This window comes from Jaculus jaculus, chromosome 18 (genome assembly GCF_020740685.1).
Source record: "Jaculus jaculus isolate mJacJac1 chromosome 18, mJacJac1.mat.Y.cur, whole genome shotgun sequence".
Lineage (NCBI taxonomy): Eukaryota > Metazoa > Chordata > Mammalia > Rodentia > Dipodidae > Jaculus > Jaculus jaculus.
In genome coordinates, this window is record NC_059119.1 from 35,408,100 (window position 1) to 35,696,457 (window position 288,358).

Genomic DNA, 288,358 nt, shown 5'->3' on the forward strand with positions numbered 1-288,358 from the left:
GAGGATCTCTGTGAGTTTGAAGCCACCCTGAGACTGCATAGTGAATTCCAGGTCAGCCTGGGCTAGAGGGAGACCCTACCTCAAAAAAAAAAAAAAAAAAAAAGGAAGGAAGGAAGGAAGGAAGAAAAAAGGTTACAATGTAAGGGGAAAAGTGCTTTGTGATACTGTCTTCCAAACACAAAGTAACTGTGGTATCCATGACCTCACAGTAGCTGTCACTACCTACGTAAGACCTACATAATAGGAGGGGGAAAATGGTGACATCCCAATAGAAGAGAGACTAGCTGGAAAGAAGTAGGGATTCAGGTCTGGAGAGATGGCTAAGCAGTTAGGAAGCTCTCAGGTCCCAGAGGAGTATTAAAAAACAAAAAAGAAAAAAGAAAGAAAGAAAAAGAAAGCAGGGTTTCACGCAACCCAGGCTGACCTCAGACTCATTTGCAGCCCCAGCTGATGCTCTGCCACTTTGTCCCCAGCGCTGGGATGACGGGCTTGTACCACCACGCCAGGCTCAGAGGAGGCCTTTGTGTATGTGGTGCTGGGAATCAAACTCCAGGCCTTGAGCACGCTAGGCAGGTGCTCTATGAGGGGGAGAATGTTCAGGACATGATGAGATTCAGTTCCAGGTGCAGCTAGGAATGTGCAGGTGCATATTCAGGAAGGCCGCTCAGCAGAAACCCTAGGGCTGACATACACATTTCAGAGGCACCAGCAAGCAACGGTCCTTTGAATCCTGGAGTAAGAGAACCTGGAGAAATGAGGAGAAGGCAGCGGGTGGAGACCTGAGCCCTGGGGAGGTGGCTGTGGTTGGACTCCATGGAGCGCCACACTGACTGCTGAGCGCTCTGTCTTTTTGGGCACTGCTCTCACTTCTTCTGGCCACAAGGGCACTGCTAGTCTCCATTCTCCTTCCTGCAAGGATCCTAATTCATTTTTAAAAAATTTTTATTTATTTATTAGAAACAGAGAAGGGGGGAGCAGGGGGAGAGAGAGAGAGAGAGAGAGAGAGAGAGAGAGAGAGAGAGAGAGAGAGAATGGATGTGCCAGGGCCTCTAGCCACTGCAAATGAACTCCAGACGCATGCGCCACTTAGTGCATCAGTCAGTAGCCATTGTTTGAATGTCTATGAGCTAAGTACTCTAGAAGGTACTGGTGCATCTAAGAAACAATAATTCTTCCCCCTAAGGAGCTTTTAGTATCACTGGGGAAGCAGACAGAAACCAGACAATTATAATGAAGTATTTAATTTACATGAGTGACGACGTTTGCCCACAGTTTACTTCGTTGAGAGCAGGTAGCTACAGTGTTAGTAAGAGGCTGTTGAATGGTCGTGGGCATACTAGGTAGAAAGCTCTCAGGTCCCAGATGAGTAGTTGGGATAATAAAAACAACAGGAATAGGTGGGCGTGGTGGAGCACACCTTTAATCCCAGCACTCAGGAGGCAGAGGTAGGAGGATCACCATGAGTTTGAGGCCAGTTTAAGACTACATAGTGACTTCCAGGTCAGCTTGGGCCAGAGCGAGACCCTACCTCGGAAAACAAAACAAAACAAATCTGCCTGGTATTGCGGTGTATACTTTTAGCCTTAAACGCTAAGCCATCTCTCCAGCCCTGAATCACATTTTTGCATACATGTGAATATAAATAATATAACTTTTTGTAATGTGATTCCACTTGCATGAAGTTCTGAAACAAGCAAAATATGTAAGGTGGAAAAAAATCAGATAGCAGATGTTTCTGAGTGGGCTGTGGATTGATTGGGAAGGGAACGCGGGACCTTTCTGGGATAAAACTGATAGGTAGCCTTCCCCTCTTCTGCTGATAAAACTCAGGGTCTTGTGCATGCCAGGGTGCCAGTGAGCTGCATCCCACATTCCCATCTTTTCTTTTCTTTATTTTTCGAGGTAAGGTCTCGCTCTAGCCCAGGCTGACCTAGAATTCATTATCTAGTCTCAGGGTAACCTCGAACTCACAGTGATCCTCCTACCTCTGCCTCCTGGGTGCTGGAATGAAAGGTGTGTGCCACTGTGTCCAGCTACCTTTAAATAAAAAAAGTGTTGCTGGGCGTGGTAGCGCATGCCTTTAATCCCAGCACTTGGGAGGCAGAGGTAGGAGAATCGCCTTGAGTTCAAGGTCACCCTGAGACTACATAGTGAATTCCAGGTCAGCTTGAGCTAGAGTGAGACCCTACCTTGAAATAACAACAACAACAAAAAGTGTTTTCTGGGCTAGAGAGATGGCTTGGTGGTTAAGACACTTGCCTATAAAAGCCAAAGGACACAGGCTCAATTTCCCAGTACCCACATAAACCAGATGCACAAGATGGAGCATTCATCTAGAGTTTGCAGTGGCTAGAGGCCCTGGTGTGCCCATTCTCTTTATATTTCTGCCCTTCTCTGTACTTTCTCTCTCAAATATATATATACATACACACACACACACACACACACACACACACACACATATATTTTTTTTTTTTTTCGGTTTTTCAAGGTGGAGTCTCACTCTGGCTCAGGCTGACCTGGATTTAACTATGTAGTCTCAGAGTGGCCTCACATTCACAGTGATCCTCCTACCTCTGCCTCCTGAGTGCTGGTATTAAAGGCATGTGCCACCACACCTGGCCGCATCTAGATTTTTACATGGTTGTTGGGATCAAACTCAGGTCCCCCTGCTTGTACAGTTGGGGATCAAACTCAGATCCTCATATTGCCTAGCAAGTGCTCTTACATGTTCAGCCATCTCCTAGCCTCCTTCTACCCCTCCAGGAAAGGTCTCACTTTAGTCCAGGCTGGAACTCTGTCTCTGTAGTTCAGACTGGTCTGAATTCATTATGATCCTCCTACCCCAGCCTCTCCAGTGATGGTATTAAAGGTGTGTGCCACGTGTCCAGCTTCAATCCTTCTTAGTTTTTGGTACATTTCGAACTGCAGGCATTAGAATACTCCATCATTAAAATTACTAACTAAAGTTCAATGGTTGTTCATGATTCTTTTTGTTTAGGTCATATTTGTATATGTCAGTATGAATAAATCTTAAGTATACTATCCCCTAACCTTGAACAAATGTGGACTACTCTATAAGCCAAAGTCTTTCCAAGCTATGGAAATTTGGTGAGGTTTGAGAGCCTGTCCTGCCTACTCAGGGGGCTGAGGCAGGCAGATCATTTAAGCAGGAAAGTTCAAGGCCAGCCTCCTGAGGACATAGTGACATAGGAAGACACCATCTAAAAAATGTGGGAGGGCTGGAGAGAAGGCTTAGTGGTTAAGGCATTTGCTGGTAAAGCCAAAGGGCCCAGGTTCAGTTCCTCAGTACCCACATAAAACCAGCTGCACAAGATGGAGCATGCATCTGGAGCTCCTTTACAGTGGCTAAAGGACCTCGGGTGCCCATTTTCTCTCTCTCTCATAAATAATTATAGAAAGCACTTAAAAAAATTATAAGCCAGGCATGATGGCACATGCCTTTAATCCTAGCTCTCTAGAGACATAGGTAGGATGATCACCATGAGTTTGAGGCCACCCTGAGACTACATAGTTAATTCCAGGTCAGCCTAAACCAGTGAGACTCTACCTTGAAAAACCAAAACAAAACACACAACACACACACACACACACACACACACACACACACACGAGAGAGAAGGATACAGACAGAGGCAGATATATAAAAAGAACGGGCACGCCAGGGCCTCTAGCCACAGCAAATGAACTTCAGATGCATGTGCCACTTTGTGCATTTGGCTTACGTGGGTACTGGGGCATCAAACCGGGGTCCTTGGGCTTCACAGACATGTGCCTTAACCGATAAGCCATCTCTTCGGCCCTGGGCTTTTTAAAATTTTTTTATTATTTTTTTTTAAATTTTTTATTTATTTATTTGAGAGCGATAGACAGAGAGAGAAAGACAGATAGAGGGAGAGAAAGGGAATGGGCGCGCCAGGGCTTCCAGCCTCTGCAAACGAACTCCAGACGCGTGCACCCCCTTGTGCATCTGGCTAACGTGGGACCTGAGGAACCGAGCCTCGAACCGGGGTCCTTAGGCTTCACAGGCAAGCGCTTAACGGTTAAGCCATCTCTCCAGCCGCGCCCCCCCCTTTTTTTTTCCTTGCTTTTTAAAAGTAAGAAAATAAAGCCACAGCTAATTTCACATAAATATCTAGGGCGGGAAGGGGGCAGGGACAAGGGAGCCGCTTGACCCCTACCTCTTTCTCTTCCACACCGTGTTGTAAACGCAAAGGGGATGGCTCGCAGAACCATCTAGAGAGCCAGACCTGCTCCACTGTCACGGGACCGGGGAGCCCATCACTGTCCAAACGGAGCTGCACGTGCGGATCGGTGACATGGGACCCTCCAGAGACGGCGGCCTCAGCTCCTTCACTTGCTCTGTGGGACGTTTTCATGCTTGTTCTTGTTCTAGGCACAGGCTCAGTGGCTCATCCCAGCGACGGCGCACTTTAGAGCGGTCAGAGCTGCTGAGGGCGAGGCCCAGGCGGCTCAGGCTGGCTCTTCCCCGCCGGGCTGGGTGACCCGGTCCAAGCCTCGGGACGGGTAAAAGTTCCCAAATCCCTTTCTTTCTCTTCACGGTCTTGCAAGCCAGGCGCTGGGCTTGTGCACGATGTCCTGCAATGAGCCGGTCGTCTGAGGTTGAGCAGCGGCTGTGTCTGGCGGACCTTGATGTTGCGCCTGGGGCAGTATCTGCTGGTTTGGAGGTGCTGTGCAGTACAGCTCTTGGAGAAAGCATAAAGACACTCTGTGATGGTGGTGCCATCCGCGAGCTAGCCAGCCCACAGCAGCGAAGCCTCCTCGCGATCGCAATCCCTGCTTTAAAAAAAAAAAAAAAAATTTTTTTTTTGAGGCAAGCCCTGTTAAAAATTATTATTTATTTATTTGAGAGCAACAGACAGAGAGAGAAAGAGGCAGATAGCGAGAGAGAGATGGGTGCACCAGGGCCTCCAGCCACTGCAAAGGAACTCCAGACGCCTGGGCCCCCTTGTGCATCTGGCTAAAGCGGGTCCTGGGGAATCGAGCCTTGAACCAGGGTCCTTAGGCTTCACAGGCAAACACTTAACAGCTAAGCCATCTATCTAGCCTTTTTTTTTTTTTTTTTTTTTTGAAACGGGGTCTCATTGTAGTCCTGGCTGGTGTGAAACTCACTCTGTATCCCAGAGTGACCTAGAATTTATGGTGATCCTTCCACCTCTGCAGGTTCTTGAGTGCTGGGACTAAAGGCAATGTACCACTACACCTGGAGCTTTTTGTTTGTTTGTTTTGTTTTTTCTAGGTAGGGTCTCACTCTACCCCAGGCTGACCTGGAATTCACTATGTAATCTCAGGGTGGCCTGAAACTCACAGTGATCCACCTAACTCTGCCTCCTGAGTGCTGGGATTAAAGGCGTGCACCACCACGCCAGGTTGGTTTATGCATTTATTAGATGTCCTCACACGCTTCTTGGTGTCTCTGAATATCCTTAAAAAGTCATTGCTAGCTAAGGTGCTTGCCTGCAAAGCCAAAGGACCTAGGTTCAATTCCCCAGGACCCACATAAGCCAGATGCACAAGGGGGCACACGCATCTGGAGTTCATTTGCAGCGGCTGGAGGCCCTGACACGCCCATTCTGTCTGTCTGTCTGTCTTTCTCTCTCTGACTTTCTCAAATAAATAAATCAATAAAACTTAAAAAAAAAAAAAAAGGAAAAATGCTAACCGGGCATGGTGGCGCATGTCTTTAATTCCAACAGAGCTAGGAGGATTGCCATGAGTACGAGGCCACCCTGAGAGTCCATAATGAATACCAGGTCAGCCTGGGCTAGAGTGAGACCCTACCTAGAAAAACCAAAAAGAAAAAGAAAAAAGAAAACAAATAAATAAATCTCAGTGGTACATTTGTCCGGGCAAGGTCGTACACACCTTTAATTCCAGCACTTGGGAGGCAGAGGGAGGAGGATCGTCATGAGTTCGAGGCCACCCTGAGACTGCATAGTGAATTCCATATCAGCCTGAGCTAGAGTGAAACCCTACCTTGGATAAATAAATAAATAAAGGTAAGTGCAGGTTCCTGCGAGCATGGTGGCATCCAAGGTGAAGCAGGACATGCCCTGCCAGGGGTTAAGGTCCGTGGATGACCACTGGAGCCCGCCCGCTGGAGACTGCGGGGATGCAGCACGTTCCCGGGGAAACTGGGGGCAGAGGACGCGGAGGGCCTGGAGGAGCAGGCTCAGGAAGGACGCGCCCTCTGCAAGGTGGCCACTCTGTGGTCTCCACGACACGCTGTGGCCGCCGGTCAGCGTCCTCACGAGCTGCATGGGCCGCGCTCCACCGGGAGATGGTCAGCGCCAAGTACAGATGTGGGTCCTATACCTAGGGCAACCATAGGCTCCTGAAACAAATGCTCTGAGACTGGGAAAGAAAGAAAGAAGGAAAGAGAGAGAGAGAGAGAGAGAGATTGAGAAAGAGAAAGAAGGAAAGAAGGAAGGAAAGAAGAAGAAAGAAAGAAAGACCAAAAAAAGAAAGAAAGAAAGAAAGAAGGAAGGAAGGAGTAAAGAAAAAGAAAGAAAATAAATTCAAATTTGTAGAGCTGTGTGTGAGACACAGGTATGTTATAACAGGATCATTTTGGGAGGTAGTTTGAAGCTAACCTAAACTTCATGAGGCCCTGTTTCAAAAACAAAACAAAACAAACAAAGAAAAAAATTAAAAGAGCCTGGCATGATGGCACACATCTTTAATCCCAGCACTTGGGAGGCAGAGGTAGGCAGATTGCTGTGAGTTCAAGGCCATCCTGAGACTACATAGTGAATTACAGGTCAGCTTGAGCTACAGTGAGAGCCTACTTTGACAAAAAGAAATTGAGATATGATGGAGAATGGAATTTCAAATGGGAAAGTGTGGGGGTGGGGAGGGAGGGAATTACCATGGGATATATTTTATAATCATGGAAAATGTTAATAAAAAGAAAAAAAAAGAAAAAGAAAAAAAAAAAAGAAATTGAGGGCTGGAGAGATGGTTTAGCAGTCAAGGCACTTGCCTGGAAAACCAAAGGACCCAGGTTGGCTTTTCTAGGACCCAAGTAAGCCAGATGCACAAGGGGCGCAAGCATGTGGAGTTCGTTTGCAGTGGCTGGAGGCCCTGGCACACCCAATTCTCTCTCTTTCTTTACCTGCCTGTTTTGGTATCTCTCTCACTCTCAAATAAATAAAAATGACATTAAAAAAGAAACTGAAGCCGGGCATGGTGGGGCATACCTTTAATCCCAGCACTTGGGAGGCAGAGATAGGAGGATCACCGTGAGTTGGAGGCCACCCTGAGACTCCTAGTGAATTCCAGGTGAGCCTGGGCTAGAGTGAGACCCTACCTCAAAAAACCAAAAAAAAAAAAAAAAAAAAAAAAAGAAAGAAAGAAAGAAACTGAGCCCGGCATGGTGGCACACACCTTTAATCTCAGCACTTGGGAGAGGCAGAGGTAGGAGGATCATCATAAATTCAAGGGCATCCTGAGAATAGAGTGAGTTCCAGGTCAGCCTGGGCTAGAGTAAGACCCTACCTCGAAAAAAGAAAAAAAAAAAAAAGAAAGAAAGATATTGAATTTCTGTGTGTGTGTGTGTGTGTGTGTGTGTGTGTGTGTGTATGTTCCAAGGCACATGTGTGAACATCAGGGGGCAACTTAAAGGAGTCTGCACTCTACCTTCCTTGAGATAGGGTCTCTTGCTACTGCAAACTGAGATCACAGATACCGATGCCACTGCGCACCTGGCCTTCCATGGGCGCTGGAGCTGAGGTAGGCAGGCAGGTAGGCAGGCTTTGCAAACAAGCACCTTTAACCACTGAGCCTTCTCCCCAGTTACCTTTTTTTGTTTGTTTCTGTATGTGTTTTGTTTTGTTTGTTTTCTTTAATTGGGAACTCTAGTATTTGAACATATTGCAAATTGATTGTATTCCCATCAGATCATGCTCTATGTCTCCTTCCCCCAACCCCATTCCTCTGAGGGTCCCCTTTAGTAGGGGTTGGTGGTCTCCATGGGGTCACGGATATACCAGTCATTTCCTGGGAGGAGAAGATCTCCCGGACATCTTCTCCTTGTGTCTCTTACATTCTTTCCTCACCCTCGTCCACAATGTTCCCCACGCTTTGAAGAGTATGTTAGAAGATTTTTTTTTTATTATCAATATAATGTGTGCTTATATCAGAGAAGAAAAAAATTTAAAGAGGAAGCAGGTGTGGTAACCCACACAAGTAATCCCAGCACTGTGAGTCTGAAGCAAGAGGATCACCCACAATCTATAGGCCAGTCTAAGCCACATAATGAGTTCCAGGCCAGCTTGGATGACAGTGAAACCCAAACTCAAAATTAGATAGATAATACATGGATGAAGAAAGAAAGAAAAAGAGAAGGCTGGGATTGTTGTTGCACACCTTTAATCCCAGCATTTAGGAGGCAGAGGTAGGAGGAGCGCTGTGAGTTTGAGACCAGCCTGGGACTACAGAGTGAATTCTAGATCAGCCTAGTTTAGAGTAAGACTCTACTCCACTCCCCCCCCCATACACACACACACACACAAAAAATAATAATAATAAGAGAGAGACAGAAAGGAAAACAGGAGGTAATGAGGGAGGAAGAGAAAGAGGTAGGGAGGAAAAAAAGAAAGATAGACAGGAAAGAAAGAGGGAAGGAGGCTGGGCGTGGTGGCACATGCTTTTAATCCCAGCACTCAGGAGGCCGAGGTAGGAGGATCACCATGATTTTAAGGCCACCCTGAGACTACATAGTGAATTCCAGGTCAGCCTGAGCCAGAGTGAGACCCTGCCTCAAAAAAAAAAAAAAAAAAAAAAAAAAGAGAGAGAGAGAGGGAGAAGAAAGAGGGAAAGAGGAAGGAGGAAGCAAAGAAGAAGAAGCTTAAGGATCCAGGTTCAATTCCCCAGTACGCAGGTAAGGCCAGATGCACAAGGTAGGAATGCGCATGGAGCTCCTTTGCAGTGGCTGGAGGCCCTGGCTTGCCCATTCACTCAGCCTCTCCGCTTTGCAAATCAAACAAAAGCAAGCAAACAAACAAAAACCCTGAGCCCTGCTTCACTTTCCTGAGCTCGGGGAATGAGCTGGCCACCAGCACAATGAGCACTGGACTCTGTCCGGCTTCCCACCTCATCAGGAGAGACATCTTAAAACGGCCTCCAAATTCCCAGAGGCCCCCGGGGGGCGGCAGCTCTGCGCAGAGGTCACAGAAGCTCTCCAGTGCGTGGTGAGCTCCTCTAATTAGCTCACCTGGGGACCAGGTCACATGGCCCTGCCTGGCTGCCACCAGGACTCCAGCCAATGACAGCGAGGCTCCTCTTTTTGCTGTGGCCCCAGAGTGGAAAAACACTTTTTTTTTTTTCCTTTTTTTGAATAGTTCGCACCAGTGAGAATTTGCCAAAAAGAACTCTCCTGAACACAGTGGGGAAAAAAACCAAGAGCCCATGGACAGATTCACCCAGGGTCCTAAGCGCAGCAGCCACTCAGGGAGGTTGACTCCACAACCTGGGGTGCCCCCTGCCAGGGGGCAGAGCACCATCACCCCATGTTCCTAAGAACACCAAAGCTGGTTTGTTTGCTTTGTACTGTTTCATGGGAAAAGAATTTCCATGCTCAGGTTCTGTGGAAGTGGGAGTATGGTGGAAAGGGCCTGGCTTTGAGCCGGTCCTCCTGACACTAATGCTTCCCTACCTTATACCTTTTTATGATTCACATACCACCCCTTTTTTTGGTTAATTAATTAATATTTATTTATTTGCAGTCCTGGGAATGGAACCTCACACATGTCTGGCAAGCCCTCTACCATTGGACAATATACCCCAGTCCTGCCATATAATTTTTAAAAATTTTTTTTATTAACAACTTCCATTATTATAAAAAATACCCCATGGTAACACCCTCCTCCCCCCACTTACCCCTTTGAAACTCCACTCTCCATCATATCCCCTCCCCATCTCAATGAGTCTCTCTTTTACTTTTGATATCTTGATCTTTTCCTCCTTTTTTTTTTTTTTTATGCAGGTAGAGTCAGGCACTGTGAGGCCATGATATCCAGACCATTTTGTGTCTGGAGGGAGCATGTTGTATGCCATATAATTTTTAATGTACAAGGAAATGAATTTTGGACACCAAGGTAGGAGGATTTCTATGAGTTCAAGGCCACCCTGAGACTACAGAGCAAATTCCAGGTTAGCGAGACATTACCTCCAAAAACCAAAAAAAAGGATTTTGGCATAGTCACAGAGTTGTGCAACCATCACCACAATGAATTTGAGAGCATTTCATCATTCCTGGAAGAAATGCCTGCTCAGCACCAGTGGGGTCCTTCTATACCCTAACCCCCTTCACCCTAGGCCGTCACTGGCCGTGGTAGTTTGTATGACCCCCAGCTCGTTCAGGAGTTTATTACAGCTTGTAATGTTAGATCTCCAGGCTCTTGGTTGGAAGTTGGAGGAGGTGCCAGTGGGCGCATCCTGGGGTCCAGCCCTAAGGTGTTTGGTGGGGATCTGGAATTCCCAGCTAAAGCTGTGCAAAGTGCCTGAGTTCTGGCATTATGGATTGCTGGAGTGGGCTTGCTTGGGTGTTAGTGGTGGTTTTCTCTCGGTGCTCCAGACCTGTGAAAGTGGGCCAGCTTCTGCTGCCATAATGGAACTTCCCCTCTATCTGTAAGCTTCTATAAATCCCTTCCTCCGTAACTGTGTCCCAGCAACATGAGGCTGACTGCGACATTGGCCTAGTCTCTTCTGTGCAGATCTTCCTATTTTGTTACTTGTGCACTTAAAAAAAAACAAACAATTTAGTGGTGCTACAGAGGTGGATCAGCCTTCAAAGGCGCTTGCTTGCAAAGCTTGCTGACAATCCCCCAGCACTCATTTAAATCTAGACACAAAAAGTGGAGTGAGGGCTGGAGAGATGGCTTAGCGGTTAAGCGCTTGCCTGTGAAGCCTAAGGACCCCGGTTCGAGGCTCAGTTCCCCAGGACCCAGTTAGCCAGATGCACAAGGGGGCGCATGCGTCTGGTGTTCGTTTGCAGTATCTGGAGTTCATCTGCAGTGGCTGGAAGTCCTGGCGTGCCCATTCTCTCTCTCTATCCCTCTCCCTCTCTGTCTGTCCCTCTCGAATAAATAAGTAAAAATAAAAATAAATAAAAATAAAAAGTGGAGAGAGCCTCTGGAGTTCGTTTGCAGTGGCAGGAGGCCCTTGCGCATCCCATCCTCTCTGTCGGGCTGTCTCTATGTGTCTCCAATCATAAAATCATGACAAAACAACTGTTCCATGGGGGTTGGAAAGAAGGATCAGCAGTTAAAGGCACTAGCTTGTAAAGCCTGCAGGCCAGGATTCAGTTCCCCAGACCCATGTCAAGCCAGAAACACAAAGGGGTACATGTGTCTGGATTTCACATGCAGTACCAGGAAATCCTGGAGCACCAGCTTTACCTCCCTCCAATAATAAATAAAGTATTTTTTCTTTTTAAAAAAATAATTTTATTTAAACTGGTCCTGGTGGTGCACACCTTTAATCCCAGCACTCAGGAGGCAGAGGTAGGAGGGTCACTGAGAGTTCCAGGCCACCCTGAGACTACAAAGTGAATTCCAGGTCAGCCTGAGCTAGAGTGAGACCCTACCTCAAAAAAAAAAAATTTTATTTGTTTACTTATGATAGAGAGATAAAAAGAGGCAGATATAGAGAATGGGTGCGCCAGGACCTCTAGCCACTGCAAACACATTCCAGACACATGTGCCACTTTGTGCATCTGGCTTTACATAGGTACTAGGGAATCGAACTCAGCTCTTTAGACTTTGCAGGCAAGCACCTTAAGTGCTGAGCCATCTCTCTAGCCTAAATAAAGTGCTTTTATTTTATTTTATTTTATTTATTTATTTATTTCTTCTTCTTCTTCTTTTTTTTTTTTTTTGGTGTTTTTTCAAGGTAGGGTCTCACTCTAGTCCATGCTGACCTGGAATTCACCATGGAGTCTCAGGGTGGCCTCGAACTCACGGTGATCCCCCTATCTCTGCCTCCCGAGTGCTGGGATTAAAGGCATGCGCCACCATGCCCGGCTATTTTATTTTGTTTTAAGAATATGCACACACACGTTTTAAACAGAAAGAAAGAGAGAAAAGATAAGATACCGAATGGGCCCGCCAAAGGCCTCAGCCACTGCAATAAAACCCCAGACACTTGCGCCACCTAGTGGGCATGTGTGACCTAGTGCTTGCCTCACCTTTGTGCGTCTGGCTAATGTGGGATCTGGAGAGTAAACATGGGTCCTTAGGCTTCACAGGCAAGCACCTTAACCGCTAAGCCATCTCTCCAGCCCTAAAGTAATTTAGCTTTATTTTTATTTGTATTTATTTGAAATCAACAGAGAAAGAGAGAAAGGGAGAGAATAGGCGCTCAGCGGCTTCCAGCCACTGCAAACAAACTCCAGACGTGTGCACCCCCTTGTGCATCTGGCTAACGTGGGTCCTGGGGAATCCGGCCTCGAACCAGGGTCCTTAGGCTTCACAGGCAAGCGCTTAACAACTAAGCCATTTCTCCAGGCCTGTAAAGTAATTATTTTTATTTTTATTTTTTGGTTTTTTGAAAGTAATTTTTCTGAGTGAACGTCGGTGGATGGTGAGGCGGCCAAGGCAGTGCATGGACAACTGGAAGATGGACGCCAGAGAACTTGGATCTCAGCTAAAAGACAGTATTCCAGTTACTGAACTGTCAGTAAGCGGGCCTTTTGAAAGTCATGATCTTCTTTGGAAAGGGTTTTCTTGTGTGAAAAATGAACTTTAGCCCAGCCATCCTCTTGAACTATCAGGAAAAAAAAAATTTCCAGCTTAACCAAGATCAAATGAATTTTTCCACACTGAGGAACATCCAAGGTCTGTTTGACCCCCTGAAGTTACAAATGGAGTTTAAGGCAGTGCTGCAGGTTCAGCGTCTTCCATTTCGGTCAAGTTCCAACCTTTCACCGGGTGTTTTGAAAGGCAATGATGAGACCATTGGCTTTGACGATATCCTTAATGATCCGTCACAAAGTGAACTAATGGGCGAGCCACACTTGATGGTGGAACACAAGCTGGGTTTACTGTAATACGCTGTGCTGTTCATGGGTGACAGGATGCATCTGTTTTAGTTGTTTCTGTTGTTATTTGATGTATAAAACATTATTAAAGTACTGACAAGAGAAAGAAAAAAAAGAAGTAATTTTTGTAGAAGATAGGATAACATTTTTAAATATATATTTGGCAGTTGGGGAGGGAGGGAGGAAGAGAATGGGTGCACCAGGAGCTCCAACCACTGCAAATGAACTCCAGATGCATGCGCTACCTTGTGCATCTGGCTTACATGGGTCCTAGGGAATTGTACCTGTGTCTTTTAGCTTTGCAGGCAAACGCCTTAATTGCTAAGCCATCCCTCCAGCCCCAATGTAGTTTTTTTTTTCCAAAGTACTTTTTCTTTACTTTCTCCCCCCCCCTTTTGTTTATTTATTATTTATATGAGAGCAACAGACAGAGAGAGAAAGAGGCAAATAGATAGAGAATGGGCACGCCAGGGCCTCCAGCCACTGCAAAGAACTCCAGACGCATGCGCCCCCTTGTGCATCTGGCTAACGTGGGACCTGGGGAACCGAGCCTCGAACCGGGGTCCTTAGGCTTCACAGGCAAGCGCTTAACCGCTAAGCCATCTCTCCAGCCCTCTAAATTTTTATTTATTGGGTTTGCATGGGTATGTGATGGAGAAACATAGCAAAGTCACTTGCCATTGCACACAAAAGGAATGTCCATCCAGCTTCACATGGGTGGCTGGAGAATGGAACCCTGGGCAGGCAGGCTTTGAAGAAGAAAACACAAATGTCGTGGTGAACGCCTTTAATCCCACCACCTGGAAGGCAGAGGTAAGAGGATCAATGAGAGTTCAAGGCCACCCTGAGACTGCATTATGAATTCCAGGTCAGCCTGGGCTAGAGTGAGACCCTTACTCAGAAAAAAAAAGAAAAAGAAAGAAGGACAGAAAGAAAAAGAAAACACCTTTAACCCCTGAGCCAACACCCCAGCCTTTTTTTTTTTTTTTTTTTTTGAGAAATACACAGAGAGAGAGAGAATTGTCCTACTAGAGCCCCAGCCACCACTATGGAATGCCAGACGCTTGCGCCACCTATTGGGCATGTATGGCTTTGCGTTTACTCACCTTTGTGTGTCTGTCTTACCTGGGATCTAGAGAGTGGAATATGGCTTCACAGGCAAGAGTTCTAACTGCTAAGCCATCTTTCCAGCCCTTCCATGCCCTTTTAATTAGGCCAAAATCTCCCTGCTATTAGGGGGAGACCTTAAAGCTAAATCAGGGACTTACATCCTCCTGGCTCCCAGGGCCAGTGCTGTGCTTACCTCTAGTGGAAATAAATGTCAATTCTAAAGTTTGGGCCACTGAGTGAAAAATCAGTCCAGCTAAGACAGCCAAACCTCTTCCTCATAAGAGCTAGGCTCGTATCAAAAGGCTCCTCATGGGCTAGATATGGTGGCCCATGTCTCTCATTCCAGCAGTTGGGAGACAGAGGTAGGAGGATCACCATGAGTTCAAGGCCAGCCTGAGACTACATAGGTCAGCCTGGGCTGGAGGGAGACCCTACCTCAGAAAAACAAACAAAACAAAACAAAAGGCTCCTTATGTAACAAAAACTCAAACTTCCTTTCAAACAAACAGATAAGTCTCCCAATAGATATTGATTCTGATTTTCTTTGCCACTTTCCACTTAAATTTCTGTCTTGTTGCAATGACACAAACCATTTCCTATTGTCTAAGACTGTTACAATGTTTTGTTCCTAAATGCTTTTTTTCAGGGAGGAAGTAAAAAACCTATACACACATAGCAAGAAGACATCCAACTGGCTCTCAGGTTTCTCTCTTGAGCCTCTGAGGGAGACTTAACATGCATTTTGTGGCCCCATTCAGCATGAACAGCCCTCAGGTTCAGCCTTCAAATTTACTAGCCAATCAGGTCTTCCCCTTACATACCTGAATCTGCTGCTATAAGGACTGCAGCTGGGATGGAGAGATGGTTTAGCAATTAAGATGATTATCTAAGCCGGGCGTGGTGGCGCACGCCTTTAATCCCAGCACTTGGGAGGCAGAAATAGGAGGATCGCCGTGAGTTCAAGGCCACCCTGAGACTACAGAGTTATTTCCAGGTCAGCCTGGACCAGAGTGAGACCCTACCTTGAAAAACAAAACAAAACAAACAAAAAAAAAAGATGATTATCTATAGGGTTGGAGAGGTGGTTAAGTGCTTGCCTGTGAAGTCTAAGGACCCAGTTCAAGGCTCAATTCCCTAGTACCCAGGTAAACCACATGCACAATGCATGCATCTGGAGTTCCTTTGCAGTGGCTGGAGGCCTTGACGTTCCCATTCTCTCTCTCTCTCAAATAAATAAATAAAAATAAAACAAAATTTTAAAAGAAAAATTAAAAAGAAAAGATGTCTACAGAGCCAAAGGACTGAGGTTCAATTCCCCAGGACCCAAGTATGCATGCCTCTGGAGTACCTTTGCCATGGCTAGAGGCCCTAGTGCACCCATTCCCTTACTCTATTGATCTGCCTCTTTCTCTCTCTCTCTCTCTCTCTTTTTTTTTTTTTTTTTTTTAGTTTTTCGAGATTTGGTCTCACTCTAGCCCAGGCTGACCTGGAATTAACTCTGTAGTCTCAGGGTGGCCTCGAACTCACAGCGATCCTCCTACATCTGCCTCCCAAGTGCCTGCGCTACCACGCCCAGTTTGCCTCTTTCTTTCTTAAGTAAATAACATCCAGCCCCTCCCTCTCTTCTCTCTTTGGATGAGACTCTCAATGTCTCTCTCTCTATCTCTTAGCCTGTGCTGCCTGAACACACCGGAGCCTGGCTGGCTGGGAGAGCATTGCATTGTTGTTGTTTTTTTTTTTTAACTTTTGAATTTACTTATTTATTTGCAATGAGAGAGATTTTTTTAAAATATTTATTTTTTATTTATTTATTTGAGAGCTACAGAGAGAAAGAGGGAGAGAGAAAGAGAATGGATGCGCCAGAGCCTCCAGCCACTGCAAACGACCTTCAGATGTGTGTGCCCCCTTGTGCATCCGGCTAATGTGGGTCCTGGGGAATTGAGCCTCAAACTGGGGTCCTTAGGCTTCACAGGCAAACACTTAAATTGCTGAGCCATCTCTCCAGACCGCATTTCTTTCTTCCTTTTTTTTTTTTTTTTTTGGTAGGGTCTAGCTATAGCCCAGGCTGACCAGGAATTCACTATGTAGTCTCAGGCTGGACCAAACTCAAGGCAATCCTACCTCTACCTCTTTTTTGAATTAAAGACATGCACTACCATGCCCAGCGCATTGTTCTGTGATCTAAATTTTTCCACTTCTCTCTGCTTTATCGTTGGTATGACATCTTACTTTAATTACATGTATCATTTTCTCTGATCTCCGAATCCACTATGTGCAGGTGCTCTCACCAACTCTAGACTTGTGTGTGCTTTCTGTGTCTCTACCTACCCAGTTTTTCCCAAAACACCCGAAGGACCAGGTTCAATTCCCCAGAACCCACATAAGCTAGATGCACATAACGGCACATGCATCTGGAATTCCTTGACAGTGGCTAGTGGCCCCGGCATGCACATTTTATCTCTTTATTTCTCTCTCTAATAAGTAAATAAAATAGAAAAAAAAAGTTATTAAATAGTGCTATGTACCCTGTGTTGGTTGTGGGTTTGAGGTACATATAGAAACTCCACCCTGTTGAATGGATTGGTGAGCTCAATGTGTTTTTCATAGTTCACCATTCAACATTTATTTTCTTCCAAATTTTTATTAATAACTTCCATGATTATAAAAAATACCCCATGGTAATACCCTCCCTCCCCCCACTTTCTCCTTTGAAACTCCATTCTCCATCATACCACCTCCCCATCTCAATCAATCTCTCCTTTATTTTTTTTAAATTTTTTATGATCATTTTTATTTTATTTATTTGAGAGAGAAAGAGGCAGATAGAGGGAGAGAGAATAGGTATGCCAGGGCTTCCAGCCACTGCAAAGGAACTCCAGACGTGTGCGCCCCCTTGTGCATCTGGCTAACGTGGGTCCTGAGGAATCGGGCCTCGAACTGGGGTCCTTAGGCTTCACAGGCAAGTGCTTAACCACTAAACCATCTCTCCAGCCCTCAATCTCTCTTTTAATTTTGATGTCATGATCTTTTCCTCCTCTTTTGATGGTCTTGTTTAGGTAGTGTCAGGCACTATGATGCCTTTTGTTTTTTTTTGAGGTAGGCTCTCGCTGTAGCCCAGGCTGACCTGGAATTCACTATGTAGTTTCAGGGTGGCCTGGAACTCATGGTGATCCCCTTACCTCTGTCTCCTGGGATTAAAGGTGTGTACTACCACGCCCGCTGCCCGGCAGCTCCTTTGTTTGTTTGTTTGTTTTTGTTTTTGAGGTAGGGTCTCACTCTAGCCCAGGATGACCTGCAATTCACTATGGAGTCTCAGGGTGGCCTCCTACCTCTGCCTCCTGAGTGCTGGGATTAAAGGCATGTGCCACCACACCTGAACAGGCAGCATTTTTAAAAAAAATATATTTTATTTTTATTTATTTGCTTATTTGACAGAAAAAGAGGGAGAGGGAGAGAATGGGTGCGCCAGGGCATCCAGCTACTGAAAACAAACTCCAAAACCACATGCCCCCTTGTGAAACTGGCTAACGTTGAGTCCTGGGGAATTGAACCTAGGTCCTTCAGCTTTGCAGGCAAATGCATTAACTGCTAAGCCATTCCTTCTGCCCCCGGCAACATTTTTTCTTTTCTTTTTTTTAGTTTTTCGAGGTAGGTTCTCCCTCTAGCCCAGGCTGACTTGGAATCTGCTATGTAGTCTCAGGATGGCCTCAAACTCACAGCAATCCTCCTACCTCTGCCTCCTGAGTGCTGGGATTAAAGGCGTGTGCCATCACGCCTGGCAACATTTTTTTTTAAATATAGTTTTTGATTATTTATTTATTTATTTGAGAGTGACAGACAGAGAGAGAAAGAGTCAGATATATAGAGAAAATGGGCGTGCCAGGGCCTCTAGCCACTGCAAACAAATTCCAGATACATGTGCCCCCATGTGCATCTGGCTAACATGGGTCCTGGGGAATTGAGCCTCGAACCAGGGTCATTAGGCTTCACAGGCAAGCGCTTAACTGCTAAGCCATCTCTCTAGCCTGCCCCAGCACCATTTTTTGTTTTTGTTTTTTTTTTAGGTATGGTCTCACTCTAGCCCAGGCTGACCTAGAATTCACTTTGAATTCTTAGGGTGGCCTCAAACTCACAGCAATCCTCCTACCTCTGCCTCCCGAGTGCTGGAATTAAAGGCGTGTGCCACCATGCCCTGCTCCTGGCAACATTTTTATTTATTTGAGGGAGACAGACAGAGAGAGAGCTTCCTTCCAAACAGAGGACCTGAGTTGATCCTGACCCAGGTTTCATTCCCCAATATCCAGGAAATCCAGATACACAAGGTGGTACTACATCTGGAGTTCATTTGCAGTGGCTGGAGGCCCTGGCACACTCATTCCCTCTGTGTGTCTGTGTGTCTGTCTGTCTCTCTGTGCTTGCAAATAATAAGTAATAAATCAATGAAATTTGTAGCCAGATGTGGGGGGCTCACACCTTTAACCCCATCACTCAGGAGGCTAAGTAGGAGGATCACCATGAACTTGAGGTCAGCCTGGACTAGAGTGAGACTCTACATTGAAAAACTACGCCTGGCTCAATCAAGAGTCTTTAACCTTTAATCCCAGCGCTTGGGAGGCAGAGGTAGGAGGAGCTCCATGTGTTCGAGGCCACCCTGAGACTCCATAGTGAATTCCAGTTCAGCCTGAGCTAGCACAAGACCCTACCTCGAAAAACAAAACAAAACAAAAAAAGTCTTTAACCACTGGGCTATCTCCCCAGTTTCCCATTTGCCAGCCCTACCCCCGTTTTCTTGAGGTAGGAATATCATGTAGGTCAGATTGGCCTGGAACTTTGTGTAGCAGAGGAGGACCTTGAACTTCTCATCTCCTGCCACCTTCCGAGTGTTGTGCTTAGAGATGTGTGCCAGCGTGTCTGGTCTACGGGAAGCTGGTATCATACCGAGGGTTTCCTGCATGCTAAGCAAGCCCTTTACAGCAGCTACACCCCTAGCCCGGACTAGATTATCTTTAATAGTCTTTTATAATGTTAGCACTACTTATATAAGCAGTATAGATACTTATTAAAACCAATTATTTTATCATTTTATCAATTGCATTAGAAACTTCCTGAGGACAGCCAGAGACCAAATTTTCTACCTAAATGGACATTTCAGTGTCTATCTAATGAAACAAATCACAGCAATGGCTTGGGCTTGCCTGAGGAGTCTGAGGCCAAATGTATACAACTCTAGGCACTTTGTCAACCAAAATAATGTGACCTTTAAACTGAGTAGGAATGATCTGAGGCCAAAGGAATGACACAAGGAGCTAAAATAATTAAAAAGAAAGTTGGAGAAATTAAGGATCAACACTCCTTTGAGAAGAGATTAAGGGGGAGAACTCATTAACATTCACCAGCTCCTGAATGGCACTGAGAATTGAGATGCTACAAAGCTATTTGACCTGGTGTCAAGAACAAGGGGAGATGTCACAATGAGATAGCCGGGGCTGGACACTCCAGGAATTCAGAGAGGAATTTTGGAACAGAGCAGCACAAACACTAAGCAACCCAGGATAGCAAAAAAAAAAAAAAAAAAAGCTGCTTCCCAGATGCCGTTTGTAGAAGACAAGGGAGTATCTCTTTAGCAGACGACAGGACCTGATAAGGATTTGATTGTGTTCTCTTACGATGCTGAGCGTGGGATCCAGGACTGTGAGCAGAATGAGCAGCCTACCTCTGAGCAGCAAGCGCAGCCCCTCGGGTGAAGACGTTCCTCCAGAATGGAATGGCAAATGGCAGAAAGGGCCGCCTCAGCCCCCCTTTGATTCTCACCAACCTTTGTAATAATTAATCTCTTTTATCGCCGTGTGTGGCACTACAATAGTATTTGTGGGCTGGGAGTGTCGCTCAGTGCCAGAACCTTTTTCCTGAGCCACTGGAGCCCTGGGTTCAACCCCAGCCAGAACCATCAAAACAAACAACTGCACCTGTCAGAATGTTCCCCAGCTCTGGCCCAGGTCGGATGAAGCTGGGCGCCAAAAGCAGGACTCCAAGGAGCAGCATCCAGCCTCTCTCTAGGGAACCTCTGAGGGGAGCGACAGAGCCAGGAACCTTTCTCAACTAGGGGCCGTGGAGGTTCTAATCCTGACATTTTGCTTTCATTCATGAGTGTAGCAAAATGATAAGTCCTCCCCCCCCCCTCCCAGGGTAGGGTCTCATTCAATCCCAGGCTGACCTGGAATTCACTATGTAGTCTCAGGCTGGCCTGGAGCTCACGGCAATCCTCCTACCTCTGCCTCCCAAATGCTGGGATCAAAGGGGTGCACCACCATTTCTGGCCAAATGTAAGGGTCTTTTTAAAATTTTTATTTATTTTTTGAAAGATTTTTATTTATTTGAGAGAGGCAGACAGAGAAAGAGGCAGATAGATAGAGGGCGAAAGAGAGAATGGGCGCGCCAGGGCCTCCAGCCACTGCAAAGGAACTCTGGACGCATGCGCCCACTTGTGCATCTGGCTAACGTGGCTAACGAGCCTCGAACCGGGGTCCTTGGGCTTCACAGGCAAGCGCTCAACCGCTACGCCATCTCTCTAGCTCAAGCATTTTTGTTTATTTGAGAGTGTCAGAGAGAGAGAAAGAGGCAGATAGAGAGAGAGAGAATGGGCTCGCCAAGGCCTCCAGCCACTGCAAACACATGCACCCCCTTGTGCATCTGGCTAATTTGGGTCCTGGGGAATCCAACCAGGGTCCTTAGGCTTTGCAGGCAGCAAACACCTTAACCACTAATCCATTTCCCCAGCCCCCCCCCTTTTTTGGTTTTCTGAGGTAGGTTCTCTAGCTCAGGCTGACCTGGAATTCACTATGTAGTCTCAAGCTGGCCTTGAACTCACAGCAATCCTCCTGCCTTTGCCTCATGAGGGCTGGCATTAAAGGTGTGTGCCACCACTCCCAGCTCTCCCCCTTTTATTCTTTAAATTTTTATTTTTATTTATTTATTTATTTCCTTGACAGGGAAAGAGGGAGAGAGGATGGGCGGGCCAGGGCCTCTAGCCACTACAAAAGAACTCCAGACGCGTGTGCCACCTTGTGCATCTGGCTAACGTGGGTCCTGGGGAATAGAACCTGGGTCCTTTGGCTTTGCAGGAAAACGCCTTAACTGCTAAGGCATCCCTCTAGGCCCCTCCCCCCCTTTTTTTCTGTTGAGAGACAGTGAGAGCAAGACGAGGGAATTGGTGCTCAAGGGTCTCCAGCCATTGCAATGAAACTCCAGAGGCGTGTGCCAACTTGTGTGTATGGGTGACCTTGCACACTTGAGTCACCTTGAGTCAGGCTTACATGAGACCTGGAGAGTAGACCGTGGGCACCTTGACCAACTGCTGAACCATCTCTTCAGCACCATGACCCTTTATTTAGTTATTATTTTTTCTTTTTTTTTTTTTTTTTTTTGGTTTTTCTAACCCAGGCTGATGTTGATATTCACTATGTAGTCTCCTACCTCTGCCTTCCACCATGCCCTGGCCCCCAACCTTTATTTTTTTTAAATAGCATCTAATGAATCTCTTGGCATAGCTTTAAGTCACCAGGATAGAGGCATCTACAATACCTTCTCACCTCTTCTGATGAAAGAGTTGGTTTTCCCCAGATTTTTGTGGTAGTCAAAATTGTACCCTGTCAATGGTGGGGATGGCTCAGGTTTTACTTGTGCCTTGCTTATTGAATGTTCAGTTTAATCAATGCTGCCAGCCTGGCTCCTCTTTAAGTGGTAATGCCTCACACAAACTTTCCCCACCGTGGGTGATACTTGCCCGTCTTGACCGTGTGGTGATGCGTGCCACCAGCATTATTACTTCCCTCTGCCTCCTGGGTGCTTCTGGTACCTGTAGTGCGCTGGTGGTCCAAGTGGCCCTGAAGTTTCCCAGGTTTCCTCAAGTATGGATGGCATGGAGGTGGCAGAAAGAGCAAAAGTGACCAGTCTTTTTTTATTTTTTTAAATTAATTAATTAATTTATTTATTTATTTCACAGAGAGACAGATAGAGGGAGAGAGAGAGAATGGGCGTGCCAGGGCTTCCAGCCTCTGCAAACGAAGTCCAGAAGCGTGCGCCCCCTTGTGCATCTGGCTAACGTGGGACCTGGGGAACCGAGCCTCGAACCGGGGTCCTTAGGCTTCACAGGCAAGCGCTTAACCGCTAAGCCATCTCTCCAGCCCAAAAGTTACCAGTCTTAAGGGCAGAAATCCAGAGCTGTTCGGCCACCTCAGTCTCAGGTCGCCTTATGGATGTTTCTAAAGTGCTGTGACAGACCCTTGAGGCTTACAAGCATGTCCATTTGCAAAGGCCCTGCCAGAAGGGTTCTAAGAGAGAGATGGACAGGTAGAAAGAACCAAGTTACCTTGGGAATGTTTCTGGTAGCCTAGCCTTTAGAAGGTTTCAAATGCTAACAGAAATCCTTGGAACTAGCTGGGTGTGGTGACTCACACCTTTAATCCCAGCATTTAGAAATTGAGGTAGGAAGATCTCCATGAGTTCAAGGCCAGCATGGGCTACAGACCTTGCCTCAGACAAACAAAAAAGAAATCCCTGGAACTGAGCAAAATTTATTTTACTTTATTTTAATTTATTATTATTATTATTATTATTATTATTATTATTATTATTTTGGTTTTCGAGGTAGGGTTTCACTCTAGCTCAGGCTGACCTGGAATTTACTATGTAATCTCAGGGTGGCCTTGAACTCATGGTGATCCTCCTATCTCTGCCTCCCAAGTGCTGGGATTAAAGGCATGCGCCACCATACCCAGCTTAATTAATTTTTATTTATTGACACTATCCATGATTGTAAACAATATGCCATAGTAATTCCCTCCCTCTCCCACTTTCCCCTTTGAAACTCCACTCTCCATCATATCCCCTCCCCCCTCAATCTTTTATTTTGATGTCATGATCTTTTCTTCCTATTATGATGGTCTTGTGTAGGTAATGTCAGGCACTATGAGGTCATAGATCTCCAGACCACTTTGTGTCTGGAGGAGCACGTTGTAAGGAGTCCTACCTTTCCTTTGGCTCTTACATTCTTTCCGCCACCTCTTCCACATGGAACCTGAGCCTTGGAAGGTGTGATAGAGATGTTGTAGTGCTGAGCACACCTCCGTCACATCACTTCTTCTCAGCACCATTATCATTGGGATGACTTTTGAGTCATTCCAAGGTCACCGCCATCTGAAAAGAGAAGGTTCTCTAGCCAAAAGTGAGAGCAGCATATTTGGGTATGAACATTAAGAGAAATGCTTACTGGGCAGTTTGGTGAGCATAGGCAGACGTTACACCCCTAGGGCTCATGACCACCCTTATTGTAGGTTTTCAGTATCAGGGATGTATTCCCTCCCATGGAGCAGACCTCCAAATTGGAGGATGGCTGTTTTCCCCCATAACAGACATGCCACTCTTAGGCCCATTGGCTCATTTGGGCTGGCTGGCCAAATATAAGGCTTGCAGTGTCCACTGTTGAGTATCTTCACTGGTGATTTCTCTCTCTCTCTCTCTCCCATTGAACTGCATGCAGTGTGGCTTTTTCCAACTTTCTGTCAGCTGTTTTACAAGGAGATGGTTTTTCAGCTCAGCTCCAGCAGGACTGGGCAACATTTAAATAGAGCACAAAAGTGTTAGTCAAAGACTTTCTGACACTGGATTCTCTACATGATTTTTTTTTTTTTTTTTTCCTAAGGTAGGGTCTCACTCTAGCTCAGGCTGACCTGGAATTCACTATGTATTCTCAGGGTGACCTCGAACTCTCAGCGATCCTCCTACCTCTGCCTCCGGAGTGCTGGGATTAAAGGCATGCGCGCCACCATGTCCAGCTTCTCTACATGATTTTTACTTGTATTTGTTCATTCTTTTTTTTTTTTTTTTTTTTTGCTCTTCAAGGTACAGTCTTGTTCTAGCTCAGGCTGACCTAGAATTCACAATGTAGTTTCTGGTTGACTTGAATTCACTATGTAGTCTCAGGGTGGCCTCGAGATCATGGTGATCCTTCTACCTCTGTTTGCTGAGTGCTGGGATTAAAGGTGTGTGCTATCACCCCTGGCATATTAATTATATATATGTATGTGTATGTATGTATGTGTATATATATATATGTATAAATTAAAAAATATATATATGTAGAGAGAAAGACACAGAGATACAGAGAGAGAGGGAGAAAAACAATTTTTCTTTTTTTTTTTTTTTCGAGGTAGGCTGACTTGGAATTCACTCTGTAGTCTCAGAGTGGCCTTGAACTCATGACGATTCTCCTACCTCTGCCTCTGCATGAGCCACCATGCCCGGCTGAAAGAGAGAAAATGAGTGTGCCAGAGCCTCTAGCTGCTGCAGTGGACCTCCAGATACACGTGCTCCCTTGTGCATCATCTGGTTTATGTGGGTCCTGGGGAATTGAACCTGGGTCCTTTGGCTTTGTAGGCAAGTGCCTTAACTGCTAAACCATCTCTTCAGCCCTATGTTAATTTTTTGTTTGTTTGTTTTTTTGAGGTAGGTTTGCACACTAGCTCAGGCTAACCTGGAATTCACTAGGTACTCTCAGGGTGGCCTTGAACTCATGACGATTCTCCTACATCTGCATCTCTAGTGCTGGGATTAAAGGTGTGCATCACCATGCCTGGCTCCTTACGTTATTTTAAAAATATATTTTATTTATTTATTTGATGCAGAGAAAGAGACAGAGAGAGAGAAAGAGGAGAGAGGGAAAGAATAGGCATGCCAGGGCCTTCAGCCACTTTAAATGAACTGCAGATTCTTGTGCATCTGGTTTACATGAGTCCTGGAGCATCAAACCGAGATACTTTGGCTTTGCAGGCAAATGCCTTAACCACTAAGCCCTCCCATATGTTAATTTTTAAAAGAACATTTTATTTATTTGAAAGCAGAGAGACATAATAGAAAGGAGACAGACTTTTGTGCTTCTGGCTTTGTGTGGGAACTGGGGAATCAAACCTGAATTGTTAGGCTTGCAGACAAGCATTGTAATCACAGAGCCATCTATCCCGCCCTCAGTTTCTCAACTTTTAAATTCAGCTGGTTCACAGGCCCTATTTGGGGGATAGGTGCATTACAGTACACAGTTCTAAGGAGGACAGCAAGGGTGTCTGTGAAGGGTGTAAGGAACTTGTGAGGTGCCTGAAACTTAGTTGCACACAGGAAATGAAAGGGCTAAACTCCTGATTACTCCTTGCCACTTTACTCCCTCACCCCCAGGGGAGTGAAGTGAGGAGTGTCTGCTCTGGCTGCAAGACAAAGGGAGGGAGGGGGGAGGGAAGCAGCGCCACCAAGGAGAGAACTGAAGTCTTCGGAGGCTGGGTCTCACAGGCTGTGGGTACTGTGCATCTCCTCCAAGTCCGGAGTAACCAGGTCACAGACTTCTCAGCTGATCCTTGGGGGCTTGCAATATAATTTGTCCAAGAAACAGTGTAGTAAAAAAAAGTATTTTCCCAGATTATCCTTGAGGAATTGATGCAAATCCCATGACAGTTGACATGTCATCATATTATGCAACGGGAAGTATATGTAAATATTTTTGTAATATTGATTAGTAATCAAAACAGAAATATCAATGTTAAACTAATTGTTGTGTGTGTTTGAGACAGGGTCTTACTTTGTAGTCCAGGCTGGAATTGAACTCATGGTAATTCAATCCTTGTCTCATCCTCACTCTTTTTTTTTTTGTTTTTTTGAGGTAGGGTCTCAATCTAGCCCAGGCTGACCTGGAATTCACTATGGAGTCTCAGGGTGGCCTTGAACTCGCAGTGATCCTCCTACCTCTGCCTCCAGAGTGCTGGGATTAAAGGCGTGTGCCACCACACCTAGCTTGTATTTTTAAATTTTTATTAATCCATTTGCAAGTAGGGAGAGACAGAGAGACGGAGAGAATGGGCACACCAGGAGCACTGTAAACAAACTCCAGAGGCACGTGCCACTTTGTGCATCTCGTTTTACATGTGTACTGGGGAATCAAACCTGGGCTTTGCTGGCTGGCAAGCGCCTTAACCACTTAGCCATCTCTCCAGATCCCTTCTGTGTATTTTTTTCTTTTTGGTTTTTAGGGGTAGGGTCTCACTCTAGCCCAGGCTGACCTGGAATTCACTGTGTAGTCTCTCAGGATGGCTTCAAACTCATGGCAATCCTCCTGAGTTATCCGAGATATTCCGAGGTATCTGCCTCCCCTGTGCTGGGATTAAAGTTGAGCGCCACCACCACATGCTGCCAAATAACTCCTTATGAGGGATGGGGGCTTCATGTCCTCCTCCAGCATCTTGATGGGAGGTTGATGGATCCAATATTGTACATGCAGGTCATGACAGTCACTGTGAGGTCATGAGGTCAACAGTCACCTCATGTCTGAAAGGGAGTTTCAAAGCACTCCTTCCCATCTTCTGGCTCTTTCTGCTTCCTTCTTCTATGATGTTCCCTTAACCTTGGCTGGGGGTAGTATAGGTCTCTTATATTACTGAGCTTTTCACAGTCACCTATTGGCACTTTGATGAGCCTCTTTAGCAGATACCACTAATTGCAAAAAGCTTCTCTAATCAATGATAACAGTCACACTATCTATGAACATAAATACAGATTTTTTTTTTTCGGGGTAGTGTCTCTCTCTACCCCAGGTTGACCTGGAATTCACTACGTTGTTTTAGGGTGGCCTCAAACTCACAGCAATCCTCTTACATTGGCCTCCTAAGTGCTGGGATTAAAGGCATGCGCCACCATGTCTGGGGTCTTTTTTTACTTTTCTTTTTGGTGGAATGTAAGTAGAAGACGATATGGAATTAAAAGTTGTAGGGGATGCTGGGCATGGTGGCGCACGCCTTTAATCCCAGCACTCGGGAGGCAGAGGTAGGAAGATCACTGTGGGTTCAAGGCCACTCTGAGAATGCAGAGTAAATTCCAGGTCAGCCTGAGCTATACCTCGAAAAACCAAACAAAAAACAAAAAAATGTTGTAGGGGATCTGGGCGTGGTGGCGCACGCCTTTAATCCCAGCACTCAGGAGGCAGAAGTAGGAGGATCACCATGAGTTCGAGGCCACCCTGAGACTCCATAGTGAATTCCAGGTCAGCCTGGGCTAGAGTGAGGCCCTACCTTGAAAAAACAAAAACAAAACAAAACAAAAAAAAATTGCAGGTACTGTCAATGGGCACGCCATGGCCTCCAGCCACTGCAAAGGAACTCCATATGCATGTACCACCTTGTGCTTCTGGTTTATATAGATCCTCCAGGGAATAGATCCTGGGACCAGGGTCCTTAGGCTTCATAGGCAAGCACTTAACCGCTAAGCCATCTCTCCAGCCTCCCTCCCCCCCCCTTTTTTTAAAAGTATGAGCCTCATCTGTCTTTAAGGACAATTCTAAGCCTGGTGACAAAGAGGAAATAGTCCAGGAGAATAAGGTAGGAGAGCAGTCCCACTCAAAAGCTAAGGAAAAACAAAGAAGAGCAGATGTCCACCTATCATTAATCTATATTTCAGGACATTAGGCTGGATATCAGTCCATAAAACAGGACTGAGGCAGGTCAAGGGTACCAATTCCAAAAAGCAGGAGTCCAAATTACGTCAGGGTCCAAATGGCAGTATAGTTTTAGTCTGCTCTGGATTTATAATCAGATCCAAGGCATTTTGAAATTATTTTCTTATAATCAGATCCAAGATATTTTCAATTATTTTTATTTATTTGTGGGGGGGGGAGAAGCAGATAGCAATGGGTGTACCAGGGCATTTAGCCATTGCAAACTCCACCTTGTGCATCTGTCTTACGTGGTTCCTGGGGAATGGAACCTGGGTCCTTAGGCTTTGCAGGTAAGCACCTTAACCACAAAGCTATCTCTCCAGCCCTCAAGACACCCCCTCCCCAGGTAGGGTCTCACTCTAGCTCAGGCTGACCTGGAATTCACTATGTAGTCTCAAGGTGGCTTGAGCCACCTAAGTGCTAGGATTACAGGAGTGCGCCACCATGCCTGGCAAGACATTTTAGATTCCTTAGTTTCTGGGGCTTGGATGGCATTTCCAGAGCATTGTTGGAAAGGAAGGCCAAGAACCAAGCCCAAACTACAGAGAGTAAAGCACAGTTAGAAAATGCTAGAAGTGGTCTAGAGCTGATGTGCAGGTCATATGATCCTGAGAGGGGAAGAGCAGCAGAGGCTACAGCAAGGCATTATGGGATAACAGGCCTGGGCCACCTAGACCAGCCACATATGTATTTTGATGTAGGGTCTCACTCTAGTCCAGGCTGATCTGAATTCAGTATTTAATCTCAGGCTGGTGTCAAACTCTTGGCGATCCTCCTACCTCTGCCTCTGAGAGTGCCTCTGAGAGAATTGAGCCAGACTGGCAGGCTTTGCAAGCAAGTACTATTAATAACTGGTGAGCCATCTCCCCAGCCTGCAGAAGTACTGTTCTATTTTATTTATAAATTTATAAATAAATCTTTGACGTTTTCGAGGTAGGGTCTCACTCTAGCCCAGGCTGACCTGACGCTCATTCTGTAGTCCCAGGCTGGCCTTGAACTCACAGCTATCCTCTACCTCTGGAGTGCTGGGGCATGTGCCGCCATGCTCTGCTCCTCCTAAAAGTACCACTTAAATAAAAAAAGGGGGGGGGGGCTGGAGAGATGGCTTAGCGGTTAAGCACTTGCCTGTGAAGCCTAAGGACCCCGGTTCAAGGCTCCATTCCCCAGGACCCACGTTAGCCAGATGCACAAGGGGGCGCACGCAACTGTAGTTCATTTGCAGTGGCTGGAGGCCCTGGCGCGCCCATTTTCTCTCTCTATCTGCCTTTCTCTCTCCGTCTGTTGCTCTTAAATAAATAAATAAAAATAAACAACAACAACAAAAAAAGAAAATTATAAAAAAAAACAAAACAAAACGAAAAAGCCGAACCGAAAACGCCGTCTGGGAATGGTGGCACATGTCTGTAATTCCAGCATTTGAGAGGTGAAGGCAGAGGATCAGGCGTTCAAGGTAATATGCTGGCTACATTACTAGCTGGGAGGCCACTGTAGGCTATGAGAGATCCTATTTCCAGAAAAAAATAAAAGAAACAAAAAAGGTGGCCGGGAGATGGCTCACTGGTTAAAGGAACTTTCAAGTCTGGTAGTCCAAATCCGATTTCTAGTGCTGATGGAAAGCCAGATGTAAGTGGCACATGGATACTCCCAAATGAATAAAAATCCCAGGTGTCGATAAAGAAGAAGCAAACGTGTGTTGTCAGACCAAAACAGTCCAGAGAAAGCCCACCGTGGCGGTTTTAAGCCTGAGCTTCCAGCATTTGAGGCCGAGGGAGGAGTATCGCGTCAAGTTGGAAGCAGCCTGGGCTACTGAGACAGACCTGTCAAAACAAGACAAAACAAAACAAAACGTCCAGAGAAATCAGAGAGTACTTGAAGTGATATGATGAATTCCACGGTGGCCCGTCACCCTCCATAGTCCAACAACTAACGGTAAATTCAGAGTAGCTTGAGTGACATGTACTAATATATATATATATATATATGTATATATATATATATATATATATATATATTTTTTTTTTTTTTTTCGGGACTGGAACGGGGGAAGAGATGGATATTAAACATAAGGATTGTAAGATGAGTTGGGTCACAAGACACACTTGAATACATGTCTTAAAGAATTGAATGTTTCTCAATGCTGCTTCACAAAAGACACAACAGGTCATACAAATGATCAGAGCAGGTGTTGGAGTGGGGCGAATTACCCAGACAGTCCACAGGGGTACCTGTCACATAAACTCACTGCTTATTCTTGCTTGGTGCGTCCAGGCAGGGTCTACCACTCAGTCGGCAGCTAGCTTGGAGAGCGGCCAGCAGAGCCGGACTAGAGATTCCCCCCAGGACTCTTGCAAGACCAGCACAACGCAGAAATAACGTGTCCCAGTGCCATGGTCCAATGCAAACAGCTGGGCCTTCGGTTCAGTGGCTCCAAACTTCTGGGTTGTTATGGAGGTGATCTTTTTTTTCCCCCTTCCGGTTTGGGAGAATTCCTACGTCCTAAAAGGCAGTTAACATTTCTAAAGCCGGTCACATTCCCGGGGGCCTGGGCGAGCACGTCTCTACCCCCACCCCCAGTCTGCGGCCTCCCCTCCCCTCCCCCAGCCTGCGCTGCACTTTGTGAGCGCGGGCGCTGGCGGGCGGGCCTCCCCGGGCTCCGGGGCGAGCGCGGGGCGCACGGGGGGCCGCGGCCGGCCGGCCCGCGGCTGCACGTGCCCATGTCCTGGGGCGGGGTTCCCCTCTTCCCGCTCGGCCGCCGATTGGTGCCTCCCCCCTCCTGCACCCCTTTCCCGCCACACTCCCGGCCGACCGCGACCCGCCAGCTAATCTTGCCCGCGAGAACAGGTGGAAAGGACTTGGCGTGCACGGTCCACTCGCGCATCGGCGGTGACCCGCAGACACGCACACACGTGCACCGGCAGCTCGCGAGCTGGGGCAGCGCACCCCCTTTGCTCCGCGGGCCCTTCCAAAGGACTCGACTACCGAAGCCAAGTGTGTGTGTGGGTGGGGGGGAAGGCGCGGGTCCCCCCCCCCTTATTCATTGTCTCCTGCCGGCAAAGTCTGCAAGTTCCTCGGCGCTCAACACCTGGGCCGCGAGCGCGCCTCCCCGCGGGCGCTCAGCCCGAGCCCGCCCGGCGCGGAGCTCGCGGGGCGCCGCCGCGCTCCCCTCCCCTCCCCTCCCCCGCGCGCCCCGGCAGCTGTCCGGGCGAGGGCGGGTGGGGGCGGGGTTGTTGTTGTGGTGCGCCCGGCCCCGCCCCTCCTCGTGGGCGGCCCCTCCCCCGGCTTCTGTCGGGGCCCCCCTCCCCCTCCCTCCGCTCCGCGGCGCTCCCCTCCCCGCCCCCAGCCCCATCTGTTTTCCCCAGCCAGCCAGCCAGCCAGCCGGCCCGGCCATCCGGGAGGGAGCGGGCTATATTGTACGGGACCGGGGCGTCGGCACGGCCGCGGCGGGATGGGGCGAGCGCGCGGACCCCGCGGGCTGCCGGAGCAGCGGCCGCCGCAGTGACTCGGCCCGCCGTCTGTCCGTCCGTCCGCCGCCCGGCGCGCCTCCTCCGCCGCCGCCGGAGTCCGAGCGAGCGAGAGGGAGAGAGAGAGAGAGCGAGAGAGGGAGAGAGAGAGAGAGAGAGAGAGAGACGGGGAGCGGGCGGGCGCGCAGCCGGGGCCGCCGCTGCCGCCGCCGCCGCGCGGCGGGGAGATGTGCCCGGAGGAGGGCGGCGCGGCCGGGCTGGGCGAGCTCCGCTCGTGGTGGGAAGTGCCGGCCATCGCGCACTTCTGCTCGCTCTTCCGCACCGCGTTCCGCCTGCCCGACTTCGAGATCGAGGTGAGTGGTCGGTTCTCCCCCCATCACCCATCCCCCCACCCCAGGCGCTGCCCTGGAGCCCGGGGGGCTCGGCGCCGGGGCGCGCGCGCGGGGGGTGGTGGTGGTGGGGAACAACCGGGTTGCCGGAGACTTGGCGCGGAGTCCGGGCGGCCGGGCGATGATGGCATGGGAGGGAGGGAGTCTCGGCGGTGGGCACGAGGCGTCCAAGAGCCCGCGACCGGGCGCGTCGAGCGTGCTTTTGTCGGAGGGGGACCCGCGGGCTCCTCCGGGGACTCCTCGGCGACCGAGAGCGAGCGAGCGAGTGCGCTCCCCGCTGGCGCTCCGGGATCGGCGAGCAGCTGCTCGGGCGGGGAGTGCGGGCGCCCGCGCGGGGGTCGCACCGGGGCCGGCGAGGGGCCCGGACGCGTCCGCCCGCCCGCCCGCGGGGCCGCCCTCCGCCGATTCGCCCGGCCCGGGCGCGGGGGGCGCGCGCGCACTCTCGCTCGGTGGCTCCGAGTCGGCCGGGGGAAAAAGTTGGGGACTCCCCTTGTTCTTGAACAGCTTCTTCGGAGGAGCGTGCAGCCCCCCTTCTCGGCTCGGGGCTTGCGGCAGCACCGTGAGCCCCGCGGGCTGGCGGGCAGGAGGACGGGCTTTCTGGCCAGGCCGAAGGTGTTCTCCAGAGCCGGGGGCTTTGTGAATGCTGGGTTGGAACCTCGGAGGCTGCGAGGGGCGGGCGCGGTGGCGGGAGTGCGGGAGACGGAGCCCAGCCCGTGCGGGCCGGCGGCGGCTCCAGCAGCATCCCTTCGGCCCCTTTTTCTTTTTGGACGGAGGTGTGATATATCTGATTGGTTGGCAGGTTTGAGTTGCTTTCTTTCTTTTTTTTTTTTCTTCCTGCGGTAGTCTGCGTAGTGTGACTTTATATCTCTTTTTGCCTGGAGCTGTTTCTGGTCAGGTTTTTTTTTTTTTTTTTTGGCTTCCAAAACATTTACGGACGGGTTCAAGTAAAAATGAAAATCACTCATTTTGGAGTATCTGAGCCTCGGTGGGTGCCTCCCCCCCACCCCGTGTTATCAGATCTTGTTTTCTTTTTTTTTCCTGCCATCTTCGAATTGGTTTGAACTTAATTCATTGACTCCTGAACTCGTTGCTCACCTTCATTTTCGGATTCGCTCGTGTTTTTTTCTTTTTTAAATACAATTCGTTTCTCATGAATGAAGCGTGGGAACTTCCTCTTGTTGCAGAGTTAATAAAAACTGGAAGCTAAAAAAGATCACAAGGGGATGGAATGGAAGAATGAAGAGGAGGAACGTAGACTGATAAACTAAGGGCTTCTGGAGCTCCTTGCTTCCTTAAGTTGATTAGAACAATGTGATTAAGTCGTAGGCTTCTCCAGGTTTTAGGAAAATGCAGTAACTTTTTAAGGCCACACCGCCGCATTTGTTTACAATGTTTGGACCTAGTGTAGTAACAAGCATGATTTTTCTTATGGTGAGATTTTTCATTGGGCAACTGTTTATATTGACTAAAGAGAAAAGAACCAGGCTACAGAGATTAAAGATGTGGTGATCCTAAAAGTCAACAGTGATTCTAATGGCCTGTTTCCTTTGAGTGAGTATGATCTCCTGTGTAGTCTAATTAAATCTTGCTGCTCAAAATGGTGGCTTCTGCGGGAGGTGGTGTTTGTGACAGTGCCATCTTGGCTCCTGGCAGACGTGTCCCTTAGCCTTTTTTATTTTCTTGCAAGAGAAAGTTGATGTGGCCTTGGATTGCTAATTTGGAAAGTGTCATCTTTCAACCTAGTATTCCCATCTTGCTGATGGAAAAGTAGAGGTCACTCATTTTGTCTTAATCATGTATGCACATCATCTTTTGAGTAACCTTTAACTTGTCATCGACCCTCAGAAGTAAACTTACGGTTTCAGAGTATTAGAGATGGCCTGATTTCTCTAGGAATTGTTAAAAGTGAAAAATTGAAAAATGGTTGTACTTGAGAAGGTGAATGTTCATTCAGGGTTACTTGAAATGACTTGTCTTCTTGTGTTTCTTCTGAGTGACACTTTTAGTTAAAATGAATGTTGTTTGCCGGGCGTGGTGGCGCACGCCTTTAATCCCAGCAGAGGTAGAGGTAGAGGCAGAGGTAGGAGGATCTCCGAGAGTTCCAGGCCACCCTGAGACTACATAGTGAATTCCAGGTCAGCCTGAGCCAGAGTGAGACCCTACCTCGAAAAACCAAAAAAAAAAAAAAAAAAAAAAAAAATGTTGTTTGAAAGCCATGCAACATAAGAGTATTTTGATTCCAACATAATATACATTTAAATTTTTAAAATTTACTTTTATTTGAGACTGAGAAAAGGAGGGAAGGGCCAGGGGCATGACCGAGTTCCAGGCCACCCTGAGGTTACATAGTGAATTCCAGGTCAGCCTGAGCTAGAGAGACCCTATCTACTCTGAAAAACCATGTTAAGTAAGTGGATAACAAATGGTAATGTCTCCTCATGTAGTTCTTTCACTTAGGGTGTTTTAACAATCTCAGCACTTGGGAGGCAGAAGTAGGAGGATCACTGTGAGTTCTAGGACACCCTGAGACTAAGTAGTGAATTCTAGGTCAGCCTGGGTTAGAGGCAGAGTAACTCAAAAAACCAAAAAAGAAAAAAAAATATGTATGTATGTATATGTTAACATATATATAAAATAAGCCCGATGTGGTAGCTCATCATGCCTTTAATCCCAACTCTTGGGAGGCAGAGGTGGGAGGATTACTGGAGGCCACCTGGGCTAGTGCAAGACCCTACTTCAAAAAACCAAGTAAATAAGTAAGTAAATAACAGTAGTTAACAAAAGTTTGGAAAAAAAAAAAATCTAAGATTGCCCTAGTCTTCTGAGAACTTTGACGCATCAACGCAGGGATTCTCGGAAGGCACCATTCATTTTGACTCTCAGTATAAGTAAATTTGTTTTCTTTGGTGATTTGAAAAAGCCCGTTGCTCTGACGGGAATAACACCGTGAAAGACCCTTTGAGAAAGGAAAAGCATTCCAGTGCTAAGTTGTACCCAGTAGGCCATGTGGAAAGGCTATGGTAACGTCCTGCAACTTTAAAGGACTGAAACTAAGCTGGCATGGTGGTGTACCGTGAAAAACAAAACAAAAGTTTCCTGAATGTTTGAGATGTATTTGTGCCATAGGTTGGGTATTGTCTTAATTTTCAGAAAATACTTGGGTACAGTTGGACAGGAGTAGATTGGGGAACTCAATGGTACCAGTGTCATCAAACACTGCTTTTGGGGCGGAGGAGGTAATGGGGACCGAACACAAGATCTTAGCATGTGCTAGGAAAGGGCTCTACCAGTGAGCTACGTACCCAGATTAGAGATGAATTAGTGTGTTCATTTGTTTCTTTCAGCAAGTGTTTATAATGCTAAGGCAGGGCACTTGGTGTTGGAGGTACAGCTGTGGGCCCAACACGAAAAGGCCTGTTCCAATCTGCCCGACCCTTTTTTTTTTATATTTATTTGAGGGGTGGAGAATGGGCGCACCAAGGCCTCTAGCCACTCCAAGTGAACTCCAGACGCATGCGCCACCATGTGCATCTGGCTTACATGGGTTCTGGGGAGTCAAACCTGGGTCCTTAGGCTTTGCAAGCAACTGCCTTAACAGCTAAGCCATCCAGCCAGCCCTATCACTGTCTTTTTTATTTATTTCAAGGTAGTGTCTCATTCTAGTCCAAGGTGACCTAGAACTCTGTAGTCCCAGGGTGGCCTGGAATGCAGAGAGTGCTATCCTCTTATCTCTACCTTCCAGGCGCTTATTATTTTTTTAAAAATATGATTCAGAGAATGCTTGTGTGCATGTATTGGTGTGCCAGAGCTTCTTGTCACTACAAAGGAACTCTAGATGTATCTGGCTTTATGTGGGTAGGTGCTGAGGAGTTGAACCCTGGCCTGCATGCAGGCTTTGTAAGCAAGTGCCTTTAACTGCTGAACCATCATCTCCTTAGCCTTCTTAGTGTTTTCTTTTTCCTTCTTTTTTTTTTTGTGTGTTTTTGAGGTAGGGTCTTGCGCTAGCCCAGGCTAACCTGGACTTCACTATATGGTCTCAAGGTGGCCTCGAACTCTACCTCCCGAATGCTGGGATTAAAGGCGTGTGTCACCATGCCTGGCACTTCTCTTAGTATTTAAAAAGGGTTTTTTTTTAAGCGAAATCTCTAGCTCAGGCTTACCAACAGTAACTCTAGGTGGAGAGACCTGCTTTCAGAAGCTATAAGGGAAGGGCACTCAATTGTCTGGCCTAAGCACACATACCCTTGGGGCGCACACCCATCATACCCATCAAAAAGCACTGATTTTTGTGGTAGCACATACTTTAATCCCAGCACTTAGATAGGCTGTAGAGAGTTAAAAATTCAAGCTCATCCTTAGATAAACATAGGTGTTTGAGGCCAGACTGGCTACATGAGATCCTACCCCTCGCCACACAAACAAAATAATAAATAAATTAAAAAATCAAAAGAAGTTGCGTTTGGTAGCGCACACCTGGGAGGCAGAGGTAGGACGATCCCACTGAGTTCGAGGCCACCCTGAGACCATGTCATGAGTTCCAGGTCAGTGTGGGTTAGATGGAGAACCTACCTTGGGGGGGGGGGACCCTCCCAATTTTCACTGCTGGGGAGATGGCTCAGCAATAATCTTGTTAGCTTGGGTTCAGTTTCTCAGTACCCACAATAAGGCCAGATGCACACAGTGGCACTTGGATCTGGAGTTCATTTTTAATGGCTAGTGGCCTTGGCACAGGCCCATACCTACTTTTGTTAAAAAAGTATGTTAAAAAATTTATTGATTTACTTACAAGTAGAGAGAGAGAATAGGTGTGCCAGCGCCTCTGTCCTCTGCAAATGGAATCCAGATGTATGTGCTACCCTGTGCATGTGGCTCTCCGTGGGTACTGGGGAATTGATCTCTGGTTGTTAGGCCCTGAGGGCAAGCACCTTAACCTTTGAGCCATCTCTCCAGCCTCGTACTTCTCATTCTGTCTTTTCATTCTCAAATAAATAAATGAAAAAAAAATTTTTTTTGGAGGTAGGTTCTCGCTCCTACCTCTGCCTACTGTGCTGGGATTAAAGGCATGTGCCACCATGCCCACTTCCCATCCTGAATTTTAAAAAGGAAAGGCTTGCTTATTTACTTACTTGACGGATAAAGAGGGAGAGAGAGGTGGGGGGGAGGGGGAGAGAATCAGCACGTCAGGGCCTCCATCCAGGGCAAATAAACCCCAGAGGCGTGCACCTCTTTATGCATCTGGCTTATGTGGGTCCTGGGGAATCTAATGTGGGTCCTTTGGCCTTGCATGCAAACGCCTTAACGGCTAAGCCATCCCTCCTCTCCAGGAAAGGCTTTTCTGTCTCTCCCTCTCTGCTGTAGTCCCAGGCTGGCCTCCCAACTCACCTCCCTCTGCTTCCTAAGTTCTGGAATTTAAAGATGATCCACCAAGCCTGCCAGGAAGTTTGTTGAGCTCTCTGTTCTTTCCTTTTTTCTCTTTTTGGAGATAGTGTTTTCATTGTAGCGTTGGCTGACCTGGAACTCACTTTGTAGTCCCAGACTGGCCTTGAACTCACAGTGATCCTCCTACCTTGGTCTCCCAGGTGCTGGGATGAAAGGTGTGTTCCACCTCTCCTTCTGTTTGATTTGTTTATGAGAGATTAAGAGGTAGAGAGAAGGAGGGAGCAGGGGGAGAGGGAATATATGGGTGCGCCAGGGCCTCTACCAGCTGCAAACAAACTTCAGACACATGTACCACATTGTACCTCTGGCTTATGTGGGTCCTGGGGAATCGAACCTGGGTCCTTTGGCTTTTGCAGGCAAGCATCTTAACTGCTAAGCCATCTCTACAATCTTTTTTTTTTTTTTTTTTTTTCAGGTAGGGTTTCACTCTAGTCCAGGCTGACCTGGAAATTCACCATGTACTCTCAGGGTGGCCTTGAACTCATGGCGATCCTCCTACTTCTGCCTCCCAAGTGCAGATATTAAAGGTAGCCCACTCCTGGCCTTTTTGTTCTTTTCTTAAGGGGCAGTTGAGACTTTCTACAATTGTTATAGAAGGGATTGTTCCCTCTCAATTCCTGAAGGACACCCCATGTTTGTTCAGTTTAGTATATGGTTTCCTTTATGTCAGAAGGAAAATTTAGTCTGCCTTCATTTTCTGGAACACAGTTAGGAAAGCCTAAACTCCAACTCAACAGCATAACTTCATTGTCTGCCCTTTGATAGCAGTTCACAGCCTGGCTCTTGGGGCTTTAGGGGTCCTGGATGAGGAGCCGTGGAGAGTGCAGGAAAAGGCCAAGGGAGGGTAGAACGTCGTTTGTGGTCAGCTGCACCCAGGGCCTGCTACAGGCTAAGTCCATCTGCACTGCTGTACCTCGGTCCTTGAATATATTTTCAAGAGGGGACAGGCTGGGGTTATGGATTTGCCTCCTTTGTCGTTAACCTCTTGTTGGACATATCACCTTGGGATTCAGGTTTGTAACATGGAAATTTCAAGCTAGGTGTTTCCTAGGTATTTTCTAGATCTAAAGTTCCATGGTTATAGGAACATTTCTGCCATCACTGACTGCATAGGTGAGGGTCAAGGAGAAATTAATTTACAGGCCAGTGAAAATGGCTCAGATGCCAGGCATACCTATAATTCCAGCACCCTGGAGGCAGAGGTAGGAAGATCACTGTGAGTTCAAGGCCAGCCTGAGACTGCATAGGATAGCCTGGGTTAGCTTGAGACCCTACCTTGAAAAACAAACACAACAAAACAAAAGTGGCTCAGTGGTTAACGGTACTTGCTTCCAAAGCCCGGGAGCCCGGGTTGAACTGCCCAATACCCATGTAAACCAGATGCACAAAGTGGTACGGACACCTGAAGGTGTCTCTCTGCCACCTCCAAGGTCTCGCTGTGGCCCAGGCTGACCTGGAGTTCACTATGTATTCTCAGGGTGGCCTCGAACTCATGGCGATCCTCCTACTTCTGCCTCCTGAGTGCTGGGATTAAAGGCATGTACCATCACACCCACCTCTCAGTCTGGTTTTGAACTCACTGTGATCCTCCTACCTCTGCCTCTCCAGTTCTTAAAGGTGTGTACCACCATGTCCAGCTGAAAGTAACTTCTGAGGCTTGAAAGTTGACATTTTCATGTGTTTTCAACTGACCTAAGGTTTGTACTTCGAAATTTTGAGGAATTCTGTTGCTATTCTTTTACCGTTTTCTTTTTTCTGTCCAGGCTGGCCTTGAGTTTTGAGGCTGTCATCCTGATTGAGCCTCAGGAATACTAAGATTACAAGCATGCACCACCATGCTTGGATTTTTATTTATTTATATACTTTTTTTTTTGGTTTTCAAGGTAGGGTCTTACTCTAACCCAGGCTGACCTGGAATTCACTATGTAGTCTCAGGGTGGCCTCAAACTCATGGTGATCCTTCTACCTCTGCCTCCTGAGTACTGGGATTAAAGGCTAGCATGCCTGGGTTTTTTCTTAGGTAGGGTTTCACTGTAGTCAAAGCTAAACTGGAATTCACTATGAAATCTCAGGATGGCCTTGAACTCATGGTGATCCTCCTACCTTTGTCTCCTGAGTGCTGGGATTAAAGGCGTGCACCACCACGCCCGGCTTTTAGAATTTCATTTCTCTTCTCTTCTCTTCTCTTCTCTTCTCTTCTCTTCTCTTCTCTTCTCTTCTCTTCTCTTCTCTTCTCTTCTCCTCTCTTCTTCTGTCTGAGGAGTCTTTAAAGGAAAGATTTCAGGGTAGTAGGGAGGCCCTTGTGAAGAAGCTTCCTGTGTCCCATGAAGACCTTCCTCAGGTGGCCAACTGTCCGCAGCTCTGTGGTGGCAGGTGAGGAGGGGGTGTCCTTAGTCAGCAGCTGCCATTGCCTGGGCTCGCAGTCAGAGTCCTTGGGCAGTGGTATACCACCGAAGGGGCTCAGCCATGGCTGGGACAAAAGTTCAGGGGTACCAGGTTGAAATGTCCTTTAGTAACAGCGACCCAAAGTTTTCTCTCCCTCCTTTCCCCTTCTCCCCTCTCCCCTCCATCCTTCCTTTTCTTCTCTCCTCCCTCCTTTCTCACCTAGAGACCCAAAGCTTTCCTCCTCCTCCCTCCTTCCCCCTCCTTCCCTCTCTCCCTCCCCCTCTCCTCTAACTCTCTTCTCCCCCTTTCCCAGTTTCCTCTGGTTGGGCTGGAACTGGGGGTCTGGCTGTGCTAGGCCAGCACTCTGCCAGGGAGCCACATCCCCCAGCCCGCATTCTTTGTCCCTTTTCGCCGGGCCGGGGTCTGGCCCCCTGTCTTTGTTTTCGCCTCCCCTCATTGTTGAGCTCATCTCCTAGGGCTTCTTCTGGGCACTGGTGGAGGAGGGGTAGGATTTCTGGCCCTCATCAAGGTGGTAAATCCCTGAATTTGTGTAAATAAGTGGTGGTGTGAAGTCAGTCACTTCTGCATCCAAAGCCAGATTTTTTTCTTCAGAAGGCAAATGACCCCTCAGAATAAGCCTCTTGCACCTTCTTAGGTACACGTAGGTTTCAAATGTCATTATGTAAAAATATGTGGAGGCTAGTATTCATTCTCTTGTATGACATCCCTCCCAGCATCTGACCTTTCTGAAGGGGACCCGGCAGGTATGGATGATGGCATATTCCTGTGAATGTCACACTGCTTTGGGCAGCTCTTAGCTTTGACTCTGCAGCCCTGAGCCCTCAGCAGCCAAGTCAGGTCTGCTTTCCCCCTGGAGTAGATTTGTCGGAGGGATTTGTGAGACTCCACAATAGGTCACTAAGCATGTGAAGACCTGAATTAAATGTGTGGTTGTCACTGCAGATTGTCCTTCTTCCAACCCTAACTGTGTGACCAGAAAGAAGATGGAGCCACAGTTCTATGAGCCCATTTCACACTTAGAAACATATTTTATTTATTAGAGAGTATTAAGTATTAGCATGCCAGGACCTCCTGTCAATTGTATTTGAACTCCAGACACATGTACCACTTTGTGCATCTCTAGCTTTACGCGGCTATTATCTAATCCAGGCTTTATTTATTTTTATTCTTTTTGGTTTGTGGTACATTAGAGGCCACCCTGAGAAACTGCTAAAGCAGCATTTACTTTTTCAGTGTATCCTCTTTTAGTATATCCTTTTTTAAAAAAAGTTTGTTTATTTTTTGAGAGAGAGAGGCAGATAGAGAATGGAGTGCACTTGGTCCTCTGGCCACTGCAAATGAACTCCAGACCCGTGCGTCAGCTTGCATCTGGTTTACGTGGGTACTGGGCAATAGAACCTAGGTTTTGCTGACAAGTGCCTTAACTGCTAAGTCATCTCTCCAGCCCCTAGTGTGTCCTTTTAAAAACTATTTTAGGGCTGGAGAGATGGCTTAGTGGTTAAGTGCTTGCCTGTGAAGTTTAAGGACCCCGGTTAGAGGCTGGATTCCCCAGGACCCATGTTAGCCAGATGCACAAGGGGGCGCACACGTCTGGAGTTCGTTTGTAGTGGCTGGAAGCCCTGGTGTGCCCAATCTCTCTCTCTGCCTCTTTCTCTCTGTTGCTCTCAAATAATTAAAATAAACAAAAAAATAATAAACTTTTATTTATTAGAAAGAGGGGGTAGAGAATGGGCATGTCAGGGCTTCTAGCCACTGCAAAGGAACTCCAGATGCATATGCCACTTTGTACATCTGGCTTATGTGGGACCTGGAGAATGAAACCTGGATCGTTAGGCTTCACAGGCAAATGCTCTAACCACCAAGTCATCTTTCCAGCCCTGGTGTATCCTTTTTAAAGAAAAAAAAAAAAAAAAAAAAGCTCTATTTCAATTCTGTCTCTTCTGTCTTCCAGAAAGGTTGTGAATTGTGGGTATGGCTGAAAAATTTATGTGTCCTGGAGTTTTTGTCCAGAGAAAACTTAAAAATACATTTTATTTATTTGAGAGAGAGTCAGGGAGGCCAGGGAAGGAGAGACTAGGTGCTCCAGGGCCTGTAGCCACTGCAAACAAAGTCCAGACGCATGTGTCACCTTGTTCACCTGGCTTAACATGGGTCCTGGGGAATCAAGCCTGGGTCCTTCGGCTTCTTGGGCAAGTACCACTAAGTTATCTGTCCAATCTCCCCCTCCTTTCGTTATTTGGAGGTAAGGTCTCATTCCAGGCTGACCTGGAATTCACTATGTAGTCTCAGGCTGGCCTTGAACTCACAGTGATCCTCCGCCCTCTGCCTCCAGAGTGCTGGGATTAAAGACGTGTGCCACCATGCCCAGTTTACTTATTTATTTGAGAGAGAGAATCAGGAATGGGTGCACCAGAGGCCTCAGTTGCTGCAAATGAACTCCAGACGCCTGCACCACCTTATGCATGTGGCTTATGTGGGTCCTTGGGAATCAAACCTGAGTCCTTTGGCTTTGCAAGGCAAACACCTTAACGGCTAAGTCATCTCTCCAGCCTGCAGCCCCCACCCTCCTTTTTTTTTTTTGGATTTTTGAAGTAGGGTTTCACTCTGGTCCAGGCTGACCTGGAATTCACTATGTAGTCTCAGGGTGGCCTCAAACTCATGGCTATCCTCCTACCTCTGCCTCCTGCCTGAGTGCTGGGATTGAAGGTGTGTGCCACCACGCCGGCTGAAAGACTTTTTTTTTTGGTTTTTCGAGGTAGAGTTTCACTCTAGCTCAGGCTAACTGTGTAGTCCCAGGGTGGCCTCGAACTCACAGGTGATCTGAAAGACATTTCTTATTTTCCCGTGTGTCATGCTGAGGACGGGGAGGGAAATGCTCTAACTGCATGAGGATACCTGTGTTCTCAACTCTACATTTTCTTCCTCCCATTTTTGTACTTGAATTTCCCTATTTTGCTCTTGCTCTAGGGAGTTAGTTTATTAAGGGGAGGCAGTGGTGATATGGTATGGAAGTGCTGTTATTTGCATGACAGGTGATTGGACAGTTAGATCACAGTCGGAGTTCAGAGGGAGGCCGTGATGGTGAGAGAAGTGTTCCAGGAGGTGGAGTCAGCAAAGCTAGCCCGCTCACAGTTCTGCCCTTGGGGTCCAATAGCAAATGAGGTCGAGGGAGCTTTTAGCAATAAGGGGACACACTGTGTTCTCTTGGCCTCCACATTCACAAAGATAAATTTTTTTAAAAAGATTTTGGACATAGCTCAGTGGATAAAGTGCAGTGTGCTTAAGTGCCTGAGTTTGTATCTGGAGCTGTGACAGGCATTCATAATCCAGTGTCTCATGTGAGAAGGGAGGTGGGCACAGGAGGCTTCCCGGGAAGCTAATGGGCATATCCTCGCCTATGGGCAATGAGAGTGAGGTGGAAGATGATGATGACGCTCAAAGTTATCCTCTGGATTGCACACACAGAACCAGAACTGAGCCATTGCATACCTTTTGTCTTTGGATGCTTCAAGTTAACTTTTTGCTACATTAGCGCTCGGTTCCTTATCTGAACCAGGTTTCAAGATGACATCTCATGCTTTGGCATACACGTCCCAAGAATAGGAACTTTCCATCTTTTGCATGACCATAATATCATGTTTACATTTTAGAAAATAATAGTAACTAATAACATCTGCTTAATAATCCATATCCAGGAGTCCTGAGTGGTCCTCATAATGTTTTTTAAAAATGTTTTGCAAGGAGAGAGAGGTAGTGAGCTAGCCACTGGAAACAACTCTAGGTGCATGCGCCACCTAGTGCATCTGGCTTTATGTGGGTACCAAGGAATCGAACCTGGGTCATCAAGCTTTGTAGGCAAGTACAGTTAACCTCTGAGCCATCCTCATGATGTGTTTTCTAGATGTTAAACTATACCTCCATGTTTTTTCGGGTTAGGGTTTTTCTCTAGCTCAGGCTGACCTGGAATTCACTATGTAGTCTGAAGGTGGCCTCGAACTCACCGTGATCCCCCTATCTCCGTGTCCTGAATACTGGGATTAAAGGTGTGCGCCACCACGCCTGGTGGCTTTTTTGATTAGATAAATGTTGCGCATTATGAGTCTTGGTCTGGGAACTTTGAGTCTTCATTTGTTCTTTAGTATTGTGTTGGTAACTCTGGGCGTGTGTCAGTTTATCATTTCCTATAGAGCTAAGATGGGACATGGATTTCATTGATTCTGTGGTTTAGTTTGGGGAATACTACTATTTTAACATTATTTTATTTTTTATTGAGATAGAGTCTCACTCTTGCCCAGACTGATCTGGAATTCACTATATAGTCTCAAGGTGGCCTTGAACTCACAGTGATCCTCCTACCTACCTCTCAAGTGCTGGGATCAAAGACATGTGCCACCATGCCTGGATTATTTTATTTATTTATTTGATATTTTATTTGTTATTTGAGAGAGAAAAAGAGGCAGAGAAAGAGAGAATGGGTGCACCAGGGCCTCTAGCCACAACAACAGACTAAATTCCAAATGGATGCACCACCCTGTTCATCTGCTTTATGTGGGTTCTGGGGAATGAACTTGAGTCCTTACTTAGGCGTTGTGGGAAAGCGCCTAAACCACTCAACCATTCCTCCAGCCCCCCTCCCCCCCTTTTTTTGAGGTAGGGTTTCTCGGTAGTTTAGGCTGACCTTGAACTCATAACAGTCCACTTACCTTTCCCTCCTGATTGCTGGTATTAAAGGCATGAACCACCGTACCCGGCTATTTTAACAATATTAAGTCTTTCTTTTCATCAATATGAAATGTTTTTCTGTTTATAATTTTTTTTTTTTTTCCCGAGGTAGGGTCTTACTCTAGCTCAGCCTGACCTGAATTCAGTTTCAGGGTGGTCTTGAACTCGTGAAGATCCTCCTACCACTGCCTCCCAATTGCTGGAATTAAAGACATGTACCACCATGCCCTGCTTCACCCAGATTTTAAGGAAAGTCCTGATGGAGTCGAGTCTGTAGGCGCCCTGCGAAGGTGGACTGTGAATCCGGGTGAAGCCTAGCTGCAGTGGGCACTGGGAAGCCAGGGGTGCCAGGAAAGTGGAACCCTCTTAGGAAAGCTGCGGGAGCCAAGAGTGTAAGTAGTCAGTTCTGTGGGTAGTAGTCAACTTAAAAGAAGGTGTGTGTGTGTGTGTGCGTGTGTGTGTGGGGGGGGGAGAGAGAGAGAGAGACACAGACAGACAGACAGACAGAAAGGGGGAGGGAAAGAATGGGTGTGCCAGGGTCTCTAGCCGCTGCAAACAAGACCCCAGACGCTTGCACCACCTTGTGCATCTAGCTTACATGGGTCCTGGGGAATCAAACCTGGGTCCCTTAGATTTTGCAAGCGCCTTAACTGCTAAGCCACCTCACCAGCCCAGTGGTCAGCTTTTTTTTCTTGGCCATCCCTGTCATTTCCCAATGGGCCCGTGAACAAAGTGGCCGTGGTGGCAGAGACAGAGGTTACCAACAAAATGGATTTACACTTACCAAGACTGACCTGTCTGCAGTTGCTCAGAGCCAAATGGGCAGCACCAGGGACCCACACTGACTGAGCCTGAGATACGGCGCCATTCTCTGGTGACCTGGTGGCAGCAGATGGACTGCATCGGGCCACTTTCTGTCAAGCAGAGGGAGTTGCTTTGTTCTTGTTGGAATAGGTACTTAGACTTGGCATAGTCTTGCCTTCCTTACGTAGAGTGCTTCTGCCCATGAGCGTGCAGACTGCCCTGTCCACCATGGTGGTGGTCCACAGAGCACAGCTTCTGACTGGGGACTTCACGGCCGCAGAAGTTCCGCAATAGGTTCGTGTTCAGGGAGCTTGTTTGTTGGTCTTACTACGTTTCTCACTATCCTGACATAACTGGCTTGGTAGAATGATGAAATGATCTCTTAAGGCACCCTTACTACTTCACCTAGTTGGCAGTAATTGAGAGAGCTGGGACAAGGTTCTCCAGAAAGTTGTATACGCTTTTTTTTTTTTTTTTTTGATCGATGTTTGTTTTCAAGGTAGGGTCTCCTTTTTGTTACGTTGTGTATGCTCGGAACCTGTGCAGTGTATGGTATTGGTTGTCCTAAACCGGATTTCACTGGTACAGGATTCAAGGGGCAGGCAAGAGAATGAAAACACTTGATTACCACCCCAAGTGGCCCACTACTAGCCAAATCTTTGCTTACTGTTCCCACAGCATTATGCTAGAGGGCTTGGGTGAGAGCAGGGAATGCTTTGGCCGGGAGGTACAACAAGCATTCCCTTGAACTGGAAGCTGAGACTGCCCCCTGGCCACTTTGGGCTCCTGATGCCCTTGAGTGAACAGGCTGAGAAAGGAGTTGCTACAGTGTTAGCAGGGTGAGTGACCAGGCTACCGGGAACATGGGACTGCCCCTCTAATGGTGGTAAGGAAGAAGACATCAGGAGTGCAGGAGAGCCTTTGAGGCATCTGTTGGTGTTACCAGGTCCCGCGATTAAGGTCGGTGGGAAACAGCCCAGTTAAGGAGGGTGGTAGGTGGCCCTTCAGGAATGAAGGTGTGGGTCGCCCCTCCAGGTGCTGAGGTACTGGCCGAGGGTGGGGGGATTAGGAATGAAGAGTAGAAGGTGCCAGCAAAGACAGCCTGGCCAGTTAGCAAAACGGAGGATTGTAATTGCCAGGAGTTTCTGTCATGTTTTGCTAAAAATGTTACATGTGTTTTTCTCATTTATTTATTTATTTTTATTTTTGAGAGAGAGAGAGAGAGAGAGAGAGAGAGAGAGAGAGAGAATGGGGGCCAGGGCCTTAGCCACTGCAGTTGAACTCTAGACGCTTGCAACACCTAGTGCGCATGTATGACCTTGAGCTTGCCTCACTTTTGCGTTAGGCTCATGTGGGATCCGGAGAGTCGAACCTGGGTCCTTAGGCTTCACAAGCAAGTGTCTTAACCATTAAGCCATCTTTCTAGCCCCTATTCAGATGCATGTGCTACCTATGCATTGATCTGGCTTAAGTAGGTCCTGGGGAATTGAACCTGGGTCCTTTGGCTTTGCAGGTAAGCACATTAACTGCTTAGCCATCTCTCTAGAACTTGCCCCCCCCCCCCCCAGGTAGGGTCTCACTCTAGCTAAACTGGAATTCACTATTCAGGGTGGCCTAGAACTCACAGTGATCCTCCTACCTCTGCCTCCCGAGTGCTGGGATTAAGAGTGTGCGCCACCACGCCCGGCTCTCTTGTGTTGCTTTATTAGTATTATTATTATTACTTTTTGGTTTTTAGAGGTAGGGTATCACTGTAGCTCAGGTTGTCCTGGAATTCACCGTGTAGTCACAGTATGGCCTCAAACTCATGGCAGTTCTCCTACCTCTGCCTCCCGAGTGCTGGGATTAAAGGCATGTGCCATCATGCCCAGCTATTTTTTATTTTATTTTATTTCATTTTTGTTTATTTAGAGACAGTGCAGGACAGGGAGAGAGGGTTGGGATTTCAGGGCCTCAGCCATTGCAGTCAAACTCCAGACGCTTGTGCCACCTAAAGCTCTCCTCACCTTTGTGCATATGGTTTACGTGGATGTGGAGAGTAGCATATTGTCCTTAGGCTTCATGGGCAAATGCCCTAACTGCTGAGCCATCTCTCCAGCTCCCTTGTGTTGTTTTTTAAATATTTATTTAAGAGAGAGAGAGAGAGAATGGGTGTGCCACTATCTATCTCTACCCCCTGCAAACGAACTCCAGATGCATGCACCACCTTGTGCATCTGGCTTATGTGGGTACTGGGGAATTGCACCTGGTTCCTTTGGCTTTGCAAGGAACCGCTAAGCCATCTCTCCAACCTGATACTTGTGTTTTTTTTCGTTTTCATTTTCATTTTCTTTTTAAGAGACAGACTGATATTTTCCTTTAGACAAGAAATGAAAAAGTGTTCATGAGTGCTCCCTTGGGAAGAAGTTCTTTTCAGGGTCGAACTTGGAACTTCCCAGCTTTACTCGTGTACTTTAAGCCCTTAAAGATCTTGTACTTCTCTCCACACGTGTCCAGACAGTTCACTTTGAGTCCAGAAATGGGCCAGTTGCTGGATCTTAAACTGCAGGTTAATTGTGGGGTTCTCATCTGGTTTGGAAGCTCCGAAGCTCCGGCCTGAAGACTCAGAGTCCCCTTCAGACTTGGCAGCTTTTGTGGGTTTATTTTTCCTACATCCCAACATAGCATCTTGAAGTAGTTTCCCCTCGTAACCACAGCCCTCTTCTGAGCTATGAGCTCCAGCCTCAAGGTGTGTGTCCTGGTGTCCAGAGAAAACCCTCTTTGTCACCCAGAGCTGTCTCGAGAGTGCCGTCCCTTTGGTTAGCCTCACTTTCCAACCAGGTGCAGCCTGTGTCGTGTGCAGGGCTCCAGCACACACTTCTGCTCACACCGACTAATGCCTGCTTCTCTGCTGTTGTCGCTGGGTGAGTTGTGTGTCCCCTGGCATGGAGTGAGGCTCATGTCCAGGACTCCTTTTGGTATCTGGCTGGTGATGGTCATTCCTTCCATGGTCATGGTCTTCCCCATGGCCTGCTTGGGTCCTACACTGATTTCAAAGCCTCCGAGGGAACTGCGGTCTTGGAAGCTGTTGCTGTACTTAATATACAGTGGAATTAGAACCAGGTGGGGAGAGCAGGCGGAAGTTGCCGTGGGGGACCCCATGAGGAGAGGGTGTGCGAAAGGCACACAGGTATGGAAGTGGACAACCCAGGGTTCATGAAGGACAGAGTGAGGTCTCGCAGCCCAGTCAGTGTGGCAGAGGCGTCGCTCACTCCTGGATCCCAGGGTGGCTGAGGAGCCCAGTTTGTCCCTCGTGGCATTAGTCTTCAGGCACACCCGAATCGGCCTTGTCGATGGTGTGCTCCACTGCTGACGCTGCTCAGGTGCAGGCTGGTCACCCACATTGGTACTTAGTAAGAAATTTTTTTTAAGTTTATTTATTTATTTATTTTGGGAGCAACAGACAGAGGGAGAAAGAGGCAGAGAGAGAGAGAGAGGGAGAGAATGGGCGCTCCAGGGCCTCCAGCCTCTGCCAACGAACTTCAGATGCGTGCGCCCCCTTGTGCATCTGGCTAATGTGGGTCCTGGGGAATCAAGCCTTGAACCGGGGTCCTTAGGCTTCATAGGCAAGCGCTTAACCACTGAGCCATCTCTCCAGGCCAGTAAAAAAAAAATTTTTAAATATTTTATTTTATATATTAGAGACATAGAAGGGGGGAGGGAGGGGGAGAAAGAGAGAGAGGGAGAATGGGTGCACCGGGCCCTCTAGCTACTGAAAACAAACTGCAGATGCATGCACCACTATGTGCGTCTGGCTAACGTGGGACCTGGAGAATTGAACAGGAGTCCTTAGCCTTCACAGGCATGGGCTTTAACCACTAAGCCATCCTTCCAGCCCAGGTGCTTACTTATTTTGATTTTTATTGACAACTTCCATAATTGTAAATAATATCCCATGGTAATTCCCTCCCCCACTTTTCCCTTTGAAATTCCACTTACCATCGTATCTCCTTCCTCTCTCAATCAGTCTCTTTTATATTTATTTATTTATTTATTTATTTATTTATTTATTTATTTATTGTTTTGGTTTTTCGAGGTAGGGTTTCACTCTAGCCCATGCTGACCTGGAATTAACTCTGTAGCTTCAGGGTGGAGTTGAACTCATGGCAATCCTACCTCTGTCTCCCAAGTGCTGGGATTAAAGGCGTGTGCCACCATGCCTGGTCTTGGATATCCAGGCCATTTTGTGTCTGGAGTTGTAAGGAGTCCTACCCTTCCTTTGGCTCTTACATTCTTTCTGCCACCTCTTCTGCATTAGACCCTGAAGTTGGTAGCCCCCATGTTAGGTGCATACATATTTAGGATTGTAATGTCTTTCTGTTGGAGTGTGCCTTTTAATCAATATAAACTGATCTTCCTTGTTTTTCCTAACTAATGTTGGTCTGAAATTTACCCTGTCAGATATTAGGTTAGAAACCCCTGCTTGTTTTCTAGGCCCATTTGCTTGAAAACCATTTTCCAACCTTTCACCCTAAGACAGTGTCCAGGCTTTGTAGAAAAGTGAGTTTCTTGGAGGCAACAAATTGAAGGATCCTGCTTTTTTTTAATTTTTAATTTTTATTTATTGATTAGAAAGAGAGACACAGAAATAGGAAGGGAGGGAGGGGAGGGAGAGAGAGAGGGAGAAAGAGAAAATGAATGCACTAGGGCCTTCAGCCACTGCAAACGGGCTCCAGATGTATGCAGCCCCCCCCCCCCCCCGTGTGCAGCTGGCTTACATGGGTCCTGGGGAATTGAGCCTGGGTCCTTTGGCTTTGCAGGCAAGTGCCTTAACTGCTAAGCCATCTCTCCAGCCTGGATCCTGCTGTTTAACCCTGTCTGCAAACCTATGTCTTTTGGTTGGGGCATTGAGGCTGTTGATATTGAGTTATTATTGAAAAGTGTGTATTTTTGCCCTTTTTCTTGTTTTGTAGTTCTTTCGGTTTTACCTTTGCTCTCTTGTATTAGCTAGTATTTGAGTATGGTTTGTTTTTTCCAGGTTCCTTCTTTTCTTTCTCTTCAGCATGGGGATCCTTTCAAACTGGTTTTGTCTTCAAATGTTTCTTTAGCCTGCTTTTGTTGTGGAATGTCCTTATCTCTCCATCTGTTTGAATGGATAGCTTTGCAGGGTAAAGTAATCTTGGTTGACAGTTGTTAATCTTTGAAAATTTAGAATACATCATTCCAGGCCTTCTGGCTTTTAAAGTTTGTGTTGAGTAATCTGCTGTGGTCCTGATGGGCTTGCCTTTGTAGGTAACTTGATTTTTCCCTCTAACTGCTTTTAATATATTTTCTTTGGTTTATGTGTTTGGAAGTTTGATTATAATATGGCGAGGAGAGGTTCTTTCCAGGGTTTGTCTGGCTGGTGTTCTAAAGGCGTCCTGTATCTGCATTGGCATCTTTGTCCCAATTCGGGGGAAATTTTCTTCTATTTTGTTGAAAACACCTGCTATGCCTTTGGAGTGAAAATTCTTCTCCTACTATACCCTGAATTCTTAAGTTTGATCTTATTGTCCCGAATTTCTTGAAATTCCCATTCATACCTTCCTATTAGTTTGTGTTTCTCTTTGTTGCATTAGATCTGCCACCTGGTCTTCTAGTTCAGATATTCTGTCCTCTCCTTTATTCATTCTACTGATGAGATTTTTCTACAGTTTTTTTTTTTTTTATTTCATTGACTGTGTTCTTCATTGCTAGTGTTATTTCTGACTGGTTTGTCTTTATTATTTCTACTTCCTTATTCTTGTCTTGTTAACTTTCTTATTTCAATAAATTGTTTTCGTATGTCTTCTTTGATTCCTTTGATTTCCTCTTTGATTTCTTTGAGCATATTTATAGTCATTCTTTTGAATTCTTTCTCAGGCATTTCCTCTAACTCGTTCTCACTGGAGGTCATTTCTGGTGCATTAATACTTTTTGGTGGATTTATATTTTCTTGATTATTTTGTGTTTCTTGTAGGATAATGTATAGATTTTTGCATCTTGGATTAATTTAATGCTTGGATTTTCTAATTATCTGCAGTGTTATTAGATGTATCTATCAATCTGATGTTATATATCTTCAGAGTAGGAGTTTAAGGTGCTAGGTGTGGCTCTTAAGACTCAGAGTAACCACAAAAGCGTCCCTAGATGTTGGGTTTGCCGTCTATGAGAGTATTCAAGCAGGCTGAGTGGAACAAATACAGGCAGATTCTAAGATTTAAGTGAACAGCGCACACATTCCACACTGGTGGTGGGTGGCTTGATGAGGTCCTTAGGGACTTTGGGTTCCATGGCCAAGGGGAAGCCACTGCCAAGCATCTCTTGCAGCTCGCATAAACCATGTCCACATTGTCTTCATGGGGGCTCAGAGCAGAGTCCAAAGTCGTCCTGAAGTGTGTCCACTGCTCGGTGAAAGAACTCAGTGACAAACAGATGGGACCTGCCTCTGGATCAGAGCCACAGAAAAGATCTTGTGGTAAACACTTAAGAGAATATTGGTGAGGGGTTGGGATAATTGGAGGTGCATTTTCTGCCTCAGTAGCTCTTTCCTGTGACTCAAAAAAGTAATCGCAAACAGAACGACTCACCACACTTTTCCAGTGTTACTTCAGGAAAATATCTCCAAAGGAGTTGATCAAGAAGACTCTGAAGCCAGGTGTGGTGGCGCACACCTTTAATCACAGCACTCAGGAGGCAGAGGTAGGAGGATTGCCATGAGTTTGAGGCCTCCCTAAGACTCCATAGTGAATTCCAGGTCAGCCTGAACTAGAGTGAGAACCTACGACGAAAAGCAAAACAAAAAAAAGGCTCTGAATCATGCCGGAGGCTGCAGTGGGAGGGGACACCTTTTTCGGTGTGGATACCCCCGCCCTACCCTTGGTGCCCCTGCCCTACCCTGGACCTGGCCCACCGCTCCGCTCATGCCCCCCCCCCCCTTTTTACTCTGGCCCAGGCTGACCTGGAATTCACTATGTAGTCTTAGGGTGGCCTTGAACACTCGGCGATCCTCCTACCTATGCCTCCTGAGTCACCATGCCTGGCTTCTCATTTTCTTTAGTCTAGTCCCTTACATATAAAACAGTATCATTTGAGATATTATCAGTAGTTAAGTATTGCTAAATCTGTATTATATTTATGACTAAACATTCCTTTAGGGACTTATAGCCATATAGTATGGGGGAAAGAATAGTGTGTTTCTGCTTGACAATTATGTTAGGCAGAAGTATGACTTTAATGATCGGTACATGGAAATTAGGCATGACATACTGCGTTTTGGTTGGGTGTCAAGTTTACAAGTGGTAGACTTGATGTTTACTTTTTATTATCAACTTGATTGGATGAGAAATCAGCAGAAACAGGCCACTAGGGTAGGCAGGTCTGTGAGGATATTTCCTAGAAGGATTAACTGAGGGAATAAATTTTTTTGAGAAATACCTAATCCATTTTTAGCATTTATTTATTTATTTATTTATTTGAGAGCAGGCAAAGGCAGGCCAGGGCTTCCGGCCACTGCACACGAACTTCAGACACTCACCTCACTTCGTGCATCTGGCTTATGTGGGTTTTGGGTAATTGAACCTGAGCCATTAGCTTTTGCAAAAAAGGGATTTGAATCACTGAGTCATCTCTCCAACTGCCAGTCCAAGTTTGGGAAATACCTTATTAGAGAGAGAGAGAGAGAGAGAATATGAAAGAGGTGAGGGTAAGAATGAGTAGCCTCCGCAGTGTCACTGGGTGGGTCTTAGGGTCCAGCCCTGAGGTGTGGTGGTAGATGTGAGATTCCAATCTAAAGACATAGCAAGTGTGTCTAGCTGGAGTTCCTGAAGTGTACTGTGTAGTGTGGCTTTTGACTTGTGATTGTTTTCTCTGTGTTTGGTCCTGTGAAAGCAGGCCAGCTTCTTCTGCCATTATGGAACTTCCTGTGAATCTGTAAGTTTCAATAAATAATCTTTTCTCCATTAAAAAGAAAAAGAGGGGCTGGAGAGATGGCTTAGCGGTTAAGTGCTTGCCTGTGAAGCCTAAGGACCCCATTTCCAGGCTTGATTCCCCAGGATCCATGTTAGCCAGATGCACAAAGGGGCGCATGCATCTGGAGTTTGTTTGCAGTGGCTGGAGGCCCTGGCGTGCCCATTCTCTATCTCCCTCCCTCTCTCCCTTTTTCTCTCTCTCTGTTTGTCGCTCTCAAATAAATAAAAATAAACAAAAAAAATTTAAAAAGAAAAAGAGCTGGGTGTGGTGGCGCCTCTTAAAAAGAATGTGTAGCCACTTGATTCTGCATTTGGATGAACCTGGGCCAGCAAGCTTCGTAAGCAAGTAACTTTTTTCACTAAGCTATCTCCCTAGCCTTTTGTTTTACTTTTTGAGGTAGGGTTTCAGGCTAGCCTAAGCTGACCTGGAATTCATTGTTATATAGTCTCAGTCTCAAAGTGACCTCATGGAGATCCTCCTGCTGGATTAAAGGCATGTGCCACTGCCCTTTTTTTTTTTGTACTTTAGCACAGGTTGACTTCAGATTTGTAATCCTCCTGCCTCAACCTCCTTAGTGCTAGGATTAAATGTATGCACAGTCATACCTTGATCTTTCACGGTTTTTTTTTATCAACAACTTCCATAATTGTAAATAATATCCCATGGTAATTCCCTCCCTGTCCCCATTTTCCCCTTTGAAACTCCAGTCTTCATCATATCCCTTCCCCCTCTCAATCAGTCTCTTATTTTGATGTCATAATCTTTTCCTCCTATTATGATGGTCTTGTGTAGATAGTGTTAGGCACTGTGAGGTCATGGATATCCAGGCCATTTTGTGTCTGGAGGAGCACGTTGTAAGGAGTCCTACCCTTCCTTTGGCTCTTACATTCTTTCCACCACCTCTTCCGCAATGGACCTTGAGCCTTGGCAGGTGTGATCGAGATATTTCAGTGCTGAGCACTCCTCTGTCACTTCTCAGCACCATGGTGCCTTCTGAGTCATCCCAAGGTCACTGCTATCTGAAAAGAGAAGCTGCTCTAACTTTCTGAAAGTGAGAGTAGTGTTAATATATGGGCATGAACATTAAGTAAAGTGCTTTTTGGGCAGTTTGGTGAGCTTAGTATATACATTTAGCCAGACAGCAGCGGACATTACACTCCTAGGGCTCATGATTACCTGTAACTGTTTTTTTCTTTTTTTATTTTTCCAGGTAGGGTCTCAGTGTAGCTCAGACTGACCTGGAAATCACTCTGTAGTCTCAGGGTGGCCTTGAACTCATGGCAATCCTCCTACCTCTGCCTCCTGAGTGCTGGGTTAAAGGCGTGCGCCACGACACTTGGCCTATATTTTTAATATTATTTATTTATTTGCAAGCCGAGAGACAGTGACAGAGAAAGAGAGAGAGAGAGAGAGAGAGAGAGAGGGAGGGAGGGAGGGAGGGAGGGAGAGAGAGAGAGAGTGTGTGTGTGTGTGTGTGTGTGTGTGTGACCTCCAAATGCTTGTGCAGCTCTGTGCTTCTGGCTTATGTGGCTTCTGAGGAATTGAATTCGGGATGTTAGGCTTTGCTGGCAAGTACCTTAACCACTGAGTCATCTATTTAGCCCGGTTTCTTTTCTTTTCTTTCTTTCTTTTTTTTTTTTTTACTCCCTCCCCTTTGTATATATGAGCCCACACCACAGTCTCTTGCTGCTGCAAATAAATTCCAGATGTATGTACCATTTCGTGTCTGGCTTTACATTGGTACTGGGAAGTCGAAACAGAGCTTACAGGCTCTGCATGCAGCACTTTTTTTTTTTTTTTAAATTTTTTGAGGTAGGGTGTCTACCTCAGGCTGACCTGGAATTCACCATGTTGTCTCAGGGTGGCCTCAAACTCATGGTGATCCTCTTACCTCTGCCTCCCAAGTCCTGGGATTAAAGGCATGCGCCACCACGCCTGGCTTGCATGCAGTACCTTTTAATCCTGAGACAGTTAGTTGACCCCCTAGAATATAGCTTCTGGGTCCCTGAGAGGATTATAGAAATGAGACCTAAAACTCAGGCTGGGTGTGGTGGCACACACTGGAATCCCAGCACTCAGGGAGGCAGAGGTAGAAGTATCCTGTGAGATCAAGGCCACCCCTCCACCCTGAGACTGCATAGTGAATTCTAGGTCAGCATGGGTTTGTGTGAGACCCTAGCTTGAAAAAAAAAAAAGGGTAAAAAGATAAAAATAATAAAAAGAATTTTACTTTAAATGTCTTCTTAAACTGCAAGGATGTCCACTAAACATCACTATTAAACACACCAAAGGAGAAGCCATGTTGTCAAAATGCCCACTTAACCCACATAGACATCTCAAATCCACCCTTTGCTGACGTATAATCCCCCCCCCCTTTTGTTTTTGGTGTTTCGAGGTAGGGTCTCACTCTAGCCCAGGCTGACCGGGAATTCACTCTGTAGTCTCAGGGTGGCCTTGAACTCACAGTGATCCTCCTGGGCTAGCACCCTGGCTGACTAAAGGGAGCTGGGTTTTTGTTTGATTCTCCCCATAAGTGGTGGTGGTTATTCCATACAGTTTTTATTTAGACAGGGAGGGAATCCATGAATGTTGTTTTCTAATCTCCTTCATCCTCCTCATCTCCTTCACCTTCATCCCCTTCTTCAGTATCTTCCAGTCCTCCTTCTTCTTCTTCATCATCATCATCATCATCATCATCATCATCATCATCATCATCTTCCTCTCTCCTTCACCGTCCCTGTCAGGAACCAAGTATCACTGAAAGGGCTCTGGCCAAATGTCGCCCTTCCTGAGGTCTCCTAGCTCATGCGCACCGGCCTCAGGACAGTCAGTGAGCCAGGTCCAGGTGCCCTCGGGTGCATCGTTCTGGCACATTTCCATTTGGTTTCAGTGGAATCACCACTCTCATGCAGGTGAAATTTGGAGAGCACTTTATTTTCAATGTAAGGATTTTCATCAAAATAAAAATCTATTCTGAAACCTGATTCAGCTCTGGTCTTCCTCCCCAAGCAGTGCAGGCACTTGTGGATGGTTGATAAATGTTCTTATCCCAAAATTTGGGATTTTGGCAGTCAATTCTGACCTGGAAAAGTGGTTGGTGAAGTTTGTTATATTTCTGTTCTACTTCCAAAATTTCTTCACTGGCTTGTTCATTAAATCTGTTACATTCTGTGCTTCGTCCGTATGTCCAGTTGCTTGTTGCTGGTCTTGTTCTGCAGTCTCTTCGGCCCTCTGTATATCTGGCTTTCGGGGTCCTCTGTGGAATGAAACCTGGGTCCTTTGGCTTTGCAGGCAAGTGCTTTAACTGCTAAGTCATCTATCTCTCCAGCACGAGAATGTGGGTTTTTTTTTCAAAGTAGGATCTCACTCTGGCTCAGCCTGACCTGAAATTCACTCTGGAGTCTCAGGGTGGCCTTGAACGCTCGGCAATCCTCCTACCTCTGCCTCCTGAGTGCTGGGATTAAAGGCGTGTGCCACCGTGCCCGGCACGAGAATGTGGTTTTGATGGTGGAGTGTCTGCCTAGCCTGTGTGAACTGGTAGGCCCAGTCCTCCTCACAACAAGATAAAAGGATGCAATTCTGTGCCACAAATTAAAAAATACCAAAATAAAGCAAACAAACAAACCTGGCTTGGTGGCTTATGCTGCAGCACTGAGGTAGCATCACCATAAGATTGAGGCCCGCCTGGTCTACAGAGTGACTTCCAAGTCATCCTGGACGAGAGTGAGACCCTACCTCCACTAACAACCGCCCCCAAATAAAAAATCCACACCCCCAACAAAACCAAACAAAACTAACTACAACCCTTACTCCCAACCCCCTATAACAACCCCCTTAAAAAAAAAAAAAGGAGGAGGTGGGCTGGAGAGAGAGCATGGCAGTTAAAGCCAAACACCCCTTTGATTGTCCAGGACCCATGTAAGCCAGATGCACAAATTGGCACATGTGTCTCTTTGCTTTCTTCTTTATTTTTTTACTTTCTTCTCATTCTCTTTCTTGCTGTCTATTATCTATCTGCCTCTTTCTCCCTTTGAAATAAATAAGTTAAAAAAAGGAGGATGCTAGAGAGATGGTTCAGAGGTTACAGATGTTGCTTGCAAAGCCTGTGTGCTACATGCATATGGAGTTTGTTTGCAGTGCCTAGAGGCTCTGGTGCACCCACTCTCTCTCGCTCTGTCTCTGCTCGCAAATAAATAAACAAACAAATAAATAAATAAATAAATGGGAAAATGCCTTGTGTGGCGGTCCGTGCCTGTAATCCTAGCAGAGGATTCTGTGAGTTCAAGGCCAGCCACCCTAAGACTACATAGTGAATTCCAGGTCAGCTTAGGATAGAGTGAGATCCTACCTTGAAAAACCAACAAAGAAAAAAAAAAAGGAAAGAAAGCCAGGAGAGAATGAAAGGAAAAAAGTAATAAAAGTATCGGACCTGTTTTCCAAAGTAGGTTTTAGGATTTTGTTTTTGTTTGTTTTTAGAGTTAGGGTCTCACTCTAGTCCAGGCTGACCTGGAATTCTAAATGAGTGACTTTACAGAGTTGATTCTTAAATTCATCATTATAAACGTCTGTATTTTCAATTATAGCCATTCTAATGAGTGTTGAGTGGTATTTCATTGCATTGTGGTTCCTGTTTTAAGTTACTTCATATTCTATTAAAAAAAAAAAAAACTGAAACTTTGAGCTGAGTCTTGCCTTGAATGATTGCATTTTACAAAGCTAGGATTTTGCTTCATTTTGTGTGTAAATGCCGTGGCAGAAATGACTCTGTGTCTTGTATGTGGAAGTGAATAGCCGTCAACAAGCCCCTCCTGCACGAACAGTCTGAAACACAACTTCTTTTTGCAAATGAAACATTCCCAGCTATGACCTTGCCAAATGAAGTCAGGAACACATGGGCTCATGTGTAGCAAAAGCATATCAGAAAAACCAGGCCTGTGAACTTACACCCTCTATCATATAAGAGGAGGGCCACTTCACACTGGGCCTGACTGGTCATCAGATGGTCCTGCGCACAGTCCCACTTTTACCAAGTGATGAACTCCTGATTCTGCCCCTGGGGCTTTCAGCTCTGCATGGGCCCCTGTGTGGTTGATTGATGCAACCCACAGATTGTCTGAACTGTGGACCTCGCTCTGCACCCTGCACCGGCCCTCTGCTCGCTCCCTCAGTAGCTCTGTGCCTGGGTTCATCCATATTTTATCTAACCACTTACAGTGACTCCCTTCATCTTTATCAGCTCTCTGCTCCTGGCTTCAGTTAGGACTCTTTGAATCCTGTTGCCTCTTTAACCCCTTTGTAGCCATTCTGTAACCTTATATATCATTATGTGAAGTGTAATGTCTGACGTGAGTTGTTAATCTTTGTAATTAAGATTAGAATTAGAATGAAAGAACCTGTGATTACCAATGACCATGTCTATTAAGTGAAATTAGTAGTACTTGAATTATAGCCTAGGAAATTGAGATAGCTTGTGCACTTATTGTTGGTCAATAAATTCTGACACTGGGGCTGGGAAAATGGCTCAGTGGTTTAAGGCACTTGCTTGCAAAGCCTGCTGGCCCAGGTTCATCTCTACAGCCATCATGTAACTTTTTTTTTTTTTATTTGATGCAGCAGCTAACAAATACATGCCATTGTGGAAAAACACAAGTGTATTCCCGTATGTTTCTGACAGCTTATTCATGACACTCTAGTGGCTAAGGTTGAGTTCCCTTTTCATGTATTTATTAGGTATTTGGGCATCTAGTAAAATTTGAATGAAAGCCTTCTGTCCACTTTAGAAGTGTATTTCTTTCTTTCTTTTCAAGGTAGGGTCTAGCTGTATAGGCCAGGCTGACCTGGACTTCACTCTGTAGTCTCAGGGTGGCCTCATGGCAGTCCTCCTACCTCTGCCTCCCAAGTGCTGGGATTAAAGGTGTGCACCACCATGCCCGGCTAGAATTGTATTGTTTTGAACTGATCATATATTTAGGTCTTGCTTTTCCTAACTTAAAGTTACGAAGGGTTTTTCTTGTGTTTTCTTCTAGATCTTTCCTCCTTGAGGCTAGGGACCCAACTCAGGGCCTCAGGCCTACCAAGTATTCACTTAGCCAACTAAGTTACACACTCTGCCTTTTGTCTTCTACAGAGTTTTCAAAATTAATTAATTTATAAAGAGTGAGGATGAGTGACCACAGGTGGGTGTGCCAGGGCCTCTTGCTGCTGCAGATGAACTCCAGAGGCCCATGCTACTGTGTCCGCCTGGCTCTACTTGGGCACTGGGTAATTGAACATGAGTCATCAGGCTTTGCAAGTGTTGCAGTCAGCTTCTCCTTGCTGGCGTAAAGAATCTCACCAAGAGGAGCTTGTGGGAGGGCAGGGTTTATTTTGGCTTACAGTCTTGAGGGGAAGTTCTGTGTTGGCAGGGGCGTGAGCAGGGGATGGACATCATCTGGCCAACATCAGATCAAAAACAAGACCAGGAGAGTGTGTCAAACAATGGCAAGGGGGAAGCTGGCTCTAACACCCGTAAGCCTGCCCCCAACAGGACATCACCTTCGGGAGGCTTCAGTTCCTCAAATTGCTACCAGCTGGGGACCTAGCATTCAGAACATGCAAGTTTATGGGGACACCTAAATCAAAGCACCGTTGCAAGTCAGTGCTTTTAACCACTGAGCCAGTTCCTAAGAGTTTAGTTTTAGATTTAACATTATATTAGCGTTCCATTTTGAGTTAATACTTGCATAATAGTGCGAGGAGTTCATCAAAGGGGTGTGTGCGTGTTTGGCAAACAAATCTGCTCTATTTGTACTAAAGCCATCCTTGGGGGCTGGAGAGATGGCTTAGCAATTAAAGTATTTCTGGGAAGCATAAGGTTCGACTCCCCAGAACCCATGCAAGCTGGATACACATGATGACTCATGCATTGGGAGTTTCTGCATTGGCTAGAGGCCCTGACCTTCCATTCTCTCTCAAAAAGAAAAAAAAGATAAAGCCATCCTTTGTCAGTGGACTAAATAAGCTAATTCAGCAGCTGCTTGTATATGTGTGAGTTCAGTAGTGGACTTCGTTCTATTTTTTAGGTCAACGGCACATTATCCTACTTAGTTTAGTGATTTTTTAAATTTTTTTTTTTTTTTTTTTTTTGAGGTAGGGTCTCTCTCTAACCCAGGCTGGCCTGGAATTCACTATGGAGTCTTAGGGTGGCCTCAAACTCACGGCAAACCTCCTACCTCTGACTCCCTAGTGCTGGGATTAAAGGCGTGCGCCACCAATCCCGGCTTTTTAAAAATTTTAAGCCATTTTTATTTATTTATTTGAGAAACAGTATGAAAGAGAGGCAGATAGAAAGAGAATATGGGTGCCAGGGCCTCCAGCCGCTGCAGACGAACTCCAGATGCTTGAGCCACCATGTACATCTGGCTTTACGTGGGTCTTGGGGAATCAAACTTAGGTCCTTTGGCTTTGCAGGCAAGTGCCTTAGCTGCTAAGCCATTTTTCCAGCCCCTAGTGTAGCTTTTTTTGTAACTCTAGAAATCAAGTAACATTACTCCTTTCATTTTGCTGTTCATTTCTTCTTTCTTTTTTGTGGGTTTTTGAGGTAGGGTCTCCTGGAATTCACTATGTAGTCTTGGGCTGGCCTGACATTCAAGATGATCCTTCTACCTCTGCCTCCAGAGTGCTGGGATTAAAGGTGTGCACCATCATGACTGGCTTCATTTAAGTTTTTGACTATGATATGAATTTTAGAGTTGATTTTTTTTTTTGAGGTAGGGTCTTTCCCGCTCTAGCCCAGGCAGACCAGGAATTCACTATGTAGTCTCAGGGTAATGTTGAATTCACAGCAATCCTCCTACCTCTGCCTCCTGAGTGTTAGGATTAAAGGTGTGTGCTACCAAGTCTGACTATTGTAATTTCAGTTTTTGGTTTTTTTTTTCTTTTTTCTTTTTTCTTTTTTCTTTTTTGAGGCATGGTCTCACTCTAGCCCATGCTGACCTGGAACTCACTCTTTAATCTCAGGCTGACAGTGATCCTCCTACCTCTGGTGCCCCAAGTGCTACAGCATTGCCTTCTTTTCCTCCCTCTCCTCTCCCCCTCCCTATCCCCTTCTCCCTGCCTTCCTCCTTCCTTCTTTTCTTTTTAAAATATTTTTTTTATTATTATTTTATTTTATTTATTTAGGAGAGAGAGACAGAGAATGGACATTCCAGGGCCTCTAGTCACTACGCACTCTAGATGCATGTGCCACGATGTGCCTCTGGTTAACGTGGGACCTGGAGAATTGAAACTGGGTCCTTAGGCTTTGCAGGTAAGTGCCTTAACTGCTAAGCCATCTCTCCAGCCCAAAGATTTTTTTAAAAAACTTTATTTATTTATTAGAGAGAGAGAAAAAGAGGCTGAGAGAGGGAGAGAGAGAATGGGCACACCAGGGCCTCCAACCACTGCAAACAGACTCCAGGCGCTCGCGCCCCCCCTTGTGCTTCTGGCTTATGTGGGTCTTGGGGAATTGAACTGAGGTCCTTTGGCTTTGCAGGCAACAGCTTTAACCTCTAAGCTATCTCTCCAGCCCTACGATTTATATTTATTTACATATTAGAGAGAGGGAGAGAGAGAGACAGGGAGAAAGAGTGAGAATGGCGTGCCAGGGCTTCTAGCCACTGAAAATGAACTCCAGACACATGTGCCACCTTGTGCATCTGGCTTACATGGAACCTGGAGAATTGAACCTGGGTCCTTAGGCTGCATAGGCATGCACCTTAACCGCTAAGCCATCTCACCAGTGTCGCCTCTTTATTTTCTCTTTTCCCTCTTCTCCCCTTCCCTCTCTTCTAGCTTCTCCCTTCTCTTCTTTCTTGGTAGGGTATTACTGTAGGTCAGGCTGACCTGGAACTCATTCTGTAACCCCAGACTGGTCCCAAATGCTGGGATTAAAGGTGTGCACTAGCATGCCTGGCTTCCATTTCTTTTTCTTAAATTCTTATTTATTTATTTATAGGGGAGAGAGAAAGAGGAAGAAGCAGATAGAGAATGGATGGGCCAAGGCTTCCAACCACTGCAGATCAACTTCAGATGCATGTGCCTGCCATCTTGTGCCTCTGGCTGAGGTGGGTAATGCATAAATCAAACCCCCAGGTCCTTAGGTTTCTTAGGCAAGCGCCTTAACTGCTAAGCCATCTCTCCAGTCCAAATTCTTTTATTTTGGAATCACCCTGCTCATGTAATAAACATAAGCTTTTATTATTTACAATTTTTGCCTTGCCAAAATCACTTTTTTCTTTTTTTTTTTTTTTTTACTTTTTTTTTTTTCCCCAAGGCAGGGTCTGATTCTAGCCCAAGATGACTCAGAACTCACTCTGTAACCCAGGCTGGCCTTGAACTCATGGTGATCCTTTTGCCCTAGCCTTCTGAGTGCTGGGAATAAAGGTGTACACAATCACACCTGGCTCCTTACTTAGTTAAGTGCATGTGCAGGCATGTATGCATGCCTGCGTGTTCCAGGGTGTCCTGCTGCAAAGGAATGCCAGATGCACGCACCATCCGATGTGTCTGGCTTTATGTGGGTGCTGTGGCATTTGAGTCCAGCCCTGTAGGCTTTATAGTCAAGCACCTTTCACCACAGAGCCTTCTCGCCTGCCCTTTTTGTAGTTTGAGACAGAGTCTGTCTTTGAATTTGAGATCTTCTGGCCTTAGCTTCCCAAGTGCGGGCATTCTTGCAGGCCTAGCCTAACAGTGCTGAGCCCTTACTTGGTTTTAGAATGTTCTGTTTTGTCTCTTTGAATTCGTGGTACTTCTGGGAAGGCCACATTAGTTTCCATGTTTTGGAAAATGACCTCGAGTAAAAGCTAGAAAGAATGTTTAAGGGCTGTAGAGGTGGCTTAGCGGTTAAGGCTCTTGCCTGCAAAACCAGAGGACCCAGGATCAATGTAAGCCAGATGCACAAGGTGGCACATGTGTCTGGATTTTGTTTGCAGTGGCTGGAGTATCTGTATCTGTTTCTTTCTCTCTCAAATAAATCATAAATAATTTTTTTTTAACATAAAAGGTTGTTAGAGGGCTGAGGAAATGGATCAGAGGGTAGGAGTGTTTGCTGCAAGCATGGAGAATGCCTGAATCCATTCCTCAGGATCCATGGAAGCAGCTGGGCATGGCCACACACATGTAGCTTCAGTGCTGTGGTAGGATACGGAGACCCGAGAATCTGAAAACTGCAGCTACACGTATAGGAAATGCGGAGATGCATAGAAGGACGTCTGAAGTTCTCCCTGGGCTTCTGTGCGCAGTTTGTACATATACTTGCATATACCGCGGCATGCACACACCCATATAATACACAGGAAAAAAAAATTCTTTTAAAGAATGATAGACATAGCTGGGCGTGGTGGCGCACACCTTTCATCTCAGCACTTGGGGGCAGAGGTAGGAGGATCGCCATGAGTTCAAGGCCACCCTGAAACTACATAGTGAATTCCAGGTCAGTCTGAGCTAGAGGAAACCCTACCTCAAAAAACAAAACAAAATATCAAAACACTTGAATTTATTGATCATCACTACTATTTCAGTGCTTTGCATGGTCTTTAGCATTTAGGCACGGAGTGTTTTAGGATGGTGAGGATTATATGAAGCCACTACTTTATTTGGGACTAATTTGGGGAGGTTTGCGTTTGCATGCATGTTTATGGGGAATAATTTATTGTGTTACTGTAGGGGAAAGATACACCTGGAGAACAATTTTTTTTTTAATTTTTATTAGCATTTTCCATGATTATAAAAAAATCCCATGGAAATTCTCCCCCCCCCACTTTCCCCTTTGAAATTCCATTCTCCATCATATTACCTCCCCATCTCAATTATTGTACTTACATATATACAATATCAACCTATTAAGTACCCTCCTCCCTTCCTTTCTCTTCCCTTTATGTCTCCTTTTTAACTTACTGGCCTCTGCCACTAAGTATTTTCATTCTCACGCAGAAGCCCAATCATCTGTAGCTAGGATCCACATATGAGAGAGAACATGTGGCGCTTGGCTTTCTGGGCCTGGGTTACCTCACTTAGTATAATGCTTTCCAGGTCCATCCATTTTTCTGCAAATTTCATAACTTCATTTTTCTACCGCTGAGTAGAACTCCATTGTATAAATGTGCCACATCTTCATTATCCACTCATCTGTTGAGGGACATCTAGGCTGGTTCCATTTCCTAGCTATTATAAATTGAGCAGCAATAAACATGATTGAGCATGTACTTCTAAGGAAATGAGATGATTCCTTCAGATATATGCCTAGGCGTGCTATAGCTGGGTCATATGGTAGATCAATCTTTAGCTGTTTTAGGAACCTCCACACTGTTTTCCACAATGGCTGGACCAGATTGCATTCCCACCAACAGTGTAGAAGGGTTCCTCTTTTTCCACATCCCCGCCAACATTTATGATCATTTGTTTTCATGATGGTGGCCAATCTGACAGGAGTGAGATGGAATCTCAATGTAGTTTTAATCTGCATTTCCTTGATGACTAGTGACGTAGAACATCTTTTTAGATGCTTATATGCCATTCGTATTTCTTCCTTTGAGAATGCTCTATTTAGCTCCGTAGCCCATTTTTTGATTGGCTTGTTTGATTCCTTATTATTTAACTTTTTGAGTTCTTTGTATATCCTAGATATTCATCCTCTATCAGATATATAGCTGGCGAAGATTTTTTCCCATTCTGTAGGTTGCCTCTTTGCTTTTTTCACGGTGTCCTTTGCAGTGCAAAATCTTTGTAATTTCATGAGGTCCCAGTGATTAATCTGTGGTTTTATTGCCTGAGCAATTGGGGTTATATTCAGAAAGTCGTTGCCAAGGCCGATATGTTGAAGGGTTTCCCCTACTTTTTCTTCTAGCAGTTTCAGAGTTTCAGGTCTGATGTTAAGGTCTTTAATCCATTTGGAATTAATTCTTGTGCAGGGTGAGAGAGAAGAATCTATTTTCATCCTTCTGCAGATATATATCCAGTTTTCCCAACACCATTTGCTGAAGAGGCTGTCTTTTCTCCAATGAGTATTTTGTGCATTTTTATCGAATATCAGGTGGCTATAGCTATGTGGGCTTACATCAGGGTCCTCTATTCTGTTCCACTGATCTACATGTCTGTTTTTGTGCCAGTACCACGCTGTTTTTGTTACTATGGCTCTGTAGTATAGGTTAAAATCAGGTATGGTGATACCACCAGCCTTACTTTTGTTGCTAGTATTATTTTAGTTATTAGAGGTTTTTTGTGCTTCCAAATGAATTTTTGGATTGTTTTTTCTATTTTCATGAAGAATGCTTTTGGAATTTTGATAGGGATTGCATTAAATGTGTAGATTGCTTTAGGTAAGATTGCCATTTTCACAATATTGATTCTTCCAATCCAGGAACAAGGGATGTTTCTCCACTTTCTAGTGTCTTCTGCAATTTCTCGCTTGAGTGCTTTAAAGCTCTCATTTTAGAGATTCTTTTTTTTTTTTTTAAATTTTTATTAACATTTTCCATGATTATAAAATATATCCCATGGTAATTCCCTCCCTCCCCACCCCCACACTTTCCCGTTTGAAATTCCATTCTCAATCATATTACCTCCCCATTACAATCATTGTAATTACATATATACAATATCAACCTATTAAGTATCCTCCTCCCTTCCTTTCTCCACCCTTTATGTCTCCTTTTCAGCTTACTGGCCTCTGCTACTAAGTATTTTCATTCTCACACAGAAGCCCAGTCATCTGTAGCTAGGATCCCCATATGAGGGAGAACATGTGGTGCTTGGCTTTCTGGGCCTGGGTTACCTGACTTAGTATAATACTTTCCAGGTCCATCCATTTTTCTGCAAATTTCATAACTTCATTTTTCTTTACCGCTGAGTAGAACTCCATTGTATAAATGTACCACATCTTCATTATCCACTCATCTGTTGAGGGACATCTAGGCTGGTTCCATTTCCCAGCTATTATAAATTGAGCAGCAATAAACATGGTTGAGCATGTACTTCTAAGGAAATGAGATGAATCCTTTGGATATATGCCTAGGAGTGCTATAGCTGGGTCATATGGTAGATCAATCTCTAGCTGCTTTAGGAACCTCCACACTGTTTTCCACAATGGCTGGACCAGATTGCATTCCCACCAGCAGTGCAGAAGGGTTCCTTTTTTTCCACATCCCCGCCAACATTTATGGTCATTTGTTTTCATGATGGTGGCCAATCTGACAGGAGTGAGATGGAATCTCAATGTAGTTTTAATCTGCATTTCCCTGATGACTAGTGACGTAGAACATTTTTTTAGGTGCTTATATGCCATTCGTATTTCTTCCTTTGAGAACTCTCTATTTAGCTCCTTAGCCCATTTTTTGATTGGCCTGTTTGATTCCTTATTAGTTAACTTTTTGAGTTCTTTGTATATCCTAGATATTAATCCTTTATCAGATATATAGCTGGCGAAGATTTTTTCCCATTCTGTAGGTTGCCTCTTTGCTTTTTTCACTGTGTCCTTTGCGGTGCAAAATCTTTGTAATTTCATTAGGTCCCAGTGGTTAATCTGTGGTTTTATTGCCTGAGCAATTGGGGTTGTATTTAGAAAGTCTTTGCCAAGACCAATGTGTTGGAGGGTTTCCCCTACTTTTTCCTCTAGCAGTTTCAAAGTTTCCGGTCTGATGTTAAGGTCTTTAATCCATTTGGACTTAATTCTTGTGCATGGCGAGAGAGAAGAATCTATTTTCATCCTTCTGCAGATATTTATCCAGTTTTCAAAACACCATTTGCTGAAGAGGCTGTCTCTTCTCCAATGAGTATTTTTGGCATTTTTATCGAATATCAGGTGGCTATAGCTACTTGGGCTTACATCTGGGTCCTCTATTCTGTTCCACTGATCTACATGTCTGTTTTTGTGCCAGTACCATGCTGTTTTTGTTACTATGGCTCTGTAGTATAGGTTAAAATCAGGTATGGTGATATCACCAGCCTCTTTTTTGTTGCTCAGTATTATTTTAGATATTCGAGGTTTTTTATGATTCCAAATGAATTTTTGGATTGTTTTTTCTATTTCCATGAAGAAAGCCTTTGGAATTTTGATAGGGATTGCATTAAATGTGTAGATAGCTTTAGGTAAGATTGCCATTTTCACGATATTGATTCTTCCAAGCCAGGAACAAGGGATGTTTCTCCACTTTCTAGTGTCTTCTGCAATTTCTCGCTTGAGTGCTTTAAAGCTCTCATTTTAGAGATTCTTTACTTCCTTGGTTAGGTTTTTCCAAGGTACTTTTATTTATTTATTTATTTATTTATTTTTGATGCGATTGTGAATGGGAGTGATTTTCTGATGGAGAACAATTCTTAATTACTTGTGCTATGGGTATATAAAACAAATTGGTAATGGGACAGACACATGAAATGGACAGATTGGCAGAAGGCTCAGGTGGTGGCTTAGCACTTTGCAGTAAATCCATCAGTTCCTGCTGTCCATTTCAGTGTGAAAAAGATCCATCTGGGTCTCCCCTGAGTACAAGAACGTAATGTAGCTGGGCGTGGTGGTGCACCCCTTCAATCCCAGCACTTGGGAGGCAAAGGTGGTAGGATCACCATGAGTTTGAGGCCACCCTGAGAGTACATAGTGAATTCCAGGTTAGCCTGGGCTAGAGTGAAACCCTACCTCAAAAAAAACAAAACAACAATAACAACAAAAGAATGTAATGTAATGGAGATACAGAGTGAAAGTGAAAGCAGGCTTGTTTTTTTAAAAAAAATTTTTTTGACAGCTTTCATAAATATAGACAATAACCCATGATAATTCCCTCCCTCCCCTCCCATTCTCCCCCTCTCAAATCCACCCTCCATCGAATCTTCTCCTCCTTCCCATTAGTCTCTTATTTTGATGCCATCATCTTATCTTATGAAGAAGGTCTTGTGTATAGTGTCAGACACTGGGAGGTCATGAGCGTGTCAGGCTGTTTTGTGTCTGGAAGATTGCGTTGTAAGCAGTCCTGTCCCTCCTTTGGCTCTTACATTTTTTAAATTTTATTTTATTTAGTTTTTAGAGACAGAGAGAGGAGTGAGAATGGGTGCGCCAGGGCCTCCAGCCACTGCAAACAAACTTCAGACTCATGCGCCACCATATGCATCTGGCTTACATGGGACCTGGAGAATTGAACCTGGGTCCATAGGCTTCGCAGGCATGCGCCTTAACTGCTAAGCCATCTCTCCCCCCACAACTATTACATTTTTTTTTTTGCCATCTCTTCCACAATGGACCCTGAACCAGGGGAGGTGTGATAGGCTAAACACTCCATTGTTACCGCAGTGGTGACTGCCATCAGAAAAGAGAAGCTTCTCTATAACCGAACGTGAGAGTAGCTCTAACATATGGTTTTGGCCAGGTGTGATGGCTCGTGCCTTTAGTCCCAGCACTCAGGAGGCAGAGCTAGGAGGAGAGTCCAAGGTCAAGCTAGGACTACGAAGTGCATTCCAGGTCAGCCCGGGCTACAGTGAGACCCTACCTCAAAAACAACAACAACAAAACCTACAAAGTTGTAGCTGACATGGTGGTGAACTACTTACCTAGCAGGCTGAATGGGGTAGGAGGCTTTCTTTGAGCTGTATGCACTAGAAAACAGCAACAAAACCCAACCACAACAAGCTGAGAAGATACTCCAAAGCAAGCAGAAAAATATAAGCCCTCTCTCCCACCCTCAGACAGGGACAGACAGGTGGGTGATCAGTGCATGCCCTCGGACAGAAGGAGGGGCTTGATATGGGTTAGACATCGGTCAGTCTGAGCCTCTTCTTCAGACTCAGGTGTGTAAGCAGAGCGGCCACAACCTGATTGGTTTGTGGGCTTGGGGTTACCCCTGAGAGGCTGAGTTGAAGACTCCGGACATTCTTGTTGGGGTTGTCGCTTGCAGCCATCTTGGATTCCAGTTTCAGTTTTGCTGGGACCGACAGCAGCATAGCATTGCCTTGTTCCCTCATTTGGTTTCTGTCCCTAATTGTGTTTTTTTAAAAAAGAAAGAAAACCCACTATATTCCTGTTCTCCTTCATTCCCTCCTATGGTGCAGAAACAACTGCTGTTAGAGGAAATGGGACCATGACTACTCTAACTTCTTTTTATTTTGGTTTTTCGAGGTAGGGTCTCTCTCTAATCCAGGGTGGCCTTGAACTCACGGCGATCCTCCTACCTCTGCCTCCTGAGTGCTAGGATTAAAGGCGTGCACCACCATACCCGGCTCTACTCTGTGATTTCTTTAAGCTGAAAGGGGGTCTTGGGGTGCAACAGTTAGTCTTTCCTAAGGTAAGCAATCTAGAAACTCAAGAGACTGGTGAGCCAGTCTGATGTCTCATCACAATCTGTATATAGTCTATCTTAGTCCCCCAAAATCACTTGGAAACAACATGAAATATTGTAACAGTCCAAGATAGTAGGGAATGGTTTAGTCCTGCTTAAATGGATCTTGGAAAAGAGAATCTGGTCCATGTCTATTGGGGGATTTACCTAATCTCTTGAATTTTCTTGAAGTCTTCTATGAGTTCTGCCACATAAGGAACCTGTTGGTGGAGCCCAGGTCTTTGAGATGACTCTATGCGTTGGCTGTCTTAGATCAACTGATTTTTCTTCTCAGTGGTCCAGAGTTTGGGGTAACAATCATAACAGATAAACAGAAAAACCATTAAAATTATCATCAACAGCCGGGCGTGGTGGCACACACCTTTAATCCCAGCACTCGGGAGGCAGAGGTAGAAGGATCACCATGAGTTTGAGGCCACCCTGAGACTCTATAGTGAATTCCAGGTCAGCCTGGGCTAGAGTGAGACCATACCTCGAAAAACAAAAACAAAAAATCAAACAAACAAACAAACAAAAATTATCATAAACATAATAAGAGAGAATCAAGTCCTGATAGAGGGAGGCAATATTATAATAGAAGTAAGACAATATTATAGGAGGTTAGTTTAGGAAGTCTTATACATAGGACCAAGAAAACTGGGCTATCTGTAGTCAGTGTCAAGCAGTGATGTTGATGAGCCAAGGTCATCTTTATGTTGTAACACTTTAGTTACAAATATCTCAGGGTAATAGGCAGCCAAAATATAACCAAGTATGTACCTTTAAAAAAATTATTTGTATATGAGAGACAGAGAGGCCCATAGAGAGAATGGGTGCTCCAGGGCCTTTAGTCACTGCAAACAAACACCAGATGCATGCGCCACTTAATGCATCTAGTTTACATGGGTACTGGGGAATTGAACCTGGGTCCTTATGCTTTGCAGGCAGCTGTCTTTACTAGGCCATGTCCATGTCTTCAACCCCCAAGTATGTCCTTTTGAAGGTCAAGAGACCTGGGAGGGAGTCCATGACTCAGCATTTGTGTCTTCTGCTAGGATAAGTCAGGGCCTGTTGACCATGTGACCATTCTCTTGGAAGCATGGGAGACCTTCTCTGTCTGTTTTGGCCCTTTCTCTTGCAGGCTAGGTACTGTGTGGAGTCCAGTTTTTGGGGCCTCTACAATCTCTGATCAAGAGAACAGATGATTTATCAGCCCGCCCTCCCTCCCTCCCTCCCTCCCTCCCTCCCTTCCTTCCTTCCTTCCTTCCTTCTTTCCTTTCCTTCCTTTTTCCCGCGGTAGGGTCTCATTCTAGCCCAGGTCTACCTGGAATTCACTGTCTCAGGTTGGCCTCGAACTCTGGGTGATCCTCCTACCTCTGCCTCCAAAGTGCTGGGATTAGAGTCATGCTCCAGCACGCCCAGCTCCAATTCTTTCTTTTTTATTTTTATTTTAAAATATTTTTATTTATTTACTTGACAGAGAAAGAGGGGGGAGAGAGAGAGAGGAAAAGGGAAGGAGAGAGAGAATAGGAGTGCCAGGTCCTCCAGCCACTGCAAATGAATTCCAGATGCATGTGCCCCTTTGTGCATCTGTCTAATGTGGGTCCTGGCGAATCGAACCTGTGTCCTTTGTTTTGTAGGCAAGCACCTTAACTGCTAAGCCATCCCTTCAGACCCCAATTCTTTCCATAGAATAAAGGTTTATGGTTTTATTCTCATGGTTGTGCACCTATAATATAATAACTTGCTTCATTTCTTATGTATGTCAAATAAATACTGATTCATATCTATGGCTGCAGTTCAGGAGTTCTTACCTATGTATTTATTAACTTATTTTTAAAAAGTTTTTATTTAAGAGAGAGAGAATGGGCATGTTTCCAGCTACTGAAAACGAACTCCAGATGTATGCACCTTCTTGTACATCTGGCTTATGTGGGTTCTGGGGAATTGAACCTGGGCCCTTTGGCTTTGCAGTCAAGCACCATCTGCTAAACCATCTCTCCAGCCCTATTTACTTATTTATTTTTTAAATTATGAATTAAGTTTATTGAGGGGAAAATCACAAATTGTGGGGTTTATTTAAGGGAGATTGGGATCTAGGAAGGAAGGCTGGAACAGAGACATGAACATGTGGGCAGTAGGCATCGTAGAGCTTTTGTAGGGAGACGGAATCTGGCATGACATCTGCCATGTGTATTTAGAGAAGATAGGAGGGCAAACGGTGAGGTTCAGGGAGAAAAAATGAGACACCAAAGTGGAGACCAAGAGATTCTGAAGTGTAAGAAAAATACACACGTGGTAGATTCAGAAACTCGAGAAAAATCATGCATGTAATCAAAGTGCAAAGTTACCCCAAAATATTAAGCAGAGACAAAGCAGAAGAGTTCCCTTAGATCAAGAAACAGTTTTAGGGCTGAAGGATGGCTTACTGGTTAAGGCGTTTGCCTGCAAAGCCAAAGGACCCAGGTTGGATTCCCCAGGACCCATGTAAGCCAGATGCACAAGAGGGTGGGTACTCGTGTCTGGAGTTCGTCTGTAGTGACTGGAGGCTCTGGCGTGCCCATTCTCTCTCCCTCCTTTCCACCTTCTCAATTTCTCTGTCAAAAAAACCAAATAAAATTAATATTAAAAAAAAAGAAAGTTTTATACTCTCTCCCCACCCCCATCCAGCCAGGCTGGGTGAGGAGGAAGCCAGACTCCCGTGGATCCCTGTTAACAAAACTACGAGAGGCAGCCTAGGCAGAGCCAGAAGAGCAGAGCAGAGCCGAGCACAGTAGGGCAGAGTTCCTTACCTGTTATTTTATAATTAGAAACGATGGGGGATTGTTACTTGTTTAACCTGGTTCCTCAAAATATGGTTGCATTGGGTTGTCTTAAATTCCTCCTTCCCCCTCCCCTCCCCTCTCTTCCCCTTCCTTTGTGTGATACAGAAGGAAAAGGGATGGACAATGGATGCACCAGGGCCTCCATGCTAATGCAGGTGACCGCCATATGCATGCACCTCTTTGTGCATCTGGCTTACATGGGTACTGGGGAGTCAAACCTAGGGTGTCAGGCTTTATAAGCAGGCATCTTTAACCATTAAGCCCCACTCCAGCCCCACTATGGAGGTTCCTTTTTATTGTTGTTGTTTGTTTCGTTTTTCAAATTAGGGTCTCACTGTTGCTCAGGCTGACCTGGAATTCAATATGTGGTCTCAGGGTGGCCTCGAACTCATGGTGATTGCCCTACCTTTGCCTCCCGAGTGCTGGGATTAAAGGCATGTGCCACCACGTTGGGCTTGTCCATCTAGCTTTAAGTGGGAACTGGGGAGTTGAACCCTTTGCTGGCAAGCTCTGTTAACCAGTGAGCCATCTCCTCAGGCCTTCTAACTTGTTTTTTTTAAAAACTATTAACAGACTTTGTAAGTATAGACAGTAAACATGTTAATTAACCCCCCAAGTTTCCCCCTCCCAAATCTGCCCTTCATTGAATCCCTTCTTTCCAAATGGTGTCTCTTATCCTTTTTTTTGGTTTTCGAGGTAGGGTCTTACTGTAGCCCAGGCTGACCTGGAATTCACTATGTAGGCTCAGGGTGGCTTTGAACTCACTGTGATCCTCTTATATCTGCCTCCCAAGTGCTGGGATTAAAGGTGTGCGCCACCACACCCGGCTTTACATTTCACTTTGTAATAAAAATTGTGGAATTTTATAGTTAAAGAAAAGTAAGAGCCCAGCTTGGTGGTTCACATGGTGGGAGATAGAGGTAGGATTGCCAAGAGTTTGAAGTCATCTTGAGACTTCATAGTGAATTCCAGGTCAGCTTGGGCTGCATTGAGATCCTACCTCAAAAAACAAACAAACAGTAACAACAAAAGTAGCATTACCATATGGGCATAAACATAAGAAAGTGCTTAGAGGGCAGTTTGGTGGGCATAATATATGCATTTAGGCAGACACCAGCAATCATTATTCCCCTAGGGTTTATGACCTCTCCAGCCATAGATTTCCATTAGGTTTTCCGTACCAGGCATGTATTCCCCCCTGGGGAGCTGCCTCCCAGTCCAATTGGCTAGTTTCCCCTATAAAAGACATGCCACTATTACACCATTTGGCCTGGCTGACCAATCTTTTTTTTTTTTTTGGTTTTTCGAGGTAGGGTCTCACTCTGATCCAGGCTGACCTGGAATTAACTCTATAGTCTCAGGGCGGCCTCAAACTCATGGCAATCCTACCTCTGCCTCCCCGAGTGCTGGGATTAATGGCGTGTGCCACCACCACGCCCAGCTCAGTTGACCAATCTTAAGGCTTGCAGGGTCCAGTGCTGTTTACCACCATTGATGACTTCTGTTTCCCCAAAGGCTTTCTGACATTCCTAGCATTCTGACAGCTAGTCAACAGGGAAGAGATTTTCATCTCAGCTCCGACCTGATTTCTCAGTGACCCTTAAACCTAGAGTGCTTCTGCATTGTTGTTGTTATGATCATTTTTGGTTTTTTTTTTAAACGTTGTTTTTGCCGGGCATGGTGGTGCACACCTATTTAATCCCAGCCTTCGGTAGGATCGTTGTTGGGGCGAGCCCCCTGTCCTGCAGGAGAAGAACGACCACCAGACAAAGATCCTTCTTGATCACACTTTATTGGAGAGCCTCTTGGTTAACAGGAAAGCTGATGGCGAGGGGCGAGGGGCGCAGGAGTGTAGCTGCTTTTATAGGGCAGAATACTACGGGGCGCCTGCTGATTGGCTGCCATAGGCTCACCCGCCCACAGGAGCCACGGGATAGGCTCGGGACAAGGTGCGTCAAGCACATGCGCAACCTCAAGCGAGGTTGGCGCCAAGGTGCTGCCTAAATAAGGAATTGTTTACCTCAAGACTGGCAGGAAGCCAGCGCCATCTTGTAATAGCGTCTGCATTAGCTCCCTACAGTTCCCCCTTTTTTATTAACTTATGGCATAGCTCAGGAAAAATAGCCACCTTCCCGATCAGGTCCGCACCTCATGCTGTGTTGACCGATCAAGGGAAGAAGTTCAACCTCCCCTTCCTCAGTGCAATGGGACAGATCCCCTGAGAGTGCAAAGGCGGTGGTCAAACGAGAGCTACCAGATCCCTGCCCATCCTCGTGCAATGGGTACTCTGAGACCCTGAGGGTGCAAGGGCCAGGGGAGCTATTTGCCTTTTAAAGCTGACAGCCAAATGTGGGGGGAGGAACCACTTTCCAAGGCAGCAAGCGCTTGAGAAATGACCATCTTGTCTCTCTTGGTCTGGGTTCGCAGGCGGCAAACCAACCAGAGGCAAAGTATGCATCCTCCCAGGCAGCACACCAGGAACATTCCCACTCCTACCCATTCCTTAAAATAAGAGAACACTCTTTAGATGGGAATTTAGGGCTGTCTGAGTCTCCAGGGCCACGGTAGTGGAGGAGGCCAAACTATTCAAAGTTTCAGCAGTCTGTACCGAAGTGGCCATGGCCATACCGGCTGCTGTGGCAGCAGCTGCTATTGCGGCCACAGCTGCTATCACCGCTGCCGTGATACCAAAATCTCTTTTTTGTCTGAATAGCGATAGCGTGCTGGGGGCCTCTACAGGCACCGGGGCACCCTAAGGACCATAGCATTCTTGAATACCTTGGCATTCCAGCATTGAGACAAGTAACAGGAAACATTGGTACAATTACTGAAAGAGAAGTTACTAAGAACGAACAGAAACGGTGGATGAACACACGCCGGCGCAGGGGCAAAGGAAGTATTCCTCCCACAGCCATGTCTAATGTCATTAACACCCTCTTCCACTTGATTCTCCATATGGAGGGTCCCGGGCACATTATTGCAAGCTACAAGTCCTCCTTGTAACAGTACAAAGGGTGTAAAGTCCGTGCAGCTGCCATTTGTTCCACATAAAATCCACTTTGAAAATGGAGTTGTAAAGAAGTGAGGGAAGACCGTGGCAGAATGGAGCACCGGCATAGGTTTGGGAAAGGGTGACAGAATACCCCAACGTGGCTCTCCTTTAATGGATTCCAGGCACAGGAGGAAGATTATCCACAAGACCTTTATCATCTCTGCCCTGATGGACCTTACTGTCTTCTGGACCCTCCTCCGGAGATTGCTTGACTGTCCTCACCAGCCGGGCTGGAACCCAATGAGGGGAATCCTGTTCCTGTGGAAAAACACAAACAGCTCCCCTGGATCTTATTATAACAAGATCTGGTCCTTTCCATTTATTATCTAAGACATCCTTCCACATCACCATCTCACTAGATGACTGGACCCTATGTTGACTGTGCCTGTCAGCTGCAGATTTATCATTGTTGTCTAAAATTAAAAAATTAAGGGTAAAAAGGGCTAAGGAAACTCTCTCCTTGGGGGTCGCATTTTCTGCTATCCCCCTTTTTTGTTTAAATAAGAGAGCTTTCAAACTTTTATTTGCTCTTTCTACTATACCTTGACCTTGTGGGTTGTAAGGAAGGCCAGTGGTATGAGCGACCTGCATTTGTGCGCAGAAGGCTCGGAAACCAGTAGGTGTGTATGCTGGGCCATTATCAGTTTTTAAATGGCGCGGCTTTCCCCAAGCAGCCCAGGCCGCTAGGCAGTGAGTTTTGAAATGAGAGACCTTCTCACCTGCCAATGGTGAGGCAAAAATAATACCTGAGCATGTGTCCACTGAGACATGTAGGTATTTTACTTTCCCAAACTCTGGAAGATGTGTTACATCCATTTGCCAAAGGTCTCCAGGACGGAGGCCCCGGGGGTTAACGCCCACATGTGGAGAGGGCAAAAAGGTGACACAAGACCGACAAGATTTTACAATGTCTCGTGCTTCATTTCTGGAAATAGAAAATTTCTTTCTCAAGGTGTTTGCAGGAACATGATATAATCTATGGAATTCAGTAGCTGAAGCTTTTGTATCTTCCAGAGAAATCATGGCGAGCCTAGTGGCCCGGTCCACGAGGTCATTAGCCTGTGATAAGGGGCCAGGCAGTAGTGAATGTGCCCGAATATGAGTTACATAGAAAGGGCAAGTTTGCTGCAAAATTAAAGACTGAAGTTGTAAAAGAATATTAGACACTAGACTAGTAGAGCGAACCGAAGCGGCAATCTCTAGGCCAGCAACCGCATTAGCTGCATATAGGGAATCCGTGAACAAGTTAAAAGAAGTAGAGAAGGTCTGAGAAACTTCCAAAACAATCAGGCACTCAACGATCTGTGGGGAATCAGGCCTGAACATCTTTATTATAGGCTCTGAGCCCTGTACTAGGTAGGCTCCTAGACCGGACTTTGAGCCATCGGTAAAGATGGCAGGGGCTGATGCAATAGGCTCCTGAGCAGTGATTTTAGGAAAGTAAACCAGATTATTTTCAACAAAGGACAAAATAGGGCTCTAGCCTGTGTCTGAGCATTATCTGTAACCAAAGATTTCCACTCAAGGAACTGGCCTTTTGAAAGACAAGCCTTTGCCAGCTCTGTCCAATCTGTAGGAGTCAAAGGAGCTGTAATGATCCTGCGCAACAGCGCACGGAATAATCTGCACCTGGTCCAAAATCCTTGACAGCGTGAACCAAATCCTTTAGTTGTTTATAGGGAACTGGTTCATGTCTCCTTTGTTGGGTTACTGGGTCCTCAAAAATGGGAAAAGCGGAGGCCAGCCGCATGTGTCCCCAGGGGAGTTATAGGGTGGGGGTGCGGAAGGCTCTGTCGACTGTAAAGGACCACACCCTTGGCCTTTAGGCCTCTTTGTCAGCAGAGGGCGCCTAGGCGGGGACCTATATCGCTCCCTTTTATAACAGGCGGTGGCCTCCTTTAGTCTTTCCTTTTCCCCTTTAAATAATTTTTCTTCTTCCTCCTCTGCAGAATCGGAGCTAGCCTCCTCATCTGTGTCAAGTACATTTAAATGTGCAAGCTCCTCAATGGGAGGATAGAGCCTGTCAAAGGCTCCTTTGCCCCCCCTCAAGGGGTGGGCGATCATAAGTTTCACCTATTTCTTTGAACTCATCTTGTAAACTTTTATCTTTGTCTTGTCCTTGTTTTTCCTTTTTTATTTCTCCCTTTCTTCTAGGCCTAGTCTGTGAATCCCCATTTGGATCTGACTCAGAAAGGCTATCCTGATGCCTTGCCAAAGCCTCCCGTCCCTTTCTAATAATGTCTATGTGGTTCCCCTTACTCAAGCAGGAGTGAATAAGCCGCCAGAATGGCAATGTACCCTTACCAATTCTGTCCTCTTGTTTTGCTGCTTCCAGGTCTCTACCTAGCTTCTCCCAAGTAGGGAGAGAGAAGTCCCCCGACACCGCAAACCATGGCGCAATCTCGTCCAAATCTTTAACAATCTTTTTTATTGTTGCGGAGGAGACCTTAATGTCCCTTTGCTCAAGCAGTTCTTTTATTGGCTGGACGAAGTCAACGGGCGCAAAGTCCGCACCCTGAGAGTTGCCCATGTTGCGCTCACAGCAAACGACAAGGACAATAAACCACACAGGAATGAAAATAACAAGGATCAGGTAGGGGTCTAAGTGGAGAAGCATTATGACTGGGGATGACTTACCGACGTCTTCCTCTCCGTGTGTCAAGTTCTGGATCCTCTTTGGCCCCTCGCCCGGTGACCACAAAGCACCCGGCGTCCCAGGTTTCGGCACCACTTTTTTGGGGCGAGCCCCCTGTCCTGCAGAAGAACGACCACCAGACGAAGATCCTTCTTGATCACACTTTATTGGAGAGCCTCTTGGTTAACAGGAAAGCTGATGGCAAGGGGTGAGGGGCGCAGGAGTGTAGCTGCTTTTATAGGGCAGAATACTACGGGGCGCCTGCTGATTGGCTGCCATAGGCTCACCCGCCCACAGGAGCCACGGGATAGGCTCGGGACAAGGTGCGTCAAGTGCATGCGCAGCCTCAAGCGAGGTTGGCGCCAAGGCGCTGCCTAAATAAGGAATTGTTTACCTCAAGACTGGCAGGAAGCCAGCGCCATCTTGTAATGGCGTCTGCATTAGCTCCCTACACATTGTGAGTTTGAGGCCATCCTCATTACATAGTAAATTCCAGGTCAGCTGGGCTAGAGTGAGACCCTACCTTGAAAAACCAAAAAAAATCTATCTATCTATCTATCTATCTATCTATCTATCTATCTATCTATCTATCTATCTAAAGCTGGGCATAGTGGCATACGCCTTTAATCGCAGTACTCGGGAAGCAGAGGTAGGAGGATTGACATGAGTTCGAGTCCACCCCGACACTTCAGAATGATTTCCAGGTCAGCCTATGCTAGAGTGAGACCCTACCTCGAAAAAGCAACACAAAATAAAACAACAACCAACCTTTTTTCTTTTTTCCTGAGGTAGCATCTCAGTCTATCTAGCCCAGGCTGATCTGGTACTCTATAGTTCCAGATTAGCTTCAAACTCACAGTGATCCTCTCATCTCTGTCTCCCAAGTGCTGGTATTAAAGGTGTGTGCCATCACACCTGGCTACTTTTTGAACTATCCACTTTTTAAAGAACATATATTTTATTTATTTGAGAGGAATAGGGAGAGGGAGAGTGAGGGGGAGAGAGAGAGAGAATGGGCTGCCAGGACCTTCAGCCACTGCAAACGAACTCCAGATGCATGCACCCGCTTGTGCTCTGGCTTTTGTGGGTTCTGGAGAATCAAACCAGGATCCTTTGGCTTTGCAGGCAAACTCTTTAAACGCTAAGCCATCTCACCAGACCCTGAAGTATCCACGTTAAAAAAATATATATTTATTTGACAGAAATGGGGGAGAGAGAGTGTGTGTTTTAAATGGGTATGCCAGGGTCTCCAGCCACTGGAAACGAACTCAAGACACACCTTCTGCATCTGGCTAATGTGGGTCCTGGGGAATCAAGCTGGGGTTCTTTGGCTTTGCAGGCAAACGCCTTAACTGCTAAGCCATTCCTCCAGCCCACGCCTAGCTACTTAAAAACAAAACAACAACAAGAAACATTTATTTATTTATTTGCAGTCGGGGGGGGGGGGGAGAGGGAGAGAGAGAAAGTAAAGAAAAGAAAAGGAAAGAAAGAAAATGAGAATGAGCACACCAGGGCTGCAGGTGAACTCCACATGCTTGTGTCACTTTGGGCATCTGGCTTTACATGATTACAAGTAAATGCCTTTAAGTAATGTGCCATCTATCCAGCCCTCCTTATTATTTTATTAGTTAGTTAATGAGGGAAAGAGGTAGAGAGAGAATGGGCATGTCATGGTCTCCAGCCACTGCAAATGAACTCCAGATGCATGCACCACTTTTTGCATGTGGTTTACATGGGTCCAGGGGAATCAAACCTGGGTCTTTTGGCTTTGCAGGCAAGCGCCATAACCACTAAGCTTTCTCTCCAGCCCCAGCCCTCCTCATTATTTGAGACAGGGTCTCTCGGTGAACCTAGAACTCACTGATTCAGCTAGACTAGTTAGCCAGCAAGTCCTAGGGATCCTCCTGTCTCCTTTTTCCTACTGCTGGACTTATAAGCACATGCCACCATGCCCAGCATTTTACATGGGTGCTGCTGATCTGAACTCAGCGTGTTCCTTGTGTTTGAGTAGCAAGCCATTTAACCATTGTGCTGTTTCCTCCAGCCTGGTGTTTTATTTTATTTTAATTTAATTATGAGGCAAGTTCAAAGACTGCATTTTTTCTTATGAGAGAGAGGGACAGAGAAAGGGAGAGATTTGATATGCCAGGGCCTCAGGCCACTGTAATTGCACACCAGATGTGTGTACCACCTTGTGTGTGTGTCTGACCTTGTGCATGTGGCTTCCGTGGGATCTGAGGAGTCAAAAGTGGGTCCTTAGGCTTCACAGGCAGGCATCTTAACTGCTAAGCCATCTCTCCAGCCCAGACTCAGGTATGATAAATAAATGTTTGAGGGGGGGGGCGGGGAGGGAGAGAGTGTGCGCGAGCGAGCATGCCAGGGCTTCTAGCCAATGCAAATGAACTCCAGGCCCATGTGCCTCCTTGTGCATATGGCTTACATGGGTTCTGAGGAATCTTAACTTTGGTCCTTTGGCTTTGCAGGCCAGCACCTTAGCCATCTCTCCAGCCCGACTTAGGTATTAGTATTAAGCTTTCTACTTAAGTCTCCAGTCTCTTTGCTTGAAGAGGTATGTCATGGGGTGGCCGGCTTGGGGGTGGGGGATCTTGAGTTCAGCCCTAGGATGTGTTGAGAGCCAGTCTCAGCTCTTGCTGTTGGTTCTTGCTGGTGCTGGCTTTTCTCCCGTGTGCAGATGCATGCTGGAACGAGGTAGCTGCTCTGTCCATGGTGGAACTTCCCTTGTGTTCTGTAAGACTGAAATTACCCCTTTCCTCCATAAACTTACAGTCGGGCGTTTGTCCCAGCATTGAGAAGGTGACTGTAGCAGTGGGTACAACATATGTGGGCACATGCCTTCCACGCATGGCATGTGTGTGGAGATCAGAGGACTTTTTTTAAAAACATTTTTTTTGTTTATTTTTATTTATTTATTTATTTCAGCACGACAGATAGAGAAAGGCAGAAAGAGAGAGAATGGGTGCTCCAGAGCCTCCAGCCACTGCAAACAAACTCCAGACACATATGCCACCTTGTGCATCTGGAAAATGTGGGTTCTGGGGAATTGAGCCTCGAACTGGGATCCTTAGGTTTCACAGGCAAGCACTTAAAAGCCATCTCTCCAGCCCCAGAGAACTTAAATTTTTTTGTTGTTGTTTATTTGCAAGCAGGGGCGTGTTGAGTGGGTACACCAGGGCCTCCAGCTACTGCAAATAAATTCCAGACACATGTACCACTTTGAACGTGCATCTGGCTTTATGTGGGTACTGGGGGATCAAACCCAGGTCATTATGCTTTGTAAACAAGCACTTTGACTGCTGAGCCATCTCTCCAGCCCCACAGGACTTTTTCCTCCCCCTTTTCTCCTTTCATTCTTTCAATCAAAATCTAGTATGTGCTGGAGAGATAGTCAGGAGATAAGGCGTTTAACTGCAAAGACTAACTACCTGAGTTCAGTTCCCCAGTACCCACATGCGGTCGTTTGAATGGTTGTTGCCCAGTAGATTCAGGAGTTTATTAAAGCTTGTAACTTAGATTTCCACCTGCCTGGCTAGAGGAGGTGTCATTGTGAACTGATCCTAAGGTATGTTTGGGGAATTCCAGTCTAAAGATAGGCAGACTGATTGAACTGTACCTCTGGGGTTCCTGGAGTGTGCGTCCTGTAAATGCCGAATCATATCCGCAGATGCTCCTTCCATTTAATATTTTTCCCCCCTGAGGTCTCACTCTAGCCCAGGCTGACCTTGAATTCACTGTGTAGTCTCAGGGTGGACTCAAACTGACTGTTACCCCTCCTACCTGTACTATTTTTATTTGTCTGCATGCATGTATGTGTATGTGCCCCCTTTTTTCGCATCTGGTTTCTTTGGGAGGCTTAGAAGTTGAACCTGGGCCAGCAGGAATTGCAAATAAGTGTCTTTACCCACTGAATCCTCCCTTCTACTTTTCTTTGCTTATAAACTTCCTGGCTTTGTCTTCTACTGCTGTGGAGGCATTCAGACTACAGGCATATGCTCCACTTTCTGTCTGGATTTACATGGGTGCACGCAAGCATCTCCCAGTGCTGGTATGTTCTACCCTTGAGAGAGAGTTTCACATTGCCGGAGGCATGAGCCAGTCTCACCTGGCTAAATTCATTCCCTTTGCACTTAAAATGTGTGAGATTGGTCTGGCAGTGGTTAAAGGCACATGCATCTGGAGTTTGTTATTTGGTGGGGGGTGAGTGAGGGCACAAGTGTGCAAATGGGATTTTTTGGAAGTTAAAAAAAATCTATTGGGGGCTGGAGAGATGGCGTGTCGGTTATGGGCTTGCCTGTGAAGCCTAAGGATCCCGGTTCGAGGATTGATTCCCCAGGACCCACGTTAGCCAGATGCACAAGGGGGCGCACGCGTCTGGAGTCGTTTGCAGTGGCTGGAGGCCCTGGTGTGCCCATTCTCTCTCTCTCTGCCTCTTTCTTTCTCTGTTGGTCGCTCTCAAATAAAAAATTAAAAAAATAATTAAAAAAATTTATTGACAACTTCCATTATTATTATAGACAATATGCCATGATTATTTCCCCTTTGTCTACTTTCCCCTTTGCAACACCACTCTCCATTACATCTCTTCCTCTTCCCAATGAATGATTATAAATATGTCCAGAGAAATCAAAGAGGAAATCAAAGAAATGAGAGAAGACACAGGAAACCCATTTAATGAAATGAGGAGGTCAATACAAGACATAAATAAGGAACTACAAATAATAAAGAAAAACCAGTCAGAATTACTAACAATGAAGAACAATGAAATAAAAAACCCAGTAGGAAACTCTCACCATTAGAATGGATGAAGGAGAGGACAGAAAGTCTAAACTGGAAGACCTGGCGTGCTGGGCTCCTCCCAAGGCGTTGAGGGAAGAGGGTGAACGTCGGACGACTCAGAACCTCTCCTAGTCACCGGAGAAAAACCACACTGCTGAGTCAGGAGTCTTGTGGAAGCAGGAACTCGCTTTATTGTTACAGGCGGCTGCCTATATCATGTTGAGAATGAAGGCGGGGATTCTAGGAGGGGTTGGGGGGGAGGTAAGGGCCAATAGTAAACCGTGACTATTGAAATGATTACGCATCTCGCTGAGTCCTAGCTGGCCAGAGACAGGCCGCCAGGCTGTAGCTAGGCCTCTCAGAACACTGGTGGCAGATCTTACACAATCCAACAAAGAGAAAAGCAAAGTCATGGGAAAGTATGAATGGGAATTGCAAGATATTTGGGACACTATGGAAAGATCGGACATCAGAATTCAGGGTATAGGGGCCAGGTGTGGTGGCGCACACCTTTAATCCCAGCACTTGGGAGGCAGAGGTAGGAGGATTGCCGTGAGTTTGAGGTCACCCTGAGAATACAGAGAGAATTCCAGTTTAGCTTGGGCTAGAGTGAGACCCTACCTGGCGAAAAAAAAAAGTTCTGAGTATAGGAGAATTTCACTCCAAAGGCATAGTCGGTGTTGTTTTCAACAAAATCGTAGAAGAAAACTTCCCCATATTGGGAAAGAGGTGCCAATGCAGATGTTTAGAACACCAGCCAGACAAAACCTGGAAAGAACCTCTCCTCGCCATATTATAATCAAACTACCAAACACAGAAACCAAAGAAAAAATACTGAAAGCAGTTAGAGAGAAAAAGCAAGTTACCTGCAAAGGCAAGCCCATCAGGATCACAGCCGATTACTCAACACAAACTTTAAAAGCCAGAAGGGCTTGGAGTGATGTAAAAATAACAACTGTTACTTTAAACTAAGGGTTACTTTATCCTGCAAAGCTATCCATTCAAATAGATGTAAAAATAAGGATATTTCATAACCAAAGCAGACTAAAGGAATATTTGAAGACAAAACCAGCTCTACAGAAAATAGTTGAAAGAATTCTCCACGCTGAAGAGAAAGAAAAGCACACATATAAGGAACATGGAAAAATCAAACCATACTCAAATACTAGTTAATACAGGAGAGTAAAGGTAAAACCAGAAGAAATACAAAACAAGAAAAATGTCAAGAATACACACTTTTCAGTAATAACTCTTAATATCAATGACCTGAATGCCCAATCAAAAAGCATAGGTTTGCAGACAGGGTTAAAAAGCAGGATCCTTCTTTCTAAAAGGATGGACACTATCTTAAGGTCAAAGGTTGGAAAATGGTGTTTCAAGCAAATGGGCTCAGAAAACAACCAGGGTTTACTTTTTTTTTGATTGAGTGAATGAGTGACCGAGAGGGAGATGGAGATGGAGAGAATTGGCATGCCAGGGCCTCGGCGGCTGAAATCAGATGCTTCTGCCACCTAGTGGCATTTGTAACCTTGTGCTTGCCTCACCTTTGTGCATCTTGCTAACGTGGGATCTGGAGAGAATGTGGTCCTTAGGCTTCGCAGGCTAGTACCTTAACTGCTGAACCATCTCTCTAGCCCTCTCTTTTATTTTGTTGCTATTATCTTTTCCTATTAATGAGGGTTTTGTGTAGGTAATGTCAGGTACTGTGAGGTCATGGATATCAAGGCCATTTTGTGTCTGGAAGGAGTTCTACCTTTCCTTTGGCTCTTACATTCTTTCTGTCACCTCTTGCACAATGGACCTTGAGCCCTGTGTTGTCTGAAACTCACTCTGTAGCCCTAGGCTGGCCTCAAACTCCACGCAGTTCTCCTACCTCTGCCTCTCCAGTGCGAGAATTAAAGTCCTGCACCATCACACCCACCTTTGGCCACAGCTTTTTTGCCAGTGCAGAGGAATTCCAGATGCATGAACCTCTATGTGCATCTGGTTTTACGTGGGCACTGGAGAATTGAATTCAGGCTGTCAGGCTTGTCAAGCAAGAGCCTTTAACCACTGAGCCATCTCTCCAGCCAGAGAACATGTCCTAAAGGAGTGTTGAGTCTTCCCTATAGTCTGGGGTGTGATGAATGAGCAGTTTCAAAACATGGACTGGGGGCAGGAGAAATGGTTCAGTAGTTAATAAGGTGCTTGACTATAGAACCCAACGACCCAGGTTCAGTTCCTCAGTACTCACGTAAAGCCCGATGCACAAGGTCATGTATGTGTCTGCCGCTCATTTGCAGTGCCTAGAGGCACTGCTGTTCTCAATTTTTCTTTCTCTATCATAAATAATTAAATAAATTCAATATTAAAAATAATATCGACTGGGCACTACCTACATAAGACCTGCATAATAATAGGTGGAGAAACAAATAGTGACAGTGAAGTAGAAGAGAGAGTTGTTGGGGAGAAGGGATCCAATGGGAGGGGGTTTGGGAGGTGGAAAGAGTCTCGAGAATGGTGGGAAGGGTCATGATAGAGTGTCTTCCGTGTATGGAAGTTGTCAGTAAAAAGTAAAGAGAAACAGTGGGTGTGTTGGCACTTGGGGTGTAGAGGCAGGAAGAATCAGGAGTTCTAAAGCTATCTTCAAGTATTTAGTGACTTGAAGGCAAGCCGGGGCTAGAGACTGCCTGAGAACATTCCTTTGATCACTTACACCTTCACACAAATGCCAAGCCTGAGGAACAATTTTTGTATTTTCGTAGGCAGTTAACTGTGTACTGGAAAATTACAATTAAAAATAACAGATTCAGCTGGATGTGGTGGCACACACCTTTAATCCTAGCACTCGGGAGGCAGAGGTAGGAGGATTGCCATGAGTTCAAGGCCACCTGAGACTACAGAGTGAATTCCAGGTCAGCCTGGGCTAGAGTGAGACCCTGCCTTGGGGGAGGGGTTAGTTGCTAAACTGGGCATGGTGGTGCACACCTTTATATCCCAGCATAAATAAGTATATAAATAAATACACTTAAATAAATAAATAAATAAATATGTAAATAATAGTGTTAGCTTTAGGTCTGGAGGGATGGCTTAGCGGTTAAGGCGTTTGGCAGCAAAGACAAAGGACCCAGGTTCGATTCCCCAGGGCTCACGAAAGCCAGATACACAAGAGGGCACACGCGTCTGGAGTTTATTTGCAGTGGCTGGAGGCCTTGGTGCTCCCATTCTCTTTCTCTCTTTTTCCCCACTCTGTTGAATAAATAAAACTTTTAAAAAGTGTTAGCTTTAGCATTTTTTCACTCATCAAATCACCCTTTTAGTCTGTATGCAGCTTTTTTGGGGGGATTAATTTTATTTCTTCTTTTTGAGGTAGGGTCTCACTCTAGCCCAGGCTGACTTGGAATTCACTATGTAGTCTCGGGTGGCCTCAAACTTATGGCGATCTTCCTACCTCTACCTCTTGAGTGCTGGGATTAAAGGTACCTGCCACCACACCTGGCTGGTCTGTTTTAATTTACTCATTTTGGGAAGCAATTTTGATGCAACACATTAGCCTTCTCAAATGCTTTCCTTTCTATGGAAAATTTTAGTGAGGCATAATTTTACTTTAATTGAGAGGGTGGGTGCGGGGAGAGGCGTGTAAAGAGAATGGGTGCTCCAGGCCATCTAGCCACCTCAAATGAACTTCAGGAGCATGCACCACCTTGTGCGTCTGGCTTACATGGTTCCTGGGGATTTGAACCTGGTTTTTTAGTCTTTGCAGACAAGTGCCTTAACCTCTAAGCAATCTCTCCAGCTCACGGGATCTTTTTTTTTTTTTCTTTCTTTTTTTCCCTTTGAGGTGAGTCTCTACCTGGAAGGAAGACGTGCCTTACTTGATTTCTGATGTGACCAAATTGAAAATAGAGTTTACCACTCACATTCCCCAAACAGTACATGGCCCACTTCCATCTGTCAGGAACACTTGCTTGTGGCTTTCATCCCCCACCGTAGGGTCTCGCCGTATCCAGACTGACCTGGAACTCGCTCTGTGGCTCCAGGCTGGCCTCAGACTCAGTGATCCTTCTGCTTCAGCCTCAGTGCTGGGGGATTAACGCTGTGCCACCACGCCTGGCTTCCAATCTTTTTTTTTTTAAATATTTTTTTTTTAAATTTATTTATTTGAGAGCAACAGACAGAGAGAAAGACAGATAGAGGGAGAGAGAGAGAATGGGCGCGCCAGGGCTTCCAGCCTCTGCAAACGAACTCCAGACGCGTGCGCCCCCTTGTGCATCTGGCTAACGTGGGACCTGGGGAACCGAGCCTCGAACCGGGGTCCTTAGGCTTCACAGGCAAGCGCTTAACCGCTACTGGCTTCCATTCTTTACCTCATGGTTTGTTTATTGGAGAAAACAGGTTTTGTGTTCTACTTAAAAATTTCTGACTCCGGAGTTGCTAGATGTATTACCATTTACTGTGTTCCTCTATTCTTTCTAGATATTGATGGATAAGTTTGATCAAATTTAAATGTGGAGCTGGAGAGATGGCTTAGCGGTTAAGGGACATGCTTCAAAGCCAAGGGACCATGGTTAGATTTTCCAAGACCCACGTAAGCCAGATGCACAAGGGGCACATGCATCTGGAGTTCATTTTCAGTGGCTGAAGGCCCTCCCTCTCTCTGTCTTTCTTCTCTATCTCTCTCTCTCTCTCTGCTTGCAAATAAATAAAATTAAATTAAGAATTAAAAAAAATTAAATGTGTGGAGGGGTGACATAAGATCTTGATAGGTGACAGTGGAATACATATCAGGTCTGTTGTCCCTCTGAGGCAGTCACTAACAGTCATTGTTCATACACATGTCTCACATGTCTTTTCTTTTCTTTTTTTTTTTTTTTTTGGTTTCTTGAGGTAGTGTCTCACTCTAGCCCAGGCTGACCTGGAATTCACTATGTAGTCTCAGGGTGGCCTCGAACTCATGGCGATCCTCCTACCTCTGCCTCCTGAGTGCTGGGATTAAAGGCGTGTGCCACCATGCCCGGCCATACACGTTTCTTGAGGGATTGCACAGTCATGGTAATTAGTCATTACTTTTTGTTAATTCTGTTTTGGGATTAAAAAATTTTTTTCTTACTTTATTTGAGAGAGAAGGAGGGAGGGAGAGAGGGTGGATGGGTGGGTGAGAATGGGGGCTCCAGGGCCTCCAGCCTCTTCAAACTCCAGATGCACAAGGGGACGTACGTGTTTGGAGTTCATTTGCAGTGGCTGGAGGTCCTGGCGCACCCATTCTGTCTTTCTCTCCCTTGTTCTCTGTCAAATAAATAAATAAATATGAAATATAAAAATATATATTAAAAACAAAACAATATATATACAAAAAAGCCAAAAAATAAAGTCAAGGAAATTTAAAAAATATTGTTTGCTTATTTATTAATTTGAGAGAGCAAAAGCAGAAGAAAGAGAGAGAAAGAGAATGGATGCACTGGGGCCTCCAGCCACTGCAAATGAACTCCAGATGTGTGCATCATCTCGTGCATCTGGCTTACATGGGCCTTGGGGAATCAAACCTAGGTCCTTTGGCTTTGCAAACAATTGCATTAACCGCTAAGCCATGTTTCCAGCCCTTATTCGTTAAAATTTTTTTTTGTTTATTTTTATTTATTTATTTGAGAGTGCCACACAAAGAAAGAGGGGAAGAGAGAGAGACAGAACAAGCGCATGCTTGCCAGGGCCTCCAGCCACTGCAAAAGAAATCCAGACGCGTGCGCCCCGTTGTGCATCTGGCTAACGTGGGTCCTGGCTAATCGAGCCTTGAACCAAGGTCTTTAGGCTTCACAGGCAAGCGTTTAACTGCTAAGCCATTTCTCCAGCCCTTCTTTAAATATATATATATTTGACAGAGAAAGAAGGGGAGAGAGAGAGAGAGAGAGAATGGGCGTGCCCGGGCTCTTGGCCCCTGCAAATGAACTCCAGATGCGTGCACCAGCTTGTGCATCTAGGTAATGTTTTCTGGGGAGTTGAACCTGGGTCCTTTGGCTTTACAGGCAAATGCCTTAACCGCCAAGCCATCCCTCCAGCCCTTTTTAAAAATTCTTTAAAAAAAATTGTGTGTGGTGTGTGTGTGTGCATGTACCGTATGCATATGTGTGTAGATGCATACACCCCATGTGCACTTGTGTGCACACTAGAGGAATGCAATGAGTATTCTCCTCTTGCTTTACCACTTTTTTGTTGTTGTTTAGTTTTGTGTTTTGCTTTTCAAGGTAGTGTCTTGCTCTACTCCAGGCCGACCTAGAATTCACTATGTCGTCTCAGGATAGCCTCTTACTCAGGGCGATCCTTCTACCTCTGCCTCCCTAGTGCTGGGATTGAAGGTGTGCGCCACCACGCTCAGCTCCATTTGTTTTTTTGAGATAGGGTTTCACTCTACTCCGGGCTGATTTGGTATTCACTATGTAGTCTCAGGGTGGCCTTGAACTCATGGTGATCAGCCTACCTTTGCCACCAGCTGAATCACTTATTTATTTAAGTTTTATTTATTTATTTGAGAGAGAGGAGCCAGGTGCACAGACATACAGAGAAAATGGGTGCTCCAGTGCCTCCAGCCACTGTAAACGAACTACAGGTGCATGTGCCCTCTTGTGTATCTGGCTTAAGTGGGTCCTAGGGAATCAAACCTGGGTCTTTTGGTTTTTCAGCGAACACCTTACCTGCTAAGTCATCCCTCCAGCCCCCTGAATCTGTTGTTATTATTATTATCATTTATTTTTGTTTGTTTGTTTTTCAAGGTAGGGTCTCACTCTAGCCCAGGCTAACCTAGAATTCAGTATTATAGTCTCAGGGTAGCCTTGAACTTATGGTGATCCTCCTACCTCTGCCTCCCAAGGTCTGGGACTAAAGGCGTGCGCCACAATCCCGACTCTGAATCTGTTATTTATTTATTTATTTATATTTCAATTTTAAAAGTCCCCGTGTTTTTTAATTAATCCTAAAGATGTCTATGCAGCCCTATAGTCCAAGATCTTTTAATTGAGCCACAATACCAAAACAAAAACCAAAACAAAACAAACTTAAAAACACCCATTATGGCACAGAAATAACATTCATGAAAATACTTAGTAGCAGAGGCCAGTAAGTTAAAAAGTAGACATAAAGGGAAGAGAAAGGAGGGAGGAGGGTATTTAATAGGTTGATATTGTATATATGTAAGTACAATGATTGTGATGGGGAGGTAATGTGATGGAGAATGGAATTTTAAAGGGGAAAGTGTGGGGGGTGGGGAGGGAGGGAATTACCATGGGATTTTTTTTTAAAATCCTGGAAAATGCAAATAAAAATTAAAAAAATTAAAAAAAAAAGAAATAACATTCACACTGCAAAAGAATGCATTGGGCATAGCAAAGAAATAATCAAGCAATACATGATTTAAACAGGGCAAACACTAAATTCTGTAGCTTCAAGTCCAACGACTCTAGCCAGTGACAGATCTCCACATCTGGTAATTCTAACCAACAAGCAACAAGTCTCTGGAGTTCCAAGTCCCTCAGCTAGACTACTCACAGTCATGGGAAACTTCACTGGGGCTGGCAGCTCTCCTTAGCAACCATCTCGTGGTCCCGGCATCTCCACTGGGTCTCCATTGCAAGCCACTGTTCATCTTCACAGCTCCATTGGGTCTCCATCCATGCAGGCATACAGCAAACCTGCTTCACACTGCCCATGGCCCTTTCCAAAACACAAGACTGCATTGCAAACTCAATGACCCTCTTTTTCTTTCTTTTTTTTTTCTTTCTCTTTTCTCTCTCAAGGTAGGGTTTCACTCTAGCCCACGCTGACCTGGAATTCACTATGGAGTCTCAGGGTGGCCTCAAAGTCACTGCAATCCTCCTACCTCTGCCTCCCAAGTGCTGGGATTAAAGGCGTGCATACATATATTTATTTATTGACAATTTCTATACTTACAGACAACAAACTATTGTATCTCCTTCCCTTCCCCTCCCCTCCCCCACTTTCCCCTTCATAACTCTGATCTCTGTCATATCCCGTCCCTCTCTCCATTATTAGTCTTTCTTTTAATTTAATGTCATCTTCTTTTTCGCCTATTATGAGGATCTTGTGTGGGTATTATTAGGCCCTGTGAGGTCTTGTATACTGAGGCCAAATTCTGTCAGGACAGTGTGTGTAAGGAGTGGTATCCTTCTTTGGGCACTTACGTTCTTTCCGCCACCTCTTCCACAATGGATCCTGAGCCTTGGAGGGTGTGAGATGTTTCAGTGCTGGACACTCCTCCATCCCTTCTTCTTAGCACTATATTGTCTTTTGGGTCATCCCAGTGGTCATCGCCATCTGAAAAAAAAAGCTTCTCTAACCTGAACTGAGAGTAGCATGAATCTATGAGTATGAACATTAAGTGTAGTGTTTTCAGGGCAGTTTGTTTGGTAAGAGTAATATGTGCATTTATCCACAAGAGCAGGCTTTATACCCCTAAGGCTCATGACCTCTCCTGCCATAAGCTTTTGATTAGGTTTTCAGTACCAGTCCCGTATTCCTTCCCATAGTGTGGGCCTTCAGTCCAATTAGAGAACAGTTGGTTTCCCCCAGAGCAGACATGCCACTATTGCACCTGCTCAGTCGCTTGGCCTGTTGTGTGGCCAAACATGAGGCTTCCAGTGTCCACTGTTTTCACCGCTGATGACTTCTGTTTCTCATAAGGCTGCATACAGTGCAGATTTTTCCAGCTTTCAATTGGCTGGGCTACAGGGAGAAGGTTTTCTGCTCAGCACCAGCTTGATTTCTCAGTGACTTTGCTACTCAGGCATGTGAAGTCTTTGGCAATAGGATCTTACCATCTCTTTCTCACAGGAAACCAAGGGCCTTGGGAATAGCCTATAACATTTTGGAGGCAACAGGGACCTCCCTGACCAACAACTGAATCTGTTATTTTTAATTGTAATTTTCTAGTACACAGTTAACTGCCTATGAAAATCCAAAAATTGTTCATCAGGCTTGGAATTTGTGTGAAGGTGTAAATGATCAAAGGAATATCTAGAATAATAGGGAGAGTTATTGAATTTATTGATCATGGTAGCAATTGGAGAGGGGTGATAGCAAGTGATACAAAGATGCTCATTAAATGCATGGTAAAATTAATAGATTGCAGGAGCCAGGCGTGATGGCGCATGCCTTTATTCCGAGTGCTCGGGAGGCAGAGAGAGGTAGGAGGATTGCTGTGAGTTCGAGGCCACACTAAGACTACATAGTGAATTCCAGGTCAGCCTGGATTAGAGTGAAAGAAACCCTACCTCAAACAACAACAACAACAAAAATAGATTGCAGGAATTTTTGGATGGGAGAAAGTAGTGTCAGAAGCACCCGATTCCAGTGTGGGCGGAATAGGTATCTGTGTGTTAACACATTTATTTGCTGACTTACTATGTGTGCACTTATTTAAGGGGAGAGAATGGGTGTCCTGTCACTACAGGTGAACTCTCGATGCATGTGCCACTTTGTGCATCTGGTGGTGTAGAACCCAGGCTTTCAAGCTCTGTAAGCAAGCTTCTTGGACAGCCGAGCTGGGATAAGGTTTTGTATGTGAGTGACGTGAGGCAGTTGGGTGGAGGACCAGTACTTCAGACTTTGAGCCTGGGGCACACCACGATTCCCAGGGCAAGCGTGTCTGATGCGAGGGTAGTGCAGGGCACAGCTGAGGCAGTTGGCTGCTGCCATTTATTTGGTGGAGACTTACTGAAGCCAAAGAGCAACTGTACAAGCAGGGCACAGTGCAGCATGCCTAGAACCCAGGACTTGGGATGACCCTGGATGTGCCAGCAACACCCTGCCTTCAGCCCCCGCCCCCGCCCCCAGCCGTGTGCAGGTTAGAAAGTCAGAATCATTTAGTTGATGGTGAGAGGAAGAGCCCAGAACTGTCAAGTATCCGTTGGCAGGTTTGTGACTATCCGGGAAGAGGCAGGTAGAGCTCCGAGGGCCTTCTTTCCTCACGGCTGGTTGAGGAATGGCAGTACGCAGTCTGCATCTAGTGCAGCAATTGCTGACACTGTGTGGTCTTTGGTAAAGCCCTTCTTCTTAGGAGAAATAGTCCTTTTATGCTAACAAAGTGAGAGTATTGTCAAACTCCCACCTGGAAAATAGGAGAGTGCATTTACTGTATAGGACATTCAGTGACATACTTTACTATAAGGATGATCGGTTTTTCTTTTTTTCCCTCCCTTCTCTTTCCTTGGATACAGGGTCTCACGCTATCCCAGGCTGGCCTGGAACTCACTTGGTAGTCCCAGACTCGCCTCAGATTCACAGTGATCATCCTGCCTCTGCCTTTGATTGCTGGGATCAAAGGCATGTGCCACCATATGTAGTGATAGTTTTTATCATCATCATCATCATCATCATCATCATCATTATTATTTTGTTGTTTGTTTGGAGGTAGGGTCTCCCTCTAGCCCAAGCTGACCTGGAATTCATTGTGTAGTCTTAGGGTGGTCCTCCTACTTCTGCCTCTTGAGTGCTAGGATTGAAGGCATGCGCTATCACGCCTGCCCCCTTTGTTTTATTTATTTATTTGAGAGCGACAGACAGAGAAAGAGGCAGAGAGAGAGAGAGAGAGAGAGAGAGGGAGGGAGGGAGGGAGGGAGGGAGAGAAAATGGGCGCACCAGGGCCTCCAGCCACTGAAAACAAACTCCAGAGGCATGGGCCCTCTTGTGCATCTGACTAATGTGGGTCCTGGGGAATTGAGCCTCAAACTGGGGTCCTTAGGCTTCACAGGCAAGCACTTAACTACTAAGCTATCTCTCCAGGCCCCCTTTTCATATCTTATTTTTATTATTTGAGAGAGGGAAAGAGAGAGAATGGGCGCCACCAGGGCTTCTAGCCACCGCACGTATGCGCCACCTGGTGCATCTGGCTTACGTGGGTCCTGGGGAATCGAACCCAGGTCCTTTAGCTTTGCATAGGAGAGAGGAGACCCCCCCCCCGACACAAAGTGCCCTGGATATCCATGACCTCACAGTGCCTGACATGTACCTACCCAAGACCATCATACTAGGAGGAAAAGAGCATGACATCAAAATGAAAGAGAGACTGATTGAGATGGGGAGGGGATATGATGGAGAATGGAGTTTCAAAGGGGAAAGTGCGGGGGGGGGGGAGAGGGCATTATACCATGGGATATTTTTTATAATCAAGGAAATTGTTAATAAAAAATTGAAAAGAAAAAAGAGAAAGAGGAGAGAGAAGGAGAGAATGGGCGCGTCAGGGTCTTCAGTGACTGACACATGTGCCACCTTGTGCTTCTGGCTTACGTAGATACTGGGGAATTGAACCTGGGTCCTTAGACTTCACGGGCAAGCCCCTTAACAACTAAACCATCTCTCCAGCTCATTAAATTTTTTTTTTTTTTTTTTTTGTTTCTGGTTTTCAAGGTAGGGCTTCACTCTAGCTCAGGCTGACCTGGAATTCACTATGTAGCCTCAGGCTGGCCTCAAACTCATGGTGATCCTCCTACCTTTGTCTCCCAAGTGTTGGTATTAAAAGCTTGTGCCACCTCATCTGGCTTATTTATTTATTTTTTATTTTTATTTATTTGAGAGAAAGAGGCAGAGAGAGAATGGGTGCGCCAGGGCTTCCAGCCACTACAAAGGAACTCTAGATGCATGCGCCCCCTTGTGCATCTGGCTTAGGTGGGTCCTGGAGGGTTGAACCGGGATTCTTTGGCTTAACCCCACTCCAGGGCCTTTCAACTGCTATGAAGGAACGCCAGAAGCGTGCACCCCCTCGTGGGCCTGCATGGTAATTGCATGCTGTGTCACTGTTGCCTCTGGCTATAAGAGGGATCTGGAGGATTCAAACAGGAGTCCTTAGTCTTTGCAGGCAAGCGCCTTAACTGCTCAGCTATCTCTCCAGCCCTATTACTTTTCTTTTAATAGTCAAAAAGTGAAAATGGTAAGATGAGTGTTTTTTTGGAGATAGGATTTCACTCTAGCTCAGGAGTTTTCTTTATATCTTGTCATGTTCCCCCTCCCCCAAGGTAGGGTAGGGTATCACTGTAGCCCAGGCTGACCTGGAATTCACTCTGGACTCTCAGGGTGACCTCGAACTCAGGGCGATCCTCCTATCTCAGCCACCCGAATGCTGGGATTAAAGGTGTGCGCCACCACGCCCTACTACCCAGTTTTTGCCACTTACCTACTTAATATCTTGTCTATTAAACAGGTCAACCTTCTCAATTTGGCTGTATTATATAATAAATGTTCATAATATATACTTACACTGTTTAGTTTTGTTGTACACCCCCAAAACACACAAGGTAGAGTCTCTCTGTAGTCCAGATCAACTTGGAATTAAGTATGTTGTTGTAGCACTGGCCTCTTTTTTTTGTTGTTCATTTTTTATTTACTTATTTGAGAGCGACAGACACGGAAAGACAGATAGAGGGAGAGAGAGAGAATGGGTGCGCCAGGGCTTCCAGCCTCTGCAAACGAACTCCAGACGCGTGCGCCCCCTTGTGCATCTGGCTAACGTGGGACCTGGGGAACCGAGCCTTGAACCGGGGTCCTTAGGCTTCACAGGCAAGCGCTTAACCGCTAAGCCATCTCTCCAGCCGGAGCAGCTGGCCTCTTAACTCATGTAATTCTCCTATCTCAGCCTCCCAATTGCCGGAACTAAAGGCATATGCCACCAGGCCTGGCTTATTTTTGTGGGGCTGTGGATTAACCCTGGGCCCACTGTGTGGTAGGGAAGTGCTTTACTAGTCAGTGCACCCTTCGCAGTGCCGATGGCTCCTCCCTCTGCTCCCACATGTCCTCCCCACCTGCAATGCTTAGCTTTCCTCCTTATTTTTTTTTTTAATTTTTATTAACATTTTCCATGATTACAAAATATATCCCATGGTAATTCCCTCCCTCCCTACCCCCACACTTTCCCATTTGAAATTCCATTCTCCATCATAATACCTCCCCATTACAATCATTGTAATTAGATATATACAATATTTCCTCCTAATTTTTCACACTGGTCCGTCCGCCGATTTCTCCTCATCAGCTCTTGTAATTCCTCACACTCCGTCATCCTGATACCGTCCCACCTCCGCGCCCCTCCCTCCTCCTCTCAGGCCGGGTCCTCTCCTCTCCTGCCCTCTGTTCCCCTGGGCTGGGTTTCTCATTCACGTTCTGGCACCAGGGAAGGCAGTGCTCTATCCCAAAACGAGATTGTAGTTGGTGTATCCTGACTTGCTTCTCAGCCTTGAGCCAAAGCCCAAGAGAAAGTGGCCAGAGGGAGGTGAAGAGAAATTTCCCACCATCCCTGTGCCGTGGAGCTGCAGGTCTTTTGTGGTGTTTAAAAACAGCTCACTGGTAGCCTCTCAAATGACCCCGGGAACAATTACTCTGCTATATAGGTCAAATAGTTGTAGTCAGCCACTGTCTGCTATTTTTATGAGTTGAATTACTTAGCATAATTACAGTACTACATGCTATTAAACACACGCCAGCTTAACTGTTAGTTTTATTTGCATACACCAGTAGTCCTTGTGAGGCGCTCACAGTTTGTTACCTGTGTTGCATGACTGCTCACAACGCGAAAACTCTGTAAGCATGATCTTAGCATGTTGATCATTGCTATGATTGATTGTCCATACATATTTTGGCAGCTTTTGGAATACTGCGTCTGTTTATGCTGAAACTGAGTTCAAAGAAACAGAAATTTGGGATGTACCTTATCATTGGAGTAGTACGTAAGGTGGGAAAATTCTTATTAGTGTTTGCTATGACATTGGGTGTATTTCCTGGCATCTCAGTTTTTTTTTTTTTTTTTTTAAGAAAGATCTTATTCTTTGAATATGTAGTAGGTATAAAATACAGGCAGAACATGTCAAGTAAGGCAGCATAAAGTTTTGGCATTTGTACTTGGTAACATCTTTTAGTTAGTTAGTTTAGATAACCTGTGTGTGTACCAATTACCTAACAAAATGGAAGCAGAACAGCCGCATTTAATATCATTTTTCTAAAGCAGGGAATATGTCTTAATTACCAACATATCTATAAGCAATGAATTTAAGATGCAAGAAATTAGACAATTATTTAAGTAAAACCTTGTTTGAGACTGAGTATACATAGCTTAAGAATAAACCTGGTCATTGTTGAGCTAAATTAGTCTGATTTTAACATACATTAGAGACTTTATGATAGAAATAAAGTGATTTTTTTCATCAACTACCTTTAATCATTGAACTTTTGTTTTTGGTTTTTTGAGGTAGGGTCTCACTCTGGCTCAGGCTGACCTGGAATTCACTGAGTAGTCTCAGGGTGGCCTCGAACTCATGGTGATCCTCCTACCTCTGCTTTCCGAGTGCTGGGATAACAGGCATGCACCACCACGCCTGGCTTTGAACTATTTTTTAAGTTTAACATAAGGCAATACTTATGAATGGTAGAATATATGACACCTAGACAAACTATATATTAGCATTGTTTGATTATTGCAGGCTTTCCTAGGACAGGAGGAGTTTCCTCAGTTTCCCTAAGAACAAAGTTACAATGACATCTCAGTTTTTTAAATTATTTTTTTTCTTTTTTGATTTTCATTTTTCCAGGTAGGGTGTCTCTCTAGTCCAGGCTGACCTGGAATTCACTATGTAGTCTCAGGGTGGCCTTGAACTCACAGCGATCCTCCTGCCTCTGCCTCCTGATTGCTGGGATTAAAGGCGTGTGCCACCACACCTGGCCCTACACAAGTTGTTTTTTTATTATTATTAGTTATGTACACAATGTCTGTACGACTATGTTGGTACCATTGTTAGCCTCCTCACCCCCCCCCCCTTGCAGGGACCCTCTTTGTTGGGAAATGTGGGTCGTGCATTGTGGGGTTGGCCATCAGTTATGGGTAAGAGGCAGTGTGTCTGTGCATAATGTCCCAACTTGTGGCCGTAACAATCTTTCCGTTCCCTCTCCCACAAATTTCCCTGAGCCATGTTGGGTTCGTTTTAGGTCTATTTCATTGATGACGTCTTGGGAGCCTCTGTCTCTATAGATACTTGGTTTGATAGGAGTTAAGTATTCTCTGTGTCTATCTCCTTCACTCATGTGCTGGTTCACCAAGAAAGCAGCAGTCGTGTTCATTTCCCAAAATTACTCTTGGTTTCAGCTGGGGCCCTGTTGAGGTGTGATGGGCTGATTCTCTCCTCAGAATCTGCGTCCATCTGGACACACTGGCATCAGGTATCCCAGCCAATCAGCTGTGCTCAGAGGAGGAATCCACCCACACCTAGGCAGAGTGCATGCTCCCCTATACAAGTTAAAACTACGTGTGTGTGTGTGTGTGTGTGTGTGTGTGTGTGTGTGATCAAAGAGATATAAGAGATACAGAGAATGAGAATTGGTGCTCGTGCTCCAATAACTTCCAGTAAACCAACTGCAGACACATGCCCCACCTTGTTTTTCTTTTCTTTTCCTTCCTTCCCTTCCCTTCCCTTTCCTCCCTCCCTCCCTCCCTTCTTTCTTTCTTTCTTTCTTTTTTCGAGGTAGGGTCTCACTCTAGCCCAGGCTGACCTAGAATTCATCAGTAGTCTCAGGGTGGCCCTGAACTCACTGCGATCCTCCTACCTCTGCCTCCCAAGTGCTGGGATTAAAGGCGTGTGCCACCATGCCCGGCTACATGTCCCACCTTGTGCATCTGGCTTACGTGGGTACTAGGGAATCGAACTTGGGTCCTTAGGCTTTGCAGGCAAATGCCTTAATCCCTGAGCCATCTCTCCAGCCCAGTATACAAGTTTTTGTCTGGGCATAGCTTTTATTTCTCTTGAGTAATTATCTAGGAGTGGAATTCTCATTCATACAGTTTATTTTTATTTTTAATTTTATTTTTGGTTTCTCAGTGTAGGCTTTCACTCTAGCTCAGGCTGACCCTTTTTTCATTGTGTAGTCTCAGGGTGGCTTTGAACTGAGTGCTAGGATTAAAGGTGTGCACTGCGCCACGATGCTCTGCTCTCCAGCCCATTTATTGGAGGTTTTTATCCCAGCACTCAGGAGGCAGAGGTAGATGGATGACCATGAATTTGAGGCCACTCTGAGACTACAGAGTAAATTCCCAGTCAGCCTGGCCTTGGAGCAAGACCCCACCTCAAAACCCTCCCCCCAAAAGGTGGTGTAGCCCAGGCTAACCTTGAAATTGTTATGTCGCCAGAGCTGTCCTTGAACTCTGATCCTTTTGTCTCTATCTCCCAAGTACTGGAATTATTAAAACTACGTGCCTACTTATCTACCTATGGATGAATGAATGAGCAAATGGGAGCGTGTATGGGTGTGCCAGGGCCTCCTGCTGCTGCACATAAACTGTAGGTGGAAACTTTGTGTGTCTGACTCTATGTGGGCAATAGGGAATTAAACTCTGTCCACCGGGCTTTGCAAGCAAGTGCTCTCAACTGCTGAGCCATTTTCCCAGCCCTGTCTTTCTGAATTGTTTAAATTCTGCTTGTTGTGTCAAGGCACAGGGTCCTACTCTAGCCCAGGATCTGGAACTCACTCTATAATCCCAGCCTGACCTTGAACTCACTCACAGTGATCCTCTTACCTCTGCTCCCCACCCCTGCCATGCTGGGATTAAAGTCAGGCACCCTCGTGCCTGGTTCTTTAAAAAGATGATTTAGGGGTTGAGGTGCTTTCCTGCAAAACCTACGGACTTGGATTTGACACCCCTGTGCCCAGATGCACAACATGGCGCATGTGCCTGGATGGAGTTTGTTTGCAGTGGCTAGAGGCCCTGGCACGCCCATTCTCTTTCTGTCTTTTTGCCTAATATTTTTTCTCTAATCAACAGTTAAATAAGATATTTTTAAAAATATGTAAAAATGTGGGCTGGAGAGATGGCTTAGCGATTAAGCGCTTGCCTGTGAAGCCTAAGGACCCCAGTTCGAGGCTCGGTTCCCCAGGTCCCACGTTAGCCAGATGCACAAGGGGGCGCACGTGTCTGGAGTTCGTTTGCAGAGGCTGGAAGCCCTGGCGTGCCCAATCTCTCTTTCTCCCTCTATCTGTCCTTCTCTCTGTGTCTGTCACTCTCAAATAAATAAATAAAAAATTAAAAAAAAATATGTAAAAATGTGACTTTAGCCAGGCATGGTGAAACACGCCTTTAATCCCAACACTCCGAAGGCTGAGGTAGGAGGAACACTTGAGTTCAAGGTCAGCCTGAAACTACATAGTGAATTCCAGGTCAGCCTGGGTTTTGTGAGACCCTACCTCACAAAACCTCAATGGCTTATTGGTTAAGGCCTGAACCAGGCATGATGGTGCACGACTGCAAAGCCAAAAGACCCGTGTTTAATTCCTTAGTACTCACGTAAAGCCAGATGCACAAAGTGGTTGGTGCGTGGGTCTGGGTTTTCAGTAATGAGAGGCCTTGGTGAACCCATTCTCTTCCACTCTGTCTGTCTCACTCCCTCTCAAATAAATACATAAATAAAATATTTTTTAAAAGGGACCTGAAAGATGGCTTAGCAATTAAGGCGCTTGCCTGCAAAGCCCACAGATCCAGGTTCGATTTCCTAGTATCCATGTAAAGCCAAATGCACAAGGTGGCACATGTGTCTGGAGTAAGTTTGTAGTGTCTGGAAGCCCCGGCACACCCATATTCTCTCTCTCTCTCTCTCTCTCTCTCTCTCTCTCTCTCTCTCTAATAAGTAAGCAAAATATTTTTAAAAATATTATAAAGGAAGAAAGAAACTTTGTTTTAGCGAGGTGTGCTTGAGGTCAAATCCTGTGCCTTGTCACATTCTCTCCACTGAGCTACATCTCTAACCCTGAACACACTTGTCTCCATAATAATTCATAGATTTTAAAATATTATTTATTTATTTATTTAATTTTTATTAACAGTTTCCGCGAGTATAAAAAAAATCCCATGGTAATACCCTCCCTTTCCTCCCACACTTTCCCCTTTGACATTCCATTCTCCATCATATTACCTCCCCATCTCAATCATAAATATTTTTTATTTTTATCATTTATTTATTTGATAGAGAGAATGGGCACACCAGGGCCTTTAGCCGCTGTGAAGCAACTCCACGTGCATGCACCCCCTTGTGCATCTGGCTAACGGAGGTCCTGGGTAATTGAACCTGGATCTTTTGGCTTTGCAGGCAAACACCTTAACCGCTAAGCCATCCCTCCTCCAGCCCTAATTCATAGATTTTAGAGGAATTCTGTTTGTGTAATACCCTGTTTATGTGTACTAGTGATAAAGGTATGTTAAACTTGTTCATTAATACATGTTAAATCATGTCATTTGGTCAAAGAAGCTAAACTGTTAGGTGTGTAGAATGACTGTCTCCTGTTAGTGCACAGTTGTTGTGGGTCCCAGTATGATTCAGAGCAGCCTCAAGAGATGGACTGTGCATGTTTCTAAGAAGGGTAGCAGCTGACTCTGTTACAGTGAACTGTGTCTACATTCCTTCCTGAAATTTCATGATTTGGGAAGACCTAGAGTGGCATCAATTTAAGAAGGTTCCTTAAGTGGGGGTAGTAATGAAAAATAGGTTGAGAAGCTAGGTGTGGCGGTACATACCTTTAATATCCTAGCAGAGGTAGGAGGATCACCATGATTTTGAGCCCAGCCTGGGACTAGTGAACTCCAGGTCAGTCTGGGCTACAGTGAGAACCAACCTTGAAAAATAAAAAAAAAAATGAAAAAAGAGAATGAGAAGTTTCCTCCCTCCCACCTCCCCCCCCTTTTTTTTTTCTGACAAGGTCTCCCTCTGGCCCAGGCTGACCTAGAACTCACTCTGCAGCCCAGGCTGTCTTTCAACTCTTCAGCGGCCCTCTTACCTTAGGCTCTGGAGCCACCACACTTGGTTTAGAAATTTCTGCACAAATACTAGATCAAGAGAATCATTTAGAGCTTATTCTGCAGTTTTTAAAATTAGGTCCAGAGGTGCAGTAACATCTGGTGTCCACTTGCAGAGGCCATGCAAGAGTCCGTGGTGACCCCAGTATGCAGTATGCTTGTGCACTCACAGATGTGCAAATACTTTTTTTTTTCAGGGGTCTCGCTGTACCCAGGCTGACCTGGAATTCACTATGGAGTCTCAGGGTGGCCTCGAACTCACGGCGATCCTCCCACCTCTGCCTCCCGAGTGCCGGGATTAAAGGCGTGCGCCACCACGCCGGGCTTGGGTTACTCTCTTGGTCTTCAGATGCTGAAGTTAAAGAATGTCCGTTTACATTAATTAGGTACTTTCTGGACAACTGGTTTTGAAAATAGGTGTCTGCACCCCGGTGGGTTCTGACTACCTTTGCTCATGTAACTGTGCTGACAAGTGCCTGGCCCGCGCGGGCTGAGTTTGTCCAGCGCCTTTCACAGCAGGGAGGTTCTGTGGGCAGCCGTGCAGTCCCGAGGAGGTGGTGCAGGTGCCGGCCTTCTGTCGACGGGAGAGGAAAGAAGTGTTGACCCCCGGTTGTGAACCCCTTATTTTTGTTGGAGGGCAGTTGGTGCTTCCTGACTTAAACTGAGTAAGCTTTGGGGTTCTTGTGTCCCCCCCCCCCCCGCGCCCAGGCCTGCATCAGCAGCTTAGGTTTGCTGGAGGACAGCAGGGAAAGCACATTTCATGACACCCCAAAACCAAGGCAGTAACATGAGGGCTGTACCTTCTTGCGCTTGGACTTGACGGCAGAGGACAGGTTGTGAAAGGTGTTAGTGTCCTCTGTAAAGTCTAACTGGTTGGCGAGGGGCCAGACTGCTCAGTGGTCAGCGCTCACACCGCTGCGTCTGGTCAGGTGTTGGAGTGGCAGTCGATGGCGCTGCTGCCTGCCATTCTGCCTTGTGCTGCTCCCCTTCCCCCGCCGCCTCCGAAATTACATCCATCCCCCTCCGCTGCCAGCCTTCTCCATCTCCTGCTCTTCTGACATAGCAATCATTTATCAAGTTGTTTCACGCGTTGTCGTTGGGAGGGGGCCTGGGGACTTGAGTTTGTTTCGTCCCTTTGTTGGAACTCCACAGGATCATCCAGCTTCGTCTCCAGCCAACTGCTGAGAGTCGCTGGACTCCAGGAGCAAATGCTGAAGGGCCGCCTTTCATCTTGCTGCGTCAGCCTTCATCTGAAGTTGCGGCTTGGTGGTCTCCTCCCCCCCCTCCAGTAACTGGCACACATAGACTCTTGATATGTGTGCAGTCGTCTAGCAAGCTTTTCTTGCATACGCAGTCACTGCCCCCCTCACCCCCATTGGCGGAATGTCCTGATCACAAGTAGGAGTTTGTGCTTCATTAGGCTGCTTTTGGGATTTGCTTTCACTTAGCAAGGTGTTCTTTCCCTTGTTACACCACGCACGGCCAACAGAGACTTCCAGAGTAGTAGAAAGTGTGCAAAAGACTTAACATTTTTGTTTGTTCATTGGTTATTCTAGGTAGAGTCTCCCTGTAGCCCAGGCTGACCTGGAATTCACTACTTTGTCTCAGGGTGGCCTTGAACTCACAGTGATCCTCCTAGCTCTGCCTCACCAGGGCTGAGATTACATGTGTGCACCGCCATGCCCGGCCAAATGATTTTAATCAAGCCTTAAGATACAAGGTATTGATTGTACTTAAAGTTACAAGTATTGATTATTATGTGAAGTGATGCAAGTTTTTCAAAATGTCTGAAAAGGCAAAGGGAATGTTCTTTAACCAATGTTTCTTGACCATGAATTTTAAATATGGGTATAACAATAATTTAGAAGTTTAGGAGGACAGAAATCATGTTGTGGAGTAATAGGCATGGGGTTGCAATACTGCTTTTTTAAAATAAACATATTTATTGGAGGGGGAGGAGAGCTGTTACAGGCCGAGTGCGCCCAGTCTCTCTCTCTCAAATACATAAAAGTAAAATAAAAAAAACAGAACAGTTGTAAAGATTGTACATTAATTATAAGCTTTACAAAAGTTTCTTGAGGGCTAGAGAGGTGGCTTACCAGGCAAGGCACTTGCCAGCAAAAAGCCCAAGAATGCTTGTTCAAATCTCCATGTCACACATAGCCAATGCCAAAGTGACACAAGCGTGCAATGTTGCACATATGCACAAGCGGGGGGGGGGGAAGCATGTGTCTGGAGTTCATTTACAGCGGCTCTAAAGGCTCTGGCACGCCCATTCTCTCTCTCTCAAAAATAAGGGGCTAGAGAGATGGCTTAGCCTGCAAAGCCAAAGTATGCCACTCAATTCTCCAGGAACTATATAAGCTAGATGTACAAGGGGGTACACGTGTCTGGAGTTTGTTTGCAGTGGCTGGAGGCCCTATCGTGCCTCTCTCCCTCAAATAAATAAAATATATTAAAAAAATGAAATTTAAAAAAAGTACCTTAAGGTAGTCCCAGCATTAAGGGAGTCTGAGGCAGTGGATCACCATGAGTTCAAGGCATCCTGGGCTAGAGGAAGCCAGGCGTGGTGGTACACGTCTTTAATCCCAGTCCTCGCAGAGGGAGGAGGATTGTTTTGAGTTCGAGGCCACCCTGAGACTACATAGATAATTCCAGGTCAGCCTGGGCTAGAGTGAGACCCTACCTTGCAAAACAAAACAAAACAAACAAAAACCGAAAAACACAAAGGAAGCCTGGCGTGGTGGCGCATGCATTTCATATCAGTACTCCAGAGGCTGAGGTAGGAGGATCGTGGTGAGTTCAAGGCCACCCTCAGACTACATAGTAAATTCTACGTCAGCCTGGGCTAGAGTGAAGATTCTGCCTTGAAAAACAAATAAAAGAAAACAAAGAAGGGGCTAGAGAGATGGCTTAGTGGCTAAGGCACTTGCCTAGGAAGCCCAAGAACCCAGTATGATTCTCCAGAAACCCACATAAACCAGTTGCACATGGTGGCACATGTATATGGAGTTCGTTTGCAGTGGCTGGAGGCCTTGACACACTCATCTCTCCCTCCTCCACCATCAAATGAATAAATAGAAATCAAATATAAAACAAATTATTTTGGGGCTGGAGAGGTAGGTAGCTGAGTTGAGTGCAAAGAGGGAAGGAGTTAGGGAAGAAGAAAGGAAAGGGTGGAAGGAAATAATATGTGTATTTTCTTTGTTTCATTTCTAGAATTTTTTTTTTTACCCATAGGCTCCAAACAACTAGTATTCAAAGGAAGTTCAATGTAGCATGGCCAAAAGTGGAAGACAGTGAGAAGCAGAATGAAAGACCATCAGTGGTAGAGTGGGTAAATAGAATACCATTGAATATTATGTGGACTTTTAAAGGAATGAAATGAGCCTGGTGTTTCCGTGGTAGAATGGGGTCTTAACATGCACCAAGCCCTGAGTTCAAAGCCCAGAAGAGGCCTGGGAGCGCTTAAGACGCTTGCCTTCAAAGCCATGTACACCAGATGCACAAGGCGGCTATTCCCCCCCCCCCCCCGCCAAGTAATGCATAAAAAGTATTATTATTAAAAAAAAAAACCTGGGGGAGAAAAAAATAAGATTAACGCAACACTTTACTTGGAGGAGCTTTACAAACAAGATAGTGAAAAGATGGTTGTGGTGGTACCAGATCGCCCTCACTGACATCCATATTTATTTGAGAGAGAAGAGCAGAGAGATTAACTTAATCGTTTAAATTTTTTTTTTTTTGGTTTTCTTTTTCTCAATTTGTCTCTCTTCAATTTTAAAATGTTCTTGTGACATATCTTTTTTTTTCTCAACTTTTATTAACATTTTCCATGATTATAAAAAGTATCCCATGGTAATACCCCCCCCCACACTTTCCCCTTTGAAATTCCATTCTCCATCGTATCCCCTCCCCATTTCAATCAGTCTCTCCTTTATTTTGATGGTCTTTTCCTCCTCTTATGATGGCCTTGTGTAGGTAGTGTCAGGCACTGTGAGGTCATGGATATCCAGGCCATTTTATGTCTGGAGGGAGCACATTGTACTTCCTTTGGCTCTTACATTCTTTCCGCCACCTCTTCCGCATTACACCCTGAGCCTTGGAAGGTGTGATCAAGATGTTACTCAGTACTCCAGTCACTTCTTTCCAGCACTATGATACCTTCTGAGTCATCCTAAAGTCACTGCCATCTGAAAAGGGAAGATTCTCTACCCAAAGTGAGAGTAGCGTTAATATAAGGGATTAATATTCAGAGAAGTGCTAACTGGGCAGTTTGATAAGCATAGCATATACATTTAGCCAGACATCAGCAGATGTTACACCCCTAGGGCTCATGACTACCCCTGTTTTAACTTTTCAGTATCAGGGATGTGTTTTCCCCCCCCATGGAGCAGGCCTCCAGTCCAATTGGAGGGCAGTTGGTTTCCACCATGACAGACGTGCCACTATTGCACCCGTTGGCTCATTTGGCCTGGATGGCCAATTATAAGGCTTGCAGTGTCCACTATTGAGTATCTTCACTGGTGGTATCTCTTTCTCCTGTTGAACTACATGTAGAATGGCTCCTTCCAGCTTTCTGTCAGCTGGTGTACATGGAGGAGGTCTTCAGCTCAGTTCCAGCAGTATTTCTCAGTGGCCTTGCAACCCAAGTATGTGGAGTCTTCACCAATAGGGTCTTACCATCTATTCCTGGTGGGGAAACCAAGGGTCTTGGCAGTGGCCTGTAATGTTTTTACTCAATCTCTTCCCCTTAATTGCTTAAATTTTTTTTTTTTATTTGAGAGAGAAAGAAGTAGGGAAATAGAAACAAAGTGAGAGAGAGAGAGAGAGAGAGAGAGCGCGCGCGCGCTCACGGGAGCTGCACATGGTGGTGCATGCCTTTAATCCTAGCACTCTGGAGGCAGAGGTAGAAAGATCACTTGTGAGTTTGAGGCCAGCCTGAGACTACAGAGTGAATTCCAGGTCAGCCTGGGCCACAGTGAGACCTTACCTCCAAAAACCAGGGGAAATAAGAAAGGAAGGAAGGAGAGAGGAAGGAAGGAAGGAAGGGAGGGAGGGAGGGAGGGAGGGAGGGAGGGAGGGAGGGAGGGAGGGAAGATAAAAAAGAAAGGAGAGGGCTGGAGAGATGGCTTAGCGGTTAAGCACTTGCCTGTGAAGCCTAAGGACCCCGGTTCGAGGCTCAGTTCTCCAGGTCCCACGTTAGCCAGATGCACAAGGGGGCGCACGCGTCTGGAGTTCGTTTGCAGAGGCTGGAAGCCCTGGCGCACCCATTCTCTCTCTCTCATTCTATCTGTCTTTCTCTCTGTGTCTGTTGCTCTCAAATAAATAAATAAAAAAAAGAAAGAAAGAAAGGAGAGAAAGACTGCATGCCAGTGCCTTCATCTGCTACAAACTCCAGACATATGGGCCACATTGTGTGTCTGGTTTACCATGGGTCTGGGACATCAAACCTGGGTCCTTTCGCTTTGCAGGCAAGCACCTTAACTGCTAAGCTATCTCTCCAGTCCCAGCTATCAGCTTTTGATTAGGTTTTCAGTATCAGACAGGAATTCCCTCCTGTGGAAAAAGCCTTCAGTCCAGTTAGATCAGTTAGTTTCCCCGTAACAGACACAACACCATTGCACCAGTGGTACATTTTGCCTGACCAGCCAGCCATAAAGCTTACAGGGTCCACTACTTATGAAGACCATTGGTAAGTTTTCTACCTCAAGAGGTTGCCCAGTTCTCTCCAGCATCCTGACAGCTCATCTGCAGGGAGGAGGCCCCCAGCTCAGCCCCAGCCTGACTTCTCACTGACCTGCAGCCCAGGCATGTCGAGTCTTTGGCAGCAGGGCCTTACCAACTAGTTCTGGTAGTCAACCAAGAGCTTTGGCAGTAGCCCATCATGTTTTGGGGGCATCTGGAACCTCTCTTACCAACAGCTTGCTGGAAGATTTCTCACCTCAGGCACTGAAATTTTTCTGTAACAATCTGTAGCTTCTGGGCATGGCAGCGTCCTCCCCCACAGCATGGGGTTCTAGACTCTGTCTTTTCTAAAACATTATTAGCTAGCAAAGAAGGTTTCCACATGGCTTTTTCATAGCATCTTTAATGTTAATTAGCCCTCCTCCTTCCATGGCCTCCACTGATGTGTTAACTCATTTTAACACAGGTATCTCAAACCTTTTCCACTTCCTGTTCCACCAGTCTTTTTATATCAATTCTCATCTCCTCCCCTCCCGCCCCCCGCCACCCACCACAGGGTATGAACATTAAGAGAAGTACTTACTGGGCAGATTGTTGAGCATAGTGTATACATTTAGCCAGACAGCAGCAGACAGGGCTCACAACTACCCCGTCATAGGATTTCAGTATTAGGCATGTGTTTCCTCTCATGGAGCAGGCCTCCAGTCCAATTAGTGGGCAGTTGGTTTCTCTCATAACAGACATGCTGCTGTTGCACCTGTTGGCTCCTTTGTCCTGGCTGGCCAAATTTAAGGCTTACAGTGTCCACTCTTGTTGATCTCCACTGATGACTTATTTCTTTTCAACGGAGCTGCATGGAGCATAGCTTTTCCACCTTTCTGTCAGCTGGTCTACACGGAGGAGGTTTTCCACTCAGTTCCAGCAGGATTTCTCAGTGGCCTTACAGCTCAAGCATGTGGAGTCTTCAGTAATAAGGTCTTACTATCTATTCCTGGTGGGAAACCAAGAGCCTTCGCAATGGCCTGTAATGTTTTGGGAGCATCAAGGACCTCCCTGGCCAATAACTCACTGGAAGGTATCCCATCCCTGGCACTGAAAATTTTCTACTAACAATTTGTGGCTTCTGTGTGTGACATAGTCCAAAAAAGCAGATTTCCATATTGCTTAGTCACAGCATCTTAAATTTTGATTACTCCTCCCTTTTCCTCAATTTCAGACCTCACTTATGCCATTCCAACCCCAGTGACCTGTTAATCTACATACATATATACAATACTATCTTAAGTCCTCCCTCTCCTCCTTCCCTTATTAAGTAAATTTTTAAAATATTTATTTACTTATTTGAGAGAGGGGCAGGTAGTGAGATAGAGTGGGTGCACCAGGCCTCCAGCTGTTTGTTGCAAACCAACTCCAAACACAAGCACCACCTTGTACAACCGGCTTTCGTGAGTCCTGGAGAATTGAACCTGGCTCCTTGGGCTTTGTAGGCCTTAAGCATTAAGCCAACTCTTCAGCTCTAAAATTTAAAAATATCTAAATGAGAACCCAGGAACTGTACTCAACAGAAATTATGTATAACAGTTACATAGGCAGGTTCCATCAACAGTTGTGTCTTTTGTTAGTAAGTGCAAATTAATTTGTTGAAGAAGCTTGGGCTGCTGCTTGCAGGGGTCCAGGGAGGAAGCAGGTGACCGCTGGGGCCCGCGGTGCTGCGGAGAAGAGGTTGCTCACAATGTAGGCCCGTAACCAGCAAAGACGGTCGGCCCATACCAGTGGAAAAGCCTTACAAAGGGGCCTTTGGAGAAATGTGTCCTGTATGAGAAACGTGTAAATTGTAAGAATATGGCTTTTATCCCAGTTTATTTCTTCATTTACTGGATGTATTTATGGAAGGCATATAATAGGTCTTTGTGGTACGAAACAAAAAGAAATAACAAAAGTCATTAAGAGAGCCCAAATAATGGGGTTCATAGCAATTACATACAAGGATCCTGCCTACCTCAAAGACCTAAAAGTTTGTAACATCAGATACCGGGAATAAATGTCAGGTTATTGCTAATAAACCTGCATGTAGCTGTATGTCAGTAGTGACTCGAACAAACATTTGGATAGAATAGTATTTCAACAAATGAGAAAGGAAGTTTAGTCACCATACCAATGTGGACTGATTAACATGCTAATTCTCATTACATTGTGCATAGTTTGAATAAAGGTGGCACTGTGTGGTTGTTTAAAAAAAAAAGATTTCAAGCCTGGAGAGATGGCTTTAGGGGTTAAGGCTCATGCCTGTGAAGGCTAAGGACTCAGGTTTGATTTTCCAGGTCCCATGTAAGCCAGATGCACAAGGTTGTCACATGAGTTTGTTTGCAGTGGCTAGAGGTTCTGGAAAACCCATTCTCTCTTTCTCTTCCTCCCTCCAATAAATAAATGAAATGAAATAAATAATAAAATAAAAATAAAAATCCTAAATAATAGGCATTTCAAAGACAATTTTAAAAGTAGTATTTTGGTGGCTGGAGAATGGTTCAGGGGTTAAGGTGCTTGCCTGCAAAGCCTAAGGACCCAGGTTCTGTTCCCCAGTACCCACGTGAAGCCAGGTGGAGAAAGTGGCATATGCATCTGTTCATTTGCAGTGGCTGGAGGTCCTGGCATGCCCATTTTTCCCTCCCCTCCCCTCTTTTCCTCTCCCTTCCCCTCCTGGTGAATTGGAGGTCAGCCTGGGATAGAGCCATTCATCAGGCGTTAAATGATTCCCCATGTCTCCCCAAACACCCCACCCCCTTTGTACCTTTTACCAGAAGGAGAATTTAGCTGAAGTCTCAGTTCTGGGTCTGTGGACTTTTTGGTTTCAGTGGATTATGCATTGAAAAAAAAAAAACACATAAATGAGAATAAAAAGTTGATAATTGGCTAAAATCTTTTATGATACAAAAACTACAGATATATTACTTATACATTTTCACTCAACTTGCAGTAAAAACTTTGTAGAAAATAAAGCTATAGGAAGCTCATGAGGCGTAAGTGGTATCTCTGAGGTAATGGTTCTCGAGGTCTGGTGGGTGATGGGAGATTAGGACTTAGGTTTATATTTTATTTATTTATTTGCAAGAGAGAGTTCCTGGGCACGCCACAACATCTTACCACTGCAAACTCCAGACACGTGCACCACTTTGCACATCTGGCTTTATGCTGGTACTGGGGATTTGGACCAGAGTCAGACTTTGCAAACAAGTAGCCATCACTCCAACTCCCTCCCCTCTCTTCTCCCTCCCCCCCAGCGGAGTCTTTGTAGTAGTTTGAATGTATGGCCCCCCAAAATGTCCGATGTTTTTATTTATTTTTTTTTACAATATAAGAAAATGTATTTTCCTAAGATATTCATTATGACCAGTAATGTATTTAAATACAATGCTTTAAAACATTATGCACAAAGAGGTTACAGATCATATTTAATAACAAAACATCTAGTTGCTTCATACATGTTTTGACAATAAAAATTTAATTTTCAAAACCAAATGTGTAAGTATTAAGTATATCACTTTATAGCAAAGGACATTTAAGTGGATTGCACAAACAGGCAGACTTGCATGATAAGAAGAAAATTATAATTACCCCAAAATTTAAAAGACAGTATTCAGAGACTTCTGTTTAACTGAGGCCTAATTTCATAAAGGGGCGGATCACTGAATATTAAATTTTTATAAAAATATAATTATTTGCCAGGCATGGTGGTGCACACCTTTAATCCCAGCACCGGAGGCAGGGGTAGGTAGGAGGATCACTGTAAGTTCGAGGCCACCCAGAGACTACATAGTGAATTCCAGGTCAGCCTGGGCTAGAGTGAGACCCTACCTCCCCCCCCCCCCCAGAATATATAAATACACACACATACATAAGCACACATAAATACACACAATTATCTTTATTAGCTGGTACCCCCTGCTTCGATAATTTGTGATCGATATCTAGTAATTTCCTAAACCACTAACGTAGCTTTCGGATGCTGGGTGTGACATTGTCTTATAAATGAACCGAGGCCCTGTAATACTCCCTTTCCCTTGCCTCTAGAGCTCACTGCTGAAAATAGAGCTACTCAAGCCCTGGTCTGAGTCACTGAGCCTTTAATTCAACTTTGAAGACACACAGAGTTAGAGGTTTTCTCTGTTGGAAAAGGACAAAGCTTTCTTTGGACTTTCATCTGGGATATTTCTGAAGTGTACACATTCATATAGTGTAGCCTCCTCTCTCTGTCTATCAGTTGATACTTAAGTCTATGTCACATATTTTGTCTTCCCTTTTCATTTTCTACAGCCCATCCTTTTAGCTTTGTCCAGCCCCGTGGGCTTTCCTGCAGCTCAGTGCCAGAGCTGTTCCTTGTCACTGCTGTTCTTTGCCTCCCTTGGTCCAGTCTGGTCATCTGGGCTTTCCCGTCTTCCCTGCCCTGGCCTCTCATGCACAGGAGGACTAGTAGGGACACTTCATTGAAGGGCAGGTCCTCAGTGAGTTCTGCTCATAAGCACTTCAGTCAGTGCTGCTTTGCTCAAAGAACTGTTGTACACTTCAGATCTCCTCTGCAACAACGTTCTTTCTGAACACTATTGAAAAATATCCTCAAAAAATGGTGTCTTGGGGATTTCTGTCATTTAAGTTGGTATTAAAAGAATACATAACTCAACAAAAAATGTTTCTACTTTTGTCAATTCAATTATAAATAATTGGATTATGCAAGATCACAGTTAAAATATTTGGTGTAAGACACCAATTTACAGATAGAATGGGTAGGTCTAAAAATTCACTTTTGGCTTCATGATGAGAAATTAAAATTTATAGGATATATTAAGGTTGAAACTTAGAAAACCCTAAGCAATAAAAAACTAAGACAGCTTTTCACTGAAATGTCTGTTAACTTCATCAGACTATATAGTAATTAAACTAAGAGTTTCCTAGTAAGATAAGTCAGGTTGTCATCCATGACACATAATCCTTTCATATTTTAACTCAAATGCAAGTATGATGTAAGAGTAAGTGAACTTTAACTTTCCAAATGTTCTGGCTAAGAATTATTAGTCAAGTCAGATAATCCATTTTCCACAGGTGAACTCTCAATTGATGGGAGACAGCAGTTGTCAACAGTACCACCTTCTGTGGAGGTGGTGCCCTCCCCGCACAAGGCTTCCCACTTCCTATGAAAAGTATGAACAAAAGGGACAGAAGAGCCACCATTCCTGTTTCTTTGATTCTTGCTGTTTTCGGAGTATCTTAAATGCCTGATTTCAATTCTTTGGCAACAACAAACATCAATATTTATTTTGGTCGGTAACGGCCCTCCAAGTTGCATGTATTAATGACTTTCAGCACGCTCTCCAGGAATAATTCGTAGTTCTAAACCATGCTTTAGAAAAACATTTCCAGCAGTCTGAGCAGGATTGATTCCTATTCCGTCATTGGTAATAATGCCACTTGTTGCTGCAGAAACTTTAAATTCTGCTGCACATGTTAAGACTGCTGTGAAAGGTGTGCTTTCAGGGGCACTGAGTTCTTTTTTTTTTTTTTTTTTTTTCCCTGAAGTAGGGTCTCACTCTAGCCCAGGCTGACCTGGAATTCATTCTGTAGTCTCAGGTTGGCCTCGAATTCACGGCGATCCTCCTACCTCTGCCTCCCGAGTGCTGGGATTAAAGGCGTGCACCACCATGCCCAACTAGCTGTTGGTTTTTTGTAGGGCATGCCAAGTGCAAAGCGCACATAGTGCGTTCAGAACCAAAGATGCAGTGAGGTCACGCAATGCCACGTGGGTCAGGGCTGCTAGAAACACCCCAGATTCCTCGTGCATTTGACTTTTGAATGAGCTTTCAGAAGCCTTTGACACACATTTTAGTCACCTCTTTACTCTTTGTATTTCAGTTATAGGACCCCATATTGAGTCAGGACCTATACTTTAAGAAGCAGTGGTTTAGCCTTCCTCAGAAATACAGGAAAACCTGTAGGCTGCTGTCATGTTGCTTTAATAAGAAAAAAAAAAAGTCTTTTCCGTAAACACTGAAAAAGTGAGCATGAATCTTTTTACTTGCTTTTCCTCTTCTCCCTCACTCGCTCCCCCTCCATTTTCCTACCCCATTTTTGGGAATCAAATCCAGGGCCTTGTTTATGCTATGTGTGAGTCCTTATTTCTTCCCCAATTACTCTTTTTTGAATTGCTTTATTTATTTATGCGTGTGTATGGGCACATGAAGGTCTATTACCACTATAAATGAGCTCCAGATGTATATACCCATTTGCAACAGGTTTAGTTTACATGGGTGCTGGGGAATTGAACCTGTGCTGCTAGGCTTTGCAAGCAAGTGTCTGTCACTGCCCATTTACCTTCCTGGCCCCTTTTCTTCTTACCCTTGGCTGCAGAAACCATGCTTAGTTGTTTTGCCACTTGTGCTCTCTGGGTCCTCCCTTTGTAATAGCAGCGCACACTGTCATTTCCATCGTTGGGTCTTGTACTTGATTGCTTTCCGATCGCCGGTTACAGCTCTGGCTTTGTCGGGTGCCCGTTGTTGGCAGTGACCACCTGGCCAAGGATCAGGCGATGGAGCTAGGACCGCGAGGCAGCAGAATAGACACTTGAGGGTTCTTTGTGATGTTCTTCCGAGAGGCTCAACTGTCAATTTCCAGAAAGTCCAGTAGCTTCTAATAATCCAGACAGCCACAAGGGTAAAATGTATAGCATCAAATTAAAGGTCCTGACTCCATGCTTGACACCACCTTTAAACTCAGAATTCTTGCACAAGTGTGTTCTGTATTACATGTAGGATAGAAAGATGTTCTTTCTTTTTTGTTTCCCCCCCCTTGGATAGAGTGGTGGTGATGGGAGAGAGTTGGTGCACCAGGGCCTCCGCCACTGAAATTGAAATCCAGATGCTTGTGCCACCTAGTGGTCATGTGCGACCTTGTGCTTGCCTCACCTTTGTGTGTCTGGCTTACGTGGATCTGGAGAGAGATCCAACATGGGTTCCTGGGCAGGCAAGCACCTTAACTGCTAATCCATCTCTCTAGCCCCAAAGACATTCTTTATGTATTTGATAATCTCCCTCCCTCCCTCCCTCCCTCCCTCCCTCCCTCCCTCCCTCCCTCCCTTCCTTTGTTTTCAAGGTAGGGTCTCACTCTAGCCCAGGCTGACCTGGAATTCACTATGTAGTCTCAAGCTGGCCTTGAACTCACGGTGATCCTTCTGTCTCAGCCTCCCCAGTGCTGGGATTAAAGGTGTGCATTACCTACCATGCCTAGAAGTTTCTAATTTTGACTCCACCTTTGAAATGTCCTTTTTTTGGGGGGTGGGAGGGAGTGTAGGTTTGCAAAGCATTCTTCATGGCAGGAATGCCATTTTTGGATTTCCTGTTGCTCAAAGTTATGATAGCCTGCTACAGCACAAGACAAAATGCACACTCTTCCTGGCCCATAGGTAAGGCATCTCTAGCGTCTGCCACTTCAGAAATAAGTTCTGTGCATTACACATTGTTGTTGGCCACCGTTGAGATCTACCTTGGTTGATGAACTACTCACATGAGATTCTCCAAGCTTTCAGGTGGAGAGATGGCTCAGGAGTTAAGACACTTATCTGCAAACCCTAAGGACCCGAATCCAACTCCCCACTACCCATATAATGCCAGATGGACAAGGTGGCACATGCCTCTGGAGCTTGTTTCCAGTGGCTAGAGGCCCTAACGTGCCCATTCTCTCTTACTATACCTACCCTGTTTCATTAATAAATAAAGTATTTAAAAATAAAGTATTATAAAAACTTCTATTATTATAAATAAATAAAGTAGTAAAAAGAAACTTAAGAGTTGGGAGTGGTGGCTCACGCCTCTCATCCCAGCACTTGGGAGGCAGAGGTTGGAGGTTTGCTGTGAGTTTAAGGCCAGCCTAAGACCAGGTCAGCCTGGGCTAGAGTGTAAAACAAACAAAAAAGATTGGCTGTGGTTTCTCGGGCATCTTCAAAGATGAACATCTGAAAACCAAGCAGGGAACTTAGCTCTGCTATCATCACTACTCCTGTGTGCAGGAAGGGGAGGCTCTAGAAGCCACAAGACAAGGGGCCTTTCCACTGAACAGGCCAAGCATTTATCCCCAAAGCTGACTCCAGGCAGCTGCCTCACTGCCAGCTCTGCCCCTTGCAAGCCAAGCCCCCGAAGTCTTATCTTAGGGCAACTTTTTATTTACTTTATTTCATCTATCTATTTATTTATTTGGCAGAGAAAGGGTGGGGAGGGAGAGAGAGAATATGGGCGTGCCAGGGCCTCCTTCCACTGCAAACGAACTCCAGATGCATGTGCCCTTTGTACATCTGGCTTATGTGGGTCCTGGGGAATCGAGCCTGGGTCCTTTGGCTTTGCAGGCAAACAGCATAACCACTAAGCCATCCTTCCAGCCTAGGACTACTTTTTAAATTAATTTAATTATTTAAACTTGTATTTATTTGCGAGAGGGAGAGAGAGAGAATGGGCATGCCAGGGCCTTGAGTCACTGCAAACGAAGTCCAGATGCATGCGCCACCCTGTGCATCTGGCTTGCATGGGTCCTGGGAAATTGAACCTAGGTTAAGGCAAGCGCCGTAACCGCCTTAACTGCTCAGCCATCTCTCCAGCCCTCTTGGGGCCACTTTTACATTGTAGGTAGCATGCAGTTTACTCCTTTGGGTTTTAGCTTTTTGTTTTGTTTTTCAATTAGAATCTTGTGCTATTTCTTTGTAAATACAAACTTTTTTGTTTTGTTTTGACCTGGAACTCATTCTGTAGTCCCAGGCTGGCCTCACATGATCCTCCTACCTCAGCCTCCTTGAGGGCTGAGGTTAAAGGCATGTGCCACCATACCTAACTGAATTCTTTTAAATTAAGGGAAATGAAAGGTTTATTTTGGCCAGTGTTTTCTGAGGTGTTTTGATCCTGTTGCTTTGGGCCTGTGATGCCAGTGCTTCAGGGCAGGATTGCCTAGCTGAGGAGACCTGATCACTGTGTGGCTGAGAAGAAAAGAGACAAGAAGAGCCTAGGGTTACTTTATCTCCTCCAAGACCCACTTTGTAAAGGCTGAATGCACCACCTCTGCTGGGCTAGAAACCATGCCTTTATAAAGGCCTTTAGCGGACACTCCAGACCCAAGTTATGGCCATTTTCTTAGAGACATAGCTTGAACTTACTTAGTGTCTTACCTTTGCGTATTGTTTCTCTTAATTGGAGGGTAAGGTCTTTCCAAGAGTCTCCAACTACACAGTCATCATATAATGCTTGCTTCCCAATACTGGTTTATGTTTTAAAAAATATTTTTCTCATGTGCAAGAACTGTTCCCACAGTACCTTGGTCACCTGAACTGTTCTAAGATTATTTGTAAAAACTGAAATTCAGTAATTAAAAAGAAGCTGGAACTCTTAAAATACATTTTTATCTAAAAGCAGAGAGAGAGAGAATGAATATGTGTGTACTAGGGTTTCCAGCCATTGTAAACAAACTCCAGATGCATGCACCACTGTCCATCTGGCTTTCCGTGGATACCAAGGAATTGAACCCAGGCAATTCAGCCATCTCTACAGCCCCAATATTAGTTTCTCTTACTTAGCTCAGCAAGTGTTTTTCTCCTCTTCTTCCTCATCTTTTTTTTTGTTTGTTTTGTTTTTTGTTTTTTTTGAGGTAGGGTCTCACTCTAGCCCAGGCTGACCTGGACTTCACTATGGAGTCTCAGGGTGGCCTCGAACTCATGGCAATCCTCCTACCTCTTCCTCCCAAGTGCTGGGATTAAAGGCGTGCGCCACCACGCCCGGCTTCCTCATCTTTTTAAGCTTTTGTTTTGTTTTGTTTTCTTCGAGTAGGGTCTCACTGTAGCCCAGGCTGACATGGAATTCACTGTGTAGTCTCATGTGGCTTTGAACTCACAGCAGTCCTCCTACTTCTGTCTCTGGAAGTGCTGGGATTAAAGGTGTATACCTGGCTCTTTTAGCTTTTTTAATTAATTAATTAATTAATTTTTTATTTATTTATGTTTTTCGAGGTAGGGTCTCACTCTACTCCAGGGTGACCTGGATTTCGCTGTGTACTCTCAGGGTGGCCTCGAACTCATGGTGATCCTCCCACCTCTGCTTCCCCAGTGCCGGGATTAAAGGCGTGTGCCACCATGCCCGACTCTAGCTTTTTTTTTTTTTTTTTTTAAAGATTTTTATTTATTTATTTGAGAGTGACAGAGAGAGAAAGAGGCAGATAGAGGGAGAGAGAGAGAATGGGCACGCCAGGGCTTCCAGCCACTGCAAACGAACTCCAGACGCGTACGCCCCCTTGTGCATCTGGCTAACGTGGGACCTGGGGAACCGAGCCTCGAACCAGGGTCCTTAGGCTTCACAGGCAAGCATTTAACCGCTAAGCCATCTCTCCAGCCCTTCCGACTCTAGCTTTTTAAAATTATTTTATTTGTTTGAGAGAGAGATTGAAAGAGGGAGGGAGGGAAGGAAGGAAGGAAGGAAGGAAGGAATGGTCACACCAGGGCCTTCAGCCACTGTAATCAAACTCCAGATGCATGTGCATCTGGCTTACGTAGTTCCTAAGGAATTGAACCTGGGTCCTTTGGCTTCTCAGGCAATCACCTTAACCGCTAAACCAGCTCTTCAGCCTTCTTGTAGCTTTTCAAAAAATATTTTGTGATTTCAGGGAGAGAGAAGTAATGGTTGCAACAAGGCCTCTAGCCACTGCAAATGAACTCCAAAAGCATGTGCTACCTTGTACACCTGACTTTATGTGGGTACCAAGGAATCAAACGTGGGTCCTTTTTATTGCAGGCAAGCACCTGAATTCCCTAAGCCATCTCTCCAGCCCTTCTTCTAGCTTCTTGAGTCAGAGGGTCTCACTCTAGCCCAAGGTGTCTGCAGGATTTATAGCAATCTTCTCTCAGCCTCCCAAGTGCTGGGATTATGGGATTACCACCACCACTGCTCAGTGAATAACAATAATAATAATATTGATTATATAAATTATGTATTAATAACATTTTACTACTGTGTAGAGGCACTGGTCAGTAATAAGGATTTAAGCATATGTTATTAATTTTAATAGTTTTAATTTTTTTTAACTAATTAATTTATTTAACAATCAGAAAGAGAGATAGGAGAGAGAGAAAATGGACACACCAGGGCCTCCAGCCACTGGAAACGAATTCCAGATACATGTGCCCCTTATGCATCTAGTTTACGTGGGTCCTGGGGACTCAAACCTGGGTCCTTTGGCTTTGCAGGCAAATGCCTTAACCACTAAGCCATTTCTCCAGCCCATGTTAGTATCAATTTTAAAAGAAATACTTCTGAGTCTGGGAACATGGGTCAGCAGTGAAGGTGCTTGCTGGAAAGGCCCGCTGGTCCTAAATCCTACAATACAATCCCTAAACCACCCATGTAAGCAGATGGATTAAAAGGGCACAAGGGTCTGCCCGTTGTTTGTAACACACACACACACACACACACACACACACACACACGGATTTTTAAAACTTCAGCCTGTCATTCTCACAGATTACCTACATTTCACTGAGCGCCTTGCTGTGGCCATCATCCTCTAGTCCACTTGCTGACGGGTGCCATCTTCATTAACCATTATTGCTCTCTCCTGCAGTGTTCTGGGCTGCCTGCCTTTTCACCATGTCTATTACATTGAACTGAAAGTACTTCTACCCATCTCCAGTTTGGAATCCTGTGCTGCCTGGGAGGGGGAGCATCTTTTCTTAATCTTCGAGTGGTCAGCCTGGTATAGTATGTCTTCCGGTGCCAGGACTGTCTCTTTACTAGTGAACATCCCACCGTCACATGTTGGTAATGTGGACCGACTGAATTGCTCCAGTCACAGGACACACAGACTGAAGTTGTCTTCCTTTATTTTAGCTTATCATTAAAGAAACCATGCATTCTTTTAGACAAGATTACAAATTATCTAAAATATACTTAGACTCCCCCCCCCCCCAATCTATAGTTATCAGTTGACTGCTTTGAAATGTTTCCTTTTCATCATCTCTTTCCGGTTTCCAACCTGCTTGTTTCCAGGATTGGACCATGGCTCCTCTTACCTTCTTCTATTTCTCTCTTACTCAGACCTACAAATCACAACCAAGGTTACCTTCCTGGTTTGGCCAGTCTTTAAAAGTTAAGTCTCAAGCTAGGCGTGGTGGCGCACGCCTTTAATCCCAGCACTTGGGAGGCCGAGGTAGGAGGATCACCGTGAGTTCCAGGCCAGCCTGAGACTACATAGTGAATTCCAGGTCAGCCTGGGCTAGGGTGAGACCCTATCTCGGAAACCAAAAGAAAAAATTAAAAAAAGTCTCAGGGTGGAGAGATGGCACTTCCCTGCGAAGCCTAAGGACCCATGTTCCACTCCCCAGATGCCATGTAAACCAGATGCACAAGGTAGCACGTATGTCTGGAGCTTGATTACAGTGGCTGAAGGCCCTAACATGCCAGTTCTTTCTCTTTCATAAAAATAGCTAAGTCTCAGAGCTTAACCTACCTACCATGCTTAAGGCCCTGCTCCTCCTCACCCACCACCCCATCCTCCCCCCCCCAAAAAAAAAGGAAAGAAAGAAAAAAAGTCAAAAGTCTTTGGTTACTCCTCGGAGAATTTCCAAGTACTGTAACAGTGAAACACTGGAAGAGAATGATGATTGTTTAACTCTGAGGCTTGGAAAGGAAGCAGCTTCCAACAGAAATCCTTGACAAACTCTCCTCCCCCCATTACTTTAAAATGCATTATGCATTCACATGTCTAATTAACAATACCTTCCCCAGCACTGGTGTGGTGGTGGTGCATGCCTTTATTCCCAGCACTCGGGAGGCAGAGGTAGGAGGATCACCATGAGTTCGAGGCCACCCTGAGACTACATAGTGAATTCCAGGTCAGCCTGGGTTACAGTGAGACCCTACCTTGAAAAACCAAACAAACAACAAAAACCTTTAAAATAAAAGGCAGAGTAGAACTGATTTGTACCATTTTTACCTCACTGTTTCCTGTATCATGTTAATGTGCCGTGGAACTCCGCGAACTTTTTGAAATCTAAACTACCCAACCTGGTGCCTGGGAGCAGGGGTGGTTGTTTATGGTTGGCTAGAAGCTTGATTTTCCAAATTACACTTCTGCATGGCTATGCTTGTCCATTGCAGTAGCCTTCTGCCAGTTGGCAGATGGAGAGTTTGCTAGCAATTTCACTACCCAGGAATTGTTTATAAATCACAGACATTTTTATTATTTATTTCCGGGGGGGGGCAAGGTAGGGAGGAGAGGAGAGACAGGGAATGGGCATTTGTGAGGAAGATCCTCATTCTAGCTCAGGTGGACCTGAACTTAACTCTAGCCCAGGCTGGCTTTGAACTCATAGAAATCCTCCTACCTCAGAAGGTGTGAGCCAACATGCCCAATGCATGCTATTCATTGAGTCATCTTCCTTCTGGGAACTTGCACATTTGTAGAACGTCACATTCTAGGGATGGAGAGATAGCTTTGCAGTTAAGGCACTTGCCTGCAAAACCAAAGCACCCAGGTTCGAGTCCCTAGGACCTACATAAACCAGATGCACAAAGTGTCTGGAGTTCCTTTGCAGTGGCCCATTCTCTGTACCTTGCCCCCTCTCTCCCTCTTTCCCTCCCCTTTTTTCTCAAATAAATAATAAAAATAAAAATAAATTAAAGTCGGACATGGTGGCGCACGCCTTTAATCCCAGCCTTTGGGAGGCAGAGGTAGGAGAGACCTTGAACCCCCCCCCAAAAAAAAGTAAGTCACATTCTAGATTTATACATTTATTGGTATATTCAATCTTTTCTAATTAGTATAACTATTTTAGAATTGCAGTCATCTTTGAGGTATGGGCCGATCTTGGATCCTTTCCATAGTGACAGGGCTGTTCCGTGGGAAATTGGAAGGAATGGTGTGCTTATAAAAGCAGCCTCACACAGACGCGCTAACCTTCGGGGACTCAGGATAAATTGCCCGACCAACTGAAATGCTACATAGATGGTTTCAGGTCCTTAAGCATTATAGCCACTCCATCTGATTTATACTTTATAGTCCAAATTGGAACGGCACATGCCTTTGGGATTAAATTAATTTATACCAAGTGAAAAAGCAATCAGCTGCCAGTCAGGGGCGCCTTTTGGAGGCCCACGCGCCTTCCTTTCTTCCCGTGTTGTAAGCCCACACTCCTGGCATTCTCTCCGGAGCAGCAGCTGGGAGAGCCTTCCAGTTGCGTCTCCTGTGTGCAGGAGTGACTCTGGGTCCGATAGAAGCCAGTCTTCGGCCCACTTCCTGCACTGTAGTTGGTCCTTGAACGTTCGGAAGATTTAAAAAAATTTTCAGTTTTATTTTATTTATTTGAAAGGGAGGGGGAGATAATGGGCGTGCTGGTTCCTTCAGCAACTGCAAGTGGGTCCTGGGGAATCGAACCTGGATCATTTGGCTTTGTAGGCAGCACCTTAATTGCTAAGCCATCTCTCCAGCCCATTTAGGAAGATGTTTTTAGCTCTTTCGAAAGCAAATTTGACAAATGTGACTTTTTTCTTGAGGCTTTATGTTCTGTGTAAATGAATTCAAAGGATTTACTGTGACTGAATGGCAATAATGACAATCTATTATCTTAATCTTCACTTGGAAGTTACAGAAAATATTTCTTTGTATCACCTTCATTAATAAGTAGATTAAAAGAAAATGTCTACAGGGAAATAGAAAACACAAGAGAAAGAACTAGTGTTATTTAAGGAAAGGGGCTTAGGTAAGGGGTGACTGATTATGTAAAAGGAATTTAATATTACTCTGTCGTTAGACTATTTGGGGTTTATCAGGCTAAACAAACACTGAATACTTTTCTGGAACACATGCTCAACACCTGCTTTCCGCCCCTTCCATTGCCTGGAGAAGTGCTCCCCCTTGCTCAGCCTGAGCTCTTCCCTGGCAGGAAAGTGGGGGAACGTGGAGCACACTTTCCCAATGGGCCGTGACGGCAGTTACCAGCGGGGCAGACCCGTCGCAGGCAGGCAGGGCTCGGCTGGGGCGCCGCCTCTGCGCCGTTGCGCAGCGAGGTTCTGGCTTCTGTGCCCACGGTTCAGTGCACGCAGTGAAGAAGAGAAAACGAGGTGGGGTGGAGAGCTTTATGAGGACCCAAACTAACATTAAACCACTAAAATAATGACTTTTCCCATTAACCACTTTTAGGGGTACTGCCATTTTGATTGTACATTTCAGTCGTGTTGAGCATATTCATATTATATACATATCTCTGGAACTTTTTCATCCCAAATATCTGAGATGCTTGTATCCATTCAGTGAATCAGCTGAGTAGGACGGGGACGACAGCTCAGTGGTTAGAAGTACCTGCTGGCAGGATTGATGAGCACAGCTTAGATCCCTAGAGCCCACATAAAGCTGAAGCTATGCGTCTGTAATCCAGTCTGTTGGCCACAGTAGGCGTCAGGATCAAGGGAATCCCAAATCTACGCTAGCAGATCTGGTGTTCCCAATGTCAAAAATAAACCTGAGCAACCTGTCTCAAACAAGGTGGAAGGTGAGGAGACCAATAATACCCTGAGGTTGTCCTCAGACCTTCACCCCCCCCAACACCCTCCCACCCCACCCCCAGTTCTTTTGTTAACAGGGTTAGAATCTTTCCTATGGTGCTTTTCATACAATAGTCTTACTGTGTATTTCACCAGAGTTTTAAATACAGGAGGATATGTTTCCTTGTCTTTAGTGTATCCAAAGGTACAACCTGCTAGAACTCAGTTAATCAGGGTGGGGAGCATTTATGTAGGTTTTTTTCTGTTGCTGTTGTTGTTTTGTTTTGTTTGTCGAGGTAGGATCTCACTCTAGCCCAAGCTAACCTGGAATTCACTATGTAGACTCAGGGCTGTATTGAACTCATGGTGATCTTCCTATCTCTGCTTTCTGAGTGCTGGGATTAAAGGCATGCATCACCACACCTGGCTTAGGTTTTTTTTTTTTTTTTTTTTTTTTTTTTTTTTTTTTTTTTTTTTTTGATTTTTCGAGGTACGGTCTCACTCTAGCCCAGGCTGACCTGGAATTCACTATGGAGTCTCAGGGTGGCCTTGAACTCATGGCAATCCTCTTACCTCTGCCTGGTTTTTTTTTTTTTTTTTTAAATTTTTAATCTTACCTGCAAGGGGGGAGAGAGAGAAGAGGAAGAGGGGGGGGGGAAGGGAGAAAATGATTGTACCTCACTGTGCATCTTGGCTTTACTTGGGTCCTAGGAAATTGGAGGCTGGAGGCTTTGCAAACAAGTGCCTTTAAATTCTGAGCCATCTCCCTTGGTCCATACATGTTTTGTGGGGCTTTTTTGAGACCCCTCTAGGGTCTCATGTATTCCAAGCTGGCCATGAACTTTGTAGTCAAGATGCACTGAACTTCAGATTCTCCTACCTCCTGCCCCTCTCTTCACCCCTGGTTTATGCGGTGTGGGCAGGCCCTCTACCTACTGTGCTGCATCCTCAGTGCTAACATCATAGAATTACAGAAATTTGGGGGCTGGAGAGACAGTTCACAGGTTAAAGGTGCTTGCTTGCAAAAAAGCCTGGGGCTCAATTCTTCAGTACCCATGTAAAACCAGATGCACAAGGTGGCACATGCATCTAAGAGTTCAGACAACAGGCCAATACTCACTCCCTCTGTGTGCCTCTTTCTGTCTCAAATAAGTACCGTTTGCAGTGGCTGGAGCCCCTGGTGCATTCATTAACTCTATCGCCAATAAATAAATAAAATATATTTTTTAAATGCTGTATTTGGGGCTGGAAAGATGGTTTAGCGGTTAAGACACTTGTCTGTGAAGCCTAAGGACCCAGGTTCTATTCTCCAGGTCCCACCTAAGCGAGATGCACGTAAGCCAGGTGGTGCATGCATCTGGAGTTCGTTTGCAGTGGCTAGAGGCCCTGGTGTGCCCATTCTCTCCCTCCCCTTTCTCTTTCCCTCCCTAATAAATAAAAAAGAGGAAAAAAAATCTATATTTGAAACCATTTGCTTACTAACTTTATGAGTTAATTACTGTCTCCTAGGAATGGTGGAGTGGGTAAGATAGCAGGCAAGCAGAAGTTGAAACATGTATAAATGAATAACTGTATAAATGAGAGTTCTTTTCAATGCTTACATCTGAGAGATGGTGCAGGCCACTTTAAAAAAGCCCAGGTCAGGTTGGTAAGCATTGCCTAGCTTGCACAAGGTCCCGGGTGGTTCCATTCCCAGCACTTCCAAGATGTGTGGGGAAGAGATCATATTATGATTGCTTTTCTGTGGTGAGAAGGTGCCAAGCAGGTCCCAAAGAGGTGTGTATCACAGCGTATAGTTATCGTAGCTATAGTGTTGTGGCTGTTGGAACACGAAGTGAAAAGTAAGCTTGGAAGAGTTTGTAGAGCAAGTCTTGTGTTGGAGGACTGTTACTGGTTTCACACAGATAAGGGATTTCCTAGTAGGAGAATGGATACCTGTGAGGGCCTAGAGAGAAAGGGGACATGAAGCAGGTTTACTGTAATTGTTGAAGCCATCTGACCTTTCCATTCTTTTCATTTTTATTATTTATTTTATTTTTTATCTATCTATCTGTCAACTATCTATCATCAGTCATTATTTTGTTTTTTTCAGGCTGACCTGGAATTCACTATGTAGTCTCAGGTGGCCTTGAACTCACAGCGATGCTCCTACCTCTGCTACCTGAGTGTTGGGATTAAAGGTGTGCACCACCACACCGCTTGATCTTTTAGAATAGAGACTATTAATCAGTAGAAGGCAGCTCTGTCTGTGGGAAGAGCATTGCAATGGCTGGGTGACTTTTCCTTTGGCTCTGTCACTGGCTTGCTGAAATTTACTTTTTAAGCCAGGCAAGGTGGTGCTTCGTTTAATCCCAGCGTTGGGGAGGACTGCTGTGAGTTCAAGTCCACCCTGAGACTACATAGGGAATTCCAGGTCAACTTGGGCTAGAGCGAGACCCTACCTCAAACAAACAAATAAACAAAATAAATAAATTTACTTTTAGCTCCAATATTCAGAGATTCTGATTTACCTATCCCGTCAAATGGCCCAGAGTCTTTTCCTTCTAAGACTTACCTATGGTTACAGGTCTCATTTAGTTCGGGCTGATTTTGAACTTGGTATGTAGCTGAGGATGACCTTGAACTTCGATCCTCCTGCTTCTACTGGGATTACAGGCATGTACCACCATGCCTGGTTTAAATGTGAGACAGTCCCTTCCCTTTCTCCATCCCTCCCTCCCTCACCCTCCCTCCCTTTTATTGGTGTTTTTCACGATAAGGTCTCACTCTAGCCCAGGCTGACCTGGAACTCACTCTGTAATCCCAGGCTGGTCCGAAATTCACAGCTATCCTCCTACCTCTGCCTCCAGAGGCTGGGTAAAGATGTGTACCACCACACCCAGCTGAGATGTTTCATTAGTGCTGAACACTCACTGTCACTTCTCAGCACATTGATTTTTGTTTGTTTGTGTTTTGTTTTGTTTTTGAGGTAGGGTCTTGCTCTTGGTCAGGCTGATCTGGAATTCACAGTGATCTCTTACATGCTGGGATTAAAGGCATGCACCTAGCTAATGTTTTTTCTTCCAGATTTTTATTAACAACTTCCATGATTATAAAAAAAATACCCTATGGTAATACCCTCCCCCCCACACTTTCCCCTTTGAAACTCCATTCTCCATCATACACCCTCCCCATCTCAGTTTCTCTTTTAATTTTGATGTCATGATCTTTTCCTCCTCTTATGATGGTCTTGTGCAGGTAGTGTCAGGAACTCTGAGGTCATGGATATCCAGGCCATTTTATGTCTGGAGGTAGCACATTGTAAGGAGTCCTACCCTTCCTTTGGCTCTTACATTCTTTCCGCCACCTCTTCCGCATTAGACTCTGAGCTTTGGAAGGTGTGATAGAGATATTGCAGTACTGAGCACTGTGGTCATGTCTTTCCATCACCATGATACCTTCTGAGTCATTCCAAGGTCTCTGCCATCTGAAAAGAGAAGATTCTCTACCAAAAGTGAGAGTGACATTAATATAAGGGTATGAACATTAAGAGAAGTGCTTACTGGGCAGTTTGATAAGCATAGTATATACATTTAGCTAGACAACAGCAGACGTTATACTCCTAGGGCTCATGACTACCCCTGTTTTAACTTTTCAGTATCAGGGATATATTCCCTCCCATGGAGCAGGCCTCCAGTCCAACCCGAGGGCAGTTGGTTTCCCCCATAACAGACGTGCCACTATTACACCCGTTGGCTCATTTTGCCTAGCTGGCCAAATATAAGGCTTGCTGCAGTGTCCACTGTTGAGTATCTTCATTGGTGATTTCTCTTTCTCCCTTTGAACTGCATGCAGAATGGCCTCTTCCAGCTTTCTGTCAGGTGATCTACATGGAGGAGGTTATCAGCTCAGTTCCATCCAACAGTATTTCCCAGTGACCTTGCAGCCCAAGTATATGCTTTCTTCAGCAATAGGGTCTTACCATCTATTCCTGGTAGGAAACCAAGGGCCTTGGCAATAGCCTATAATGTTTTGGGGGCAGCAGGAACCTCCCTGGCCAACAACTCACTGGAAGGTATCCCATCCTTGGCACTGAAAATTTTCTAGCAACAATCTATGGCTCCTGAGTATTCCATTGTCCTAAAAAGTAGGATTCCATATGATTTGTTTATATCCTCTTAGATTTTGATTAGCCCTCCCTCCACCTTTCCTTTACTCAATCTCTTACCCTGACCTCATTTTGGGCCATTTCACCTCCATTAATCTATTCTCTATTTACATATATACAATACCATCCTATTAAGTACCCCACCTCCCTTCCTTTCTTTTCCCTTTATATCTCTTTTCTAGCTTACTGGCCTCTGCTACTGAGTTTTTTCCTTCTTACACAGAAGCCCAGCCATCTGTAGCTAGGATCCACATATGAGAGAGAACATGCGATGCTTGGCTCTCTGGGCCTGGGTTACCTCACTTAGTATAAACCTTTCCAGATCCATCCATTTTCCTGCAAATTTCATAACTTCATTTTTCTTTACCTCTGAGTAGAACTCCATTGTATAAATGTGCCATATCTTCATTATCCACTCATGAGTTGAGGGATATCTAGGCTGGTTCCATTTCCCAGCTATTGTGAATTGAGTGGCAATAAACATGGTAGAGCACGTACTTCTAAGGAAATGAGATGAGTCCTTAGGATATATATGCCTAGGAGTGCTATAGCTGGGTCATTTGGTAGTTCAATTTTTAGTTGTCTTAGGAACCTCCACACTGATTTCCACAATGGCTGGACCAGATTGCATCCCCTTCCCCCAACAGTGTGGAAGGGTTCCTCTTTTCCACATCCTCGCCAGCATTTATGGTCATTTGTTTTCATGATGGTAGCCAATCTGATAAGAGTGAGATGGTATTCACAGTGTAGTCTCGAATTCACAGTGATCTCCTATGTGCTGGGATTAAAGGTGTGTGCCACCACACTTAGCTGATTTTTTTTAAAATACTTTTTAAAATTTGCAGCAGTTGGAGGGGAGAGAATGATTGTACCAGGGCCTCCTGCCACTGCATAAGAACTCTGGATGCATGTGCCAACTTTGTGCATCTGGCTTTTATGTGGGCACTAGAGAATCCAACCAGGCTGTTAGGCTTTGCAAACAAGCACTTTAACCAGTGAGCCATCTCTCCAGCCCTGCTGGTGCGTGTTCAGTCTCTTTGGTAGTCGTCGCTATCTAGGGGTGAATGTGAGACTGGCGAGTCTTCCCTTGCCTTGATTCAGCCACTTTCCTTGGTCCTTGAACACCTTTCTCCTGCCTCTGTCCCCATTCACTCCTGCCGAATCCTTATCCCACGCTGCCGCCCGTGCCCACGTCTACCTCCTCCTCCTACAGCAGCTAGATTATTCTTCCTTTGTCCCCTGATAAAAGTAAGCTAGGGAGTCTCTCGCTGTCTTTCAAAGGAAAGCCAAATTCATTAGTTTGGTGTTTAGTTTCCCTCGTCAATCATAAGATCGCCTTATTCCACCTCACATGACTGACAGCGGAAACCGAGTGAAAAGTCCTCTCGGCACCTTTGTGCCCGACTCTACCCTGCCCTCACCCCACACTTGTCAAGCACTAGCCGGGTTCCACCTCCGGTAAGTCACTCAGGCTTCCACCCGCACCCAGAAGCAGATCGCTCCCCACTCCCACGGGCACTGTCCTAACTGATGACTTTGCATTTAGTTTCCATGGCACGTTACCTTTCTCCACTAAAGTAGTTCTCCGGTGCCTAAGTTCGATATTATCTTAAACTAGTAAGATATTAGTTATGGGTGAATGAATTCTGAGTCATTGCTGAATTTTGTCTGGCTGGTGGGGCCTCTTATTTTCCTGAATGACTGAATAGAGCGTAGGAGAACACGCCGTGCTGCGCGCAGGGGTTAAGAGCCCTACGTGCATGAGCACCGTCCATACCTATTAGCAGTGTCCAAATTTTGATTTAAGGTAAGCAGAACATGCTCAGCTTTTGAGCCTTGTCTCTGAGTCTTGAGTATCAGCTGTCTGGGCTTTCGAGGCAATTCAGCTTACCTTCTTTCCAGTTGAAATACTGGAAGTTTATTTGAGAAAGAGATGGGGGGGAAGGGAGAGAGAAAGATGTGTCAGGGCCTCCAGAACCCCAATGCATGGACCACCTTGTGCATCTGGCTCCTTTGGCTTCGTAGGCAAGTGCCTTAACCACCAAGCCATCTCTCCAGCCCAGCCTTGAACTGCTGATCCCACCTCCCAGGTGCTGCCACCATCCCAGCACTTGGGAAACAGGTAGAAGGAGCACCATGAGTTCAAGTTCACCCTGAGACTACCTAGTGAATTCCAGGTCAGCCTGGGCTAGCGAGCGAGGCCCTACCTTGGGAAAACACACACACACACTCTTTATTGGGGGGGTGACACATAGAGAGAATGGGCATACTGGGCATACTGGGTCCTCTAGCTACTACTGCAACTGGATCACCAGATGCAAGTGCCACCTTGTGCATCAGGCTTATGTGGGTATTGGGGAATTGAACCTGGGTCCTTAGGCAAGCACCTTAACCAATAAGCCATCTCCAGACCCAAACTTGGGGTGTGTGTGTGTGTGTGTGTGTGTGTGTGTGTGTTGTAATTTTCTATTTATTTCCGATAGGTCTCTCACTCTAGCCCAGGCTGGCTTTGAACTCCTACCTCAGCCTTCCAAGTATTGAGATTAAAGGCATGAGATGCTACACCTGGCTCAAATTCAGGAATTTTTTTAATTTTTAAAAAAATCTAATATTTACTTTTATTTTGAGAGAGAGAATGGGTGTACTAGGACCTCTAACTGCTGTCAATGAATTCCATGTGTATGTGGCCCTTGTGTGGGTCCTGAGAATCGAACCTGGGTTTTTTGGCTTTGTAGGCAAGCGCCTTTAACTGCTAAGCCATCTCTCCAGCTCCAGGATTTCTTTTAAAAAGAAAATAATAAATAGAACAATTTAAATAATTTGCAAAGGGACTTACTTCTTTGCTAGGAACAAACTACCACTTTAGTACATTCTGTCATGTAATTTGTGTTGAGATCAGAAATTGCATCTAATGCGTTCAGATGTCCAAAAGTTTGATTTTTCTGAAAATTACAGATGTAGTTGTGAGCTCGTTCATTATAAGCAGACTCTTGCCAGTTGGTTTGAATCCAGGCCAACTTGCATTGTGTAACAGTTAATGACTTAGAACACACTCCATCACTTAAGAAAACATACTTATTTTTTTTTCTTTTTATTAAAATTAGAATCTAAGATCTACAGACAGATCTGACAGACAGAACTCCCAACCTTGGGATCAGGGAAGAAGAAAACATACTTATTTTTGAAAGATTGAGAAGGGAAATAGGGCCCACCAAAGTTTCCCACTGCCACTCTGTGTCCAGTAGCCCCTGTAAACAAGTCTTAATTAGGATTCTGTGTGGAGGCTCGGTGTGGTGGTGCACCTTTAATCCCAGCACACTCAGGAGGCAGAGCTAGGAGGATTGCTGAGGTCAGTCTGGGCTACAGGGAAGCCTTTCCTGGTGGGGGGGGGGGGGGGCGCCAGTATGTGGAGAATGAGACAAGCTGTCTCCTGCAGCTTCTCCCTGAACTCCATGGAAAGCAAGATGAGACTATTAGCAGATATTGCCCATCTCTTCAGATGATGTAAGAATAGTCATGTTCTAGCAACATGCTTTTTTAGTCATGTAGGTATAACATTATAAAAATAAAGATTCCGAGCTGGGTGCATGACTTTAATCCCAGCACTCTACCTCGAAAAAGCAAATAATGATGATAATAATAATAACAGCAACAAGATAAAATAAATAAATAAACAAATAAAGATTCCAGGCTATGGTTAAGGCACTTTGCTGGCAAAGCCAAAGGACCCAGTTCGATTTCCCAGTACCCTCGTAAAGCTGGATGCACAAGGTAGCACGTGCATCTGGAGGTTTGCAGTGGCCAGCGGCCCTGGCATGCCCATTTTCTCTCTCTCAAATAAATACTTTAAAAAAAATAAAAGATTGCTATACTGCATTCTCCCATTGCTGCTTAATTCAAAGTACAGTGGTTCTTTGAAGCTGTTGCAGGTAGTTTAGTAGAACTGTTAAGAAAATGAAGATTACATTACAATCAATCACACAGTGCTTTAAAATAGGAAACAATACAGCGCAGTTTTTCATACTAAGATTTTGTTGTTGTTGTTGTGGTTTTGAGGCAGGGTCTCTCTGTGGCCCAGGCTTACCTGGAATTCACTTTGTACTCTCAGGGTAATTTCAAACTTATGGAGATCTTCCAACCTCTGCCTCCTGAGTGCTGAGAATAAAGGCTTGTGCCACCATGCCCAGCAAGATTTTTGATTATATAGCTAGCATCAGTTTATAAGGAATAGATTATGCGTGCGTATTTCTTTCAGAGTATAGGACATAAGAAAGAAGAATGAGGCCTGGTAAGGAAAAATGAGACAAATAAACCCCAGGGGAAACCAGAAAGTTCACTTCTCATTCTTCTTCCACAGTACGTGTTGGAGGAAGGGCATAGCGAGCTCTTCATTTCCAGTGACTGGTTCATTACTGAGGGTCTTTGATGATCAGGGTAGGAAAGGAGATGAGTAGACTCAAAGGACTCTCTGTCTGATCTCTTCGTCTTTGTCCTCTCAGGAGTTAGAGGCAGCTCTTCACAGAGATGATGTGGAATTTATCAGTGACTTGATTGCCTGCCTGCTTCAGGGCTGCTATCAGCGAAGGGATATCACGTGAGTAATCTTGATCTTACTATTCCTTGTGCTACAGATACATTAACCAGTCTTGGTGGTGGTTCCTGTCTCCTGGGACAAACTAGAACCTAGCATTAGCCAGTACATTCCAGCATAGACAGTGGGCATCCAACTTTTTGACCTGCAGCCCAAGAGTAGAGAGTACATTACAGGTAGGTCCCAGGCCTGTGTTTGCTTGAATGCTTGAGTTTATTTTACTTTTGCTTTTTTTCAAATCAGTGTCACGCATAATTACCTGATTTGAGTGTAGATTTCTTCCTCTTGTATGTGCTTCTTTCTGATTTTGGCTTGTAATATTTGTAAAATAAATTGTCTTAAAATCAAAACCAGGTTTTACCGCGTTTCTGCCCCTTGCACGTCTTCTTTGGCTCTATGGTGGGTTCAGCAGCATAACTAACTTGGACCCTGTCGCGGTCAGTCTCGCGCTGCTGCACAGAGAACCCGACCAGGAGCAGCTCGGGGAGGAAGGGGTTGACTTTGGCTAACAGACTCGAGGGGGCTCCGTGAAGCGGGCAAATGACGGCACGAGCAGAGGGTGGACAGCACCTCCTGGCCAACATCCGGTGGACAACAGCAGCAGGAGAGTGTTCCCAACACTGGCAAGGAGAGGGAAGCTCTGCCCTCACTGCCAGCTAAATAGCTCTCCAGTGCCTCGGAGATGTATAGAGACTGAGGGTAAATGTTATCTGGGAAAACAACGAAATAGCACCCAGATAAAAATCTGGGTTTGTTTTGGAAATTGAGTCTCACTATGTTGACCCAGCCAGCCTGGAACTCCCACGTGCATGTTACCTTCCTGCCTCAGCTTCCCTGGGATCTGGACTGCTCGCATGTGTCACTGTGCCCAACTGTCCACTTGCTTTTACCCGCTCTCAAACGCTTTCTTTCCTACTGTACACAGAAGACAATAGAAGCTGGGCATGGTGTCACACAGGCCTTTAATCCCAGCCCTTGGGAGGCAGAGGTAGGAGGATCGCTGTGAGTGTGAGGCCACCCTGAGACTCCAGAGTTAATTCCAGGTCAGCCTGGGCTAGAGTGAGACCCTACCTCAAAAAACCAATATATATGGGCCGGGCGTGGTGATGCACACCATTATGTCATGATCCTCCTACCTCTGCTGGGATTGAAGGTTAGCGCCACCACGCCTGGCTTTGTGTTTTAATGGTAGGAAAGGGCCTATTTCATTCACTCTCACAGTTTCCATGGGACGCTTCATCATGGCGGAGGGAGCTGGCTCCCCTCATCACTCATAATAGCAGAGAGAGAGAGCGTAGCAGGTTCTAGCTGACTCTGGGCGCATAGTAGGCTAGACTCCTCAACCCCAAGGCCTTCACCCCAGACATGTACCCTGGGTTGAGTCCAATGAAAAACATGCTACAGAATAATCTGTTCACCCATCAGTGGGCATTTTTGTTGCATTCATGACCTGTCAACAAGCTACTGTGAGAGTATGTGCATGGAAATGAGTGTGTGGTCACGTTTTACTTCTCTTGGGAAATGTTGGCTCCTATGCTATGTAAGAGTATGGTAAACTTGAAGAAGCTGCTAAGCTATTCAAATACCAGATTCTCTGAAATTGGGTAAAATAACAGTCTCTACTTTGGCTCTTTCGCGTTTTAGAAGGTTTTCGCCCATCCTGCGTCCTGTGCACTGCTGCGCTCACCTTTGAGACAGCACACCAGCACCTTTTCCTTTCCTCCTCCTCTAAGGCAAGCTCAACAGAATGACCTTTTTGTCTCTTTGTAGTCTCCTTGGTATATAATTTTCTATACCCTTTTTTTTTGTTTGTTTATTTGAAAGTAAGGTCTCACTGTAGCCTAGGCTTACCTGGAACTCACTATGTAGTCCCAGGCTGACCTTGAACTCACAGTGATACTCCTACCTCTGCCTCCCATGTGCTGGGATTATAGGCATGTGCCACCAGGCATGGCAGTTTTCTGTCTTATTCTTTACATTTTATTGATAACCTGTAGTTGTCATCGGCTTATTAATTGTGATGACCAATCTAATTCCTTTAAATTTTTATTTATTTGAGAGCAACAGACAGAGAGAAAGAGGGAGGGAGGGAGGGGGGGGAGAGAGAGAGAGAGAGAGAGAGAGAGAGAGAGAGAGAGAGAGAGAATGGGCGCGCCAGGGCTTCTAGCCACTGCAGACGAACTCCAGACGCGTGCACCCCCTTGTGCATCTGGCTAATGTGGGTCCTTGGGAATTGAGCCTTGAACCAGGGTCCTTAGGCTTCACAGGCAAGCGTTTAACCGCTAAGCCATCTCTCCAGCCCTAAAAATTTTATTACTAGGGAATTGAACCTGGGTCTTAGGTTTTGCAGGCTAGAGCCATAACTACTAAGCGACCTGTCCAGCTCAATCTACTTCCATTTTAATATTTTATTTATTTATTTATGAATGAGAGAGAAAAACAGATAGAGAAAGGGCATGCAAGGGCTTCTAGCCAGTGCAAGCAACTCTTAGCTGTATACCTCGCCTTGTGCATCTGCCTTACATGCATACTGGGGAATAGAACCTAGGTTGTAATCACCAAGCCATCTTTCCAGCCACCATTTAAAAAAAAAAAAATTTATTTGAGAGAGAGAGAGAGGCAGATAGAGAGAGAATGGGCATTTCAGGGTCTTCAGCCACTATAAACGAACTCCAGACACATATGCCACCTTGTGCATCTGGCTTATGTGGGTCCTAGGGAATTGAACCTGGGTCCTTTTTAAAAAATTGTGAGGGGCCATCTCTGTAGATTCAGTTATTCTAATTAGAGATAAGGTCTCACTGTAGCCCAGTCTGACCCTTCCCTGCTTCATTTCTTTTTGTGGTCAAATAATGCTGCAGTGTCTGGGTATGTATTTTCGCTATCTACTCATCAGTTTAGAAGCATCTCCATTTTCTGTTTTCTGGCTCTTAGTAAATACACATACATTATCTTGAACATAGTTTACAAGTTTTTATGTGGAGATATTTGTTTGGGTTGTATATCTACCTATCATCATTTGGGAAGCAGAGCTTCCAGGCCAGCCTGGGGCTACAGAGTGAGGCCAGGTTCAGCCTGGACTAGCAAAAACAACAAAACCTATGGAGTGCCTGGATCATTTACTAATATAATAATTCTATAACTTCTTTCTGTCTTTGTTTTTTTTTTTTTTTTTTTTTTTTTTTTTTTGTTTCTTTGAGACATGGTCTCATCCTGTATGTAGCCCAGGCTGGCACAGAACTCCCTTTGAAGTCCAGGCTGGTTTTCACCAGCCTCTCAATGCTAGAATTACACATGTACTACCAGGCTGGCCAACTCTAGTTTTTGAGCGGTATGCCAAGCACGGCAACTAAACATTTTTACCTTTTATCAGTTTATGTGGATTCCAGTTTCTCTACATCTTGGCCAACACTTCTGTTATCTTTTTTTGTTTGTTTGTTTTGTTTTTCGAGCTAGGCTCTCACTCTAGCTCAGGCTGACCTGGAATTCGCTCTGTAGTCTCAGGGTGGCCTTGAACTCAGCGATCCTCCTACTTCTGCCTCCCAAGTGCTGGGATTAAAGGCGAGTGCTAGGATTAAAGGTGTGTGCCACCACTCCTGGCTCTTCTGTTATCTTTTTGATAGTCACCATAATAATAGGTATGAAGTAGAATCTTGTCATGGTTTTGTTTACATCTCATAAATAATGTGAAGTATCTTAACTTCATTATGTATTTGTTCCTCTGATGTTTCTCATTTAATAAAAATTAAATGATTTTTTTAAAAATCACCTTGGAAGAAAGGAAGGAAAGAAAGTAGAAAACAAATCACCTTAGGTCTGGAGAGATGGCTTAGCAGTTAAGAAGCTTGCCTTCAGAGCCTAAGGACTCAGGTTTGATTTTCCAAGTCTCACATAAGCCAGACACACACAAGGTGGCACATGTGTCTGGGATTCGTTTACAGTTGCTAGAGGCCCTTGCACACCTATTCTCTCTCTCTTCCCCCTCTCTGTCTCAAAAACTAATTAAACAAATAATAAAATTATTTTTAAAATCATCTTGATTCTTGTATTGACTTATTTATGTAGTGAATTCCAGGTCAGCCTGGGGTAGATCTATTTATGATCTTCAAAAACAAACACTTTCATTGGGGGGTTTTTGCTGGTGGGGAAGTGTTTGTGGGAGTGGTGATTGGAATAGAACTCATGGCCCTTTATATGTTGCCTCTGAACTCCCAGTTTTCTTTTTTTTTCCCCCTGGGTTTTTCGAGCTAGCGTGTCACTCTAGCGCAGGCTGACCTGGAATTCACTCTGTAGTTTCAGGGTGGCCTCAAGTCATGGTGATCTCCTACCTCTGCCTCCGGAGTGCTGGGATTAAAGGCATACACCACCACGATTGGCTCTAGTTTTCTTACATAACCTCTTTACGTTTCTGCTTTAGTAGAAGCAAAATTATTATTTCAGTTCAGTTGTGTTGTATGGCATCTTTTCTGTAAAACACCTGTGTTAAAAAATTTAGAATAGCTAATTTAGTGGTATGCTTCCAGCTAGAGAGGCTGAGAACCACAGGAGTCCAGAGCTGAAAACCAGCCTTGGCAACATTAAAAGAAAAGAGAGAAGAAGGAATAAGAAAAATCTGTAGCATACTTGGACAGTAGAGTAATTTGGTTTTCTGAAGTTTTCTACCTTTGCATCATACTTTAATAATATTTAAAAAATTACATAACTTACATTTCAAGTATTTTATTTTTATTTATTTATTTGAGAGAGGGAAAGAAGCAGAGAGAGAGAATGGGCTTCCAGCCACTGCAAATATTTTTAAAATTATATACTTACATTTCAACTATTTTATTTTTATTTATTTATTTGAGAGAGGGAAAGAAGCTGAGAGAGAGAGAGAATGGGTTTCCAGCCACTGCAAACAAACTCCAGACACGTGCGCCACCTTGTGCATCTGGCTTACGTGGGTCTTGGGGAATCAAACTGAGGTCCTTTGGCTTTGCAGGCAGATGCCTTAACAGCTAAGCCAGCTCTCCAGTCCTATAATTTCTTTTTTTTTATTATTTATTTATTTATTTATTTGAGAGCGACAGACACAGAGAGAAAGACAGATAGAGGGAGAGAGAGAGAATGGGCGCGCCAGGGCTTCCAGCCTCTGCAAACGAACTCCAGATGCGTGCGTCCCCTTGTGCATCTGGCTAACGTGGGACCTGGGGAACCGAGCCTCGAACCGGGGTCCTTAGGCTTCACAGGCAAGCGCTTAACCGCTAAGCCATCTCTCCAGCCCCTATAATTTCATTTTTTGAGGTAGGTTCAAGGCTGGCCTTGAACTCACTGTAATCCTCCTACCTTAGCTTTCTTTGTGCTGTGATTAAAGGCATGTACCACCATGCGCAGTTAAATAAATTAATTTATATAACTTGGTGTGTGTGTGTGTGTGTGTGTGTGTGCGCGCGCGCGCGCGCAAGCGTGCGCACATCATCTTGGTCTCCATGTTGAAATACATACCGTGTGAAATCTGAACACTATGTACAGTGAGTGAGACCCTACCCTTTGCTTTGCAGCTTACACCTTTGACTAGAAGAGGCTGCCTGTGGTTTATAGTAAAAAACTAATCATAGGAAGCTTCACAATGCTTTTGACTTACCTCTATGTTTGTGTATGTATGGGCTTGTGCGTGTCACTGTGTGCCTGTGCGGTCAGAGGATTTGTCTGTTCCAGGTCCTTTGAGACAGAGTCTCCTGGTTCCACCTCCCATTTCAAAGGCATGCTGGGGTCACAGATACATGTATCACTTCATGTCCACTTTTACATGGCTGCCAGGGAGTTGACCCTTGGCCATCAGGTGTTGCAAGCAAGTGCCTTGAGCCACTGAGCCATCTCCCCCACCTGAAAAACACCTTAAATGTATTTCTCTTCTTTGAGATTTGTTTGAGTAGATATCTAATACATAAACCTTCAGTGAAAGGCTTTCAAGGCATTCTTTCATTACTCTTCAGTGTTTCAAACCATCACTTCTCTCCCCTTTGCAACCCATTTGGGTTTATATAAATGTGTTTTTGTGTTCTGGCCATTTGGTCAGGCCCCAGACATTCCACAGCTACCTGGAGGACATCATCAACTACCGCTGGGAGCTGGAGGAAGGAAAGCCCAACCCTCTGAGAGAAGCCCGCTTCCACGACCTGCCGCTCCGCACTAGGGTGGAGATCCTGCACCGGCTCTGTGATTACCGGCTCGATGCGGACGATGTCTTTGACCTACTCAAGGTACTTGACCTTCTTTCTCCAGAGCAGTAAAAAAAAGCTAGTCACAAGCCCAGCATCCCGACGCATAACTTTAATCCCAGCACTGGGTAGGATTGCTTTCAGTTTGAAGCCAGCCTGAGCTGGAGTGAGACCCTACCTTGAAGAAACAAAAATAATATTTTTTATTTAAACAAAAAAGGGGGCTGGATGGCGCTTTCCTGCAATGCCAACGCACCCAAGTTCGACCCACATTAAAAATAATAACAGATGTGGTGGCACATGCCTTTAATCCCAGTACTTGGGAGGCAGAGGTAGGAGGATTGCCATAAATTCAAGGCCACCCTGAGACTACAGAGTGAATTCCAGGTCAGCCTGGTCTAGAGTGAGACCCTACCTTGGAAAATAAAAAAGGAGCTGGAGTTGGAGAGATGGCTTAGTGGTTTAGGCGCTTACCTGCAAAGCTAAAGGACCCAGGTTCAATTCCCCAGAACCCATGTAAACTAGATGTACAAGGTGGTGCCTGTATCTGGAGTTCATTTGCAGGGCTAGAGGCCCTGTTTCGCCCCTTCTGCCTGTCTGTCTCTCTCTCTGCTTCTCTCACTCAAATAAAAATAAAATCTTAAGAAAGGTTACTCAGTGTGTAATCCTAAAAGTATTGAGAAACCAGAGTTTGAGTTCTTGAAAAGAAAAAAAAAATTAGCCGGGCATGGTAATGTACTCCTTTAATCCCAGCACTTGGACTGCAGACATAGGAGATTCACTGTGAGTTCGAGGCCACCCTGAGACTACATTGTGAATTCAGGTCAACCTGAGTTAGAATGAAACCTTTCCTCCAAAAAACCAAAACACCACCAAAAAGAAGTTGCTGTGGTTCAGAGTCACATGAAACAAAGTCTTTCTAACACCTGATGGAAGCTTGGCTGGCAACTCACACTTGCAAGCTCACCATTCAGGAGGCTGAGATAAGAGGTTTGCTGCAAGTTCAAGAATATCTCATGCAAAAAAAAAAAAGAAAGAAAGAAAGAAAGAGAGAGAGAGAGCAGTGACTCGGCAGTGGCAGTTAAGGGCCCTGCTTGCAAGGCCTGACCACCCTGTTTTGATTCCCTAGTATGCATGCAAAGCCAGATGCACAGAGTTTTGGAGGTCGCTCATGGTGGTAGAGGCCCCCTGGTGCACCCATTTCCCGCCCACCCACTCTTTCTGCTTGCAAACAAATAATTTAAATTAAAAAAAGAAAAGAAACAAAAAGGAAGGATCTGAGTTGTCCTTCCTTCCACATGAGCCTTAGCCAAGTATGAGAGGCATCAGAATTTCTGTCTGTGAAATGGGCGCAGCGGTGGCACAGGGGACACTCGGGTTGCATCTGTGTCTTGTTCTTCAAAGCAGGTCCCCGCTTCCCATTCTGCTAGAAAATATTTGGACTTTTTTTTTTAAAAAACACAGGGTATATCTGAGTTTAATTTTGGTTCTCCCGTTTTCTCCTGTTTCACATTGTTTCTCTTTGCTCCAAATCCACCTTCCTCCTTGCCCAGGGTCTGGATGCCGACAGCCTCCGTGTGGAGCCTCTGGGTGAAGACAATTCAGGGGCACTTTACTGGTACTTCTATGGCACACGGATGTACAAAGAAGACCCGGTTCAAGGCAGGCCCAATGGAGAACTGTCTTCAAGCAGGTACTCTCTCTAATGTCAGGTCCGTGGTGACCGCTACACGTATGTTTAAAAATAATGTATCGGAATTACACAGCGCTTTATCCTAATGACATAACTAGCTGGCTCCAGCATCCCTAGAAAGAGATGGTAAAGAGCTATTTTCATACAGAAACAGAAAGGATCACTTCATAGCCTCTGCCACAAGGCCACATGAAAGATAATGTGTTTTTGGTATAAAGTTGTTGATAAGAGATTTCCTGAGAGGGGACCAAAACTATACCACAGACTGTTGTATACAGCAGGTTTCTCAACATCTCGGTGACGTGAACATAGCAGTATTGCCTCCCCCGTTTAAGCTATTTCAAGGTGGAATCTCACTGCAGCCAAGGCTGACCTGGAATTCCCTCACTGCCATCCTCTTACCTCTGCCTCCCCACTTTGTGATTAAAAGGCATGAGCCCCCACATCCTGCTCTAGTTTCCCACATTCATTGGCAGACTTTAACAACTCTTTCTACTAGAACAACAAGTTGAGGCAGGAGGCAGAGATAGGAGGATTGATAGGAGTCTCAGGCCAGCCTGAGACTACATAGCGAATTTCTGGTCGGCCTGAGTAACAGCAAGACCCTACCTCAGAGTAGAGGAGCCAACAACCTGGGCGTGGTGGCGCACACTAATTCCAGCACTTGGGAGGCAGAGGTAGGAGGATCGCAGAGAGTTCGAGGCCACCCTGAGACTACATTTTGAATTCCAGGTCAGCCTGGGCTACAGAGAGACCTCACCTCAAAAAGCCAAAAGAAAAAGAAAGAAAGGAGGGAGGGAGGGAAAGAAAATACTCTCAAACAGCTGCCTGCCCTCGTGAGGGCTGTGAGAGCATTGTAGGTGCTGAAGGGCCTCAGGCGCTTGTTTTCTTTAGACTTCCTTATTGTTAGGAGCAGTGTTCACTCTTGGCCAGGTGTTAGATCTTATTAGCTGGTTTGATTTTTTTTTAAATTGTTTTTATCTAGATAGGGTTTCACTGAAGCCTAGGCTGACCTGGAACTCACTCTGTAGTCCCAGCCTGGCCGCGATCCTCCTACCTCTGACTCCTCAGTGCTGGGATTAAATGCATGCACCACCATGCCTGGTAGATACTGTATTTTGAAATTACACAATGACAGTTTTCCTTGGTCCCACAGTCTCATAACTCCTGTGGAAGACAGTAAATCACTTTGCTCGTCCTCAGTGACCACCACAGAATCCTTTCTGGTAACCTTGTGGCCAAAAATACTGTAAATACTCATACAGAAATAATACGGAACTAGTCAGTCCTGTGTCAGAACATTTCTATTGAATGATACCATTTCTTAGGGAAAATGAGAGACCAAAAAATGCCTCAAGTGTTCTTGGAAAAACAGGAAAAAGAAGAGGGAGGCCCCCCAAACGCAAGAAAGTACAGGAGGAGGTTACAGCAAGGTAAGAAAAGCTCGTTGTTCTTTGGTCACAAACTCTCATGATAATAGGAACCCTTAATCTTGCTTCTTCCTATGTTTTTCATTTCCACATGTGCCTTGGGAAGGACATGGGTCTTATGTGATGGAGACTTGAGTGGTTGGCCACGTGAAAATGTCAAGTACTCACTAAGCAGCTGGAATCCCTGATGGATATGACTTGTAGAGACAGAATAAGAATGTGAATGAATGAATAGGTACACCAGGATCTCCTGCCACTGCAGATTAACTCCAGATGCATGCACCACTTTGTACACCTGCCTGGCTTTGCATACAAGTACCTTTAACCACTGAGCCATCTCCCTAGCCCTTTGCCACAGAAAGGGAAGGTGGGAATGAGGGAAGGAGAAAGTGAGATATGAATGAGAATGAGCACACCAGAGCCTCATGCCACTACAAACGAACTCCAGAAGCATGCACCACCTTGTTCAATCTGGGGATTCAAACCCTGCCTGTTGTGCTTTGTAAGCAAGTGCCTCTAACCACTGAGCAATCTCTTCCAGAACCTTTACCTTCTCGTTATTATAGAAAATTACATTATGTAACTACAATGTTTTCCCAAACACAGAATGGTATATCAATAGCATATAACAGTTAGCCACAGAATTAACTCAATCCACTTTTTTGTAGTATAATTAATTTTAAAATGTATAGTACAATGAAGGTTTCTCAGATATTTACAATGGATCATGCATAGTTTTCAGGATTTTGTAAAAAAAATTTTTTATTATTTTTAGGTTTTTATTTTTTATTTTTAAAATTTTTTTTGTTTATTTTTATTTATTAATTTGAGAATGACAGACAGAGAGAGAATGGGCACGCCAGGTCCTCCAGCCACTGCAAAGGAACTCCAGACGCATATGTCCCCTTCTGCATCTGGCTAACGTGGGTCCTGGGGAATTGAGTCTCGAACTGGGGTCCTAAGGCTTCACAGGCAAGCGCTTAACCGCTAAGCCATCTCCCCAGCCCTATTTTTAGGTTTTGTTTATTTATATGCAAGGCAAAGAGAGAGAATGAGAATGGATTCACTAGAGCCTCTTGCCACTGCAAACTAGTTCCAGATATATGTGCCACTTTGTGCATCTGGTTGGGGCTGGTGGCATGTCTTTAATCCCAGCACTTGGGAGGCCAAGTTAGGAGGATTGCTGGCAGTTCAAGGCCGCCTTCAGACTACATAATGAATTCCAGGTCAGCCTGGGCTAGAGAGAGACCCTTCCTCAAAAAACCAAAAGGAGGGCTGGAGGGATGGCTTAGCAGTTAATGCACTTGCCTGCAAAGCCAAAGACCCAGGTTCAATTCCCCAGGTGATGCACGTGTCTGGGGTTTGTTTGCAGTAGCTTGAGGCCCTGGCATCCTCCCTCCTTCCCTCTTCCTCTCAGTCAAATAAATAACTACATGAAAATAAAATATTAAAAAAAAATCTTAAAAGAGAAGACAGGCTTGGCGGTGCACACATCTAATCCCAGCACTTGGAAGGCAGTGGTAGGAGGGTCTCCATGAGTTTGAGCCCACCTTGAGACTACATAGTAAATTCCAGGTCAGCCTGGATTAGTGAAACTACCTCAAAATAAATAAATAATAAAAAAAAATTTAAAAGGCTGGAGAGATGGCATCACTATTAAGGTGCTTGCCTATGAGGTTTAAGGACCCGTTCTACTTTCCAGATCCCATGTTTGTCAGATGCACAAAGATGAGGCAAGCACAAGGTCACATGTGCCTGCTAGGTGGGGAAAGCATCCGGAGTTTGATTGCGGTGGCTGAGACCCTGGTGCGCCAATTCTCTCTCCTGCTCTATCTTTAAAAAAATAAAATAAGGGCTGGAGAGATGGCTTAGCGGTTAAGCGCTTGCCTGTGAAGCCTAAGGACCCCGGTTCGAGGCTCGGTTCCCCAGGTCCCACGTTAGCCAGATGCACAAGGAGGCGCACGCGTCTGGAGTTCGTTTGCAGAGGCTGGAAACCCTGGCGCACCCATTCTCTCTCTCTCCCTCCCTCTATCTGTCTTTCTCTCTGTGTCTGTCACTCTCAAATAAATAAGTAAATAAATAAATAATTTAAAAAATAAAAAGAATAGTTATAATCTAATTTGTCCTATGTAAATATACTTATACTTCATATTAGGATATTGGACTTACCATTGTAAACCTATACAGGTGAGGCCTGTTCTTAAAAGTTTCTAGTTATAGAATAAGCAGCTGCTTAACACTACAATTAGAAAGTCTAACTGTGGGCTGGAAAGATATATCTTAGTGGTTAAGACACTTGCCGGCAAAGCCAAAGAACTTAGGTTGGTTTCCCCAGGTCCCACATTAGTCATATTCACAAGGTGGTACATGTATCTGAATTTGTTTGTAAAATCTAGAGGGCCTGCCTCTCCCCCCTCTGCCTCTTTTTCTCTCTCAAATAAATAAAACATGCACACACATATATTTAAAAAGAAAGTCTAAGCACTTTAAATGATTTTGGAATAGACAATTTCACTTATGCTTTTAAAGATAGTTTTAAATATATTTTATTTATTGGAGAGAATGGACATATCAGGGCCTCTAGCCAATGCAAATGAACACCAGAAGCATGTACCACCTTGTGCATCTAGCTTACCTGGGTCCTGAGGAATTAAACCTGGGTCTGTAGGCTTCACAGGTTAACTGCTAAGCAAACCATCTCTCCATCTCTACCAAGGCACATTCCTGGAATGAGCACCATTAGTTCTAGGCTGGCCTGAGCTACATAGCCAGGCTCTGTCAATAACCAGGACCAGAAGAAGAGAGAGGGGCAGGGAAGGGGAAATTCCTAAGAAACCACTGTATGAATAGACAGTATGAAGAGATCAGTTAAGTTTAACAAGATTACAGTACTTCACTAATTGCTTAGCAATGTTTGTGAAAAATGTCCCATAGTCACTTGTGATCTATACATATAACATGTTTCTGGATTTTGTTAGAGGTCCTCACTTCTATTTTCATTTCACTGTAACCACCAATAATTAAAGTACCTCAATGGGAATATATAGAATCATCTTCAACAGCTGGGTGTGGTGGTGACTTTAATCCCAGCACTCCAGAGGCAGAGGTAGAATCACAGTGAGTTTGAGGCCACTGGGACTATACAGTGAATTCCAGCCTGAGTTAGTGTGAGACCCTGCCTCAAAAAATAAAAACAAACAAATCTAGAATCATCTTGAAGAACACATGAGCTTGTGCTGCCCTCTACTGGAGAGTGACAGGTCTTGAGTCTGTCTAGCTGCACAGCCTCTTTTCTTTTCTTTTCTTTTCTTTTCTTTTCTTTTCTTTTCTTTTCTTTTCTTTTCTTTTCTTTTCTTTTCTTTTCTTTTCTTTTCTTTTCTTTTCTTTTCTTTTCTTTTCTTTTCTTTTCTTTTCTTTTCTTTTCTTTTCTTTTCTTTCTTTCTTTCTTTCTTTCTTTCTTTCTTTCTTTCAGAAAAGTAGGTTGTAAGCTGGAATTGCTGCTAAAAATGGGAGTACTAAAACACAGTTACTCCAAAAGTATGGCAACAATATGAATATAGAGGAAAATAATAACTTTAGAATTTTTTTATTCAAGAATGCATCTCACTGTAGCCCAGGCTGACCTGGAACTCACTCTGTAGTCCCAGGATGGCCTTGAGTTCAGAGCAGTCCTCCTACCTCTGCCTCCTGAGTGCTGGGATTAAAGGCGTGTGCCCCCACACCCGGCCCATGCTGATTTCTAACTGGTTCACATTCTGCAGAATGCCAAGCAATTTTGGACATGCCTGAATGGTCCCTCCTTTTACTGTGTTTCAGTGAGAAGCAAGAGGAAAACTCCTTGGCATCAGAGCTACAGACGAGAAATGGTAATGACCTCCACTGCCGCTTAGAAAGGATCCAGCACATGCATCCTGTTAGGATGGTGACTCAGTTTCCAGTCACAGAACAGCTAGGATGGTGGCCCCTTCTCCACTCCACTCCGCAGTCTCACCCTGGGCTCATCACAGACACTTCAAGACCAAAATAGGTCAAGTCTATGGCCATGCCATCCTGAACACACCCAGTCTCATCTGATCTTGGAAACCAGGGTTGGGCCTTGTTAGTACTTGAAAGGCAGAATGAGGTCTCTTCACAAGTGCCATAACACCTGGTACATACGCTATATCACTGTGAGTTTGAGGCCACTCAGACTACAGAGTAAAATTTAGGTCAGCCTGGGCTAGAATGAAACTCCCACCTCAAAAAAAAAAAAAAAAAAAAGACACAGAAACAGGAAATTCAAAAGTGTGGGTCAGGTAGTCATGGTGGCACCCACCTTTGAACACAGCACTCTGGAGGCAGAGGCAAGAGGATCACTTTGAGTTGTATTCTGCAGAATGTGAGCCCAATGAAAAAAACAGATTGGAGAGGGAAAAAAAAGCCAGATTGGGCCAGGCATAGTAGCACATGCCTTTAATCCCAGCACTTGGGAGGCAAAGATAGAAGGATTGCTATGAGTTCAAGGCCATCCTGAGACTACAGTTTCCAGGTCAGCCTGGGCTAAAGTGAAATCTTACCTGAAAAACAAGCCAGGAATGGCAGCGTGTGAGTTCGAGACCATGTTGAGACTACCTAGTGAATTCCAGGTTAGCCTGGGCTAAAGTGAGACCCTACCTTGAAACACAGAAAGAAGGATGGAAAATAAAAGGAAGAAAAACTGTGTTTTCCTGGCCTTCACACACATGTACAGACATTTTTTTTTAAGCAATAGCACCGCCCCCCCCCCCCCCCCCCCCCCCCGTTTTGGTCATTTTAGTCATGTCCAAGAATGGTAAGAACATAATTTCCTATTGCAGCCTAGTGTAGTAAATCGATCTCTTTCCTTGATAGGGTCCCGAGGACCAGGCCAAGGCACCTGGTGGCTGCTATGTCAAACAGAAGAGGAGTGGAGACAGGTCACGGAGAGCTTTCGAGAGAGAACGTCTGTCCGAGAGCGGCAGCTGTACAAGCTCCTCAGTGAGGAGTTCCTGCCTGAGATCTGCACCATGATTGCTCAAAAGGTGAGTCCTTCCTTGCTGCTTGTGAGGTTCCGTTTGTCCAGTCGGACTGAGGAAAGTACACATTGTCCTGAGTGGTGCAAGCTGTCATCTCTCCCAGCTGGGTTATAGTACGGAGCCCTGTTTCACCCACTCTTTTCCCATGGGTCATGATACGTGATGTTCTTTCTCCTGGGAGACCCTGAGCCACACATGCACCAGTTCTTAGAATGATGTGCGTGTGTGCGTGCGTATGTTTTGTTTGGTTTTTACAGGGAGATTCTCATTGTAGCCCCAGGTTGACCTGGAATTCATTATGTAGTTTCAGGATGGCCTCAAACTCTCTGCAATCCTCCTACCTCTCTCTGCCTCCTGAGTGCAGGGATTAAAGGTGTGTGCCACCAAACCTGGCCAGAAAGATATTTTTCTTAGCCTGGAACCAGCCTTCCTTTTCTTATAATCATCATCAATAAATGTGCCCTGTGAGCTGGGCATGGTGGTGCACGCTTAATCCCAGCACTCGGGAGGCAGAGGTGGGAGGATCGCCATGAGTTCGAGGCCACCCTGAGACTACATCGTGAATTCCTGGTCAGCCTGAGCTAGAGCAATACCCTACCTCAAAAAAACAAAAAAGAAAAAAAAGGAGGAAAAAAAAAAAAACAGAAATGTACCCTGAGCTGGCTTCCCCTGTCCTTAAAAGACCCATCTTAGAACCTGTTTCTCCCTCAAAATATCCCACTTTGAGGAACGTTTGTCTTGGTTGCTCCAGTGTCCTACCTGACTGAGCTGTTCGTAGCTTCTCCATGCCAGGGCCGGTCGTAGTTTCATGAACCATGTGTCTTGTGTTTCAGTGCACATATTCCCTAATTCATGACATTTTTAAGTATCTTTCTGCTCTTCTTCCTTATCCCCTTTTAATTATCATGTATTTATATGAGAGGGAGAGAGGGAGGGGGAGAGAGAATATGGACATGCCAGGGCGTTCAGCCACTGCAAATGAAGTCCACATACTTATGCCACCCTTACATCTGGCTTTGCCTGGGTACTAGGGAATCAAACCTGGGTCTGCTGCCTTTGTCAGCAAGCACTTTTACCATTAAGCCATCTCTCCAGTCCCTTTATCCTCCCCCACCTTTTTGTTTGTTTGTTTGTTTGTTTTTGTTCTTTCCAGGTAGGGTCTCACTCTAGCCCAGGCTGACCTAGAATTCACTGTGTAGTCTGAAGCTGGCCTCGAACTAATAGCAATCCTCCACCTTTCAAGTACTGGGATTAAAGGTGTGTGCTAAACCAGTAGTGGTCTTTAATCAGCACGTGTCTTTAATCCCAGCACTTGAAAGGCAGAGATAGGAGGATCACTGTGAGTTTAAAGCCAGCTTTAAAGCCTGGGCTAGAGTGAGACCCTACCTGGGGTGGGGTGGGGTGGGGGGGGGGAGTCTGTGCTGAGCGAGACCCTACCTTGAAAAACCAAAATAAATAAATAAATATAAAAATAAAAATGAGAAAATAAATCTGTTTTTTATAAACTAACTGCTCTCATGCATTTAATAGCAGCTAAATTTGTTAAAAGCTTTAAAAAAAGTTGTTACAGCCAGCCATAGTGGCACACGCCTTTAATCCCAGCATTCGGGAGGCAGATGTAGGAGGATCGCCACCTTAAGACTACACAGCGATTTCTAGGTCAGCCTGGGCCAGAGTGAGACCCTTCTCAAACAAACAAACAAACAAGCAAACAAACAAACAAACAAACGTTACTAGCCGGCCGTGGTGGCACACGACTTTAATCCCAGCAGTAGGGAGGCAGAGGTAGGAGGATCACCATGAGTTCGAGGCCACCTTGCGACTACATAGTGAATTCTAGGTCAGCCTGGAAAAACCAAAACAAAACAAAACGTTGTTATTTACACAACCAGGGTCTCTTGCTCACTACAGATGAGCACCAGAACCTTACACCACTTTCTGTGTCTGGTTGATACATGAGTGATACATGAGGGGCTCGAACCTGTGCCGCACAGTTTGCAAGCGAATGCTGTCCATGGAAGGACTGCATGGTGTCACCACCAATGTTTCATCCTGAGAAGGGAGGGAGGACAACTACCCCCTTTTAATGTTACTGACAAGCCACACTTGAAGTCATACTTAGTGGCACATACCTGCAAACCTTGCACTCAGGACATTCACAGAAGAGGATCACAAGTTCAAGGCCAGCCTTGGCTGCCCAGCAAGATGTAATCCCCTTGTTTTTGAAAAGAATTTGAAAATCAGAACATGTTCACTTGAAAGCTGCTAGCTCCATGAACACACTCTGTTTCCTTCAGCACTGGCAGTTTCTTCCCTAGATGTTTCCTCCCATTTCTTGCTTTACTTGATCTCCTTGTGAGTTTAAGCTTCTTCGGCTCAAGGGGTTACCTTCACTTTGTGTGTCACAACTAAAATGATGCGTTCTCTCTGTGTTGATGGCTATTCACATTGGTTATTGAGTGTTCAGCGATGCTAGCGTACTTTTTTTTTAATGAGAGGGAGAATGATTTCCAGCCACTGCAATTGAACTCCAGACACATGCGCTACCTTGTGCACATGTGTGGTCTTGTGCATCTGGCTTACGTGGGACCTGAAGAGTTGAACATTTGTCCTTAGGCTTCATAAGCAAACACCTTAACCAGTAAGCCATCTCTTAAGCCTGATGCTAGTATTTTTGTGTTTTTTGGTTTTCTTTTTGGCTTTTCGAGGTAGGGTCTCACTGTAGCCCAGGCTGACCTGGAATTCACTATGTAGTCTCATGGTAGCCTCAAAGTCATGGCGGTCCTCCTACCTCTGCCCCCCAAGTGCTGAAATTAAATGCATCCCCTACCACGCCCAGCTGGATGCTAGTATTTTTGCTTAATATTTATTTGTTTGAGGGAGGGGGCAGAGGCAGATACACTGAGAGAGAGAATGGGAGCTCCAGGGCCTTCAGCCTCTGCAAACAAACTTTACGCATGCACCACTTTATGCACCTGGCTTACGTAGGATTTGGGGAATTGAACCTGGGTCCTTACGCTTTGCACACAAGCACCTAAACTGCTAAGCTATCTCTCCAGCCCCAGATGGAAGTATTTTTTATTAAAAGTTGTTCATAGGACACTTATCAATGATAATCTGAAGGGAATATAATTAAAAAGTATTACTTTAGGGGCTGGAGGGATGTATTACCAGTTAAGGCGTTTGCCTGCAAAGCCAAAGGAGCCAAGTTCAATTCCCCAGGACCCACATAAGCCAGATGCACAAGGGGTTGCATGCATCTGGAGTTAATTTGCAGTGGCCGGAGCCTCTGGCATGCCCATTCTCTCTCCCTCTTTCTCTGTTAAAAAAAAAAAAAGTATTATGTTAGGCCAGTCATGGTGGAACACACCTTTAATTCCAGGGAGGCTGAGGTAAGAGGATTGCTGAGTTCAAGGCCACCCTGAGACTACATAAGTGAATTCCAGGTCAGCCTGGGCTACAGGGAGACACTATCTTGAAAAACAAAACAAAACAAAACAAAAAAAAAGATTCATGCCAGAGAGGTGGCTTAGTGGGTAAGGTGCTTGCTGCAAAGCCTAGGGACTGATGGTCGACTCTTCAGGTCCCACGTAAGCCAGACACATGGTGATGCAAGGGGCACGTGCGTCTGGAGTTTGATTTCAGTGGCTGGAGACCCTGACGTGCCAATTCTCTCTCTCTCACTCTCGCATGCTAGGCAGTTACAGCACTGACTCACACCTCATAAAAATTAAATTTTTGAAAAATATTTAACAATGGTATTAGTAATATGCTGAGTAAGATACAAAATTCCACATGGATCAGAATTTTGATTCTTTTTTCTTTGTGTTTTCTTTTGTGAGCGAGAGAGAAAGAAGCAGATAGTGAGAGAGAAAGAGAGGCAGATAGAAAATGGGTGCACCCAGATACATGCACCATCATGTATATCTGGCTTTCGTGGGTCCTGGGGAATCAAACCTAGGTCCTTCAGCTTTGCACAAAAGCACCTTAACCACTAAGCCATCTCTCTAGCCCCAGAATTTTGATTTTTGTAATATTTTGTGTATCCATGTATCTTACCCAGAAAAACCATATACAATCCCTAGAAAATAACTGCATAAGTAATGTAAGTAAGCTTGGTAAGTTCGGACATGTGTGTACCATGTGTATTACATCTCCACAGTCAAAGAGATTAATAATCATCCATCACCCACAGACGTTTCCTGTGTCCTGGTACCATTCTGTTTGCTTATGTGCTCAGAATAATTAAGTTTTCTTAAAAAAAAAAAAAAAGGAAGGAAGGAAGAATTTGGTGCTGGTAAGATGGCTTAGCAGTTAAGGCAGTTGCCTGCAAAGCCTAAGGACTCTGCTGTGATTGCCTAGTACCCATATCAGCTAGATGTACAAGGTGGCACACGCATCTCGAGTTCATTTGTAGTGACTAGAGGCCCTGTTGTGTCCATTCTCTCTCTTATCTGCCTCTCTCAATAAATAAGTACATGATTTTTTTCTGAGCTTGGTGGCAACCACCTTTAATCCCTCCACTCAGGCAGCCGAGGTAGGAGTTCAAGGCCAACCTGGGACTACATAATGAATTCAGGGTCAGCCTGGGTTACAGCAAGAAGACTCTACCTCCAAAAAGAAGGAAGGGAGGGAGGGAGGAAAAGGAAGCTGGGTTTGGTGGCGCACACTTTTAATCCCAGCACTTCAGATATTGAATTTTCTTAAAATAATAAAGACATAATTTGCAAATAACAAAATGCCAGGAAACACTTTCAGAAATTACTCTTTGGGCTCTCAGAATTCAAAGTTAGCACAGTGCAAGAATGAATTTGTACAAGATCTTTTCTCTTTTTGTATTAAAGGAGGCAGAGGTAGGAGGATTGCCGTGAGTTCAGGGCAACTCTGAGACTCCATAGTGAATTCCAGGTCAGCCTGAGCTAGAGTGAGACCCTACCTCGGAAAAAACAAACAAACAAGCCAAAACATTGTAATCTGGTCCATCTTGATGAACCAGTGAGTTTATTGGGCTGAGTGACTGTCATATAGCTGCACCACCAAAAGCCCCGCCCCCTCATGGATAAGCCTCAAAAGCTGCATTTCTGCAGCCCAGCCCCAGCGAGCCTTCCGCCTAGATAGTCAGCCCTCCACTGCTCCGTCCCCCAGCGCCCTTGTGTAGCCACAGCAGGATTATGTGGAGCTGCTGGTAGGCAGGAGGCTATGGAATCTCAGGTGAGGATGTGATGTGCCTTTCCCCACGTCCTTCTGTACACATGTCCTGTGAGGGTCTTGTGTCAGTGATCACAGCTTTCTAATTCAAAACCTTGATGAGGGCTGTAGAGATGTCTTAGCGGTTAAGGTTAAGCCTTAGGATCCCAGCCAAAGGATCCTAGTTTGATTCCCCAGACCCACATAAACCAGATGCACAAGGGGCACATGCATTTGGATTTCATTTGCAGTGGCTGGAAGCCCTGGTGCACCCATTCTCCTTCTCTCTGCCTCTTTCTCTCAAATAAATAAAAATAAATACAATTAATAAAAAACACACCTTGATTATCCGAAACTACTAAAATAAGCCAGGTGTGGTGAGGCATGTCTTTAATCCCAGCACTTGGAAGGTAGACGGAGAAGGATCACCTTGAGTTCAAGGCCAGCTTGGGCTAGAGCAAGACTACCTCAAAAAACAAAAGAATGGCCAAGCGCGGTGGCACACGCCTGTAGTCCCAGCACTTGGGAGGCAGAGGTAGGAGGTTTCCATGAGTTTATGCCACCTTGAAACTACATAGTGAATTCCAGGTCAGTCTGAGCTAGATAGAGTGAGAGCCTACTTCAAAAAACCAAATATATATTAAAAGAGGAAGAAATTAATAAAAGCAGGAGGCACACCTATAATCCCTTCACACGGAGGCAGAAGCAGGAAAGTTGTCAGAAGTTAAAAGCCAGTCATGACTACAAAATGAGATGTGCTCTAACACAATAACAAAAATCCTTGCTTCCAAAAATTTGGCTATAAGATTAGGGTAAAATAATAAAAGATTGGGAGGGTCTTAACTAGATTTTGCTTTTTATTTTCAGGTTCTATGTAAGATTTTACTTTCACACACAAAAAATCAAAACTAGGCCCAGTGTGGTACAAGTCTTTAGTCCCAGCACTTGGGAGGCAGAGGTAGGAGAACCACCGTGAGTTCAAGGCCACCCTGAGACTATATCGTGAATTCTAGGTCAGCCTGGACTAAGGTGAGACCCTACCTTAAGGGAAAACAAACAAACAAAAAAGTACTTTGTTCTCGCTTCGGCAGCACATATACTGAACTTGGAACAATACAGAGAAGAAGAAAAATTGTTGGGGTGGAGAGATGGCACAGTTAAGTTGCTTGACTTCAGAACCTAACGACCTGCGTTTGATTTCCCATTTATGCCATCATAAAGGCCCTCATCTCACACGTAGCCCCAAGAGCTCCTCAAGCAGTTTCCTCAAGAAGTCTAACTCTCGCCGGGTGTGGAGGCAGAGGCAAGAGGATCACTGCTAGTTTGAGGCCATCCTGTGACTACATAGTGAATTCTAAGTCAGCCTGGGCTAGAGTGAAACCCTACATTGAAACACCAAATTAACTAACAACTAAATGAATAAATAAATAAATAAGTCTAACATTCGCCCGGCATGGTGGCACACGCCTTTACTCCCAGCACTTGGGAGGCAGAGGTAGGAGGCTCGCCATGAGTCCGGGGCCAGCCTGGGCTAGAGTGAGACCCTGCCTTGAAAAACCGAAATTCAATATACAAGGCCTTGCTGGCAGGGTGCATACTCCAGAATTTCCAAAATGCACATGCATGTGCGGAGACACCTAGGTTTACACTGTCCTCGCACTCCTTTGAGATTCCTCGCTGTGGTCGTTCGTTTCCTAACCTCATCAGCTGAGCCCCCCGCGTCCCCAATGCCGCTGCTCCTGCGGCTTTTCCACTCACTCCCTCACTTAGAGCCGAGCCCAGGCAGCTACCTGCCTGCCACTCAGTGACCAGCTGCTCCTAGTACCCCCTTAGAGCTCTCCCACCAGCTGAAGGCCGTAGATATTTGGGGGAGGATTCTTTTTGTTTTGTGTGTTGTGCCGTGGTTCTTTAACAGAATCTGGCTGTGTAGCCCAGGCTGACCTAGAACCCGTTACCCTCCTGCATGAGCCTCCCAAGTGCTGAGATCACAGATGTGCCTCAGCATGCCAAGCTGAAGGAAGAGTTTTGTTAATGTCCCAGCAGTTACGGGAGTTTCTTACCAGTGATGGAGGTTGTCATAGGAAACCCTTGGCTGGTTGTGGGGTTTGGTTTACTTCCTCTGTTACCGTGCTAGCTTCCAACCTTGTCCCGCTGAAGAGCTGTTTCTCCTGATAATCCTAAAGAAGGGCACTTGGACATTCTCGAAATAAATCCATTGCCAGTGTACCCTAATGGTCACTGTACTGATGGTGTTGACAGCAGAGAACACCCTAATCTATCTTTTCCTCACTTCTAACTATAGGGAAAACGTCCACAGCGCACAAAGACAGAATTTGAACCTAGGTGTGTGTCTGACTACCTGTCCATCAAATCCATCAAGCGAGAGGTGAGTGTGTGTGAGTGTAGAAAGGTTTATTTGGAAAAAAAAAAAAAAAAAAAAGAACTTCCATTTCATGTACTTATTTTCCCTTTCCCTTTTTTGATGTGTCTAAATCTCAAACTTTTGGGAAATATTCTTTTTGTTATTATTGTTTTTCCGAAGTAGGTTCTTGCTCTAGCCCAGGCTGACTTGCAGTTCACTATGTAGTCTCAGTGTAGCCTAAAAGTGACAGTGATCGTACTAACCTGTGCCTCACGAGTGATAGGATTAAAGACATGCACCACCACGTCAGGTTCCAAGTACTTATTTATTTTTAATATATTTCATTTATTTATTTGAGAGATAGAAATTGGGGGGGAGAGAGAGGGAATGGGGACTCCAGTCATTGCAAACAAATTCCAGATGCATGCTCCCCCTGTGCATCTGGCTTACATGGGTCCTGGAGAATTGAACTGGGATCCTTTGGCTTTGCAGGCAAGCGCCTTAACTGCTAAGCCATCTATCTCTCCAGCCCCCAAGTTGGTTTTTTTTTTTTTTTTTTTTTTTTTTTGAGAGAAAGAACGGGAGCACCAGGGCCTTTCAGCTTCTGTGAACAAACTCTAGGCGGGTGTGCTCCCTTGCCCCATTGCGTCACTTTTGCATCTGGCTACATGGGACCTGGAGATCTGAACACACATTCTTAGGCTTCCGCAGGCAAGTGCCTTAATGGCTGAGCCATCTCTCCAGCCCTCATGTTATCTTTTTAATTTTATTCATTTATTTGAAGCACAAAGAGAAAGAGTGAGGAGAGAGTATAGGTGTGCTAGGACCTCTAGCCACTGCAAACAAACTCCAGATGCTGCACCTTTGTAAAGCTGCGTTTATTTGGGCACTGGGAAATCGAACCTGGGTCTTTAAGCATAGCAGCCAAGCACCTTAAATGCTGAGCCACCTCTCCAGACCCCTGTAGATAATTCTTATATGCACAATACATTTCTAGCAAGAGAAGATACAAACATAGGACATATGCCGGGTGTGGTGGCACACACCTTTAATCCCATCACTTGGGAGGCAGAGGTTGGAGGTCTGCCTAGAGTTCAAGGCCACCCTGAGACTACATAGTGAATTCCATTCCAGGTCAGCCTGAGCTAGAGTGAGACCCTGCCTTCGAAAACCAAAAAAGAAAAAAAGACATATTTGCCTTTTAATAATTACAAGGTGTGGTGATGAATACCTTGAGAGGCAGAGGTCTGTGAGTTCAAGGCCATCCTGCTACTACGTAATGAATTCCAGGTCAGGCTGGGTTAGATGAAGACTCAGCCTTGGGAAAGCCAAAGAGAAACAAGGTAGTTTTTTATTTATGTTTATGTACTTATTCATTTATTTGGTTTTTAAATGATTTTATTTACTAGAGAGAGAGTGTGTGTGTGTGTGTGTGTGTATGCATGTGCACCAGGGCCTCTTGCTACTGAATCAAACTATAGGATCACAAATTTTTTGTGTTTTTATTTTTCGAGTTTAGGTTTTGCTGTAGCCCAGACTGACGTGTGAATGTCTATGTAGTCTCAAGGTGGCCTCAAACTGACGATGATCCCGAGTCCTGGTATTAAAATAAAATATATTTGCCCTGCTATTGTTGTTTTGTTGTTTTCAGTTTTGTTTTGAAAATTGTACTTATTTGTTTGTAAGCAAAATATAGAGAGACAAAAGAAAATGGGCAAGCCAGGGCCTCCAGCCACTGCAGATGAACTCCAGATGTATGTGCCACCTTGTGCATCTGGCTTCATGTGTGCACTGGGAAATCAAATGCAGGTCATTAGGCTTTGTAGGAAAGCATCTTAACCACTAAGCCATCTCTCCAGCCTCAAATTTCATTTTCTTTTTCCCCCCAAGCTAGGGCCTCACTCTAAACCAGGCTGACCTGGAATTCATTATGTAGTCTCAGGCTGGTCTTGAACTCACAGCAATCCTCCCACTTCCGCCTACTGAGATCTGAGTTTCAAAGACAAATGTGTTTTTATTAACTGAGGTTTTAAAATTAGTGAGGTAGAAGTGAAAGGTGGAAGGAGACGTCTAGATGACTGGTGGAGCTCTAATTGATCACAGTAGCAGTTGGAGAGTGATGTGGAAGAAGCTAGAAGGAATGGTGAGGTGAAGGGGTGAAAGCTGCTCCTTTTCCTCTTCTCCACTGCAAGAGGGTTGGCTGGCTGCCTCTCTGCCTACGTTGCGTCTCTCCACAGATGGCCTTTCTGCCTTGTTTCTTAGTTTTACCTGGGTCCTTCCGAAGCCTGGCTACTGTCTACTGAATTCTCCACTTCCCACGTGTTTACCTCTTTTAGGCACTGTGTGTACCATTACATATAAAGTCAGTGGTTACAGAAACTATTACCTCAGGGTAAGGCTCAGTGATTAAAGGCACTGGATAAAAAGCATTGAAAACACAAGAGTTTATTGGGGACATGTTATTCAAACCACCACTGGGGCTCACTCTATAGCCTTGTTGGCCTAGAGCTCACTATGTAGAGCAGACCCAGAGTGCTAATGCACCAGCCTCCCAAGGTCTGGGATTACAGTGTGTGCGAGTAAGCCCCGCTGACCCCTTTTTAAAAAACAAGAAAAAGAAAAATGGGCGAGAGAGATGGCTTAGAGGTTAAGATGCGTAGGGACTCATGTTTGACTCTCGAAGTCCGATGTGAGCCAGTGCACAAGGTGACGCAAGGCCTCACATGCAAGGCCTCACACGAGCACAAGGGGGCGCCCACGTCTGGAGCTGGACTGCAGTGGCCGGAGGCCCCGGTGTGCCAATTCCATCTCTCACTGTTGCTCTCTCACATAAAAAGACCCATCTATTGGCCTTGCCTCAGAAAAGGGAAAAGTAAAGAAAAAATTTTTAAAATATATTTAATAGGACAGGAGAGAGAAAGAGGGGGATCCTGCTACTGCAAATGAATTACACTCGGTGCATCTAACTGTGTGGGCATTGGAGAATTGAGTCTAGGCTACTAGGCTTTGCAAGCAAGTGCCTTTAATTGTTGAGCTATTCCCCATTCCCAGCAGACCATTCTGAAAAGAAAGAAAAAATACCCAGGTTCATATTTTGTATTGATTATTTCATTGTACTAGTTCTTTTTAAGTTTTTTGTTTGTTTGTTTGTTTTGGGTTTTTTTTAGTTGTTGTTTTGTTTTTTTGGCTGGTTGTTTTTTGTTGTTTTTTTTTTTTAATTGTTCGAGGTAGGGTCTCAGTCCAGGCTAACCTGGAATTCACTATGTAGTCTCAGGGTGGCCTAAAATTCATGGTGATCCTCCTACCTCTGCCTCCTCGGTGCTGGGATTAATGATGTGCACCACCACACCCGGCTTTCCCTTCTTGTTTTTATTTTTTTTTAGGGGGGAGTTCTAAGGTAGGGTCTCACTCTGGCCCAGGCTGACCTGGAATTAACTACACAGTCTCAGGGTGGCCTTGAACTCATGGCTATCCTCCTACCTCTGCTTCCTGAGTGCTGGAATTAAAGGCATGTGCTACCATGCCTAGTCTCTCTCTCTCTTTTTTAAAGCACTACTAAATTGGTTTCAAGATGTGAACCTAGGGCTGGAATGATGGCTAGGGGTTAAGGTGCTTGCCTACAGCCAATATAATAACAAATGGAGAAAAACTAAATGGAGACCCAAATTAACAAAATTGGAGATGAAAAAGGCACCATCACAATAGATACCAGACAAATTTAAAAAATCACAGGGACATACTGTAAGAACTCCACTAAGTTTGAAAATCTGAAAGGTGGATGATTTCTTTGATTTATATGACCTACCTAAATTAAATCAAGATGAGATTAATAAATTAAATAGACCTATAACAAGTATGGAGATCCAAGCAGTTATCAAAAATCTCCCAACTAATAAAAGTCCAGGCCCAGATGGATTCACTGGTGAATTTTACCAGACCTTCATGGAAGAACTAACACCACTGCTTCTTAAACTTTTCCATAAAATAGAAAAAGAAGGAATCCTACCAAACTCCTTCTACGAAGCAGCATCACCCTGATACCAAAGCCAGGCAAAGATAGAACAAAAAAAGAAAATTACAGACCAATCTCCCTCATGAACATAGATGCAAAAATTCTTAACAAAATATTGGCAAACAGAATACATAAATATATCAGAAAGATCATTCACCCCGACCAAGTAGGCTTTATCCCAGATATACAGGAATGGTTCAATGTACACAAATTGGTAAATGTAATACATTATATAAATGGACTGAAGGACAAAAATCACATGATCATTTCATTAGATTCAGAGAAAGCATTTGACAAAATCCAACATCCCTTCATGATAAAAGTCCTACAGAGACTGGGAATAGAAGGATCATATCTCAATATAATACAGGCTATTTTTTACAAGCCTATAGCCACATATTACTAAATGGAGATACACTTGAAGCTTTTCTACTAAAATCAGGAACAAGACAAGGGTGACCACTGTCCCCACTTTTATTTAATATAGTACTGGAAGTCTTAGCCATAGCAATAAGGCAAGAGACGCACATAAAAGGGATATAAATTAGAAAGGAAGAGATCATGTTATCATTATTTGCATATGACATGATTCTGTATATAAAGGACCCTAAAGACGCTACTAGCAAATGTTAGAGCTGATAAACACCTATAACCATGTAGCAGGATACAAAATAAATAGACAGAAATCAGTAGCCTTCCTATATGCTAACAATAAACATACAGAAGATGAGATCAAAGAAACACTCCTCATCCACAATTGCATCAAAAAATAAGTAAATAAAGTACCTTGGAATAAACCAAACTATGGAAGTGAAGGATTTCTACAATGCAAACTTTTAAACACTCAAGCAGGAAATTGCAGAAGACGGTAGGAAATGGAAAGACATCCCTTGTTCTTGGATTGGAAGAATCAATATTGTGAAAATGGCAATCTTACCAAAAGCAATCTACACATTTAATGCAATCCCCATCAAAATTCCAGCCGGGTGTGGTGGCACATACCTTTAATCCCAGCACTTGGGAGGCAGAGGTAGTAGGATCACTGTGAGTTTCAGGCCACCCTGAGATTACATAGTGAATTCCAGGTCAGCCTGGACTAGAGTGAGACCATACCTTGAAACCCCCCCCCCAAAAAAAAAAAAATTCCAATGGCATTCTTCATGGGAATAAAAAAAAAAAAGCAATCCAAAATTACATTTGATAACATGAAAAACCTTGAATATCTTAAACAATTTTGAGCAACAAAAATAAGGCTGGTGGTATCACCATACCTGATTTTATCCTCTATTACAGAGCCATAGTGACAAAAGCAGCGTGGTACTGGCACAAAAACAGACATGTAGATCAGTGGAACAGAATAGAGGACCCAGATGTAAGTCCAGGTAGCTATAGCCACCCGATATTCGACAAAAATGCCAGAAATACTCATTGGGAGTTAAGACAGCCTCTTTAGCAGATGGTGCTGGGAAAACTGGATATGTATCTGTAGAAAGGTGAAAGTAGATTCTTTTCTCTCTCCGTGCACGACAATTAAGTCCAAATGGATCAAAGACCTTAATATCACACATGAAACACTGAAAGTGCTAGAGGAAAAAAGTAGGTGACTTTCTGAACATAATCCCAATTGCTCAGGCAATAAAATGACAGGACCGCCAGGACCTCATGAAATAATTACAAAGCTTTTGTACAGCAAAGGACACTGTGAATAGAGCAAAGAGGCAACTACAGAATGGGAGAAAGTCTTTGCCAGCTACACATCTGATAGAGGATTAATATCTAGGATATACAAAGAACTCAAAAAAATAAATAAGAAAATAGCCCAATTAAAAATGGGCTATGGAATTAAATAAAGAGTTCTTAAAAGAAGAAATACAGATGGCATATAAACAACTAAAAAAAAGTTCTATATCCCTTGTCATCAGGGAAATGCAGATTACAACTGTTGAGATTCCATCTCACTTCTGTCAGATTGGCTACCATCATGAAAACAAATGACCATAAATGCTGGCAAGGATGTGGAAAAAGAGGAACCCTTCTACACTGTTGGGAATGCAATCTGGTCCAGCCATTGTGAAAATCAGTGTGGAGTTTCCTGAGACAGCTAAAAATAGATCTGCCATATGACCCAGCTATAGCTCTCCTAGGCATATATCCTAAGGACTTGTCTCACTTCCTTAGAGATACTTGCTCAACCATGTTTATTGCAGTTCTATTCCCAATACCTGGGAAATGGAACCAGCCTAGATGTCCCTCAGCTGATGAGTGGATAATGAAGATGTGACACATTTACACAATGGAGTTCTACTGAGCCAGTAAAGTACTAGTAAAGTGCTTTCAAGATGTGAAGCTGGGGCTGGAGTGATAGCTTAGTGGTGAAGGTGCTTGCTTGCAAAGCCAAAGGACCCAGGTTCCATTCCCCAGGACCCACATAAGCCAGATGTACAAGTTGGTGCATGTATCTGGAGTTTGTAAGTCATGATAGCTGTTAGAAATGTGGCCTAGCCGTAGGCAAGGGTTTGATTCCTCAGTAGCCACATAGTCAGATGCACAACGTGGCACATGTATCTGGAATTCATTTGCAGTGGCAAAAGGCTTGCCATGTCTACTTTCCCTCAATAAAAGAGTTACTATTGAAACCAGGCATGGTGGCGCACGCCTTTAATCCCAGCACTCGGGAGGGAGAGGTAGGAGGATCGCCATGAGTTCGAGGCCACTCTGAGACTACATAGTGAATTCCAGGTCAGCCTGGGACAGAGTGAGACCCTATCTTGAAAAAAAAAAGAAAAGTTACTATTGCCAAGCAAAACAGCTCATGCCTTTTAAATTCCATTTTTGGGCTGGAGAGATGGCTTAGCGGTTAAGTGCTTGCCTGTGAAGCCTAAGGATCCCGGTTCGAGGCTCGGTTCCCCAGGTCCCACGTTAGCCAGATGCACAAGGGGGCGCACGCGTCTGGAGTTCGTTTGTGGTGGCTGGAAGCCCTGGCTCGCCCATTCTCTCTCTCTCCCTCTATCTGTCTTTCACTCTCAAATAAATAAATAAATAATGAACAAAAAATATTTTTTAAAAAAAATTCCATTTTTTGGGAGCCCAAGAGAAACAGCACATCTGAGTTTGTTGTCAGCTTTGCCCAAAATAACAATAGATAGCAATCAAAAGAGCTGAAGTCCAGCATGCTTGCGCGCCCCTTTAATACCAGCACTAGGGAGGCAGAGGTAGGAGGATCGCTGTGAGTTTGAGGCCACCCTAAGCCTACATAGTGAATTCCTGGGCTAGAGCAAGACACTACCTTGAAAACCAACAAAAAAAAAAAAAGAAAGAAAGAAAGAAAGAAAAGAAAAGAAAAGAAAAATTACAAGGGCTTGAGAGCTGGTTCGGCAGTTAAGGCACTTGGCATTTGCCTACAAAGCCTAAGGACATGAGTTCCAGTTCCCCAGTACCTACATAAAATCAGATGCACAGTGGCGCTGGTGTACCCCTTTGATTTGTCTGTCCCCCTCCCCTTCTTCCCTTCCCCTCTCCTTTCACCCTTTCCCCCTCCTTTCCTGTCTCTTCCCTTTCCCTAGCCCCTCCTGTCTCCTTTCCCTTTGTCCTTCTCTCTCCCCCTCCCTTTCTGCTTGAAAAATATATTAATTAACAAAACATGGGTTTTCACCTGCCATGGCAGTGGGGAAGATCGACATTCTTGAAGAGAAGGTGATCTGAGAATGAAAACAGTAGCGCTGCCATGTAGATCACCAGGCATCTTAGCACATGCCTGGAATCCCAGCACTCCTGGGGAGCAGACAGACCAGAATTTCAAAGTTTATTCTCTCTGCCTCTCTTCTCCCCCTTCCCCTGTTACAAATAAACAAAAATATTAAAAAAATGTTTTTAAAGTAAGGCATGGTGGTGAAGGCCTTTAATCCCTGAGATACATGAGACCCTGACTAAAGAACATAATCTATTTTTTTAATTTTTATTTATTTATTTATTTGAGAGCAACAGACACAGAGAGAAAGACAGATAGAGGGAGAGAGAGAGAATGGGCGCGCCAGGGCTTCCAGCCTCTGCAAACGCACTCCAGACGCGTGTGCCCCCTTGTGCATCTGGCTAATGTGGGACCTGGGGAACCGAGCCTTGAACTGGGGTCCTTAGGCTTCACAGGCAGGCGCTTAACCGCTAAGCCATCTCTCCAGCCCCATAATCTATTTTTTGATATCAAGGCCACCCTGAGACTACATAGTGAATTCCACGTCAGCTGGGCTAGAGTGAAACCCTTCCTTGAAAAACTTAAAAAATAATTAAAATTAAAAAATGTGCCACCACACCCAGCATCTTCTTTTTACTTTTTTTTTTTTTTAAAGATGCCAGCATCCTTTATTCGTGATGGAAAAAGATCTGCTGCTTGCCGAAGCTTCTTGCCCTCTTCGTTTTTTTTAAACAAATATATATACATATATATATATATATATATATATATATATATATATATACACACACACATATATATACATATATAAATTTATTTATTTGAGAGTGACTGACAGAGAGAGAGAGGGGGAGAATGGGCACGCCAGGGCCTCTAGCCACTGCAAACAAACTCCAGACGCATGCACCCCCTTGTGCATCTGGCGATCTTCCTACCTCTGTGCCACCACACTTGGCATATATATAAATATATGTGTGTGTGTGTGTGTGTGTGTGTGTGTGTGTGTATTTTGCACAGAGGGAGAGAGAGAATTGGTCATACCAGAGCTTCCTGCTTTTAGACTAAAATTCTCAACCTCTGCCCAAAAGTTTTACATTTGACTCCTTCAGACATCCCACTTGTTCCTTACTAATTCCTCTCCTTGTTAGAATGTTTGAATTCCCCCACCATGTCTTCAAGCTCACATACTCTGTTCATTCTCGATGAGGCTTTATTTTTTTTTTTTGAGGAGGGGATCAAGGTAGGGTCTCACTCTAGCTCAGGGTGGCCTCCAACTCATGGCAGTCCTCCTATCTCTGCCTCCCCAGTGCTGGGATTAAGGCGTGCGCCACCATGCCCAGCTCTAGGTGAGGCTTTCTATGGAGTTTTTCATTTGTGACTGGGTTTTTGTCGCTTGTATTTTATAGGCGCCTCCTTCTAACTAAGGAGGCTTGCATTTGATGACTTAGTGTGTTTTCCTCTAGCTATTTCAAGTTGGATTGTTGCTGTTTCTTTCAGAATTGCAGTTTCCTTACCTTGGGTCTTGTCTTGTGTTTACCTCAGTTGTCCAGCTCACTTTCTGTGTTCTGTTTAGATTCCTTCAAGAGTTTGTTGTCTTTGATTTCTTTGTATGTACATATAATTACGCTTTTGAGTCCTCTGGCATTTCATCTAACTGACCCGTGTGGTGGCCCTTAATGTTAAGGAGTTAGATCACATTGACTTTTTTTCTTGTTCTTTGTTTCTTTTTCTTTTCTTTTTTTTTTTTTTCTTTAGAAATAATTAGTAAATTAGGGAGCTAGAGAGATGGCTTAGCAGTAAAAGCATTTTCCTGAGAGGCCTAAGGACCCAGGTTCGATTTCCCCGGTACCCACATTAGCCAGATGCACAACTGGAACTTCCACATTATGAACAGTGGGAAATAGAAGGGACACCATTAGACACTGTTCCGGAGAGGCTGGCTGCACGAGGGAAAAGGCATCCATGGGGCCATGGGTGGTTTGGAGACAGTCTTTCCGTGTGGTACTCCGTTACGAGGATTCAAGCGGGGCTTCACTGCCTTTGTGGTAGCGCTGGGAGCCTCGTGAGTGTACGCTGCTATCCCAGAGTCATGAAGCACCACTGACCAACAATACTGGAATATTCTCGTGATTTCCTAAGTCTCATCAAAATAAGATTTTTCATATATACACATATATATAATCTGAAGACTGGCAAAAAGCAAATATACAAACAGAACCACTAAAAATAATTGTGAGGAAAGCCATTATTTAAGAGACAGAGAAGGAAAGGAGGGCATCACAAAGGACCTAGTAAGCAGTGCTAGAGATCGAGATGAAGATGTGCTTCACAAAGATCATTCTGGGGGTTGGAGAGATGGCTTAGCGGTTAAAGTGTCTGCCTGTAAAGCCAAAGGATCCTGGTTCCATTCCCCAGGACCCATGTAAGCCAAATGCACAAGGGGACACATGCATCTGGAGTTTATTTGCAGTGGCTGGAGGCCCTGGTGCACCCATTCTCATCCTCTCTTTCTCTCAAATAAATAAGTAAATAATAAAAGATTTAAGAAAACTTTTGGGACATGTTTCAATAACATCATTTATGAATGTTAAACCCTGATTTAGTTCCATTATTTTTATCATGCCAATAGCGTGGGTCTTCTTAATTTTTAAAAGATTTTTTCTGTTTGTGTATTTGAGAGCGAGAGAGAAAGCGAGAGAGAATGGATGCACCAGGGCCTCCAAATGAACTCAAGATGCATTTGCCACCTTGTGCATCTGGCTTTCTTGGGCCCTGGGGAATTGAGTTTTGAACCGTGGGCCTTAGGTTTCACAGGCAAGTGCTTAACCCACTAAGCCATCTCTCCAGCCCTCTTCTTAATGTTTTCAAAGAGAAGCTTGGTGTGGTGGTGCATGCCTTCAATCCCAGCACCTGGGAGGCTTAAGTAGGAGGATCGTCATGAGTTTGAGGCCACCCTGAAACTACAGAGTGCATTCAACATCAGCCTGGGCTGTGATTAAAGGCATGAGCCACCATGCTGGGCAGTTCTTTTTTTTTTTTTTTTTTTTTTTTTTAATTTTCCAAGATGGGGTCTCACTGTAGCTCAGGCTGACCTGGAATTCACTCTGTAGCCTCAGGATGGCTTTGAACTCACAGAAATCCTCCTACCCCTGCCTTCTGAGTGCTGGGATTAAAGGCATGTGCCACCATGCCCGGTTTTATTTTTATTTTATTTATTTTTTTTAAATTTTTTTTAATTCATTTGATAGCAACAAAGAGAGAGAGAAAGAGGCAGAGAGAGAGAGAGAATGGGCACTCCAGGGCCTCAAGCCACGAACTCCAGACGTGTGCACCCCTTGTGCATCTGGCTAACCTGGGTCCTGGGGAATCAAGCCTTGAACCAGGGTCCTTAGGCTTCACAGGCAAGCGCTTAGCTGCTAAGCCATCTCTCCAGCCCTTTAGTTTTATTTTAGAGAGAGAATTGGTGCAGCAGGGCCTTAGCCATTGTAGTCTAACTTCAAACACTTGTGCCACCTACTGGGCATATGCAACCTTGAGCTTGTTGCACTTTTGTGCATCTGGCTTTGGTGGGATCTGGAGAGGCAAACATGGCTCTTTAGGCTTTGCAGTCAAGCGCTTTAACTGCTAAGGTCTCTCTCCAGCCCCAAAACAATTTTATTTTGTTTACTAATGAGCTTTAAGCTTTCACAGTCTTTTCAACAGAAGTAGTTGCTTATATTTAATTGTCTTTTAAAAAATTTCAATACAGGGCAAGAGTGATGGCTTAGCAGGTTAAGGCAATTGCCTGGAAGCCTAAGGGCCCAGGTTCAATTTGCCAGAACCCAGAAGCCCAGATATGGAAGGTGACTCATGTCGCTGGAGTTTGTTTGCAGTGGCGAAAGGCCTCATTCTGCCCATTTTCTCTTTCTGCTTCTTTCTCTCTCTCTCTCTCAAATAAACAAACAAACAATAAAATTGATGATTGGATTTTTTATTTCCTAGTAGTAAATCCTGCCTTTTTTCTTACATAGTATGCGCTGTCATGCAGGGCTGCATGAAGACCCTGCAGTTCTCGCCCCATGTACAAATAGCCATGTAACCTCGGGCTCAACTCTTCTCTTCAGGTCCCACGTAAGCCAGATGCACAAGGGGCCCCATGCGTCTGGAATTCATTTGCAGTGCTGGAGGCTCTGGCATGGTTTCTCTCTCTGTCTCTCTCCTCCTCCCTCTCGCTATCTCTAATAAATAAACAAAAATCTTTAAAAAAATAAATAAACTGGTCTGGAGAGATGGCTTAGCAGTTAAGCGCTTGCCTGTGAAGCCTAAAGACCTCGGTTTGAGACTCGATTCCCCAGGACCTACCTAAGCCAGATGCAAAAGGGGGCGCATGCACCTGGAGTTTGTTTGCAGTGGCTGGAGTGGCGCTCCCATTCTCTCTCTCTCTGCCTCTTTCTCTCTGTCTGTCTCTCTCAAGTAAATAAATAAAATAAACAAAAAATATAAATAAATAAACTGCAGCAAGACGAACGGTCTTCATTGTGCACAGTCAGTTCAGTGACACTTAAGCTGTTCCTTTCGGCTACCTTTCCAGTTCAATGTGAAGGAGATTGTTGGGGTTTCGCCACTGGCTTGTAAAACAGGGAAAAAAATGGTCTGGTTTCTTCCATAGTCCACAGTTCTCAAAAGAGGAAACCTACTTTTGAAAATCATATAATCTGGGTTTTTTAAAGGAACTTTATTTATTTATTTATTTGAGATAGAAAAAGGAGAGAGGCAGATAGAGGGAGAGAGAATGGATGCGCCAGGGCCTTCAGCACTTGCAAACGAATTCCAGACGTGTGCCACGTTGTGCATCTGGCTTATATGGGTTCTAGGGAATTGAATCTGGGTCCTTTGGCTTTATAGGTAAGTGTCTTAACCACTCCGCCATCTCTCCAGCCCCAGGCGCTTTTCTTGTTTCGTCTTGAACTTGCAGCGATCCTCCTACCGTTGCCTCCTAAACGCTGGGATTAAATTCACGCGCCACCATCCCTGGCTCCGATGTTTTGAATAGCTAAAAAGCTCTGTAGTAGATGACATTTTTCAATACAACTGTAATAAATAAGCATCTACGTCCCTAGCTATATTACCAGTATATTCTGGAGCCAAAGTAAAATGGTTTTCCTGTTCCTATAATCCACCTAATTGTTGCTTCAAAATTTCAATATTTCCACCAGGTGTGATGGTGCACTTCAAAAAAGAAAACAAAATTTCAATATTTCCATCATGTATAATTTATTTAGGATTATATTTCTTGTCTTTTTTTCTTATTTTTGGCTTTTCAAGGTAGAGGTCTCATTCAAGATGAGGCTGAACTGGAATTTACTATGTAGTCTCAGGCTGGCCGTGAACCCACCCATATGATCCTCCTACCTCTGCTTCCAGAGTGCTAGGAATTAAGGCAGGTTTTTAAAATTTTTTTTGAGGTAGGGTCTGACTCTAATCCAGGCTGACCTGGAATTATTCACTATGTGTCTCAGGATGTCCTTGAACTCAAGGTGATCATCTCCCTCTGCCTTCAGAGTGCTGGGATTAAAGGTGCATGCCATTACACCTGGATTTTTTTTTTTTTTTAATCAAAGATGACCTGTGAACTTGATCTTCCTATTTTGCATCCCATTTGCTGTGATTACACATGTGCATCATCACCATATGCAGCTTATGCAGTGCTGGGGTTTGATCCCACGCCACGGTGCATGCTAGGCAATAGCACTGTTACCTGAGCCACATGCCCAACCAGCTAAGTATTTCTCAGTGATTGGTTTACATTTCCCAAGTTCCTATTGAAATGCTGGTCCTTAAAAAAAAAAAAAAAAAAAAAAAAAAAGCTACTCCTAGAGCGAGGATGATGGTTCAGTTGGTAAGGTGCTTGCTATGCAAACTGAGTTTGGATCTCTAGCACCCAGGCATGGGGCTGGAGAGATGGCTTAGTAGTTAAGAGCTTTCCTGAAAAGCCCAAGGACCCAGGTTCTATTCCCCACTACCCACATAAGCCAGATGCACAAGGTGGTACATGCGTCTGAAGTTCATTTTCAGTGGCTAGAGGCCCTGTTGCACCCATTCTTTATTTTTCCCAAATAAATAAATAAATAAAATTTAAGGCCTAGGCATGATGGTTCATTTCTATCATCCCAGTGCTGGGGAGGCAGAAATGGGGGGAGTATCCCAGGGACTTGCTGGCTGTCTAGACTAGCCAAATTAGTGAGCTCCATGTTCAGTGGGATACACTGTCTCAAAACAGTATCGTGGAGCCTGGAGTGATGGCTTTACCATTAAGGCACTTCTATGCAAAGCTAAAGGACGAAGGTTAGGGTTAGGTTAGGACCCATGTAAGCCAGATGCACAAGGTATGCGTCTGGAGTTGCTTTGCAGTGGCTGAAGGCCCTGGCATGCCAACACTCTTTCTCTCTCAAATAAGTTAAATTCAAAATATTTTAAAAAATCAGGTGGGTGGGCTAGGGAGATGGCTCCATGGTTAAAGGACCTTCCTTGTAAAGCTTGATGGCCAAGCTTCAGTTCCCCAGCAGCCATGTAAAATCAGGTGCCAGGGCTGGAGAGATGGCTTAGCGGTTAAGGCACTTGTCTGCAAAGCCAAAGAACTCAGGTTTGATTCCCCAGGACCCACATAAACCAGATGCACAAGGGGCGCACGCATCTGGAGTTTGTTTTCAGTGGCTGGAGGACCTGGAGCACCCATATTCTCTCTCTCTCTCTCTCTCAATTAAAGAAATAAGAATAAAAATATTGGGCTGGAGGGATGGCTTAGCGGTTAAGCACTTACCTGTGAAGCCTAAGGACGCCGGTTCAAGGCTTCATTCCCCAGGTCCCACGTTAGCCAGATGCACAAGGGGGCACACGCATCTGGAGTTCGTTTACAGTGGCTGGAGGCCCTGGCGTGCCCATTCCCTCTCTCTCTCTCGGCCTCATTCTCTCTCTGTCTGTCCCTCTCAAATAAATAAATAAAACAGAAAAAAATTTAAAAAAAATATATTGGGCTGGAGAGATGGCGTAGCGGTTAAGCACTTGCCTGTGAAGCCTAAGGACCCCAGTTCGAGGCTAGGTTCCCCAGGACCCACGTTAGCCAGCTGCACAAGGGGGCACATGCATCTGGAGTTTGTTTGTAGTGGCTGGAAGCCCTGATGTGCCCATTTTCTCTCTATATATATCTGCCTCTTTCTCTCTGTGACTGTCTCTCTCAAATAAATAAGGAAAAATAAAAAAAAAATTAAAAAGAAATAAATAAAAATATTAAAAAGAAACTAGATGCCAGAAAATGGTGCACATACTTAGTCTTCATTGCGGGGGGGGGGAGGGTTTGACTGACAAGAGACCCTGCCCATACACGTGCCTCTATGCACACTCACGTATGCCATTAAGTGTCTTACGCTTAATGGAATGAGCTATCCAGGCACCCTATGTTTAACATTAAAAATAAAATAAGGGGCTGGAGAGGTGGCTTAGCGGTTACGCACTTACCTGTGAAGCCTGAGGACCCCGATTTGAGGCTCGATTCCCCAGGACACACGTTACCCAGATGATCAAGAGGATGCACGTGTCTGGAGTTCGCTTGCAGTGGCTGAAGGCCCTTGTGTGCCCATTCTCTCTCTCTGCCTCTTTCTGTCTGTTGCTCTCAAATAAATAAATAAAAATAAACTAAAAAATCAATAAATAAGGGGTCTACAGAGATGGCTAGGTGTTCTACCTGCTTGCATGATGTTGATAATTTTTTTCGAGGTAGGGTCTCACTCTATCCCAGTTTACCTGGAATTCACTAGGTAGTCTCAGGGTGGCCTCAAATTCACAACAATCCTCCTAACTCGGCCTCCCAAGTGCTGGGATTAAAGGCATGTGCCAACACACTCAACAATAAAAATATTTAAAGAAAATACAGGGGCTGTCAAGAAGGCTTAGTACTTAAGGTGCTTGCCTTCAAAGCCTAAGGACCCAGGTTCAATTTCTGTGTACCCAAGCAAGCCAGATGCACAAGATGACCCATGTGGCTGGAGTGGCTGGAGGCCCTGATGTGCCCATTCTCTCTGCTTAATCTCTTATTCTCTCACTGAATTAAATAAATAGAATGTTTTAAAAAAGAAGAAGAAAGAAAAGAGGACCACAGAGTAGTGGCCCATGCCTTTAATCCTAGCACTTGACATTTGCTGTGAGCTCAAGGCCAGCCTGGGGCTACATAGTGAATTCCAGGTCAGGTTGTCTAGAGAGACCTCTACCTTTAAATAAATAAATACAGTAGAGAGTGATTGAGGCAGGTACCCAACATTGACTTGACCCCCCCCCCCGCCCCCGACACACACACCAAAACCAACAAACAAAAACTCCAAATGATGATAGAGTGAGGGTAAAAGTGTAGCTGAGGCATGGAGGACTTGTTCAGAATGTGTAAAAACAGTTTTAGGGGTTGGGGAGATGGCTTAATGGTTAAAAACCAAAGGACACAGGTTCAGTTCCCTAGGATCTATATAAGTCAGATGTATAGGAGCATACTTCTGGATTTCATTTGCAGTGGCTGGAGGCCCTGTATTGCCTGTTCTCTCTCTTTATATCTGCTTCTTTCTCTCTCTTAAAATATATAAAAATATATTTTTAAATATATGTTTTTAGGGCTGCAGAGATGGATTAGCTGTTAAGATGCTTGCAAAGCCAAAGGACCAGGTTTGATTTCCCAGGACCCTTGTAAGCACAGTGGTACATGCGTCTGAAGTTCTTTTCCAGCAGCTCAAAGCTCTGACACACCATTTCTCTCTCCCTCCCTCCCTGTCTCTCTCCTATCTCTAATTGCAAGTAAATAAAAAAATATTTTTTAGGAACCCATTGTTGCCGGGTGTGGTGGCACATATCCTTAGTCCCAGTACTTGGGAGGTAGAGGTAGGAGGATCGCCATAAATTTGAAGCCAGCCTGAGACAACATAATCAATTCCAGGACAGCCTGGCTTAGAATGAGACCCTACCTTGAAAAATGAAACAAATGAATCCAATCATGGTGGCGCATGCCTGTAATGCAGCACTCAGAAGGCAGAGGCAGGTGGTTTACCATGAGTTCGAGACCACCTTGATATTACATAGTGAATTCCATGTCATCCTGAGCTAGATTGAGATCCCTCAACAACCCCCCCCCAAAAAAAAATTGTGAGCTGGAGAGATGGCTTAGCAGTTAAGGTACTTGCCTGCAAAGCCTATGGACCCACATTCAGCTCTCCAGATCTTACGTAAGCCAAACAAACAAAGGTGAGGCAAGCCCATGCTCACTAGGTGGCACAAGCATTTGGAGTTTGGTTGCAGTGGCTGAGGCCCTGGTTTGCCAATTCTCTCTCTTTTGGTATCACTCCTACTCGCTCTACCAAGGGGGAAAAATGAATTTTTGATTGGAGGCTGGACATGTCTTTTGAAACAGGGTCATATGGTCCAGTTATGGCCTTGAACTTCTACCCTCACCTCCTATGTGCTTGGATTATAGGTCTGTACCACCACACCTGGCTTTTTACTTATTTTGAAATTGAGGCAGGATCCCCCTCTAGCCAGGCTAGCCTTGAACTCATAAACCTCAGTGCAGGGATAAAAGGCATGTCCCTCCGTACCCAGCTATCATTATGTTTGTTTTGTTTTTTGACGTAGGGTGTCTCTCTAACCCAGGCTGACCTGGAATTCACTACGTAGTGTTTCAGGGTGTCCTGGAACTCATGGAAATCTTTCTACCTCTGCCTCCTGAGTGCCGGGATTAAAGTTGTGTGCTAACGTGCCTCGATGATGATGATTATATAATAATGATTATTATTATTTTTGTTTTTGAGTTAGGGTTTTGCTCTAGCCCAAGAGGTTGACCTGGAATTTAATTTGTAGTCTCAGGGAGACCTCAAAGTCATGGCAGTCCTCTAACCTACCTCTGCCTCCCAAGTGCTGGGATTAAAGACGTGCACCACCACACCTGGCTCATTATGGTTTAGTATCAGTGTATTTATACATAAAGACACACACATATCACAGGTAGTAAATCCAGTTTGTATATGTCATCCAGTGGTACGTACTGTGTCCACTAGTATTGAATATATTGAGTTCAGCAAACTGCGTCTTCATTCAGGAATGAAGAACTGCCTTCCGTTGATGTCCATGTGCTTATTGCTCCTTACAGGACACTCCAGTGCTCACAAGGATAGAGAAACAGAAGCGCAAGGAGGAGGAGGAAGAAAGACAGATTCTCCTTGCTGTGCAGAGGAAGGAACAGGAACAGATGTTGAAAGAGGAGAGAAAGCGGGAACTGGAGGAAAAAGTCAAGGCAGTGGAAGGTATGTGGCCCCTTACCTAGTTTGGAGAGGTTCAAGTGCGTGCCCTGCTTCCTGCAACCAAGGCCAATCAAGCTGGACCTTCTTTTGTTTACTGGACTTCTGTTGCTTACACATCTGAACCCAGTCTGTCTGTCTGTCTTTCTTTCTTTCTTTTTGTCTTTCTTTCTTTCTTTTTGTCTTTCTTTCTTTCTTTCTTTCTTTCTTTCTTTCTTTCTTTCTTTCTTTCTTTCTTTCCTTCTTTCCTTCTTTCCTTCTTTCCTTCTTTCCTTCTTTCCTTCTTTCCTTCTTTCCTTCTTTCCTTCTTTCCTTCTTTCCTTCTTTCCTTCTTTCCTTCTTTCCTTCTTTCCTTCTTTCCTTCTTTCCTTCTTTCTTTCTTTCTTTCTTTCTTTCTTTCTTTCTTTCTTTCTTTCTTTCTTTCTTTCTTTCTTTCTTTTCCAGGGTAGGGTTTTGCTCTAGCTCAGGCTGACCTGGAATTTGCTGTGTAGTGGCCTCGAACTCTCAGCGGTCCTCCTACCTCTGCCTCCAAAGTGCTGGGATTAAAGGCGTGCACCACCACGCCCTGCCATCCCTTTCCATTCTTGCTAAGGCATTGTGCATGTCATTCTTGGTATGCAGTTCAGTACCTTGCTTGTTCGCATTTCTGCTGTGTCCCAAATACAGACTGTAGAAGAGGAAAAAATATATACCAAGACATTGATGACAACTGGGTTTACAAGCATAATTTTTTTTGATACTAATGATATATATGCTTAAGAAAAACTCCCAGAAATTTATTTTTTCATGGGCTTTTGTTTTGTTTTGTGTAACTTAGGTTGAGGCAGTGTCTCATGTAGCCCAGGGAAGCCTGAAACTCTGTAGTTGAAGGTGACCTTCATTCCATTCCATTCTGTGTGCTGGGCCGACACTGTTGCTGTGGACTGAGCTGCATTCCCAGCCTGGTGTTCTGTTTTGCTGTAGTACTATTCCTGTGTGGAGTTGCTATGAATCTTACTGGTTCAGGCATGTGTGTTAAGGTTGTTCTTTTGTCTGTACTTCTGTAAAGCAAAGGATAACCGATCTGTTTTGTTGGATAAGCAGTATTTATCCCCTGGACCTGATAGGTAGTAGTAACAGATCAACTGATGTGTTTGAATGTGTTTCTGGTTTTTTTTTTTTCTGGGTTTTATGGTAGGGTCTTACTCTAGACAAGGGCTAACCTGGAGTTTTGTAGCGTCAAACTCAGAGCAATCCTCTTACCTCTGCCTCCTGGGCCTCATATTAAAGGTGTGCGCCACCATGCCCAGCAGAGAGACGGAGACAATGGGCACGCCAGGGCCTACAGGCCACTGCAAATGAACTCAATACCCCACTGCACCCGGCTTTTTGTGAGTACTGGGGAATCGATCTTGAGTTGTGAGGCTTTGCAGAGAAGTGCTTTAACCACTGAGCCGTCTCTCCAGCCCTCCTTTTTCTCCATAAATGTGTAGCCCTCTTGTTCCCTCCATGCTGTTCTTGCTTCCTTTCTCTTCCTGGCTTTCCTTTTTTTTTTTTTTTTTCTTTTTGTTTGTTTGTTTTGTTTTTCTTTTATTTTTTTGGTTTTTCAAGGTAGGGTCTTGCTCTAGCCCAGGCTGACATGATGTAGTCTCAGGGTGGCCTCCAACTCATGGCAATCCTCCTGCCTCTGCCTCCCATGTGCTGAGATTAAAGGTGTGCGCCACCACACCCGCCTCCCTCTGGTTTTTATTTCTTTGTGTTCATTAGTGAGGTTATGCATTTGTCAATGAATTCTTATTAGGTACACCACTGTAATTAATAATACCTAAATTAGGGTACTGGAAAGATGGCTTACCAGTTAAGGTACATTCCTGCAAAACGAAAGGACACAGGTTTGGTTTTCCAGTACCCACATAAAGTCACATGCACAAGGTGACACATGCATCTGGAGTTCATTGCAGTGACTACAGTCCCTGGTGTGCCTATTCTCTCCCTCCCTCCCTCTCTCTCAAATAAATGAGTAAATAAAAATTTTTGAAAATAATACCTACATTTGAAGAATGTGTGTGTGTGTGTGTGTGTGTGTGTGTATTTTGTTTTCTTTTGTTTTGTTTTTGAGGTAGGGTCTCACTCTAGCTCAGGCTGACCTGGAATTCACTATGTAGTCTCAGGATAGCCGTGAACTCATGGTGATCCTCCTACATCTGCCTCCTGAGTGCTGGGATTAAAGGCGTGCACTACCATGCCCGGTCCTGTTTTCTTTCATATTTCAAGGTAGGGTCTCACTGTATGTAGCTCAGGCTGACCTGGAATTCACTGTGTAGGTTCAGGGTGGCCTCAGATTCTCGGCGATCCTCCTACATCTGCCTCCCAAGTGCTGGATTAAAGGCGTGAGGGGTGCTTGCCTTCAAAACCTAAGGACTCAAGTTTGATTATCCATGTCCCACGTAAGCCAGATGCACAAAGTAGCACATGCATCTGGAGTTGTTTGCAGTGGTTAGAAGCCCTGGAGCACCCATTCTTTCTCCCTCTTTCTCTCCCTCTCTCTGTCCCAAATAAATAAAGGCACGTGCCACCACTCCTGGCTCCCTTTGGCTTTTACTTTTTGTGTTTTGTCTGTGAGGTTCTGCATTTCTCAATGGATTCTTACTAGGTACACGACTGTCATACCTGCATTACAAGATACATATTTTTAATTCCTTTTTATTTATTTTTTGTTTATTTGACAGAGGAAAAAGGGAGAGAGAGAGAGAGATGGGTATGTCAGGGTCTCCAGCCACTGCAAACGAACTCTAGACTCAATTGCCCCATTGTGCATCTGGCCTACATTGGTCCTGGGGAGTTGAACCTGGGTCCTTTGGCTTTGCAGGCAAATGTCTTAACAGCTAAGCCAGCCCTCCAGCTCCAATCCTGTTTCTTTCTTTCTTTCTTTCTTTTTTTTTTTTTTTTTTTTAATTTGACAGGGTTTCATTATATGCCTCAGGCTAACTGAGAAATTGAAGTGATTCTCCTCAGCCTCCCATGTGCTGGTTTTATAATTGAAAGCCAACACACCCAGCTAAACTTGTTCTTTTTTAAAAAAATATTTATTTAGGTGTCTCGTTGATGCAGTAGGTAGCGTGTCAGTCTCATAAATATTTATTTATTTATGAGAGGGTGGGCAGATAGAGAATGGGAGCACCAGGGTCTCTGGGCACTGCAGATTAACTCCAGACACATGCACCGCTTTATGCTTCTGGCCCTATGTGGGTGCTGGGGAATTGAACCTGGGTCATTAGGTTTCTAAGGCAATCACCTTAAGTGCTAAGCCATCTCTCCAGTCCAGATAAAATATATAAAGCCAGGGCTGGAGAGATGGCTTAGCGGTTAAGCACTTGCCTGTGAAGCCTAAGGACCCCGGTTCGAGGCTCGGTTCCCCAGGTCCCACGTTAGCCAGATGCACAAGGGGGCGCACGCGTCTGGAGTTCGTTTGCAGAGGCTGGAGGCCCTGGCGCGCCCATTCTCTCTCTCTCCCTCTATCTGTCTTTCTCTCTGTGTCTGTCGCTCTCAAATAAATAAATAAAAAATTAAAAAAAATACATATATATATAAAGCCAGATGCACAAAGTGGTTCATGTATCTGGGGTTTGTTTTTAGTGGCAAGAGGCCCTGACACATTCATTCTCTCATTCATAGGTAGGTATGTAGGTAGAATTTTTTAAACTGTGATTGTCACAAGAGTTCCTTGAACAGGTAGCAGAGGAATAAAGTGAATAATGCTAAGTCCACAGAACTTAGGAGGAGCAAAATGAAGGGTCACTAAACTGTGCTTATGTTGATTATAGATCGAGCTAAGAGGAGAAAGCTCAGGGAAGAGCGGGCATGGCTGCTGGCTCAAGGAAAGGAGCTACCCCCAGAACTTAACCATTTGGACCCTAATTCTCCCATGAGGGAAGTCAAGAAGACCAAGGACCTGTAAGTATTTAATAACAACAGCACAAGTAACCCTGGCAATGCTGCGGAGCACTTTTCTGATTCAGTCCTGTGACAGACTGTGTAGTCATTGTCTGCCATTTTACAGATGGGAACACACAGGGTTAGTAATGTGAGTTCAACTCTCAGTTACGGCCCCACATACCCAGATGACAGAGCACTGGTTGCCTCTGTCCCTCTTAAGTCTTGCTGGCACATTGCTGAAGTACTTTTACCAAAGCTCTGCCTAGTCCAAATGTAATAACACCAGACTTGATTATTATAGACAAGCATATGTTGGAAATGGGCAGACTATTACATTTCTTTGTTTGAATTCTGGGCCTTGGGTGTGCTAGGCAAGTACTTTGCCACTAAACTACACCCCAAGTCCTTGTTTCTTTTCTTTTCTTTTTTTTTTTTTGAGACAAAGTCTTGCTGTGTAACCCAGGCTGTCTTGGAATTTGTGATCCTTCTGCCTCAGGCTCCTGAATGCTGAAATCATTGGTGTGTGCGCCAAATTTGGTAAATATTTTACTCTTTTAAAATTAATTACTTCCAAATCAGGCATTGTGGCTCATGCCTTTAATCCCAGTACTGTGGAGGCAGAGTTAGGAGGATCACCATGAATTCTAGGTCAGCCTGGGCTAGAGTGAGACCTAGCCATCCTTCACCCTTACTTTCAGCAAATGTTACCTAAAGGGAATTAGTAATGCTCTTCTGAACCCGTGTTTCAGCCAAGAGGGCTGAGGCGAGATGGAGGTCAGAGTTAGTCCTGACGTACTGTTTCTTCTTCACAGTTTCGAGCTGGATGATGACCTCACGGCCATGTATAAAGGTTAGTCCCCCAGCTGCTGTGTCCGACAGGCACTTTGCTTTGTCAGTGTGTTGATTGTGTTCTCTTCTTTGGCTCTTAGTTCTGGATGTTGTAAAGGCACACAAGGACTCCTGGCCTTTCCTGGAACCTGTGGATGAATCATATGCTCCTAACTATTACCAAATTATTAAGGTATTTTGGAAATTATAACTGAGCCTCTGTATCTTATTTGGGATTTGTGTTACTCTTCTGTCACCATGATTATACTTGTTAGAAGCAACGTGGGGAAGGAAGGATTTATTTTGGCTCGCAGCTCATGAATGGGGTATAGCCCATCGTGGTGGGGAAGGCGTGACAGCAGGCAGCTCTGTCGTTGGTGACAGGAGTTTGGGGCATGGCTTACTCCCATCTCCGTAAGGTTATAGCCCATAGGCCTGACCCATGACGACCCACTTTCTCCAACTAGGCCACACCTCCTCAAGGTTCCGCAACCTCACAAAAACAGTGCCTCCGTCTAGAGACTGACCATTCACACGTGCATCTGCTGGAGCCATTCTGCATCCAAAGCATTAACAGGCTGTCATTTTCTCTGGCTTTCATCCTTCTGACCAGGATTGCTGGGCGTATAGCAGGCTTGTTTGTTTGCTCTTTTTCTTTCTGAGGCACGGTCTCCTCTAACTGAAGCTGACTTTGAACTTTGACAGTGATCCTCCTACTCAGTATCCCCAGAGCTGAGAGTGAAGGCGTGAGCCACTAAGCCCAGCTTGTATTGGCCTTTGGAGAAGCTCATTATTCCTGTCGTTCCCCCCCCCCCGCCCCCCCAGGGATAGTATCTGTAAATTTTTTCTAGCTTCTGCAGCCTAAGCTTGCCTGGAACTCACCCTGTAACCCAGGCTGGCCTCAGACTTGTGGCAGCCTCCCAAAGTACGGGCTTTATGGGCATGAGCAGCCATGCAAGTCATCCAGCATATGTTTTCCCCTTGGTTTTTCGAGGTACAGTCTCACTCTAGCCCAGGCTGACCTGGAATTCTACTATGTGGTCTCAGGGTGGCCTTGAACTCAGGTTGATCCTCCTACTTCTGCCTCCTGAATGCTGGAATTACAGGTGTGTGTCATCACGCCTGGCCTCTTCTAGAATATTTTAACTGAAATGTGTGTGTCCTGGTTTAGATGCCCATGGATATTTCAAGCATGGAGAAGAAGTTAAATGGTGGTTTATACTGTACCAAGGAGGAATTCGTAAATGATATGAAGACTATGTTCAGGAATTGTCGAAAATATAATGGGGAGAGTAGTGGTAAGTCATGAAGTAGTTTGTGCTAAATATGTGTCTTTTGGGCCAATGTATCAGATTGAAGTGTGTTCTAGAATTTTACATTTTAGTCTATGGCCATACTACCATCGAGCCCGATCTTGTTTGATCTCAGAAGCTAAACAGGGTCACGCCTGGTTCATACCTGGATGGGAAAAATTTACATTTTTGTCCTTCAGGCCATTTTTTCCCTCCCCTCCCCTCCTCTCCTGACCCTTTAACTTCCCCCTTCCCTTTCTTCCTTCCCCCCCTCTTCTTTCTCCCTCCCCTCTCTCCAGTTTTGCTCCATATAGCCCAGAAAAATCAGGAAAAAAAAAAAAAAAGGATTGAATGCTCAGTAGTTTGGGCAGCAGCAGAGTCATTGTCCCGCCACACAACCGTGAATAGAACGTGGACAGAAGCTACATATTCTTCCTCTACAATACCATAGCATCCTCTTCCCTAAAAAGTGAATTAAACAGAACTTAGACAAGTTTAATTTCTTTTGGTTTTTCAAGGAAGGGTCTTGCTCTATCCCAGGCTGACCTGGAATTCACTATGTAGTCTCAGGATGGCCTTGAACTCACAGTGATCCTCCTGCTTCTGTCTCCTGAGTACAACAGCACATACCACCATGCCTGCTCTTGTTTTTTATTTGTTTTGTTTTTTAGTATTTAAGAGGGAGAGAATGGGTACACCAGGGCCTCTAGTCAGTGCAAATGAATTCCAGCTGAATGTGCCACCTTGTGCCTGTGGCTTTATGTGGGTACTGAGGAATAGAACCTGGGTCCTTAGCCTTTGCAGGCAAGTGCCATAACCACTGGGCCATCTCTCCTCTTTTCTTCAAGGTGAGGTCTCACCACTCTGTGCCCAGGCTAAGCTGGAAAGCCTTCTCTAGTCTCAGGCTGACCTAGAACTCACAACAGCCTCCCGAGTACCAGGATTAAAGGCATACACGACCATGTCCAGCTCATTTCTTCTAATAAATGAATGGTCTTCTGTAACTATAACAACTATACCTAGAAGTCAGTCCTTGTGTCTTCCTTATAGAGTATACCAAGATGTCTGAGAATTTAGAGCGGTGTTTCCATCGGGCAATGATGAAACATTTTCCTGGTGAAGATGGAGACACAGATGAAGAATTTTGGGTCAGAGAGGATGAAAAACGTGAGAAAAGACGGAGTCGGGCCGGGCGAAGCAGTGGAAGCCACGTGTGGACCCGGTCCAGGGACCCCGAAGGGCCCAGCCGGAGGCAGCCACCAGTGGAAAACGGAGGGAAATCCTTGCCGCCTGCCCGCCGGGCTGCCTCCTCTGGGAGTGACCAGCGCAGCAGCACTGCACACCCTGCTCCAGAGGTGGGCACCTCCAACAGCCGCTGTTCCCGTCCCCTGCAGTGTGGCAGAGTGCCCAGCCAAGCACCCCTTTTAAACCTGATGGTAAGAAAAAAACCAATTTCTGTGGTATTGTCTGCAGGCCAGTGAGTTCATAGACAATAAGGGCACCCTCTTCACATAATCACACAGATGGCTTCCTTTCCCCCTCCCTCCGTTCCTTCCTTACCTTTCTGGTTTTTTGTTTGTTTGTTGACAGGCCCAGGTTAGCCTGGAAATCCTGTCTTCACATCCCAAGTGAGATGGTCTTTTTTCCCCTCTGACCTTTCAGTCATTTAATTCAAGTTTTTGGGTTTTTTGAGGTAGGGTTTCACTCTAGCCCAAGGCTGACCTGGAATTCACTTTGTAGTCTCAGGGTAGCCCTCTTAACTCAGTGATTCCCCCACCTCTGTCTCCTGGGATTAAAGACGTGTTCCACCACGCCTAGCGTTCTTTTTTTCTTTCTTTTTTTTGGGGGGGGTACAGGGGGGTTGTGGTAAGGTTTCCTTGCTTTAGCCCACGCTGACCTAGAATTCACTATATAATCTCAGGGTGGCCTTGAACTCATGGAAATCCTCCTGCCTCTACCTCCCAAGTGCTGGGATCTTTTTCTTTTTCTTTTTTTTTTGTAATTATTTTCATTTATTTATGAGAATGAGGGGAAGAGAGAGTGTATAGGCATCCCAGGGCTTCTTCCTCTACAGATGAATTCCAGATGTATGTATGTGTCACTTTGTGCATCTAGCTTTACATGGGTACTAGGGACTCAAACCTAGACCACAAAGCTTTGCAACCCAGTGTCTTTAACCAGCCCCTAATTAAGTTTCTTGTTGTGGACTAATAAGCATGGGATTGAAAAAGCTAAGACAGTGTGGTCCCTGCCTATTTGCCTAGGAGACTGAGATCACTTGAGCCCAAGAGTATGAGAACAGGCTGGGAAGCCTGGTGAGTTCCCTCCCCCCATCTCAAAAGGAAGATCAGGGGTGAGGAGATGGATGAGCACACAGAGTGCTTGCCTTGCAAGCATGGGGGCCTAAGAGGTCCCAATGCCCCGAGTTCAGTTCCCCAGCACCCATATAAGCAGCCAGGCATGATCACACACACCTGTAATCCCAGACCTGTGGGGAGTAGAGACCAGAGAATGCTGTGGCTCACAGATCAGCCTGTTTGATTTGAAAAAAAAGACAGTTCCAGATTGAGACGCACACACTGAGGCAGCTTGCACGTCTGTACAAATATGTGTTCACTACATGAAAAGAAAAGCAAAAGAAAGCCAGGCATGGTGGCACATGCCTTTAATCCCAGCACTGGGGAAGTGGAGGTGGGAAGATCACTGTGAATTCAAGGGCACCCTGAGACTACAGAGTGAATTTCAGGTCAGACTGAGCTAGAGAGAGATCCCTACCTCAAAAAAAAAAAAAAAAAAAAAAAGCAGAAGTGCATATAGAGCTCAGAGTCTCTGGTGGGGAAATGATTTTTCAGGTAGGTGGAAGGCTACAGAGATGGGTCAGTGGTTAAAAGTGCCTATTTGCAAGGTTCAGTTCTCTAATACCCACTTAAAGCCAGATGCACACGGAGTTTTTTAGTGGCAAGAGGCCCCAACATGTCCGTACTCATGCCCTCTGTATCTTCCCCTTTCTTTCTCGCAAATAAATGAGTAGAAACTGTTGGGGGAGGGGGTTCCAGAAGCCGGGTATCCCAGCACTCAAAGGCAGAGGTAGGAGAACTGCAGGTCAGTCTGGGCTAGAGTGAAACCCTACCTGGAAAAAGAAGGGGGAAGGCAGCCCTGCCCTCATCAACTGGGGAGAAGTGCAGTTGCTTGGCACTCCTTAGAGACACCTGCTCTCCTTGATGCCCGTGTCCCTTCTCTCCCCTGCCTGCTTCACTCACTGCCTCTAGCGGCCTGCAGTCCCAGGATCAGATCCCAGCAACCTGTATGATTCCTCTGGAGTCCCAGAAGCACCCGCAGGAGAGCCCATGCAGCAGCATGCACCCTTTGCCATGCAGGTAAACAGTCTGCCCAGAAGACCTAGCTGGGGCGGGCCCTCGGGCCGGGCGTCTTCTCCCATATAGCGCCTTATCCTAGTGAGTGTGACTGACTTTGCTCTCCCACCTTTCCTGTTGCCAGGCTCCCGTTGGAATTAGCAACCACCCAGGTCCTCGGCTCACAACTCCCGAGAAGCAGATGTGTGGGGGACTGACACATCTTTCCCACGTGGGATCACATGCCCCCTCCTTGCAGCTTGGGCAGATGAGTTGTCCCAGTCAGGATGGAAACCTGTGTCCATCTCCTTTCCAGCCAGGGTTTATTCCTTCCAGGCACAGTGGGGCTCCAGCCCGACCCTCAGACTTCCCCGAGAGCTCAGAAATCCCTCCCAACCACATGTATCACTCGTACAAGTACCTGAATAGAGTACACCCTGCCGTATGGAATGGGAACCACGGTGCTACAAACCCAGGACCCTTAGGGCCAGATGAGAAGCCCCACTTGGGCCCAGGACCCTCTCACCAGCCTCACACTCTTGGTCATGTAATGGATGCCCGAGTCATGAGACCACCTATCTCCCCAAACCAGTGGACTAAGCAATCAAGCTTTCTACCTCATGGAGTTCCTTCCTCAGGATATATGCGACAACCTTGTAAGGCTACTGGACATCGGTTGCAGCCACCCGCAGCTCCAGCACCTTGTCCTCTGTTTGGAGGGCCCTCCCAGACTCTGCGGGGGGTGCAAGGAGGAGACTCCATGATGGACAGCCCCGAGATGATCGCCATGCAGCAGCTCTCCTCCCGCGTCTGCCCCCCAGGTGTGCCTTACCCGCCCCGCCAGCCCCCTGCCCTCCAGTTGCTTGGTCCCTCTCCACAAGTAGCTCCTTCCACGTCAGTAAGTGCGTCAACCCCCAAGGCTGCCTCGGTCAACCCAGGGAGGACACAGGATGTCAGTGAGACACAAGAGCCTCAAAATGACCGAGGTAAACATTGCCATTTTGCCCTTTCTCCTGGCCATTTACTCATGAGTAATCTTTACACATGAACTCTGAACCCAGCCTCTCTCTTCCTTTCTTCCTTCCTTCCCCCATCCCCCCAACTACTCAAGTTTAGGCCAATTGAAGACTTTGGTATAGAGCCATCAAGAACATAATGTACTTACCAGGCAAGACAGACATTCTCTTGAATTTTTTTAATATTTTATTTTTATAATAGAGAATAGGCATGTCAGGGCCTCTAGCCACTGCATTTGAACTCCAGATGCATGCTCCACCAGGTGCATCTGGCTTACATGAGTTCTGGAGAATCGTACCTGGGTCCTTAGGCTTCACAGGTAAGCGCCAAAGCCACTAAGCCATCTCTAGCCCTCTCTTGAAATATTTTTTTTGGGGGGGTTGAGGTAAGGTCTTGTTCTAGCCCAGGCTGACCTTCAATTCACTATGTCATCTCAGGGTGGCCTTGAACTCACGGCAGTCCTCCTACCTCTGCCTCCCAAGTGCTGGGATTAAAGGCATGCACCACCACGCCTGGCTTTCTCTTGAAATTTTTTTTAATTTTTTTTTTTTGTTTTTATGTATATTTATTTATTTGAAAGTGACAGACAGAGAAAGAGGCAGAGAGAGAGAGTAAGAGAGAATGGGCACGCCAGGGCCTCCAGCCACTGCAAACGAACTCCAGACACATGTGCCACCTTGTGCATCTGGTTAATGTGGGTCCTGGGGTATTGAGCCTCGACCCAGGGTCCTTAGGCTTCATAGGCAAGCACTTAACCACTAAGCCATCTCTCCAGCACTCCTTTGAATTTTTTAAAAATATTTTTATTTATTTATTTGAGAGAAGAGGTAGAGAGAGAGAATGGGCATGCCAGGGCTTCCAGCCCCTGCAAACAACAAACTCCAGATGCATATGCGACCTGTGCATCTTGGTTAAGTGAATCCTGGGACTCGAACCTGGTGGTGACACTCGCTTTTAACCACAGCACTTGAGAGGTAGAAGCAGGAGAATCACCGTGAGTTTAAGGACACCCTGAGACCACATAATGAATTCCAGGTCAGCATGGGCTAGACTGAGACCCTACCTCAAAACAAAACAAAATGTTACAGGGCTGTGAAGATCGCTTAGTGGTAAAAGCTTCTTGCATGCAAAGCCTACTGCCTTGGGTTCAGTGCCCTGGTCAACCACATAAGCCAGACCCAAAAAGTGGCACAACACATACACATGCAAATTAATAAAGTTTAAAAGTGAGTGAATATGATAAATAGTTTGTACTGTGTGTAACACCATGCTTGGGGAAGAACCTCAGGTTGAGCTGATCATGGCAGCACCTGTCTGTCTGTAATCTTAGCATCTGGGAATTGGCCTACAGAAGACCCTGCCTCATCTAAACAAGGCAGGGAATGGGCTGGAGGGATGGCTTAGCATTTAAGGTGCTTCCCTGCAAAGCCAAAGGACCCAGGTTCGATTCTCCAGGATGTGCGTAAGCCAGATGCACAAGGGGCACATGCACCTGGAGTTCATCTGCAGTGGCTGGAGGCTCTGACGTGCCCATTCTTTCTCTGTCTCCCCCCTCTGCCAATTTCTGCATGTCTCTTTCAACTAAATACATAAAAATATTTTAAAAAAACAAGGAAGGGGAGAAAACGTCAAGCATTTGCAGAAAGTAAATTAATTTGGTTTGCTCTATGAAATTTCTTTCTTTTTTTTTCTTTTAATTTTATTTATTTATTTGAGAGCGACAGACACAGAGAGAAAGACAGATAGAGGGAGAGAGAGAGAATGGGCGCGCCAGGGCTTCCAGCCTCTGCAAACGAACTCCAGACACGTGCGCCCCCTTGTGCATCTGGCTAACGTGGGACCTGGGGAACCAAGCCTCGAACCGGGGTCGTTAGGCTTCACAGGCAAGCGCTTAACCACTAAGCCATCTCTCCAGCCCTGAAATTTCTTTCTTTGGTTTTCTTTGTTTGTTTGTTTTGTTTTTGTTGTTGTTGTTTTTTTGTTTTGGTTTTGGTTTTGGTTTTTGGTTTTTCAAGGTAGAGTTTTACTCTAGCCCAGGCTGACCTGGAAGTCACTCTGTAATTTCAGGCTGGCCTTGAACTCACAGTGCTGGGATTAAAGGGATTGACCACCATGCCTAGCTCTGAACTCTTCTTTCTTTCTTTCTTTCTTTCTTTCTTTCTTTCTTTCTTTCTTTCTTTCTTTCTTTCTTTCTTATTTTAGAGACAAACCCAACAGACTGGCCTTAATTATTATTTTTTTTTTATTTTTTATTTTTTGGTTTTTCAAGGTAGGGTCTCACTGTAGGTCAGGCTGACCTGGAATTCACTATGTAGTCTCAGGGTGACCTTGAACTCACAGAGATCCTCCTACTTCTACCTGCCAAGTGCTCCAGCTACTACAATTGAACTCCAGATATGTGCACATATGTGTGACCTTGCGGGCTTGCATCACATTGTGCATCTGGCTTATATGGGACCTGCAGAGTCAGAGTTGAATGTGAACTCTTAGGCTTTGCAGTCAAGAGCAAAGTAACCAGTAACCGCTAAGCCCTCTACAGCCCTAAACTTTTTTTTCTGAAGTAGTCTCACTCTAGCTCAGGCTGACCTGGAATTCAGTCTCAGGGTGGCCTTGAATTCACAATGATCCTCCTACCTCTGCCTCCCGAGTGCTAAGATTAAAGTCATGCACCACCACACCCGGCTCCTAAACATTTTTTTTTATTGACAACTTCCATAACTATAGACAATAAACCATGATAATTCCCCCTCTTCCCCCCAATTTCCCCTTCACAAATCCACTCCCTCGTATCCCCTTCCCCTCTCAAATAGTCTCTCTTATTTTGTCATCATCTTTTCCTCCTACTATAAGGGTCCTGTGGAGGTAGTGCCAGGCATTGCAAGGTCACGGATATCTAGGCCATTTTGTCTAGGCCATTCCTTTGGCTCTTACATTCTTTTTATCCCCTCTTCTGCAATAGACCTTGAGCCTTGGAGGGTGTGATCGAGATGTTTTAGTGGTTAACGCTCCTCCATCACATCATCTCAGCATGTGGTGCCTTTTGAGTCATCCCAGGGGTCACCACCATTTGAAAAGAAAACTGTCTCAGCCAAAAGTTGGAGTAGCATTAATATATGAGTACAAATGTTAAGAGAAGTACTTACTGGGCAGTTTGGCGAGCATAGTACATGCATTTAGCTGACACCAGCAGGCATTACACCCCCAGGGCTCATGACATCGCATTACAGGTTTTCAGTACCAGGCATGTTTTCCCTCCCGTGGAACAAGCCTTCAGTCCAATTAGCGGCTGGTTTCTCCCATGACAGACAAATGCCACTATTGCACCCGTTGGCTCATTTGTCCTGGCTGGCCAAACTTAGGGCTTGCAGGGTTCACTGTTGTGTATCTCCACTGACGTCTTCTGTCTCCTATAGGGCTGCATGAAGTGTAACTTTTTCCAGCTTTCCATCAGCTGGTCTACAAGGAGGAGGTTTTCAGCTCAGCTCTAGCTTGATTTCTCAGTGACCGTGCATCCCAAGTATGTGGAATCTTCAGATATAGGGTTTTATCATCTATTCCTGGTGGCAAACCAAGAGCCTTGACAATGGCCTGTAATGTTTTTGGGGCATCAGGGCCCTCCCTGGCCAACAACTCACTGGAAGGTTTCCCATCCCTGGCACTGAAAATTTTCTAGTAACAATCTCTGACTTTTGGGGGGACAATGTCCAAAAAAGTAGGTTTCCATACAGCTTGTTCATACCTTCTTCAGTTTTGATTAACCCTCCCCCAGCCTTCTTTACTCAGTCTCTTCCCCTGACCTCATGCAGGCCGGTCCACCCGCAGTAATCTGCTCCTCTACTTACATACAGCTCCTTCTGGCCTACTGGCCTCTGCTACCAATTTTCACTTCAACACAGAAGTCTAAAGCGTTTGTAGCTAGGATCCACATATGAGAAAGAACATGTGGCTTTCCAGATCCATTCCTGCAAATTTTAAAATATTTTTATTTATTTATTTGAGAGCGACAGACACAGAGAGAAAGACAGATAGGGGGGAGAGAGAGAATGGGCTCGCCAGGGCTTCCAGCCTCTGCAAACGAACTCCAGACGCGTGCGCCCCCTTGTGCATCTGGCTAACGTGGGACCTGGGGAACTGAGCCTTGAACCGGGGTCCTTAGGCATCACAGGCAAGCGCTTAATCGCTAAGCCATCTCTCCAGCCCAATTCCTGCAAATTTTATAGTTTTGTTTTGCTTTACCTCTGAATAGAACTCCATTGTATAAATGCCCCACATTTCATTATTCATTCAGTTGAGGGTCATCTAGGCTGGTTTATTTCCTAGCTACTGTGAATAGAGTGGCAATAAACATGGTATTTTGAGGGGGGGGGCAGGTTGAGGTAGGATTTCACTGTAGCCCAAGCTTACCTGGAATTCACTATGTAGTCTCAGGGTGGCCTTGAGCTCACAGTGATCCTCCTGCCTCTGCCTCCTGAGTGTTGGGATTAAAGTCATGCACCACCAAAGCTTTTTACTTTTTCTTTTCTTTTTTTTTTTTGTTTTTGTTTTTGTTTTTGTTTTTCGAGGTAGGGTCTCACTCTAGCCCAGGCTGACCTGGAATTCAATATGGAGTCTAAGGGTGGCCTCGAACTCATGGCGATCCTCCTACCTCTGCCTCCCGAGTGCTGGGCTTTATTTATTTTTTGATGCAATTATAAATGGGAGTGATTCTCTGATTTCATCTCTGTTGTTAGCATGTAGGAAGGCTACTGATTTTTGTGTGTTTATTTTGTATCCTGCTACATGGCTGTAAAGTGGGGACAATAGATATACCCTTGTCTTGTTCCTGATTTTAGTGCAAAAGTTTCAAGTTTTTCCTATTTAGTTTTATGTTGGCTGTAGAATGGTCATAAATAGCCTTTATTATGTTGATATATGTTCCTTCTATTCCCAATTTCTATAGGACTTTTACCATGAATGGATTTTGGATTTTTCTGCATTTATTGAGATGATCATGTGATTTTTTAAAAAAAAAATTTGTGTTTTCGAGGTAGGGTCTCACTCTAGCTCTTGCTGACCTGGAGTTCACTATGTAGTCTCAGGGTGGCCTGGAACTCATGGTGATCCACCTACCTCTGCCTCCCAAGTGCTGGGATGATCATATGATTTTTTTGTCCTTCGGTCTATTTATATAGTGTATTGCATTTACTGATTTGTGCATGTTGAAATAGCCCTGCATCTCTGGGATAAAGCCTACTTGGGACAAATGATCTTTTTATTATTATTATTATTTATTTGAGAGAGAGAGAATGGGTACTCCAGGGCCTCCATCCATTGCAAACAAACTCCAGATGCATGCGCCACCTTGTGCATCTGGCTTATGTGGGTCCTGGAGAATCAAGCCTCAAACCGGGTCCTTAGTCTTCATAGGCAAGTGCTTAACCACTACGCCATCTCTCCAGCCCAAGTTGGGGGATTTTTAAAAATATATATAATTGTTTTGATCTCCATGCTTGTTATAGGGCTATTTAAATGGTTTATCACATCTTGATTTGATTTTGGTAGGTCATATAAATGGAGGAAATCATCCATTTCTCTCAGATTTTCAAACTTAGCTGAACATATGTTCTGGGTTTGTTTGTTTTTTTAAATTTTTGGTTCATTTTTATTTATTTATTTGAGAGTGAGAGAGAGGCAGAGAGAGAATGGGCGCACCAGGGCTTCCAGCCACTGCAAACGAACTCCAGACGCATGCACCCCCTTGTGCATCTGGCTAACGTGGATCCTGGAGAATCGAGCCTCGAACCGGGGTCCTTAGGCTTCACAGGCACGCGCTTAACTGCCAAGCCAAGCCATCTCTCCAGCCCTTTTTTTTTTTTTTTTTTTTTGGTTTTTCGAGGTAGGGTCTCACTCTAAACCAGGCTGACCTGGAATTCACTATGGAGTCTCAGGGTGGCCTCGAACTCATGGCAGTCCTCCTACCTCTACCTCCCGAGTGCTGGGATTAAAGGCGTGCGTCACCACACCTGGCTTGTTCTGGGTTTTTTGTTTGTTTTGTTTTTTGAGGTAGGGTCTTGCTCTAACCCAAGCTGACCTGGAATTCATTATGTAGTCTCAGGGTGGCCTTGAACTCACAGCGATCCTCCTACTTCTGCCTCCTAAGTACTGGGGTTAAAGGTGTGCGCCACCACGGCTGGCAGAATATATGTTCTTAAAGTATGTCCTCATGCTTTTCTGAATTTCTCTGGTATCAGTGATTGTGCCTTTTTCATCTTTATTTTATTAATTTGTATCTCTTTCTTTTAGTCAGATTTGCTAAGAGTTTATCAATCTTGTTTACCCTTTCAAAGGACCAATTCTGTTTCTTCATTTTTTGTTTCTTTTGTTTTTGTTTTTGTTTTTTTTTTTTTTTTTGGTTTCTATTTCATTAATTTCTGTTTTAATCTTTATTATTTTTCCCATCTACTGATTTTTACTTTAATTTATTCTTTTTCCAAGGCCTTAGTTGAAGAATTGAGTTGTTTACTTGCGACCTTTCTAATTTCAAAAAATTTTTCTAATTTAATTTAATTTAATTTAGCTTCTTTGTTTTAGAGAGACAAGCAAGAGAGAGAACAGAGATAGAGAATTGGTGTGCCAGGGCCTCAGCCATTGCAAATGGAACTCCAGATGATTGCGTCACCTAGTGGGAATGTGCAACCTTGCGCTTGCCTCACCTTTGTGCATCTGGTTTACAAGGGATCTGGAGAGTCGAATGTGGGTCCTTAGGCCTCGCAGGCATGTGCCCTAACCACTAAGCCATCTCCCCAGCCCTCTAATTTCCTTCTTTCTTTCTTTTTTTGTCTGTCCGTTTGTTTTTATTTATTTATTTTTTTCAAAGCAAGCTCTCACTCTAGCCCAGGCTGACCTATAGAATTCACTATGTAGTTTTAGGGTGGCCTTGAGCTCATAATAATCCTCAAATTTTTATTAACAACTTCCATGATTATAAAAAAAATATCCCATGGTGGGCCGGGCGTGGTGGCGCACGCCTTTAATTCCAGCACTCAGGAGGCAGAGGTAGAAGGATTATCATGAGTTCGAGGCCACCCTGAGACTACATAGTGAATTCCAGTGAAACTCTACCTCGGGAAAAAATACATATATATCCATCCTATGGTAGTACCCACACACACACACTTTCCCCTTTGAATCTCCATTCTCCATCATATACCCTCCCCATCTAAATCAGTCTTTTATTTTGATGTCATGATCTTTTCCTCCATTTATAATGGTCTTGTGTAGGTAGTGTCAGGCACTGTGAGGTCATGGATATCTAGGCCATTTTGTGTCTGAGGGGAGCACATTGTAAGGAGGCCTACCCTTCCTTAGGCTCTTACATTCTTTCCGCCACCTCTTCCGCATTAGACCCTGAGTCTTGGAAGGTGTGGTAGAGATATATAGTACTGAGCATTCCGGTCACTTCTTATACCTTCTGAGTCGTCCCAAGTCCCTGCCATCTGAAAAGAGATTCTCTACCAAAAGTGAGAGTAGCATTAATATAAGGGTATGAACATTAAGAGATGTGCTTACTGGGCAGTTTGATAAGCATAGTATATACATTTAGCCAGACAGCAGCAGACGTTACACCCCTAGGGCTCATGACTATCCTTGTTTTAAGTTTTCAGTATCAGGGATGTATTCCCTCCCGTGGAGCGGGCCTCCAGTCCAATTAGAGGGCGCCAACCTAGTATCTTTTTTTGTTTTTTTTTGTTTTTTGGTTTTTGGTTTTTGGAGATAGGGTCTCACTCTGGTCCAGGCTGACCTGGAATTAACTCTGTAGTCTCAGGGTGGCCTTGAACTCATGACGATCCTCCTACCTCTGCCTCCCGAGTGCTGTGATTAAAGGCGTGCGCCACCACACCCGGCTCTGATATCTTAAAGCTATAAATCTCCCTCTAAGGGCTGCCTTCATTGTGTCCCAAACGTTTGGGTATGTTTTGTTGTCATTATCATTGATTCTATGAATTTTTATTTCCTTTATTTCTGCATTGACCCATTTATCATGCAGTAGGTGCTGTGTAGTTTCCATGATTTTATGTATGCTCTGTAGCTTTCCTTGCTATTGATTTGTAGTTTACTCCCATTGTGATCAGATAAGAGAGAAGGAATTATTTCAGTTTAGGAATTGCTTTGTGTCCTAATATATGGCCTATTTTAGAGAATGTTCCATGTGCTGCTAAAAAGAATGTGTATTCTGCAGCACTTGGATTGAACATTCTATAGATATCTGTTAATTTATTTTGTTGTATGAGTTCATTTACTCCAGATGCTTCTCTGTTTTGTTTTGTTTTGTTTTGTTTTGTTTTGTTTCGTTTCATTTCGTTTTGTTTTTTGCTGAGATGACCTGTGAGTTGGTGAGTGTGGGTTATTGAACTCACCCCCTACAATTGTGTTTGGTGTTATCTGTGACATTAAATCTAATAGTGTTTGTTTGATGAAATTGGGAGCCCCCATGTTAGGTGCATACATGTTTAGAATTGTAATGTCCTCCAGTTTGAGTGTTCCTTTAATATAAAGTGACTCTCTTTAACTTTACTAACTAATATTGGTTTGAAGTCTATCCTATCAGATATTAGGATAAAATCACTTGCTTCCTTTCTAGGCCTGTTCTTTTGAAATACCATTTTCCATCCTTTCACCTTATGATAGCATATGTCTTTTATGGAAAGGTGAGTTTCTTATAGGCAGCAAATAGAAAGATTCTGCTTTTCAACCCAGTCTGAAAACCTGTGTCTTTTGGTTGGTGCATTCAGGTCATTGAGGTTAAGAGTTTATTGAAAGTTGTGCACTTATTCTTACCATTCTTCTTATTTTGTAGTTCTTCCTGTTTTTCCTTTACTTTCTTGTATTAAGTTTGTTTGAAGATATCTTATTTTTTTCCTGTTTCCTTAAGTGTGTGCTTTTTTTTTTTTTCCTCTCTCTTCAGCATGAAGGGATCACTTCAAGTATTTTCTGTAGAGCTGGTTTTGTCTTCAAATATTCCTTTAGCCTGCTTTTGTTGTGGAATGTCCTTATTTCTCCATCTGTTTAAATGGATAGCTTTGCATGATAAAGTAACATTGGCTGACAGTTGTTATCTTTCAGAACTTGGAGTACATCACTCCAAGCACTCCTGGTTCTTAAAGTTTGTGTTGAGTAACCTGCTGCGATGCTGATGGGCTTGCCTTTTTATGCGACTTGATTTTTCTAACTGCTTTCAGTATATTTTCTTTTGTTTGGATGTTTGGTAGTTTAATTCTAATATGATGGTGACAGGTTCTTTGCTGATTTTCTTTGTGTAGGCTTCCTGTATCTGTATTGGGCTCACTTTCCCTACCTGGGGGAAGTTTTCTACTATGCCCTGAATTCTTATGTTTGATCTCTTCGTAGTGTCCTGAATATCTTGAAATTCCCATTGGTACCTTCCTATTAGTTTGTCTTTCTCTTTGGTAGATTGTATTAGATCTGCCACCTGGTCTTCTACTTTAGATATTCTAGATAGTCTAGATATGCCCTCTCCTTCATCCATTCTACTGGTGAGACTTTCTACAGAGTATTTTTTATTTTTATTTTTGGTTTTTAGTTTTTCGAGGTAGGCTCTCACTGTAGCCCAGGCTGACCTGGAATTCACTCTGTAGTCTCAGGGTGAGGTGCGCCTCCCGAGAGCTGGGGTGAAAGGAGAGTGCTACCATTCCCGGCTCTACAGAGTTTTCTATTTGGCTTACTCTGCTTTTTATTTCTGGTATTTCTGACTGGCATTTTTTTATTACTTCTATTTCCTTATTCATGTCTTGTATTGGTATCCTTATTTCATTAAGTTGGTTCCCTGTGTTCACTTGGGATTTCTTTAGGAGCTTGTTTTCTTCTTTGATTCCTTTGGATTCTTTGACCATAGATACAATCTTTTTTTTTTCCTTTAATCTTTGTTGGGCATTTCTTGTAAATCAGAGTCAGCGGAGGTAATTTCTGATGGATATGTAATTTTCGATGGATTGAGTTTTTGTGCTTCCTTTTTTAATTTTTTATTGACAATTTCAATAATTATACACAATAAAACATGATGATTACCTCCCCCTGTGTTTCCTGTATTATAATGTAGAGATTTTTACATCTTGAGTTAATTTGATGCTTGGGTTTTCTAATTATCTGCAGTATTTTTAGATGTGTAAATCTGACTTTATATCTCTTCAGGGTAGGAGTTTAAGGTGTCAGGTATGGCTCCTAAGTGACTTCCAGAGTAATAGCAGAAGTGACCCTAGGTGTTGAGTTTGCCTGCTCTGCAAGTATTCTTAGTAGGCTAAGTAGAGCAAATTACTGACAAATTCTAACATTAAACTGAGCAATAGACACATCAATCAAAACTAGTGCAGAATATTTATGCAAGGGTAGCGATTAAACAAACATAATCTAATAAAGCCAAAGTCTAAGGTTGTGTGATGCTCAACACCCTTAATCCTATCAACTGAGAGGCTGAGATTTCTGGTCTGAAATGGGTTCCAGGTCAGCCTGACACCAAGGGAGACCTGCCTCTTCCTCCCTCCCCCCCCCCAACAATAATGACAGAAGAAAAAGACAAAGGCCCCATAAATCAGGAAATGTCAAAGCAACACTAGTCAACACCAAAAGACAATTTATTTGAGAATGTAAGGCTGACCCATAATACATAATCAAATCTAACACATACCCTGCCCTGACATGGAAGGTGAGATCAGCACTTCCAGTGCAGGCCTGTATACCTGGTTTTATGTAAGTAGGCCCTGTTATCTTTTGGCATGGCTTTCAATCTCACCAATGCTGAGTGCCCAGCTCGATCCCTCTCTTTTCTTCTGTGGACTCAGTCAGGCTCTTGGGTCTCCGGATCTGTTGGCCTGATCGGCTGTGCTGGGTGCTCTGCGCCCAGCTGTAGGTAGATGGGTTGTCTGGTGGTTCGTGGCACTCCAGTCTGTTAAGTTTTTGTAATGTGCTGGACACTGTAAGGAATGTGAAAGAGAACACCAGACTTGATCTCTACAGACAGTTTGAGAGAAACAAGCAAGGGGCAGCAGCTTTCCCATAGGATGAAGGTTTAAGCAGTGAGCTAGATGGGGTTCAAGCTTATAAGGAAGATCCATCCTAAATATCTATATCTATATCTATATCTATATCTATATCTATCTATCTATCTATCTATCTATCTATCTATATATTGCACCAGCTGCAGGTCCAAGGGAAATAGATAAGGAACAGTAGTTACTTGCCCTTGCTCAGGATAAGCATTTATAAGGTTTTTTGAGTTAAGGGAAGTTTATCAGTCAGGAGAGTTGTCGGTCCTGTCAAGACTGCTGCTTTATGTCCTTCTAGTCTTAGGGATAGTTATTAAGTCTTTAACTCCCTCTGGCTTTTAGGAAAAACTATTAACCCTTCAGACACATGGCTTGTACCTGTAACTCCAGCACTCAGCCTAGGCTACATTTTGAGACCTTGTCTCAAAAAAATATATATCTGTAATATGCTAAAGATGCCTTTTGGATTTTTTTTCTTTTTTTTGCTATAGACACCTTGTTTCAAAACTTCCAAAGAAGGGCTGGAGAGATGGCTCAGTATTTAAGGCAGTTGCCTGCAAAGCCTAATGACCCAAGTTCAATTCCCTATTACCCCCGTCAAAAAACCAGATGCGTGCAAAGTGACAGATACATCTGGAGCGTGTTTGCAGCAGCTGGAGGCCCTGGCATGTCCCTTCTCTCTGTCTCTCTTTGCTTGCAAATAAATAAAAATCGTTAAAAAAACAACAACAACAACATTGAAGCCGGGCGTGGTGGTGCACACACCTTTAATCCCAGCTCTCAGGAGGCAGAGGTAGGAGGATTGCCGTGAGTTTGAGTCCACCCTGAGACTCCATAGTGAGTTCCAGGTCAGCCTGAGCTAGAGTGAGACCCTACCTCGGAAAACCAAAACAAAAGCAACAATAAATAAATAAAAACTTAAAAAAACACACAACCTTCAAAGAAGGCCTAGCTGGGGTGTCGCTCTGTCCTGGTGCCCCCTGGCATGCCCAGGGTCTGGGTTCTAGCTGCAGCGGGGAGAGGAAGGCTGCTTTCCCTCACGGGCACCACGCGGGCGCAGCGCACGGGCGGCCTTTCTTCTGCCCCGGCGGGGCAGCCGTGGTAACGCCCGCCGCGTCCCGCCGCCGTTTCCCTCGGTGTCATTTTGAGTACTGCGTTAACTCTGCTCCCCTCCCCTCCCCGCAGCGGAGCCCTTGCCCGGGCTGGAAGAGAGAGCCGCGAGCGCCGGCGCTCCCGAGGGGCCGTACCTCAAGCCGCTACCTCAGCCCGCGCCGCCCCTGCGGGCCAACTGCGCCAGGCGGGCCTCGCCTCAGGCCCGGAGACCCGACAGCCCGCAGCGCCGAGACGACGCCGACGGCGGCTACGCCAGCCCGGCCGCGCCAGGCTGCGTGAGAGACGTCGCCCTGGCGGCCGACAGAGGGGCCGCCCCCGAAAACGGGGTCCCCGGAGAAGCGTCTCCGTGCGGCTCCGAGGGGAAGGGCCACGGCGGCGGCCGCTCGGAAAAGCCGCCCTGCCCCAGGAGTAAGACGTTGGCGGAGGCCGCGCCGTGCGCAGCCTCGCCTCCCGGCTCGGAGCCCAGCGCGCTGGCGGGCGCCGCGGGCCAGTTCCCGCCCTTGTACGTGCCGGGCCTGGAGTACCCCCACCCCGCCGCGCACTACCGCGCGGGCGCCGGCCTGCAGGCCCTGGGCCCTGCGGTGGGCGAGAAGTCTGCGGGCTCGCACGCCCAGCCCTTCGCGCCCAGGGGCCTTCAGCCCGGCAGTGCCCATCCCGGGCTCTTTCCCCGGTACCGCCCGCAGCAGGGCGTGAGGTACTCCTACCAGCCGCCCGCGCAGCCCTCGTACCACCCCTACCAGCGAACTCCGTATTACGCGTGTCCCCAGGGCTTTTCTGAGTGGCAGAGACCTCTTCCTTCCCAGGGAAGCCCGGCTGGGCCCCCCGGCAGTCACCCCGTGGCCGCGCGGCCCGTCTTCCCGGAGAAGAGCCCCATGGCCAGTCTGCAAGGCTGCGACACGCTCAGTGCTGCCTTAACTTCCCCAACTCAGATGGATGCAGTGACTGCGAAAGTTGTCCCGACGGAGGGCCACAACCCCGGCCCGGAGGAAGGAAAGCCGGATGAATCTGTGGAGCGGCCTGAGAGTCCCAAAGAGTTTTTAGATCTGGACAACCACAATGCAGCCACCAAGCGCCAGGGCTCTCTGTCCGCCAACGACTACGTTTATGGAACTCCGCCGCCGCCCCTGAGCTCAGGAATGGGCTTTGCTTCAACTGCTTTTCCATCCCATGGGGTGATGCTGCAAACAGGGCCTCCTTACACTCCTCAGCGACACACCAGTCATTTTCAGCCCAGGGCATACCCTTCCCCTGTGGCTGCCCATCCACCTCCCCATCCGGTGGCTGCCCAGCCCAATGGCCTCTCTCCAGAGGGTCCCCTCTACCACTGTCAGGAAGAGGGACTGGGCCACTTCCGAGCTGTAATGATGGAGCAGATCGGTACTGGAGGCGGAGTAAGGGGCCCTTTCCAAGAAGTGTACAGGCCATCAGGGTAAGTTTTTTGTTTTTTATTTATTTATTTTATTTTATTTATTTATTTATTTATTTTATTTGAGAGCAACAGACACAGAGAGAAAGACAGATAGAGGGAGAGAGAGAGAATGGGCGCGCCAGGGCTTCCAGCCTCTGCAAACGAACTCCAGACGCGTGCGCCCCCTTGTGCATCTGGCTAACGTGGGACCTGGGGAACCGAGTCTCGAACCGAGGTCCTTAGGCTTCACAGGCAAGCGCTTAACCGCTAAGCCATCTCTCCAGACCTGTTTTTTATTTTTAATACTTTATTTACGTATTTGCAACCAGAAAGAGAAGTCAGACAGAAAGCATGTGCCACTTTATGCATCTGGCTGTATATGGGCACTGGGGAATTGAATGTGGATCATTAGGCTTTGTTGGACACCTTAACCACTGAACCATCTCTCCAGTCCCAGGATTGTTTTTATTTAAAGTCTTTCTATTAATTTATTTGGCCGAGAAAGAGGGAAAAAGAGAGAGAGAGAGAGTGGGCATGCCAGGGCCTCCAGCAACTGCAAACCCAGGTATGTGCACCCCCTTGAGCATCTGGCTAACGTGGGTCCTTGGGAATTGAATCTGGGTCCTTTGGCTTTGCAGGCAATTTGCCTTAACCACTAAGCTGTCCCTCCAGCCCTGCTTTTATTTCTTAGAGAAAGAGGGCTCACCAGGGCCTCTAACCACTGCAAACAAACTCTAGATACTTGTATCACCATGTGCATCTGGCTTATGTGGGTTCTGGGTAATTTGACTTGGGTCCTTAGGCTTCACAGCGGTTGCCCTAAGTACTAAGCCATCTCTCCACCCCTCAACCTAAGATGTTTTTGATTTAGTTTTCTCCGAGCTCAATTTTATCTTTTGTCATCCTTCCCCAAACTGGTATTTGGGGTTTTTTTTGTTTGTTTGTTTGTTCTAGTTTTATGCTTCTTGGTTTATTTTATTTTATTTGAGAGAAAGAGCAAGGGAGAGGATGGGTCCGCCAGGCAAACACCAGATACATGTGCCACTTTGTGCATCTGGTTTATGTAGGTCCTGGGGAATCGAACCTGGGTCCTTTGGCTCTGCTGGCAAGCACCTTAGCTGCTAAGTCATTTCTCCAGCCCTGCTTTCTTGTTTTTTCTTTTTGATGTGGCATCCAGTCAAAGCTCACAGATTTGGTTGTGATGTCTCATTAGTTTCTAACTTTACAAAACTGTTAACTGGTAGAAATTAGGAATAAAGTAGCTCCATTCTGAAGATTAGCTGGTCAGGGTTTCAGGCCAAAAGAAATAAACACATGTCTATGTGTCCAATTCAAAATTGGATCAGCTAGATAATTAAGGCACTGACTTTATGATTAAAATACCCGCTTTTGGGGGCTGGAGAGATGATTTAGCTGTTAAGGATCTTGCCTGCAAAGCCAAAGGATCCAGGTTCGATTCCCCAGGACCCATGTAAGCCAGATGCACAAGGGGGCGCATGCATCTGGAGTTCAGTTGCATGTATCTTCCTACCTATTTCTATATATCTCTCTCAAGTAAATATATATATTTTATCTGTTCTTCTCAAGTAAATATATATGTTTTATCTGTTCTTACCATCTGTGGTGGCACATGCCTTTAATCCCAGGATTTGGGAGGCAGAGGTTAGGAGGATCGCCGTAAGTTCAAGTCCACTCTGAGGCTACATAGTGAATTTCAGGTCAGCTTGAGCTGCAGTGAAACCCTACTTCGAACCCCCCCCAAGTAGGTAGGTAGGTAGGTAGGTAGGTAGGTAGGTAGATAGATAGATAGATAGATAGATAGATAGGTAGATGTGTGTGTGTAATATATCCTCTGTGGTAATTAATAGCTATTCATTAACTTTTTTATTGACAACTTCTATTCTAACAGACAATAAACCATGATAATTCCCTCCCCTCCCCCATTTATTAACTCTTCACTGATCCTTTCTGATGGTTATAGAATGCACGTGCATCCAGTCCAGTCCCCAGCCTCATTCCCAAAGACCCCAGCACCAGCAGCATCACCTGAACAGTTGCCACCACATAAGCCCCCAACGCTTCCTCTGGATCAGGTAAGAATTACCGAAAATTAGAGCATTTCTTAGTTCTCTAAGTGTAGAAAATAAATTCAGGTTGAACATCTCTTCTCCAAAATACTTGAGATCCCAGAGTGCTTCAGGTCTCAGGTTCCCAGAGACTAGAGTGTGCATGGACTCCATTTGGACGTGTTACCAAAACCAGGGACAGAGCTTATGCCCTAGCTGCCCTAACAAACCAGACTCAGCCATCCATCCTCAATAAGTCAGTTACAAGAACTAAATTAATATCCAAAAGCAGAAGAGAGACTTATTCAATCTGACCACATTGAAAAGCAGAACAGAGGGCTGGAGAGATGGCTTAGCAGTTAAGGTGTTGGCTTGCACAGTCTAAGGACCGCAGTTCTCACGTAAGCCAAATGCACATGGTGGTGCATGCAGCTGGAGTTCGTTTGCAGTGGCTACAGGCCCTGGCACACCCATTCTCTCTGACTCTTTCTCAAATAAAAAAAAGAAGAAGCTGGGCATGATAGTGTAGACTTTTTTTTTTTTTTAAGCATAACAAATTTATAAATTTATTTCATCATTTTATGGGACTCAGGAACTTTCAGATTAGAGACCCAAACACACAAAGTAAACTATTCATTTTACATGTTGGGTTGCTCTGAAGCTTCAACAGCAGCGTAGAAATATGGCTGGACAAAGGTGTGACCTAACAGTAACAGATTAAGTGAGGGAACCCAGCCAGGCCTGCTGGATGAGATTCTTGGCCTCATTGTGAGCATCTTCAATAGTGTAGACTTTTAATCCTAGCACTGGGGAGGCAGAGGTAGGAGAAATGGCTTAGCAGTTAAGGCATTTGCCTGCAAAGTCAAAGGACCCAGGTAAGCCAGATGCACAAAGTTGTGCATGCGTCTGGAGTTCGTTGCAGTGGCTCAAGGCCCTGCCACGTCCATTCTATCTGCTTCTTTCTCTCCATCTCTCTTAAATAAATAAAATAAAATAAAAAATAAATGATTAAAAGATTAACAATTCTTAGTGGAGCATGGTGGTGCAAGAAATACATATATTAACAATTCTTAGTGAGTGGAGAGATGGTTTAGTGTTTAAGGCATTTGCCTGTAAAGCCTAACAACCTGGGTTTGATTTCCCAGTTCTCATGTAGAAGCCAGGTGCACAAAGTTACGCATGCATATGGAATTTGTTGCGGTGGCTGGAGGCCATGCTTATTCTCTCTCTCCTTAAAAATAAAATGTTATTTTAAAAAGATTAATAAATCTCAAAAAAATAAAAATAAAAAGGCTAGCCTTGAACAGAGGGTAACTTTAATCTTCAAACCACAAGTTTGTCTAAAATCTGCTGCATAGACTGACCTGGCCTATGCCACCCTGGGGATAGGAGCTCCAGTAGCAGAGGCCCTGAGAGCTTCCTGCCTTCTGCTTCCTTGACTTGGAGCTACCCAGCTGTTGAAAGAGGACTTGCTTGAATTAAATCTCTGTTGTTGATTTCTGAGGTGTCTTTCTCCACAATCCCTTTCTCATTTAGAAGAACTTCATCAATGGGCTAAAATCACGCTAGTTACCTTTGATGGTGCCTTTCTGCTGGGCTTTTTTTTTTTTAATTTGAGAGCGACAGACACAGAGAGAAAGGCAGATAGAGGGAGAGAGAGAGAATGGGCGCGCCAGGCCTTCCAGCCTCTGCAAATGAACTCCAGACACGTGCGCCCCCTTGTGCATCTGGCTAACGTGGGACCTGGGGAACCGAGCCTCGAACCGGAGTTCTTAGGCTTCACAGGCAAGCGCTTAACCGCTAGGCCATCTCTCCAGCCCTCTGCTGGGCTTTGACAGAGAGCTTCTGCCTGCAAGTGGGGACTGCCTCACTTCATCCCTTCCTTGGCCCCACAGGGGACAGTGGTTTTCCTAGTATGCAGGAAGTCCTGCAGCCACTAAGCTGTGGGGCTGGCATCCAAGCTGGGGGCCCCGGACTCTGTGAACTGGCTGTGTGTGTGACTATGTTGGCTTACCTATTTAATTTTTTTTTTTTTAACCAACTGGACACAATTTTAACTTTTTCATTCTTTTCAGAGCTAGTCCAAGGAGGAAATAACTCCCAAGTCAATGGAAAGCTGCTGGTGAAGACAGCCCGTGGCGGGTGGGGGGTGGTACTTACCGCCTCCGTTCCTGCCCTGTTACCTGCTCCATCTTTCTGCTGTGAATCATGCCATCGGGAGCTGGAGCTGCCCTGGCCTTAGATGCAAGCTCAGCCTGTCACGGGCCTGTGGCAGAGCTCATCTGCACAGCTGACGGACAGCAAGAACAAGTGCACCTGGAGTTCGTGCTGGCTTCTTCAAATCCTGAGACTCTTGTTCAGGGAATAATCACTTTCAACTTTGGTGGGGGGTACACATAAGGACGGAGTGGTGCTTCTAAACTTTCATAAGCAGCTAATCTCAGGTATATATTTGAGGAAGGGACTATTTGTCGTATTAATGTTTTTGGAGCTGGGTCCAGTTTACAGAATTTTCATGTTGCCTTTTAAAATAATTTGTGTTGGTGGTGAATGTATTGTACTTAAAGTGGGAAGATTGGGTGGACACGTGGAGGAGCCAGAAGTCCCTCCCAGCTGTGGAGGGCACACACCACTGGAGTGGTTTCTGTCTGTTTACAATCAGTCACACTGAACGCTTTGGGGAGTTTGGAAGAGAAGACAGGAAGGATTCCATCTCATCACAGGTCACTAACTCTCTGCCCTTAGTGGCTGCCCGCCTTTAGTAAGCAGGAGTCCCCTTCCCGCCGGCCGCAGAGTGCTGTTGCCCTTGTCCTCGTTGGCATTTGCTTCTCAGCTCACTGGCTGTTATGTGGCTCCTCAGAGCTTGAACCAGAGGACAGGCTGCTCTTACTCTGGTGGCCCAAGCCTTAGACTTGGGAACAGAGTGTTCCTTTCCTGTTTTTCTTTGTTTTTGTTTTTGTTTTTGTTTTCCACCAGCCTACCAGATAATTTCAAACCAGCCTTGGGAATTGAGCTTGTCTGGAGGGTTTCACTTAGTAGACGATCAAGTGACTTTTTGGCCCATCAGGCCTGTGATCCGAGAAGGCCTCAAAACACAGCTTTCTGGCACAGATCACGTTTTTGTGAAAGTGACTACTCAGGTTTGTATATGTTAGTCTCAGTAAAGAAATTGCACAGGTTTGAATAAGGAAAGTGTATTCTATAGACCTATAGTTTGAGTTTAGGAATCTTTCAATATAAGTTTTTATTCAGTTTTAAGTGAATCATAGTATAAATCATTCATGATGATTTAAAATAGCTATCAAGGACAAGTTCTTGGATATCCGTTGTATTTGTGATAGGAAACTTTTACAGTATTAAATTACTTTATGGATTTAGAAGTGAATTACACTGGATTCTCCCCTGCTTAGATTTTGGTATTTTATTTTAGCTGAGATATCACCAAAGTTAGGACCTATGTTTTGAACTTTTGAATATTTCACAAGGAAATAATAAACTACGGAATATATCCTGAAACTACACATGTTTGTAAAAGCGTATTTTAAAGCATGCAGTGGGGATGGCAGAAGTCTCCAAAATAATAATGTGCCCTAGTTTCTTAAAACTGTAACTGTGGGAGGGCAGTGGAAGTTTCTCTCCAGTTCTAGCATTTTTCGGTACATGTGGAACTGTCCTGTTTATAGTCTACTAAGTGTGTGGTAAGGGAAGCAGATTAGAAACGTCCAGGTTACAGACACGGATCCCAGGATACCTGCTCCCATGTAGTGGAATTCATGCCAGGAAGTGACTGTACTAGTCTGAGGGCTTAGGCAGGGTTGAGAGACTTGAACACAGGTGCCAGCCAGAGATGTGGTCACACAGTTTTCTAATAGACTTTTGTTTTAATTTGGTGTGTTTATAGGTCGGTTGTGTCATTTGATCCTAGCACTGGCACTGTCTGGTTTAGAAGTCATAAAATCGTATGTGGATGAGTCATGGTCTGCTCTTACACTAGTGTTAGCCATCATACTCACACATGCTCTCGTAAAGTGTGTGTACTTGGAAAGACAGAGGGAAGCGAAGTCAGCTGGTGTGGGGCTGGTTAGATCGGGCCTGAGGTCAACCTTCTGCCACCGACAATGAAGGCTTCTAACTTGTCACTGGGAATGTTGTCGTCGTGAAGCTTCTTCCAAGGTGTTAGCATGTCAGAGATTACTGAGCACATCCTGCTCCACGTAGCCTTCCTCTCACAGCTCCCAAAGACATTCTGTGAGCAGTGTTGTGGAGGAGTCAGGAAGGTCAGCTTTCTTTATTTATCAAGGAAGAGCAATAGGAAATGGAACTACTGTACTGAGCTGGGAACAGGAACAGCCAGGGGCCGGCCTTGTCCCAGCCTGTGTGGGAACGTGGTTGTGCCTCGTTCTCACCAGGCCTGGTGCTTCCACCTACTTGAGCGTTGTTCTCAGCTTTGATGGGGTTTTGAGAGCATATGTGCTAAGCTTCCTGGGTGCTGTGAACCCCTCATCCATTCACACTCAAGCCAGATCTTACGTTCCCACTGTTCTGCCTCCAGCACTTCTCTTTCCAAGCAGATGCAAATAAACATATTTGCCATCATCTCCAATAGGGAAATGATGGTTATGGAATATGTACTAGTTAGGAAGTACTGTGAAAGGGTGTCTTAAAAGGTTTGCTCTCAGGTTAGGACATTCACTCCATAGGTCACTGTCACCTGGTCAGTGTGCCTCCTCTCAGTGGTCCCAGGGAGGACAGACCTGCAGTCTCTGCATAATTGTGAGCACTCTCAGACAGTGAGAATTTACAAACTCTTTCCCCTCAACCTAAAAGAAAAGAGGGCTGGAGAGATGGCTTAGCGGTTAAGCGCTTGCCTGTGAAGCCTAAGGACCCCGGTTCGAGGCTCGGTTCCCCAGGTCCCACGTTAGCCAGATGCACAAGGGGGCGCACACGTCTGGAGTTCGTTTGCAGAGGCTGGAAGCCCTGGCGCCCATTCTCTCTCTCTCTCCCTCTGTCTTTCTCTCTGTGTCTGTCGCTCTCAAATAAATAAATAAAAATTAAAAAAAAAAAAAGAAAGAAAGAAATAAGAAAAGTAAAGCCTTTTAAAAAGCTTATCTTTTTTTTTTTTTTTTTCCTTCCACATTGTAATTTGTTCCTTTAAAAAGTAGGAGCAAAGAGCCTGGCCTAGTGGTGCATACCTTTAATCCCGGCAGGCAGAGGAGGGCAGAAGTGAGAGGATCACTGTGAGTTCAAGGTCACCCTGAGACTACATAGTGAATTGCAGGTTAGCCTGAGCTAGAGTAAGACCCTACCTGGGGCGAGGGGGAAAGGGGAAGAGTAGGAGCAAAGCCGATCCCAGCACTCAAGAGGCAGAGAAGTAAGAGAATCAGAGTGAGTTGCAGGTCAGCCTGGACTAGAGAAAGACCTTATCTTGAAGAAAAAAAAAAAAGCTACTTGCCTAAAGTTTCTTGTGATAGAAGAAAGTAGAGAATAAGGAGAAAATATTCAGGATTCTTGTTTGTATAACTCTCACTTTTTAATTTTAATATTATTGACAACTTCCATAATTATAGACAATAAACTATGATAATTCCCGCTCCCCAATTTCCCTTTCTCAACTCCACTCTCCGTCATTTCCCCTCCCCCTCTCAATCAGTCTCTTGTATTTTGATGTCATGATCTTTACCTCCTATTATGATGGTCTTGGGTAGGTAGTGTCAGGCACTGTGATGTCATGGATCTCCAGGCCATTTTTTTATTATCTTATTATATTTTTTCTCAATTTTTCAAAACATTTTCCATGATTATAAAAAATATCCCATGGTAATACCCTCTCCCCCCCCCCCTTTTCCCCTTTGAAATTCCATTATCCATCATATCCCCTCCCCATCTCAATAAGTCTCTCTCTTATTTTGATGTCATGATCTTTCCCTCCTCTTACAGTCGTCTTGTGTAGGTAGGGTCAGGCACTATGAGGTTATGGATATCGAGGCCATTTGATGTCTGGAGGGAGCACATTGTAAGGAGTTCTGCCCTTCCTTTGGCTCTTACATTCTTTATGCCACCTCTTCGGCAATGGACCCTGAGCCATGGAGGGTGTGATAGAGATATCTCAGTGCTGAGCACTCCTCTGTCACTTCTCAGCACTATGGTGCTTTTAGAGTCATCCCACGGTCACTGCCATCTGAAAAGAGAAGCTTCTCTAACCAGAAGTAGAAGTAGCATTAATACATGGTTATGAACATTAAGAGACATGCTTACTAAGCAGTTGGATGAGCATAGTATATACATTTAGGCAGACATCAGCAGACGTTACACCCCTAGGGCTCATAACTGCCCCATCATAGGTTTTCAGTATCAGGCATGTATTCCCTCTTGTCCAATTACAGAGTGGTTGGTTTCCCCCATAACAGACATGCCACTGTTGTACCCACTGGCTCATTTGGCCTAGCTGGCCAAATATAAGGCTTGCAGTGTCCACTGTTGCTTATCTCCACTGGTGATTTTTTTTTTCCATCCCATGGAACTGAATGCAGAGTAGCTTTTTCCAGCTTTTCATCAGGTGGTCTACAGGGAGGATTTTTTTAGCTCAGTTTCAGCAGGATTTCTCAGTGACCTTGCATCCCAAGTATGTGGAGTCTTCGGCAATAAGGTCTTACCATCTATTCCTGGAGGGAAGTCAAGAGCCTTGGCAATGGCCTGTAATATTTGGGGGCTATCAGGGACCTCCCTGGCCAACATCTCACTGGAAGGTATACCATCCCTGACACTGAAGATTTTCAAGTAACAATCTATGGCTTCTGGATGTACCATTGTTTCCATATGACTTACTCATACATCTTAGATTTTGATTGACCCTTCCCCACCTTTCCTTTACTCAGTCTGTTCTCCTGACCTCGCTTAGGCCCTTTCACCCTCAGTAATCCGTCTGTCTACTTACAGCACCATCCCCTTAAAGTCCATCCCACTCCTGTCTCCCTTATAGCCCTTTTCTAGCTTACTGGCCTTTGCTACCGATTTTTAGTCCAAACATCTGTAGCTAGGATCCACATATGAGAGAGAACATGTGGCGCTTGGCTTTCTGGGCCTGGGTTACCTCACTTAGTATAATCCTTTCCACATCCATCCATTTTCCCTGCAAGCTTCATAATTTCATTTCCTTTACCTCTAAATTGTATAAATGTACCACATCTTTATTACCCACTCATCAGTTGAGGGAAAACTCTCACTTAAAAATAAAGCTACAAGCCGGGCATGGTTGCGCACGCCTTTAATCCCAGCACTCGGGAGGCAGAGGTAGGAGGATCGCTGTGAGTTCGAGGCACCCTGAGACTACATAGTGGATTCCAGGTCGGCCTGGGCTAGAGTGAGACCCTACCTTAAAAATAAATAAATAAATAAATAAATGAAGCTCCAAAACTGGGCATGGTGATGCACGCCTTTAATCCCAGCACTCTGGAGGCAGAGGTAGGAAGATCACCATGAGTTCGAGGCCACTCTGAGACTACATAGTGAATTCCAGGTCAGCCTGGGCTAGAGTGAGACCCTACCTTGAAAACCAAAATAATAATGATAAAGTTATAGGGCTACAGAGATGGCCTAGCAGGCAAGTTGCTTGCCTGCAAAGCCTAGTTTTCCAGTGCCCACATGGAGCCAGATCACAAAGTGGCGCATGCATCTGGAATTTGCAGCAGCTGGGGCCCTGGCATGCCCATTCTCTCTATCTCTCTTCTAACTCTCTCTGTTTGCAAGTAAACAAATATTCTAAGGTCTGGAGAGATGGCTTAGTGGTTAGGGTGCTTGCCTGCAAAGCCAAAGGACCCAGGTTTGATTCCCTGAGATCCACATAAGCCAGATATACAAGATGGCACATGTGTTTGGAGTTTCTTTGCAGTGGCTGGAAGCCCTGACGCACCCATTTTCCCTCTTAATCTCGCTCTGTGCCTCTTTCTCAAGAAAATAAATAGATAAATATTTTAAAAATCAAGCTACAGTTCTCTGCCTCCTGAGTCAGGTTGTCTTAGTTAGTCTAGTGGTTCGCCTGAGCTTGGTATAGCAGTCCTGTGTCCTCACTGAGCTCAGCCCGTGTGGCTGCTCTCCAAGATACGATGAATTCTCAGGCTGGGGTGTGTGTGTGTGTGTGTTTGGTTTTCAAAGTAGGGTCTTACGCTAGCCCAGACTGACCTGGAATTCACTATGTAGTCTCAGGGTGACCTTTGAACTCATGTTGATTCTCCTACCTCTGCCTCCCGAGTGCTGGAATTAAAGGTGTGCGCCACCATGCCTGGCTAGGTTCGACTAATTTAATGGAAGTTCAAATAACATGCCCTCTTAGAATAAATTGAGGACTGGGGATGTGGCTCAGTTGCAGAACCCTTGCCTAGCAATTATAAGGCCCTGGGTTCAGCTCTCAGAACCACAAAATAAAACACAGCTAAGGCAGATCTGGTGTTTATAATCCCAGCTACTCATGAGGTTGAGGCAGGAGAATCACAAATTCAAAACCTGCTTGAGAAATTTAGACCCTGTCTTGAAAGGAAAGAGGGCCGGTACTTGTCTAGCATGCTCAAGGCCCAAGGTTTGATCCTTACCACCAATTCAATAAAAGACCTAACTTGAAGTTTCACAGGAATGCTTAATCTGGAGTCCCAACCAGGACCGTTACGGTGTGAAAACTCTGACTTGTTTCAGATGGCCTCCATGGGGTTCTGGTATTTATCTGTAGTATTTATCTCTTAGTTTACCCTGGCCATGTTGTTTTGTCCATCAGTGAACCAGTAATGTTCACAGGGTTTCTAGAAAGCCAGTAGTAGCTTGTTTGCTTTTGTTTTGGATTTTCGAGGTAGGGTTTCACTCTAGCTCAGGCTGATCTGCAATTCACTATGTAGTCTCAGGGTGGTCTATAAAAACGGTGATCCTCCTACCTCTGCCTCCTTAGTGTTGGGATTAAAGGCGGGTGCCACCAAGCCCGGCTATTTTTTTAAAATATTGTTTTATTTATTCACTTGAGAGCAAGGCAGACAGAATGAATGGGCATGCCAGTGCCTCTAGCCACTGCAACCGAACTCCAGATGCATGCACCACTTTGTGCATCTGGCTTACAGGGGTCCTGGAGAATTGATCCTGGGTCCTTTGGCTTTTCAGGCAAGCGCCTTAACCACTAAGCCATCTCTCCAGCCCTTCCGCTAGCTTTTGTTGGCAGATGCAGTGAGGGCACTTGGCTTTGGGGTGGACTGTGGAGTATAAGATTGAGACTTCAGGAAGAGAAGACGCTGGCCTTCCTTTTTCTGTCACAGTGGGCTGGGCTCTGTTGTGCAGCCTTAGGACCTGAGCTCCAGATGGTTTCTCGTTCTTTAGGAAGGCAGGGTCGTGGCATGCCCTGTGAGTCTGATAGAGACCTCACCTTGGTGCTACAGGCTGTTTGTTGATCCCTCAGCTAGCTAGGCTTAAAGGTTTTTACAGGGGGAGCTTGGGTTACGCCAGTGGGTTTTGTGCTCTCCGGTGGTATGGATAGTGAGTAAGTTATCAGAATGCTGTCCCCAACCCATTCTCTGTGGCCCCTTCATTTCTTCAGGTAGGAGGTACCTTGCCTGCTTTGTAGTCAGCTCCTGGGTGCTCCAGCCAGGCTCAGTAAGCTTGCACACACACACACACACACACACACACACACACACACACACAGTTGTCAGCATTTGGTCTCCTGCTGCAAAAGCCCTGTGAACTGTCCTGGCCAGTACTGGAAAGGGGAATGCTATTTATTTTTATATTGTATATACTCTGTCGTGGTCTGCTGTTTCCCTGAGAGCGACACTTACCTCAATAGTTTGGTACTGTGTGTGGAATAATTTTTTTGGAAAGAACTTTTTAAAAAGCTTTTTGATCCTCAGAGGTCTGTAGATTTATTTCCATATGAACTGGTTATTTTGTATAAAGTACATTTTCTTCAAATAGCAAGGCTTTTGTGTGTGTGCCTGTTGTGTGTCCTTGCGTCACTTTCATCATCAGGGCAAACACTCTCCCGCTGGAACAGAAGTCTAAACTAGGCTACAATGGCATCACCTGCAAATGCTGCCTGCCATCTCCAGTCTGATGCAACAAGAATCTTGAGGAGGAGAGTAGCAGTGGGACCTCTGCACAGTAATAGTGGGGTATGGTGGCACACGCCTTTAATCCCAGCACTTGGGAGACAGAGGTAGTAGGTTCACTGTGAGTTCGAGGCCAGCCAGGGACTACAGAGTGACTGCCATGTCAGCCTGGGCTACAGTGAGACCCTATCTCAAAAAAAAAAAAAAAAAAAAATCACTAGGGCTGGAGAGATGGCTTAGCCAGATGCACAAGGGGCGTATGTATCTGGAGTTGGTTTGCAGGAGGCCCTGGCTCACCTTCTTCTCTCCCTCTCTCTCAAATAAATTAATTAATTAAATGTATTTTTAAAAAATCACTAATAAAGCCTTGGAGATAGCTCAGTGCTTAAAGGCACTTCCTTGCAAGGAACATACACACATACATACACACACACTTGAAAGCCAGGCATGGTGGCACATGCCTTTAATCCCAGCACTTGGGAAACAGAGGTAGGAGATATATTCCAAGCCAGCGTGAGCTAGAGTGAAACCCTATCGAAAAACAAACTTCTTTCAGGTTCCATTTCCCCTAGTACCACATAAAACCAAATACAAGAGCCAGGCGTGGTAGTGCAGAGGAAAGAGGCTCGCCATGAGTCCGAGGCCACCCTGTGAATTCCAGGTCAGCCTGGGCTATTGTGAAATCTACCTTGAAAAACAAAACAAGTTGCCAGATGCAAAAATATGCTGGAGAGATGGCTTAGTGGTTAAGGCCTGCAAAGCCTAAGGACCCAGGTTCGATTCCCCCAGACCCACATAACCCGGATGCACAAGATGGCACATGCATCTGGAATTTGTCTGCAGCAGCTGAATGCCCTGGCACACCCATTCTCTTTCTCTCTGCCCCTCTCTCTCTCTCTCTCTCTCAAATAAATAAAACAAAAATATATGTTTTTAGTAGCACCCATGCCTGGAGTTCATATGCAATGGTACAAGGCCCTGGCATTCCCTTTTTCTCATGTTCATTTCTCTCTCCTTGCAAAATAACTGTTAAAAATGTATTTATGAACAAAAAAAAAGTCGGTTGTGGTGGCACACGCCTTTAGTCCCAGCACTGGGGAGGCAGAGGTAGGAGGATCGCCATGAGTTTGAGGCCACCCTGAGACTCCATAGTGAATTCCAGGTCAGCCTGGGCTAGAGTGAGACCCTACCTTGAAAAAAAAAAACAAAAACAAACAAAAGACCAATAAAACTTCCAACAAGTCCCAGCCATGGCGTGAACAAAACCCTTCACGGCTAGTCTGTGGCACCACGTCCGGCACACACTTCCCGGCTGCAGCACGTGGCTGGTGCAGACATCCACTGGAGAAGTGGTCAGTGTGGGGAGCGCTTGCTGCTCCCTCTCCAGGGCTCCATGTTTCAGGCGGGGCAGTTGAGGAATCTGACAGCTGTAGCTTTGAGCCCTCTGAATTACAAGTGTTCAGAAGGGGGCGGTGCAAGCCTAAGAAACAGGGTGCTAAGATCTTGATACCAAAGCTGCTGGTAGCTTTGATTTCTGCCCCCCCCGCCCCCCACAATGTAGACTCTTGCTCTAGCCCAGGCTGATCTGGAATTCATTGTAGTTTCAGGGTGGCCTTGAATTAATGGCAATCCTCCTACCTCGGCCTCCTGAGTCCCAGGATTAAAGGTGTGCCCCTCCATGCCCAGCATTTGAGCCTTTGTTTGTTTTTGTATTTTCAAGGTAGGGTCTCACTCTAGCCCAGCTATTTGATTCTTTTAAATTTAAACCAGGCATGGTGGTGCATGCCTTTACCCCAGAGGTAGGAGGATAGCTGTGAGTTCAAGGCCACTCTGAGACTACATTGTGAATTCCAGATCAGCCTGAGCTAGAGTGAGACCCTACCTCAAAAAAAACAAATTGTTTGTTTGGGAGAGAAGGTAGGAAGAGAGAGGACATGCCAGGGCCTCCAGCCACTGCAAATGAACTCTAGACACATGTGCCACCTTGTGTGAGTCCTGTGGAATCAAACCTGGGTCCTTTGGGATTTTTTTTGGGGGGGGGGTTCTTTGAGGTAGAGTCTCGCTCTGTAGTCCAGGCTGACCCGAAATTCACTATGTAGTCTTAGGCTGGCCTTGAGCTCAGCAATCCTACCTCTGCCTCGAGTGCTGGCATTAAAGGTGTGCACCGCCACTCCTGGCATAGCTTTGATTCTTGAGTTAACCTTGTCAGTTATCCTGTTTTCAAAAAGTTAACCATGCCAGGTGCCTGCTTGCAATCTCCAACGCCAGAGGTCAAAGCAAGAGAATCACAAGTTTCAGGCCAGTAAGGGCAAGACCTTATCTTAAAAAGACAGGAATATCTGGTAAGATTGCTCAGTAGTTAAGTCACATGTTTGCAAAACTTTCCCCAATGCCTGTGTAAAACTGGACACAAAGTGGGTAAAGTGTATGGAGTTGATTTGCAGGGGCAAGAGACCCTGGCATGCCCATACGTGAATGCACATGGAGAAGTAAAATAACATGGCCAAGAGTCCTATAAAATATTTTTGTCTGTTTTATTTCCATATAATTTCTAAAACAAAAGAAAAGAGCCCGGAGCTAAGGATTGCTGTGAGTTCAAGGATCGCTTGGACTAGAGCAAGACCCTGCCTAAAAACCAACAGTGCACTTCAGTGAAAAGCATTAGGAAAAGCAGAGCTGACATGATGCCTGGCAGATGGTTCTGGTGCTTTCTGCCCCGTAGGGCAGGATAGGCACGACTGATCGGGGCTGGCTTGTGTCCCCATGCCACCTTGCCATCACTGGCTTGGATATCACTGACAGCTCCCTTTCCTGGGTGCATTGCTGTCACACCCTTAAAATACATGGAACACTTGGGCTTCTATTTTCTGTATTCTCAGCCGAAACTCCCATTACATGATTCTTCACCAAAGATGGCCATACTTTAAAAATATAAAATTTTTCCTAGGTAGAATTTCCTTATAGTCCAGGCTGACCTTGTATTGCAGTGAGCCTCCTACCTCTGCGTCCCGATTAAAGGTGTGCACTACAGGCCTGGCTGCTTTTTAAATTTACTTGTCTGAGACAGAAGCAGAGAGGGAGAGAGGGGGAATGGGCACACCAGGTCCTCCTGCTACTGCCAGTGCAAGTGAACTGCAGACACGCTCACCACTTTGTGCATCTGGCTGAACGTGGGTCCTGGGGGGGTCAAACCCAAGCCATCAGGCTTTGTAGACAAAGGCTGACCTGGAGTTCACTATGTGGTCTCAAGATGGCCTCGTGCTCACAGTGATCTTTTTACTTCTGTCTCCTAAGGGCTGGGATGAAAGGAGTGCGCACCCCAGCTGAAGAAATGCTTTTTCTGGGAGGTCACTGGCCCTTTCTCCTGGCTGGCTGGAGATCCTGCCGGCTCCCAGCGTCCAGTCGCCTGGCTGCTGACCTCACCGGTCTCACCCCGCTCCGTGCTCGTTCATTTAGCCTGCAGATCTGTTTCCCTGGATTCACACCCCCCCACACACACACTTTTGAAGACAGTATTCGAGCATTTGTCTCAGTACTCTTTCTGCTAACACAGCTGTTCCTCTCCTTTTCTGAGGCAGTTTTAGCAAAGCCTTCAGTGCACAGTGGGCTGTGTAGTACCAACCAGGAAGACGGTTGGGTAAAGCTCAGATTGAGCTATTACTGTGTGCTGGAACCCCTGCCCCTCCGCTTCCCTTGACGTGCATTTTAATCCCGGTGCCCTTGAGACTGTTTGAGGGATGGAAAACCACAACTCACTCCTGGAATCCTGGATTGAGCCTCATTCCTGACAACCCAGCCAAGCTGCCCTTGTACCCAGGGACTTTGTTGTGGGAAGAAGCTTTAGTAGAAAGGCGGGAGATCCCTGGGAAGCCCGGCCTGGAATGCACCGAGAACTAAGATGAAGAGAGTCAAGTTGTCAGTAAGTACAGCTACCTGTGGCGCACTCTGCTGGGTTCCAGAACGCCTGACCCGGGGTGCTGCAGTCCCTGGTAGAGCGTGGTCTACGCCTCCTGGGTGCTGTCAGCCTTAACACGATGGAAATGCTGTGTGTGTAATTGTTGAGCTGTGTTGTTTGGGGAAAGTGTCTTACCTATTCAGCACAGTTATCTTTTCCCTCAGATATTTTTGTCCAGTTTGTTGAATACACAGATGTAGAATGGACTGTATTAAATATACACATAGCCTGGCTACTTGGGAAACCCTGACTTCTGCTTAGAGTGCCTAATGAAAGAAAAACAAAAAGGTGCTAAAAAGAACACATCGTTCAGCCAAAATTATAAATGATGAAACAATCTTTTGGGGGAGGGTTGTTTTTGAGGTAGGGCTCCCAGGATGACCTGGAATTCACTATGTAGTCTCAGGCTGGTCTTGAACTCACGGCGGTCCTTCTACCTCAGCCTCCCGAGTTCTGGGATTAAAGGCTTGCACCATCACACCCTACGGAACAACTTTTTTAAAAATTTTTTTATTTACTTATTCACAAGAGGGGAGGGAAGAATGGGCATGCCGCTGCAAATGAACTCCAAACGCATGCGCTACTGTGGGTTCTGGGGAGTTGATCTGGATCCTTAGGCTTTGAGGCAAATTCCTTAACTATTAAGCCTTCTCTCCATCCCCTGGAACAATATTTTTGTCCCCTCCCCAGTTTAAACAGAGCAGGGGGTAAGGTCTTGAGGTCACACTTTTTCTTTTCTTTTTCCAGGTAGTCTCACTCTAGCCTAGGCTGACCTGAACTCATCATGTAGTCTTAGGGTGGCCTTGAACTCATGGCGATCCTCCTACCTCTGCCTCCTGAGTGCAGGGATTAAAGGCATGCGCCACCACACCCAGCTTTAAACACTATTTTATTTGGACAGGCCAGTTGTCAAACTAGGGCCTCAAGCTACAGAGATGGCTTAGCTATTAATGCTCTGAGGCGAGCATTCTCTCTTTTTCTCTCTCATAAATAAACAAAATATATTTTTTTAAACTCTGATGCAAGCTGGGCGAGGTGGCGCATGCCTTTAATCCAGCACTCAGGAGGATTGCTGTGAGTTTGAGGCCACCCTGAGACTACAGAATGAATTCCAGGTCAGCCTGGACTACAGCAAGACCCAACCTCAAAAGAACAAATCTGATACAGGCTACAAGTCTAAGAGCTTGCCGCTGGCGGGAAGCACTGTGCTTAGTCTTTCTGACCATCCAACCTAAAATGACAATAACTTCATTCAGGAAATTCAGCCACTACTAATTTTGATAACCAGTGTGACCCCCAAAAGAACATTTCCTGGAGACTCAGCCAGAGGCACAGAGCCCAGGAGAAGCAGTGCTGCGCTTGTCACCGTCTCCCCTGCCACTTAACCGTGGCACTTTTGGTCCTCCTAATTCTACAGGCATAGAGTGCAAACCCTGGGCTGCTTCCTCACTAGGCAAGCACACTACCAACCCCCACTTAAAAAAATAAAAATACTATTATTTATTTATTTACTAGACAGAGACAGAGAATGGGCATGCCGAGGCCTCTAGCCCCTGCAAAGGAACTCCAGACGCCTGTGCATCGGGCTCACATGGGTTCTGGGGAATCAAATCTGGGTCCTTAGGCTACACAGGCATTGCTGGCAAGAGCATTAATCACTAAACCAACTCTCCAACCCCACTTTTTCTTTTTTCCTTTTCTTTCCTCCTTTTTTTTTTTTGGTTTTCTGAGATAAGATCTTGCTCTAGCCCCGGCTGCCCTAGAATTTACTATGTAATCTCAGGGTGTCCTTGAACTGTTGCTGATTCTCCGACCTCTACCTCCCAAGTGCAGGGATTAAAGGTGTGTGCCACCATGCCTGGCCAGCCCCCCTTCTTAACTTTCTGTTGACAATTTTCATATAGGTTCATAAGGTATTCTGAACATAATCTCCTCCCACCGGTGTTTGAGAGGGACAGAGATTTTCCTTGGCTCTGGATGGGTTTAGTTTAGGGTTTAGAATGCCAGATATTCAGTGGTCACTAAAACTCCCCAAGCCTGTGGGGTTGTAGTCTCAAGGTGGCCTTGAACTCACACGATCCTCCTACCTCTGCCTCCCCAGTGCTGGGATTAAAGGCGCACGCCACCACGCCCAGCACCAGTGGCTTTTGAATTCATTGTCTTGGAACTAGCAAAAAATGACAAGTGCATATACAGCAAAAATAAATAAATAAAATAAGAACCACCAAAAAAAAAACAAACCCAAAACCCTCTGGGCTAGAGGCTGATAGTGGTATGGGTCACATGAGTAAACACAGCACTGGTTAGGTTGAGGCATGAGAAGAGTGAAAACAGCCAATATAAAATTTTCAAGCCAGGCATGGTGGTGCACATCTTTAATCCCAGCCCTCAGGAGGCAGAGGTAGGAGAACCTCTTTGCATTTAAGGCCAACCTGGGACTATAGAGTGAGTCAGACTGAGCTAGAGTGAGACGCTACTCAAAAAATTGGGGAGTAGAAGTACTGCAATATCTCTATCACACCTTCCAAGGCTCAGGGTCCATTGCGGAAGAGGTGGAGGAAAGAATGTGAGAGCCAAAGGAAGGGTGGCTGGAGGCCCTGGCGTGCCCGTTCTCTCTGCCCCTCCATCCCTCTCTGCTTGCAAATAAGTATCTTTGAAAAAAGTTTTGAGTTGAAGAGATGGCTCAGTAGTTTAAAGCACTTGTCTAACCAACAAGCCTAATGACCCAGGCTCGATTCCACAGTACCCAAGTAAAGCCAGATGTACAAAGTGACACACGCATGTGGAGTTGATTTGCAGCAGCTAGAGGTCATGGCACACCCATATTCATCCATCCATCCATTCTCTCTCCCTCCCTTCCTCTGTCCTTGCAATAAATAGTTAAAATATTTGGGCATGGTGGCACATGCCTTTAAGCCCAGCAGTGGTAGATGGAGCACAGTGAGTTTGAGGCCACCCTGAGACTACATAGTGAATTCCAGGTCAGCCTGAGACCCTACCTCAAAAAAAACAAAAAACAAAAAATAAACAAATAAATGCCTTTAAGCCCAGCACTTGGGAGGGAGGAGGAGAATCACTTTGAGTTCATGCCAGCCCGGGACTACAGAGTGAGTTCCAGGTCAGCCTCGGCTACAGTGAGACCCTATTTAAAAACAAAAATAAATAAATTTTAAAGTACAAGATTTTTTTGAAATTCAGCTGGGCCGGGCATGTTGTCGTATGCCTTTAATTCCAGCACTCAGGAGTCAGAGGTAGGAGAATCATCATGAGTTCAAGGCCACCCTGAGACTACATAGGGAATTCCAGGTCAGCCCAAAAGCATACCTCGAAACCTACCCCCCCCCAAAAAAAAAAGTTAAGTTGGGCATAGTGGCTCATGTCTTGAGTCTCAGTATTGCAGAGGCTGAGGTAGAAGGATCACGATGAGTTTGAGACAGCCTGGGATTGCAGAGTTTCTTCCTTCTTTCTTCCCTCCCTCCCTTACTATTTTTTATTATTGACAACTTCCACAATTATAGACAATAAACCCTGATAATTCCCTCAACCCCCCCCCACTTTCCACTTTACAACTCCACGCTCCATCATATCCCCTCCCCCTATCAATCAGTCTCTCTTTGATTTTAATTTAATTTATTATTTTGGTTTTTCAAGGTAGGGTTTTTTTGTTTTTCAAGGTAGGGTTTCACTCTGTCCCAGGCTGACCTGGAATTAACTCTGTAGTCTCAGGGTGGCCTAGAACTCATAGCACTCCTCCTACCTCTGCCTCCCGAGTGCTGGGATTAAAGGTATGCGCCACCAAGCCTGGTTTCAAGGTAGGGTTTTTCTCTAGTCCAGGCTAACCTGGAAGTTAATTTGTATTCTCAGAATGGCCTCCAACTCACAGCAATCCTCCTACCTCTGTCTCCCAAGTGCTGGGATTAAAGGTGTTCATACCACATCCGGCTTCTCCTTTATTTTGATGTCATCCTCTTTCCCTCCTATTATGATTTCGTTTACAATGGCTAGAGGCCTTGGCACACCTGTTCTCTGTCTATCCACCTCTTTCTCTCTCTCAAAATAAATGAACACATAAATAAATAAATACATTTAAAAAAGTCAGGGAGGCAGAGGTAGGAGGATCACCATGAGTTCAAGGCCACCCTGATAGTACATAGTAAATTCCAGGTCAGTCTGCGCTACAATGAGACCCTACCTAAAATAATAATAATTAATTTTTTTAAAAAGGAGGCTGGTGAGATGGCTCAGCAGTTAAGTCACTTGTCTGTAAAGCCTAAGGAACCAGGTTCAACTCCTCAGTACCCATATAAAACCAGATGCATATCAGGTGTTGCACAAACTGTCTTTATCATCTGCCTCTTTATCTATTTCAAAGAAAGAAAGAATTTTTTTTTTTTTTTGGTTTGTCAAGGTAGGGTTTCACTCTAGCCCAGGCTGATCTGGAATTCACTATGTACTCTGCCTCCCACGTGCTGGGATTAAAGGCATGCACCACCATGCCTAAGACTATATAGTGACCCTACCTCAAAAAAAATTTTTTTTCTCAATTTTTATTAACATTTTCCATGATTATAAAAAATATCCCATGGTAATGCCCTCCCTCCCCCCACTTTCCCCTTTGAAACTCCATTGTCCATCATATCCCCTCCCCATTGAACATTTTTTTGACAACTTTCATTATTACAGATAATAAGCCATGATAATTCCCTCCCCTCCTCCACTTTCCCCTTCCCAAATCCACTCTACATGATATCCACTCCCCCTTCCAATCAGTTATTTTATTTTGATATCATCATCTTTTCCTCCTCTTATGAAGGCCTTATATGGGTAGTATCAGGCACTGCGAGATCATGAAGATGTCCGGCCATTTTATGTCTGAAAGACTGCATTGTAAGCAGTCCCACCCTTCCTTTGGCTCTTATATTCCTTCCTCCACCTCTTCTGCAATGGACTCTGAGCCTTGGAAGGTGTGACAGAGATATGGCAGTGCTGAGTGAGCACTCCTCTGTCACTTCTCAGCACTATGGTGTCTTTTGAGTCATTCCAGAGGTCACCGCCACCTGACAAGAGACGCTTCCCTAATGGAAATGAGTGTAGGGCTGGAGAGATGGCTTAGTGATTAAGGCATTTACCTGCAGAGTCAAAGGACCCAGGTTCAATTCCCCAGGACCCACGTAAGCCAGATGCACAAAGTGGTGCCTGCATCTGGAGTTCATGCAGTGGCTGGAAACCCTGATCCACCCATTCCCTCAGATAAGTAAATATAAGTAAAATATATTTTAAAAAATACTTTGGGGCTGGAGAGATGGCTTAGCGGTTAAGCACTTGCCTGTGAAGCCTAAGGACCCCGGTTCGAGGCTCGGTTCCCCAGGTCCCACTTTAGCCAGATGCACAAGGGGGCGCACGCGTCTGGAGTTCGTTTGCAGAGGCTGGAAGCCCTGGCGCGCCCATTCTCTCTCTCCCTCTATCTGTCTTTCTCTCTGTGTCTGTTGCTCTCAAATAAATTAATTAATTAAAAAAATATTTAAAAAAATACTTTGAGCACTGGGGAGATAGCTTAGTGCTGAAGGTGCTTGCCTGTAAAACCTAAGGACCCAGGTTCAGTTCTTTTGTACCCACACAAAGCCAGATGCACAAAGTGGCACATGCATCTAGAGTTCATTTGCAGCAGCAGGAGACCCTGGCATGCCCAGTCTCACTTTCTCTTCTGTCTCTCTGCGTGCAAATAAATAAATATATAGCTGGGCGTGGTGGTGCATGCCTTTAATCCCAGCACTTGGGATGCAGAAGGGGTGTGCCATCAGTAGGAAGATCATGAGTTCAAGGCCACTCTGAGACTACATAGTGAATTCCAGGTCAACCAGGGCTAGAGTGAAACCCTGCCTAAAAAAAATCAATTAAATAAGGGCTGCAGAGATGGCTTAGCAGTTAAGGTGTTTGGCTGTGAAGCCAAAGGACCCAGGTTCGATTCCTCAGGACTCATGTAAGCCAGATGAACAAAGGGGCGCATGCATCTGGAATTCGTTTGCAATGGTTTAGTGGCCCTGACATGCCCATTTCTCTGTCTCTCTCGCTCTAAGCTTGCAAATAAAATATAAAAATAAATACATAAAAGTAAAAAATTAGAAGCCAGGTATTGTGGTGTACGCCTTTAATCCCAGCACTCGGGAGGCAGAGGTAGAAGGATTGCCATGAGTTTAAGGCCAGCCCCAAATTACATAGTGAATTCCAGTTTAGGCTGGACTAGAGCGAGACCCTACCTCAAAAATAAAAAAAGTTGGCCAGGTACTCTAGCCCAAGCTGACCTGGAATTCTCTCTGTAGTCCCACTTTAGTCTCAAATTCACAGCATTCCTCCTACCTCTGCCTCCTGGAATGCTAGGATTAAAGGTGTGCACCATCAGACCTGGACTAAAAAAAAAAAATTTTTTTTTTAAATTTTCAAGGTAGGGTCTTGCTCTAGCCCAGGCTGGTCTGGAATTCACTGCGTAATTTCAGTCTGTCTTTGAACTCACTGCAATCCTCCTACCTCTGCTTCCAGAGTGCTGGGATTAAAGGCAAGCCCCACCACACTATGCTAATTTTAATTTATGTACAAGCAAATAGTTATAGAAAGAACAGAGAATGGCACATCAGGGCCTCTAGCTGCTGCAAACAAACTCCAGATGCATGCATTACTTTGTGCATCTGGTTTCACGTGGTTCTGGGAAATCAAACCCAGGTCATTAGGCTTTGCAGGCAGGCATGCTTTAGCCACTGAGGCATCTGTCCAGCCAGACTTTCCTTTTTGAGACAGGGTCTCTTCCTGTACTCACCAATCAGGCTAGACAGGCTGGGCAGCAAGCCCAGTGATGCACCTGCTTTTGCCTCCCTGGCACTGTGGTTACAGGAGTGAGCTGCCCGTCCTGCATCTTCTGTGGGCATTGGGGATCTGAACTTAGGTCCTTGTGCCCGCACGATATCAGTTTATACTCTGAACAACCTCACCAGCATGTGGCTTTCAATTCTTTCATGTCTATATCCAGAAATAGAGTTGCTAGATCCTATGAAATTCTGTGTAAATATTTCTTTTTCTTTCTTTTTTTTTTTTTTTCCTGAGGTAGGATCTCACTCTAGCCCAGGCTGACCTGGAACTCACTTCTGCCTCCTGACTGCTGGGATTAAAGACGTGCACCACCACACCTGGTTGTAATGTTTTTAAGTGGGGTCTAACCCAGGGTAAACCGGGCTCACTCTGTAGCCCAGGATGGCCTTGAGCTTATGGAGATCCTACCCAGTCTCTCCAGTGCTGGGATTATAAGTGCCCAATGTCACAGCCAGCCTTGGAGTGTAATTTTGTGGTAGAGTGTTGACCCCACATGTGTAGGGGACCCATCCTCAGTCCTGCAGAAGAAAGTGCAATAACCGGGGCTTAGTAGATGGCTTAGTGGTTAAGGCACTTGCCTGTAAAGCTAAAGGACCCTGGTTCAATTCCCCAGGGCCCATGTAAGCCAGATGCACAAGGCAGCACATGCATCTGGAGTCTTTTTGTATTGGTTAAAGGCCCTGGCACGCCCATCCTTTCTATTTGCCTCTCTCCCTCCCTCTCAAATAATGAATAAATATATAAATAAATAAAATGCATGCTGGGTGAGGTGGCATACGCCTTTAATCCCAGCACTTGGGAGGCAGAGGTAGGAGGATTACCGTAAAATCGAGGTCACCCTGACACTACATAGTGAATTCCAGGTCAGCCTGCGCTACAGTGAGACTCTACCTCGAAAAAGCAAAATAAATAAATGAAGAAACCATTTGCAGAACCAAATGTTGTGGCATGCCTGTCATTCCAACACTCCAGAAGCTGTAGTGTCTTCAAGGGTAGCCTGGTCAGTACAACAATTTCCAGGCCAGCCTAGACAGTCTGCAGCAAGACTCTGTTTCTCACAAAACAAACCCAGCAGAACGGCAGCCCTGGCTTTGCAGAACTGTTTGCACGTCACCCATCCTGCTTCCCTGCCCACCTCTGGCCTCCAGGTCTGCAGGACACCCCTCCCTCGGCTCTTAGCCCATAGTCCAAGTGCCTCCCAGAGCCCCACCTGCCAACAGGGAGCCCTGTCTTGGCTGAGTGGCCTCCTCAGGAGGGCTTGATTCCAACCCAGCCTGTTTGAAAGTACAGCGAGGGCAAGGCTGAGACTTGTGAAGGGGCTTTGCACCTGGCTCCCATGGAAGACTGCAGTAGGGACAAGAAAGGAAGGACTCTGATAAGACCTCAAGGACAAAGCAGCTCCTGTGGCAACATTGTGAGTCAGCTCTAATTCCATCCTTCTGGACAGCAGCTAAGAGTTGTCTTGTTCGTCCCTATCAAACTGAGGGTTGGTAGGAAAACCAGGAGAAAAAGGTCTTCCCTGTTGCCTGCTGTAAGCCTCTGACCCTGACCACAGGCATCCCGGGAGCATAGAAGCTGGGAACAGGATTGCCAGGGCCCCGGAAGCCCAGGACCCAGCAACTAGAAGTGTGATGAAAAGGTGAGGAAAAGTTGAGCATGGTGGTGCACGCCTTTAATCCCAGCACTCTGGGGGCAGAGGTAGGAGGTTTGCCATGAGTTCGAGGCCACCCTGAGACTACATAGTGAATTTCAGATCAGCCTGAGCTGAAGTGAGAAAAACAAAACAACAACAACAAAAAAAAAGAGGTGAAGCCTAAGGACCCTGGTTCGAGGCTCAACTCCCCAGGACCCACATTAGCCAGATGCACAAGGGGGCACTTGCATCTGGAGTTCGTTTGCACTGGCTGGAGGCCCTGGCATGCCCATTGTCTTTCTGTGTTTGTTACTCGCAAATAAATAAATAAAAACAAAAAAAGACATGAGGCCATTTACCCCTTCCCCCCAGACACACAGATTCTGATTTCAACTTCGATGGAGATTTGCTTCCTGCAACCTCTGGTTGGAACGGAGCTTCAGCTAAAGATGGCACATGCCTGTAATGTTGGCACTTGAGAGACCCACAGGAGGACTGCAACAAGTATGAGGCCAGGAAGGGTGACATAGCAAGTCTCTGTCTGTCTCTGTCTCTCTCTATATATATACACACATATACCTATATACATATATACATATACACATACATACATACATACATACATATGAATGACCGGGCATGATGGCATACCTTTAATCCCAGCACTTGGGAGGCAGAGGTAGGAGGATCATTGTGAGTTCGAGGCCACCCTGAGACTACACAGTAAATTTCTGGTCAGCCTGAGCTAGGGTGAGAGCCTGCCTGGGGAAAAAAAAAAAAAAATCGGAGAAATAGAGAAGAGTATGAGAGCATGAAGGTCTTCGGGTGGGGGGAGGAAGTGACCCTAGAAGACAGCAGGATTTCACACAAAATTAGTATTAAGGTTTGCACTATTACGCAGAGTGCACGTGGCATTTCATCAGGGATGGTTTAGAAATGGGAGGCTGGGAGGGGAGCAGCTGGCATACAGGGACTGCTCGGGTGAAGTGGCCCCTGAGCAGGGATGGCTTTGTAGATGAGGTAGGTCCCAGGAAGCTTTCCTTGAAGCCACAATTAGTGCTCAAAACTGGGACAGTCTTAGGATTCTAGTTGGCATGTCTGTCACCTTGAGGAGTCCAGGGCTAGGACCTGGAAGCTACATCATTGGGACCTGCTACCCTTGATGCAAATGAGGTCTCCTCTCCCTTCCAGGTATCTGTCCTCAGTCCTCACTCCTGCTCCAGGCCCTTCAGCACCGACTTGTCCTCACCCACCAGCGCCCCTCTGCCACCCTCATTGCCCGGGAGCTGCTCTGCACTCAGGGCCTGGCTGGGCTTTAGGGGCCTGGGTGCCACTCTTCTCAGGTGAGTCCCACTTCCTGGGCATGGCCCAGAAGGACTGGAAAAGGGACAGAGACCAAAGTTATTCTTCCCAGAATGTTCAGCCCAGGTCCTCAAGTTGTTCCTCATGCTTTCCAATGTCATGATGGCTACGGTTCCACAGATGGGGTCCGCTAGACCCCAACTCCAACAACCAGGCAGGCCCATGATCCTGGGTATTTTGTAGACCCGAGGCCCCTGAGATTGACTCAGGTCGAGGGACTGCAGCTTGGGAGTGAGCAAGCAGGTAACCTTTCCTGGCCTGCCTGCTACCCCGTCTTGAGTGGAAAGTGCAGCTGGTTCCATCTACAGACAGTAGGTGCTGGGGGGCAGTGTTCGAGATGGGTTGGGGGAGACGGACACCTGGCCCCCTTCACTGCTTCTTTCCCATGTTGCGCCCTCAGGACTCCTGAGGAAAGCTGGCTGTGCCCTGGACAGGAACCCATAGACCTTTGCTCAGTGTTTCACCTTCTCTACGGGTACATTCCGCTCTCCATCTCCATCCGTTTGCCCAGCTGCAGCAGCTGGGGGTGAGCGAGTTCCTGGGGATGCCCCCTGCACGCACTCCTTCCTTCCTATCAGGCCCTTGCAGCCACCCCCGGATGGTGCGGAGGAGATGCGGGGTTGCATGCGTACTGGAAAAGTACAGTCTGGGGGACTGAAAGAACTTTTCACTGGACAGATGAAACAGCCCGAATCTTCTGCTGTCCAGCTGCTGTCCCAAACTCACCATCGCTCCTCAGGGAAAGCAGCTGAAGAAGCCAGCACTGTTCTTGTTGCCAAAAAGACCCCTGCTTGGGCTGCAGAGACAAGACGAGCCCTAGGGCTTGCTGGCCAGCCAGTCTAGCCTAATTGGTGAGCTGTAAGCCAGAGAAAGACCTTGTCTCAAAGAAAGACGGTGTTCTTGTGACACCACACGCACTCAGTCCCCTGGCCTCCACACACATACAGGCACACACACCCATCTACGTACACATTTGCATCAAAAAGTCTTTCTATGTCTGACTGCATTAGTAGTTGGGTTATGAGTCTTGACTACAGTGACGACTGACATTTCAAAACTGAGCTGAAGGTAGGAGGAGGGGTACACTGAGAGATGTGCGCCCCTCCCCCGCCCTGCTCAAGGCTGCTTCCAGCCCTTTCACACACAGGCAGTAGACCAGAGGTGAGGAGATGGTGAGGCCTGAGGAGGAAGGTGCGCTCGTCACATGGCCCCAGGATCAGCCTTGTGAGGCGGCCTCCTGTAGGCTGGGTCTGTGGGGAAACCCCACCACTCTGTCCAGACAGCACACTCAAGATGTTCATTACTTGTTTGCTGCTTGATTCAGTTCTGAAAACTCGAACCCAAACCCTCAAGAAAGGTCTGGGTGAGGACACCTACACTGGGGTCGCCAACTGTTCCGGTGACTGAGCACCCACAGACTGCATTACTCAACACTCACCTCACTGGAGGATCTGGGGGTGCCCTAGAATCTGCCTGCTCCTCACCTCTCAGGGACAACAGGAAGTACCAGGAGCCCTTTCCTTCTCTCATGAATCTCTGCACATCTCTCTGCCCAAAGATGTCTTTGCTAAGTAAAAAAGCTATGAACAGGGCTGAAGAGATGGCTTTGCGGTTAAGGCGCTTGCCTGCAAAGCCAGAGGAACCAGGTTCGATTCCCTAGTACCCACATAAGCCAGATGCACAGGATGGTACATGAATCAAGAGTTCATTTGCAGTGGTTAGAAACTCTAGTGTGCCAATTTTCTCACTCTCAAATAAATTAATAATAATTTTTAAAATTTAGCCCTATATGTAACAATTATTACATTATGTATTTTTAAATTTTTGTTCATTATTTATTTGAGAGAAGCAGGTGGAGGGATGGAGGGAGGGAGAGAGAGAGAATGGACACACCAGGGCCTCCAGCCACTGCAAACAAACTCCAGATGCATGTGCCCCCTTGTACATCTGGCTTATGTGAGTCCTGGAACGTTGTAAGGAGTCCTACCTTTCCTTTAGCTCTTACATTTTTTCTGCCACCTCTTCTGCATTAGACCCTGAGCCTTGGAAGGTGTAATAGAGATATTGCAGTAGTGAGCACTCCGGTCACTGGAATTCATTTGCAGTGGCTAGAGGCCCTGGCATACCCATTCTTTTTCTCTCTCTCAAATAAATAATAAAACATTTTTTAAAAGGGGGGAGCTGGAGGGATGGCTTAGCTGTTAAGGCATTTGCCTGCAAAGCCAAAGGACCCTGGCTTGATTTCCCAGGACCCATGTAAGCCAGATGCATAGGTGGTGCATGTGTGTCTGGAGTTTGTAGGCAGTGGCTAGAGGCCATGGTGGGCCCATAAATAAGAAAAGTAAATAAATAGATAAATAATAAGGTGGAAGCCAAGGACCATCAACCAAAGCTGTCCTCTGACATCTACATATGCACTTTAAAACAAAAATAAAAGCCAGGGGTGGCGGTGAACGCCTTTAATCCCAGCATTCAGGGGGCAGAGGTAAGAGGATCGCTTTGAGTTCGAGGCCACCCTGAGACTCCATAGTGAATCCCAGGTCAGCCTGGGCTACAGTGGGATCCTACCTCAAAAAATCAAAATAAATAAATAAAATAAATAAAAGGAGCATCAACTGACTTCAAGGTTAGCCTGGGCTACAATGAGACCATACCTCAAGAAAAAAAAAAAAGATAAATTTAAGTTGGGGAAATGGCTTGGTGGTTAAAGGTGCTTGCTTCCAAAAGCCTGCCAGCCCAGGTTTAATTCCCCAGCCATCCACCTAAAATGGATGTAAAAAGTAGCAAGCATCAGGTGTTCACTTGCAGTGGCAAGAGTCCCTGGCACATCCGTAAGTGGGTGCACACAAGCAAATACTTTCTTTTGGTTTTTCCAGGTAGGGTCTCACTCTAGTCCAGGCTGGCCTGGAATTCACTGTGTAGTCTCAGGGTGGCCTCGAACTCTCAGGGATCCTCCTACCTCTGCTTCCCAAGTGCTGAGGATAAAGGTGTGCGCCACCACTACACAGTGAATTCCAGGTCATGTAGGCATGTGCCTACTATGTAGCTCACCAGGATCTCTTCCCTCTGCAGGAAACTCTGGGCTCAGAAGGGACCAGCTGCCTTTGGGAAGGGTGCAGGCAGCTGTGCTCTTGTCATAGCACCCCGTTTTGGGATTGCCCACTGTGTGTACTTCATTGGTATTGGGGAGCACATTGTACAGTATTTTGAGTAATCTACTACATCCCTCACATTCTGCCAGCATGGTCCTAAACTCTAATGAGGCAGTGAGTGAAATTCCCACCCAGGCTGTATTCAGCCTTCTAACTTGTAGTGCGACCTCAATCTCAAGAGAAATGATACAGTCAGGCGTGGTGGCGCATGCTTTTAATCCCAGCACTCAGGAGGCAGAGGTAGGAGGATCGCTGGGAGTTCGAGGCCACCCTGAGACTACATAGTGAATTCTAGGTCAGCCTGGGCTAGAGTGAGACCCTACCTTGAAAAAACATCACTAGTCATCAGGGAAATGCAGATTAAAACTACATTGAGATTCCATCTCACTCCTGTCAGATTGGCTACCGTCATGAAAACAAATGATCATAAATGTTGGCAGGGATGTGGAAAAAGAGGAACTCTTCTACACTGCTGGTGGGAATGCAATCTGGTCCAGACATTGTAGAAATCAGTGTGGAGGTTCCTAAAAGAGCTAAAGACTGATCTACCATATGACCCAGCTATAGCACTCCTAAGCATACATCCTAAGGACTCATCTCATTTCCTTAGAAGTACACGCTCAACCATGTTTATTGCTGCTCAATTTATAATAGCTAGGAAATGGAACCAGCCTAGATGTCCCTCAACTGATGAGTGGATAATAAAGATGTGGCACATTTATCTCAGCAATAAAGAAAAATGAAGTTATGAAATTTGCAGAAAAATGGGTGGATCTGGAAAGGATTATACTAAGTGAGGTAACCCAGGCCCAGAAAGCAAAGAGCCACATATTCTCCCTCATATGTGGATCCTAGCTATAGATGATTGGGCTTCTGCATGAGAAGGAAAAAACTCAGTAGCAGAGGCCAGTAAGTTAAATAGGAGATATAAAGGGAAGAGAAAGGGAGAAGTGTACTTAATAGGTTGGGATTGTATATATGTAAGTACAATGACTGAGATGGGAGGTAATATGATGGAGAATGGCATTTCAAAATGGAAGGGGAGGGAGGGTATTACCATGGGGTATTTTTTATAATCATGGAAAATGTTAATAAAAATTGTGAAAAGAAGAAAAAATTAAAAAGAAATGACCTGATTTTAATGAACAAGCTGAGGACAGACCTTAACCACCCTTATGAAACCTACATGTCCTTTGGGGTCCAGCTTACCCAGGGAGGGCCAGAAGCTTCTAACCCTGTTTAACAGTAGTACTTGTTAAAGACTTCCACATAGACTGAAGGGCTGTTTTACAATCTGAACGTTTCCTACTTCACACTCAAGGCTCAGTGTGCCCACACTGGTGGTAGTCCCAGCGCTGACACAGAGGAGGGTAAGAAGTGGACGGGGACCGATGCCAGCATCTCGGCTGAAGCAGGCACTTACCCCTGGGTGCTTCCCAGGCCGGCAAGCAGACCTGACTGAGCAGCCGGCCACCCTGGAGCGTGTGCCTTCACCCTTTCTGATGGAGGTCTGTGGAACAGGATCAAAAATAAAAACTGAAGGGTGAAATCCTCTTCTCGTAACGAGGGGCTTAGCAAACAGGCTGCAAGTCACAGGGTCCGCTTCAGAACAAGGACCTCGCAGCAAGCCACTGCCATCTTTCAGTTGTTGCACCCAAGGAGGAGGAGTGGCTAGAGGGACACTTTAGTTTTATTTATATAGATATATAAACTAAAAACTAAAAAAAGTTACATATATGTAATTTTTTTGGTTTTTCAAGGTAGGCTCTCATTCTAGCCCAGGCTGACCTGGAATGCACTATAGAGTCTCATGCTGGCCTTGAATTTGTGGTGATCCAAGTGCTAGGACTAAAGGTGTGTGCCACCATACCCAGCTTTTTCCTTTTTGATATTTTATTTTTATTTATTTGACAGAGAAAGGGAGGGGGAGAGAGAATGGGTACATCACAACCTCCAGCCACTGCAGACCAACTCCAGATGCGTGCGACCCCTTGTCCATCTGGCTAATGTGGATCCTGGGGAATTGAACCTGAGTCCTTTGGCTTTGCAGGAAAACAATGCCTTAACCGCTAAGCAATTCCTCCAGCCCCACACCAAGCTTTTAAAATATATATTTTTTTATATTTATATTTATTGGGCTGGAGAGATGTCTCAAGTGCATGTGCCACCATGCCTGGCCTTTAAAAAAAATTGTCTTTTATTTTTTGTTTGTTTTGAGGTAGGGTTTCACTCTAGTCCAGGCTGTCCTGAAATTCACTATGTAGTCTCAGGGTAGCCTTGAACTTATGGTGATCCTCCTACCTCTGCCTCCCTCCCAAATTCTGGGATTAAAGGCGCTTGCTTGCAAAGCCTGATAGCCTGGATTCGGTTCTGCAATACCCACATAAAGCTAGATACAAAAAGCGGCACAGGAGTCTGAAGTTTATTTGCAGTGGCAGAAGGCCCTTGTCTGCCTGTTCTCGCTCTGCTTCTTCGTCTCTCTCTTAAATAAATAATCAAAATTAAATGATACAAGCTGGGCATGGTGGCGTACACCTTTAATCCCAGAGTGAGACCCTACCTTAGAAAATACCACCCCCAAAATTAAATGATATTTAAAAAGGGACTAGGATTTAAAAAAAAAAAAAGTCTGGAACATTTAAACTTGAATCTGGCATTGTGGCTCAGCTCTTAAAACGTGGTGTCAGGACTGATTATTTTACTCCTCATTCAGAAGCTATAATTAACCCCAACTTGGATCTCTAGGTAGGCTTTACCCTTTCCTGCTTTCTCATGGGCAGGAACTCTTCTTAATCCCTCCTCTTTCCTTCTCTTTATTCAATAAAACCTCTCTTAAAAAAAAAAAAAAATTAGCTGGGTTGGGTGGTGGGTACCTTTTAGTCCTAGCACTTGGGAGGCAGAGACAGGAGGATCACAGTGAGTTCTAGGCCACCCTGAGATTACATAGTGAACTCCAGGTTAGCCTGGGCTAGGGCAAGACCCTACCTTAAAAAAAAAAAGACAATTAAATCAACATAAAACTTTTGTTTTAATAAATAAAGAATATTCAAGGCTTAGACTCGAAATCACATTTGCAGAAAAGGAAAACTTCTAGGCCTAAATAGCAACAGTAAAGCTAGTGATGCTAGCAGGAAAGCAGACTCACATGCATTTTACACCAGAGAGCGGGGGACAGCAAGCACCTTACCCCTAGACAGCTGGGGCAGGCAAAGAACAGGTTCCTGGAGACTGTGCAGCAACCCCACCTGACCCCTCACCTTCCTGCGGCAGAACCAACCCAGGGTGGTCCTTCTCCCACCCTAACATTAGGCCAAGGGCATTAGCTACAGAGCTCATCACTGATTGCTACAGACTAGTAGTAGAGCAGAAAGAGGAAGCTACGAAGACAGTCTTGCTTCGTCTCAAGTACATCGGAGAACGGCACCTCCCAAAGGCTTAGTCCAAAAACTTCCTATTGGCATTTGCACCAAACAAGGCTCCCCGTACCTCTGGCATCATCTGTGGAGAAACAATTCAGTAAGTAAGCACCTCAATTTAAGAACTTGTCCTGAACCTATGCACAGTCACAGACCTCAAAGGAAAGTCAAACACATCAAATTTGTTGACAGAGAAAACAGCTAATCACAATAGTGGGTCAACAACTGTTTACAAAAGGGGGAAAAGGGTTAAAAGGAAAGAAAAATCTAAGTACAGCTGGAACTACATGGCCCAGGTTAATTCTTGAGCCCCTCCTAAGTCATGGAAGCCTCTGGGTTTGGCTAAACTACACTCCTAAGGAGTGAAAATGCTGGCACCCCTAGGGACTGGGGAGAGGCCCAGGGGGTAAAGGCACTTGCTCACAAAGCCTGGTGGCTTTAGGTTCAATTCCCAAGCACCACATAAAGCTGGTTACAAAGTGATGTCAACTGCACCTATGCCATTTCAGGTGAATTCTAGGCTAGCCTGGGCTAGAGTGAGACCCTACCTCAGAAAACCAAATAAAGAAATGAATAAGTGAAGTTGTACAACTATTCCTTTTTGTTTTTTCCTCCTATCTCTGCCTCCTGAATCAGCAGTTTAAGAAAAGTGGAGTGACAAATCCCCAATCCTAGTGGAAGGACTTATGCCCTCTGCACCCCTTCCGAAACCACCTGGCAGGTAATGAGAAGATGTGCGCACTCACCTGCTGGGCTATGAGGTCCAGCCGGCTCTCCAGGGTGTTGGAAACCTTTATCTTGCGATCCCCATTGTAGATCTCAACTCCACCGGATCTACAGAGAACACAGGAAACAATGGGTTTCAGGAAGACACACACCACTCCCTCGGTGCAAGGCTACCCAGGCGTGTAGAATATACACATGCCAACAACCCTGATGTTAACTCAGGAAGTTGTGAGCATCAGCAGCGTCCCTGCTGGTGACTCCAAGTGACCACTGAGTACTCGCCTTGTGCTACAGCACACCCTGACCTCTGTAGCCAGGCCTCGGGAAGCAGAGGTAGGAGGATTGCTGTGAGTTCAAGGCCACCCTGAAACTATATAGTGAATTCCAGGTCAGCCTGAGCTAGAGTGAGACCCTACGGGGGGGAGGAATAAAGATTATCAGGACTGAAGAGATGGCTTAGCAATCAAGGCACTTGCCTGTGAAACTAAGCACCCAGGTTCTACTCCCCAGAACCCTAGTAAACCAGATGCACAAGGTGCCTGAAGTTTGTTTGCATTGGCTGGAGGCCCTATGGCATGTCCATTCATTCTCTCTCAAGTAAATAAACACAGCACTGCCAGCTAAAACACACTCAGAGCAGCCAGACTGCTTACATTTCCTCAGGCAGGTAGGCCTCTTGGTCAATTTGGACATCAACATCTTTTTTGGTGGCAATTTTGTACATAGGAATTGCTTTTTGCACTGCAGCCTGCAAAAAAGATTTAAAAAATTTAAAACAGTGAAAGATTTTAATATCAATTATGGAGTAGGCACCTCCTAAACACTGACTACACAAACAAGATTACTTCTATTTACTTCAAGTAGAAGGGCATTTTGCTGATGGAATGTAAAATGGTGCCACTGCTGAGGAAGGATGGGAAAGGAGGGACTGAGCACAGCGCCCCTGGCGGGCTGCAAGCGGCAGGGGGCGGGGCCACGTGTGGCTGCTGAGCTGATGGCGACGCACACGAGGCGGCGCTGCACCGCGGGACACAGTACAGGCCAGGCGCTGAGAGGACGCAGAAGAGCACAGCTGTGGGGGAAGTGGTAGGACACCTTCTGAAATGAACACAATGAACTTGGGCTACAGGGAGTGCCAGGTAGGTCAACCTAGGCTAGGGTGAGACCCTGCTTCCAGAAAAGAATGAATCAATGTGGCGGGCTGCTCTATTGGCACAAAAGAAAGAAGTGAGGTAACCCAGTCCCATAAAGCCAAGCGCCACATGTTCTCTCTCATATGTGGATCCTAGCTACAGATGATTGGGCTTCTGTGTGAGAAGGAAAACACTCAGTAGCAGAGCCCAGTAAGTTAAAAAGGAGATACAAAGGGAAGAGGAAGGAAGGGAGGAGGGTACTTAATAGGTTGGTATTGTATATATGTAAGTAGAATGATTGAGATGGGGAGGGGATAGATGGAGAATGGAATTTCAAAGGGGAAAGCGGGGGGGGGGGATGTAGGGAGGGTATTACCATGGGATATTTTTTATAATCATGGAAAATGTTAATAAAAATTGAGAAAAAGAAAAATAGGATATAGATGAAGAGGGAAGAGTGGAGGAACAAAAAAGGTAGTGGGAGATGGTTATTTTCAAAAATAGGGCTGGAGAGAGAGCTTAGTGGTTAAAATATTTGCCTGCAAAGCCTAAGGACCCAGGTTCAATTCCCCAGTACACACGTAAGCCTGATGTGCATGGTGGCACACACATCTGAAGTTCTTTTGCAGTGGCTACAGGCCCTGGCACACCCATTCTCTCTCTCTGTAATAAATAAACTGTTTAAAACATAAAAAAAAAAAAAAGAAAGAAAGCAAACTTTAGAGACAAGACATGGTGTTCACAACTTAGATCACAACATTCTGGAGGCTGTTGTAGGGGGATTGCTGTGAGTTCCAGGTCAGGCCCCACTAGAATGAATAACTAAAGCTTTTCTTTTGGTTTTTTTGATTTTTTTTTTTTAAATTTATTTATTTATTTGAGAGAAAGAGACAGAGAGAGGGAGACAGAATGGGCGCACCAGGGCCTCCGGCCACTGAAAATGAACTCCAAATGCATGCACCCCTTTGTGCATCTGACTTAGATGCGATCTGGAATCCTTTGGATTTGCAGGCAAACACCTTAGCCACTAAGCCATCTCTCCAGCCCAGTTTTCAATTTTTCTGAGGTAGGGTTTCACTCTAGCCCAGGGTGACCGGAAATTCGCTATGTTGTCTCCTCTTCTTCTTTTTTTTTTTGGTCTTTCAGGTAGGGTTTCACTGTAGCCTAGGCTGACCTGGAATTCACTATGTAGTCTCAGGGTGGCCTCAAACTCACGGCAATTCTCTGCCTCCCGAGTGCTGGGATTAGAGGTGTGTGCCACCATATCCAGCTAAATAAAGTGATTCTTGATTTAAAAATACATAAATTGGGGCTGGAAAGATCGCTTAGCAGTTAAGGCACTTGCCTGTGAAGCCAAAGGACCCAGGTTCAATTCCTCAGGACCCATATAAGCCAGATGTACAAAGTGGCACATGCAACTGGAGTTCATTTACAGTGGCTGAAGGCCCTGACGTGCCCATTCTCTCTCTCTGTCTCTCTGTCAAATAAGTAAAATTAAATTTAAAAAATGTTTAAAATATACATATATAAATTGGTCTGGGGAGATGACTAGATCAAATCAGATAGGTAGAAAGCCGATCTCTGAAACTGAGGCCAGCTTGGGCTACAAGTGAGACCCTGATGAAACAAAGGTACGGGGAAAATAAAAAGAAAGTTGGGAGTGGCAGTAAATGCCTTTAGACCTATAGTCCTAGCACTCCAGAGGCTACAGGAGAAGAATCACCATGAGTTCTAGGCCAGCCTGAGATAGAGTGGGACCTTGCTTCAAAAAAAAGAAGGCAGGGGCTGGAGAGATGGCTTAGCGGTTAAGCGCTTGCCTGTGAAGCCTAAGGACACGATTCCCCAGGACCCACGTTAGCCAGATGCACAAGGGGGCGCATGCATGTGGAGTTTATTTGCAGTGCCTGGAGGCCCTGGCACGCCCATTCTCTCTCTCTCTCTGCCTCTTTCTCTGTGTGTCTATTGCTCTCAAATAAATAAATGAAAAAATTTAAAAAAAAAAAGGGGGCTGAAGGGATTAAGGCGTTTACCTACAAAGCCAAAGGACCCAAGTTCAATTCCCCAGGACCCACAGAAGCCAGACACACAAGGTGGTACATGCATGTGGAGTTCGTTTAAAGAGGCTGGAGGCCCTGGTGTGGCCGTTCTCTCTCTACCCCTCTTTCTCTGTCAAACAAATAAATAACATTTTTTTTAAAAACAAAAAAGGGGGGGAAATAAAGCAAAAAGGAAGAAAGAAAAAAGGCAAAAGCTTTAACTAAAATTATCACCACATGTCATTTCCTCTAACTGCATACTTGTGCTGTTGTCTAGTTTATCATTTCTTAGGTATATAACATAATGGGGGTTGTTTTGGATTCAGGTTTTCTGAGACATTCCCAACTATAAACCCACTGTCCTCCTGACTCAGTCTCCTAAGGCTGGGATTACAGACATCTACCAGTGTGTCTAGATTTGCTGTTTTTCTTTTTTGTAATGGGGTTGCCCAGACTGACTGACCCTTAAACTCCAGGACTCAAGCAATCCTTCCTGCCACAGCCTCAAGAGTAGCTGGGGCTAGGGGCAGGCTCCACTGTAAACAGCTTTGCGCTATTACCTATTAATCTCTTTGTGTGAGTATAACTGGGACTGGAGTCAGAGCTTCATGTACACAAAGCAAACACCACCACTGGGCTACACCAGCACCCCAGTCTTTTCCCTTTCCCCCCCTTCTGTCCATTCCCCCCTTCCTCTCCCTCTTAATTTTAAAAAACATTTTAGTTTTATTTAATTGAGAGAGAGAGATGGAGGGAGATATGGAGCAGATAGAGAGAATGGACATGGCAGGGCCTCCAGCTGCTGCAATGAACTCCAGACACATGTGCTACCTTGTGCATCTGACCTACGTGGGTCCTGAGGAATTGAACGTAGGTCCTGTGGCTTTGTAGGCAAGTGCCTTAACCCCTAAGCCATCTCTTCAGCCCTCCTTCTCTTTCTGTTAAGTTTGGTTTCTGTGGATTTTTTTTTTTCTTTTTAAGGTAGGGTCTTATTCTAGTCCCTGCAACCCAGATTGGCCTAAAACTCCTAAGGACCCTATCACCTCAGCCTACTGAGGGCTGGAATTAAAGTATGGGCCACCTTTCTCTCATAATGCAGGCTGCATTCAAAGTCAAGATGTAACTGCTCTGAATGTTTTTATCCTCCTGCCTCTACCTCCCAAGTGCTAGGATTACAGGTACTCACCACCATGCCTTTTTTTTTTTTTTTAACTTTTCAAGGCACCGTGCCTTTTTGTTTTCCTTTTAAAATGATCTGACAGGGCTGGAGAGATGGCTTAGCAATTAAGCGCTTGCCTGTGAAGCCTAAGGACCCCAGTTTGAGGCTCAGTTCTCCAGGACCCACGTTAGCCAGATGCACAAGGGAGCGCACTGGAGTTCGTTTGCAGTGGCTGGAAGCCCTGGCATGCCTATTCTCTCTCTCTCTCACTCTCTCTCCCTCTTTCTCTGTCTGTCACTCTCAAATAAATAAATAAAAGTGAACAAAAATTAAAAATTAAAAAAAAAGATCCTACAAAGTAACAGATTTCCATGGGGAGTTTTAACACATACTTCCTCTACCTGCACTCCTGTTCTGGCTATACCCCCTTTTCCAGCTTTATTGCCTTTCCTGGCCATATACTGTCATCCCCAGGTCTATGTTTTTTACCTTCACCAAAGGAAAATCTTGTTTTTTGCAACGCACAATCATTCGGGGCTCCAACAACTGATACAAGCCCTGTAAGAAAAAAATCACATTATATTAGGGGAAAATTCAAATGAGAAAGTAACAGCAGAATGGTGTTTGTGTAATTCTTTTTTAATTTTTTTATGATTTACTTTTATTTATTTATTTTTAAATTTTTATTTATTTATTTATTTATTTGAGAGAGACAGGCACAGAGAGAAAGACAGATAGAGGGAGAGAGAGAGAATGGGCGCGCCAGGGCTTCCAGCCTCTGCAAACGAACTCCAGACGCGTGCGCCCCCTTGTGCATCTGGCTAACGTGGGACCTGGGGAACCGAGCCTCGAACCGGGGTCCTTAGGCTTCACAGGCAAGCGCTTAACCACTAAGCCATCTCTCCAGCCCATGATTTACTTTTATTTATTAGAGACAGTCAGAGAGAGGAAGAGAGTGGGAGAGAGAGAATGGGCACCACTGCAAACGAACTCCAGATGCATGCACTACCATGTGTATCTGGTTTACATGGGACCTGGAAAATCGAACCTGGGTCCTTAGACTTCACAGGCAAGCGCCTTAACTGCTAAGCCACCTCCGCTGCCTGTGTGTAATACTTTCATCTATGGCGTTTGGGGTGGATCTGATTTCCAGCACAAAGGTATGCAGAGAGGTCTGAGCTCAGGGGTCCTGCCTGCTGCCCGTTTGTGCTTGCTGCTTTTGGTATGTGCTGGCTGGTGGTGGGTTTTCTCTGCTTGCATGGACCGGAGCAGCTTCTTTTGCCACTGACAGAACTCACCCTGGACCCGTAAGCTTGACATAAACCCTTCTTCCTGTAAACTCTGCCTGCTGTGGATGTTCATTCAAGTAACACAGAACAGACTGCAACACAAATTTGGGACCAGAAGTGAGGTGGTGATGCTGAGATGATTCTGACTTATGGATTTTGGTCTTTTGGAACTTGTGTGCTGGAGGAGGACTATGTATGAACTTGGAACTTCTGACTTCAGAAGCCTTGCAACATGGTAAGCCAAAATTTGGGAGGCTGAGGTAGAAGGATCATTATTGAGTTCAAGGCCAACCTGAGACTACATAGTGATGCAGAAGGAGAAAGAGTAAGACCCTACCTCAAAAAAAAAAAAAAAAAAAAAAGGTCAATTTTGGTCAGAGTTTGAAAAATGCTAAAAAGAAAGAGAACTGTATTTGGTGGCTTTGCTTATGAGCTTTCTACTGAGAAGCAAAGACCACAGAGAACTCTGTTGGAACTGGGCTACTGGCACAAAGTCTGTCTGCATGTTGCTGCCCATGCCCAGAGATCAAGGTTGAATTTGAGAGCTTGTTTGGAAGTTCTAGCAGGGGAGCGCAGCTACTCGCATACCCTTGACCAAAGACTGGTCCTCCTCTATTTAGGGAGGGTGATCCTCTTCAACTAAGCATGCAGCTGTGGGAGGGACGTACATGGAGAGGTGAGGGAGGAAGGGGACACCAGTCAGATCAGCCCAACCAACTCTGGAGATCAATGGGTGACAGATGTTGCAGCCAGATTCCCCTCACATCCCAAGATTGACTAGAACTAAAGAAGTTTTTCCCTTTTTTTGGTTTTTCAAGATAGGGTTTCACTCTAGCCCAGGCTGACCTGGAATTTACTCTGTAGTCTCAGGGTGGCCTTAAACTCACAGCGATTCTCCTACCTCTGCCTCCCAAGTGCTGGGATTAAGGCTGGTGCAACCACGACTGGCTTGAAGTGTGTGTGTGTGTGTGTGTGTGTGTGTGTGTATGTATGTATGTATGTATAGATATACATATATATATCTATACAAACACACACACACATAATCTCTTAGTTGTTTATTTATTTATTTATTTATTGAGGTAGGATCTCACTGTAGCCAAGGCTGATAGTTGTTTATTTATTTATGTATTTATTTTTTTGGTTTTTCAAGGAAGGGTTCACTCTGGCCAAGGCTGACCTATTCACTATATATTCTCAGGATGGCCTTGAATTTATGGCAATCCTCCTACCTCTGCCTCCCCAGTGCTCAGATTAAAGGTGTGAGCCACCACGCCTGGCTCTTAATTTTTAAAAACTGTTAACCACCCTAACTTCTAAGTCATCCCTCTAGCCCTGTGTATATTTTCTGTCCATTTGAGAGAAACAGGCACAGAAAGAGAGAGAGAAATGGGCATGCCAGGGCCTCTAGCCACTGCAAACAAATGCCAGACACATGCGCTTACATGGTACTGTGGAATTGCACCTGGGTCCTTAGGCTTCAAAGACAAGCAACTTAACCTCTAAGCCATTTCTCTAGCTAACATGAAGTCTCTGACAGAGAAGTCAGTGAGGCCATGAGAGATGGGACTGTGGTTTGCATGGAGACTGGAAGATGTTTTGGATATACCAGGACTGTGCAAGGGCTACCATGCAGTACTACTGGCTCGGGATGGAAGTCTTCCCTCAGTACTCAACCCAGCTAGAGGGATGGAAATTGGAAATCCAAAGACTGTCATGACTAGGTTATAGATGTTGGACTTGAACTACAGACATTTGCCTAATGGTTACTGTTTTTGCACTGGTTGTCTCTCGTTGTTGTGCCTCATAGCAATGGAAATGTTTACTCTGCGATTATGTGTTGGAAGTGTAACTTATTTTGATTTTAAAGACTCACAGCTAAGAGAGTCTTTTATCTCAGATGACACTTGGGACTTTGGAACAATCATAGTAGGTAAAGACTATGGAGACCTTTGAAAGTTGATTAAATAAAATTTTCAATGTGAGATGGTCGTAAGTCTATTAGGCCAGGGCAGAATGTGGTAGTTTGAATGTATGCCCCCCCACAGACTGAGGCGTTTTATTAAAGTTTACAACTTTGACCTCCAGTGGCCTTGCTGGAGGAGGTTGGCCTGGAGTCTGGCCCTAAAATGTGTTCAGGAATGGATTTGATATCTAGCTCAAAGGTATGCAGAGAGGTCTGAGCTCAGGGGTCCAGCTTGCTACAGTTCCCTGCCAGTTTTATGCTTGTGGCTTTGGTGTGTGCTGGCTGGTGGTGGTTTCTCTCTGCTTGGATGTACGTAAGCAGCTTCTTCCACCACTGATGGAACTCCCCTGCGTCTGTAAGCCTGAAGTAAACTCCTTCCTCCCCTACAGTGCTCCTCATTTGGAGGTTTATACCAGAACATGGAACTGACTACAACATCTAGTAAGAAAAAATGTCACCTGATAAGCTTCTCAAAGGCAATATATAAAATGCACAACAAAGAAAGAACAACCCAGTATCACAAACCAGACCCAGAGCCTGGTGGTCCAAACCAGGTTCATACACTGAGGACAATATTCTAGATTAGTGTAGGTAAAATAGGATTCACAGGCCAGAATCAAACAAGTGTTTAAACTTAAACTTATTTCCTTTTTTGTGGAATTGGAAATTGAACCTAGGGCCTCATACATGCTAATTAAGTGCACATGTGTGCTATCACTGAGTTATGTCCTCAGCAGTCAACAAATGTTTAAGCCTCAGCAAGTAATTCAGAGTAAAACCCACACTGTCAAGTTTAAAGCTGCAGGCTACAGGCAGCTCTGACCTGTACACAGAGATGGTCTCTAAGAGATCTTACTAAATACTGTCTGTGGCTATACATAGTAGAGGTGGCGTATAATGTCACAACCTGGCTATACACAGTAGAGGTGACGTATAAGCATACCTGGAGGACCAGCCCATCAAGCAGCACTTGGTACCTGGTTGTATCTTTAACTACCTTATTGAGTCTCTGTTTTGCTTCATTTAGTAGATCCTACAGAGAAAGGAAAAGTAAAACATCATCTAAGCATCAGTGACGCCCACTGACTTATACCTCATTACTGGATTTTCATTCAACAGACAATCTGAGATACATAATAAAGCAGACTAGGTGTTAAGAACATTAGTGTAAGGAAGTAATCCTTCCTTTCCCAGAAAGCTCAGTCTAGCAGATCAGCTGACAAGTCCATAGGCCCAAACCCTACACAACTCAAGCTTAGAAAACCCAGTTATTAAGATGGCCATATAACTGGGGTACACATTTGTAATCTCAGCACTGTAGAAGTTTTGAGAATCCAATTATTAAGACAGACATGGGCTGGAGAGATGGCTTAGTGGTTAAGGTGCTTGCTGCAAAGGCCAAGGACCCAGGTTCAAATCCCCAGAACGGTGAAGCATGCATCTGGAGTTTGTTTGCAGTGTCTGGAGGCCCTGCCATACTTGCCTGTAATCTAAGCACTGAGGAATTGCAAACAGGAGGATCAGGAGTTCAACTACATAGGGAGCTCCAGACCTGTATCAAAAACATTATTTAAGCTGGGCTCCCATCACTCAGGAGGCAGAGGTAGGAGGATAAAGTTCAAGGCCACACTAAGACTACTACTTAGGAAAAAAAAAAAAAATTAATTCCAGCATTTGAAAGGCTGAGGTAGGAGTACTGCTATGAGATCGTAGCCAACCTGGGTGACAGACTGAGTTTCACGTCAGTCTGTGCTACAGTGAGACCCTGCCTCAAAAACAAAGCCATCTAGGTGTGGTGGCACACACTTTTGATCCCAGCACTTGGGAGGCAGAGATAGGAGGATTGCTGTGAGTTCAAGGCCACCAGGAGACTACAGGACCCACATAAGCCAGAAGCACAAGGTGACATATGTGCCCAAGATGGCATACATGCCTGGAGTTTGACTGCAGTGAATAGAGAGAGGCCCTGGTACAACAATTCTCTCTTAAAGTGAGTTCCAGGGCAGCCTGGGATAGAGAGATACCCTAACTTTGAAAAGGCCAAACCAAAACAAACAAAGGACTAGAACTTAGCTCAGTAAAATAAATGTCTAGCAAGTGAGAGGCCATAGATTCAATCCCCAGTTACACCAAATGAGAGATGGAGAGGAAGGGAGGGGGAGAGAGAGAGAGAGAGAGAGAGACAGACAGACAGACAGACAGGAAGGGAAGGAGAGGGAGGGTGATATAAAGACAACAGCTGGGCGCGGTAGTGCATGCCTGTAATCCCAGCACTCAGGAGGCAGAGATAGGAACATCGCCATGAATTTGAGGCCACCCTGAGACTACATAGTGAATTCTGTCAGCCTGGGAACTGGAATCCCAGGGTTTTGTTGTTGTTGTTTTATTGTTTTTTGTTTTTACCATAGACAGGGTTCATGTAGATTAGGCTGGCCTTGAATGCCTGTTCCCCCTAGCTGCACTTCAAGTACTGAGATTACAGGCACGCAACGCCATACCTAGGTTTTATTGGTGCTGGGAATCTAACGCAGAGCTTCCAGATACAGGTGAGCACTCCACCAATTGAGCTACATTCCCAGAGCCTGTTTTTGTGATAAGGTCTCATTGGCTGGCCTGGAATGTGCTGAGTAGCCCAGACAGGCCTCCAACTCATGGTGATCCTCTTTCCTGTTCTGCCAAATGCTGGATCACCAATGTGCCACCATGACTATGCAGGGCTATTTTTGTTGTTGTTGTGGTTGTTGTTTTTTTAAATTTTATTTATCTATTTATTAGAGAATGAGAGAGGGAAAGAGGCATACAGAGACAGAGAGAGAGAGAGAATGGGCATGCCAGGGCCTCCAGCCACTGCAAACAAACTCTAAAAGCATGCGCCACCTTGTGCATCTGGCTATGTGGGTCCTGGGGAATCGAACCAAAGTCCTTTGGCTTTGCAGGCAAATGCCTTAACTGTTAAGTCATCCCTCCAGCCTATGTGGTTATTTTTTGCCTCAAACACGTATCAATCTTTCCTTCCTCCCCTCCTGAGTTCTGAGATTACCAATGTGTCACTATGCCCAATCATTATTTGCATTATTGTTTGCTTTCAATTTTCACTTGTGTGTGTATTAGTATATTTGTGCCACAGTTTGTTGCTGCTACAAAAGAACTTCAGATACATGCTGCACTTTCATGTCTGGCTTTATGTGAATGCTGAGGAATTGAATCTAGGCCAGCAGGCTTTGCAAGCAAGCATGTTTAACCACCGACCTACCTCCCCAGCACCTAAGTTTATATATATATATATTCCTATTTATGTGTGTGTGGAGGTTAGATGACAACTTTGAGATGCCTGTTTCACTTTGACAATGGCTCTCTTTCAGGCCCTGAAATACACTACTTCACACTTTTATGGCTTTTAAAAGTCAGTTGTGGGCGCAGCAGTTAAGGTGCTTGCCTGCAAAGTCTAAGGACCTGGGTTCAATTCTCCAGTAACCATATAAAGACAGATGCACAAGATGGCGCAAACGTCTGGAGTTTGTTTGCAGTGGGGCTAGAGGCTCTGGTGTGTCCATTCTCTCTCATAAATGAATAAAGATCAGTTGTGATGCTATAGAGATGCTCAGTGATTAAGACACTTGCCTGCAAATCCTAGTGACCCGGGTTCAATACCAAAGTACCCACATAAAGCCAGATGCACAAAGTGGTGCATGCATCTGAAGTTTGTTTTCAGGGACTAGAGGACCTGGTGTGTCCATTTTCTCTCTCTCCTTGTAAGTAGGTAAGTAAGTAAATAAATAAATGAGTCAGTTGCAGGGACTGGGGGAGAGGGAGTCAGTCTATAATTTAGGTAAAAAAGAAGTCAGCTGTTATTCTGGTGGATTTGTCTTTATAGCTGACCTACAGTTTCTTGCCTAAGAGCTTTCAATATTCTTTGTTCTTTTAGTAATTTTTTTATTTAGTACTTTATCTTAATTATTTTTAGTAATTAGAGACAGAAAAGGAGAGTATGGTCCTCTTGCCACTGCAAATGAACTCCAGAGGCATACGCCATTATCATGCATCTGGCTTTATGTGGGTACTGGAGAACTGAATGCTGGGCAGACAGGCCTTTCAAATAAGTGTCTTTCAGCACTAAGCCATCCCCCTCTCTGTGGAGAGTCCTATGTGGTGTTCCATATGCCTCTTGTACTTGGAGAAAACTTCCTTCTCCATTCCTCGGCACGGCAGCAGCGCTCTGCTCCCTCACTGGCACGCTTCCACCTTTTCACGGTGTCCCAGAGATTTCCTATGCCTCATCCACATACTCCACTTAGTCTGTCATTTTCCTTGACCAAGCTTCAATTTTTTGTGTATTTGTTTCTTTGTTTTTCAAGGTAGGGTCTCACTCCCATCCAGGCTCACCTGGAATTCACTATGTAGTCTCAGGGTGGCCTCCAACTCACAGCGATCCTCTTCCTGAGTGCTCCTCCTAAGTGTTGGGATTAAAGGCGTGCGCCACCACACCCAGCCTTAAACTTCAATTTTTCTACTTTATCTTCAAGATCTGTTCTCTTCATTCTATTGGTGAGACTTCCCTCTGAGCTTTTTCTTTCACTGACTATAGATTTCCAACATCATTTCTTTTCATTATTTCCATCTCCACTGAATTTCATTTTTTAAATATTTATTCATATTTACTTGAGAGAGAAAGGTAGATAAAGAGAAAGAACGGGCATGCCAGGGTCTCTAGTCACTCCAAGTGAACTCCAGATGCATGTGCCCCATTGTACATCTGGCTCACACAGGTCCTGGAGAATCAAACGAGGGTTCTTAGGCAGGCAAACACCTTCACCATTAAGCCATTTACCCAGCCCTTGAATTTCATTTTTATCTCTTGACAGACTTTATTTAATTCAGCTAATTATTTGTTTTCTCTTGTAATTCATTTCTCTAAATATATTTATTTTGTTTTGTTTTGAAGTAGAGTCTCTCTATAGTCCCAGCAATCATTCTATTTCTACCTCCCAGGTTCTGGGATTAAAGGCATGTGCCACCACACCAGGTAGGGACTCACTAGCCCAGGCTGACCTGGAACAGACTCTGTAGTCCCCAGGCTGGCCTCAGACTCAGTGATAATCCTACCTCTGTTCTGGGAGTATAGCCATATGACATCACTCTGGCTTCTTTCTAATTCTGTCTGGAATTCATCGAATTTGCTGTCATCAAACTAGGATTGGCAATTTTTGGAAGGGACATGATGTCTTGACTTTTTAAAATTTACTTTTATTGGATATGGACATATTTACTATGTAAACTGTAAGGTTCAGGAGTAACCAAGACCACGTAGACCACTCTGAGGCAAAGATAAAAGCTCTTATTCAGGAAAAACACAGGCTGCCAAGTCTGACTCTCAACAGCAGAGCACAGTCAACTTGGAATTCCAGATAGTGGGCTTTACAGAGCTCTTCAGTTGGGGGAAGGTGAGGAAGGGAAAAGAACTCCTTTGTTCTTTACATTAGCCATTTCAAATAGCTAGGGTGTGAGACCAAACAGTGAACAGGTGGCCTGGGAGATAAGGGGGCAGGAAACCTAGACCTGGGGCATTGTTGGGCAAGTAAGGAATAATGGCCAGGTGGTTCCTTGGGGAAGGTGGAAGACACACCAAAGGGTGACTCCATTTTGAGAGCCTGTCCTAATCTAACACAAACAACACATGCTGGTACCATCCTTTCTCTCCTCCCTGCCTCTTTTCTGAAGATGCCTTCCTCATTGGGGATGCAAGTCGACCCCATGGGGACTGACTTTTGTTTTTTGTGTTAGGGTCTCATGCTAGCTCAAGCTGACCTGGAATTCACTATGTGGTCTCAGAGTGGCCTTGAGTTCACTGCAATCCTCCTACCTCTGCCTCCCGAGTGCTGGGATTAAAGGCTTGTGCCACCAAAAGGTGGCACATGCATCTGGAGTTCACTGGCAATAGCCAGAGGCTCTGGTGCACCCATTTTCTCTCTGCTTGCAAATAAGTAAATAAAAAAAAGATGTGCAAACTGACTGGTCTGATACTTGACTCTTGTCTGGCCTTCTTAAGCTCCTGGAATGGTGACTCCACTGGACAGTTTTCATTCTGACCTTGCCACTCCACAGTCTGTGGTCACCAGTGCAGTCACTTCCTCATCCAGACTGCTGCAGGTTGGGAGGAGGGAAGTCTCAATTTCAAATTTCTGATCCCCTATCTGTTACATCTGTGTGCTGCCCTGGTGACATTTCAACTTCAAACTTGCTCTCCAGCAGCACTGGGAGCATGAGTCACCAGCTGCCTCCTCTGTGTCTGTCACTTTTATTTTATTTATTTATTTTTTTTTTTGAGAGAGATAGATACAAAACAGGTGTGTGTGTTGGGGGGATGCCAGGGCCTCCAGCCACTGCAAACGAACTCCAGATGCATGCCCCCCTTGTGCATCTGGCTTACATGGGTCCGGGGGAATTGAACTTGGGTCCTTTGGCATTGTAGCCAAGAGCCTTAACCATTAAGCCATCTTGCCAGCCCCAAAATTATATATATTCATATTCCCCCCACCTCTGAGGTAGTGTCTCCCTCTAGCCCAGCATGATCTAGAATTCACTCTGTAGTTCCAGACTGTTGTATTTATTTATTTACTTAAGAGACAGAGAGAAAGAGGAAGATAATGGGCATGCCAAGGCTTCTAGCTACTGCAAACAAACTCCAGACGCATGTACCACCTTCTGCATGTGGTTTACATGTATACTGGGGAATTGAACCTGGGTCCTTAGGCTTTGCAGACAAGCACCTTAATGGCTAAGCCATCTCTCCAGCACTAATCATCCTTGCTATCCTTGACCTTGTGATCCTCTTGCCTCAGCCTCTTTAATTCCTGGATTATAGGTGTGAGCCACCATGCAAGCTAAGGTGGTGCACATCTTTAATCCCAATATATGGGAGGCAAAGGTAGAAGGATTGCTGAGTTTGAGGCCACTTTGCAACTGCAGAATGAGTACCAGGTTTAGCCTGAGCTACAGTGAGATCCTACCTCGAAAAAAGCCAATAAATAAAGAGCCAAGCATGGTGGAGTGCGCACTTAATCCCACCACTTGGGAGGCAGAGGTAGGAAGATCACCATGAGTTCGAGGACACCCTGAGACTATATTGTGAATTCCAGGTCAGCCTGAGCTAGAATGAGACCCTACCTGGAAAAAACAGAAAAAACAAATCATCTCCTCAATGTTAACTAATGATTCTCTATAATGGAAAACATTTTGTAACTTTATAACTACTAAGGATTAATTACTCACAGTGATAAGGTCATCTCTTGCTCTGAGGACTTTGAGTCTTGCTTGATTCATCAAATTAGACATTTGGCTGCAAAAGATATGGGTAAATATCAAAACAGTATTTAAGAAAAACTGTAGAAAACACATGACTTCTTTGTAAGTACATGAACATTTGATAATATAATCTTTCAATAATCCTATGAAGCCTGTCTAGTCTTTTAAAATTTTATAATGTTTTTTAAAATATTTATTTATTAGAGAGAGAACTGGTGTTCCATGGCCTCTTGCCACTGCAAATGAATTCCAGATGCGTGCATCACCTTGTGCGCATGAGTGACCTTGTGCATATGCGTCACCTTGTACGTCTGCCTTATATGGGTTCTGGAGGTTGAACCAGGGTCCTTAGACTTCCCAGGCAAGCACCTTAACTGCTAAACTATCTCCCAGCCCCTCTCTGTCTATTTTATTTTATTTTTGGTTTTACTATTGCTTTCTCAGGCAGGTTATCACTCTAGCCCAGGCTGACCTGGAACTCACTATGTAGTCCCAAACTGGTCTTTCTCTGTTTTCTCTCTCTCTCTTTTTTTTTTTTTTTTTGGGGGGGGGTTCCAAGGTAGGGTTTCACTCTAGCCCAGACTGACCTGGAATTCACTCTGTAGTCTCAGGGTGGCCTTGAACATGTCTGGCTTCAATTTCTTTTCTTTTTCTTTTTTTTTTTTTTTAATTTATTTATTTGAGAGTGACAGACACAGAGAGAAAGACAGGTAGAGGGAGAGAGAGAGAGAATGGGCGAGCCAGGGCTTCCAGCCACTGCAAACGAACTCCAGATGTGTACACCCCCTTGTGCATCTGGCTAACGTGGGACCTGGGGAACCAAGCCTCGAACCGGAGTCCTTAGGCTTCACAGGCAAGCGCTTAACCGCTAAGCCATCTCTCCAGCCCCAACTTGTTTTCTTAATATAGGTTCTTGCAACACAGTCCTAGCATCCTCATGATCCTTTTCCCTTAGCCTCTCAAGTTATAGGTGTGAAGCTGGGCATGGTGGCACATGCCTATAATGCCAGCACTCAGGAGAAAGAGGTAGGAGGATTGAGGCCACCCTGAGACTACAGAGTGAATTCCAGGTCAGCCTGGGCTAGAGTGAAACCCTACCTTGGAAAAAAAAAAAGTTGTTCGAGATCATCCTCCACGACCTGGAGGTAGGATACACCTGTAATCTCAGCACTTGTAAGATCAGAAGTTCCAGGCCAGCCTGAACTTACAGGAGACCCTGTCTCAAACAAACAAAGCTTTAGTTTAATGCTATGAACAGTAACTTACATTTTCTTCTGCTGCTCAATCTGCTTTTCTTTCTTCTCATAATATTCCATAATCTTCAGTCTTTGAGTTTGCACAAGACGACCTTTCTCAATGTTAAACTCTTCTTCCGCCTTTAAGACATTAACTCACATTAATTTATTATATCAGACTTTGGCACTCAGTAACTAGGATACTAGTTGATGACCCTACCTAAAGCAGAAAATTTACTGGGACATGTCTTCAAAGATTACTGACATGAGCCAGGTGTGGGGACGCATGTCTTCAATCCCAACAACAACAGAGGGAGAAGGATCACCATGAGTTCAGGGCCATCCTGAAACTACATAGTGAATTCCAGGTCAGTCTGGGCTAGAGTGAGACCCTACCTCACCCCCTCCTCAAAAAAGACTACTGACAGGGTGGCTCATACCTATAATCCCAGCACTCAGGAAGCTCATGTAGAAAAATGGTCTTGTGAGTTTCAGGTCAGCCTGGTCTAGAGTAAGACCTTGCCCCAAAAACGAAACCACCCAGGCATAGTGGCGCATGCCTTTAATCATAGCACTAGTGAGGTAGAAGTAGGAGGATTGCTGTGAGTTCAAGGCCACCCTGAGACTACAAAGTGAATTTCACCCAGGTCAGCCTACTCTGAGACCCTACCTTGAAACAAACAAAATAATTACACACACATCACAAAGATTAATTTGTCATTATTATTATTATTATCTTATTTACTTGAGAGAGAGAATTGGAGTGTCAGGGTCTTTAGTCACTACAAATGAGCTCCAGACACATGCAATCCTTTGTGTGCATGTATGACGTTGTACACTTGTGTCACTGTGCATCTGGCTTACAAGGAAACTGGAGATTTGAACAGGCGTTCTTAGGCTTCGCAGACAAGCACCTTAACCACTAAGCAATCTTTCCAGCTCCCAAAGGTTACTTCTAATTTATTAAAAGGAAAGACTACAGCAATTTTTATCATAAACAACAAATCTAAAAATATAATTAAGCGTAATACTTCTGACCTTAACTGAAAATGATCAAATAAAATAGAAAGTTCTGTTAAAAAATTATTCCAGGGCTGGAGAGATGGCTTAGTGGTTAAGCGCTTGCCTGTGAAGCCTAAGGACCCCAGTTCAAGGTTTGATTCACCAGGACCCACATTAGCCAGATGCACAAGGGGGCACACATGTCTGGAGTTCGTTTGCAGTGGTTGGAGGCCCTGTTGCACCCATTCTCTCTCTCTATATATATATCTGCCTTTCTCTGTGTGTCTGTCACTCTCAAATAAATAAACAAATAATGAACAAAAAAATTAATTCTATAGAGAGCTGAGGAGATGGATTAGCAGATAAAGTGCTTGCTACATGTGTGTGAGGACTGGAGTTTAGATCCTCACCCCTCATGGAAATGCCAAGTGCCCGTGGCAGGCTGCCTGTCATTCCAGATCTTACAGACTGAAACAAGAGATCCCAGGGGCAAGCTGGGTAGTTGAGGCTGGATGAATGCATGTGCTCGGATTCAACAGAAGCAGGTCAGGGACGCTGCAGCCTTGGGGTTGCACAGCAGCAGTGGTGGTAAGCTGCAGGAGGCCTCGAAGATGACAATCCTCCAGACCTACTTCCAGCAGAAGGAAGTAAGTCCTGGCTTTTGTGTGCAACAGCTTGCCAAAAATGCATAAAAGTTACTGAATCAATGGACCGAGGAGGGAAATCCCTGTTCCGTGGACATGAGACACTCTCACATGAGAGTAGGAAGCCTTGGCAAAACTCGAGTTCTCTTCTTATGAAAAGCATTATCATTATTTGCTGTAGTAGGTCCCTGCACTTTTCAGAAAGTAGCTAGTTTAGTTTTTTGTACACTTACTACTTATCCAAAGGTTTTTTTCTTTGCCTGTGTCTTAGAACTTTAATGAGCAGCTGGGCATGGAGGAGCGCGCCTTCAATCCCAGCATTCTCCCAACATTGGGGAGGCAGGGGTAGGAAGATCACTGAAAGTCAGAGACCAGCCTGGGACTACAGAGTGTGTTCCTGGTCAGTCTAGGCTAGAGTGAGACCCTACCTTGAAAATTTAAAAAAAAACATTGTTTTGTTTTTTTTTAGTGAATATAAGTTGTCTGATTTCCTATGTATTTCTGCTCAGACAACATGTACCAATGTTGACTTTTTCTTTCTTAGTTGAATAGGGGGGAAAAACAATTCTTTGAAGAAAGCAGGGGATTAAATTTTCCCTTACAAACCAGGTGTGGTGGAACATGCCTGTAAGCCCAGGATTCAGGAGGCAGAGGTGGGAGGATCCCATGAGTTCAAGGCCACCTTGACACTACATAATGAATTCCAGCTCAGCCTGGCCTAGCGTGAAACCCTACCTCAAAAAAAAAAAAAATAAAATAAAAAATAAAAAAAAATCCTCACATTTTCTAAAAGATCAGGGCTTAATTTATGAAAAAGTAATAAAATTCCTGTAATTCCTATGAAGCAGGGTTAGAACAGTAAATAATTATATACTTATTTGAGCTGCTTTTGGTCTGTCTCCTTTTTTTAATGGTTAGAGAAATTTTATTAGATGATAGAAAGAACTTAAAGCATTTAAAAGAAGTAAAGAGAGGGCTGGAGCTATTATTAAGGCACTTGCTTGCAAAGCCAAAGGACCCCAGTTCAAATCCCCAGGACCCATATAAGCCAAATGCATAAGGTGGTGCATGTGTCTGGAGTTCATTTGCAGTGGCTGGAGGCTCTGTTGCACCCATTTTTTCTTATTTCTTCTTTCTTTCTCTCTCATTCTCAAATAAATAAATAATAATAATAATTATTTTTAAAAAGAAAGAAGCTGAGCATGATGATGCATGCCTCTTATCCCAGCACTCAGAAGGCTGTGAGTTCCAGGCCACCCTAAGACTACATAGTAAAATCTGGGTCAGCCTGGACTAGAGTGAAACCCTACATAGAAAAAAGAAAAAAAAGTAAAAGAAAGACATGGGCCAGAGGTTAAGGGACTTGCCTTCAAAACCTAATGACCAGGGTCAATTCCTCAGTACCCACATAAGGACAGATGCCCAAGTGGTACATGTGTTTGGATGGAGTTCAGTTGCAATAAACAAGCATGCCCATTTTCCCTGTCTCTCTCCTCTGTCTGCTTATAAATAAAGAGATAGAAAGCTCCTGCCCATGAGAAGGCAGGAGCACAGGAAAGCCCCTGTTAGTCTGTCTTAATTACTAAGTAAGAGTCAAGAACCTGTTACCTATTATGACTTGGTGTGCTGGTAATGATCCAAAATAGTAAGTACTCCTTTCTCATGAGTTTAGGCAAATGTTAACAGTCCTTTCAAAGTTAGAAATTATATAAATAGACGTTCTTAGTACTGAGTGCAAATTACTGAGCATGTGACATTTTGTAGTTAAAACATGTATCTGTTGCCATGTAGACCAGGTTATCCTTAAACTTGTGGGCAAGCCTGACCTCTGCCTTTGCTTCTCAAATGCTTGGATTATAGGCCCAAGAAGAAACCTGGCTCAGCTTTTTGTTTGGTCTATTTGAGACAGGGTCTCATGGGGCTGGCCTGGATTTCCTGAGCTTCCACCTCCATTCCCAAACGCTAGGATTTCAGTTGCATGCCACTATCCACTGCTCTGAGCAAGCACTTAAAAAAAAGTCCGTAGCAGGGCATAGTGGTGCATGCTTTTGATCCCTAAACTCAGGAGGTCCACGTAGGAGAACTGCTATGCCTTCAAGGCCAGTCTGGGATTACAGAGTCAGTTCCAGGTCAGCCTGGGATACAGTGAAACCGTATCTCAGAAAACCAAAAACAAGAGCAAAAATTAAAATTTTAGCAGTAGAACATGTCTATGATTGTCAAGCTGTATGAAAGTATAAAAAACCAGACATGGGGCTGGAGGGATAATTTAGGGTTAAGGCATTTGCCTACAAAGCCAAAGGACCCTGCTTTGATTCCCCAGGACCCACGTTAGCCAGATGCATAAGGCAGACATGTGTCGAGTACGTTTGCAATGGCTGGAGGCCCTGGTGTGCCCATTCTCTCTCTCCCTCTTTTGCTGTCAAATAAATAACAATAAAATATATATTTAAAAAAAAACAGACATGGTGGCACACACCTATAATTTCAGCCTCTATAGGTTTGAGATTAAGTTTGAGATCGGGGCTGGAGAGATGGCTCAGTGGTTCAATTCCCCAGTGCCCATGTAAAACCAGATGCACAAACCTGCCAGGCATGGTGGTGCATTCAGGAGGCAGAGACAGGAGGATCTGCTATGAGTTTAAGGCAACCCTGAGACTACACAGTGAATATTCTGGGTCAGCCTGAACTAGAGTGAGACACTGCCTCAAAAGACAAAGAAGAAAAAGAGGGGAAAACAAAACAACCCGGTACTTGGACGGTCAGTCTAACAAATGTCACTGGGGAGGGGGAGGGGGGAGATGGCAGCACAGGTTCAGCTCAGCAGTGCGCACGTGAAGCCAGACACACAAGTGGTACATGCATCTGGAGTTCATTCGCAGCAGCAAGAGGCCCTGGTGTGCCATAAACACACCAACTTAGTCTCTCAAATAAACAGGCAGAGTGGCACACACTTTTATTCCCAGACGAGGTAGAAGAATTCCACTGAGTTCAAGGCTAGCCTGGGACTACAGAGTGAGTTCCAGGTCATCCTGCATTACAATGAGACCCTGCCTCAAAAATAACTACGTAACAGCACTCGGGAGGCAGAGGTAGGAGGACTGTGGTGAGTTCAAGGCCACCCTGAGACTACACAGTGAATTAAAAAAAAAAAAAAACAACTACAGCCAGGCATGGTGGCGTACGCCTTTAATCCCAGCACTCAGGAGGCGGATCCCAGCACTTAGGAGGATCACTGTGAGTTCGAGGACACCCTGAGACTACATAGTGAATTCCAGGTCAGCCTGGGCTAGAATAAGACCCTACCTAGAAAACAAAACAAAACAAAACCTACGTAAGTAAATAAATGCAGGGAGAGATCTGCTGGTTGTGGCGGTACTCACCAGAAGGAAATTGCTGAAGAGGTAGAGGCAGGAAAATCAAGAATTCCAGGCCAGCCTGCCTCCAGGCAATATGCGAAATTAGCTCTCTTAATTCCTGAGGCTTAATAAAATTAATTTAGGAAGCTGGGCGTGGTGGCACACGGCTTTTATCCCAGCACTTGGGAGGCAGAGGTAGGAGGATGGCTGTGAGTTTGAAGCCACCCTGGATTACATAGTGAATTCCAGGTCAGCCTGAGCTAGAGTGAGACCCTACCTTGAAACCTTCTCCCCGCCCCCAAAATAAAAACTTAGGGGAACAACCTGACTCTGTATACTCCTTATGATGAGCCAGGCCTATTGTTCTTTAAAAGAAATTTTTGGCTAAATGATAACTGCCTCCTAAAATATCAACCAGGTAGCCCTCCTGGAAGGACCTGCTATCTGATTAAGAGTTGTCCCACTAAATCCAGCTGCCTTTGAGAGATTCCCTTAAAAAAACAACTCAGACTAAAATAAATGCTGGGGTCAGAGATGTAGCTCAGTTGGCCAAGAGCTTGCCAAATACATATGAAGATGTGTACAATTCCTAGCACAGCAAAAATTAGTTGTGGTGGCCAGTCATGGTAGCGTACACCTATAATGCCAACACTCAGGAGGCAGAGGCAGGAGGATCACAATGAGGTCAAGGTACCCAAATAGTACACAATGAATTCCAGGTCAGCCTGGGCTAGAGTGAGACACACCTCAATGACCCCCCAACTCAAAAAAATCAGTTGTGGTGACATACACCTATAATCCCAGCATTGGGACGTTTTCCCATTATGTTTTATTTTTTATTATCATTCTGGGGGGTGGGTGATTTTTTTCAAGGTAGGGCCCGTTAGCACAGGCTGACCTGGAACTCGCTCTGTAGCTGGCCTAGAATTCACAGCCATCCTTCTATCTTTGCCTCCTCAATGCTGTGATTAAAGGCATGCGCCACCAGGTCCGCCTTTATTTTTTATTTATTTTATTGTTGTCGAGGTAGGGTTTCACTCTAGACCAGGCTGACCTGGAATTCTCTATGTAGTCTCAGGGTGGCCTCAAACTCACGGTGATCCTCCTACCTCTGCCTTCCAAGTGCTGGGATTAAAGGGATGTGCCACTGTGCCCGACTCTAATTTTTATTTTTAAATGTATTGAGTTACGTGGGGGTGGGTGTGCCAGTCTCTTGCTGCCGCAAATGAATACCAGATGCATGTGCCACTTTTTAGGTCTGATTTCATGTGGGTATCAGCGGACTGAACCTGGGCTGGCAGGCTTTGCAAGATAGCACTTTTAAACCACTGGGCCATCTCCTCAGCACTATTTATTTATTTGTGCATGAGTGTCGCAGTGTGTGCATGGATGCCTGAAGAGTTTGAGGCAAGCCTGAGACTACGTAGTGAGTTCCAGGTCAGCCTGGGCGACAATGAGATGTTACCTTGAAAACCATCCCAGCACTTGGGAGGCAGAGGTAGGACTGCCATGAGTTCAAGGCCACCCTGAGATGACAGAGTTAATTCCAGGTCAGCCTGGACCAGAGTGAGACCCTACCTCCAAAAACCAAAAACCAAAAACCAAAAAAAAAAACAAAAAAACAAAACAACCCCCCTCCAAAAAAAAAGTCTGAAGCTTTGATAACATCAAACTTGAAAATTCTTACCTTTGCATCTATTTCTTCTGCTTTCTCATTGGCTTCTTGTTCTATGAAAGCCATCATGTGCTTAATCTACAAGGAAAATGATATTGTTAATTTAGCAAGAAACACTGTAAGATATCTAACGTTTTCCATCCACTCAGTAACCATTTATTGATTACAGGTTATGTTCCAGGCATTGAGAACCAGCACATATGGTATCGTTTCTGTTGTTAAGAAAAATTACAACATGGAATTTATTCTGTTAAGCACACATTATAAATCACTAACACAGAGGTAAGCCTCATCACCCTACTTTTAAGGAACACACACTACTTGGAAACACTGGGATATTCACTCCTTCACGTCATACCCTTTGCCAGGCAGCATGTTCTTTCTCATCCCAAGCTCTAATACCATGTGCCAAAAGCTTACCTCCGACTCCCTACAAACTCCAGTTTTGCTTGTTTTTTTGTCATGTGTGTGGCTGAAGTGTGTGTATGGTGTGCCCCACATGGAGGCCAGGAGACTGGCAGGTGTCCTCCTCTATAGCGCTTTTGTTTTCTTGTGACAGAATCTGTTTGTTTGAGGTAGGGTCTCACCCTAGCCCACGCTGACCTGAAATTCACTATGTAGTCTCTAGTTGACCTTGAACTCAAAGCAGTCCTCCTACCTCTGCTTCCCAAGTGCTGGGATTGAAAGCATGCCCCACCATCCACCACTTACTTTTCATTTTTTAAAAATACATTTTATTTATTTATTTGAGAGAGAGGGAGAGAATGGCCACACCAGGGCCTCTAGCTGCTACAAACGAACTCCGGATGCATGTGTCCCCTTGTGCCATCTGGCTTATGTGGGTCCTGGAGAGTCGAGCCAAGATCCTTTGGCTTTTTGCAGGCAAATGCCTTAATCACTAAGCCATCTCTCCAGCCCTTAGTTTTAATTTTTATTAAGCATACATTAAGTTACATGAGCCAGACGTGGTGACTCATGCCTGTGATTCCAGGACTTGGAAGGCTGAAGTAGGAGGATCCCCCAAATATTCAAAGACAGCCAGGACTACAGAGCACAGGGGAGCCTGCTACTATAGTGTGACCTTGCCTCCAAAGAAAAAAAACAAATTAGGCTTCATGATGGCGTGTTTTAACACTTTTTTTGTTGTTGTTTCCTGCCCCCATATTTTTCCTATCCTCCCTTCCCCTTCGCGCCCTCTCCCCCAACATAACCTTCTTTCCACTTTTGTACACTTTCTTTTTCTCTCCCCCTTCTCATCACCTCTTTGTGGTCTCCTCTAATCATAGTCTACACTCAGACCTTTCCAATTTACTTACTTGGACATATTCTAAGTTAGGATCCACATAAGAAAGAGAGCATGTGCCGGGTGTGTTGGCACACACTTTTAATCCCAGCACTCAGAAGGCTGAGATAGGAGAGTAACTGTGATGAGTTCAAGGCCATACTGAGATGACTCGGTGAATTCTAGGTCAGCCTGGGCTAGAGCAAGACCCTACCTTGAGAAACTAAAAAGAAAAAAATGAGGGCTGGAGAGATGGCTTAGCAGTTAAGACATTTGCCTACAAAGCCAAAGGACCCAAGTTCAACTCCCCAGGACCCATGTAAGCCAGATGCACAAGGGGGCGCATGTACCTGGAGTTTGTTTGCAATGGCTGGAGGACCTGGCGTGCCCATTCTGTCTGTCTGTCTGTCTCTCTCACAAATAAATAAAAATTTTCTTAAAAAAAAAAAGAAGAAAGAAAGAAAGAAAGAAAGAAAGAAAGAAAGAAAGAAAGAAAGAAAGAAAGGGAATATGCAACTTTTTTTTTTTCCCCAGGTAGGATCTTGTTCTAGCCAAGGCTAACTGGAATTCACTATGTAGTTTCAGGCTGGCCTTGGATTCACAGTAATCATCCTATCTCTCTGCCTGCTGAGTGTTGGGATCAAAGGCATGCACCACAACTGGCCACAACTTTTTTTTTTTTTTTTTGAGGCAGGGTTTCACTGTAGTTCAGGCTGACCTGGAGTTAGTTGCAGGGTGACCTTGAACTCACGGCAACCCTCCTACCTCTGCCTCCCGAGTGCTGGGATTAAAGGCGTGTGCCACCACACCTCGCTTTCTGTTGTTGTTGTTTATTTTTATTCATTTATTTGAGAGTGGGGGGACAAATGAACTCCAGATGCATTCACCACCTTGTGCATCTGGCTTACGTGGGTCCTGGGGATTCGAGCCTTGAACCAGGGTCCTCAGGCTTCACAGATAAGCGCTTAATCACTAAGCCATCTCTCCAGACCCTGTCTTATTTTTTATTCTTCTTATTTTCGAGACAGAGTCTCACTCTAGTCTTGAACACCCTGTGTAACCTTAAACTTCTGATTCTCCTGCCTCCACTTTCCAAGTCTAGGAATGTATGTATGACCACACTGGTTTATGTGGTGCTGGGATCAAACCCACACCTTGTGCATTCTAGGTAGGCACTCATCAACTGGGCTATATCCCTAGCCTAACACTCTCCAAAATTTGACTTCTGTCCCTTGTTCTACTGAAGTTGCTCTTATAAAGTAACAGCAATCTTCTTGCCCTTAGATCTTGGCATATTTCACTTGACCTTCCAGCATCACTTCGTGTTAATGACTTGCTTTCCTTCTTTTGATTCCAGGACTTACTTCCTTGGTCCTTTTACTTTTTTCTTCAGGACCACATACTTCATCTGCTCAAGGAAACTTTTGGAATGACCTACTGTGACACGCTAAGAAGTATTCCCAAGAAGTTTCATGTAGGTAGGTTTGGTCTCCAAATGGCAGATTGGACCACTGATAGGTGATTGGGATCTGACTTAATCATAGGATTAATCTCATGATGCATTCATAATATGATGGCATCATAGACACACACACACATTTTTGTTTTGTTTTTTTGAGGTATGGTCTCACTCTAGCCCAGGCTGACTTGGAACTCACTAGGTAGTCTAAAGGTGGCCTTGAATTAAAGGCGTGCACTGCCATACCCAGCTTTATGATGGCATTATTGTGAAGTAGGAGATAAAGGAGGTGGCCCTATATGAAAGTAGGTCACTTGTTCTTTTAAATTTCTAACAAGGGCTGGAGAGATAGCTTAGCAGTTAAGGGACTCACCTGCAAAGCCACAGGACCCAAGTTCAATTCCCCAAGACCCACATAAGCCAGATGCACAAGGTGGTAAGTGTGTCTAGAGTTCATTTGCAATGCCCATTCTCTCCAATAACTTTTTTTTTGTTGTTTTTCTTTTTCAAGGTAGGGTCTCACTTTGTATTCTCAGGGTGGCCGCGAACTCATGTTTATCCTCCTACCTCTGCCTCCCTTGTGCTGGGATTAAAGGCGAGCGCCACCACATCTGGCTCTCCAATAATTTTTTTAAAAATAACTAAAACTTGAATTTTTTTTTTTTTTTTTTTTGGTTTTTCGAGGTAGGGTCTCACTCTAGCCCAGACTGACCTGGAATTCACTATGGAGTCTCAGGGTGGACTCAAACTCACGGCAATCCTCCTACCTCTGCCTCCCGAGTGCTGGGATTAAAGGCGTGTGCTACCACGCCTGGCTTTGAATTTCTTACAAATTCATTTATTTAGTGTTGCATGTGTTGTGTGTGTGTGTGTATGTACACATGTATGGGTGTGCAAGTGTGGAGGTCAAGAGTTGACTGTACTCCATCTTCTTTGAGACAAGGTCCCTTGCCTCTGCAATCTATTCCCCAGGGCCCATGTAAGCAAGATGCACAAGGTGGCATATGTGTCTGGAATTTGTGTGCAGTGACTGAAGGCCCTGGCATACCCATTCTCTATGTGCCTCAATTTTTAGGACCAGGCGAGGTGTGTGGTGCATACCTTTAGTTCCAGCTCTCAAGAGGCTGAAATGGGAGGATCTCCAGGAGTGTGAGGCCAGCCTGGGGCTACAGAGTGAGTTTCAGGTCAGCCTGAACTAAAGTGAAACCTACCTGGGAGTGGGGGAACAAATAAGACTTATGTGTCAATCTACTATTGAGGAGTCAATAATAAATAATGGCAGCCAGAATCTATCTCATATAAAACACAATACTCATAAAACTTCAAACCTTGAAGCCAGGCATGGTTCCTACTGAGGTAGTGAGTTCAAGGTTAACCTAGACTAGAGTAAGACACTACCTTTAACCCCAGCACTCAGGAGGCAGAGGTGGGAGGATTGCCATGAGTTTGAAGCCACTGTGAGAGAACAGAGTGAATTCCAGCTTCAGCCTGGGCTAGAGTGAGACCATACTTTTAAAAAAGAAAAAAAAAGTAATCCTTCAAGCCTTGACCAATTTGAGGTAACTAGCTCAGAACTACATTTATGGAAAGCCACTGACCCTGCTTAAGTTTCAGCCTTCACAGACTCAGGAGGCAAATGTGGTCAGAGTGAGCCAGTGTTTCCAAAAGTTGGAAACCTCCTGGAACTTCCCCTGCAATTTCATGAAGGTATGGATGTGGCTCAGCGGGGGGTACTTGAGTACCATGTGAGAACCCGCTATCAACAACACTAAGGGGAAAAAAAGCAAAAAAGAAAAATCTTTAAACTGTAATAAACACTGGTGTTAAAAAAAATTGGTGTTGACAGGGGGCTAGAAAGATGGCTTAACAGTTATGGCACTTGCCTGCAAAGCCAAAGGACCCAGGTTCAATTTCCCAGGATCCACATAAGCCAGATGCACAGGCATCTGGAGTTCATCTGCAGTGGCTGGATGCCCTGGCATGCCCATTCTCCGACCCCTCCCCTCCGCCGCCTCAAATAAATAAATATCTTTAAAAAAAAAAAACCAAAACACAGTGTTGTTAAATGCTACAAGGCCCATCTGGCTTCTCTAGGTGATCTGTGAGTCAAACCTGTATTATGTGCTTTTATTCCTTTGGCTGGACCATCAGCTACCAGATCTGCCTAGATCAGCCTAGCCCAGAGCACTCACTTTAACCCAGGTCAAAGCAGCCTATTTACTGTCAACTAAGAGTCCAAGGAGTCAACCCCATAAGGACATATAACTCCACCCCCAAGAAACAGACCTTTAAAATATATACATAGCCCAAGCCAGGCATGGTGGCTTTTAGCACTCAGGAAGCTGGAACTAAGGTGGGCTACAGAACAAGTTTCAGGTCAACCTGAGCTAGAGTGAGACCCTGCCTTGAAAACAACAAAATAGGGCTAGAGAAATGGCTTAGCAATTAAGGAACTTGCCTGCAAAGCCTAAGGACCCAGGTTCATTTCCTCAGTACCCACATAAGCCAGATGCACAAGGTGCCACATGCGTGTGGAGTTCCTTTGCAGTAACTAGAGGCCCTGGGGCACCCATTCTCTACCTGCCCCCCCAGTAAATAAATAAATTAAAAAGAAAACAACAAAATATCTCAGTAACTGTTTGCAGTCCTTCAAAAAGTTGAATAAATGACCAAACTCTCTAGACAAAAAAAGCAAATATTGAGCTACAGTAGTTGTGTGCAGTAGTAATGCTTTCCTATTATGTTTGAGGCCCTGGCCTGGATTGACAGCACCCTCACCAAATAAATAAAGAGTTAATAAGAAAACCACTTTTTAAAAAAATTATTACTGCCAGGTGTGGTGGCGCATGCCTTTAATCCCAGCACTCGGGAGGCAGAGGTAGGAGGATCGCTGTGAGTTTGAGGCCATTCTGAGACTACGTAGTGAATTCCGGGTTAGCCTGGGCTAGAATGAGACCCTACCTCGAAAAACAAAAAAAAAATTACTTATGGGGGGGGAGGCAGACAGAAAGAGAATGGGCACACCAGGGCCTCCAGCCACTGCAAAGAACTCCAGACACATGAGCCCCCTTGTACATCTGGCTTACGTGGGACCTGGGGAATAGAACCGGGGTTCTTAGGCTTCGCAGGCAAATGCCTTAACCTCTAAGCCACTTCCCCAGCCCCCTAAAAACAGTACAAAAGGCAGGGGAGCCAGGCGTGGTAGTGCATGCCTTTAATTCCAGCACTAAGCAGAGATAGGAGGATCACATGAGTTTGAGGCCACCCTGAAACTACATAATGAATTCCAGGTCAGCCTGAGCTAGAGTGAGACCCCACCTTAAAAAAACAAAAAAGAAAGAAAGAATCACTATTTCCCTTTTATGATTGCTACAAAACAACCAAAATAAATAAAGACTAGCTGGTTGTGTTGGCGCACAGCTTTAATCCCAGCACTCAGTAGGAAGAGGTAGAAGAATATGCTGTGAGTTCAAGGCCAGCCTGGGACTACAAGGTGAATTTCTAGTCTGCCTGGGCTAGAGGGAGATCCTACCACAGGGAGAAGAAAAAAAAAAAAAAAAAGATTCATAAACCAGTGAGTCAGAGAATTTTCCTATTACTTAGGAAAAATGTAGACTTAATTTATGCAGAAGTTAAACTGAAGCTTTAGGGTGGGAGAGTTTGGCAGTATTAAGGTGCTGCCTGCAAAGCCTAAGGATCCAGGTTCAATTCCCCATGTACCCACATAAGCCAGATGCGCAAGGTGACATTATCTGGAGCGCCCATTCCCTCTCTCTCAACGAAAGGAAACGACACGAAGCTAGACGTGGTGGAGCACGCATTTAATCCCAGTACTGGGGGGGGGGCGCGGGTAGAGGTAGGAGGATGGCTGTGAGTTCGAGGCCACCCTGAGACTACATAGTGAATTCCCTCGAAAACAAATTTTAAAAAGAGCAAGCAAGCATCACTATTCCTCTTTTCCTTGACAACAATCAACGCAGGGTCTGACAAAGGTGCGGGGTTCAGAGGGAACGCCGCGCAAGCAGCGCAGGCTGCAAGCCTGGGCCGCGGGCGCCGCTCCCGCCCCCGCTCGGCTCGGCTTGGCTCGCGGGCACAGGCCCTCCCGCCCTCCCTGCCGCAGCCCAGTGCCCCTCACCTGCTTCTGCACGTCAGCGTCACTGAGCGCCATGGCGAAGGACCAGGCTGGGGGACGAGCTCGACCTCGGGGCTGGCAGGGACCCTGCGCCGGACTCGGAAGCCTTGGCTGTCTAACCCGGCTTCCGGCTTTTGTCACGTGACTGGCGAGGCCTGCGCGTTCTCGGCCAATAGGAACCGGAAGGGCACGGGAAGTCCCGCCCTCGCCCGCGCGCCCCACCCCACCCTGCGCGCTTCCCTGTTCCTCGCCCCCGCAGTCTCGAGGTGTCGCTGACCCGTGACTGCCCTTTCCGAGAACTGGGTGCCTCCGGAGGACACACCGAGAGTTAGCAGTCCCTGTATTTGGAATTAACAGAAATTATGTAGCATCTTCAGTTATTTTTGATTTGTTCATTGGAGTGAGAAATAGGCAAGATAGAGGTTGCGAGGGCCCCGGTGTGCATCGGGCCTACGTGGGTCCTGCGGAATTGAACCTGGGTCCTTTGGCTTTGCAGGCAAGCGTCTGAACCACTAAGCCATTTCTCCAGCCCAGTGTATGTTGCTTTTAGACACTCTCTCTTTTGACAGAAACTCTTACAGCCTGACCTTGAATTTCTGATTCTGCTGGGAGTGAAGGGGCGTTTATTTTGAAGCCAGATTGCCCATGTGAGGCCAACACTTTTATCTATTAACACTCTCTATCTCCAGCCCTCCTTGTTTTTGTTTTTTTTTTTTTTGGTTTTTGGGGGGTTAGTTTTTTGGCAGGTGGTGGTGGTTTTGTTGTCCTATTGAAGCGGCATCTCACTGTAGCCCAGGCTGGCCTTAAACTCACAATAACCCTCCTTCCTTAGCCTCTCAACCTTCTAAATTCTGGGATTCCAAGTGTGAGCCACCTCACCTGGTTTGTTTTAGATTTTTTTTGGAGGGGCTGGTTTTCAAGGTAGACTACATAGCCCACTATGTAGTCTCTGGGTTGTCTCAGACTCACAGATATCCTCCTCCCTCTGCCTCCCAAGTGCTGGAGTTTAGTGTGTGCCACCAGGCCGTGCTGTTTTTTAATTAAGTAGGAGCTTGTATGGACACATATGTTACTATGTTATTCCCCTCCTCCCTGCCCCCATTCGGCTGAGGGTTCCCCTCAGTGGGATTGCTGGGATTCCTCCTGAGGTTGCAGGTTATGAGATGTGTGAACCTTGGGAGCAAAGCCTCCACCCGTTCCCTTCCACCCTGTGGCTCTTGCAATCCTTCTGCCTCACTTCCGCCAAATGCCCTGAGCTGTGCTTCAAGTCTACTTTAGTGTTGGGCTCTCATCAGGTTCAGGATTTCTGCTTTGGTGCATTTTTAGTATCCTCAGTGTCTGTCTCCAGGACCCAGGCGCTGATTGACAGATTGGCTTTAGTGTGTTTTTTTTTTAATTTACTTATTTATTTATTTGAGAGAGAGACAGAATTGGCGTGACAGGGCCTCCAGACACTGTAAATAACGCTACCTTGTGCATCTGGCTTAAGGCTTCGAAGGCAAGTGCCTTAATCGCTAAGCCATATCTCCAGCACTTGTTTCTTTTTTTTTTTATTTAATTTTTTTCTTTGTTTTGATTTGTTTTGTTTTTCGAGGTAGGGTCTCACTCTAGCTCAGGCTGACCTGGAATTCACTATGTAGTCTCAGGGCAACCTCAAACTCATGGTGATACTCCTACCTCTGCCTCCCTAGTGCTGGGATTAAAGGCGTGCGACACATACAGGGCACAATTTAAATTTTTTGATTTACTTACTTATTAATCTAAGAGAGAGAGGGGAGAGAATGGGTGTGCCAAGGCTTTCAGCACCAACCTTGTGCATCTGACCTACATGGGATCTGGGGAATAGAACCTGGGTCCTTTGGCTTTGCAAACAGATGCCTTAACTGCTAAGCCATCTCCCCTTTTAATTTTTTTTAATATTTTATTTTTATTTATTTATTTGAGAGAAGGAAAGAGAGAGAGAGAATGGGTACTCCAGGTCTTCTAGCCACTGCAAACAAACTCCAGATGCATGTGCCACCTTGTGAATCTGGCTTACATGGGTCCTGGGCAATTGAACTGAGGTCCTTTGGCTTTTCAGGCAGGTGCCTTAACCGCTAAGCCATCTCTCCAGCCCCGCCTTTTAATTCTTTTTTTTGAGGTATGGTCTCACTCTTGCCCAGGCTGGCCAGGAACTCACTCTGAAGCCCAGACTGACCTCGAACTCATGAGGAGCCTTCTACCTCACTCTCCCAAATGCTGGGATTAAAGGCGTGTATACCATACCTGGCTTTTTTTGTTTTCTCTCTTTCTTTTTCTTTCTTTTTTTTTTTTTTTTTTTTTTTTTTGGTGGGGGGGGGGAGTGTTTCAAGATAGGGTCTCACTCTACCTCAAAACAAACAAACAAAAATAAAATAAAAAAGCATTTTTAGGGGTTGGAGAGATGGTCCAGCCATTAATGAGCTAGCCTGCAAAGTCTAATGACCTGGGTTAAATTCCCACATAAAGCCAGATGCACAAAATGATGCATGCATCTAGAGCTCACTTACAGGGTCTGGAGACTCTTGACACGCCCAATCTCTCTCTATCTTTCTTTCTCTCGTTTTTTTTTTTTTTTTTTTTTTTTTTTGATATAGGGTCTCACTTTAGCCCAGGCTGACCTGGAATTTACTATGGAGTCTCAGGGTAGCCCCAAACTCACAGGGATCCTCCTACCTCTGCCTCCTGAGTGCTGGGATTAAAGGCATGTGCCACCACTCCTGTACCTTTCTCTTCTTGCAAATAAATTTTTTTAAGTAAAGGATGGGCTGGGGAGATGGCTCAGAGATTAAGGCACTTGCTTGCAAAGCCTAAGAACCCAGGTTCAATTCCCCAGAACCCATGTAAGCCAGATGCACATGGTGGTACATGCATCTGGAGTTCATTTGCAGTGGCTAGAGGCCCTAGGCATGCTCCTTCTCTCCCTCTCTCTCTTAAATTAATAAATAAATTACAAGTATTTTTATTTATTTGTTTGCAAGAGAAAGAGTATAGGCATGACAGGTCCTCTTGCTACAGCAAAGGAACTCCCGATGTATGTGCAACTTTGTGAATGTGGCTTTACGTGGGTTCTGGGGATCCAAACCCAGGCCTACAGGGAAACGCTTGTAATTTTTGGACCACCTCTCCAGCCAATCTTTCTTTTCCATCAAGTCTCATGGAGTCCAGGTTGACCTGGAAGTCACTATTTAGGCCTTGACCTTCTGCTACTCCTGCTTCTTTCACCTCTTGAGTGCTGGGATTATAGGTGCTCAGTACAATGCCTAGTTATGTTGTGCTGGAGATTGAGTCCAGGTGTGCAAGCATGCTAGATGCTAGAGCGTGCTAACAGTGGAGGTGCATCCTCAGCCCATGGTTTTGAATACGTTGAAAGTTGTTTTGTTTGTTTTTGTTTTTCGAGGTAGGGTCTTGCTGTAGCGCAGGCTGACCTGGAATACACAGTGTAGTCTCAGGGTGGCCTCAAACTCACAGCGATCCTCCTATCTCTGCCTCCTGGGTGCTGGGATTAAAGGCGTGCGCCGCCACACCCGGCCTATATTGAAAGTGTTGAGGAGGACAATCAATAAGCAGCCTTCCAGGCTGGAGCCAGTCCTCGCCTTGGGCCTCCCAGCGCCAGGCTGGGGCTCGGCGGCGCCTGGAACGCGGGCGGAGCTTGCACCATTGGTCTTTGTCTCCACATGATGCCTGACGTTCAGTTGATGTTGAATGAACTTGAAGAGACACGCAGGCAATTAATTTGGAGAAGAGGGTCGAAACCAGATTGTGAATTTTGTTGAATGGGAAAATGTCTTTGGTCCTTCAGTTTGCTAACACACATTTTTCAAAGTGGTCTTAGTTTACTTTTATGTAAATAACTGCCTCAACTTCATAGTTCTCACTATAGAAACCTATAATCTACAATTGCCAGAGATTTAAACACTCTAAACAGAGATTTACCTGAAAGTACATCCCTTCTGATTCCAAAATGTTGAGATACTGGGGAGAGATACCGATGTCATCAAGCCAGACCAACAGAAGTTCTTTTGATCTGCTTCCACGGGAGTTCCGCCTGGTGGCAGTCCACGGCCCACCTCTGCATCGGCCTTCAGCCAGTAAGCCCAAGCCCCCCACTATGCTAGACATCCCCTCGGAGCCACGCAGCCTTATCATCCATACCATTCAGTTGATCCGGCACAACCGACGTCTTCACAACCTCATTGCCACAGCCCAAGCCCAGAGTCAACAGCTCAACAGCAGACAGAAGGTGTAAAGACTGAAGAGAGTGATCCTCTTCCCTCTTGCCCTGGGTCACCTCCTCTCCCTGATGACCTTCTACCTTTAGATTGTAAGAATCCCAACGCACCATTCCAGGTCCGGCACAGTGACCCCAAGAGTGACTTTTATCGCGGGGAAGGAGAACCTGTGACGGAACTGAGCTGGCACTCCTGCCGACAGCTGCTGTACCAGGCAGTGACTACAATCCTAGCCCACGCAGGCTTTGAGTATGCTAATGAGAATGTCCTAGAGACCCTCACTGATGTGGCACATGAGTACTGCCTTAAGTTCACCAAGTTGCTGCGCTTTGCTGTGGACCGGGAGGCTCTGCTGGGGCAGACTCCATTCCCTGATGTTATGGAGCAGGTATTCCATGAAGTGGGAATTGGCAGTGTGCTCTCTCTCCAGAAGTTTTGGCAGCACTGCATCAAGGACTGTCACATGTATATGCTGCAGATTAGTAAGCAGCTCTCTGAAGAATATGAAAGAATTGTCAACCCTGAGAAATCCACAGAGGACACTAAACCTGTGAAGATCAAAGAGGAACCTGTGAGTGACATCACATTTCCCGTCAGTGAGGAACTGGAAGCTGACCTCGCTTCTGGAGATCAGTCCCTGCCCATGGCCGTCCTTGGGTCTCAGAGTGAGCACTTTCCATCTAACCTGGAGGTGGAAGCATCACCACAGGCTTCAAGTGCAGAGGTAAACGCTTCTCCTCTTTGGAACCTGGCCCATGTGAAAATGGAGCCTCAAGAAAGCGAAGAAGGCAATGTGTCTGGGAATGGCGTGCTGGGCAGTGATGTCTTTGAGGAACCCATGTCGGGCATGAGTGAAGCTGGTATCCCTCAGAGCCCCGATGACTCAGACAGCAGCTATGGCTCCCCCTCCCCTGACAGTCTCATGGGGTCCTCCCCTGTCTTCAACCAACGCTACAAGAAGAAGAAGAGGAAAATTTAACTGCAAATGGATATTTTTGGTCCAGACCTACCACGCCCAACAGAAAACCTTGTTGTATTTGAATTTGTTTCCACAAGCAGAGATTGGATTCTTATTCTTAAAAACAGTGGTCTTTTCTAATTACAGAAATTGTATTTAACACAAAAAATAATTTTTCTTTGGTATAGTTTACAACCAAAGCCACTGTTCATAGGTATCATGAATTAGCACGGTCACCAGAAGACCAAAGCACTGTACCCAACTCTCACCTCACTGCGTGATGTCATGTTCCGTAGCTTCTCTACAAGCATTCTCTTGCACAGTTGAGAACCATGTTGATGTTCCTTGTAGAGGCAGATGGACTGAGATGTTTACTGAACTTCCAGGCTGTGCTTGTAGACATGCACATATGCATCAGTATAAGGTGTCAGCTCTGCATTGGTTTGGAATCTAGTACTAATACTGAAAACAGCTAAACACCACAAAGCCCATGTCAGTCAGCTTCTTAAACTGGGCTCCCTATGAAGCCCCTTCTGATATCAGCCTGTGGCACAGCTACTCTGATTGCCCAGACAGCCCTCTTGTCCACCCATATTTCTTGAGACTTACTCCATCTAGCCTCATCCTTTTTGCCTTTTGCTATTTTCTGCTGACAGAATTTTAAAGATTTATGGTAAAAATCTGCATGGTAAGCACCTATTTCAGATTGTTCATTTTCTGCTTTGTGAATGAAGCAAACAGGACCTGCTGCTGGATAGGCAGGCTTACTTCAGAATATTTTGACTCTATGTAACCCAGGCTGGCCTCAAACTCAAGAATCCTCCTGCCTCCAGAACTTTTTAGTATATATCCAAGTTTATTTCCAGGACATCAACTTTACAGCTCTCCCCCGGAATACATTCCTAGCATGATAGTGAAGATTTCAATTATATTGAAACCGTGCTTGCTTTCCTTTGCAGATAAGTTAGGCTGCATTAAACTGCAATGAAACCAACCCTAGGAAAGCTACCTGACAGAACAGTTTTCCCTGAGGTGGAACTGTACTAGCTTGAGTTTACTAGAGTTTCCTAAAATATATACAGAAATGGCTGTTTCAATCAGACCCAAAACATATCACCCAAGTCTGAGTGAGCTGAAAAGAACATGAAACTAATTCCAGTTTAATCCAACTAATCTATACTGAACAAGCATGTGTGAGCAAGAGCGTGGCAAATTTTTACCCAGGCGGTGGAGAGCAAACCCAAGGCACACCATGCAGCATTTAGTCCCAGTCTCAAGTGATTTCATGCTTAGTGTTGCTGAGATGAAGAGGGGGAGCAGCAGCAATATGATTGATACAACCCTTACTGACCTAACAATCCCCTGGGTAGTTTTCCTACCACACAACCTTGCTCCTCTTGCGATGGCAATCCTTTCTGATACCACCTCAGCTTATTCCCTGCTCTCCCTTGAATTCCTATGTTCTCCGTACCCCCTCCAAAAAAAAAGAGAAAAGCTCTATAAAAACCCAAATTGGGGCTGGAGAGATGGCTTAGCGGTTAAGCGCTCACCTGTGAAGCCTAAGGACCCCGGTTCGAGGCTCGGTTCCCCAGGTCCCACGTTAGCCAGATGCACAAGGGGGCACACGCATCTGGAGTTCGTTTGCAGAGGCTGGAAGCCCTGGGGCGCCCATTCTCTCTCTCTCCCTCTATCTGTCTTTCTCTCTGTCTCTGTCGCTCTCAAATAAATAAATAAAATATTAAAAACCCAAACTATCTAGTCTTTTTTTTTTTTTTCAGGTAGGGTCTCACTCTAGCCCAGGCTGACCTGGAATTCATGGCAATCCTCCTATCTCTGCCTCCTGCGTGCTGGGATTAAAGGTGTGCATGCACCACCACGCCTGTCTCCAAACTATCTAGTCTTAATCCCAGCTACTCTCCTCTTGTGAGACAGCCCAACAGCTCAAGCCCTAATAAGTAGCTTTTTTTCCTGCCTCAGAATGGTTGTGTGTGGCCTTTGGTTGTTCATGAACCTTACAGTAAGGAACTATCACTTTCTCTAAAGCTTGTCACTACCAATTTGACCCAAGCATTTAGGACATGGTGCAATCAGTATGTCCTAAATTTATGCAGCTGCCCTGTACTAACCACTGCATACATCTGACTGCCTTGTATTCTGAACATGCTAGACATCCAACCTTTTTAAGCACACAGCAATTTAACTTAGAACAAAGTTTTTCTTTTTTTGAGAACAGGCATGCTGGGGCCTCCAACTCCTGCAAACAAAGTCCAGAGGCATGGGATACTTTGTGTAACTGGCTTTACTTGGGTACTGGGAAACTGAACCCATGTCTTCAGGCTTGGCAGGCAAGGGCCTTACTGTTGTGCCATCTCTCCAGCCCAATGACATAAAGTTTTTAAAGGCACTTAGAAACACAAGAGCACAAATACGCTTTTATTTATTGACTTTTCTTAAATCCTTGAAGGGTACAGCATCAGACGTATTCTGTGTCCAATGGCCTTGGCAGGAAGGTTGCTTCGGAATTTGGCTCATACCATGCCACTGTTTCCATGGGCTCGAGTTACCTTTCCCCAGATGACTCTTGTTTTATTAGGTTTGCCACCAGGACTCACTGTATTGTTTTTTTTTTTTTTTTTTTTTTGGCCCAGCAAGTGCTATGAAGTGAATGTCACACACACAGTCCGCATGGACAGATCCCTCCAGGTGGTTGACCAAGACCACATGAAGACAGGGTCAAACAGCATTTTGTAAACTCAAAAGGAAGAAACAAAAAGAAAAAACACAAGATTGGTGTGTCATGAAGACTCATTTCTAAACAAACATACTCCATCTCTGTTACGTTTCTTTCCTTTGTCATGCATGACTATATAAGATAATCATTCTACATAATGACAGATAAAAGGTAGCCTTTAATTGTGGTGAATTTATACAAAATACAACCTCCATGATATGAGATAGCAACTCTTTCTAAAAAACAAGACTTTTTACAATTGATAATTTATAGAAAAGCATTATTCTTTAAAAATCATACTTATGTATGTGTGTGTGTGTGTGTGTATATATATATATATATATATATATATATATATATATATGTATATATATATATATATATATATGTATATATATATATATATATATATATATAATTTTTTCTTTTTCTCTCTCTCTCTAAACACTGGCATAAAGTGAAGGCTAAGAATGCTACCTCACAAAACAAAAGTACTATCGCTGTGTCCACGGGAAAAGCATTAACCTAAGGTCAGGATGAAGGGCCTGTCATCTCTGGCTGTGTGCAGAAGGCCAGTGAAGGCCACCAAAGCTTGCAAAAGTGCTGTCACGAGCTGATAGTGCCAGCGGACTCCCGAGACACCCAGGAACAACTTGACACGATGCCACCTCACAGCTCGTGTTTCTAAGGAAAATTTTGCAGGTTTCAAAGGGCTTCTTGTTTTAAGTAAGATTTCTTTTCTGACTTTTTAATACAACTAATTACTATTTCCCACCTACAGCATTTTTACTGTTAAATGTCTAATAGGTTCTGCGACAAAAAAAAAGCTACAGAACTTCTTCGTTCCCACATGAAAAAGTTACAAATAATATTTCTTGGCTGCCTTTTGATATAGTTCTATTTCCTAGCCACTGTAGTATTAAGCCAAAAAGTAAAAGGTTTCTTCTTTCCTTGAATTTTTTTTCCTGTGTTTGATAACACTTACTTTCAAAAAGTTCACTAAACAGTCCTTCACTTATTTGATTAGGAAAGTCCTAGGCACTGGAACTTAGGTCAAGTGTGGGAGTTTCATAAATAGTATGTACAACCATGTACTAAGACTTCCTAGTGACTCTTCAGTGAGTTCTAGCTTCCACTGCAATGGCTGCTAGTGGTTCAGCTACGGACTTACAAAACTGACAAAGGCTACAATTCTCCTTGCCACCAAAATTACAAATGTTAAAAAATTTAAAATTCACAAAAAGCTGTTTCTAGGAGCCACGATCCAGGCTGCACCTAACAAAACGCGGCACGTTAACATCAGCAACAGTCCTGTTTAAAAGACGAGGCTGGAGCTCAGCACTCACGGGGCAAGTCAACGGCACCCTGCACACAGGCCTTACGTTCACTTCTTGCCAAAAACAAAATAGAGTTTACATAAAAATAGATATAACCCAGGTAAGCATCTACATATAGGTATGTGAAGTGCTATTTACATTAAAACACTGCATTGCATAAGTCAAAGAAGAAAATACTCACTGTATTGTTTTTTGCTTTGTACACATAAGCACATCTCTTGCCCAGGTAGAATTCAGTTTCATGCATAAACACCTTCAACTTTTTTTTTTTTTTTTTTTTTTTTGGTTTTTCGAGGTAGGGTCTCACTCTGGTCCAGGCTGACCTGGAATTAACTCTGTCATCTCAGGTGGCCTTGAACTCATGGCAATCCTCCTACCTCTGCTTCCCAAGTGCTGGGATTAAAGGCGTGTGCCACCACGCCCAGCCCAAACACCTTCAATTTTAAAAAGTGCCGTGTGCTCTCTTTGGTTCCAGAAACCCCGCTTACAGCCAGCAAAAATGGCCTTGCACCAGAGCCTCCCAGACATATTTATGCCTTTTAGAAGTCTTGTTCCCAGCAGGCCTGCATGGGGCCAAGGTGACGGAAAAGAGGAGACCTTATATTTTAAAAAATATATGAATTTGCATATTAAAAAAGAAAGTTTTGAGGAGTATTGGCCAGGTATATTATAGGATATACCTTTCTCAGATTTTTCCTCTATTCATATGGGTTCTCTCTATATGTTGCCCTGCCTGGTCTTTAACTTCTGCAGTGCCTGCACTCAAGAAGGGAATTGTGTCGGGCGTGGTGGCACACGCCTTTAATCCTAGCACTTGGGAGGCAGAGGTAGGTGGATCACCGTGAGTTCAAGGCCACCCTGAGATTACATAGTGAATTCCAGGTCAGCTTGGGCTAGAGCGAGACCCTACCTTGAAAAACCAAAAAGAAAAGAAAAGAAGGGAATTGTTCCTGAGCCAGGAAATGAATTCACCAAGGACCAGACTGGCAGAAAGCTTTAGGGCTGGACAGATAGCTCAGTGGCTTAGGTGCTTGCCTGCAAAGCCTAATGTCCTGGGTTCAGTTCCCCAGTACCCACATAAAGCCATATGCACAAAGTGGCATATGTGTCTGGAGTTCGTTTGCAGCGGCAAGAGGTTCTGGCGTGTCCTTTCTTTCCCTCTCCCTGTCTCTCTGTGTGTGTCTCTGCTTGAAAATAAATAAAAATATTTTTTTTTTTAAAGAAAGGAGCCAGACATGGTGATGCATGCCTTTAATATCAGCAGAGGCAAAGGTAGGAGAATTGCTGTGAGTTCAAGACCACCCTGAGACTGCATAGTGAATTCCAGGTCAGCCTGGGCTTACAGCGAGACCTTACCTCAAAAAGAAAAAAAAAAAAAGGAAGATTTAATAAGACACTGAAAATCTAAAATATGCAAGTTCCTGGAGAAGCAATCATACTCTAGAAGGGACAGGAAACTTTTTCTTTGGGATGAGGCTCATTTTATAGTGGGTATAAGGAAAGTTATCAGGTCTTATTGGGCAGGACATCTCTTGAGGCTCATATCTCGAAGATAAGGCAGACATCCTGTTATTTTGCTGGAAAATATGTTTACAGGGTAGGCTGTCTCTTGTAATTGGCTCTCTGTGGAAGGTAGGCATTTGTCAGGAGGTGTGTCTGTTACCTTCTCTTGCTGGGTCAAAATACCTAACTAGAAGTGTCTATGGAAGGAAAAGGATTTAATTTGCCTTATGGTTTCAAGTTTCAACCTGGCAGGAAGATTTGACAGGCAGGAGCAGGAAGCCCATGCCATACCATACCAGAGTCAGTAAGCAGAGAGAACAGGCTTTACAAACAATCATCTTTAACCACAGAGCCATCTCTCCAGCCCCCTTTTAATTAAAACTTGTTTTGTTTTGTTTTCAAAGCTGACCTGGAACTTACTCTGTAGTCCCAGGCTGGCCTTGAATTTACAGAGATCCTTCTACCACTGCCTCCCAATTGCCAGGACTAAAGGCTCACTCTGATTATCTTGACAGCTTCCATACACATAGACAGCATACCATTATCATAGTCTTCTCCCACACCTTCCCTTTTCCCCTTCCCAGCTCCCCCCATCCAGGGAATTCCTTCTTCTTTCCAACTAGTTTCTCTTCCATTTTGATGTCCTTTTTTCTCCTCTTATGCAGGACTTGTGTAGGTAGCATCAGCCATGTGAGGCCATGATTACCACTGCCACTCTGTGTCTGGGAGACAGGAGTCTAAGCACTCTTCCCTGGGCTTTGGCTCTTACATTCCTTCCACTGCCCCTTCGAAAATGGCACCTGCATTTTACATTTATTTATAATAATATATTTTTTAATTTTTTAATTTTTATTTATTTATTTGAGAGCAACAGACAGAGAGAGAAAGAGGAAGATAGAGAGATGGAGAGAGAATGGGCGCGCCAGGGCCTCCAGCCACTGCAAATGAACTCCAGACGCATGCACCCCCTTGTGCATCTGGCTAACATGGGTCTTGGGGAGTCGAGCCTCGAACCGGGGTCCTTAGGCTTCACAGGCAAGCGCTTCACTGCTAAGCCATCTCTCCAGCCCTATAATAATATTTTTTATTTATGTATGTATTTGAGAGAGAGGCAGGTAGAAAGAGAGAAGGGAGCTGGGCATGGTGGCACATGCCTTTAATCCCAGCACTCGGGAGGCGGAGGAAGGAAGATCACCATGAGTTCAAGGCCCCCTGAGACTACATAGTGAATTCCAGGTCAACCTGAGCTAGAGTGAGACCTTACCACAGAGAAAGAGAGGGAAAGAGAGAGAGAGAATGGGCATATCAGGGCCTCCAACCATTTCAAACAATCTCCAGACGCATGGAGCACCTTGTGAATCTGGCTTACATGGGTCCTGGAGAATAGAACCTGGGTCCTTTGGCTTGCAGGCAAGTACCTTAACTGCCAAGCCGTCTCTCCAGCCCTATTTTTTTTTTTTTTCAATGTAGGGTCTCACTCTAGCCCAGGCTGACCTGGAATTCACTGTGGCGTCTCAGAGTGGCCTCGAATTCACAGCAATCCTCCTACCTCTGCATCCCAAGTGCTGGGATTAAAGGCGTGTGCCACCATACCTGGTAGCCCTATTTTTTTTTTAAGTTTTATTTTTATTCATTTACTAGAGACAGAAAGGGAGAGAGAGTGAGAATGGGCACACCAGAGCCTCTAGCACTGCAAACGAACTCCAGACACATGCGCCACCATGTGCATCTGGCTTATGTGGGACCTGGAGAATTGAACCTGGGTCCTTAGGCTGTTCAGGCATGCGCCTTAACCGCTAAGTCATCTCTCCAGCCTTAATTTTATTTTTATTTTTATTTACAAGACAGAGATAAAGAGGTAGAGAGAGAGAAAAAATGTGTATGCCAGGACCTCCACATCTGCAAACACCAGATGCATGCATCACTTTATGCATCTGGTTTATGTGGGTCCTGGAGAATTGAACCTGGGTCTTTTGGCTTCATAGGCAAGTGCCTTAACTGGTGAACCATCTCTCCAGCTCCCTCTTTTTTGTGTTTTTTTCTTTTTTCTTTTCTTTTTGAGATAGGGTTTCACTCTGGCCCAGGCTGACCTGTAGTTCACTATAGTCTCAGGGTGGCCTCTAATTCATGGTAATCCTCCTACCTCTACCTCCCAAGTACTGGGATTAAAGGCATGCACCACCACACCTGGCTTTCAGACCTTTACAAAAATAATTATTTATTTATTTATTTATTTTAATTTATTTGAGAGCAACAGACACAGAGAGAGAATGGGCGCGCCAGGGCTTCTGCAAGCGAACTCCAGATGCGTGCGCCCCCTTGTGCATCTGGCTAACGTGGGACCTGGGGAACCGAGCCTCGAACCGGGGTCCTTAGGCTTCACAGGCAAGCGCTTAACCACTAAGCCATCTCTCCAGCCCTAATTATTTTATTTGAAAGAGAGAAAGAGGCTGATATATATAGAGAGAATGCGCACACCAGGGTCTCCAGCCACTGGAAACAAACTCTAGATGCATGTGCCACATTGTACATCTGGTTTACATGGGTACTGGTGAGTCAAACTTAGATCTTCAGGCTTCAGAGGCAAGTACCTTAACCACTACGACATTTCTCCAGGCTCAACCTTTTTTTTTCTTTTTTGAGGTAGGGTCTCACATTAGTCCAAGCAGATCTGGAACTCACTCTGTAGGCTGGCGTCGAATTCACAGTGATCCTCCTACCACTGCCTCCCCAGTGTTGGGATTAAAGTTGTGCACCACCATGTCTAGCTCTTACTTATGTTTTTTAAATTTTATTTAAGAAAGAGTAAGTATGTTAGGGCATCCCAGCACTGCAAACAACCTCAAGATCATATGCGCCACTTTGTGCATCCTGCTCCACAGGATCACCAGGGAATTGAACCCAAATTGTCAGGCTTTGCAAACAAGCACCCCAATCACTAAGCCATCTCTCAAGCTCCTGCACTTTACATTTAAACCACCACATTAAAGTCAAACGTTTTTTTCGAGGTAGGGCCTTGCTGTAGCCCAAGGTGACCGGGAATTTACTATGTAAATCTCAGGGTGGCCTCAAACTCATGGCAATCCTCGTACCTCTACCTCCTGAGTGAGGTGTGCACCACCATGCCTAGCTAAGGTTAAACTTCTGAGGGAGCCTGCTCATTAAAAAGTGGAATGTGGGCTGGAGAGATGGCATAGCAGTTAAGTGCTCGCCTGTGACGTCTAAGGACCCTGGTTCGAGGCTCGATTCCCCAGGACCCATGTTAGCCAGATGCACAAGGGGGCGCATGCGTCTGGAGTTCGTTTGCATTGGCTGAAAGCCTTGGCGTGCCCATTCTCTCTCTCGCTCTCTATGTGCCTCTAGCTCTCTCTGTCACTCTCAAATAAATAAATAAATAAATAATCTTTTTTAAAAAAAGTGGAATGTTTCACCAGGTGCACGCCTTTAATCCCAGCACTCAGGAAGGAGGTAGGAGGATAGCCATGAGTTGGAGGCCACCCTGAGATTACATAGTGAAGTCCAGATCAGCCTGGGCTAGCATGAGACGCTACCTCCTAAAGAAAAAAAAAAAAAAAAACAACTTTTCAGGATGCCCTGAGATAGTCAGGGCTTCTTAACTTTTTCTGGTCCTGCTCAAAGGCTGTGAGGTGTTAACCCAGAATTCATGAGAATAAAGACCACCGACCACAAATTATGTACACACTGAAGCAACCTTTTTCTTTTTTTCAAATTTTTATACACAACTTCCATGATTATAAAAATATCCCCTGGTGGGCTGGAGAGATGGCTTAGTGGTTAAGCGCTCGTCTGTGAAGCCTAAGGACCCCAGTTTGAAGCTCGGTTCCCCAGATCCCACGTTAGCCAGATGCACAAGGGGGCGCACACATCTGGAGTTCGTTTGCAGTGGCTGGAAGCCCTGGTGCACCCATTCTCTCTCTCCCTCTATCTGTCTTTCTCTCTGTGTCTGTCGCTCTCAAATAAATAAATAAATAATGAACAAAAAAATTTTTAAAAAAATATCCCCTGGTAATACCCTCCCTTCCCCCACTTTCCCCTTTGAAACTCCATTCTCCATCATATCCCCTCCCCCTCTCAATCAGTGTCTTTTATTTTGATGTCATCATCTTTTCCTCCTATTATGATGGTCTTCTGTAGGTAGTGTCAGGCACTGTGAGGGCATGGATAATCAGGCCATTTTGTGTCTGGGGGAGCACGTTGTAAGGAGTCCTACCCTTCCTTTGACTCTTACATTCTTTCTGCCACATCTTCTGCATTAGACCCTGGGCCTTGGAAGGTGTGATAGAGATGTTACAGTACTGAGCACTCCAGGCACTTCTTTCCAGCACCATGGTGCCTTCTGAATCATCCCAAGGTCACTGCCATCTGAAAAGAGAAGATTCTCTACCAAAAGTGAGAGTAGCATTAATATAAGGGTATGAACATTAAGAGATGTGCTTACTGGGCAGCTTGATAAGCATAATATATACATTTAGCCAGACAACAGCAGACATTATACCCCTAGGGCTCATGACTACCCCTGTTTTAAGTTTTCAGTATCAGGGATGTATTCCCTCCCATGGAGTGGGCCTCCAGTCCAATTGGAGGGCAGATGGTTTCCACCATAACAGATGTGCCACTATTGTAGCCGTTGGCTATTTGGCCTGGCTGGCCAAATATGAGGCTTGCAGTGTTCACTGTTGAGTATCTTCATCGGTGATTTCTCTCTCTTCCATTAAACTGCATGCGGAATTGCTTCTTCCAGCTTCCTGTCAGCCTGTCTACATGAAGGATGTTATCAGCTCAGTTCCAGCAGGATTTCTCAGTGGCCTTCCAGCCCAAGTATGTGGAATCTTCAGCAACAGGGTCTTACCATCTATTCCTGGTGGGAAACCAAGGGCCTTGGCAATGGCCTATAATATTTTGGGGACATCAGGGTCCTCCCTGGCCAACAACACACTAGTAGGTATCCCATCCCTGGCACTGAAAATTTTTTAGCAACAATCTATGACTCCTGAGTGTTCCATTGTCCAAAAAAGGAGGAGTCCATATGATTTGTTTATAGCCTCTTAGATTTTGATTAGCCCTCCCTCTATCTTTCCTTTACTCAATCTCTTCCCCTGACCTCACTTTAGGCCTCTTCAACCCCATTAATCTATTCTTCTACTTACATATATATAATACCATCCTATAAAGTACCTCCCTCCCTTTCTTTCTCTTCCCTTTTATATTTCTTTTCTAGTTTACTGGCCTTTGCTACTGAGTTTTCTTCCTACTCACACAGAAGTCCAGCCATCTGTAGCTAGGATTAAAATATCTTATTTACTTATTTATTAAAGAGGGAGAGATAGAGGGGCAGACAGAGAGAGAGAGAGAAAGAAAGAATGGGTGCATGCCAGGGTCTCTAATTGCTGCAACTAAACTCCAGATACATGCACCACCTTGTGTCTCTGGCTTACATGGGTACTAGAGAATCGAACCTGGGTCCTTAGGCATCACAGGCAAGTGCCTTAACCTCTAAGCCAGCTCTTTAGTACCAAATCAAGCTTTTAATTGTGCACAATAGAGCTGGTCCAGCGGCTGCCTCCCTAAAACAGTGGTGTAGACAGCAGCCCAGAGTCAGCTTCTTGGGCTATCTCTCTCTCTATATATATAGATATATAGATTTATAGATATAGATATGTGTATACACATGTGTGTGTTATATATAAATATATAATATTTTATTTATTTATTTATTTGAGAGAAAGAGATACAGAAATCTGAAGGTAGAGAAAGAGAGAGAGAATAGGTACGCCAGGGCCTCCAGCAACTGCAAACAAACTCCAGATGTGTGTGCCTCCTTGTGTATCTGACTTATGTGCGTCCTGGGGAGTCATACCTGGATCCTTTGGCTTTGAAGGCAAGTGCCTTAACCGCTAAGCCATCTCTCCAGCATATATGTGTGTGTGTGTGTGTATATGTATATATATATATATATATATATATGTATTTTTTTATTGACAACTTCTACACTTACAGACAACAAACCATAGTATTTCCCTCCCCTCTCTCACTGTCCTCTTCTTAACTCTGCTTTCCATCATATCCCCTCTTCTCAGGCTCTTTTTATAGGGCGAAACCATAGAAATCACAGGGTAGGGGATTTTCAGAGGCAAGCAAGCATGGTCAGCTTATAGTTAAATCACTTCCTGGAATGTTGTGAATACACAATCCTGGGAACAGTAACCAGGGAACAATTTGTGGCCCCAGCTCAGACACAGAAACTTAGAGAAACAGAAACTTAACTTAGTCATTATATCAAAATGGGTCTTGCTATTAAAATGGAGTCAGGGGGCTGGAGAGATGGCTTAGTGGTTAAGCGCTTGCCTGTGAAGTCTAAGGAACCTGGTTCAAGGCTTGATTCCCCAGGACCCACCTTAGCCAGATGCACAAGGGGGCGCAAGCGTCTGGAGTTCATTTGTAGTGGCTGGAAGCCTTGGTACGCCCATTCTCTCTCTCTGTCTGGCTCTTTCTCTCTTTGTCACTCTCAAATAAATAAATAAAAACTTTAAAACAATATAAAAAAATGGAGTCAGGTTGGCCCCTTTTCTTATGTATCCTTATCAAATCTTTGGTTGATAGGGGATTTTTTTTTAACGCTTTTTTTGGGGGGGCGGTTTTCGAGGTAGGGTCTCACTCTGGTCCAGGCTGACCTGGAATTAACTCTGTAGTCTCAGGGTGGCCTTGAACTCACGGCGATCCTCCTACCTCTGCCTCCCGAGTGCTGGGATTAAAGACGTGTGCCACCACGCCCGGCTTGATAGGGGATTTTTTAAATTTTATTTATTTATTTATTTATTTACTTATTTGAGAGCGACAGGCACAGAGAGAAAGACAGATAGAGGAAGAGAGAGAGAATGGGCGCGCCAGGGCTTCCAGCCTCTGCAAACGAACTCCAGACGCGTGCGCCCCCTTGTGCATCTGGCTAACGTGGGACCTGGGGAACCAAGCCTCGAACCGGGGTCCTTAGACTTCACAGGCAAGCGCTTAACCGCTACGCCATCTCTCCAGCCCTGATAGGGGATTTTTATTTCCATTGGCTCTATTGGTTGATAATATTTACAAAGGGTAAGTATTTTAGCAGTTTCTATCAGTCTTGATACAAAACTAGTAATGTCCCAGAGAAGACATGGCCCAATGGTTAGAGCAAATAAGACAAGTAATAAAGGTCCCGCTGCAGCTGAGATAAGAGTAGTTAAGGGGGGCGGGGGAGGGGGAGCCAATTGAACAAAGATTGATACCAGTTACCTCTTTGGGATTCCTTCACCTACTGACAGAGGTAAGTTCAGCTCTTTAGCAGTTAGCTCTTACAGTGACTTTACATTTCCCTTATCTTCCCAGTCACAATCCTTTATATTCTAACGCGTAATTTTTTTATTATTTTAATTTTTTTTAAATTTTTTTTTTATTTATTTGAGAGCGACAGACACAGAGAGAAAGACAGATAGAGGGAGAGAGAGAGAATGGGCGCGCCAGGGCTTCCAGCCTCTGCAAACGAACTCCAGACGCGTGCGCCCCCTTGTGCATCTGGCTAACGTGGGACCTGGGGAACCGAGCCTCGAACCGGGGTCCTTAGGCTTCACAGACAAGCGCTTAACCGCTAAGCCATCTCTCCAGCCCTTTTTTAAAAATTTTTATTAACATTTTCCATGAATATAAAATATATCCCATGGTAATTCCCTCCCTCCCCACCCCCACACTTTCCCATTTGAAATTCCATTCTCCATCATATTACCTCCCCATTACAATCATTGTAATTACATATATACAATATCAACCTATTAAGTATCCTCCCCCCTTCCTTTCTCTTCCCTTTATGTCTCCTTTTTAACTTACTGGCCTCTACTACTAAGTATTTTCATTCTCACGCAGAATAATGCATAATTTTTTAAACCTGGTCCAGTGTACATCATTGGAATTGATAAAAACTATGGGGACTCTTAAAGTTGGATTGAATGCATTGTATTTTACATCATGTATGGATATCAGTTTATTGGGGCCAGGGGCAGAATGTGGTGGTTTGATTCAGGTGTCCCACATAAACTTAGGTGTTCTGGATGCTAGGTTCCCCAAGTAATGGCAATTAGAAATCAAAGCCTCCTGAGGATGATGTGTTGTTGGGGTTCGGGCTTATGGGTGTTATAGCTGGTTTCCCCATGCCAGTGTTTGGCACACTCTCCTGTTCCTATTGTCTACCTTATGTGAGCCAGGTGGTGATGTCCAGCCTCTGCTCATGTCGTCATTTCCCCTGCCATCATGGAACTTCCCCTCGAGCCTGTAAGCCAAAATAAACCTCTTGTTCCCACAAACTGCTCTTGGTTGGGTGATTTCTATCAGCAATGCGAACCTGACTGCAGCAGGTTCCAAAAGCAGAACCAAGTAGAGAATGTGACATCTTGCTATTACCTAGAACCAGGGCCAAGTGGACAATACGGGCTCCACAGTTGTCCTGAGCCAGGTGGGCAGTGCAGTGACTTGTAGTTGCCCTGGACAGGAGTGTGCATGTGCCTTGTCAGACACCTCTCTGTCCCAAGAACGGATCCCACCAGAACTAGAACCATATGTCATAGAAGAAACACCCTACTATGACTTACCCTCAGAGGCCTCTCCAGGCTAGTGCTTGCTGGTTTCATTTTTGTGGTGGCCTTTCATCTCGTCTGTCCATGGAGCAGAAGGTGTGTCTCAGGGCCTTGGAACATCTTCCAGGTGCACACCCCCTGGGAGTGACTTCAGTCCCAGAGAGAAGCGTCCAGCTTGTGAATTTGGGTTGGGGGTCTCTTATCTCTCTGGGTCCTCCATTATGTTAACCCAGAATTCGTGAGAATAAAGTCCACTGACTACAAATTATGGCCAAACTGAAGCAAGTTTTTTTTGTTGTTGTTGTTGTTGCTTATTTTTATTTATTTATTTGAGAGTGAGAGAGAGAGAGAATGGTTGTGCCAGGGCCTCCAGCCACTGCAAATGAACTCCAGATGTGTGTGCCCCCTTGTGCATCTGGCTAACATGAGTCCTGGGGAATCGAACCTCGAACCAGGGTCCTTAGGCTTCACAGGCAAGCGCTTAACCGCTAAACCATCTCTCCAGCCCTGAAGCAAGTTTTTTTTTTTTTTTTTTTTTTATTGGTTTGAGAAAGACAGACACAGAGAGAAAGACAGATAGAGGGAGAGAGAGAGAATGGGCGCGCCAGGGCTTCCAGCCTCTGCAAACGAACTCCAGATGCATGCGCCCCCTTGTGCATCTGGCTAACGTGGGACCTGGGGAACCGAGCCTCGAACCGGGGTCCTTAGGCTTCACAGGCAAGCGCTTAACCGCTAAGCCATCTCTCCAGCCCTGCAATATTCTTATTGTAAAAGATCTTAAAGGACAATGTGCAATTCACATTAAGTTGATTTTCCTTTGTTAACTAATTACACCCATTTTTGCCTTCATCTTTCATTAGCTATTTTATATTTGCTTGGAAACTATTTTTATGTAATTGTATAATTCATTTTTGTTACTATTCTGTAACATGTAAAAATATTGTTAACAAAATATATGCCATGTTTTTGTATTCTCATAGATCTACCTTATAAACATTTTAATAAAAAATATTACACAAAAAAAAATGCTAATGGACTAGAGTGAGACCCTACCTCAGTCAAAAAAAAAAAAAAAAAAAGTTAAGCTGAAAACAAACCCACAAGCTGTTTCTGGTCAGGTTTTAGCCCCAGGCAGGCGAGAGTAACTGCTACAGAAGGGAAGGAGTCTAGCTGAAGCTCCTCACCATACTGAAGCGAAGTTCTAACACAGTTAACTGCCTCAGGCCATTCTCCTTTCCCAGCTGTAATCCAGCAGTTTCCAGAATCTTCCTTTGCCCCGACCAGCGGGACCTAGTTATTCGTGAGGGCACCAGGAGGACCTTAGCCTGCAAAGAAAATGGGCGAGAGAGGGGAATGGACTCAGGCAAACCAACGCTTGTCGAGAGTCGTTTATTCAGCCAGAAGGCTCATCTTTTAAAGTCAGTTTTAGGTAGGGGAGGGGTAAGGGGAGTAGAGGGTGAGACAGTACAGAATCTTCTTGCACAAGGCATGAATCATATGGCAGACATGAATCACATGGAGGGGGGTCAGGGTGACCTAGGTGACCTAGGTGGTGGAAGGTTACAAACTCTTCTTGGCCTCAGGCCAGAGACATTGTGGTTGTTCTGGGACGTCATAACTCAGGGGCCTTGATACTGCAGGCGCAGAGCAGAATGTTTGTTCTTTAGCCAGAATGCAGCGGGGGTGGAGGAGGGGGTAAGGGAAAGATTTCTTAAGGGTGGTCCCCAACATTCCTTGACACCTCATTATAGTGAAAGGTGTGTCCTAACCCCATTGTGCAGCCCCAGTGGCTCCTTTCCCTTTCCTTACTCTCCATTTCATTCCATTCCCTTGTTTTCTTTCTTTCTTTTTTTCTTGCTTTTTGCTGTTTGAGGTAGGGTCTCACTCTAGCTCAGGCTGACCTCTAGGTCACTATGTAGTCTCAGAGTGGGCTTGAACTCACGGCGATCCTCCCACCTCTGCCTCCTTATGTGTTCTGAATGCTAGGTTCCCAGCTGATGGCGATTTGGGAATTAAAGCCTCCTGGAAGCAGTGTATTGTTGGGGAAGGGCTTATGGGTATTATAGATAGTTCCCCCTTGCCAGTGTTTGGCACACCGTCCTGTTGCTGTTGTCCACCTGATGTTGGCCAGGAGGTGATGTCCACTCACTTCTCATGCCATCATTTCCCCCTGTCATCATGGAGCTTCCCCTCAAGTGTGTAAACCAAAATAAACCCTTTTTTTGTATTTTATTTTATTTTTTCTTTTTTTAAATTTTTATTACCATTTTCCATGATTATAAAAAAAAATCCCATGGTAATTCCCTCCCTTCCCCCCCAACTTTCCCCTTTGAAATTCCTTTCTCCATCATATTACCTCCCCATTATAATCATTGTACTTACAAATATACAATATCAACCTATTAAGTACCCTCCTCCCTTCCTTTCTCTTCCCTTTATGTCTCCTTTTTTAACTTACTGGCCTCTGCTACTAAGTACAAAATAAACCTTTTATCCCCACAAGCTTTTCTTGATTGGGTGTTTTCTGCCAGCAACTTGACCCTGACTGCCACAGTTAGGGAACAAGGCAGAGGTGGGGAGTGTCTCCTAGAAACCCACTGAGCAACAAAATTCCAAAAAGGTGTCACAAGTCCTACACATGGATGTCACTACGGCTCTTGAAATGTGTGGCACACACTTTTATTCCAAGGATCTCTGTGAGTTCAAGGCTAGCCCGGGGCTAGAGAAAGACCCTGCCCTGAAATCAGACACAACAACACACACACTCAAAAGCCCATATTTATGTTCCCAGGCACGATTTCCTTCTCTTCTTGAGCCCCTTTCTTAATGCCATTAGTAAAATCACCACCTCTGCTTCACACTCACTAGTCCCGAAGTTCTTCGCAGCAGTGAAGTCATGAATTCTGGGTTTGCTTGAGTTGAGGTCCCTGAAAGTCTACAGGAACTTCACACTACTGAGGATAACACTGTGGAGCTCTGTCTCTCTCCTGTCATTGCTTACTGATACATGCATCCATAAAGACAAGAAGTACGGGCTGGAGAGATGGCTTAGTGGTTAAGGCACTTGTCTGCAAAGCCAAAGGACCTGGGTTTGATTCCCTAGTACCCATGTAAGCCAGATGCACAAGGTGGTGCATGTGTCTTGAGTTTGTTTGCAGTGGTTACAGGCCCTGGTGTGCCCATTCTTCCTTACTGTTTCTGTTTTTCTCCCTCTCTCTCATTCTGTCTCTCTGTCTCTCAAATAAATAAATAAATAAAAATAAAATATTTGAAAAAAAAAGAAAACAGGTGCAAGCTGGGTGTTGTGGCACAGGCCTTTAATCCCAGAACTGGGGAAGCAGAGGTTGGAGGATCACCGTTAGTTAAAGGCCACCTTGAGACTACATAGTGAATTCTAGTCAGCCTAGGCTAAAGTGAGACCTTACCTCAACCCCCCCCACACACGCATATACACACACAAAACAAACAAACAAATAAAAAACACCCAAAACAAGGGCTGGAATGTTGGCTCAGCAGTTAAGGTGTTTGCCTGCAAAGCCTAACAAACCAGGATTCAATTCCCCAGTGACCATATAAACCCAGATGCACCAAGTGGCACATGTATCTGGAGTTCATTTGCAGTTGCTGAAGGCCCTAGTGCACTCATTCTCTCTTCTCTCTGTGTCTGTCTTCCTCTGCTTGAAAATAATAAAAGTATTTAACACACACACATTTCCACTTCAAAGGGGATAAGAGAGTCTATTCTAGAGCCAAATATGAGTGACCATGGCTCAGAAAAACAGATTTAGGTTATGCCAATTCCATGTTCCAACATGTTAACAATTTCATGAAGATCTCCCCCCCTTCCCAGGTAGGGTTTCACTCTAATCCAGGCTGACCTGAAATTCACCATGTAATCTCAGGGTGACCTCAAACTCACGGCGATCCTCCTACCTCTGCCTCCCGAGTGCTGGGATTAAAGGAGTGCACCACCACGCCCAGCTTTTATTTTTTCATTTACTTATTTGAGAGAGAGGCAAAGAGTGAGTATGGATGCACCAGGATCCCCAGCCAGTGCAAATAAACTCTAGATGTGTATGCCACTTTGTGTATCTGGCTTTACGTGGGTACTGGGGAATTGAACCCAGACCATCAGGTTTTGTAAAGAAGTGCTTTTAACCATTGAGCAATTTTTCCAGCCTATCATGAAGATTTTATAGTTACAGAACAAAAGAAAGTCATAAATCAAGGCACTTTTCAAATTCACTGCGTGGCCCTTAAGTAGGTGGGTTACCACAGTGGGGCGGGGTTGGGGGGAATCTCCATCATAGATTTTATATCCCATTTGATTACCTTCTTAGTCCTTGGGTTGGCGGAACCTGAGGAGGTGGGGGCTCTTAGTCCTTAGTACATTCCAGAAAGGTCATACTTGATCAACTGATCATCACCAGGATATTAGACCAGACACAGAAGTGGGCAACCCCAAGGTAATTTGGCCTTGATCTTATAACATTCCATTCCTCTGTGTTCACAGGAGGGTTTTTTGTTTTTATTTTTTCACTCTCCTAAGCAGAAGTAGGAAGATCACTATGAGTTTGAGGCTACCTTGAGACTACATAGTGAATTCCAGGTCAGCCTGGGCAAGAGTGAGACCCTACCCTGAAAAATAAAAAATCACTGTCCTACATTCTGTTCAGGTTAGTCACAAAGAGATGGGTCTAAATGTTCATTGTTTTCACCTTCTCCCAAGCTTCTTAAGTAGAGGTGAGTCAACAAAATAGGTAGCCAACTCCAGTTTGCTTACTGAGCAGGAAATGGGTAGACTCAGGTAAATATTAAATCATGACTAAATGTTCTGAGGAGCTAGGCAAGGTAGTGCATGCCTGCGATCCAGCACTGGGGAGGGTGAAGCCGAGCGTGGTGGCATATGCTTTTAACACTAGCACTCGGGAGGCAGAGGTAGGAGGATTGCCGTGAATTTGAGGCTACTCTGAGACTACACAGTGAATTACAGGTCAGCCTGGTCTAGAACAAGAAAAGAAAGAAAAGAAAAGAAAAGAAAGAAAAGAAAAGAAAAGAAAAGAAAAGAAAAGAAAAGAAAAGAAAAGAAAAGAAAAGAAAAGAAAAGAAAAACAGTGGGCTGGAGAGATGGCTCAGCAGTTAAGGTGCTTGCCTATAAAGCCTAAGACTCTAGGTTCAATTCCTCAGTACCCACGTAAAGCCAGTTGCATAAAGTGGCCCATGCATATGGAGTTCACTTGCAGTGGCCTGGGGTCTTGGTATGCTCATTCCCTCTCTCTCCTTGAAAATAAACAAAAATATTTTAAAAAGCAAAACAGTTGGGCATGGTGGTGCCCGCCTTTGATCTCAGCACTTGGGAGGCAGAGGTAGGAGGATTGTAGTGAGTTTGAGGCCACCCTGAGACTATATAGTGAATTCCAGGTCATCCTGGGCTACAACAAAACCTTACCTCAAAAGGAGGGGAGGGGGGAGGAGAAGGGAGGGGAGGAGAGGAGAGGCCAGGCCAGGCGAGGAGAGGAGAGGAGAGGGAGAGACAGGAGGAGGAGAGGAGAGAGGGAGAGAAGAGGAGAGGAGTTTTTTTGATTTGGACTTTTAACTTTGTTGTTTTGGCTCTTTGGAATTTACTTTCTAACTTGTTTTCTTTGGGTAGTCTCTGGTGAGGGATTTCTGTGGTGTTTCTTTTTTGTTGTTGTTTGTTGTTTGTTTTTGTTTTTCGAGGTAGGGTCTCACTCTGCTCCAGGCTGACCTGGAATTAACTCTGTAGTCTCAGGGTGGCCTTGAACTCACAGCGATCCTCCTACCTCTGCTTCCCGAGTGCTGGGATTAAAGGCGTGCGTCACCACACCCGGCTGGATTTCTGTTTTGTTTTGGTTTGTTTTTTAGTTTTGCTTTTTATTTTTATTTTTTATTTTACTTTCTTTTGTTAAGTACATCTCTCATTTCCTTTTTTATTTTCATCTTTATTTTTTGTTCTTTTGCTTTTGGCTTTTTGCCTTTGAAGGTTTTTTTTTTTTTTTTGGCTCTTTGGAATTTACTTTCTGATTCATTTTCTTTGGGTAGTCTCTGGTGAGGGATTTCTGTTTTATTCCGGTTTGGTTTTTAGTTTTGATTTTTTTTCAACTCTTCCTCAAATATTTAATATCATCTATTTGCAAATAAATAATATATATGTAGTAAACCTGAAATTTTATACAACATTAGTAATCCACAAGGATGTACAATGAGACTCTACTATAAATTCCAAATGAATAAGGCTTCAGTTTTAAGACTGCCCAAGCTCAAGTACTGGTTTCTTCTGTTGTTTGTCAAGTCATGGTGGGGAGATTGCTTTTGTTTCTGTTTGTTTTGTTTTGTTTTTTTGAGGTAGGGTCTCACTCTAGCTCAGGCTGACTGGGAACTCACTATGTAGCCTCATGGTGGCCTTGAACTCATGATGATCCTTCTATGTCTGCCTCCCAAGTGCTGGAATTAAAGGTGTGTACCACCATGCCCAGCTCTGTTGCTGAAATTTAAACTAAAGATGTACCATTAATACAAAATTATCTTTCTGCTCCCCTGAACTTACGGTCCAGTTAATTTTATTTCCATACCTGAACATGTATAAATGTCATACATGGGAGAAAAATAACGGCTTTAAATCAAGGGCCATTTTCACTATTTGCTCAAAATTCTTATATAATTATATATCAAGAGGCTAATCTACTTGAGAGAGGTCATCTTAGAATAGCATTTGTGTTTTAAAATGAATAGTTCTCAAATCTGACTTAATCTTTCAGAAGGCACTGAGTTTTAAAAATGTCCTAAAGCACAGGTCTGTTGACTGTGAGAAAACACATAACTAAGTCCAAAAAAGTGTTTTCAACTGGAAGTGGCACCTACTCCACACACTGCAAATAGCAATGAGGCTTTCTAGAAAATCAGATGCATGCTTCAGCTTACATAGCACCACATGTAACTCACGACTTCTAAAAGAAACTAAACAGTGTCAGAATGTCTAAAATTTAAACGTTCAAACCTTCACACATCCTTCTATTCCTTACATGAAAGGTACTTAATAAGTTATATGTTCTACTTACGTTTAAGAAAAAACAAGATACCTCTCATGTAAGTAGAATTACTTAAAATAGAAAGGGTAGATGAACTATCCGGTCCATGTAAATCACATTAAAACCCAAACATAAATAGAAACAGAAGTGAAATTTTCCTAAAAGGAATATTCACAATTCTTACTCCCGAGGGGGATAAATTATACTACAAATAAATTTACATAGACTAAGATTTTCCTTGCCATGGTATATAAATATAAGTCAAGTCCATGTGGTCTAAGCTTTCCGGGTTACGTAGTTAAGAGATACAGAACTGTTTTCTGGGAAGGTCGCTAGTTGAAGTAGCTGAGCACAATCATTTGAATGGGCTGTCTGCACACTGGGCAGGGCTTGTCCCTTTTCTTGAGCTTCTTTGTGCATGTGAATCATGGACGACATAAGATGTCCTGTTTTGCCATGAACAATGCAAACATTTTTAGGTCGACCTTGGCAAATCACACAAGGCTCAATGGCATTAAGGGGGAAACTAGACTCCATACTTTCTTCCTTGTCTTGTGTTTCTTCCTTCTCCACCTCTTTCAAGTCTTCTTGGCGGCTGCAAATCATGCTGCTGGAAGCCGATGGCTGAGAATGCTCCTCACTTTCTTGAGACTGGAAGGCTTGCGTGACTTGATCATCATTTTCCTCAATCCATGTCTCTCTGGAGTCATTCACTTCAGTTTTTTTTTTTTTTTTTTTTTTACCATCAGGCACATCCAGGCCTTCTTCTGTCTGAGCTGAGTTTTCTAGTTTGGCTTTTTCAAAGATCTCCTCTCTATCTTTCCCTTTATCATCTGGAAGCCAGTTCTCACCAAGGGCCCAAGTCTGTTGCAATGTGGTGGAAGCGGAGGATTCATTTCATTACAGGAAGTGCACTTCCAATAGTCCCCTAAAGAAATTTCAGGATCCTCTTCAAATGAGTAGGCATCGCTCTGTCTTGCCTGATACATTGTGACTCGATAAACCTCATCATCTTCATCTGAGAGTTCTTGACCTTTTTCACTAAGACAATAATCTTCTGAATCAAGAGATTCAACTTCAAATTCTACACTAAATTGATCAGAAACTGAATCTTGATCCAACCAATCACCCGAATATTCACTTACACCATCATCAAGAGCCTGACTTGAGGGGGCCTCTGTGGACTCTCCACCACTGCTTCTTTCACAGCACAGCTCCCGTGTCACACACAGAGCCAGGCTTTCATCAAAGGAAAGGGATTTGTGGCGCTTTCTGTCGTTCACCAGTTAAGTCATCTGAGTTTTCCTCTGTCTCACTAATTGTTCTCCTTCTAGATGAGGTAGAGGGTCTAGAAGCCAACTCTGAAGATGAAGGCATCTCTTCCACAGGGTCCTTTAGATCACTCCCACCTTCAAGAGGACAACCATTCTCACTCATGGACCTTCCACAGTTTGATGGCTCTTGCTGATTTACCACTACCAAGATTTTGTAGATCGTTGTGTATATTTTCCTGTGCTCTTTCACAGAGAAGCTTGGCACTCCAAACAAATCTCCTAGAAGATCATTTGAACAAGATACCATATGTTGCTGCTTCTCATCATATAATCTTTTAGTCATAATATACTGGCCAAGATAAAATACAACCTCTTTCACAGTGTATCTTTTTGTGCACCGACAGTCTTTAACAACTTCAAAAGCAACGGCTTTGGCCTAACCAGGGTCTCTTGTTCCGAAGCTGGAACCTGTGAGGTCCGGAGACACAGACATGTCGGTATTGCACATGAGCCTGGATCAAGGCGCGGGGGGAACAGGTGCAGTTCTGGGGGGCGTCCGTCCGTCCGTCCGTCCTCGCCCCCAGGCTCGCGCAGGCCCCCAGCAAGCGGAGGTTGCGGTGCGCGCCCCCTGCCGGCGGCCGGTAGCGTAACGGACGTGGCGGCCCGTCCGGGTGTGCGCCTAGTTTTGATTTCTATTTTGACGCTTTATTTTATTTTCTTTTGTTAACTACATCTCTCATTTCCTTTTTTACTTTCATCTTTATTTATTTATTTATTTTTTTGTTCTTTTGCTTTTGGCTTTTCGCCTTTGAAGTTTATTTTTTTGGCTCTTTGGAATTTACTTTCTGGTTCATTTTCTTTTCTCTGGTGAGGGATTTCTGGTTTTTCCAGATTGGTTTTTAACTTTTGATTTTTTTAATTTTACTTTCTTTTTTAGCTACATATTTATGTTTTACTTTAATATTTTATTTGGCATTCATAGCCTTGCTACGATGTCCAGAGTGATGAGACCCTCTGGTCTCAGTCTGAGGAGCTTGGCCTCATAATCAGGACCTATTTTGTGGAGGTCTGGAGAGCTCGCCATTGCCTAACGGGGGTCTTTGTTGCCATCCAAGTATTAAACAAGCAACTGGCAAGAGTTCTCAGACTTGCAGAGGAAGCTGATATTTTGCCATTCACCACACACCTGAACATGGTGAGGCTGTTTCAGGTAGTTGAGACAGAAGAGAGCATGTACTTAGTTCTGGAATACTGTCCAATACAGCTGCTGGAGCACATCTACAGCAAGGGCTGCTTGCAGGAGGACGAGGCCCGCGGGATTTTCAGGCAAGTGGTAGATGCCCTCTCTTACTGCCACGACCAGGAAATCGCGCACCTCGACATGAAGCCGGATAGCATCATATTAGGTGATGGGGAAAGGTGACCGTAATTGACTTTGGCACAGCCACCAGAGTTTGTTCAGGACAATGGTTGATGAAGCATTGTGGGGCTACCTTATTTAGCCCTCCAGAAGTGATGAGGCTGGAACCATATGATGGCCCCCAAAAAAGACGTGTGGTCTCTGGGGCTCATTCTTTACTTTATGGTTATCGGTACCTGCCCTTTTGGATTTACCTTAACCAGGGGCCTCAAAGCAAACATTATTAAGGGGAAGTACGAGAAACCAATACACCTATCTAAGGATTTAAGTGAGCTCATTGAAAAGCTACTAACTGTAAATCCCGAACTTAGGCCTTCAGCGAAGGACATCATGAATGACCCTTGGCTCGAACAAGGCCAAGGTGGCCATAAGCTGGTCCCCACAGAGGTGGACCCTGACATATTGTTAGGGATGAAGTGGATGCAGTTTGACATAGACAGCACAGTGCAGTCCATTCAGCAATGCAGTGTGACAGACTCACGGCTGCCTACCGGGCGTTACGGTACCAGGCACAGAGCAGCGTGGGGACAAGGCCATAGACAAGGCTGTGTGCCCAGGAACGACGCCCTTCCCCACCCCCACCGATCTTCCCATGTGCCCTCGTCCTCCGAAGAGGAAACGTTCTGTGCTTGTCTTGCGATCCCTGTTGTCACACGTAACAGCCCAGGAACAACCCAAGGATGAGCAGCGGGCAGAGCTGAAGACTTTCTAGACTGCAGTTGTCCGGCCCTACAGCTATCGTGGCCGGAGACGAGGCCCCCTGGCACACCGAGCCCTGGGCTTCTCCACGCCGTCACTGCTCCAGGCTCGCTCTGCTCCAGCCCTGGGGCACAGCTTCTGCAGGGGGCAAGTCATCACATTAAAGAAGAGCAACCTGCATCAATCCAGGGCTCTCAGAGCCAAGGGAGCAGGCCAGAGCTCCCCGAGACAATGGCCACCCCGGAAAGCCCCTCTGTGGACAACACTGACCCCGGGAGTCTCTGCCCCAAGGTGACAGAGAAAAATGATGGCATAAACAGAGGGCGGACATCAAGTCCTGACTAACATCAGATGGACAACAGCAACAGGACAATGTGCCAAACACTGGCAAGGGGAAGCTGTGTAGATTACTCATA

General features: G+C 45.1%; 3 protein-coding genes, 1 long non-coding RNA gene and 2 pseudogenes across 5 annotated transcripts; 3 read left to right on the top strand and 3 right to left on the bottom strand.

Annotated features, from left to right (window-relative positions):
* The first annotated feature begins 12,660 nt into the window (after positions 1-12,660).
* On the top strand, positions 12,661-13,090 carry LOC101607602 (proteasome maturation protein-like). Its single transcript, XM_045137855.1, is given in 2 exon segments — positions 12,661-12,813; positions 12,815-13,090. Coding segments are annotated over 2 exon segments (429 nt in total).
* Positions 13,091-31,407: 18,317 nt separating this feature from the next.
* On the top strand, positions 31,408-200,770 carry LOC101596182 (cat eye syndrome critical region protein 2 homolog). Of its 2 annotated transcripts, XM_045137710.1 has the most exons (19): positions 31,408-31,533; positions 131,215-131,309; positions 137,365-137,548; positions 139,060-139,199; positions 140,528-140,632; positions 144,446-144,495; positions 145,499-145,668; positions 153,152-153,235; positions 171,071-171,224; positions 175,022-175,151; positions 175,946-175,983; positions 176,063-176,154; positions 177,133-177,259; positions 178,304-178,689; positions 180,523-180,630; positions 180,752-181,592; positions 193,848-195,204; positions 197,165-197,276; positions 199,325-200,770. In XM_045137710.1, the coding sequence occupies exons 1-19, from the start codon at positions 31,408-31,410 to the stop codon at positions 199,328-199,330; spliced, it is 4,305 nt and encodes a 1,434-aa protein (XP_044993645.1). In that variant the 3' UTR covers positions 199,331-200,770. The 2 variants fall into 2 exon arrangements, with proteins under 2 accessions (XP_044993645.1, XP_044993646.1); XM_045137711.1 differs by lacking the exons at positions 31,408-31,533; positions 131,215-131,309; positions 153,152-153,235 and having other exon boundaries at positions 137,418-137,548.
* On the bottom strand, positions 192,234-193,987 carry LOC123455815. Its single transcript, XR_006634156.1, has 2 exons — positions 193,910-193,987; positions 192,234-192,590 (listed from the first exon to the last, which is right to left on the bottom strand). It is a non-coding gene; the product is annotated as an uncharacterized LOC123455815 (long non-coding RNA).
* A 26,530-nt stretch (positions 200,771-227,300) lies between the features above and the next one.
* On the bottom strand, positions 227,301-258,242 carry Atp6v1e1 (ATPase H+ transporting V1 subunit E1). Its single transcript, XM_004669135.2, has 9 exons — positions 258,110-258,242; positions 251,246-251,311; positions 244,585-244,694; positions 243,286-243,352; positions 236,960-237,049; positions 233,251-233,319; positions 229,087-229,181; positions 228,454-228,541; positions 227,301-227,789 (listed from the first exon to the last, which is right to left on the bottom strand). The coding sequence occupies exons 1-9, from the start codon at positions 258,140-258,142 to the stop codon at positions 227,727-227,729; spliced, it is 681 nt and encodes a 226-aa protein (XP_004669192.1). The 5' UTR covers positions 258,143-258,242; the 3' UTR covers positions 227,301-227,726.
* A 3,798-nt stretch (positions 258,243-262,040) lies between these two features.
* LOC101595891 lies at positions 262,041-263,363 on the top strand (annotated as a pseudogene).
* A 21,518-nt stretch (positions 263,364-284,881) lies between these two features.
* On the bottom strand, positions 284,882-286,331 carry LOC101607015 (annotated as a pseudogene).
* Positions 286,332-288,358: the final 2,027 nt, after the last annotated feature.

What these genes read in the sequence shown, in the direction of transcription:
- LOC101596182 (XM_045137710.1), top strand. Translation starts at nt 31,408, where the DNA reads ATGTGCCCGGAGGAGGGCGGCGCGGCCGGGCTGGGCGAGCTCCGCTCG. An exon ending in TGCCCGACTTCGAGATCGAG is followed by an intron (nt 31,534 to 131,214) that starts GTGAGTGGTCGG and finishes TTGTCCTCTCAG; the next exon opens with GAGTTAGAGGCAGCTCTTCA. An exon ending in AGAGCTACAGACGAGAAATG is followed by an intron (nt 144,496 to 145,498) that starts GTAATGACCTCC and finishes TTTCCTTGATAG; the next exon opens with GGTCCCGAGGACCAGGCCAA.
- Atp6v1e1 (XM_004669135.2), bottom strand. Translation starts at nt 258,142, where the DNA reads ATGGCGCTCAGTGACGCTGACGTGCAGAAGCAG. An exon ending in TTGATGGGCTGGTCCTCCAG is followed by an intron (nt 233,320 to 236,959) that starts GTATGCTTATAC and finishes TTTTTCTTACAG; the next exon opens with GGCTTGTATCAGTTGTTGGA. An exon ending in GCCTACCTGCCTGAGGAAAT is followed by an intron (nt 228,542 to 229,086) that starts GTAAGCAGTCTG and finishes TGTTCTCTGTAG; the next exon opens with ATCCGGTGGAGTTGAGATCT.